Here is a 260,435-nt window from a genome sequence, read left to right on the forward strand (position 1 = left end):
AGCTAAGTTCATGAAACCAGGATCTGGAAACTGGGTAGCGATAAGAAATGGTAAGGCAAGAAGTCACTTGTGGGAGTTTTGTACAGGCCCCCTAACATTAACCAAATGGGTAGGGTTGAGAGTAAAGGAAGAAATAATTGAAGCTTGTCATAAAGGAATGCCGATAACCATGGGAGATTTTAATTTACGTATAGACTGGAAAAGTCAGATGGGCAAAGATAGCCTAGCTGAGGAGTACATTGAATGTTTTCGCGATAGTTTCTTGGAACAGCATGTTCTGGAACCAACCAGAATGCAGACAATACTAGATCTGGTATTGTGCAATGAGATGGGAGTAATTAATGATCTCATAGTGAACCCTAGGTAGCAGTGAACATAATATGATTGAATTTTACATTCAGTTTGATGGAGAGAGGAGTGGATTTGAGATTAAGTTTTTAAACTTAAATAAGGGCAATTACGAGGGCATGAAAGTTGAGCTGCCTAAAGTGAATTGGCAAATTAGGTCAATAAAAGTGCAGTGGCAAACATTTAAGGGCATAATTCAGAATGCACATTCCAATGAATAAGAAAAAGTCTGGGATGGACACACGATCTGTGGTTAACTAGGTTAAAGATAGTGTCAAACTTAAAGAAAAATCATGTAATTGTGCAAGGACAGGTGGAAGGCCAGAAGATTGGACAGAATATAAGGAACAGCAAAGAATGACAAAAAGACTAATCTGGAGGGAAAAATTACAGTATGAGAGAAAGCTAGCCAGAAATATAAAAACATATTGTAAGAGTTTTTATAAATATTTTTAAAAAGAGTTAACGAAGTGTAATTAGATTTCCAGAAGGCATTTGATAAAGTACCACATCAAAGGTTATTGCGGAAAATAAAAGCTCATGGTATAGGGGCTAACATGTTGGCAAGGATAAAAGATAGGCTGGCTAACAGGAAGCAGAGAGTAGGCATAAATGGGCCCTTTTCAGTTTGGCTAGATGTAACAAGTGGCATGCCACAGGGATCAGTGCTGAGACCTCAACTGTTTACAATTTATATAAGTGATTTGAATGAAGGGATTGAGGGGATGGTTGCCAATTTGCTGATGACACAAAGATAGGTAGGAAATTAAGTTGTAAAGAGGACATAAGGAGGCTACAAGCAGAGAAAGATAGATTAAATGAGTGGGAAAAGATCTGGCAGATGGAGTATAATGTGGGAAAATGTGAAATTGTCCATTTTGGCAGGAAGACTAAAACAGAAGCATATTATCTAAATGCTGAGAGATTGCAGCGCTCTGAGATGCGGAGGGATCTGGGTGTCCTAGCCCATGAATCACAAAAGGCTAGTATGCAAGTACAGCAAGTAATTGGGAAAGCTAATGGAAAGTTATCATTTAATGCGAGGGGAATTGAATACAAAAGTAGAGAGGTTAAGCTTCAGTTGTATAGGGCACTAGTGAGACCACAGTTACACAGTATTGGTCATCTTATTTAAGGAAGGATGTAAATGCATTGGAAGCAGTTCAGAGAAAGTTTTCCAGACTAATACCTTGGAATGGGTGGGTTGCCTTATGAGGAAGGGTTGAACAGACTAGGCTTGTATCTGCTGGAGTTTAGAAGAATAAGAGAGACTTGATTGAAATAGATAAGGTTCTGAGGGGTCTTGACAGGGTGGATGTGGAGAGGATGTTTCCTCTTGTGGAAGAATCTAGGACTAAGGGTCACTATTTAAAAAGAAGGGATCGCCCATTTAAAACAGAGATGAGGTGCAATTTTTGCACTCAGAGGTTCGAGAGTGTTTGGAATTTTCTCCCTAAAAAGGTGATGGAAGCAGAGTGTTTGAATATTTTTAAGGCAGAGGTGGTTAGATTCTTGGTAAGCAAAGGGGTGATAGGTTATCAGGAGTGGGTGAGATGAAGATTCCATGATCTTATTAAATGGTGGAGCAAGCTCGAGTGGCTTTCTTCATTATCTTCGGACTTGCTATCTGTCCCCTTTTCCTGTCTCTCCTGGCAGCTTGTTTCAAGCAATTTTAGCTTGGGACTGGCTATCTGTCTCTTCTAGGTTTCTTCTGCCTGGCAGATGTCTTCAGAACTGAAATTCAAAAACTGCTGTTTCTCGTTTCTTCTATGTGTGTGTCTGTGGGAGGGATCTGTCTCTCTTCATCCCTGTTGCTAGGCAACAGTCCAGTTTTTCTACTCTTGTGTTTGTTCTTAACTTCTCTTAGAGTCATAAACTCTCATTAGAAATGCAGGCACTTTTTAAAGTGAAACTAAAACTCAACTTGACCTTTTCTTAACACACAGATACAGAAATACAAATCAAACTTAAACATTAAAGCTGAAACTTGTTCCTAACACCCACAAATACCAATATAACTTACTTAAACCAGCTCTATTTCCTAACAATAGACATTCGCTGCAGGTTGTGATCAACTTCTTACAGGAAAATAAATAAATGCAATCTCAAATCCAAACTATTTGGTACAAAATGTAAAGGACATGAGGTTTGCTTTTGTAAATAAACAACCTTGGTCAACAAAAGAAGTGAGAGATTTTACAAAACAAAACAAAAGAGGTTATGCAAATGCAAAGAACATTAGAAATCCCACAGACTAGGAGAGATACCAAATGAAGCAAAGCAATACAAAAAGTTGTTAGAGTTACAAAAGGAGAATATAAAAGAAAGCTTGTGAGGAATATCAAAGTACAAGAAACTAAATTGACTCTATGTCACAGAAAAAGGCCATACAACAAAAATGGTCTAAGTCACTGTTTAGCTCCACATGAGCCTGCCACTACTCTATATCATCTATCAGCATAATTTTCTATTCCATTCTCATTCATGAACTAATCTAGCTTCCCCCTAAATGCCTCCATTATACTGCCACACTTCTGCATTGTCACTACTCTGAGTAAAGAAATTTCTCCTGAATTCCATATTGGATCTATTAGTGACCATTTTTACATAGATAGCAGCAGCCTGGGCTGGTTGGTTGACAGGCAATTGTAAGGGCACTGGCTGAGTGGCAGTGGTGGGAGGACAATTGCTTTCATCTGAGTGAGAACAGCAGGTTTGTGTTCCACAGAGCCACTGCCACTCCTCTGGGGCAGTGTCTCAGCAATCTTATTTGGAAGAAAGATTACTGGATGCTATGACACTCTGTCAGCCCCTCTGAACACTAGTCTCTATTATGGCAGCGTTTGAGCTTGCATGGCAGAAAGCTCAGCTTGCATGAGAATAGTTTGAGATTCCATGGCAGCAAGCTGAACTTGCATTACAGAAGTTTGAGCTTCCATTGCAGCAGCCAGATGTTCGGCTGCTTCTTCTTGTGTTGCAATAGAAGATATGACATTGGCCTTCAGGTACTGCATCATGATGGGGTCCACAAGTGGATTACTTCCACCAGTTCCACATTGGGAAGGACGGGCTCCAAGCTCTGCACAAAGCCCTGTGCTAAGTTGGTGCTGAAGTCCTCTGTGCTCTTTGACATTGACCACAGGCTTTCTGGCATGCTTGCCAATGCACCATGTGCTTCAGTGTGTATGCCCATCAGTCTTCTTCTGTAGACCACCCCATCAAAGTCCTCATCTGAGTCCTCTGCAGCAGAACTTGTGTACAAACTTGCCCTCTGGTGAGCTGTCAGCTGTGCTACACTTGTCTCCTGTCCTGGTGGTAGGTCACTCATGCTCACCATATGTAGATCCTACCTTTAAGCTATCCTCTAAAGTACGCTTGGTGTCGGTATCTAAACCGGTGGCTGAAAGTGTGAGAGTGAGTGATAGTGTTTCTTACTCATCACTCTCTTTCTGCTCTTTCACCTCTTGTTCTTCCATCACTACCTGACCAGGTTCTAGTTCTTGGGTATGTGAAAAAAGAAAAGCATAAGGACAGTGTTCTGGTGATAGGGGAAGGGGGAGAAGTAAGAGGTGCTTGCTTATGCCATCAAAGCAATCTGCTTGAATGGCACCTGATCCACAAACTTAAACATCACTTTCTCCACCATCGGAATACCTTGACTGCAGTCTGTACCACCTACAAGATGTACTGCCACAGCTCACCGCCACCTTCTCAAGGATAATTAGGGAATGTCCACATCCCATGAATGAATTAAATCTGCAAGTTGTAAATCAGTAGGGATTATGGGATGAAGGAGAAGTGGGGTATGAGAAGGAATGTTAGGTATGAGGACACCATTATCTTCAATGGTTTCAGCCCCATCACTGGCCACAGCCTCAGCGGTGGCTATTCTAATGCTGGCAAGCACTATCTCCTGCATCAGGTTAAGGACATGCAGCCATGCCTGCCCTCTGCCTTTTCGCTCCTGCTGCCTCCTGTTACGTGCAAACTTGCCTTGTAAAGAGAGGGAAGTGTGTTCATGAGTGTGGTGCAAGGTGTTTGTGTTATGTGGCTGTCATAATTGAATAGCTCTCGCTGTGAGCAAGCTGTGAGAAGTGGATGTGAGACTTGCTGCGGTGCTAAGTGTGAGAGGATGAGGTAAAGCTGTGAATCTGTGTCAGCTATCAGCAGTGGTTGATAGAGAATGTTATTGGTGAGTGATGTGAGTGTGGTGATTTGAGCAATGGCTGGAGCTTGTGGTGTGGTTTGTGGGATATGGCATCTGAAGGCACATTCGCTGAGCTTGACCACTCATGTGAGATCATTGAACTTTTTATGGCACTGCATCTAGTTAGCTTGATTGAATTTTTTGATGAGGTAACAATGGTGTTAATGAGGGTAACATGTTTGCTGTAGTCTATACTAATAACACTTTTGATAAGGTGCCAGCTGGAAGACTCATCAGAAAAGTAAAAGCCCATGAAATCCAAGGGAAAGTGGCAGGTTGGACCCAAACTTGGCTCAGTGACAGGAAGCAAAGGGTAATGATCAATGTGTGTTTTCTTTACTGGAAGGCTGTTTCCAGTAGGGCTCTGCAGGGCTCAGTAATGCATCCATTAATTACGTACCAATAATTTAGATGTAAATATAGGGAACATGATTAAGAAGTTTTGAGATGATACAAAAATTGGCTATACAGTTGATAATGAGGAAGAAAGCTGTAGACTGCAGGAAGATATCAACGGACCAGTCAGATGGACAGAAATGTTAAAAATTGAATTCAATCCAGAGAAGTGTGAGATAATGCACTTAGGGAGGCAAACAAGGCAAGGGAATACACAATAATTGGTAGGATGCTGAGAAATGTAGAGGAATAGAGGGACCTTGGAGTGCATGTCCACGGGTCCCTGAAGGTAGCAGGACAGGTAGATAATTAAGTAAGAAGGCAAACAGGATATTTTCCTTTATTAGCCAAGGCACAAAATATAAGAGTGGGGATGTTATGCTAGAACTGTATAAAACTAGAACTACATAAATAGCCTATAGTAAGGCAAAAGGATTAGAAGATAGTTAGGGAGAATCACTTTCACCCAGAGGGTGATGCAGGTCTGGAACTCACTGCCTGATGGTAGAGGCAAAAGTCCTCATCGCATTTTATAAAATACTTGGGGCAAAAATTTTTGTCCCACAGATGGGCACACGCCCGACACAGTCAGGAGTAAAATAGTGCGCGACAACATCAGGCAAGTGTCCTGATGTCATCGCGCACTCGTGAAAAATTTCGCTCGGTGGACGCGCGCAGGTGCCAGAGCCCGGCCGCCATTAATTAACAGGCCACTTAAGGCCCTTAACAGTCCAATTGACAGAGACTTTTCCTTGCCTGTGCAATTTTCTGCTCGTCGCACAGGCAAAATGGGCAGGCTGCCAGCCGACATTTTCACAAACCTCATCCAAGGACAGGATAAAAAGGGTCAGCAGCACTGCCAGTGTGAGCAGTGAGAAGTTTTGGAGATAGATTGCTGCTGGTTGCTTATAGGTACTTGGCAGCTTCATCTCTGTTCAGGGCTTCATTCGTAGCATTTCAAGGCTTCATTTCAGGACTCATGCTGTCTGCCAGGCCCCCAGGGGATTCAGATTGTGTGAACCCTTCCAGGTATTAGACAGCCTTCCCTGGTAATGGGAATTGTGGTCTCCGCTGGTGGCACTTCCTCTGAGGAGGAAGAGAAGGGCAGAAGGGAGAGGAGGCCAGGTGTCCAAGTGCAGCTTCCAGGGGAGGGACCTGTGGGAGGAGAGGCGCAGGCACAGGAGGCGCAGGGCCAGCAGGTAGTCCAAGGTGGGGGGAGCCACAGAAGACGCCATTATCATGCTGCCAGGGTTTACAGTCGGTGATGCAGCTACCTCAATATGTCCGAGGTGCAATACTGAGAGCATGACCTCCATTTGCTAGATGATTGGGCCTGAGATCAGCTCTGACTGTGTGGGTGCACACCCCATGCCAGTGGCTCTGAAGGTCACAGTGGCCCTCAACTTCTATGCCGGCTCTTTCCGGGGCTCAGTGAGGGATTTGTGTGGAGTCTCCCAATCACTGTCCACAGTTGCATCAAGCTGGTGACAGAAGCTCCATTCAGATGGTACTGACCTTTATTTTATACCATACGGGCAAGGACAGCCAGGCTGAGCGAGCCAGAGGCTTTGCAGCGATTGCTGGGTTCCCCCGCATCCAAGGTGCCAACGACTGCACACATGTGGCCATCAAGGCCCAGCGGGTCAGCCTGGTGCCTTTGTCAACAGGAAGGGATTTCACGCCGTGAACGTGCAGGTAGTTTGTGACCATAGGATACAGATTCAGCAAGGGTGCGCAAGGTACCCTGGCAGCTCCCATGACACTTACATCCTGAGACACTCCCAGATGCCAATGCTCTTCAGTGCTCCAGCCCGACTGGATGGATGGCTGCTGGGTGACAAGGGCTATCCATTGAAGAGATGGCTCATGACACCTCTCCGCCACCCAAGAACAGAGACAGAGAAGTTTTACAATACGAGTCTTGCCTCCACAAGGATGGTAGAGAGGACCATAGACCTTCTCAAGATGCGCGTCCAATGCCTGGACCGTTCAGGGGGAGCACTACAATATCCCCAGAGTGGATGCCTGTGATCGTGATTGCATGCTGCGCTCTCCACAATCTGGCACTGGCAAGGGGGACCCACTGGAGGAAGAGGATCTTGACGCAGCTCCACAAGCCACAGATGATGAATCCAGTAGTGAGTTTGAAGAGGAGCACAGTGAGGAGAACACTAAGGGCATGGAGCCAAACCTCGGTAACCTGCGGGGAGGCAGGAACACCAGGGACGCCTTGATCCAATGCTCCTTCAGCTTGGCTGCCAGAGATCAGTTCTAAACACATGCCAGAGCTGCCGCCTCCACCCCGGATGTTTGAAAGCACCCTTTCATTTGAACACAAAGAACATTCAGTGCCTGTGCAATAAAGCTCAGAGCCACCAACGTCCAGTATTACATACTGGTGTTCCCTGCACCAATAAAATAAAAAGGCGAAGCATACGCAGGTCATGAGGACAAAACCACAATTTATGTGATTCTGACAGTTCAATAATCTTAACAGAAATGTTTCTGGTATTCAACATCAGACCAGTATACATAAATCTAACAAAAATGAACATAAAATCACCAGTGACCTGCCCCTCTTGTACTCATGGTGCCTTTAGCTTACATTATGCCAAGGAGCTCCCTCCACCTCTGGCACCAGCTTGGAGGCAGCCTGCTGACTCTGCTGTCATGTTGGCCTTGATGATCTTGGCGGTCGTCCTCTGGCCCGTGGAGCCTGTGCTGGGAGGGAGCGGCCAGTGCCACGGCTGGCATCTCTTCAGTCACCGTAGCCTCATCAGATGCCACGGTCACTGACGAGGGTGGGGGGAGGAGCTGCTGCTGCCATCCAGAGCACCCTGACGACAGGCAGCTCAAGCGGTCACTCTGGACTTCCTTGCACACCATTGATGGATGGGCAACTAGCTGGGATACTGGGTGCCTCATCCATCTCCCATACTGACACTGACCACCTGAGGTCAGTGCCTGTGTGAGGGCTTGCAGGTCCGAGCACAACCCCAGAAACACCTCATGCTGTCATTGGATCTGCCTCTCCATGAGAGTTGCTACGCTCTCAATGGAGGAGTCAGTGTACTCAGCCATGTCAATCAATGCAGTGCTCACACTCCACATAGACTCCTCCAACACAGAGATCATGGCACGCATACCATCATGGGTCTCCACCAGATCTTCCCGCACATCTTGCTGGATATCTAGCAACTGCTGCCTAATGGACAAGTCCAGAGGTTCATCATAGGTCTTCTCAAGATGCGCTTCCAATGCATGGACCATTCAGCCTTCGACTGAGCATCGTCCTGGTCCCCAATAGTCCTCCAACTGCCGGCGCCCTGGGAAATCTCTTTCTCCACCTACATCTCAAGCAATTGTGAAGTGCGCTTACCAATGTGCACCAAGAAACTAGCCGCTGCTCTAATGCTCCCCGATGTGCCGGTATCTGCGCTGGTGCCTGCTTCAGAGACCAGGTGTTACGCAGGTGCAAGTGAAGCCCAGTGGTCCCCCGGTGTCAGGGGTGGCCCTTCAGGGTCTGGAGATCGAATGCCTGTTGGTGAACCTCAAAGGGAGAAGAAGGACATGTCATTAGTTAAAGTCATCATACAGTCACTATTCATGCCTGGCACCCTGGTGAGACAATGGAGATCTGTGTCATGGTGCCATCGTCTTCCAATGATCAATGGGGACTCCAGGTTCGAGGCTCACATCAATGAGGAGACGGCACTAGAATGGTCGTACAATCCATAAGTTTCATCTCAGTGCACTGCACTCTTGCCTTCATCTGGCACCTCCGCCTCTCCACACCCAGTTGCACATGGGGTGTGCCAGCTCTCCGGTTCAAGGGTGTCTTGCTCATACCTTGAGAGGATTAGGTTTGCAAGCTTTCTATATTATTGTGGGTTGTCTTCTCCTGAAAGAACAGAGGAGCATTAATTAGTCCACTCTTTACCTGCAGCCTGGCAGACCCCAGCTGAGGAACACCTCGCAGGGCACATCCGAGTCGTGGCCCTTGAACCGCAAGGCACTCAGTCCAAGCAGCCATGGCTCACACCCTTGGCCAGCTCCAGCGCGATTGGCAGTTGGCAACTCAGACTCTAATACCCCTGAGGTGCATGAGGGGATGGCCAGACCTTAACACATCTGCAAGTTGACCCATGCCAACATGGTACCTGAGCACAGCAGGTCTTTGAAGTGCTTTTGGCTCTGCACCCAGGAGTGGCACGCCATATCGCAGCTGCTGACCAGTGCTGCCACTTCCTTCCCTGCCTTCTTGGTGAGGTGTGGTGGCCTCCTCCTCCCATCCCTGGCAACAAGGGTGCCCTTCCTGGCAGCCAGGTCCTCCAGGAGGATGGCGAGACACTCATCAGGGATGCAGGGGGCCGAGTGCCCACTGGACCTGCCCTCCTGCCTGCCGTGTCCAGCTGCACTTGGGTCCATAGTCCAGGCTCAGGGACATCCTCCATGGCAGCTTTCCAGGGGCTGCCTGGGCCATTTTAAACAGGCTGTTGGTATGCCATTGGACCCGGCAGCTGACGGGTTTCCGCCTGCCGCTTGCCAACCATTGGCCCGCCAGCATGAAATCACGGTCGGGGCCAATCACAGGCGGCACTCCATTTTGCAGCCGCTCCCAGGCCCACCCACCTGCTGTGCCCGCCCAATGAAGGGAGAATCCTGGCCTTGGATATTCACTTGAAGTGTTGTAAGCTACAGAACTAGAGACCAAGAGCTGGAAAGCAGGACTAAACAGAATAGCTCGTTTTTGGCTGGCACAAACAATGAGCCAAATGGCCTCCTTCAGTACCAACTTTGCCATTGCTTTGTTTCTAAGTTTCTTGGGGATTGACTCCTCGCAATGACCCCCACAGTTATCTGGTCCCACTGCCTTCACAGAGTTTGTTTGGAGAGCCTCCTGGCTCGATGCACAGATCATAGCTCTCCTGCTCTTCAACTCCTCAAACAAGGCATGCAGTACATCAGAGAATCTTGGAGCATGGTCTTTCTCCTATTGCACCAGAAATCCCTCTTCTTCCTGCTCAGACTCTCTACCACAACCAGTTTCACACCTGCTCCAGCCAAAATACATCTCCCATTTAAGAGAGCCAGGCTTTAAGCATTTCTAGCTTTGCACAAACTTGGGCCCCTTGCTGAGAAATGTAACACCTCAGCACATTTAGCACCTGTTTCCTGAAGCAACAATGGGTTAATTGTGTATCAGGATCCCTGGACCCATCAAATTTTGCCCTCATACTAATGTAAATTGTCCCACGGCCAGACATCAGTCACTTATGTATTTTGGGATAATTTGGTAACTTAATTTCAGTCACTTTGGATGCCTGACGAAAACCTTGTCATCTTGATGTGAAATTCTGTATTGATTACTTAATTCTGATGCATGTTTTCTTTAACTGATAACTGAAAATAGCAACTGTGAAAATACTGTGCTGGACAAGGTACAATATCCACCCATAACAAAAAGAGATTTAGCAATGTAACCAACTGCACTGAGGAAATTATTCCTGGGTATTTGTAGGTCGATCACAGTCCACTTAAGAACTGTAAAAAGTGCGAAAGGTAAAAGTATCTCTGAAGTTCCTCTTGGAGAAAGAGGAATGCCCAAATGTTTACCTTGGTTCAAACTATTCATACTGCATGAATAACGGGGTGCTGATTGGTTGGCAAGTCAGCTCTGATTGGTCGAGATGAATGCACCAGGGAACTATTGTTCCCCATGCTTTTCCTCATTCAAAAATGGTGCAATGTCTGGACATATTCCTTTTGCCTGCAAAGGATAGGTTCCTGCATATGAATATATATGTAGCTTCTAGCAAGCGTGAGCTACATTACAAGCCTCATTGATAATCTTAAATTGGCTGCTGGTCTAATTCTTAGCACAATCAAGATTGTTCAGCAAATGCTGCCCAATCACGGAATCACATCTAATGTTAGACATTATGCTCTGAATTTTCCAAGCACAGGTTTGTTGAGTACGACCAATACTCTGCCAATTGTGAACAGCTGAAAAGACAAAACAAAAACAGAATTACCTGGAAAAACTCAGCAGGTCTGGCAACATCGGCGGAGAAGAAAAGAGTTGACGTTTCGAGTCCTCATGATCCTTCGACAGAACTTGCGTTCGAGTCCAAGAAAGAGTTGAAATATAAGCTGGTTTAAGGTGTGTGTGTGGGGGGCGGAGAGATAGAGAGACAAAGAGGTTGGGGGGGGGGTGGGGGTGTGTGGTTGTAGGGACAAACAAGCAGTGATAGAAGCAGATCATCAAAAGATGTCAACGACAATAGTACAATAGAACACATAGGTGTTAAAATTAAAGTTGGTGATATTATCTAAACGAATGTGCTAATTAAGAATGGATGGTAGGGCACTCAAGGTATAGCTCTAGTGGGTTTTTTTTATATATAATGGAAATAGGCTGAAAAGACATATTGTTTGATATGATCTGCCTGTCATTGAGATCTACAGCCTACATACTTGGCATCACACTGGCACTGAAATCCATATACCACATCACTCATCTGTGTGGTAGGCAGAATGTCTTTTTGGCTTAACAGTAGCATCCTGTTAGTGGAAAACACCACTGTGTTGCCACTGCATAGTAGCAGCAAGAAAAGCCTAGTCTCACCTGCTGCTCAAATTTTGAGATACTTTACCCTTCCAGGGTAATTTGAAGTAGACTGGACACTTTTCTGGTCTGAAAGTGGTGGCATTACGTCTACTTGTGAGTACAGATGATACATGGCCAGTAATGATCTGATCAGGGTAGCTTTTTATTGAATAAACAAAAGTATAGTGGGGTGGGGGGGTTGGGGGGGGAGGCATTGGTCCCTGGTGTATTCAGCATGGCGAAGTCTCCATCAATCAAAGCCGACCTACCAACCAATCAGCACCCCTTTTCTCATGCAGTATAAATTGTTGTTCCCTTTGAAATTTGGTATTCTTGCATTTGTCCTGATGAGTGCATGATGCAAAGCTTCAACATCATGCTTCTTTTTATGGCATATTCAAATCTTATTTACCCCATGCCAATTCGCTCATGGCTCAGGTAGTAATCCAGAGATTATCACCTTTGTGGTTCTGCTTTTTAATTTGGACCCTAGCAGCTCATAATCCCAAAGCACAACCTATTTACTAGCCCTATCCATGTCGCTGGTACCCACATAAACAATTGGATCCTTGACCTCCCACTACAAGTTCCTCTCCAGCCTCGTGCAGATGTCCCAAACCCTGGCACTGTGTTGCCTGTTACATAGTCTCCTGGACCTACGCTGTCAGCTGCAGAGAACTGTCTACCCCCTACTACCACTACATTTCTATTTACTGCCCCAACTTGAATGTCTTCCTGTACCATGTTTAGATTTACATCAGTTAAGAAGTTACGCCTTGAAATCTAACCCACACTGAGCTTAAGATCTTTTTTGCCTTCATCTCTGTTTTCTAAATGCAGCAGTCATCACAGTTATGTCTGATCTTAGCTTCCCTTGATGTATACATACTAACACTTCCTAACCCAGGTCACCAGATAGCAATGAGTGCCCTTGTTTTAATTAGTGCAGAACAGGCCAGGCTATAAAATCAGGTAATTCCTCTTCTTTATGGGTTAGTACACACATGGGGCAGAATTTTATGGCCGTGTTTTCGGCGGGATCGGGGCTGTAAAATGTGGCAAGATATTCTAAACCTCATTGGCTTTGGTGGGAACGTAAAATCCTGCTGCTGTAAAATTTCGCCCATGATGTATTTACTCACTGAGTCACAAATGCTGCTGAAAATAAGGTCCTATAAAAAGTGATTTAAAGGGTTTTTTGGGGGAGCTAGATTGTAAAATTATTATGTGGCAATATGCTTGTTCATAACTTGTCTTTTGCTGATATGAGGCTCTTCTTAAAATTTTAACCAAACATTGTTGTCTGTGCAGGCTGAGAAAGGCAAGTCTTCCTTGTGAGGGTGAGATCAGAACAGCTGTATTTAATGACCAGGATGTGGCAAATGCTTTATTTCAATTACAGTTTTACAGACATTTGCAAACTCACAGAATACGTACACACAAGCAGAATCTGTGACACGAAGCAGAATCTAATTGGATACCTTCTTTTGTGGAATTGTGCGAGTGAATCTTTTGAAGTTCGTAAGCAACTGTGGAGAACTTACAGCCCACACCAACTGGAAGAGAAAATATTATAATAGTGACTAGCAGTGGAATGATCTTTAAGATGGGGAGGGAAATGGATCTTTCTTAAAAAATATTATTACTCATGGCACATTTATGGGTTTTCCATACTGTGTGTCATCCACATAATTCAAGAGTGGTATCAACTATGAAAAATGTTAACTTGCATGCTGTCACTCCACACCACAAATCCACAGGAGTTCCACCCATTTGTTGAGAAACACTTCTTAAAAATGCAAATTGAGATGGTTTTTGCAAATGAACTGATATAAAAATTACAAGCAAAGCTATTTCACCAGAGGATATTCATGGACCAGAAGATTAAAAAAAGTTAACATTTTACATTTTGAGGGTTATTTTCATAAGTTAAATGTATACAGTAAAACAAGAAACATACAGTGGATGCTGCTAGGTGGTTTTGCCTATTCTTCAGAAACAGAGGAAGATACACAGCTGGGGAGGATGCAGGATTATTTTTGGACTCCTGTAGCAAAAAGCTGCATAGACATAATGAGCTGTAAAATTCTAGTTTTGAAAACATGCATGTAATATAAAAGGGTAGTAAAATACAATAATCAGAAAATAATAGAGTAATATGACTAACAAATATCAATCTTAGCACTTGTGAATTTACCTGTAGCATTACAATTCTGAATGTTTCAACTTAAAATCATTCTTAAATATTTGATGTCGTACACTTACATTGATAATGGCCTGGATTTTATGGTGCCAATAACAATGGTGCTTTCAACGATTACCTGATTGCAAATCATCGAGGTCGAGCAACTATGTGGTATCCACATGCTGCAGCAAGTAAATCCAGAAGTGGCAGCTGGCCAATCTACGCTACTCCAGAGGCCTTGCAACTTCAATCACTGACCTGCAAATTCAAATGATAGGTATGGAACAAGCAAGAATTTGGGCTAATTACCCACCTCTAACAATTTATTCACACAGAAACATTTTTGAGCTGTTGCTTTGCCCTGACCCCAATTCCAGAATATTGGATAAAAAGGAAAATACAATAGTTCCACCAGCAGAAAACATGAGCTTCAGTGCTGAATAAATAATGTCAACAGTGATTTGTCACAGAAACAGATACAGATGACGGAAGTAACCAACCTAGTTCAGAATGGACAATAGTTGAATCAATTCATTAGGTCTCATCATCACTCCTACAATCAATTTATTGGTTGTATTAAATCGCTATGCCCATAAATCACAGAACCTGAATAGCGCATAAAGGATGGCACAATTCTCTACTTGTGCTGATTAGCAAGTAATCTTATGGCACTATTTTATTTAATTTCATTTTCATCAGTCTCCACTGCAGTCTGAAATTGGCATTGAGGAGCTGGAGCATTTACAATCTTCCAAATGCCAATTTCAGGTCCAGGGTTTGGTAGGGTCTCCACATTGGCCTCTTGACAAAATGGAACGAGGGAAAGTTTGATGAAGGTTTCAAAGTATTCCCTGGCTTCTCCGTCGTATTTTTCCAGACAGAATTGGTATTCACCAAACCGCAAAATACACTTCTTTGGTAATTCGATTTTATTGAGGTGATCCAGAATTTCATTATTGACATAAAGTTTAGTCTTCAAGCTTGTATTTTTGATTTCAAAACAGAGTTCTGAGCTTTCGCTGTGTCGGAAAGCTTGGATGGCAAACTGCAGTCGAGAGGCACGCTTGTCTATTAGAGGAAAATTACATATTTTTGAATCGCGGCCAAACTTTATCATTTCTTCAGCTCGGTACTTCTGTTTCTCAGCGTAGTCCAGGGACTTAAATACTTTTGCCTGGGGGTGGTAAACGTTGATATTGAGACAAGTTACGGTCTCTTCAGTGTCATCATTTTCAAAAGACATTGTGCTGCACAATGACATTCCTGTAAAAGCAATGATGATCATTATTGTTTCCCTCCCATACAACAATGGCTACACTGCAGAAGTACATCAATGGCTGTGAAATGCTTTGAGAAGTTCTGAAGTTGTGAATGGCAATATGTAAGTGCAGGTGTTTTTTATTATACATTGGCATTGTAAGTGCACTGAACAAACAATTCATCTAAGCAATCTAATATATGAGGCATTTTAATCTCATAATGAACTTGGCACACTCAATGCAATAAAAGCCCCTTAATGGAAAAGCCATTGCCCAGTAAACAGCTCCTTTATTTCCTTTTAAGCAAATACTAGATTTTTACTACCAGCTTTGAGAGTTGTCACAAATTGAGATTATGAGTGCACCTCTAAAAACAGGCTTACAATGAATGATGAGGCTGTATAATTAACTGTTTAAGCCTGGTCAAACTGGATTACTGCACAGTAACAACAGAAAACCAAACAAACCTAAGCACACCATCTTCAGCTGCTTCATCAGTTACCTTCCTCCATCATAAGGTCAGAAGTGGGGATGTTCACTGATGATTGCTCAATCTTCAGCACCATTTGTGATTCCTCTGATACTGAAGCAGTCCATGTCCAAATGAAGCAAGACCTGGACAATATCCAGGCTTGAGCTAACAAGTAACAAGTAACATTCACACAACACAAGGGTCAGTCAATGACCATCTCCCACAAGAGAGTATCCAACTATTGCCCCTTGATATTCAATGGCATTACCATCACTGAATCTCCCACTATCATCATCCTGGGGGGTTACCATTGACCAGGAACTGACTAGCCATATAAATACTGTGGCTACAAGAGCCGGTCAGAGGCTAGGAATCGTGCAATGAGTAACTCACCTCCTGACTCCCCAAAACCTGTCCACCATCTACAAGGCACAAGTCAGAAGTGGGATGGAATACTCCCCACTTGCCTGGATGAGTGCAGCTCCCCCAACACTCAAGAAGCTTGACACCGTCCAGGACAAAGCAGCCCGCTTGACCGGAACCACATCCAAAAACATTCACTCCCTCCACACTGACGCACAGTAGCAGCAGTGTATACCATCTACAAGATACAATGCAGAAATTCACCAAGGCTCGTTAGATAGCACATTCCAAACCCACAACCACTACCATCAAGAAGGACAAGGGCAGCAGATAGATGGGAACACCACCACCTGGAAGTTCCCCTCCAAGTCATTCAAAATCCCAACTTGGAAATATATCACCGTTCCTTTACTGTCACTGGGTCAAAATCCTGGAACTCCCTTCCTAACAGCACTGTGGATGTACCTACACCACATGGACTGCAGCGGTTCAAGAAGGCAGCTCAATACCACCTTCTCAAGGTCAAGTAGGGATGGGCAATAAATGCTGGCCCAGCCAGCGAAGCCCACATCCTGTGAATGAATAAAAAAAATAATAATTAGACCAATATTCCTCAGTCAGTGCTAGCCACAGAAACTGTGGAAGTGCCATCATGACCAGTTGCTGCCACTAGAAAACTCTTAACAATTCTAATGGAATTGAAGCGAAAGGTTCTGTACTTACACCATAGAAAGTATTTGGTAAGATACCAATACATTTTAACAATAGCCTTCAGCTGGAATATCAGGTTCTATTCTGTACACCACAATTTAGGAAGGATGTCAAAGCCTCAGAGAAGGTGCAAACAGATTTACTAGAATGGTGCCAGGGGTAAGAAAGTGATTATATGGCAAGGCTTGCAGAAGTTGGGATTAGTCTCCTTGGAGCAGGGAAGGTTAAGAGGCAATTAGATACAGATGTATCAAAACCATTAATGGTTTTGAACGAGTGCAAAAGGAGAAATTATTTCCAGTGGCAGAAGGTTCAGAAACCAGAAGACATCTGCAGGGCCACGAGGAAGGAGCAGGGGAGTTGAATTCATCAGGTAGCTCTACCAATCTGCCAATGCAGGGAGGAGGGACTGAATGGCCTTCTGCATTGTATCATTCCATGTTCTCTATTTGGAACACAGAGCAGTTTAGGTAGTGGCTGAATCAATTTCTAAATAGTATTAACTAATTAGATAGTGTCACAATATAATTAAATGTTTCCAAGTTCCTATGTTAGTTTCACTGTGGAACATAGGACTAAGGAGTAGGTGGTCTTTCGAACCTGCTCTGCCATTCCACAAGAAGGAAAAAGTACGTTATTTATTTTCTGTAAATTGCAATACATTTTCATTGTAGAATAAATATTTTCTTCAGCAAAATGTAACAGCATATTCCAAAGTAATACAATTTGCAAATTTAATAAAATGAGCTGAACTAGTGATGAAAAACATGCATTTTCATTTCACCAGAGTTGACCAGGATCCGATGAATTGTCGGTGATACCCGCAGAATCTGTGGAATAGACCCAAGTGCTGGCATAGCCAGTTGCTGGCACTAGAAAACTCTTAATAGTTTTGATAGAATTAGTCTGTACATTTCCAATACTTGGAAGAATCTGGTAACATTTTAACACGGCAAAATTCAGACGCGCGGGATACCAATGCCCCGCGGTAACATTAGGATTGCTATTAGCGACTATAACAAAATACTTATGAAATATTTATTATTTTGGAAAACCCCATAATTGCCAAATGTGATTTAAAAAATGTAATGCTCAATGGGTAAATGTTTAATAAGTAAACCGCGCAAACTGCGTAATGTTTCCGGCTGCGGTCCCAGGGTGGGTGTTGAGTTTAGCCTCAGGAGCCCACGGTCCGGGGAAGAGGTTAGGAAAGTCAGATAAAAATTCCTGTTACAGATCGTAATTCTGAAATCAAAAATGCAGTTCAGATCTTCTAAGAAGGTGAAATGCAAAGCTTACATGGCTGTTTTTTCTTGGGGGTGGGGGTGGGGCTGTTTGAGGCGCGAGGTTAGAGACAATTAAAACTTTTCAAAAGAAAACAAAACTGCAATGGAGAATCCAAAATCCGGCCTGGTCATATGTCTGGTACCCCAGATAATTAACCCAAAATGAGATGCAGTCAATCCTGTAACCTGATTTTTAAAAAAAAATATAACGGATGCCTTTTTCTCTGAATCAATCTCGAGTGACTACAGAGATCCCGTTGAACGGTGTAGTGTCCGTTTGCGCTGTCTTCATGCTATGCGCCGGTACCAACCTTGGAGACACCACCAAACTCAGATATGTCAGAGAATTCATACAGCGAAAGACTGCTCCACCCAACTCTCCACTGGGGTGCTAAACACACGAAGTAAACATTGATCAGGAGAAACACACTAACAACCCGCAGTCCAATGAAGATAGCTCAGGGAGCGAGTGCTGCCCTCTCTTTGTTGGACATTTGAGTTATCAAATCAGAGCAGTGTGACTGTGATTGACAACTCCCTCTGCACTTGACGAGTCACACTTCCTTTAAACACAGCTTTCTTCACTTTGAGCAATTGCATCATATCGCTTTAAATTTGAGAAGTTTGAATCAGAAATTTCGATAATCACATATTCCAGTTTAGAAATGCCAGTTATTTTGATCGCGCGCATGCGCTTTTATTGCTGGTTGGAAATGTGTGTTTGCAGTTGCCGATCGAGAACCCTGGGAATCAGACGCAAAAACAAAAATACCTGGAAAAAACTCAGCAGGCCTACAGCATCTGGAGAGGAATACAGTTGACGTTTCGAATCCGTATGACCGTATTCCTCTCCGCAGATGCTGTCAGACCTGCTGAGTTTTTCCAGGTATTTTTGTTCTTGTTTCAGATTTCCAGTACCCACAGTATTTTGCTTTTATCACAGTCCAGGCGCAAAGTAAATCAATACGAGTTGGGGATTTGAGAAGGGAGGAGGAGGAGGGGTGGTGGGGCGGGGGAAAGAAAGGGGATAATTAAGGAGATAGGCGGGGAGGAAGGGCTTAGGGAGAGGAGGAAATGTGGAGAGGGGGTCGAAGAGAAGGAAGGAGAGGAGTTTGGAGAGAGTGGGAGGTGTAAGAAGTGGAGGGGAAGAGGGAAATGAGGCGGGGCGGAAGGTGAAAAACTGGGGAAAAAGGAGTGGGGTTAGGGGAAGGAAAGTAGGTGGGAGAAGAGGAGGGAATACGGCAGAGAGTAGGGAAGAGTAAGCGGTGGGGGCGCGGGAATTGGGAAATAGAGGTGGGGGGGGGGTTGGTGAGGTGGGTAGAGGAGTACAGGGAAGAAAGAGGGGAGGGTGGGGACATTAGGGATGAGAGGGGATGGGGAGAGGTGAATGAGGGAGGGATGAGGGAAGGAGGAAGAAGAGCAGTTGGGGTGGGAAGTGGAGGAGAGAGAGGTGGCGCTGTGACTGGCCTGGTGCTGAAGTGACAGAATAAGAAAATCTCCGCGACTGAGTCATTCAGAGGGAAGCGGCGGAATTCCCCGAGATTTCTTCCCTAACAGGCTCCGCCCGGGTATGATTCTTCCTCTCGAGTCGCGGATTTATAACAGCCAAAATAAAACAATTGTGTCTGAACTAAAACATTCACCACCATTATACAGCGTCTTTATGAAAAACCAGACTCGGAAGGAACTTACAGAAACTCTGCAAAGAGTCAGCGTGAATTCCGGGAAAGGTACAGTCAACAGCTCAGCTTCGTTAACACTGATTTCGGAATAGCTGAGAAAGAAGACAAAATCCAAACAATCCTTAAGAAAATCCATGAACGTAATGCTGGAAACCCGAGTATTTCTATGGTCTTAGCAATACTGTCATGGTAATTTATATCTGTGTAGATTCCGATGGTGTAGATCCATTTAACTCACCAGTAGCAACACGGGTTGACCATTCAGGCATCCTTTCTAACAGAAGGCACTGGTGAGAAGTGACTGAAGCATTCTGGGAGAAGTCTTCGCAGCCACCATGACTCAGGAGGGAATTGAGGAGAAGGACTCTTGCACTCAACAGGAGGAAGGGCATCCAACAGAGGGCGCTGGTGAGAAGTGACTGAAGCATTCTGGGAGAAGTCATCGCAGCCACTGTGACTCAGGAGGGAATCGAGGACGACCTACTGTCAAAGAACGGAACAGCCCCAAACATTACATTGCTGTAGTATTTCCATCCTATCCCTCTTCCCCAAACCTAAAAAAAAAGAGGAAGAGGCAGTGCCTTCAGGAGTGTACCAGATCTGCGAAGGACACTCTTCTGAAAGTGGATTTTAAAGAAAAAACAGCTGATTGGTGAGTAAATCCTGGGAGCAGACTCGGAGGGAGGAGCACTGGAGCGGTGAGTATAAATCTAGCTTACCTCGGGGATTCACGGCCTTGTCTACAGGGAGCAGACTTGGAGGGAGCAGCACCGGACCGGTGAGTATAAATCTAGCTTACCACGGGGACTCGTGGCCTTGTCTCTAGGGAGCAGACTTGGAGGGAGGAGCACCGGAGTGGTGACCTCGGGGCACAGAGTGACTGAAGCCAAAACTGAAAAAGTGACATCACAGGAAAGCTGTGACCTGATTGGTTGGTAGGAAATCTGCACCAAATTTGAAAAAAAACACTGCAAAGCTAATTAATAAATTAGTTATCTAAGTAGAGATGGCTGGGCAAGTGATGTGCTGTAGCTGTATGATGTGGGAGCTGGCAGATCCCATTGCGAGCCGCTGTGACCACATCTGCAGCAAGTGTTGGTTGCTGGAGGAACTCCGGCTCAGAATTGATGAGCTGGAGTTCGAGCTCTGGACGCTGCGGCACATCCGGGAGGGGGAGAGTTACCTGTACACTTTGTTTCAGGAGGTGGTCACACCCAGTAGATTAAGTACCTCAAGTCCGGTCAGTGGTCAGGGTCAGCAGGGTGTGACTGCAAGTGAGGCAGGTAGAGGAATCCTGTGTTCAGGAACAGAGGAGCCTCAGCTCTTGACCTTGTTCAACAGGTACGAGGTACTTGGTCCCTGTGTGGATGATGAACAGGGCTGTAGGGAGGATGAGCCAGCTGACCACGGCACGATGGCACAGGAGGCCATTCAAGAGGCGGAGCAAAAAGACAAGTGGTAGTTGTAGGGGATTCTATAATTAGGGGAATTGATAGCTTCCTTTGTAAGCAGGATCAAGAGTCCAGCATGGTATGTTGCCTGCCCGGTGCCAGGGTGAGGGACATCTGTGACCGGCTTGAAGGGATATTGGAGAGGGAGGGGGAGGATCCAGTTGTTGTGGTCCAAGTCGGGACAAAAAAGCATAGGTAAGACTAGGAAAGAGGACCTATTTGGGGACTATCAGGAACTAGGAACTAAATTAAAGAACAGGTCCTCATGGGTTATAATCTCTGGATTACTACCCGAGTCACGTGCAAATTGGCATAGGGACGCGAGAATAAGGAAGTAAACACGTGGCTAAAAGAGTGGCGTGGTAAAAAGGGGTTCCATTTCATGGGGCACTGGCATCAGTATTGGAACAGGAGGGATATGTATCGTTGGGACGGTCTTCACCTGAACCGATCTGGGACCAATGTTCTAGCGAAAAGGGTAAATAGGGTGGTCAACAGGACTTTAAACTAGAAAGTGTGGGGGCGGGGAGGGAAAGGTAAAACTCCATGAAGTATGACTAATGGGAAACAAAGCAGCAGGTGGGGGGGGCGTGGATTCAACTTCGTGGAAAATTATGAAAAAACTGAAAAGAAAGGAGAGCCCCGGAGAGGCTATTAAAGTCTCCGGAACACAAAATAGGACAGAGTGTTTGGAAAAGGCTAGGAATCTAACTTCAAGCACGTCAGATAAAGGGACGACAATGAGAAAGGGGACGGGAAATACAGCACTGAAGGTGTATCTGAATGATCGCAGTATACGAAATAAGGTAAATGAGCTTGTGGCGCAGATTGAAATTAGCAGGTATGATGTGGTGGGCATTAAGGAGACATGGCTGCAAGGGGATCAGGACTGGGAGCTAAATATCCAAGGATTTACATCCTATCAAAAAGATAGGCAGGTTGGCAGAGGGGGTGGGGTTGCTTTGTTAGTAAGAAATGAAATTAAATCGATAGCAAGAAATGATGTAGGGTCAGATGATGTAGAATCTGTGTGGGTAGGGTTGAGGAACCACAAAAGTAAAAAACCCATAATATGAGTTATGTACGGGCCTCCGAACAGTAGTCAGGATGTGGGGCACAAGATACGCCAGGAGATAGAAAAGGCGTGTAAGAAGGGCAAGGTTACAGTGATCATGGGGGATTTCAATATGCAGGTAGACTGGGAAAATCAGGTTGATAGTGGATCCCATGAAAAGGAATTTGTGGGATGTCTACGAGATGGCTTTTTGGAGCAGCTTGTGGTGGAGCCCACTAGGGAGCAGGCAATTTTAGATTTAGTGATGTGTAATGAGGCAAATTTGATAAGGGAGCTTAAGGTGAAGGAACCCTTAGGAGGAAGTGACCATAATATAATAGAATTTACCCTGCAATTTGAGAGGAAAAAGCTGGAATCAGATGTAACAGTACTACAGTTGAATAAAGGCAACTACAGAGGCATGAGGGAGGAGCTGGCCAGAATTGACTGGGAGATGAGCCTAGCAGGAAAGACAGTGGAACAGCAATGGCAGGAGTTTCTGGGAGTAATTTGGGAGACACAGCAAAAATTCATCCTTAGGAAGAAGAAGCATACTAAAGGGAGGACAAGGCAACCATGGCTGACAAGGGAAGTCAGGGACAGCATAAAAGCTAAAGAGAAAGCACACAATGTGGCGAAGAGCAGTGGGAAACCAGGGGATTGGGAAGCCTACAAAGACCAACAGAGGACAACTAAAAAAGAAATAAGATGGGAGAAGATTAACTATGAGGGTAGCCAGTAATATAAAAGAAAATTGCAAGAGTTTTTTTTAGATATATAAAGGGTAAGAGAGAGGCAAAAGTGGACGTTGGGCCGCTGGAAATTGACGCTGGAGAAGTAGTAGTGGGGAACAAAGAAACGGCGGAGGAATTGAATAGGTACTTTACGTCAGTCTTCACAATGGAAATCACGAGTGACATCCCCAAAGTTCAAGGGAGTCGGGGGGCAGAGGTGAGTATGGTGGCTATTACCAAGGAGAAGGTGCTGGAAAACTGAAAGGTCTGAAGGTGGATAAATCACCTGGGCCAGATGGATTACACCCCAGAGTTCTGAAGAAGATAGCTGAAGAGATAGTGGAGGCGTTAGTGGTGATCTTTCAGGAATCACTGGAGTCAGGGAGGGTCCCAGAGGACTGGAAAATTGCTAATGTAACCACCCTGTTTAAGAAGGGAGTGAGGCAAAAGACGGGAAATTACAGGCCGATTAGCCTGACCTCGGTCGTTGGTAAGATTTTAGAATCCATTATTAAGGATGAGATTTCAGAATACTTGGAAGTGCATGGTAAAATCGGGCAAAGTCAGCATGGTTTCATCAAGGGGAGGTCATGCCTGTCAAATCTGTTAGAATTCTTCGAGGATGTTAAGAGTAGGTTAGACAGTGGATGTTATTTACTTGGACTTCTAGAAGGCCTTTGACAAGGTGCCGCACAGGAGGCTGCTCAGTAAGATAAGAGTCCATGGTGTTAGAGGCAAGGTACTAGCATGGATAGAAGATTGGCTGTCTGGCAGGAGGCAGAGAGTGGGGATAAGGGGGTCCTTCTCAGGATGGCAGCCGGTGACTAGTGTAGTTCTGCAGGGGTCAGTGTTAGGACCACAACTTTTCACTTTATACATTAATGATCTAGATGAAGGAACTGAGGGCATCCTGGCTAAGTTTGCAAATGATATGAAGATAGGTGGAGGGACAGGTAGTATTGAGGAGGCAGCAAGGCTGCAGAAGGATTTGGACAGGTTAGGAGAATGGGCAAAGAAGTGGCAGATGGAATACAACGTGGGGAAGTGTGAGGTCATGCACTTTGGTAGGAAGAATAGAGGCATAGACTATTTTCTAAATGGGGAGAGAATTCAGAAATCTGGAGTGCAAATGGACTTGGGAGTCCTATTCCAGTATTCTCTTAAGGTTAACTTGCAGGTTGAGTCGGTGGTTAGGAAGGCAAATGCAATGTTGGCATTTATTTCGAGAGGACTAGAATATAAAAGCAGGGATGTGCTGCTGAGGCTTTATAAGGGTCTGGCCAGACTACATTTAGAATATTGTGAGCAATTCTGGGCCCCGTATCTCAGGAAGGATATGCTGGCCCCGGAGAGGGTCCAGAGGAGGTTCATGAGAACGATCCAAGGAATGAAAGGCTTAACGTATGAGGAACATTTGAGGACTCTGGTTCTATACTCAATGGAGTTTAGAAGGATGAGGGGGGATCTGATTGAAACTTACAGAATACTGAAAGGCCTGGATAGAGTGGACGTGGGGAAGATGTTTCCATTAGTAGGAGAGACTAGGACCCGAGGGCACATCTCAGAGTAAAGGGAAGACCTTTTAGAACAGAGATGAGGAGAAACTTCTTTAGCCAGAGAGTGGTGAATATATGGAATTCATTGCCACAGAAGGCTGTGGAGGCCAGGTCATTGAGTGTATTTAAGACTGAGATAGATAGGTTGTTGATAGATAAGGGGATCAAAGGTTACGGAGAGAAGGCAGGAGAATGGGGTTGAGAAACTTATCAGCCATGATTGAATGGCGGAGCAGACTCGATGGCCGAATGGCCTAATTTCTGCTCCTATGTTTTATGGTCTTATGGTCTTTCAAGGCCAGTGTATCGTGCCTGAGGCGTGATGCCCAAAACTGTACACAATACTCCTGATATGGTCTAACCAAGGCTCAGTATAGCTGAACCCTCTGCTTGTTAAGGCTAATATTTCGTTAGTCTTTTTTCGCCTTTACAAAATGTACAAGTAATCTGCAGATGCAAAATAAAAACAAGAGAAAAGCGAACTCTGTTGATAGACGATCTATACCTGCAATAAGTTTGTTAGCTTTTCCAGCTGTGCTTATCAGATGCTTTGCTCCGCTAGGAGGAATGTGTGAGCAGAATGGACAGCATAAGAGGTGTTATATGAACACAAGATGCTGGACCTTTTCACCAAGGCAGGCAGCATCTGTGGAGAGAGAAACAGGTGGTAACTTTATGCGTTTAAGTGTTAGTGTTTCTCTTTCCACAGATGCTGCCTGACCTGCTGAGAATTTCTAGAATTTTCTGTTTATATTTCAGATTTCCAGCAATTGTAGTCTTTAAAGGCATCCACTGCCTTTAAGAGTGAAAGGTGTGTTTTGTGTGAGCTAACTTGGTTCTGGTGTAACTGCTGTAATTTAGGTAAGTGGCTTTGAAGCTTCAGGGGTCTAAATACAATGTCAACTATGAAGAGACAAGAACAGTGATCTTTAGGTCTATAAGCGTGAAGGGTTAAGCTTTGAAACCTCCAAAGTCGTGATCAGCAGATTTCTCTGATCATCTTTGCATAGGCAGCATGTCAGTCTCTCCTTCTAAACCTTTTCTATCACATCACCAGCTAGAAAACAAACAACTCCAGTACTTGTTCAGCACCCATTCTTAAATTCCTTCTCCCATGCATTAATCAGGGCACCAACATTGTGACCTTTATCAGTGATCGCTCCATCACCAAAGCCAAAGAATTCCTCTCATAAGAACATATGAAACAGGAGCAGGAGAAGGCCATTTGGCCCCTCTAGCCTGCTCCACCATTCAAAGGATCATGGCTGATCTGATTGTGGCTTTAAGTCCTGCCCACTGCCTATAACCCTTGACTCCCTTGTACATCAAAAATCCATCTAACTGAACCTTCAATGTATTCAATGACCCAGTGGAGAATTCTACTTGAACCATTGGAATCTATTGCCACCTTCTTGTGTGGTAAGAAAAATTCAGGTCAGTTTTTCCTTTTCCAGGAATCAATTTGTGTTCAGGTCCCACAGGAAACTCATGAAAAAGTCAATGATCATCTCCTAAGGTCCAAGTGTTATTAAGCAATGAATGCAACTATGCCTTAGGGTGTGATTCTGATCATTGACCAGAACATTCTTGCGGTTATAATTAAGATATCTTCAACAAGCTTCATTCAGGCAAATACATTTGATAAGGGGTGTAGCCCTGGCCTGTGTGACCTGCGCGACCACAAAAACTGCAAGGTGCTGAGTCCATAGGAACCTCAAGATGTTAGTTACATCTCTGGACTATCTTCAAAAATGGTTTCCTGACTGCAGCACTTATCAGTGACTGAAATATGCCAGACATGCCAAAGTTGGAATAAAACACCTGGTGATAATGAGCTATGGGTTTCCTTGCCTGTGCTTGACCTTCGTTGTGGCTTTATGGGATCCGGGGTCAATGTTGAGGACTCCTAGTACTACTCCGGGCTGTGATGCCTCTGGGAAGTCTGCCGGTGGGCCAGGGATCGTTGGGACGTTAGTTGATAGATATGATTCTGTGAGTATGACTATGGCTGTTGTTTGACTAGTCTGTGGGGCAGCTCTCTAAATTTTGATACAAGTCCCCAGATGTTAGCGAAGAGGACTTTGCTGGGCCGACAGGGCTTGGTGAGTCTTTGTTGTGTCTGAATTCATTACCTAAATTATGGAATGTCCGTCAGATTTTATTCTTATTATACTTTTTTCTACTGTTTTGATACAAGTAGGCCATTAATTAGGGCAGTTAACAATCATCCATATAGCTGTGGTCTGGAGTCACATATAAATAAGGATGGCATGTTCGTCCCTAAAGAATATTGGTGAATTAGTTGGTTTTAACAACAATTACACAGCTTCATGGTCACTATTATTGATGGCAGCTTTTTAGAGAGTCATAGAAGTTTACAGCACAGAAAAAAGCCCTTTGGCCCATCGAGTCTGAGCTGGTCAAACAAGCATTTTCCCATTTTCCAGCACTAGGCCCATAGCCTTGTATGCCATGGCATCACAAGTGCACATCCAAATACTTCTTAAATGTTATGAGGGTTCCTGCCTCTACCATCCTTTCAGGCAGTGAGTTCCAGATTCCCACCACCCTCGGGTGAAAAAATTATTCCTCGCATCCCCTCCAAACCTCCTGCCCCTTACCTTAAATCTTTTCCCCCTGGTTATTGATCCCTCCACCAAGGGGAAAAGTTCCTTCCCGTCTACCCTATCTATGCCCCTCATAATTTTATACAGCTCAATCATATTCCCTCCTCAATCTCCTCTGCTCCGGGCAAGTATCCCATATGCCTTCTTAACCACCTTATCTACCTGTCCTGCTACCTTAAGGGACCGGTGGACATGCACACCAAGGTCCCTCTGATCCTCGGTACTTCCCAGGGTCCTACCTTTCATCGTGTATTCCCGTGCCTTGTTTGTCCTGCCCAAGGGTATCACCTCACATTTATCCGGATTACATTCCGTTTGCCACTGATCAGCCCATATTACCAGCCCATCTATATCCTCCTGTAATCTAAGGCTACCCTCCTCACTAATTACCACCCCCCCAATTTTCGTGTCATCCGCGAACTTACTGATCAACCCTCCTACATTCAAGTCTAACTCGTTTATATATACCACAAACAGCTAGGGACCCAACACTGATCCCTGTGGAACCCCACTGGACACAGGCATCCAGTCACAAAAACACCCCTCGACCATCACCCTCTGCTTCCTGCCACTCAGCCAATTCTGGATCCAATTTGCCAAATTGCCTTGGATCCCATGGGCTCTTACCTTTGTTACCAGTCCCCCATACGGGACCTTATCAAAAGCCTTGCTGAAGCCCAAGTAGACTACGTCAAATGCATTGCCCTCATCTACACATCTGGTCACTTCTTCGAAAAATTCAAACTGGTCAGACATGACCTCTCCTTAACAAAACTATGCTGACTGTCCTTGATTAATCCCTGCCTCTCCGAATTTAGATTATTTCTGTCCCCCAAAATTGCTTCCAATAGTTTCCCCACCACTGAGGTTAGACTGACGGGCCTGTAGTTCCCTGGTTTACTCCTTCCTCCCTTTTTGAATAACGGTACCACATTGGCTGTCCTCCAGTCCTCTGGCACCTTGCCTGTGGCCAGAGAGGTATTGAAAATTATTGCCAGTGCCCCTGCTATCTCCTCCTTTGCCTCACACAACAGCCTGGGACACATTTCATCCAGGCCTGGAGACTTATCTACTTTTAAGCCTGCCAGACCACTTAGAATTTCCTCCCTTTCTATGCTAATTTCTTTAATTATATCACAGTCTTTCTGCCTGATTTCCATACCCACATCATCCCTCTCACTTGTGAATACCGACACAAAGTATTCATTTAGAACCCTACCTACACCTTCTGGCTCCACACACAAATTACCACTATGGTCCTTAATGGATCCTACTCTTTCCCTAGTTATCTTCTAAGAACATAAGAACTAGGAGCAGGAGTAGACAATTCAGCCCCTCGAGCCTGCCCCACCATTCAACACGATTATGGCTGATCTCATTTCGGCCTCAAATCCAATTTCCCACCCTCTCCCCATAATCTTTCAGTCCATTACTAATTAAAAATCTGTCTATCTCTTCCTTAAATTTACTCAGCGTTTCTGCATCCACTGCACTCTGAGGTAGTGAATTCCACAGATTCATGACCCTTTGAGAAAAGTAATTCTTCCTCATCTCTGATTTAAATCTACCACCCCTTAGCTTAAAACTATGGCCTCTCGTTCTAGAATGCCCCAGAAGGGGAAACATCCGCTCCACGTCTACTTTGTCTATCCCCTTTGGCATCTTATATACCTCAATTAGATCTCCTCTCATCCTTCTAAACTCTAGCGAGTATAGGCCTAAATTGCTCAATCTCTCCTCATAAGACAAGCCCCGCATCTAGTGAACCTCCTCTGAACCATCTCCAATGCAACTACATCCTTCCTCAAGCAAGGGGACCAAAATTACTCTTAACGTACTTGTAAAATAACTTTGGATTTTCCTTTATTTTACTTGCCAATGTTTCTTCATGCCCCCATTTTGTTCTCCTAATTTCCTTTTTAAGTTCCCCCCTACACTTTCTATACTTCGGTAGGGCTTCTGTTGTTTGGAGCCCTGGGTATCCGCCATAAGCCTCCCTTTTTCTCTTTATCCAATCCTCTATATCCCTCGACATCCAGGGTTCCCTCGATTTGTTGGTCCCACCCTTTATCTTTACTGGAATATGTTGGCTCTATACTCTCCCTATTTTCTTCTTGAAAGAGTCCCACTGCTCTGATGCAGATTTACCTAAAAGTAGTGCTCCCAGTCCACTCCGGCCAAATCATATTTGATCTTATTAAAATCGGCCTTCCTCCAATTTAGAACTCTGATTTCTGGCCCATCCTTGCCCTTTTCCATAAAAACCTTGAATCTAATGGAGTTATCTGCAAAATGCTCCCCCACTGATACCTCTACCACTTGCCCAGCTTCATTCTCTAAAATTAAGACCAGGACCGCCCCCTCTCTTGTAGGACCTTCTACATACTGGCTTAAAAAGCTCTCCTAGGTGTATTTTAAGAATTCCGCTCCCTCTAAACCTATCACACTATGACTAACCCAGTTAATGTTGGGGAAGTTGAAATCGCCCACTATTATTACCCTATTATTTTTACACTTCTCTGAAAGTTGCCTACATATCTGCTCTTCTTTTTCTCTCTGACTGTTTGGGGGCCTTTAGTACATTCCCAGCAATGTGATTGTTTGATTTTTGTTGTTAAGTTCTACCCATTTGGCTTCATTTGAGGAGCCTTCTAAGATGTCATCCCTCCTTACTGCTGTAATTGATTCCTTGATCAATATTGCGATACCCCCTCCTCTTTTACCTCCTTCCCTGTCTCGCCTGAAGACCCTATATCCTGGAATATTGAGCTGTCAATCCTGCCCCTCTCTCAACCATGTCTCTGTGACAGGAATTACATCATACTTCCAAGTGTTAATTTGTGCCCTCAACTCATCTGCCTTATTCGTCAGACTCCTTGCATTAAAATAAATACCAACCTTGCCAAACTCCCTTATGCCTTAACTGGCCTATAATTTCTATGCCTTCCAGACTCACTTGCTCTCTCTTATAATTTTAGCAGTGCATCTCCCCTGCTGAACCTCCTCTCAGAATCCCATCCCCCTGCCAAGCTAGTTTAAACCCTCCCCAACATCACTAGGAAACCTTCCCACAAGTATGTTGGTCCCATTCCGGTTCGAGTGCAACCCGTCTGCCTTAAACCAGTCCTACTGCCCCCCAGAAACAGTCCCAATGTCCCAGAAATCTAAAGCCTTCACTTCTGCACCATCTCTCCAGCCACGCATTCATCTGGACTAACCTATTTTTGTACTCATTAGCGAGTGGCACCGGAAGTAATCCAGAGATTACTACCTTTGAGGTCCTGTTTTTTAATCTGCTTTCTAGCTCCCTAAATTCTGCTTTCAGGACCTCATCCCTCTTTCTGCCTATGTCGTTGGTACCAATATGTACCACGATCTCTGTCTGTTTGCCCTCCCCTTTAGAATGCCCTGCAGCCGTTCTGTGACATCCTTGACCCTGGCACCAGGGAGGCAACATACCACCCTGGAGTTACATCTTCTGCCACAGAAACGGCTGTCTGTTCCCCTTACTATTGAGTCTCCTACCACTATTGCTCTTCCTCTCTTTTTCCTCCCCCACTGTGCAGCTGAGCCATTCACAGTGCCATGAGCGTGGCTGCACTCCCCAGAGGAACCGTCAATCTCACCGTTTTCCAACACAGAAAAACGGTTCATGAGCAAGATGCACCCTGGGGATTTCCTGACTACCTGCCTGACACCTTTCTTCTGACTGATGGTCACCCATTCCCTCTCTGTCTGCACTTCTGTAAGCTGTGGGGTGACCACGTGTAAAAACGTGCTATCCTTGAAACTCTCAACCTCGTGGATGCACCTCAGTGCCTCCAGCTGCCGCTCAAATTCCGAAACTCGGAGCTCAAGTAGCTGCAGCTGGTGGCACTTCCTGCACACATGTTCGGTCAGAGTGCAAGGAGCATCCAGGACTTCCCGCATGTTGCTGGTGGTACATAACATGGAACTGAGCTGCCCTGCCATGTCTCTAGTTGAAAAAAAGACCCTTACTTTAAGTTAAATACAGTAAAAAAATTAAATTATTTATGTACTTTAAATAAAAACTAGAACTCTTACCTTTCCTTAGCTTAATCTGTTTTAAACTGGAGACAAACACTTACCCACTTCTCACCAGTCAGCTCTCACTTTTGTGCTGAAGTCACTTTTTGAAGCTTCTCCGCACTCGTGCTGGTTCTGATTTTATTCAGATTTATTTAATTAACTGAATTCAGTTTCACAAACTACCATGGTAGGATTGGATCTCACATTTCCAGATTACCTGTTGGCAGGTCTAAGGCTGGGAATTCTGTAGTGAGTAATTCATGCCCTGATCCCCAAGAACTTCCTATCATCTACAAGACAGAAGTCAGGAGTGACTCCCACTTCCGATTTCAAGGTTGGATCCTGGAAGACAATGTACAACTGCAGCTTGTACAGTTCTTCCATTCTTCTATCCCTCAGCGCATCTTTTCAAAATTGTCTACAGAGTCAGTTTTAAGAGACTGCTTCCCATTCATCTGATTAGCAAATATTTTTGCAGTTCTTTCATTAATAACTGAATGTATTTGAACAGATTTTTTCCACTTGTGTCTTAAACCAGGTCTTTGTTTCACCTTCCTTTCCTGAACTCACTCTCCTGTTAAGGGTTGCTATTATTTCACGGTTAATTGTTTTTGTGTTTTTCCCTCCCTTATCCTCTGATCTTATCTATCTTATCTTGTTATTTCTTGTTTTAAAGCTAACTATTGCTTTCGGGTCAAGGAGGTGGAAAGTGTTGAGGCAATAAAAGAACCATAGCTTCTGAACTCCATACATTAAATAATATGGAGTTTTAGGGGACACTGTTCCTGATGCAGATGAGGGCATGTTATCGAGTAATAGTTGCACTTCTGTTATGCTGGTAGTCCACTTATTTCTGTTGATTCTCAATAGTTTGCCCAATAGCTTTTTGACTTCCTGTTTTTTACTTTCCACCGGTCCCACCGATTGAGGATGATGTGGCGTGCTGTGCTCTAACCAAATCCCCCTTTGTTCACAATAGTTTTTGAGGACCCTGGGGACAAAGGCTCCACCTGAATCACAGTTTAGGATTTTGGACCAGCTACAATAGCCATAATAGCACTGATGTGTCAATTTTCCAAAACAGGTTTTATGGGGACCAGCCAACAGAAGAAAGTGCATCCAAGAACAAACAAGAACTAATTAAATCCCAATGAATAGGGAAGTGGTCCACTGGAGTCAATAAATAAGTATTGCATTGGTTATTTGGCCTTACAGAAGCCAATGGTGGCAATTTAATAAGTGATGACTTTTTAGTTAAGTTACTTGACTCACAATCATCAATGAATGTTTTACATGCTTTAAGCATGCCTGGCCACTGATGCGAGGACATAAATTTGCAGAATGTTGTTCTGGCACCACAATGTGCCTGCATTTTACCCTCGTGAGCTTCTTTTGAAAAAGAGCAGAAGAAAGGAGGACCCAGAAACAGGCAGCAGCACCTAAAAGAGCAGGAGAGAGGAGGACCTGGAGTCAGACAGCAGCTACTGAAAAATCGAGAGAGAGGAGGACCCGGAGACAGACAGGAGCTCCTAAAAGAGCGGAGAAGAGGAGCACCTGTAGACAGACAGCACAACAGAAAGAGTGGGAGAGAGGAGGACACAGAGACAGACAGCAGCAACTAATAGAGCGGGAGAGAGGAGCATCCGGAGACAGACAGGCAGCCAGCCTAGTCCAACCGTGGCTTCAAAGCGGACAGACCGTGTCTACTCCTCTGACAAATTGTCGTCTATGACAGCTACTTCCTATTAACCCTGCTTGAATAGCTTCCTGTATCATGGTGCCATCTTCAGTTTGGTCATCCACCCTGCAGCTCCTGCTTTTGTCCGTACAGACTGCAAGAATCTCAAACCTATTTGGACAATTGCAAGGGCTGAGGTTCCTCCACTTCTTTCTTCTGGATCCCCATACCTGCCTCATTCACAGTCACAGCCTCCTGTCCCTGAACATGGACCAAATCAGACAATCCTACCCTAAGGAATAGGAAAGGTTCTGAGAAATATCAAAGTGTGACATCACAGGAAAACAAGTAGTTGATTGGTGAGTATTTCTCCCTTTTATATTTCAAATCTTGGGTAATTTTAGTAATTGTAAGCTTTTGTGAGTAGTAGAAGGTTTGCTAATAGTAGTAAAGCTTATTAGATTGGCTGGTGAATATTTCCTATTTATCTTAATTTGGGAAATTCAATTGGGGTAAGCGGAACATTTATTGAAATAATAAGAATATAAGCATGGGCAGGGCTAGAGACATTAGTTAAAATTTAATCAGTAAAATAATTAACTAATTAAAAGCTATAAGGATGGCAGGGCAGGTGATGTGTGATGGCTGCAGAATGTGGGAGCTCGTGGATACTTGTGTTATCCAAGGCAAACACATCTGCAGTAATTGTCCTCGACTTGAGGAGCTTCATCACAGAGTCACTGAGCTGGAGGCTGAACTGTAGAGACTGCAACACATCAGGGAGGGGTAAAGTTACCTGGACACTTTGTTCCAGGAGGCGGTCATACCCCTTAGGATAAGATTGTCTGATTTGGTCCATGGTCAGGGACAGGAGGCTGTGACTGTGAATGAAGCAGGTATGGGGAACCAGAAGATAGAAGTGGAGGAGCCTCAGCTCTTGCAATTGTCCAAACAGGTTTAAGATTCTTGCAGTCTGTATGGACGAAAGCAGGAGTTGCAGGGTGGATGACCAAACTGACCATGGCACCATGATACAGGAAGCTATTCAAGCAGGGTTAATAGGAAAGTAGTTGTAGTAGACAACAATATAGTCAGGGGGATAGACACAGTTCTGCAGCTGAGAGCATAAGTGCAGAAGGCTGTGCTGCCTGCCCAGTACCAGGGTTCTGGACATCTGCTCTGGTTTGGAGAAGAAATTACAGTGGGAGGAAACGATCCAATTGTCCTGGTTTACATGAGTATCAACAACATAGGTAGGACAAGCAAAGAGGTTCCCTGGATTATTACCTGAGCCATGAGCAAATTGGAGTAGGGTAAGTAAAATTAGTAAATTAAATATGTGGCTCAAAGATTGATGTGAGAGAAATGGATTGCAATTCATTTAGTATTAGTAAAAATTAGTACTGGAGAAATTAATGGGACTGAAAGCTGATAAATCCCCTGGATTTGATGATCTTCATCCCAGAGTGTTGAACGAGGTGGCTGTAGAGATAGTGGATGCACCATCTACCAAAATTCTATAGAATTTGGAATGGTTCCTGCAGATTGGAAGGTGGAAAATGTAATCTCACTATTCCAGAAAGGTGATAGAGAAAACAGGAAACTACAGACCTATTAGCCTGACTTCAGTAGTTGAGAAAATACTAAAATCTATTGTGAAGGATGTGATAACTTAGAAGATAATAGCAGGATTGGACAAAGTTAATATAGATCGATGAAAGGGCAATCATGTTTGACAAAGATATTTTGAGCTTGTAACAAGCAGAATAGGTAAGGGAGAACCAGTGGATGTGATGTATTCGGATTTTCAGAAGGCTTTCGATAAGATCCCACACAGAATTAGAGCACAGGGGACTGGGCGTAATATACTGGCATGAATTGAGAATTGGTTAATGGATAGAAACAGAGAGTAGGAATAAACAGGTCATTCTCAGGTTGGCAGGCTGTTATTAGTGGGGTACTGCTAGGATCAGTGCTTGGTCTCAGCTATTCACAATCTAGATTAATGATTTGGATGTGGGGATTAAATGTAATATTTCCAAGTTTGCTGATTACTCAAAACGAGATTGGATTGTGAGTTGTGAGGAGGATGCAAAGAGCCTTCAAGGGGATTTAGACAGGCTGAGTGGGCAAGAACATGGCAGATGGAATATAATGTGGAAAAATGTGAAGTAATTCATTTTGGTAGGAAAAACAAGTGCAAAATATTTCTTAAGTGTTGAGAGATTGGGAAGTGTTGATGTCTAAAGGCACTTGAGTGTCCTTGTTCATAAGTCTCTGAAAGCTAACATGCAGTAGCAGTAAGCAGTTGAGAAGGCAAATGGTTTGCTGGCCTTTATTGCAAGAGAATTTGAGTATAGGAGTAAAGAAGTCTTGCTGCAATTGTATAGCACCTTGGTGAGACTGTATCTGGAGTATTGTGTGCAGTTTTGGTCTCCTTACCTAAGGATATAGTTGCAATAGAGAGAGTGCAACAAAGGCTCACCGTGTTAACTTGTGGGATGACAGGATTGTCCAATGAGGAGAGATTGAGGAGACTGGGACCATATTCTCTGGAGTGTTATGACCAATAAAGTTGATAAAGTGGAGTTATTTAAAAATCCCAGAGGAAGACTTTAAACAACTGTCATAACCTATAATTTTCAGTGTTATGTTTGAGATGTGACTCTAAATTCAGGAATCAGACCGTCAATTCTTGAGGTTTTACATTAAACTAATTGATACATTTTATTAATTTATACAGGTTAAAAATATATATACACATGGCTACAAATTACTACCATCATAACTTTTAACAAATTTCCAAACTAATCTCCATGAAGGCAACAGCAACCCATAGACTTAACCAAACACCAGGCAAAGCATTTTCACCTTATGAATTCAAAATGAGGTTCTTTTCACTGTGGAGCCAGTTGGAGGCTTGCAGCTGTCTTTTGATCTCACATTGCCTCTGCCTGCACACCTGAAAACTACTGAAGTTCTACCTACCACCATTGATTGAATTCAAATTCTCATTGTCTCACCAGTCTCTTTGAACTTTACCTTTTAACAATGAAACCCCATTCATTGCACCAATTTTATTAGTAATATAAACATATTGCTTGGTAGCTGCTAGAAAGGCATCAAGTTTTCACCCCACATCTTGAATGTTCTATTCAAAAAATGCAAATATACTCTACCTCTCTGTTTACATCTCAAACTAGTACATATCAAAGCACCCAGACTAGCTGACTTTAATCTAATTAAGGCATAGCCGCAAACTAAACCTCTTTCAAAAGAAAAATATTTTCCAAAATATTATGCACACTAATAGCTTCATGACAAGAGTTTACAAAAATGAGAGGTTATTTCATTGAAGTATACAAAATTCTTACAGAGCTCAACAGGGTAGATGCAGGAAGGATGTTTCCCCTGGCTGAGGGTCTAGAACCAGTGGATACAGTCTCAGAATATGAGATAGGCCATGTAGAACTGAAATGATGAGGAATTTCTTCACTCAGAGTGCAGTGAATATTTGGAATTCTCTACCCTAGGGGGCTGTGGAGGCTCAGTCATTGAGTAGGTTCAAGACAGAGACCAGTAGGTTTCTAGATATTAAAGGTATCAAGGGATACGGGGAAAGTGCAGGAAAATGGCATTGAGGTAGATGATCAGCCATGATCTAGTTGAATGGTGGAGCAGGATCGAGGGGCCAAATAGCCTACTCCTGCTCCTCTTTCTTATATTTGTGTTTTTTTTTACAAGCTGTTCTCATTTGTAACTCAGGAGTACTTTTCAGTTTCCCTTGGGCAACTTTAACTATCATAATGTCAGTAGGAGTCTCTGAGTAAAAGTCCTTTGATGGATATTCTGGTGTATTCTCTTTTGTATATTCTATTGGCTAAATCAGTTCCTCACTCTAGTTAGCTGCCCTTTCTGCCCTAGTGATAACACTATATTTTTTAAATGCATTCTTTCATGGGATGTGGGCATCTCTGGCAAGGCCAGCATTTGTTGCTCATCCATAATTGCCCTTGAACCACATGGCTTGCTAGACCATTTCAGAGGGCAGTTGAGAATCAGCTGTGGGCCTGGAGTGACATGGAGGCCAGTCTGGCAGATTTCTTGCTCTGAAGGGCATTAGTGAACCATATGGGTTTTTACAACAATCAATGACAGTTTCATGGTCACCATTACTGAGACTAGCTTTCAATTCCAGGCTCATTAATTGAATTTAAATTCCACCAGTTGCCATGGTGGGATTTGAACCCAAGTCCCCAGAGCATTAGTCTGGGCCTCTGGATTAGTAATCTAGTTACATTACCACTATGCCATCATCTCCCCTCTATCAGCCTGCAGGGGGTGTCATGTAGACTGAACTTTTCACCTGTTAGTTGGCAAGACTATTGCTCTTCGAGTGTACTGTTCCACGGTATGTCTGTTTACATGATTACCTGACAGTTTGTATTTCTGTCCTCAGGGAATGTCTTCCCACAATGATTTATGTTTTATGGGTTTGACTTTATGATTTGTAAATCTTGTTTGTTCCGGGAACACTAGATCTTGGTTGTATCGTCTTTTACAATAATCTCTATCTATACAGATTAATGTGGGCTTAATAGGATCTGCCTTTTCTAAAGCATTCTGTAATGAAGGTTTGAACAATAGATTAAGCAAAGTGTTTCACTTTTCTACTATGCAGTGGCTAGAGAGTGGAATTTTATACTAACAGGTACTGCCATCAGCCCAAAAAGTCATTCTGCCTACCACACAATTAAGCAACGTTATTAATTAATGAATTTCAGTGCCAGCATGATGTCAGGTGTGTTGGTCTTACATCTCAGCAGTTGGATGATTGAGCCAAACAACTCAAAACAAAACATTTGCTGTTAGACATTATTCAGTGATTGGGCAGCACTTGAACAATCCTGAGGGTGCGAATAGCTACACGAGCAACTAATTTAAGCTAATCAGTCGTGCTCATAACATGGCTCATTTATACTTGTTAGAAGTCACATACATTCATACACAGGGGTCCATTCTCTGCAACAAAAGGAATTTGTTCAAGCCTTTCACCTTTCTTGAATTACCGTGGAGATTAGGGAGCCTAATGTTCCCTGAAGCTTTCTCCATGGCAAAGCCTTGGTCAATCAGAGTCAACTAGTCAAGCAATCAGCACCCTTTACTCCTGTAGTACATGTTGTTGTGATTGTTTGAAATTTGACACTCTTGCATTTGTCCTGATGAGTGCAAGATGCAGGTCTCTCTTTTCAGTAACATATGGTAGTGCTGCTGCTTCAGTGTATTAAGCTGTCTTACGGCTAAGCGGCATGGATAGTAATTCTTCCAGATGAAAAGATTAAGAATCTCAATAAATTCCTACTACTATTCCCATCCTAAGTAAGGAGTGTTGGGATGGCCCCTTTTTTAGCTGTCATCGATGACCCATCACAGTAAATGACCTGGTGGTAATTTGTAAGTGGCCTAAAAGGCATTTGTTTAATTCTCTCCTCTATATCATCATTCTCCAAGATGGGGGGGGAGGGGTTCCAAGTCCATGTCTGGGGATAGGAATTTTAAGATGAGTGTAGGATCATTCAAGAACGATGGCCATTTATCATATCAGACCTGAGTGGCTCGTTTTTTTTCATCAGAGGCAATCCTCAGCACTGACCTTAAGTCAGGTATCTCAGTATCAATTGTAATGGGGTGTTCCCCTTGAAGGGTATTTTCTTAATGAGACGTTGGATGACCATAGTCATGACCATCTCCTTTCAACATTAGAGAAGTTGTAAGAATGAAACTGAATGTAGAATTTTGTTGTTGTGCAGTATGCAAGGCTATGACTTTATTTAAGGCTGTATAATTGACAACTAATGTTCACCTTTCATCTGGTTTGGCAACACTAATATAATATTTTATCATTGTAGAAAACAGCAACTGCCACTTTAGGTAATGTCCTGTTGTGAATATTAAGGGAACTTGTGAGTCCCCTTGTTCCAGGTCTATGGCTTTCTGTACCTGTCGGCATAACTGTAGTGGTTTTAAATAATTGCCTGATCAGAAAATGAATGATTCTTTCTCTGCTTCACACACCCTAGCATACAAGGATATAGGGAGTTCTGCAAAGGTTGGTGTAAAGGATCCAGCAAAATTCAGGAGTTCTAAACTCACTTATAGAATTCTCAGAACTCTGATAAATTAGCAGTGGCTAATTTCTCTTTATAGGATTGAGGTAATCCTCTAGCCTTTCTGGTTATTCATAAGCCCATAAAATCTACTTTTTTCCAACTAATGGACCCTTTTTAATGTTGATTAAGTACCCAGCAGTAATAAGCCTGATAAAACTCAGTAAATGCATTTCAAGTGCTCTTAGGGATCGCTGTGTGAAATATATATTGTCTGCATTGGGCAGGACTTTCAAAAGATCAATGACTTGAGCTGAAAAAAGAACAGGGCTGTTCTGGGCCAATCGGGTCTAGCAATACTGATACCTGTCAGGTCTAGTTATAGTTGTTTGTTGCTAATCAGTCTGTTTAATTGGATGTGAACAAAATCCGTTTGCTAGATTACTACAGGCTTTATATTTTTCCCTCTTGACTCCAGGAAGAAGGGTTGTAGAATTTTGTTGTTGTGCAGTACGCAAGGCTATGACTTTATTTCAGGCTGTATAATCGACAACTAATGTTCACCTTCCATCTGGTTTGGCAACACCAAACAATGATGAATTAGTTCTAGAATGCATTTTGATTAGGACACTTTGTTCTTAATTCTTTAATGATTTTAAGAAGATCCAATTTCCTTTTGTGGTCTGGATAGGCCAGTGTTTTTTGAGCATGTGCCAGCTTGCGTCAGGCGAGTGAGACTCAATATCTACCTTGCCACATGGATTTGGATGACATTGTAGGTGAGGGTAGTGTTTATTAATGAGTTGCTCTAAGAAGTCTTTTTCTCCCCACTTTAGGCAAGTTTGATCTAATTGGTCCTGAATGTGTTTTTATCTGTTGCCCTGGCCTATGCATGCTTCCACAAGCCAGGTTGAGATTTTAGGAGAATATTTTGTATCTGGTTTACCTATAATGTAAGAGGACAGGATAATTTTGGTATCAGTATTATCTCTAGGGTGACACAGTAATAGGTATTCTGTAAAATTCAATTATTTGGATCTCACAATGTGTGAATCCCCTTAATGATACCTTATAAATCGGGACCCTCAAATCTACCCACTTAGTTTTTATAATCTGGGGTCCATTACAGAGTCAGCTCCTGCATCAAACATTGATGTGAAAAGTTGCCAGGCATTGGAGAATTCAAAAGGCCATGGCAGGGTGCCAGGCTGTCAACCCTGAACTCGGTGATCCTCAGAATCCTGAGTTTTATTTTTGGTCGTGCTTTTCATAATTTTAACTGATTTTTGTTTCTCCTTTTAGGGGGCAAGGTGCTTTCCAGATTCCTTAGAGGATTGGTCGGATTGTTTATTATCTCGGAGATCTTTCCTTTAGGGTTGATGTTGGTCATGCTGGGAAACTCTTTGATTGCTATTCCCGTAATCCCGGCATCAGCCCTGGCTCTATGGTAGTCTTAAAAGTGTATAAGTTACTGCCATAGGGATCCCACTGTCCTCTGCCTCCCCTATGAGATTTGGCCCCATATCTATCTCATCTTTCCAGGAGAAACCTCTTTCGCTGTTGATAAGTAGGGGGCATAGATCTTCTGGAACACTATCCTCGGGGTCCAGAGCCATGAGTTTGTGTCCAGGCAGAGCAGTTCTGAGACTTAGGCCTAAACTGTCCTTTCCTCAGAGTACCAGAGGTACCTCCTCCAGATTTTCTGTTTTTAGTGTCTTGCTTCACTACAGGTTCAGTTTGGGGCAAGCCTAATAGGTTGTGATTTGATCAAATAATATGTTCGATGTTATCTGACATCTGTTGGTTATCTGGATGAGCACTTATAGCACCCCCACAGGCAAGTTTGAGGATGGTATTGTGATATTGGTTGGTTAGGCAACTATGGACAATGTCCCATTTAATCAATGTGGGTATTCTGCCAGATCTGTAGATGGCTAATAGCCCCTCAGTTCGGCAATAGGAGTAACTATTTCCTTGGTGAAATCCATTATATGTCCTCCCTGAATTGCTGTGATGAAAAGGGAGTATATTTGAATCCAATTATTACACTGATTTAATGGGGAATCTAAATATGTACTCCATAACATTTGTAGGAGTTGCATTAGATGTGTAACATTCCAGTCTTGGCAGCAAGTTTCTAATTTATCAAGGTTGTTTAGAATCCAAGTGGTTTTGCTCCTGGTTTGTATTGCCAGGTTTACCACACGTGATGTATTTGGAGTTTAGGTTACTTGGGTCAGTGGTGTAATTTCTTATTGCTGACATTGGGCTACTGGTCCAGGAAGTGGTATGTCTGCAACATTGGTGTAAGCCTGAGTTCGTGTATTTCTGCATTCGTTACAATGGATTCTGAGTTGTCTAAAGTCTTCAATAAGATTTTGGTCGCCTACTTTATCAAGATCTTACCACCTTAGCAGGAATCCATTGCCCCCCAGGAGCAAATGATGTTCCTGGTCCTACAATTTGACCATGGTCTCCTCTGCCTTGTCAAACACTGATCATTAGGGCACCCGATTGTGCGGATGTGCATCTTACCATTAAGGCTTTTTGTGGGTCTGGAGTATCTGTGTCTCAATCCCATTGGATGTTTCCTATGCAATGGTTCTGGGGATTTGTGACATGGGCTCTAATTGCTCCATTGGCATCAAAGCCTTCTATTTCAAAAACTATTACATGATCTGCTGGAGATGTTAGGATTTTGATCCCTTAAAAAGCAAGTATTTGAATTGCTTAATTGAAAGACTTGGCCAACTAGGATTACCATTTCAGCAGGTCATGCCTGTGTTAGATGGTGCTGCCCATACAAATGTTGGCGAAATATGGTTGTGATGTCTGTGATGCTGACACAGCTAAAGTAGAAGCAGAAGGCCAATTCCAACAGCATCCACCATTTCATCAGGTCCTATTCTTGGTTAGGATTTTAGTGTGAATTTTCCAAGAAATTTCTAAACCCCAAAGTTATATTGAGGGAATTTGTGATTTAAGCTCCACAAGGCTTGATTAGTGCACTCGCTGTCTTTAGAGGCTTAAATCTGGGTATTACTACTGTCAGTAAAACACTCCTGCTGTACTTAATCTAAAAGATGTATTTTGATATAAATATAGGATTCTGTACAAAAACTCAAAACTTGTTGGACGCCAACTGTGGTATATCATAATCCTACCCCTTTTCTGGGATAAACTCAGATCAGGAGTACCTCTCACATAGTTCCCTTCAACTTCAAGTAAAGAAAGAGAGATCTCAAAGATGCTTTAATGCATCTGAAGGACAGACCTATCTCTTGTCAAAGGAAAGGAGGCAGTGAGAATATTACCGTCCTCTGGATAGCTTTTTTAGTAAATTAAGGCCAGATTATAATTTCCCAGATATTATCCGAGTCCGGGCTACTTCTCAGTATATACTCTCCTGCCGCAGGGAGTACGGCTCTCAAATTAGTGACACAGAAGACTCTGTGAGATGATATAAATTCTAAAATATATATAAAAGTTTATTAAAGAAACAAACATGTAATACAAAGTCTGGTGGAAACAGTCAATTGCTAAATTACATTGTTTCTAGGAAAAAGAGAGCTGGTACATCTTATTTCTAGTAGAGAATTCGGTTGTAAATTTCACTTGTTACAGTAGAATATTTTAACTACAATATCCATCAAATATTAAAGTGACATTTGCCTCAATCCCCAAGTGAGTGAAAGACATTTAAGCAAATTTGATTTTCTAGGGTGTGCTCTCAATGCTTCTGTTTTGTCTTGGGCTGCATAATTAATTTCTTATGTATAGGGGTAGCATCATAATCATTATTAGCTTCAGCCCCTTTATGTTCCAAATTTCTTATTCTAAGGAAGTTTATATAATTGTTAAATTCCATGTAAGGTTTAGACGTTATTGATTCTAGGGAAACCACACTTGTCAAAATTCATGGTGGTTAATTTCCTATAGTCAGGAGTTTATGTTTTAAGGTTCTAGGTTTTAAAAAATTCCATCACGTGTAGTCTTCTTACCAATTGCTACATTACGCTGTCTTCCTGGCATTAGAAAGAAAATGTGCTTGTGTGCAGATTTTTAGGTGCGCGTCTTCTCTTATCAGTGGATCCTCATTGTTGTTAAGAGACACAAGTCTTAGCCTGTCAGGATGTGTAGCTGGACCTTTGTGAACTGCTTTTGACTTGTTTAAAAAATGAAACATTTAAATTCTTTAAGCTGTTATTTATAGGAAAATAGCTCTTTTATCCAATATAGCCCTTCATTATGGCAATATTTCTCTACACAGTTTCCTTCACATATTTAGAACAGATGCAATAAAGATGGAGAAACTGGGAGAATTGAATGGAGTCCTTACAAGAAGCAGGGTGGACAAAAGTGTAGTGAAGGTAGCTGTGGGAGTTGGTGGGCTTATAGAGACATTGGTTGACAATGTATCCCCAGAAATGGAATAGTTGGGTTGAGGAAGGGGACAGAAGAGTCAAAGGTGTCCATGTGAAGGTGAGGAGGGGTGAAAATCGGAGGCAAAGTTGATAAAATTTTCCAATTTGTGATGAGAGCAGGAAGTAGCACAAATACAATCATCAATTCACTGGAGAAAGTGGTGAGAGAGAGGACCTGAGTAGGACTGGAACAAAGAATGTTCCATGTATCCCATGAAGATCTTGAGAAGCTCAATGGTGAATAATTATTTCCACTGGTTGGTGAGTTGGTAACAAGGTGGCATACACTCGGTATTATCCAGCAACCGGATACTGAAGCAATCCATATCCATGTGTGGCAAGACCTGGGCAACGTTCAGATTTGGGCTGATCAGTGGCAAGTGACATTCATGCCACACAAGTGCCAGGCAATGACCAATTACAACAAGAGGGAATCTAACTATCTCACCTTGACATTCAATGGCATTACCTTCTCTGAATCCCCCCCACCCCTCCCCCCGCCCCCCCCCACCCGCTCTATCAACATCCTGTGGATTACCATTGACCAGAAACTGAATTTATATGGACCAGCTATATAAATACTGTGGCTACAAGTGCAGGTCAGAGGCTGGGAACTTTGTGATGAGTAATTCGCCTCCTGACTCTGCAAATCCTGTCCACCATCTACAAAGCACAAGCCAGGACTGTGATGGAATACTCTCCACTTGCCTGGATGAGTGCAGCTCAACAACACTCAAGAAACTCGATGCCATCCAGGACAATGCAGCCCACTTGATTGGCATCCCATTCATCAACATAATCACACCCTCCCTCCAGCACTAACGCACAGTGGCAGCAGTGTGTGCCATCAACAAGGTGCACTGCAGCAACTCACCAAGGACAGCACCATCCAAGCTCATGATCTCTACCATCTAGAAGGACAAGGGCAGGAGAAGCATGGGAAAATGTTCTCCTCTAAGACACACATCATCTTGACTTTGAACTATATCACCATTCATTCACTGTCGCTGAATCAAAATCCTAGAACTCCCTTCCCAATAGCACTACGGGTGTACATACACCACATGGATTACAGCAGTTCAAGAACGCAGCTCACCACCACCTTCTCAAGGGCAATTAGGAATGGGCAACAAATGCTGGTCTTGTCAGTGATGCTCACTTTTGTCACGGACAGAATGTGTTCTGCTTTCTTATTGCCCAGAAGCAGTATGTTATGTATGGAAAGAGGTGTGCCTTTTCTCACCCTTGGAGTGTGCATTAAATATTCAGCAGCAACTTTTTTGAGTTTAAAATCAAGCAGGTCATTTATTCTCAATTAACACAACAAATTAATGCATCATCACACACTTGGTCTCACACACGTAAAGATTGGACACCGATAAAGATAGTGCACTTTTACAGGTTACAGTTAATTCAGTCTCTGATTTACAATTTATGGTCTCCCATGTGGCAGGCCTGTGGCATCTTGGATGGTTTTGATGATTTAAAGTTGAATTGAGGATCTTATAAAGGAAAGGGTTCATAGCAGGTTGCAAGGTTTCTTGTAGTTTGATATCTAGGAGATTGGTTCTCAGGTGAAGTGTGAAACTGGAACAGGTTAAATACTTTGATTGCTTGATGACTTGCAGCTAGATTCAGAGTCTGGTTCCCAGACTGGCCGATGACTGATGGCTCTAGTGGAGCTGCTGGGCCTTGGGGCAAGAGGGGTGCAGTTCCTGAAACCAGCTTCAATCACATGACCGCTGGCTTAAAACACTCCTGAGGCCCACCCAGTCTAGTTTGGACAGGGATGAGAGTGATGGGGAAGGCATTGTGGTACAACGGGAAGTTGATGATGGCTATTGAGTTTTAATCTTCTCTTTTGTCCAGTATGAAACATGGAAAGACACAGCCTTGAAACTCCATTGTCTTTAGGTGTTGGCCCATCCTTAAACAATGAGATATCTGAATTCTACAATTAGCCATTCGGGTACCCTCGCCTATGTCCATATTTAATTAGGCATTCACCAGAGACTTGATACTGTCTGTAGTCCAAATGCCAAAAGTCACATGATTTGCACAGCTATCTTAACAGCTTGTTTGTGTCAAATTTTTAAAAGTATTGACTGAAAGTCTGTACTGGGCATAACACATCCCACAAATGAATAAAAAGGATCAAGGATGAAGTCATAGGCAACACCTCAGGTGACTAGAGGCTTGAGAGGAGACAGTGTTTGAAGAGATGGAATGGCGACTTTGGTACAGGTAGGAATGGAATAAATGGAGAGTCAAGCCATGGTGAATTGTGCAGCATGATTTTGATCACTGTTTTGTTAGTTGCCCTCAGGAGAAGGGCATGGCTAGTAAGACTATATTTGTTGTCCATCCCTAGTTGCCCTGAGAAGGTGGTAGTGAACCTTCTCCTTGAACCACTGCAAATCTGTGGCAATGGTATTTCCAGAATAGTGTCAGATAGGAACTTCTAGGATATATGTTCAGTGACAATGATCTCCTTAGCATAGAGAAGTTTAAGAAGAGATTTAATGGAGGTAACAGTGGCAGAAACGTTAGTGATCAGAGGACATGGATTTAAGGTGATTGGCAAGCCAACTAGAGGTGACATGAGGAAAAATAAACAGCCAGTTGTTATGATCTGGAATACATGCCTGAAAGAGTGGGGAAAGAAGATTCAATAATAACTTTCGAAAGGAGAATTATAACCACAGTGTAAACTATTGTATAAATACCTGAAAAGGAAACATTCATTGGGCTTTGGGGAAAAAGCAGTGGAATAGGGCCAAATTGAATAGCTCTGAATGACTTCTGTGCTCTATCAGCCTATAACTCTTGATTCGAAAATAGATTGAGCTGGATTTAGGTATCTCTTGAAATATATGGGCGGGAATTTTCTCTGAATGACACTAAGTGCAGTGGTGGGCGTGAAAAAGCCGTTTTACTCACCGGCTGCAATGGCCGTTTTGTTGCGCTGTTTCATCTGCTTCCCCCCTCGTTAATTATGCAGACACAGGAAACACACCAGATTGCTGGTAGGTGGCCTTTGAATTGCCCGCCACACTGTTATCTCAGTTTCCTCACTCTGGGTGCCATATCTAAACCACAGCTACACACCCAGTTCTCAATTCTTGCGGCCCAGGGCTGCTCCAGTGAAGACATGGCCCCAAAAGCCTAGAAGAGTTCAGTGACTTTTGAAGGCCCGCCATGATGTCCTCCACCCCCTCTCTGGCTACAGGAGGTCCAACAATCTCATCACTCCGGCTTGGGAGACAGTGGCAGTTGTGGCCAGCGCCAATGCTGCGCAGAAGAGGTTGGCCATCCAGTGCAGGAAGAGGATGAATGGTCTCATCCATGCTGCCAGGGCAAGGCAACCATCTATTCATTCTAAACTCACACATTCACGGGGCCCTCACACATTCACTAGCATCTCACTCACTGCCAGCTCGAGGGACATCACCACTCACTCTCTCACACATACCCTCAAATTTCCATCTGGCCTCTTGTCCTCTGGAGACTGCCTCCTCAAACCTCATCATCTTGAGGCCACTTGCACAGATCAACATGAGCCCCCCCACACACCTTGGGATACCCCCTTCCCCTATATAGCCCTCACCCTGTAACATCTTCCCTTGCCTGAGGACACCTTCCCCCTTCCCCTAGCCCTGCAGCCATTGAAAAGCCTTACCACTGGTCTGGTAGGTAGACACTTGTCTGTGAATTCCCCTAAAAGTGATGTGGTGCTGCCTGCGAAGCCTGGCGCTGATGACTGCGAGTGCTGTCCAAAGCAAGGTAAGCAAATGAACCTCTAACTCCCAAGCGAAGTGCAGGTCGCCAGGTACACGCCACTTATGTAATGTCATGAAACACGTCGGCGGGCAATCACGCCAACATGAGCTCATGATCCAGCATGGGGGGATGATTCCAATGAGAATGGCTTATAATGAGATTCTAGTGCATTGAAATTAGCTCCTGAAGCGCGGCATTGGAAAACGTGACCCGCCGTTGACGGATGGAGCGGACGATTGCAAGCTGGGTTTTCGACGACGTGAAATCGATTTTTGCGATCTCCTGATATTTTCCGCTCCCGCCAGCTATGACGCCCACCGCAAATGGGAGTGGAAAATCCTGGCTAGGGGATTTTATCCAAACAATGGATCAGCTGCATTGGTTTGGGAATTGCAGCAGTAATGTTTCCACGTGGTTATAATCAAACACTGGTTGTAGCCAGTTACAGGGATTTGTATTTTTCTCCAATCATTGGACAAGAAGCTAAACACAATGATCTATCACTAACCTCCTCATGCATATGCTCACCCTTGACAACATTATCTGGAGGTCAGCTTCACATATGCCCTGATGTCTCTACCTCTTCACCATCTTCTGGAAACCTGCTTTTCCAATGTCCTGTCATGGAGAAGCTGCAATTTCCTCCCGTTAAACATTGGAATGATTGAAGCCAGCACTGCAAAATCCATATTCTTTCCACCCATCCCTGAATCTCGAGACGAGACAAGATTATTCCAATGATCTCCTTGCTGATCCAACCTCCAACATGGCCTCTGTAAACTTCAGCTCATTTCTTTAAGCTCTTGCCCCTCCCTCTGGAATATAGCAAAGCAGAGAACAAAAGCCCTCAATTCCTAGAATTCTTGCATTTTTGGAATGAGTATAAGTCAAATGCCTCATATATGTATGAAAAGAATTTGCCTCTGAGCTCAAAAGATTAATCTATGAATTCAAAATCTTGGATATATGCTTGTCTCAAGATTTCAGATTATTATAGTGGGAGAAACATTGTCTCCTTTAGAAGTTTGTTGCAGTTGGAATGCCTCCAGTGTTCAGATTTCACAAAAGAACAGAGAGAGAGTGTTGGTGCATTACTGTGTTTATTACTCACCTTGGGAAGGTACATCATTTATGAGTGATAGACTATGAGTGAGTTTTGACCTCCTTCTCGTAAACAACTTCAGTTAAAGAGTAAGCAAAGGTACAAATGGCGTATTGCCTCTGTGCTATAAATCCGTGGGCTGGATTTTACACTCCCCACCCCCAGATCTTTTAGCTGTGGAGACTGGAGACCACAGCATGCCATAAAATCCAGCCCAATGATTGCAGTTCAAAAAGTCTTCAGTGACAATCAACTGAACTGGAATTTCAAGTTTAAATTGACTGTAACTCACTCCTATTTTAGCTCATTTGTGGTTAGACCTTTCATCTGCACTTTGCTTAACTTCTGGGCTTTTTTTGTCTTAAAAATATTTTTTTCCTCCAGCCACTTCCTCTTTGGAACCTTCTCTTAATGAAGAAAAGAGCTTTCTTAGGTTTTTGCCTAACCTCCTGATGCTACTGCCTTTGCAGAATTGAGGCTGTTCTCACATGGTAAAACTTCTGCCCACAACAAGGTTGGACCTGTGACCATCTTGTGGCCTTGGAGTATTGATGCCAGGGACCTCAGGGGCTGATCACAAAGCAGCAAAACCCATTGGCCTTTGAATCTCTGGTAAAATTCAGACTTTATCAAAACAAGTTTAACCTGCTGGCCCACATTTCTTTGAATTTTAAAAACCCAACCCCACGCATACACAAACTATAGCAACACTGAGCACCAGGCACCAACATGTCTTTCTGGCATCCAGAATCACTAAGTACATTGATTTACGAACTTCCATCATTTGTAAGTCTGATAGCATCTGTGGAGAGAGAAACAGAGTTAACATTTCAAGTTCGTATGACTTCTTCTGAAGAAGGAGTCATACTGACACGAAACATTAACTCTGTTTCTCTCTCCACAGATGCTGTCAGACTTGCTGAGTTTTTCCAGCATTTTCCATTTTTATTTCAGATTTCCAGCATCCGCAGTATTTTGCTTTTATCCATCATTTGAACTTGCTTGCCTTAAATAGGTGGGCTGTTTGTTCGCTGCTCAAAACTCCTGACAGGAAATAGGATAGACATAAAAATGGATGGCAGTGTGATATTTTTATAGCTGATTGATCCAACATTATAAAGCCTATAATTCCACCTCCTTCACCAGCTGATAAGGCTGAACTCAACAGTTCAATCCCTTGACAATTTCTTTGATCTTAAGCTGAGCTTTGAAACCCGAGGCACCACCGAAACCACCTATATCCACCTTGGCAACCTCACCCACCGTTGCCCCACTTCACCCACACTGTTGCTGAAACCCTCTTCCACACCTTTGTCACCTCCAGGGTCTACTCCAACTCTCCAACCTATACAGACTTCAACTCGACCAACACCCCACAGCCCGTATCCTACCCTGGTCCAAGTTCCCCTCCCCATCATCCCTGTTCTCACCTACAACCATTGGTGCTTTTTCCCCAGTGCAGTGATTTCAAAATTCTAGTCCTGTCTACTTCACAACATTTCTGTGATCTGCTCCATCCTTGCATACCTATGCTCTTGCATCTCTGCTCTCTTTTTCAGTTGTCTCCCCCAGTCCACACTCAGCTGCATATCCATTGTGTCAGACTCTGAACATTCCCTGTCCTCCTTGTCATCTCACTTTTACTGATTAACAAGCTTCTCTTTGACCATATCTTTGGTCACCTGCACTAAATGCTCTTCCATCACTGGTTGATGTCAGACTACAACTTTGTGAAATATATTGGGAACTTAATTACATTAAAGATGCTGCATAAGTCGAAGTTGTTGTAAAGCACCTGTACTTTTAGCATTCATCAGCTATTTGGGTGAAAGTAGTACACATTGTGCCCCATTGGTCCTGGTTTCAAGGTGTTACAAAATGTTTTGATCATTAAAAGAAGTGAAATGGCTACATATTGACATAAGTTTAGATAAGATGGGACAGATTACTAGTTCCTGGGTTTAACAATATTAGAGTGCCTGGACATGGCACTTAGAGACTTGGCTGGAGAGGACCGCATGCCTGTAATAGAGCCCACAGTATTTCTCCCTGCACTGTAGCAAGATAATCTAATACAGGCAAGCATAGAAACCAGAAAATCTACCCTGTAATGTCCTCGATGGTGTGGTATTTCATCAGTGAACAATATGGCTACAGTTTGAAAGCCTATGTAAAGAGGCCTGTGATCCTACAGTATGCTGTTGCAGCTAGCGAGGACTCATAAAATTGATCCTGCCATTGGTATCACACCAGATTTGATAATATTAGTAATTATGGCTTGAATTTTCAGCTCAGCGGGTAGGCACAATCAGCGGGCCTGGGATTGGCGGGGAAACGGACTGCCAACCATGATCAGCCTCCGATCGCAATTTCACGCTGGCCAGCCAATTAACAGCCAGCCAGCACGAAATGCACACTGAAAATCTCAGCCCTGCCAGGGTGGGGGTGGGAGGATGGCAGGTGATGACGTCAATGCGAGTGCTGAGAGAAAGCTCCCTAAAGGCAGAGAGCCGCCTTAGGGAGCTGCAGACCCGAAAACATGAAATAAAGTTTTGAAAATCAGAAAAAAAATGTCCAACCATCATATAGATGATAAAAAATGCTGTTAACAGATTTTTATTTTTATTTTATTTAATAATGGAAACTTCATACCGCCCTTGGATGAGGTTTGATGAAAAATGCAAAGTCCGCCTGGCCCATTCACCAGTCTGCCAATGGTAAGGTTGGATGGGCCATGAAAAATCTTAGACAATTAAAGTGCTTAATTGCTTTCTTAATTGTCGGCGGGCGCACTTCCGACTTTTGCGCACACCCGTTGACCGAAATATCGCGCGAGCGTGGAATGATGTCAGGAAGCTCACCCGATGTGCTCTCGCATGATTTTACGCCTGATCGGGTTGCGCGCTTGCCCACAGGGCATTAAATTTGGTCCTATGGATCCAGAGAAACTAAACTTTTCTATGTTTCTGCCATACTTTCTTACTCCACATGAGGGCATGTTTTACCCATTGCAGAATCTACCTCATTTTATCCATTTTGAACTGCAGAATTATCTAGATACTGTTCTTTTTCAGTTGCTTGTGCACAAAGCTAATGCTGCTGCAGCTGATTTATTCATTTTGTGATATTTGCATTTATCAAGTAAAGTGAGCTTGATACTCAGGATGGAACGTCCCACTGTCAACGTCAGACACATACCAGACCCAAGGTGAGGCACAGAGTAAAACTCTCACTATTCTCTCCCCAAAACACCCCTGCATGTTAAATTCAGAAGAGCATTCCTACTGCACATTCCACACTAGACATTCTCTGCTCTCACTAAGGGTACATTTACAGTGCAAATGTAGCTTCAGGGTGAGGGGTTTTTGCTTCACGCCAATGGCACAGTTATAATGAAAATGGTGCCTGAATCTAGCACCAGTCTGATCTGATACTGGAAGTGGGAGCTTCACTCCCCTTTGTTTTGGAAATAGTTTGCACAAGTTAATCGTTGGTGCAAAATCAAAGGCATTTTGTACCAATGCTGAACTTGTGTTCTGTAAGTGCACCTTTTGAGCAGTTTCCTTTTAGTGCCAGTTAGTTCTAATTTGCTGCTGTCTATGGATTGCATGCCCACTGGAAATTGGATTGAGACTTCAAAAACAAATCACTTAAAGGAGACTATCATTCTATCATTTTGGCTTGGATTTGTACCCATGACCTAGTGGTCAAAGGCTAGTGTCTAATCCATTACACAAGTCAGCTCAGCTTTCACATCAGATTATTTATTAGTCTCCTGAGCTCTAAACCTTTTTATGTTTGGCAATGCAAAAGATTTCCTAACTAAGAAAAGTGTGTTGAAGTATTCAATGGCAAGTAGAAACAAATTCATATAAATTACAGCTTTATTTTGGAAGAGTGTGGCAGAATGCAAAATTGTGCAGGATTGGCTTCCACTGTATGTGTGTGTGTGTGGCTGTGTGTGTGTGTGTGTGGCTGTGTGTCTGTGTGTGTGGCTGTGTGTCTGTGTGTGTGGCTGTGTGTCTGTGTGTGTGGCTACGTGCATGTGTAGATGGAAGTAAGTTTAAGTGTTTCAGCTATGTTTAAGCCCTGTCCATGGTGAAGTAATTTTTGAGGTAGCGGTGTGATGCTAACTTCACCTCTTTAAAAATACAATTGGGTGCGATATCTTTTTGTAGCCACAAGGTGATGTCTGACGTCAATTTGTTTCATGCACCATGGAGGAAGTTTTGTAGTGTTCACCATTTGTAGGAAAGTAAAATCTGTGAGTTTAAAGTATCTCTGTTCCATGTTGCCGAGTTGTATTATTAATAAGCTGACACTTGTAGAAGAGTACTTGGATGTAACCAGAGAGCTGAATTTGTTTGGAACTGCACCCCTAGATGCATATTCACATCAAAAGAAAATTGGAAGAAAAGAATTAAACAATGGCCTGGTATTTCAGAAAACATACACAGAAACAATGCTGTAAGGAAAGCATAATTCAAATTTTGATACAAAAGATTGAAGAAATTTGGATGTAAGTAACTTTCTTTACAGTCCAGAAATACCATTTCTGTGAATCCTCTACCAGTGCCCTCTGCCACCGATGAACACAGCTCCATTCTCATAAAGAAGTGCAGCTCGGGCAAAATTGTTTTATTTATGTCTATTCTGAATGGACTGTAAATTTACATCTAAAATTCATGATAATGCATCTGGAGTTACTGCTTGATTGCGCTTTTTTTTTGGTGAAATACAATTGAAATCAATGTAACCATGCAAAAGATTGCAGAATTTTAAGCGCAATGTATGTTCAACACTTGAGTTCTACAATCTTTTTGCACTAGTTTTAAAATCATCACACTGGAAGCAGGCCCTTCTCAATAAACTGGTCTGCCCTTCCTCAATGAATTAATCACCATTGGAGTTTCTGCTAATTATGTCATTTTTCTTTATCCATTCACGGGATGTGGGCTTCGTTGGCTGGGCCAGCATTTATTGCCCATCCCTAGTTGCCCTTGAGAAGGTGGTAGTGAGCTGCCTTCTTGAACCGCTGCCGTCCATGTGGTGTAAGTACACCCACAGTGCTGTTTGTAAAGGAATTCCTTGATTTTTACCCAGCGATACTGAAGGGACGGTGATATATTTCCAAGTCAGGATGGTGAGGAACTTCCAGGTGGTGGTGTTCCCATCAACCTGCTGCCCTTATCCTTCTAGGTAGTAGTGGTTGTGGGTTTGGAAGGTGCTGTCCAAGGAGCCTTGGTGAATTCCTGCAGTGCGTCTTGTAGATGGTACATGCTGCTGCTACTGTGCGTTGGTGGTGGAGGGAGTGATGTTTATGGATGTGGTTCCAATCAAGTGGGCTGCTTTGTCCTTGACGGTGTCAAGCTTCTTGAATGTTATTGGAGTTGCACTCATCCAGGCAAGTGGGGAGTATTCCATCACATCCTGACTTGTGCATTGTAGATGGTGGACAGGCTTTGGAGAGTCAGGAGGTGAGTTACTCGTCACATGATTCCCAGACTCTGACCTGCTCTTGTAGCCACAGTATTTATATGGATAGTCCAGTCCAGTTCAGTTTCTCGTCAATGGTAAGCCCCTGGATGTTGATACTAGGGGATTCAGTGATGGTAATGCCATTGAACGTCAATGGGCGATGGTTAGATTCTCTCTTGTTGGAGATAGTCATTGCCTGGCATGTGTGTGGCCCGAATGTTATTTGCCACTTGTCAGCCCAAGCCTGGATATTGTCCAGGTCTTGCTACTTTGGACATGGACTGCTTCTGTATCTGAGGAGTCGCAAATGATTCTGAACCTCGTGCAATCATCAGTGAACATCCCCACTTCTGACCTTATAATGGAAGGAAGGTCATTGATGAAGCAGTTGAAGATGTCTAGGCCGAGGACACTACCCTGAGGAACTCCTACAGTGATGTCCTGGAGCTGAGATGATTGACCTCCAACAACCACAGCCATCTGCCTTTGTGCTAGATATGACTCCAACCATAGGAGAGTTTTCCCCTGATTCACATTGACTCCAGTTTTGCTAGGGCTCCTTGATGTCACACTTGGTCAAATGCAGCCTTGATGTCAAGGTCAGTCACTCTCACCTCACCTCGAGAGTTCAGCTCTTTTGTCCATGTTTGAACCAAGGCTGCAATGAGGCCCTGGCAGAACCCAAACTGGGCATCAGTGAGCAGGTTATTTCTAAGCAAGTGCCACTTGATAGAACTGTTGATGACTCTTTCCATTACTTTACTGATGATCGAGAGTAGACTGATGGGGCGGTAATTGGCCAGGTTGGATTTGTCCTGATTTTTGTGTACAGGACATACCTGGGCAATTTTCCACATAGCCGGGTAAATGCCAGTGTTGTCGCTGTATTGGAACAGCTTGGCTAGAGGTGTGGCAATTTCTGGAGCACAAGTTTTCAGTACTATTGCCAGAATATTGTCAGGGCCCATAGCCTTTGCAGCATCCAGTGCCTTCAGCCGTTTCTTGATATCATATGGAGTGAATCGAATTGGCTGATGATTGGCATCTGTGATGCTGGGGACCTCTGGAGGAAAGGCTGAGATGGATCATCTACTCGGCACTTCTGCCTGAAGATTGTAGCAAATGCTTCAGCCTTATCTTTTGCACTGAAGTGCTGGATTTCCCCATCATTGAGGATGGGGATTTTGTGGAGCCTGCTCCTGCAGTGAGTTGTTTAATTGTCCACCACCATTCACGACTGGATGTGGCAGGATGTGGCAGAGATTAGATCTGATCCGTTGGTTGGGGGATCGCTGAGCTCTGCCTATCACTTGCTGCTTATGCTGTTTGACATGCAAGTAGTCCTGTGTTTATAGCTTCACCAGGTTGACACCTCATTTTTAGGTATGCCTGGTGTTGCTCCTGGCATGCACTCTTGTATTCTTCATTGAACCAGGGTTGATCCCCTGGCTTGATGGTAATGGTAGAGTAGGGGATATGCCGGGCCATGAGGTTATAGATTGTGTTCGAGTACAATTCTGCTGCTGGTGATGGCCCACAGCGTCTCATGGATGCCCAGTCTTGAATTGCTAGATCTGTTCAAAATCTATCCCATTTAGCATGGTGATAGTGCCACACAACACAATGGAGGGTATCCTCAATGTGAAGGCGGGACTTTGTCTCCACAACAACTGTGCGGTGGTCACTCCTACAGATTCTGTCATGGACAGATGCATCTGCGGCAGGCAGGCTGGTGAGGATGAGGCCAAGTATGTTTTTCCTTGTTGGTTCCCTCACCACCTGCGGCAGACCCAGTCTAGCAGCTATGTCCTTTCGGACTCGGCCAGCTCAGTCAGTAGTAGTGCTACCGAGCCACTCTTGGTGATGGACATTGAAGTCCCTCACCCAGAGTACATTCTGCACCCTTGCCACCCTCAGTGCTTCCTCTAAGTGGTGTTCAACGTGGAGGAGTACTGATTCATCAGCTGAGGGAGGGCAGTATGTGATAATCAGCAGGTGGTTTCCTTGCCCATTTGCAAGCCTTCATGGGGACTTCAAAAATTAAGCTGCTGCTTTTAGCCACTATTAAATACACGAAGATACTTTTTTAACAAAACATTTATTAAAATTACCTTTGAAAAGACTACAGTTTTGATAGTTCATGGAAACTCGGAGGGAAGAACCATTTTCTTCCAGGAAAAATGCTTTTCAAAATGGGCATAATTTGTGCCAGAATCGGCAAATGTGTCCAAATCAGAAACTCTACCTCCTTACTTTTGTTAAGATGATTTTTTTTGTTAAAAGAACTATTTTTCTTCACTATTTCTTAAATTAAGAAAAAACTATTAAAAACTATTTTTCTTTTACCTCTTTGAATACATTTTTATGGCATCATGCTGATTTACAATTATAAATCGAAAAAATCTTCAAGGTTTCATTTACTTAAATGTTCTTGCATACAGTGCTCACTTTGGGCGCAAACAGGAAACTGCGTCCAATGTGCGTTTGAAAATGCGGTGGTTAGGTTACAAGTTTCCACTAATATTCTCTTGCTTAATCACACGTGTAAATTCTTCAATGGATCAGTGCATGCAGGGAGAGTAATAGGAGATAATTGTTTCTTTGGGCTGAATTTTGCAGCTAGGCCCCAGGGCCCACTATGTAAAGTGGCAGCTGCTGCCACTTAGGTGGGGATCAATTGACCGCACACAACCTTTTGGTGGCTGGCCCATTAGGAGTCGGCAGGCATGAGGGCTGAATGCTGAAGGAGTGGAGGCGGGCAAAGAGATGGCAGAGGCAGCCTGAAGCCATGCTGTGGCAGGTCCTGGTATCATATTTAAATGGCTGCCAGCACTTAGTATCATGGGGACTGCCAGGATGTCTGCAGTAGGGAAGGAAATCAACAGACAGTGGCAAAAGGAAGACCCCAGATGGCCCCGTGGTTCAGAGATGTCTCCCTGCAGGTTCTCCCCAGGTTGCAAAGACAAAGTGGGAAGCCCTGTTCCCACTGGTGGAGAACAGCCCACCTTACCAAGCAAACTTGGAGGGAGATCTCAGATGAGGGGAGCAGCCAGGGGATCACCCCAAGAACCTGGATCCAGTGCCGATGACCTTATTTGGTCTTCCACTGTGAGTGATCGACACCCTTTTTCCTTTGAAGCTTACATGTGGTAATTTGAGAGAGTGAATTTGGTGAAGAGGGATTGACAAGAGGTGCCTGCTTGTGATTGCTGACCCCCTCATGGTCCCTTGTGAATGGCTGCATGCAGCAGGCATTCATGTGCCTCTATCGTGGAGCACAGGGCCCCACCAGCATAGGCATTGTGGTTGTCTTAGTGGGGCGACTAGAAGTGCTCAACTTTCTGCTTAGAGGTGAAGACAGTCCATAACATAAAGGAACATGCTAAGACCAGTGGAGGAGTTCCATTCCTGTTCCTCCCAACCCGCATGGAGGAGGAGGATGTTAGAACTGGCAGGGCAGCACGTCGGCCATTCCATTGCTGATGGCGAGACAGGATTGCAGGCACAAGGGAGTGAGTGGCCAAGTGCAGTGGCACATGAGCATCTCTGGTACATATGAGGCATAGTGCTCATATGTTCATGTTTGGATACATGGATCTCCACACTAGGAATGGTTGGAAGGACGCAATAGAAAGTGCATAACCCTTGAATCTATCTGTTCACTCATGCTGATTAGGCAGAAGAACAGAGAGGTGCAATTATCAGGGGACAGGCACCCATCCCCGAGGAGGAGGAGGGACCTCAGAGAATTCAGTGTCACATCGTTTCCCCCCAACTCTCCAGCAATGCAGATATTTTCACCTTGGTGGATTCTGTTTGCACATAGATTCATGGCCACAGATTGGTAAGCACGGCACAAATGCACCTGATCAACTGTGACAGTCGAGGCCACTGACAGTTGGAGGACTGTGGGAGGCCAGGCCCCTGCTGAACTCCAGGCTGATGACGTATCTCTGGAGTCATCAGCATGGTCAACAACTGCTGCAGTTGCCGTGTGATGTAAGGGAATATTTGGCAGAGCTGCCAGAGTCCATTCAGGGCACAAATGCTGCCATGCCTGAGGTGTGTGCATGCTTCACTTCCTGTATTAAGAGTCTAGCGATTCTCATGGAGATCCTAATCCAGCAGGCCAGTCAATGGATGCCAGGAATATGTGCAGACTTGCATACCATTGCCTTGTCCATGAGTTCAATTCAGCAGTGCCAAGTGGAGAAGGTACAAGGTCCCTGGAGTCTCCACCAGGTCCTTACACTTCTCAGTTCAGCAAGGAGGTATACATTTCCCTTGCAAAGGCAGAGGAGTGGCTGCTTCTGCATCTGGGGACTCCTCTTAGGGTGCTCCGAGTATGGACAATGGTTCCTCAGACCCTCTGCCAATGACACCAGCATCTTACGTAGCTGTGACAACAGAGGAGGGTGTGGTACTTCAAGATGCTGAGGCCCTCCAGACCTCAGGCAGCCAGAGGATGGCCACCAAGGTCATCACAGGGCATGGAGAAGGAAGGTCAGCAGCCTGCCACCACTTCAGTTGAAAGTGGAGGGGTTCACCCAGGGCCAGGATAGGGAATCGAGCTACGGCCTTGAAACCATGGCTCTCTCCTCCAGACCGTTTGAATTAGTGTGGAAATGCACATCTTTGCTGGCCCTCTGGAACATGGCATCAGTCATCACCTTGATACATAAATGAACAGCAGATTGCGAGATCCCACACATCTCCAGTGGATCCCTGGAAATAACCAGAGGCCAAGAGGTTCAGTGCTATGGTGACCTTCAGTGCCACTGGCATTGGGTGCCCACCAACTCCCAAGGGGCTCAGTGCATCCTCCATGATGACACAACAGATCAGCAGCGGGCTCCCTGAAGAGATGTGGTCTTTGCAACACAGCTGTTTGAACACCGGGAGGTAGCTGATCCTCTGATGGTAGATCCTCTCTGGTGAGTAGCCTTTTCTGTGCTCAGGAGGCTGGTCGCCAGCCCCTCTGCGCCCTTCTCCTGCATCCCCACCCTGATGTAGGCCTCCCTGTTGGCTTTGGGGTTTCCACTCCCCCTGTGTCTTTCGGTGCATTTCCATCCCTCTCTGTTCCTCCTCCTCCTCACCGGAGACTCCGAAGCCAGGGAGAATGGGGCCCAGGATAGGCAGCCTCTCTCAGTTTCACTGGTTATCAAACCATACACCCTACTCCCCCCACCCCCATCCTTGTTTATTGTGCTCAAGTGCCGCTGTTCAGATGGGACTCTGGCAGCACATCCACGCAGTGTTGGCACTTCCAACCGCCACCGCCCTTACCTTCAAGTGCCCACCCTCCCTGGCACGGCATGCTGGCTGCTGGATGGAGCCAACACTGGGCTCCCACTTGCTTGTGGCCTTCTTTTATCAGACAAGGCTCTGTGGTTTCCATGCACCTTTGCAAAGTTCAAAATCCCCCATAAAAATACTGTCAGTTGGCTTATTAATTGGCCTGATTACCTTCCTGCCATGTTCAGGCGCAATGTCCTCCCACCAAGTTGGCCACTGTTGGGAATATCTGGCAGTGACATGAAGATGTCAGATTTCTATCCCAACACCTTCCATCCTGATAGCCCACCCCTTCCTGCTTCCCAGCCTGTCCCCAAAGGTCCCAGAAAATTCAGCCCTTTTATTTCTTTCCACTGAATGGCATTTTCTAATGTATTTAAGAGCGGTAAACTGGTGCAGTTTCATTAGCACAGCTCAAAATAGGGTTTCACCAAAAATGAGCTTTTTTAATATAAGGTCCAGCCCCAGTGAGTGACTTGCTCTAAAATCATTGAGAAGGACTTTAGGAAATCTATACTGAACTATTTCGTAGCTTCATTGATATATCGTTGTCCATTTCTTTGGAAATTAAGTATTTTTTGGTATGAAAAGTTCTAGGCTTGCACCTATGAAAATTAACTTAGTTTGAGGAGCCTTTCTGAACTAACACAATTAGCAGGGGCTTACAATTTTGAGCTGGGGAATAGCATTTTTTTGTAAGTAGGGTCTGACTGGGGAAAATTGAATCCTGAACTAGCATATAAGATCACAGAAAATGTGAGGTTTTGCGCGTAACTCACTTATGTTGAAAACTCCCCGATCTTTTGCACCAGTTCCACCGATACCACCCGAATTGTGCTTAGGGTATAAAAGCAGAAAGTCTACCCCTCTGTGTCTAATGGGCATAAATAATAGTTTGAAGGTTTCAAACATTAATTTTCATGCATAATCATAGAAACATTGAAAATAGGAGCAGGAGTAGGCCATTCAGCCCTTCAAGTCTGCTCTGCCATTCATTATGATCATGGCTGATAATCCAACTCAATAGCCTGCTCCCACTTTCTCCCCATATCCTTTGATCCCTTTCTCCCCAAGAGCTATATCTAGCTCCTTCTTGTAAACATACAATGTTTTGGCCTCAATTACTTTCTGTGGTAGCGAATTCCACAGGCTCACCATTCTCTGGGTGAAGACATTTCTCCTCATCTCAGTCCTAAATGTTCTATCCCATATCCTCAGACTGTGACCCCTTGGTTCTGGACTCCCCTACCATCGGGAACATTCTTCCGGCATCCACCCTGTCTAGTCCTGTTAAAATTTTATAGGTTTCTATGCGATCCCTCCCTCATTCTTCTGAACTCCAGCGAATATAATCCTAACCGACTCAATCTCTCCTCATATGTCAGTCCCACCATCCCAGGATTAAGTCTGGTAAACCTTCGCTGCGCTCCCTCTATAGCAAGAACATCCTTCCTCAGGTAAGGAGACCAAAACTGCACACAATATTCCAAGTGTGGTCTCACCAAGGCCCTGTATAATTGCAGCAAGACATCCCTGCTCCTGTACTTGAATCGTCTCGCTATGAAGTCCAACATACCATTTGTCTTCTTTACTGCCTGCTGCACCTGCATGCTTACTTTCAACGACTGGTGTACAGGGACACCCAGGTCTCGTTCACATTCCCCTCTCTCAATTTATAGCCATTCAGATAATAATCTGCCTTCCTGTTTTTGCTACCAAAGTGGATAACCTCACATTTATCCACATTATATTGCATCTGCCATGCATTTGCCCACTCACTCAGCTTGTCCAAATCCCCTGAAGCATTTCTGCATCCTCCTCACAGCTCACCCTCCCACCCAGCTTTGTGTCATCTGCAAATTTGGAGATATTACATTTAGCTCCCTCATCTAAATCATTAATATATATTGCAACTGGCTGGGGTCCCAGCACTGATCCCTGCGGTACCGCACTAGTCACTGCCTGCCATTCGGAAAAAGACCCATTTATTCCTACTCTTTGTTTCCTGTCTGCCAACTAGTTTTCTATCCATCTCAATACACTACCCCCAATCCCATGTGCTTTAATTTTACATGCTAATGTGGTACTTTATGTGGTACTTTGTCGAAAGCCGCCTGAAAATCCAAATAAACCACATCCACTGGTTCCCCTTCATTGTCTCTACCAGTTACATTCTCGGAAAATTCCAGTAGATTTGTCAAGCATGATTTCCCTTTCATAAATCCATGCTGACTCTGACCAATTCTGCCAAAGATGGCTTTGAAGAAAGAATATGGTGTAAGTCTGGTGCTTTCCTTGGGCAATGATTATTTACACTGATTTCATTTCCACTCCTTTTTCAGTGTTATTTTTGTTCTGACATATGCTAATGAGATTCCAGGAAATTTCAGCCTAACTTGCTGGTTGTATTGTTTCCGGAAATTTTGGGCCATGTGTTTGAAACGGGACTTCTGATCATTGAATCGGAGTGCTTCAAACCATTAATTGTCATTACAATTTTCAATCTAATCCCAGTAATGTACTGAGGGCATTTTATCACCGCAAGTTTAGCCTCTACACATTTTAAGCTTGAAAATTAGTGTCAGCAAGAGCACTATTCATGCACTTAGCAAACTGATATCAAATTCCTGTCTCTGTACTAAAATAGAAGTATTGTCCCATTTTAAATTGATTAGTACTCCCAATAAATATTGGAGAGAGGAAATCATACAAGTGTCTGAAGGATTTGTACAAAAGCATCCTCCACAGCAATTTCTAGCCTTTAATCTTTTGCTTCATTTGTAAGTGACAAGTGTAAAAACAAAAGAAGAGAGAATCAGTGGAAATATTTTACAATAAATAGGTAAATGGTTGACCAATAGAACCCAAAAGCTGGTGGTACCGAGATTGTCAGCAACCTGGGAGAATGTTACAGTGGAGCCCCACAGGGGTCTGTTTTGGGACCTCTTTCATTTAATATATTCATTAATGATCTGGAACTAGGCAAGCATAATAGCCAAATGTATAGATTATAAAAGGATAACAAAGGTGGTAGACTCCAAAGCTGAATAAGGTAAGCTACAGGAGGATTTGAATGTGCTTGAGAATTGGGCAGACATGTGCCAGATGAGATCCAGTCCAGAGAAATGCAAAGTGTTTTACGCGAGGCAAAAACATCCAGGAAGAGACTATTGCTAAAATGGAAAGAAAGTAATATGGATAATGAAACAGATCTGGGGGTCTCCATTGACAACAAATTGAGACTATCACACCAATGATTGGTGTCAGTGAGTAAGGCAAATCAGATATTGGGATACTTTAAAGGGCCATTATTGAGTCAAAATCTGAGGTAACCCTGCCACTTAATAAGTCACTGGTGCTGCTACATTTCAAATGTTATGTACAGTTCTGATCAGCACAGTACAAAAAGAATATTGCAACAATCAAGAGGAAACAAAAGAGGGCATGCAGAAAGATTGATGGGATGGAGGGACTGAATTTTGAGGAGCAATTATGTAAATTAGGCATGTTTTTAATGGAGACTGGGGGCTGAGGTTTGATGCCGCCCCCCCCCCCCCCCCCCACCACCCCCCAATATTTACTGGAATGGGACTTCTGAGCTGGGTTGAGAAGCGTTAAAGTTTGGAAACCAGCAAGTGTAGGTTTTCCTATGAAGTTCGGGAGTTCACAGTGTGTGTGATTTATTTCCTTCACAGGTTTACAGCCCAAAAGCCAACTTGATTGACAGGTGTCAGAAGTAGGATTAGTGGTGGTGGGGGAGAGAGATAGCAGGAGGGATCAGAGGTGAGTTTAGGAGGGACAGGGGTCATTGCAGTGGGGGGATGGGGTGATTGTGGGTGTCAGGGATGAATTTAGGGGGGCCAGGAGTAATCACAGGGTCAGATCTTGGGGGGGAATAGCAGTGGAGGTCAGGTTGGTCAGTGATCATTGGGAGAGCGGTTGGCAATGGGGGGAGTTGGATGTGTGGTGTGTTTACAGGGTAAGCTTGTTAGGCCTGGAGAAATCACTCCTGCTCCTCTTGGCCCACAAATTGTAAGATAAATGTACTTACCTCATGGATCCAGCCCTTCTTGTGACCTTTTACCTGCTGGGATTCCCACAGTCAGAGAAGCATGGATGATAGCAGTAAAGAATACAAAGCTTGTTATAATGGACATACAACATCTCCTTAAAAGGTTTCAATGACCAACAGATTGGTTACCCATTTCTGTAAAACCTGGAGGAGGACAGGCTGAATGTGGCTTGACCTCCTGTTTGAAATTTTTAAACATTTTTACTTCCCACCTGACAAAAAATACACCTGTTTTGGTGGGGGGAATGGTTAAAATTACCACTGCCGTACCAGCTATTTTTAAAATTTCACATAGGTTTTTGACCCTTCCCACACAACATTCTGGCTGGGCAGTCATTATAATCGAATCATGATTTCAGTGAGCGAGTTCCCCAGGGAGGAGGTGGAAGCTGGGAGTATTGATTAATTCAATCGCACTTAGATGGATCTCTTTCAGGAAATAATATTTTGGGATACAGTATATGAGTTGTTCCATATTGGAAGGCTCACTTATAAAGAGAGCCAGACACCAAGCTGGCCAGATCTCATGTTTAATGATGTCATCATGCACTGGACATGCTCACAACATACAAACACACCACAGAGTGATCTAATACAAAAAAAATTTGGTAATCACCTAGGCTTAGCGGTAATAATGATGGCAGAACTGTTAGAGTCCATTGTTATATCTTGGAAAAGTTGCACCTTATTGAATTGGTATTATTGAGTTTTTGATAGTGTACTAACTTCTTAATTATTACTAAACACCTCAGCTCGCATTGCTGCCTGGCTGAACATTCAACAGGAGGCCTAACAGCATGTACATATCCCAGCTAGCCTCCAGCTCTTAAAAGCAGTCTGGACCTCTTAAAGGGAAGCAGGAGTGAATCACAGGAGTCTGCTGCTGACTGTCACTGCTGCAATGGAGAGAAGGGAAGTGGAGCACCAGGGCAGAGAAGACAGTTCATGGATTGATACTCAGTAACCTTCCACCAGTCATGCTGCAAGCAAAGGAGCACTAGACCAGGCAAAGGCATCCGCAAGACAGTCGCTAAGGGAATGCACAGGGTGGATTGTTTATTTCTGTTCGTATAGATGGATGCACTTTTGGCTAAAGATGTTATAGGAAGGTTATTGTTAGTGGCTTTCATTGCAGGAACTTGGCCCAGTGGACAATGCCACAGGGCATCGCAGAATGATGGTGAGATGGGGAATAGTGGAGCCATGGTGAGAGAGGATATTTGTCCTATAGGAAGCAGAGTCTGAACAGGCCATCCATGGCAACTGTGTCCCAGATGCTTCCTCTCTGCTTCTTCCTTTTCTACCTCCTCCTTTTCCTGAAGTGGTCTCCCGATTCCAATGGCAATGACTGAGCCCTCATGATGTAGTTGCCTCTCTGGGCATATCTGGGCATCACCATCAATGGGTGGCATATTGAACGGTATTGCATATGTCACCCATTCTCATCCAGAACCATCCAGTCGGGTAGGAGTTTGATGCCACTATGACCTTTACAGCCACTGGCATCACGGTCCCCGCCTCGCGTGAGGCCCCAGGTTGCGTTGAAGGAGGAGGCACAGTTCTGTAACCACTTCCTTGGTGGACCTGAGTCGTGTCATGTGATGTTCTTGGTTCAGATGGAAGGATGAGATGTGCTTTTGAAAAACCTTTGGTTGATAGAGCTCTCTGTGCGGAGCCCTCCTTTCCTCCCATTTCATAGAGTTTCCCCTCTGTGCAGGGTCAGCTCCATTTATTAATCGCATTGCAGTTGCAGAGGGTCTGCAACCACCACCCACCCCCCAAATCTCTTGCAGACTAGAGGTGACAAAATCTTCTGACCTCCATGAATGTATACACAAGCGGACCAACAGACCTCTAAACACAAACCACAATACTTCTACAAGCTTTGTAATAGCAGAAGTAGGTCAAAAGCAAATTAGATGGCTGGCCCTTTAAGCTGTGAATGATTAGCACAGCCATTCAGTGGACCAATGCAGTCAAACTTCTGGCAAAGTGCTTCAAACCAGCCAAAGCCGCTGGCTGATGTCTCTATCAGATCTCTCCTCATGCCTACTGGTATATGCATAGTGGGCCTGTGTGAGCATTCTGCCCAGCATGGGGTGCCACATGGAATTCATAGTATGTGGCTGGCAGTGCAGCCCATGCCATTTTATGGCTTTAAAGCTTCTATTGCACCGGCAGTAATGATGCTACAGAGTCCAATATTACAGCCTTAATTTTTTGATACCGTGGGCTGGATTTTACAGTTTTCAGTGGGGTCAGGGAGGCGAGACAGAGAATGAGTAGTCCGCTCACTCTGTTCCGCACCATCTCAGCTCAGGGAATCAAGCATCAGATGGCCAATTAGCTGGAAGGTGGCCAAATAGCGACGCAAAGGGGGACTCTGCCCAAATTGGGAGTCTGGGGAAGGGACTTCATGCAACAGAGGGGTGATACTGTGAACAGAAGTTGGTCACGGCTACAAAAGGTCTCCTGCACCTTCAGTCTCTCTTTTTTTTCTTATCTCAGGCTTAAGACAGTTAATAAATGAAATCCAAAAACATGCAGGTGCAGCTACCTTCACCAGCAGAATCTGCTGCTAACATGCAGCCATGTTCAGATGGCAGTCATTTTCTTCTGTCATAGTGACGCGCCCTTACACCTGCCGTAAAGCACTCCCAAACGTTTTCCTGTCCATTAAATGCTGCAGGCAACAAAAAAATTGCATACAATTGGCTATTTAACAAGATTAATATTTTGTTAATTGTTTTTTTAATTATGGCGGATAGGCTTCTGATTTCCATAACATGTTCACTCCCAATCTGTAATATCTGAGACTGGCATGATGTTGTCTCGCGAACCAGATGTCATCGCACCATAATTTCTGTACGGTGAGAGAGGTGGCCTGCCCGCTTTGCGGCCTTAAAATCCAGCCCTGTGTAAATACCTCATAGAATGGGTTTTACAGAAACTATGCTCCTTGTGTCTTTATGTACAGAGATATATATCTTTGAAATCAATTTAAAGGATACTAAAACAAAAACAGAATTATCTGGAAGAACTCAGCAGGTCTGGCAGCATTGGCGGAGAAGAAAAGAGTTGATGTTTCAAGTCTTCATGACCCTTCAGCAGAACTCAAAAGGATACTACTTCATTTTAATGAGCTGCAAACTGGGATCTGCTGGTGAAGATGGCAGCATCTGTATGATATTTTTAAACTCATTATTTAGCATCTTTGAGCCTTCAATAAAAAATAGAGACAGATTTAGAGAGCATGGGGGCCTTTAAATAAGTAGCCATGGCTGACAACTTGTTGGCGACATAACCTTTTTGCCACATGATGTCCCGGCCAAAACTCCGAATTGGGCGTAGAGCGCCCTTCAGAACCTCTAAATTGGCCACCTTCCTGTTGGACAGCAACTAATTGATCATAAAACATTTAAACCGACGAGCTGAGACAGTGAGGATGGAAGCAAGTGGACCACTCACCTTCCACTCTGCCTTCCTCACCTCACCGAGAAACATAAAATCCAGTCCAATATCTGTACTGAGGGTCAGCAGGTAGGTGAAGTGGAGGAAGGAGCCAAAGGTAGGTTCTTCAGAACTTCAAAGGTGCCAATGGTGATCTGGGACTGTTTTGCACCATTCACCTATTCTGGGTTTGTCTAAGCTGGAGACCTTAAAGCGCACAAAAAGATTTGTTTAGACAGGTGGTTGAATAGAGAAACTAGGTGAATGAGAAAGTGAAATGAGAAGGAAGGTTCTAGAGCCGATTATTGTTGGACCATGTGGAAGTCCCTTTTCCCTGATTTCTATTCCTCCCTGAATCCAATCCCTGGTTTCCATCTCTGCCCTGAGTCTCCATTCCTTGGTTTCTGTCCCTCTTCCCAAGTCTCCATTCCCCAGTGTCCATTTCTCCCCCAAACCACAAATTCCCCAGTTTTCATCATCTCTTCAGAGCCCCCATTTCCCAATCCCCCTCTTTCCCCCAAGCCCCCATTCCCTGTCTCCGTCTCTCCACTGAGCCCTCTTCAGTGTCCATCTCGCTCTCCCCCAGCCCCCATGCCCCAGTCTCCATCTCTCCATGCCCACTCTGGTGCCCCCACAATTTGAGTTCTGCCCAGGCACCGCAGCACCACCCCCCACCCCTCCCAACTCCCAAGTCCTGAACTGCTCCCCCATCCCCAGTTCCAGCTACTTCAGTAATCTCCACTGAACTGTTCCTGACTCACCAACTGATTGTCGATCTCTGTGTCAGTCCACTGGTGACATCACTGAACCAGGGGCCTCTCTGATCAGCAGCCACTGATGCTGCAATGGAAGAGCATGATTTGAGTGGGGTGTGTAGGGGGGAATGAGGGGTAGAGCTCTGCAATGAGAAATTCAAAGCATTAAACTCCTGGGCTTCTAAAGACAAAGCTTGGGGAAAGTATTGCCAATTTTGGGAGACCCCCGTCTAAAGTGGGAGGGTTGCCAACCCTGTCCAGGTGCAGCTGATTTGAAGCAACATCATTAGTTGTAAAGACCTGCTGAAAGTTTTGGATTACTGGCTCAGAGGAGAGGAGGAGAGTCAGAGGCTTAAAGTGGCAACTTTACAAAAGCATGAAGTTTAATATTAAAAGATGATGTGATTGGACTTTGTCCATATTTTTTATATAACATTTTAAATTGTAGTAGAGCTGAACATTTCAACCGATTTCAAAGCAAGTTACCAGTTTCTTTTTCTTTGTCTCCTGTTAAATTAAATACCATTATCAGCTGTGTACTCATATATCAGTGTATGGATGCATGGCATTTTTGACATATGTGCATGCTTTGGTATGGGATGTCTCAAACCACTTAGAAATTAAAAAAAGATCTGCTTTAATTGTGCTTTGGTTTTGTCATTAAAAGGGCTTTCCTGCAAGATGCCCCCGTTTCATAATTTTACAGAGGCATTATTTTAGGAACATGAGCCTTCATTAGTTAGCGCATTCACATTGGCCTTATTTCTTACACTTCCATGAGTTTTCCACAGCAGACGTCCAAAGATCATGCATATGTATGAAAGGAGAAGCCCTTCTAGCTCTCATTAATATCGACAAAGAATACCTCGAGCTGTGGGTGTTAGCAGCTCCACACAGCCAGGCAAATGGAATTGTATTGAGGCATCATCAGATTACCGAGGCACTGAGTTTATTCCTCACTTGCTGGACCTCTCCTTCCTCACAATTATCACTTGCAGCAAGGTTATTATTTGTTAATGCTTTTTTCAAAAAATCCAATTAGATAAAGACGGGGTCCTCCTTTTGTTAAGGAGCAAATGATGGGAAATGAGAGAGTGGAGAAATACAATTTATGGATTAAATTCCACTCATAGAAGAAGTAAAAAAAAAAGAAAAATCCGATTTAGCATGTTGAATATCTCCATTATAGCTCATTCAGTGCCTCTTTGCAACTCTTTGGATTTTTTTTTTGTGATTAATCCTCATTTTACCCATGCCCGGCTCAGTTTCAATAATGTACGTGCTGGTGCTTCGACTGGATGGATGCAGAGGCCTCCTTTTCTTCCCTGTTAATTGGTTGAGACCACCAGAATTCGGAGGCTACAGATGTCGCTGATAGTTTGCCTAGGGAGCACATTCAGGCCCATCTGTTGCGGTCTAGAAGCCTGTTCTTGTGTCCAAAAGGCCCTAATTTGATTCTTGTCAGAAACTAATGTAAATGCAGTTTACCTCTTGGGTCACTGCTGGGTTTTATGCCAGTGAGGTCCTCCCCCTCCTCCCCCATTTTTAGACGATGGCTGAATAGGAAAAAAGGCGTTTCAGTGTAAACTAAAGAAGCCCTTCATGTTAATGCATATTAAAAACCACAATGTCTGCCTCACAATGGGGTTTTAATTTTATTCTGCATGCAATTAATTGAATCCTTATAATAAGATTGTGGAAAGAAATGGAAGGTACCACAATTGACATTTAGGTGGGGACCGTTGAAAATTAACTGAAGTTAAAGTGGAATTCCGTAACCCAGAGAAGCTGCATTCGCAGTTTCAGATGGAAAATCCATCAATAATTTGCATTTCAAATGTTAATTGAAGACTGTAATAAACTTGCCCATACAGTTGACAACACGCATGCTCTTTGGCTGTATTGCCGATTTGTGTGCAGCCAATAATCAACAACCTGCTAATATCCATCTTCAGGTGAGAGCTGGTGCAAGTAACATTGATCAATGGAAGTTATGTCAGCTTTCAGAGACAGGGCTGAAACTTGAGGTTTCTTTCTTAGGATTGGCCTGTTCTGCAGTTACTCGGCTATAGACTAACCTATGAGTTCTCACAGGTGACAATCTAGATATACATATATGTGTAGATATATATATCTCAGTTCCGCCTGTGCTTCCAACTGGAGGTAACTCATGTCATTTTTCTAATTGATCATTCTTTTTACCTAATCGATGTCCTTTATTTTCTATTCTCCCTCCCTTCCCCCACATCCCATCCACAGTATTTTTTTAATCAGGGGGTCAGCTTAATTGAGATTCGGGAATTAATCCCGAGGGAAGGTGCAAGTGCTAATGTTAATCACACTGCGAACGAAGCGCGTGTAACCTCGCATTATAATTATCTGACTTCCCCCTTCCCTTCCACCTCCCCTCTGCCTTTGGGTTTGTTTTTCAATCTGCTGTATCAAATCTGTTAACGCAGGTAAAACTGGAATCTGTGAATCAACTGCTGAGCCACAAAGAGATTTTAATATCATAGAAGGCAGCAGGTGGCATGCAGACACCAGCCTCCTGGAATTCGAGTTAAAAGCAGCTCCAGTATAGGAAGAACTTACATTTTTTATAGCACTTTTCACAGCCTCCGGATGCCTTGAAATGCTTGATGGACAACAAACTCTTTTGAAGTGTAGCAATGCAGGAAAACACAGCAGCCAAACTGTGCATTACAAGGTTACAGAAACAATGAGAGATTATCTGTTTTTTGGTGATATTGTTAGAGGGGTTAAGGACATAGGACACAGCAGAAGGTGATAAGAGGTTATGGGCAGGTGATGGTGTTTAAATAATCTGTGGTTACTAGTGAAGGACAGCACAGGACTGGTCCAGATTGTGGCAGGCCAGCTGGATGGCTCGGTTTTCAAAGTCCATGAGGACCTTGATTTTGGGCATTTCTTCATCTGCCTGTGACTATTGTGTGCCAGCTTGTCCTGCATGAATAGAGCTGGAGAAAGTGTAAGCAGGACGCCTGCCAAGCTAGATGATATATATACCTGGCATGTGTGGGTGGTGAGTGGTCCTGTGGATGGGGATGAGGACAATGAAGGTAAGTGTGAGAGAGTGAATGATAATGTTCTTTGAACTCTCAGTGAGTGAGATCCCTGTGGATGTGTGATGGGTTTGTCAGTGTGAGAGTTGACTTACCCTGGCAGAACAGAGGAGATCATTCATCCTCTTGCGGCGCTGGGTGGCTGTCCTCGTTTGAAGAATGTTGGCGCTGACCACCACTGCCACCACCTCCCAAGCCGGTTAGCTGCTGCCCGTGCTGGGGTAGAGGACATCCCGGCGGGCTTCCACAGCATCCAGAAGGTGCTCAAGGGACGAGTCGCTGAACATGGGTGCTGCAGTCTTCTCCAGTTTCAGGGCCATTTCATTGTGGTGGTCTGGAAGTACTGAGATGTGTGCTTGCTGCTGGGCTTTAAATATGGTGCCCAGTTTGATGTAATGGTGAGGTGATGGCATGGCGGATGAATGAGAGCCTGCCCGCCATGGAAATGGCATGTTTCCCAGTAGCATAATTAATGTGGTGGGTTTGGGATGATACGGCGTGAAAGCCTGCCATTGCGGCTGGTGGGTAAAATATCGTTGTACCCCCCTGCTCCTGCACTTAGTGAAAATCCGCTCTCTGTGAAATAAAGTGAGGGACTACAATCCAGGAATGTAAAATTGGACTCACATGCATAGCGTGTACATGCAGGATCGGAACCAGCTATTAAGACTCCTGGGGTTCAGTGCTTCTTCCAAAATCCCTACCACAAATGAGCAATGGTGACCCAAGAGGGGAAAGACAGAATGTATGGGGAGTTTGAATGCACACTTGAGGTTTGGTGTCAGAGTTAAAGTGGAAAAGAAAGAATATCCATCTGGAATGAAAAGGTTCAATGAGTGTAAGGAGGAATTCAGACCTGAAGATAATGGAGGTCAGTAGGCTGGATTTTTGCAGAGGCGGGGAGACTCTGCAGACCTTTACAAATGGAGGCCTGGGCCTGATTCTGGGATTCCAACCCCATTCTCCATATCCCTAATTTTCACCAGCGTGAGATAAGGGTGTGGATTGGTCTGGGTCGTGATCCCACACTCTTTATTGCGGAAAGAGGCATCTCCTTGCCCTGCACAATATTTGTGGAGTCAGGCCAGCTTTTCAAGTTGTAGTAGTTTATGGCCCATCAGAGATATCCAGAACCACAGTCTGGCTGAGGGAATTTTTTGAAAGGTAAGGTCAAAAGGTCTTACCCATGCCCCCTTGCCAACCTATCAGCCTCTGGGCTGAACTTGGCTGAAAGTCCAGATATCCATTACTCTGTTGAAACAGCTGCACCCTAGGGAAAACATTACTAGATTGACAGTTCTTCCTCTGAGACCTATCCTGATAATTGCACAATGTTTATTTACACAAGATACAAAGGTATCAAGTGCTTGCAGTTTCTGCTACTGATACTTTAAATGACCTAGATGATTGACACTTTTATAAGGTTGTAGTAAAAGCGATTTTTATGTATGACTGACTTTTTAAAGCTTTTCCACACATTCTATTACTATAGAGTTCAGTAGTTCTGTAGAGATTGTATACTGGATGAATGGGCATGGAAGTGCCAAGATTGGCATGGAGGATATGAGGGACCATTAGTGGTAAGTAGAGGGGCATAGGTTGACATGGAGGGTATGAAGGGCCATGGGAGTTGGGTGGGGGCCATGAGTGGCATGAGTTGACATGGATGGGGCATGGGGATTGTGGGGGAGTGAGGAGTGAGGGATCGAGGGCTTGATTTTTGTTTTATTGATTTTATTGTAACTGGGGTGAAGTCCCACAGCACCAATGTGGGAATATTTAGCGGCCTACCTCAGCATCCGACAACCTTTGTGGCTGCCTCCGAGCTTGTCCCAGGAGTCGTGGGCCGGCTCGAGTTACATGCCACATGGAACAGAAATCACACCTTCGCAGGCACTTTCTCCTGAGGCAGGCATGCCAAGCCTGAAAGTTCCCAACTCCCACAACCTGCCTCAAAGACAAAAATCCAGCCTAGGATGTTTGAGGGAGATGTTGCTGTTTAAGGGGAGCTCATTTAGAACCACTGTTGAAAGTTGTGTTCGATATATTGGGTTTCCAAGATCAATGAACGAACAATATATGGATGGGGCATGGGGATTGTGGGGGAGTGAGGAGTGAGGGATAGAGGGCTTGATTTTTGTTTTATTGATTTTATTGTAACTGGGGTGAAGTCCCACAGCACCAATGTGGGAATGTTTAGCGGCCTACCTCAGCATCCAACAACCCTTGTGGCTGTCTCCGAGCAATATATTGTCCTCACTGTTCACAACTCAGTTGAATCTCATAACATTACGATAAACAGCATCTGCCATTGTTCACTCGTCTACTTTGCTGTCTACTCAAACTAGCAATTCCCCAGTTGTTGTGATCAGATTGTATTATTGTTTGGTTCCGTCTCCGTTCAGTTGTCAGTGAGGAGCTGTATCATCATTGGTGGATGCCCCTTGTCAGTCACACACTCTGGCTGCATGTGATTTTCTGCAGTTATTGCCTCAGAATTTGGTGAACCAGTGCTTTGCATCAAAAGAGTTTCAGGAACTTCTATTTTTTAAAAAACTACAGGATATCAGTCATGGACGTCATGCACATTGCTGAAATCCAGTGGCGTTTAAAGACTCGAATATTACTTTAGAAACAGCAAGAAGCAAAATGTGAAAAAAGTATGGACAAATTAATACTTACACACAGTTGACAGAAAAGTTGTTTGCCCTAATGCTTGTATTGTCACTATGAGGCAAATGAGGATTTAATCTACCAGTGGTCCAGATGGCATTTTATCTCCCAAGTGGTAGTAACATTGGGAAAGTGGTATTTGTGTTTCCTGTAGTGGGGGTGGAGGTTGGGCGGCGGGGGAAGCACGGTGTGGGGAAAGCAGTAAGGAGAAAATGTTACCACAAGACAATTGATACCAACTGAGACCTGGGGCAGGATTTTTGCCATCATATAGGCGTGAGATCGAAGGTGGGTGGCCAGGCATGAAGATTTGCACTGCTGGTCAGCGTGCTGGTTTGTGGGCACAATCCTGTCCCTGAGCCCTTTTCCTGGAGGTGGGATCAGGGCGAAAGGGCTACATACCCATCAGCCAATTCAGGGACGATAATGGTCAATTAAGACCAATTAATAGAAGCCAAATTGAATTTTCCAATCAGCCTGAGAACCTGCCCCCCACCCCCACCCCCCGCATCACATTCTCCCACTCCCGCCTCATGACATTGGGAATTAGACTAGCTGCCTGGAGGTGGCTTCCTGCTGACAGACCAAGAGTGCCACAGCTATGGCCAAGCAGGTTCAAAATTGTGACCCGGCTGCTGTTGCCATTTTTTGATTGAAAAGAGTGTGCCTGAAGATGGAGATGCATACTCTCTCCCTTAACCTGAAACACCAGGCTGCAGCTTACTGTAAGGTGGAGGGCCTTCTATTGGCAGTTCGTCTTCAAGAGCTCACCAGCTATTGTGAATTGGATTGTGAGCGTGCCTTCTGCCCATTAATTGGCCGATTAAGGGAAAATCATTACTGGGTGACTGTTACCTATAGAATGTGGGGTCAGGACCCCCATTTTGTTCCTGATGTCAGGATCCTGTCCAAAACCCAAAATCCCCTCCCTGGTGTTAATATAAACCATGAAAAGAAAATTGCGAAAACAAATTCATAGCTCTTGTTCCTAACAAAACTTGAGTCCAGGAATTTTTTTAGATCATTGTTTTGTACTAAATTTAATCCAAGTACCAAATTCTGCTGGATTGTTTGCGTTAGTATACTTAGCAATCATAAATTGGTGAACCAATTAACGATGTGTCAACTACCCTGATTTCTTGCTGCAAGATCCCATTGCCTTCTTGTCTGTATTTCGATGTGAAAATATATGTTTTCCAGATAACCAGTTAAGTGCGGTCAGGACTTTCAGTCAGCTTCATCTGAGAACACTGAATTCATTCTTGTAGTTGACTATGGGGCATGGCAGTGCATTGGTTTTGTTACTGGACTCATAGACCTCAGAATGTCAGTTCAAATCTCACCATGGTAGTCATAGAGTTAGTTAGCACAGAAACAGGCCATTCGGCCCATTGTGTCTGTGCCGGCCATCAAGCACTTATCTATTTTAATCTCATTTTCCAGCACTTGGCCCATAGCCCTGTATGCTATAGCATTCCAAGTGCTCATCTAAGTACTTCATAAATGTTGTGAGGGTTCCTGCTCTATCGTTCCGTCAGACATTGTGTTCAAAATATCAACCACCCTCTGCATGAAAAGATTTTTCCTCAGATCCCCTCTAAACCTCCTGCCCCTTATCTTGAATCTACGACCACTGGTTATTGACACCTCCGCCAAGGGAAAAAGTTTCTTCCCATCTATCCTATCTATGCTCCTCATAATTTTGTATACCTCTCTCTGGTCCCTCCTCAGCCTTCTCTGCTCTAAGGAAAACAACCCTAGCCTATCCAATCTCTCTTTATAGCTGATATGCTGCAGCCCAACAACATCCTGGTGAATCTCCTTTGTACCCTCTCCAGTGCAATTACAACCTTCGTATTATGTGGCGACCAGAACTGCACACAGTAGTCCAGCTATGGCCGAACTAGCGCTTTATACAACTCCAACATAACCTCCCTGCTCTTATGTTCAATGCCTCGGCTAATGTTCTATGTCTCAGCTAATAAAGGCAAGTATCTCATATACCTTCTTATCCACCTTATCAACCTGTGCTGCTGACTTTAGGGATCTATGGACATGTACACGAGGTCCCATTGATCCCCTGTACTTCCTAGGGTCCTACCATTCATTGTGTATTCCCTTGCCGTGTTAGTCCTCCTAAAATGCATCACCTCACACTTCTCAGGATTAAATTCCATTTGCCACTGCCCTGCCCATCTTACCAGCTCATCTATATCATCCTGTAATCTAAGGCTTTCCTCCTCACTATTTATGACACCACCAAATTTTGTGTCACCTGCGAACTGACTGATCATACCTCCTGTGTTCACATGTAAGTCCATTAATGTTCACTACAAACAGCAAAGGCCCCAGCACCGATCCCTGTGGTACACCACTCGTCACAGACTTCCAATCATAAAAACAACCTTCAACCATGACCCTCTGCCTCCTGGCACTAAGCCAATTTTGAATCCAATTTGCCCAATTGCCCTGAATCCCATGGGCTCTTACCTTCCTCACCATTCTCCCATGCAGGACCTTGTCAAAAGCCTCACTGAAGTCCATGTAGACTACATCAACTGCATTCCCCTCATCTACAGAACTAGTCATCTCCTCGAAAAATTCAATCAAATTTGTTGGACATGATCTCCCCCTGACAAAGCCATGCTGACAATCCCTGATTAATCCCTGCCTCTCCAAGTGGAGATTAATCCTATCCCTCAGAATTTTTTCCCTACCACTGATGGTAGATTCACTGGCCTGTAATTATCTGGTTTATCTCCACTACCCTTCTTGAATAATGGTACCACATTCGCTGTTGTCCAGTCCTCCTGCACCTCTGCCAGAAAGGATTTGAAAATCAGGCCAAGATATTGAGGTCGGCGAGCAGAGGGGGCGGGGCCCACTGGCCGATGTGTAAAATGACGCGGGATGACATCGGGCGGAACTCCTGACCAGACCCTGCATCATTTCAATTTTCAGGTCGGCGGTGGTGCAGCCGAATCAACTGTGCCCCGCCGACCTGTCAACGGCCAATTGAGGGCATTTAAAAAGTAATTGAGCTAGTTAATGGACCTGCCCATCCAACCTTAAGGTTGGTGGGCAGGCCGGGATCCCTGGTAGGCTTCAGAAAAACCATGAAACCTCATCCACAGGTGGGATGAGGTTTCATGTAGATTTTTAAAAATTTAATAAAAGTTTGAATGAAAGTGATGGACATGTCTGGGAAATTTTACTTTTTGCGTTGACCATTTATGAATTTGGCACCGATCTCCCTGAGGCAGCACTTAGCCTCAGGGAGATGAGTGCGCTTTTTTGCCTACATGTGCGAAAGTGCGCACTCATAGCTGAGGGAATTCCACACCCCCCCCCCCCCCCACCCCCCCACCCGCACAGGGAGCACATAGCACTTCCTGGCGGACATCACAATAGATGGGCCTTAATTGGCCCGCCCATGTAAAATGGCGGTGCATCCCCAATTGGGGGCACCAATCGGAGGTGCACCTGCACGCGCCTGCTCCTGAACTTCCCCCCGACAGGGGGAAAATTCTTCCCTTAGTGTCAGAGCCCCTGCAATCTCCTCCCTTATCTCACATAGCAGCCTGGGAAACATCCATCCAATTGGCCAGTAGCTCCGTAGTCCCAGGTGTGCCCGATACACGTTGTGGCCGCTGCTGGGACTATAGGCAGCCCCAAAGAAGGGGAGGTGGTGAATCCCAGATGCCAAGGTAAGCCTGGGGTATTTCTAGGGCCAGGCTGGCAGGCATCACCAAGAGGGATGAGGAGGGTGGGGGTCTGGGCTTGAGAGGCCTGGGTTGGGCAGGGAAGAGGGGGTGGGGACTGACCTTAGCAGATATGCCTCTGATGGGCACAGGGGTCCCCCAAAGGAGGTTCCCCCTCTCTTGCCTGACATCAGTCTGCTCAGCTGGCTACCCATTTAGGTAAAATAGTGGTGGGGCCTGGTTGAGGCATTTAAGTGACCATTATTTGGCCTCTTAAGTGCCTCAATAAGTACAAGGGCAGGTGGGCAGCCCAACACTTCCACCATCCCACGTAAAACATGAGATAGTTTGGGGGTAGGCATGTGGGTGGCAGGTAGGCCACACAGTATATTTTACGAGCTCTCCTGTGTTCAAACCTGCCAGTGGGAGAGTGTAAAATCCAGCCCCATATAATTGAAACTTAATGCCTTCAGGCTCACTAGGTCCCATATCACAAGAACAAATTAGAAAGGAAATGGTGCTGCAAGCAGTTCCAAGATCAGGTCACCCCAGTGCCCAATGTTCACACTGAAAATGGCAGAGTAGCTGTAGAGGAAAAGCAAAAGTTGACTGAACGTCATTTATGGTTCCTTAGTGTTAATTTGGTGGTGCCCCAGATATCAGGCTCCCATCAGTAGCACAATTACTGTAATCATGCGTTTTGCTCACACAGTGTCAAATTAACCCAAAAATATTAAGATGCAGTCAAACCCTCCATAAATCTGGAATTGTACTCTCGGGAGGTGAGCAGCACTGACAAGATCTGCAATTATTGTCATTCCCCTGAGTAGGTGTTAGTGGGCCTTCACCGTTAACCTCTATGGTTGCTAGGCTACTTCAGAGGAGTGTTAAGAGAGAGAGACTGGTGTCGCATATAGGCCAGATCAGGTAAAGATATACTTCCTTCCCTAAAGGACATTAGTGAACACTTGGGTTTTAATGACACTCTGGCATTTTTACTGATTTTAAAAAAAAAACTGAATTCAGTATAAAAAAGTATAGCAGTAGGAGGATAGAGAGGATGAATGCATGGCTGAAGAGATGGTGCAGGAGGGAGGGCTTTTCTTTCCTGGATTGCTAAGTCTGTTTCTGGCAAAGGTGGGGTCTGTACAAGTTGGACGGGTTGCACCTGAACCAGAACGGGACCAACATCCTTGCGGGGAAGCTTGCTAGTGCTGTTGAGTGGGGGTTTAAAGTAATTTGATTGGGGGAATGGGACACAGTGTGGAGGTATAGTAGCGGATGATGCACAGCCAAATATAGAAGAGAAATTAAGTCAGCCTGGAAGGCAGAGCAAATATAGACCTGTTAAGGCACAAGGGAATAACGCAAGGCTGGATTGCATCTATTTTAATGCAAGGAGTCTCATAAATAAAGCAGATGAATTGAGGGCATTGATTAACACATGGGAATATGATATCATTGCTATCGCAGAGACATGGTTGAGGGAAGGGCAGGACTGGCAGCTCAATATTCCAGGGTATAGAATCTTCAGTTGTGTTGGATGGGTGGGGTTGGGGGGTGTAAAAGAGGAGGCGGCATTGCTCTAGTGACCAAGGAGTCAATTACTGCAGTAAGGAGGGATGGTATATTAGAAAGCTCCTCAAAAGAGGCCATTTGGATAAAACTTAAAAACAAAAAGGGAGCAATCACTTTGCTGGGAGTAAACTATAGGCCTCCAAACAGTCAGGGGGAGTTAGAGGAGCAGATATGTAGGCAAATCTCAGAAAAGTGTAAAAATAATAGGGTAATGATAGTAGGGGATTTCAACTTCCCCAATATTAACTGGGATAGTCTTAGTATGAAAGGCTTAGAGGGGTGGAATTCTTAAAGTGCATCCAGGAGAACTTTTTGAGCCAGTACTTAGAAAGTCCTACAAGAGAAGTGGCAGTACTGGACCTAATCTTAGGGAATGAAGCCTAGTGGCCTTAACTCTAAGATTTAAGGTATTTATGGAAAAGGACAAAGATGGACCGGAAATAAAGGCCCTGAATTGGGGGAAGGCTGATTTCAATATGATAAGACAGGATCTGGCCGAAGTGGACCGGGAGCAGCTACTTGTAGGAAAGTCTACATGAGTGGGAGTCATTCAAAAAGGAAATACTGAGAGTTCAGGGCCAACATGTTCCCGTAAAGCTGAAGGGTAAGACCAACAAGTCCAGGAACCCTGGATGTCAAGGGATATAGAGGATTGGATAAGGAAAAAAAAACGGAGGCTCATAACAGATACTAAGGGCTGAAAACGACGGAAGCCCGAGGGGAGTATAGAAAGTGTAGGAGGGTACTTAAAGTAATTAGGAGAACAAAGAGGGGCATGAAAAAACACTAGTGAGCAAGATAAAGGAAAATCCCAAGACATTTTAAAAATATATTAAGGGCAAGAGTTTAACCAGGGAAAGAGTAGGGCCCATTAGGGACCAAAGTGGCAACCTATGCATGGAGCCAGAGGATGCAGGTGAGGTTTTAAATGATCACTTTTCATCTGTGTTCACTATGGAGAAGGACAATGTAGGTGTAGAAATCAGGGAGGGGGACTGTGACATACTTGAACAAGTGAACATTGAAAGGGAGGAGGTGTTAGCTTTTTTAGCAGGCTTAAAAGTGGATAAATCCCGAGATAAGATGAGATGTATCCCAGGCTGCTATGTGAGGCAAGAGAGGAGATTGCAGGGGCTCTGAGACTAACTTTTAAATCCTCTCTGGCCACAGGAGAGGTGCCAGAGGACTGGAGGACAGCAAATGTAGTACCATTATTCAAGAAGACTAGTAGGGATATATAAGGTAATTACAGGCCAGTGAGTCTAACATCAGTGGTAGGGAAACTATTGGAAAAACTTCTGAGGGATAGGATTAATCTCCACTTGGAGAGGCAGGGATTAATCAGGGATAGCCAGCATGGCTTTGGAAGGGGGAGATCATGTCTAACAAATTTGACTGAATTTTTGGAGGAGGTGACTAATTGTGTAGATGAGGATAGTGCAGTTGATGTAGTCTACATGGACTTCAGTAAGGCTTTTGACAAGGTCCTGTATGGAAAATGGTGAAGAAGGTAAGAGCCCATGGGATTCAGGGCAATTTGGCAAATTGGATCCAAAATTGGCTTAGTGCCAGGAGGCAGAGGGTGATGGTTGAAGGTTGTTTTTGCGAATGGAAGCCTGTGACAGGTGGTGTACCGCAGGGATCAGTGCGGGGACCCTTGCTGTTTGTAGTGTACATTAATGATTTAGTCGTGAATAAAGGAGCTATGATCAGCAAGTTCACAGATGACATGAAAATTGGTGGTGTCGTAAATAGTGAGGAGGAAAGCCTTAGATTACAGGGCAATATAGATGGGATGGCAAGATGGGCAGAGCAGTGGCAAATGGAATTTAATCTTGAGAAGTGTGGGGTGATGCATTTTAGGAGGACTAACACTGCAAGGGAATGGTAGAACCCTAGGAAGCACAGGGAATCAGAGGGACCTTGGTGCACATTCCCATAGATCCCTGAAGGCAGCAGCACAGGTAGATAAGGTGGTTAAGAAGGCATATGAGATACTTGCCTTTATTAGCCGAGGCATAGAATATAAGAGCAGGGAGGTTATGTTGGAGCTGTATAAAATGCTAGTTAGGCCACAGCTGGAGTACTGTGTGCAGTTCTGGTCACCACATTATATGAAGGATGTGATTGCACTGGAGAGGATGCAGAAGAGATTCACCAAGATGTTCTGTTGAAGGGTCATGAGGACTCGAAATGTCAACTCTTTTCTTCTCCACCGATGCTGTCAGACCTGCTGAGTCTTTCCAGGTAATTCTGTTTTTGTTTCACCAAGATGTTGCCTGGGCTGGAGAATTTCAGCTATGGAGAGAGACTGTCTAGGCTAGGGTTGTTTTCCTTAGAGCAGAGAAGGCTGAGGGGGGACCTGTTAGAGATATATAAAATTATGAGGGGCATTGGTAGGGTAGATAGGAAGAAACTTTCCCCCTTAGTGGAGGTGTCAATAACCAGGGGGTATAGATTTAAGGTAAGCGGCAGGAGGTTTAGAGAGGATATGAGGAAAAATGTTTTCACCTAGAGGGTGGTGGGAATCTGGAACACACTGCCTGAGGGGGTGGTAGAGGCAGGGACCTTCACAACATTTAAGAGGTATTTAGATGAGCACTTGAAATGCCATAGCATACAGGGCTACAGGCCAAGTGCTGGAAAATGGGATTAGAATAGGTAGGTGCTTAATGGCTAGCAAAGACACAATGGGCCGAAGGGCCTGTTTCTGGCTGTAAACTCTACGGCGCTATGACTTCTGCCTGGGCAGTCTCCACCCCCAACTTGGGTTTTTAGCTGGGGGTTACAGGGAATATGGTGCCGCATAAAGTTCAGCCAATAGTGTAGAATTGGATTTATACACAGGGCTGACCTGTGGGAGGTTCCCAACCACAATTAGTTGGGTTTTTATGATAATACAACAGTTTTTATTGGCGCTTTCCTGATGCCAGCCTAAAAATTGCATATTTGTAATGGTTGTACTGGAATTCACGACCTCTGTGTTGCTAAACCACAAGGCTACCATACCCTAGACTGTCAGATGACGTACATCTGGGGTTAAGTTCTTAACAGAAGGAAACAGACCCAAGATGAATTACTGACTTAAAAGGCAGAACTGCGATAGATCCCAAAATGCTGGAAAATGCACAAAATAAAAATCCAAAAGTAAAGTAAACAAGTATTGGGTACAGAGGAGAAAACAAATCTTACATTCAATGCTCACACCTCTCTTTAGAAATGTCTATATGAACTAATGCTGCAATATAGTCTGTTGTGCCCTTTAGCAGACCAGTTTCCTTAAGTTCCACTGCTGGTGTGGAGCTTCACCCAGTGGAAACACTAAAAGGTGTGCTCTCCCCATGGTTCCCCATCCATTTTGGCCCTCGGTTTTCTTTGCTCCGATGCAATTGATTGAATATTGGGCGCACCTGCAGTTTAAAGGGGCTTTTTATGGTGGCGTCAGTGGAACATTTGTGCCATTGGTTCCTAATATATTGATCTTCCTGGATGATAGCCTTAGCAGGTTTACATTGGAGTTGGAATTGGCTGCATATTACCATCCTTTGACAATCTGTGATGGAACCACATCACTGACACCAATATGAGTAGTTTAAGTTACAGGACCATGTCCCACTTAACTTGGTCTCATATCATGACTCTATATTTAGGAGCTCTTTGGAGACCTGGTGGCTAACTTTCACTGGTTTTCAAGACTGGCACATATGGGTTCAATATAGACATTATCCTTGCCAAATCTGTATTTTTGGATAGCAGAATGTGGAGCTGTGCTCAGGTGATTGCTCTTATCAGATATGCCTGAGCGATGAAGGGGGCAGATGGCAGCGATGCTTCACCTTGACCTGGGATGTATTCAGTGCTGCTCCAGCAAGTGTTACCACATCCGGTCCTCACAATAACACTTGCTTCATCAGCACCCCAGTTGTCAGGTGTCAGTGCTATTGACAGAGTGTTTGGCTGCTGTAGCAGACGTTCACGGTAGCTTCAGGAAACTACTTAAGCAGCTGGAAGTGTTTTTTTCTGAGATTGACAGATAACCAGTCACTGACCCTGAACAGGTCTTCACCAGCTAATTTAACTATCATGCTTACTTGGATGACAGTGCATTTCAACAGAAGAGAAAAAACACTTGAGGAGAAGGTTTCTCCTGTCCTCTGTGTCATAAATTATTCCCTTTTATAAAATGAATTTCCAGCGTTTGTTATACATAGTATGCAGAGGCCATTTTTCTCATTGCTTTTCAGTAATTTCCTGTATTTCTGTTCTGTGTTTTCCTTTCAGTTTTAATATCATTGTGTTATTAGAAATCAGTTAAGGGGAAAATAACTCAAGAAGCTTAACACCATTCAGTTAGAACAGTCTGCTTGACAGGCACCTCATCCATTATCTTAAACATTCACTCTCTCCACTACCGACACACAGTGGCAGCGGTGTGTACCATCTACAATATGCACTGTAGAAACTCATCTGTGCAACTTCAACAACACCTTCATAACCCACAACCTCTACCACTTAGAAGGACAAGGGCACAAATGCATGGGAATACCACCACCTGCAAGTTCCCTTCCAAGCCGCACACCATCCTGACCGGGAACTATATTGCCATTCTTTCACTGTCGCTGGGTCAAAATCCTGGAACTCCCTTCCTAACAGCACTATGGATGTACCTACATCACATGGACTGCAGCGGTTCAAGAATGTTGCTTCCCACCAACTTCTCAAGGGCAACTAGGGATGGGCAATAAATGCTGGCCTAACCAGTCACTGAACAAGTAAATAAATAAAAAGGCACACTTAATGTTTGCCCAAAACATGAGGGAGGCTGCATACATATGCAAATAGGGATCCTAGATGAATTATCATTTTCAGGAACAATGGGTGGAAATAGATCCAAATATTTGCACCAATGAAGAGCAGCTTAATCAGATGTTCATAAAGAGATAGTTGGAGAATGGTCCAGAAGAACTTGGAACTGTTTTGAAGGGATTTTTGTGGGGTCAAAGGGAATATCCCTCCTTGGCCTACAAAACCACTGCATGTTGGTGTTGACTGCTGGAAAATACTCTTCATTTACCTCCCTTTGTAGCCCACAGTATTGCTATGGCTAGTCCAGCGCAGTTTCTGGTTAATGGTAACCCCCAGGATGTTGACAGTGGGGATTCAGTGATGGTAATGCCAGTGAATGTCAAGGGGAAATGATTAGATTCTCTCTTGTTGGAGATGGTCATTAACTGGCAGTTGTGTGGCGCAGATGTTACATGCTACTTGTCAGCCTGAATGTTGGCCAGATCTTGATGTGTGTGGACACGGACTGCTTCTGTATCTGAGGAGTCGTGAATGGTGCTGAACATTGTACAATTACTAGCAAACATTCCACTTCTGATCTTATAATGGGGCCAAGGTCATTGATGAAGCAGCTGAAGATAGTTGGGCTTAGGACATTACCCTGAGGAACTCCTGCAGACTAACCTGGAACTGAGATGATTAATCTCCAATGACCATAGCCATATTCCTTTGTGCTAGGCATGGAGTGGAGAGCTTTCCTCCGATTCCCATTGACTCCAGTTTTGCTAGGACTCCTTGATGTCACACTCAGTCAAATGTGGCCTTGTTGTCAAGGGCAGTCACTCTCACCTCACCTTTAGAGTTCAGCTCTTTTGGCCATGTCTAGACCAAGGCTGCAATGAGGTCAAGAGCTGAGTCCCCCTGGTGGAACCCAACCTGAGCATCATTGTGCAAGTTATTGTTGAGTAAGTGCCACTTGATAGCACTGTCGACGTTGTCTGTTGTATCAGGTTGTCCTGTTGTCGCACATTTGGCCAAGGTGGCCACCTGCCTGATGTGCTGCTCCCAGCCACTTGTTTTTCAGGCAAGAAAAGGACGGGTGGCAGTTGAAACTCAACCTCGTAATCGAGGCTGACACTGTAGCCCGATGCTGAGGGAGCCAAGCACTATCTGAGGTACTTCAGCTGCATGTTCAGGTGAATGTAAAAGATGCCAATGCAATATTCGAAGAAGAGCTAGGGAGAGCTCCTAATCTCCTGGAAAACATTCTTTCTTCAAAGAGTGAAAATAGATAGAATGGTCATTCATTCATCAGTTGTTTGTGGGAGGGTCATAGCTGCCATGATCACCACATATAAACAGTCACTACACTACAAAATGAATTAATTGGTCAGAATTTTACCCACCCTCACCACCTCCGGGAGTGAGCTAGCAGGTTGGGAATACGGGGTCGTAAAATTGGGTGGTATGGCAGGAGGCGCTGTGCCTCTTACTAAGCCAAGTCTGTTGGTATTTTACCAGCAGCAGAGTAGGTGTTGGGTAGCTCATCTGCCCTTGGGTCAATTGACACACTTAAGTGGCCAGTTAATTGGTGGGGGGATGGTCGTGTCCGCACCATGTGGCGAGGCCACCAGGTAAAAGTCTGGGGAACTGGCTATCCCACTTACCTTCCAATAGTACCTCCAGGGAGGTCTCTGCTCAGGGATTGTTTGCAGTCCCAACAGTGACCACTGCTTCCAGTGGCACTGTTGGGACTGGAGAGCTGTCGGCCATCTGATTGGCCAGCAGCTCTTGGAGGCGGGACATCCTCTCTCAAGGGGGCAGAAGTCACAACAGGAGGCAAATAACAGCCTGAGCCACACAAAATTGCATTGTCGGTTCCTGGGCTAGTGGAGACGGGCTCGCCCCTGATATTCCAGCTGGCGGGTGGGACCACCCCTTCTATGTAAAATTCAGCCCATTGGCTGTGAGGCACTTTGAGATATCCCAGGACAAGAAGCATTATATAAATGCAGGTTCTTTCTTTTTATCGATATAAGTGAATTAACCATGTTTTACAGTAATGTCATTGAAATATGTTAATCTTTGGTCCACTAATAACTGCTAGCAGAAATTCAAGGTTATGGACTTTTTTTTGAAAGAAGTGTAATTGTATTGAGCTGGTGTCTCTTACCAGTGCTAGACCTGCTGTGCCAGAATATATATGTGGCTGCATCTTCCGGTCGGCGAGCGGGGAGGCGGGGCCCGCTCGCCAACGCGTAAAATGACACGGGGTGATGTTGAACATGCATCCTGATGTCACCCCGCATCATTTAGCTTTTCAGTTCGGTGGGCGCACAGCCGACTCAGCTGCACGCCCACCGAACTGTCAATGGCCACTTAAGGCCTTTGAAAAACTAATTAAGCCAATTAATGGACCTGCCCGTCCAACCTTAAGGTTGGCGGATAGGCCGAGAGCCCTGGCGGGCTTCTGAAAAAACATGAAACCTCATCCACTGGTGGGATGAGGTTTCATGAGGGATTTATAAATTTCAGAATATTTTATAATAAAAGTTATGGACATGTCCCAACTCATGTGATAGTGTTTATTATTTATATTCTTTATATTCTTTAAACTGCTTTTCACATTTTGCCTTAGGGAGATCTGTGCGCTCTTTTGCGCGCATGCATGAAAGAGATCACTCCCAGCTCAGGGAAATCCCCCCCCCTCCCACAGCCTGCACAGGGAGCGTGCAGCGGGCTTCCAAGAGGACATCACCTTGGGCCTTAATTGGCCCACCCACGTAAAATGGTGGCACGCCCCCGATCGGGGGTGCCAATTAGGAATGCGCCCGCTCCCGCACATCCCCCCTGACAGGGGTAAAATGTTGCCCATGGAAATACGGGAACATATTCCTTGCATGCACTATGTGTACTGACTTGTAAATGGATTTACCAATTTATTACATGTGGTGCTTAAATAATTTATATAAAGATGCTGAAGAGGAATCCACAATTGTAAGTCTTTTTTTTAACCTATCTTACCCACCTTATGCATCTTCGGAGCTTGGGACCTGGGCATTCCAGCCCTTTTTCCCAGCAATACATACTGCTGTTGCAGCCTCTATTACTGACAAGGAACAGAACTTACTAATATTCCTGAGCCTGGAAGGGTGTAGCTCACTTCAGATGTGTTGCTCCTGTCCAAAGCCTGGGCAGAATGTACTGGAAAAATTCTGCCCACCAGTCCCTGCAACCATCTCCTCCATACCCACCCAGCCCCACCACCAATGTTTGAAAGCTTCTTGATCCCTTGGTCATTGTCTTATATGCTATGTGGATATGGCATTGGCCAATTCAAATCAGATTTAAGTTGCACTTTTACTGCCATCAGCCTGCCCAGAATTACGAAGCGCATCACCTATCACGGCACGTCCACCAAATTTCCAACTGGTTCACTGTTGCCTACTCAGAAGCACCTTGTTTGCCAATGTAAAACTATATTGCCCTTGGGAATTCACAATGCTTCAGTGTCTAATTTTTGAAATAATCAGGACACCTGACTTAGCTGCTTCTGCCCAATGTTGGGGAGGCAAGCAACAATTGGAATCAACACATTATTTACATTTCATCGCTGAGAACCCTGATTTTCCCACAAGAACTGTAATGCAAATGGATGAATTCTGCTGCAGTACTAACGTCAAGTGGTAGATTTTTACTTGTCCCTCTTCTAACGGCAAAGCTGGAGCAGCAACCGCTGTTAGCCAAAAGGCTGGTGGTTCAAGCCCAGCCAGGGATGGGAGCTTTGCATTTGCTCTTTTGTTCACAGGCGCGATGGACCGAATAGCTTCCTTCTGTGCTGTGTCATTCTATGTTTCACTGCCCCTCCCCCGCTGCGCCCCTATATTTCCTGTACAGACCTATAGCAGTTATGTAAGAAGGTGTGCAGACATTAAAATCAAATCACAACTGAGATCTTTAAACAGCACGGCACGTGCGCGCTTATTTAACTGTTGCTGGTGGAATGTGGGAATCTGTCCCATAATGTAAATGGAGCCAGATTTCAGATCATCAGCAGCTGAGACAAACAACATGGCTTCTATTTGAAGTACTATGTATTAGACTCATACAAGCAACCCTGTTTTGATGGATGTATACTGTGGCCTGGGGAGGCAGTCAATGAATACATCTAAAAAGAAAGCAGTGGTGTGGGTGCTGGGAAGTGGGTGCAGTGTGTGTATATGTATGTGAGAAAAGAGTGTTGCAGCTGCTAATGTCCCAGCATCAAACCCAGCCAGAAACTCTGAAGCTGACGGATAATGTCCGCGGAGGCTGTCGTGTATTTTGATGTAACTCGAGCATTATCTCGCCCTGCTTGAGTCTTGAGATAATTGATGATGGTTTAGTTAATCATTTCTCCCCTTTGTTCACCAGGTAGTTCGCCTGAAGGATCTTTTATTTGGCTTTTGTGTCTTCCCATAGGTAATTGATCATTCCACACCCAGGGAAGTTCAATTCATAGTCGAGCGAGTGGTCATGAATAACCAAGAGGTGGTAGCACTCCTACAGGAGTGCAAGCGGACCCTAGATGCACCCCCATCAGAACCGTCAGAAGAGGACAAGACAGAGTATCAGCAGTGCGAAGGTGAGAGTTTTAGAGCAGTCTAGCAAAGGGACAACAGCAGTGTCCGTGCGGGACCCACCAGCACGGTCCATGCTGCAGAAAGACATGATGCTCTCTCATTTCTGCTTCATTTTTCTTTTGACAGGCGAGTGTCGGGAAATAACTGGATTTACAGCACATGAATAGGATTTGGCCTTGAGTAGGGAAGGAAGCACACTTTGTCACAGTGAATTGCTGTCAGTTCTCATTTTAAGCTCCAATAAACACAAGGGGTGAATGGTTGCTGTGATAGAACAGTGGGCAAACTCCTGCTGCACATACGCTCTCAGTAGACGATGGTAAATTCTAGCTTTAAAAGGCATTACCCTTTTTGAGACTGGTGTTGCCAGTCTATTTGTGCCTGCATGTGTCTAAGCTGCTTTGTAGAACTTTCAACATTTCACGTTTACAACATGCAGGTTTCTCTTTAATAAATTGTCACATTTCAATACATTCATATAAGCTTTACCAACCTAAAGGAGAAGAGAACCTTCTCAAACCCCTTGACTGTTAACTCTTAACCACTGTCTGTTAAGATGACTTTGTGAATGAGGGTTTGAGAACACCATTCACTGAACCACTCCACAAACACTTCTACTTTGCAAACCGAGACAATAGTGCACCAAAATAATTGCACAAATAGCAGCAAGCAATCTGCCATACACATTCATCAACACTCTTTCACAAATCATAGCTACCAGGCTCAGGCTGCACTGGTGATGCTGCTGCATGCACCTAGAGATAAGGCTCTGAGAGGTATTACATTTATAGGCAGGCTTGAAAGTGTTAACAGTGTTCTTTCCTTAGAATAACTTTGACCGAGGAGAACATTTGGTGGAGAGTTTTAATTTGCCGAAAACCACAGCTAGCACCTTACCAGTCTTTGCTCCCTGTCCTCCCTATTCCACTTGAAACTCAAGGCAGAGTAGGACTTGAATGATGTCTTATCCAGATTACTGCTCACAAAAATATCTCCCCGTTTTTATTCACCTGCTGAATAAAGCATATCCAAAGTAAAAGCTCAGATTTTGAGGAATGAATTCATTATAAATCAGTCATTTGCACACATTTAAAACATAAATCCACCCAGCTAATTCAAGGCAGCAGTTATAGATCATTTGTTTCAACTCCCTTCCAAGTAGCTCCTTAGCTCCTAGTGCTTCAAAAATGCTAGCCATGTAGGGTCAACGAGCAGTTATGTCTATTCTTTGTAAACCATACATATTTTCTATCACCTCAGCACTTAAGAAATCTGTGCTCAGCTCTCTTAAAATGTGTCTGTGAGAAATGTGTGGAGAGCGTAAATAATAACAGGACTCTCAATACTATGTGATGCTGCACTGAGCCATGCAGCTCAGAATATGCCAAATTCAATCCTGGCTGGTTTGTTTCCTGTTAGATTTACTAACGACTTTTATATTATGAAAGCTTCAATATACCTGACACAATTATGGTTGAACTGATTGGTGATACAGTTCCAAATAATAATCTCCAGATCTGTAGGTTTATGTCAGTACTGAATGAGTCTGCACAAAGTCAGTAAAAGCAACTCATAATATCGATTATTCCAGTTGTGTGTGAAACTGACTGTCACCACACATGAACCACCCTAAATGCTGGAAAATGCATTGTGACGCTCCCAAGTTTCAGGAAAACGGTAGAGATGCTTGAGACAATATTACTTCATATTTCTTCACTTATGTGGTGCTAGCAATGTTATACTGTTATAATATTAACAGCATAGCGTTCACAGGCCCAATTTTAATTTTTTAATAAATAATTAAGCGCCACCAATTTATGCAGATATGATGCAACTGATATTGGCCTTGGATACCGTGAAGCTCTACACAATATTTAAAAGTAGAATGAGTGCCATTAGGAAGAATTATTTAGGTAAGGGATTGGTGCGATGAAATTACAGAGTTCAGCATTCTCAGCAAGTGAAGTGAATCTACTGCACTGACTTGCTCAATCCTCATGACATTGATATCAATCTCACTGTGACCCAAGGTGCAGGTAGTTAATCGCAGCATACAAATAGAATACTATTTTGTTTTAATGACGATCTGCCTGAACCATAGAAATCCTATTGCCCTTTAAACTGGGCTCCTTCAACTTTCTCAACTGGGCAGGACTTTGCTTCACACTCTAGGTTCTATCCCTCTGAGGCCCCAATCAATTTTGTTCCAGTCAGGAAGTCAGGACTATGTAAGAACCCCCAATAATCACGAATGACATGGGTCTCCAGTACTTAATTCAAATAAAAGCAGGATAAGGATCTCTGGAACCTATTCCTCAGGTCTTTCTGGTGCCCCAACAAACTCCAGTAGAAAGCAAGATTGCTGCTTTATCACCACAGGAGGTAGCAGAATGGCACCTCAGTTTTGTTCACTTCTGTCCTTAGTTTTAATCAAATTCTCAGATTACAGGCACACAATATTTCTAATATTTTGGATATTTAATTAAATAATGAACAGAAATGTCTCCTGTACAGCATCAAGCAAGTGTTTCAATACAGAGGAAGTGCTGGGAATGAAATTAATGATCATAAAGACATAGAGATTTCAAACCCTATTAAACAAGAGAGGGCAGATTTTAAGAATGTTCCCTGTAGGAGAGCACATGAGGAAAGCAAAGTCACATTTCCTGATTTTCTGCCTGTTAATTTTATGGACAGAAGATTATGGGCAGCAGATCTATGATTTCCCAATATTCACTCCCAATATTTGTAAAATATGATCCCTAAGTTATGTTTATCTCCAAGAGTGAAGTGTGTCCAAAGAGGGTAGCTTTCAAAACTAAAATTAATTATTTTCATTCCTATTACTAAGGAGGATGTGATAGTTCTGCAACAACCTTCTGTATGATTTGACCCACCCTACTACAATGACGCCACTAAAGTATGTCACTGAGAATGAAGATACATAAATATATGTTACAGATATAACTTAACCTGATACAGTGTTACTTTGTTCTGATTTACAGTATTTTACTTGCATTTTTAGTTTATTAAAGGAATATTTTGAGTTAAGAGGTTACTTTGGGTGCTGGACATTTCTAATTTTACTTCATCATTTCTAAATTATTTCTTAAATTATCTTTAGGGATATTATTTGATGGCACAGAAGAGGTAAAAAGAAGGAAGATTATTCCATCTCATTCTAGCTCCTCCCCCTTACAGTTCTGTGAGCTTCCAACTCTGCATAGCAGATAAATATGAATAAAGCAAAATGGCTTTAAAATTCCACAGAGCTTCTACTGGTCAAACCTTGGCAGGAGGTCAGAGGAATTGCCAGGGTTTTTTCCTCTACCATTTGAACATTCGAGCATACAAAATTAATGGGCAGGAAAAGACCAGCTAGTTCATCAAGCCTCCCTACAACGATAAGTCTAATAGCTGAAGCATCCTAACTAAACACTTCCTCCCCCACTCCAACCCCTTCCCCACAATGTGTTCCCCCCCACTGCCCCCCACCACATGCTCATCCATCCTGCTCCCCTCCACACCCACCCCCCCAGCCAGGTTATCCCAAAGGAGAGGCCCAAAAAAAACAAGGATAAATACTGGAAAATTCCTCATCCCTCAAGTGATCAGAACAGTCCAGGAGTCCATAAGGACCAATTGCTACCTATATAGACTCTTCTATATATTTTGATCTCTGCCTCAGTCAGGGGTCAGTCCAACTCCCTATTGAAGACATGTAGAGAATCAGCACCCTCCACACCAGGCAGCGATATATCCTTGAGACTCACTACCCTCTGGCGAAAGAAGGACTGCCTAACATCCAGTCTATTCCTACTTTCCTCCCCCAAATTGTTGAACTGGAAAAATATACTAGCATCAGATCCAGAATTCCATTGCACATTCTTTAAGGGAAATTTTAACTTCTACCATCGGCTGAAGAAGAGATACCATGAATTGGCAATCTTTTTTTACAGTTCACTGATTTTCAGTGAGGAAAAGATTGGTCAAGCTATAAAACAGGCTGCCAATTTGTGGCCACCCATTTAATGTCTGACGCAAAGTTAAAATCACCCTTTCTGTGTGAAAGAGAAGTTTCTCATACTCAGTGTTAATTTGCCTTTCGCAAGTTTGAATTTATGCCTTCTTGTGCTGATGCCGTAATTTAGCTTGAAGCATTGCTTCAGATTTACCTTTTCATATACACCATTTACTATCTTCTATAAATCTATGATGTCCCCTTACTCTCAGTCCTTTATTTCAAAGGCAGAAAAGCACAGTTTCTCAGAGCATTCCTCTTAACTCAGTCCTCTGACAGAAGGGATCAGTCTTGTGGCTTTTTTCCACCGCCTCCTTGCGTTCGTGTTTTATAATCTATAGCAGTCATTCAGTACTCAGAGTTTGAAAAAAAAGCAAGAAGCTTAGCTTGGCATCAGCCAGAATTTAGCTTTGTTAATCCATCCTCATTCATTAGCACGAGGGGTTGGTGCATAAAGCAAAGCAGTAATGAGTAGGTAGGTGGATGTTATTGATGAGCACTGCATGAGTGGATTAACTTAGTCACAAGGTAAAAAAACAAGTGTCCAAACACTGATTTATATGTTTTTACTAATAATGTATACTTGCTGAATTCTGGCTGACATCCAAATCAATTGCTGCAGAACATAGGCTCTGAAATTCTGCTGTAGTGGTCCTGATCTCCAACTTAACTCCAGCAGGAGACTGGGAGAACCAGTGTGAAATTTCAAGGACAAATATTTTTTTTGTAAATTCATCAGCTATGCAGGGTTCACAAAATGGCCCCTGCTAATTCTGCTTAAAACAAATCCCAGGCACTTTGCTACAGTATGCATTACTAAGTGTTTTGATGACCATTTTGTCTCATTCCATTCCTGCTATGGTTCTTCATGCATAGAGTGTCATTGAAAGGATTTACTTCCTTTAAAAACGTTTTTAAGAGCTGATTGAGTTTGTTTACCTGCAGGGCATGGTATAGTAAAGCACCCAGTGACAGACAAATCATCATTATGACTCTTTTGTAAGGATTGAGCAGCTTGTAGTTACTCTCAAGTGGACGTGCTTTCACAACTTCAGATGCCATATCTTAGCATTTGCAATTGAGGTGTCTTTTATTTCTTTGAGATTTCCTTACATGAACTTTAACCTTCCTAGCTTCACTCTCTGCTGATCTGAGGACCCTGCTGGAACAGGCAAAGGAAATGAAGTGGCCCTTTGTGCCAGAGAGGTGGCAATACAAACAAGAAGTATGCCCAGAAGACAAAACAAACCTGAAAGATATCATCAGCGAGAAGCTGCCAGATTTGCTGGTATGAATAATGCACCTGTTACACACACAAAAAAGTTTCCCTCTTAAAAAAATTATAGTGAAAAGAAAATATTTTCTTATTTAATCCGCACGCGATCATAATGTCTCTTTAAATGCTTTCAAGAGTTTATATTAGGGGTGTCTTTCTAGTTTTATAAAATTATTTTCATTCTTTCACATTATACTTAATGAAACCAAACACACGCTGTTCGCCAAAGCTAATGAGTAAAAGTGACCTCTCTCACATGAACGGAGATGAGCCAATATTCCAAACATTTTGAAAGGCACAGACGAGGGGATCATTATAAAAGAGGGACCATCTCTTCCCTCCCCCATTTTTTTAAACAAACAAAGCCAAAACAACACATTCTGTCTCAGGAATTCAAAAGTTTTCATATGTTAGTTCCACAAAGGATGTTCAACGGTTTCTCAGAATTTGTAAATTAAAACACCCTGCCCCCAAAAATGGGTCTACAGTCATTTTTTTTCTCCATCGCAAAGCCATAGATAAATATTTTCCCTTTATTTTCACATGAACTTTGAGTCCTAAAACAATTTACTGGTGAACACTTGGAGAAATCTTTTTAAAGTCTTACTCTGTTTTGTTATGTTTTTTGTGCGTGTTTTTTTGGGAGGGGGAGGTGATTGTCTATAAGAGTAGTAAAGCTGTTTTTGTTCCTCCAAGACAGGAATTTATAGCTCTGCTTGACCTTCGTTATCCCACACAAAAGCTTTATAACTTTAGAGAGTTAGCCTGCATCAGCAGGCTTTCTCACAGAAGAAACACCTGCAGTAAACTCCCCAAGAAACCTGTGTATATGAGAGATTAATGCAGCAGTAATAGCGACCCCGTGTTTTTTGTATTATGCCTTCTCCCCAGGTAGACGGCTCTTTTCTGAGATGATACCAATTATTTATTGCCGAAACATCTGTTGATAACCGCAGCTGCCACAGCTAAACAAAGCAAATCATGGGGTCACACACTATTCAGGCCCAAAATCCAACCTCATGCCAGTTCGAACCATTCACTGATACTTGAGCCCATAGGTTAATGTCTCTTCTTGCAATGTTTCATCACGCTGCTTAAAAAATACTTTGTAAACACCACAGCCCTCGCGATCGGCTTTGAACTATTATTTAATCACTGCTGGTAATTTATATTCCTGCGCCATTGTGTACTTCTGAAAGAGGTGGAATAAAAAGAATTTCCAAACTGCAAACAGCAGCAGAAAGAGTGCCACTTTGACCCGTAATATTATTTAGATTTAGGGATATCAATTGTTTTGCACTGAGCACTTGCTTTGGTTATGTCGGCATTCTGTGGCACTCATTTGGAGGAAGAAGCATGATTATAGAATCAGGAAATATACCACCGTGTTTAATCCACATTTAATCTGCAATTATTTCAGGCAAAAATGCTTCCTATTTTAATTATCATTTCTGTTTTGGTTAAACCACACAACCTCATTTCAAAATTCTTCATAAATGTGGGACAGTGCAACTTTAAAAATTCACAGTGTTTCCTTTTAACATTTAAAGTCTATCCTACTTGGGAACTTCTAGTTAGAGCTTTTTTGAGACTCTTGTGATTTACTTCTTCTCGTTATGGCTGTAAAAGTAACTATTTTTTATAACCATTTCTCCACTATTTTCTGCCATCAAATTGTTCGACAGATATAAATCTGTTTTAAAAACCCTCCAATACCACTTCAGTAACTCATGCAATGATTTCTATCAGCAATGGTGGAGGAGGTTCAAGCATAACAGCCTCTAAGAGTGACCAGTGTGCAAAAACTGCCATTATGTAGAATACTGTGAAAATTTTAATTTTATTGATCAACGAATTGTTTCATGAAGATACCTGTGAACATACACAGTCCTTGGGCAACTCACTACAGCTCCAAGGTAAACCTGTAGAGATACTCTTTGGCTGGCTGCTGAAAACACCTGCCTTTTTTAACCTTGATCTTTCTGAATAGTCAGTGCCAGTGCAGACTTGCATAGTATAAAAGCAACTTCGCTGTGATAGTTTTCAGTGCCCTATTGAAAGTGTTAGGCTCCTGCATGAAATGACTGGGGGCAGCTTTAATCCAGTCACAGACATTTTTGACACCAAGGCTGGAATTTTCTGTCCCCTTTGGCGTCGAGTGTCATTGCAGGTGTGAGCAGACAATATGGCGGGTCGGCCAAAAATCAGTTTCACGGCATCGTAAAACCAGCTTGCAGTTGTCTGCTCTGCCCGTCAATGGTGGGCTGTGTTTCCCGCTGCTCGGTGTTGGGAACGTCATTTTAGTGCATCGACATATCATTAGAAGCCCTGCTCACCAGAATCATCCCCCCACACTGGATCACCCAGGCACATCGGCATGTTTCAGAACTGTGTGTAAGCGACGTGCACCTGGCGAGCTGCACTTTGCTTGGGGCTTCAGGGCTTGTCTGCTTACCTTTTTTCGGACAGCACTATGGTCATCAGCGCCAGGCTCCACAGGCAGCACCACATCACTTTTAAGGGGGCTCACGAGCAGGTGTCTATCTACCAAACCAGCCATGAGGTTGGGGTAACTTTTTAATGGCTGCAGGGCTAGGGCTTGCTTGGGAAACGGGGAGAAGTTGCCTCAGGCTAGGGAAAAGGCTGCAGGACGAGGGCTGCACAGGGGAAGGGAGCTATCCAAGGGTGTGTATGGGGATACATGTTGATCTGTGCAAGTGGCCTCAAGAAGAGGGCTGAGGAGGCAGCCTCCAGAGGAGATGAGGCAAGGAGATGTGAGGGTGTGTGAGAGAGTGAGTGGTGGTGTCCCTTGAGCTGGCAGTGAGTGAGATGCCAATGAACGTGTGATAGCCTTGTGAGTGTGTGAGTTTAGAGTGATGAGATGGTTGCCTTACCCTGGTGGCATAGATGAGATCATTCATCATCTTTCTGCTCTGGATGGCCGACCTCTTGTGTGCAGCATTGGCACTGACCACCTCTGCCACTGTATCCCAAGCCAGAGTGGTGAGACTGATGGGCCTCCTGCAGACAGAGCGGGGATAGAGGACATCACGCTGGGCCTCCACGGTGTCCAGAACGCATCCCAAGGATGCGTTACTGAATCGAGGAGCTGCACTCTTTTTGGCTTTTGGACCCATTGTCCTCACTGTTGCCCTCCTGGGCTGCAAGCATTGAGAAGTGTGCATGCAGCTGCAGTTTAAATATGGCGCCCTATGTGAGGAAGCAGCGAGGTAACAGCATGGCAGGGAAATCGGAGGCCGCTGGCCAATGAGACAGTGTGTTCCCTGTGGTTCATAATTAATGAGGTAGGAATAGGACGATATGACGTGAAAAGCTACCACTGAGGCCGCCAGGTCTTTTTTCCCACCCACTGCTGCATAGTGCAAATCTAGTGCAAATTGGAGCAACTCTGCCCCAGGGGTTGAATTTCCACAGCGGTTTTCCTATTCTTCCACCATAACTTCAGCAGGAGGACTGGGGAAACCCTGGGAAAATGTTGGCTTTTCCAGGATTTCCACAGCTCTTTCACCAAACTTAAAACTTGATCGGGAGAACCTCCATGGAAATTGCGCCCCATCCCTCACCCACTGAGTTGGCAATTTCAATCATAGAAATGGTGAAGATGATTGGTGTAAGAAAGACAAACATTCCCATTAGTGCAGTAAGAAGGTGCCCTTCATAGATTGGGGGTTACGGTAAAATTGTGGGCAATGGCTTCTTCAGTAGTATCGCCCAAATCTGTGACCTCCACCAGCTACAATGACAAGGGTGCATAGGAACATCATCACCTCCAAGTTCTCCTCTAAGGTACTCACCATCTTATCTTGGAAATATATTCCTGTTGCTCATTGACGCTGGGTCAAAATCCAGAAATCTCCAACCTAACAGCACTGGGTGAACACCTTCACCTCCCCCCTCCGAAAAAACATGCGTAAGATGGAGCAAGACTTTAAAAAGATTTCTCCAAGTGTTTGCTGCAGTGGTTCAAGAAGAAGGCTGACTAACTTCTCAAGGGCAACTAGGGGTGGGCAATAATGCCTCTCAGTGCCAGTGACTCCCATAACCCGAGAATTCGTTATATAAGGAAAAAATCAAAGGAGCATTACTGCATGCCTAACCTGTGATTTTCCGAAAAATAAACAAAAAAGCACTCAAAACACAAAGATGGGCCAAAACCTTGGATGTATAGCCTTCTCCAAAACTGGTTTGATTTCAGATTTTCAGCATTTACATTGTTTTTCCTTTTCTCTTTACCCGCGGAATTTATAAAGCCGACAGCTGGTGCCAAAGTTGGGAAAGTGTTCCATTCTGCGGTCTGTATGCCCTTCATCTGATGAACACAAACTCATTTGTAAGAATCTAAAATGCTTCAGAATAGATTTAGTGTTAGATTTCATAAATAAATGCTTCTGCCTCAGCGCTTGTATGATGGGGACCCATTTTGGGAATGAAAACTTGGAGGTCAGAGCAGCCCATATGATTTTCCAATAAATGCTGAACCAGACTGTGTGGGTTCTCGGTGTCCTTTTTGACCAAGTTTCAAACTCTATCTTCCCCATTATGTAGAGTGCCCAAGTTCACTTCCATTCAAGTCACCTACACTGGCTCATACCTCAGCACAACCACTACTGAAATCCACATCCATATGCCTCATCACCTCTAGATTCAATTGTTCCAAAATTTCCAATGTGCCTTCCTGTTATGCAAAGTTCTTTGTACTAATTCAAAAAATCTACTCTTTAATGATGATTGGGATTGAAATACTGATCCATTGGATCTAATAGACAGAAAGATAGGACCTGCATTAGAGCAAGAACAATTTGCATTTATATTGTGTATTTTTGACAAAGTGCAAATCTTGCTTCAGCATATTTTCTTCGCATCCAAGTGAAACACCCTAACAAATGGTCTAAGTGCGGTAGAGGGCAGGTAAAACGACGTTTTACCTGCTGGCCGCAATGGCGAGTTTTCACCCTGTATTGTCCCAAACCCACTGCATTATCACAGAATCACAGAATCACACAGTGCAGAAGAGGCCCTTCAGCCCATCGAGTCTGCACCGACATGTGAGAAACACCTGACCTACCTACCTAATCCCATTTACCAGCAAATTACTTGTGCATTCCCAGGAAACACGTTGTTTCTATGGTGGGTGGGCTTTCATTTGCTCGCCACGCCATCACCTTGCTGCTTCATCAAGCCATATTTAAAGTCCAGCTGTGCGCACACATCTCGGTGCTTCCAGCTCATGGCTACTGCAGGGAAGATGTCCACAAAAGGCAAAAAGACCACAACCCTTGGGTTTAAAGATGTATCACTGGAATGCCATTTGGATACCGTGGAGGCCCGCCGTGATGTTCTGTACCCTGACTCCGGTTGCAGGACAGGCAGTGGCATCAGCAATCCAGCGTGGCAGCTGTGGTTAGTGCTAATGTTGCACAGAAGAGGTTGGCCATCCAATGCAGATAGAAGACAAATAATCTCATCCGTGCAACCAAGGTAAGGTAACCATCTCATGACTCTCAACTCACACACTCAAGCCCATCATACATTCACTGACATCTCACTCACTGCAGCTCAAGGGACATTCACCACCCATTCTCACACACACCCTCAGATGTCCATTTGGCCTCATCCCCTCTGGAGATGCCTCCTCAGCCCTCACCACCTTGAGGCCACTTGCACAGATCAGCATGTGCCCACACACACACCCTGGGACACCCCCTTTCCCCAATACAGCCCTCGTCCTGCAGCCTGTTCCCTTCCTGGAGGCCACTTTTCCCCCTTCTCCAAGCAAGACTTAGCCCTACAGCCATTGAAAAGCCACCCCCAAGTGGCTGACCTGGTAGGTAGAGACCTGCAGTGAGCCCCCCATAAGCGACGTGGTGCTGTCTGTGAAGCCTGGCACTTGATGACTGTGAGTGCTGACCGAAGCATGGTAGGCAAACAAACATTGGGGCAGAAATTTATGTCCTGCAGGTGCCCGACCCAGTCGGGTGTAAAATTGCGTGAGATGACATCAGGCGAGCGTCCTGATGTCATCGCACACTCGTGCGATATTTCACAGAGAAGTTGGAAGTGCACCCACTGACAATTAAGAGGGCAATTAAGCCATTAACAGCACAATTGTGTCCACTTTCTCGTGGCCTTTCCAACCTTACGGTTGGCGGATGGGTGAATCAGCCAGGCGGCCTTTATATTTTTCATCCAACCTCATCCAAGGGTGAGATGAAATCTCCATTATGAAATAAAATTAAAATAATTAACTGTGGACAGCAATTTTATGAGATACATTTTCAGATGCTTGGTTGTGATGCAGGGACATTTTTTTTGCAACTTTTTACACCTTTAGTTCATCATTTGTAGGTCTGCAGCTCCCTGAGGTAGCTGTCTGCCTTCAGGGCGCTTTTTTGCAGCGGTCACCCGCGTCCATGGTTAATTGACCAGCCAGCGTGAAATCGGGGTCATGAGCTAACCGCAGTCGGTGGTCCGTTTCTCAGCCAGTCCCAGGCCCGCCGATGGCGCGCACTTGCCCTCCAAGGGTAAAATTCAGGCCTTGGAGCCCTGAGTGAAGTGCAGCCCGACTGGTGCACATTGCTTATGGGCTGTTGTGAAACATGTTGGCGTGTTTTCTCGTCAACGTGGGCGGACAATCCAACAGTGGAGGGGGGGGAAGAGTGGAAGGCTGGTCTTATATTGATATGCTGTTGTATTTCAATGAGGTTCCCAATGTCCGATGGCAGGAAACACGGCCCACCATCGATGGGCTGAGCAGACGATTGCAAACTGGTTTCATGATGTTGTGAAACCGATTTTTGGTCTTCTCGCCATATTGTCCACTCACGCCACCAAATACGTCCAACGCCGGCGGCATGGAAAATCCTGGCTATTGGAAATGAGTACAGAAAAAGTATGAGTTCTTCAAACAGTATTTTATTTTTGCATTTTGGAACTGAGCTGATAAAGCAATTTAAGGTGTAAAGTGAATTTTTGGATGATAAACTAATTTGAATTACAAGAATATGATGCCACTTCTATGAAACATTCACAGTATTGAAATTGCCACAACTCTGATCAATAGATTTTAGTGCAGGCTCTTTATCAGAACATTTTAATGTAGAAATGTTTCTAGTTCTTTGTGGATTGCTTAGAAGGATGTAGTTTATTGCCATACTGAGCCAGGACAGTAATAGGGCTGAATGACTTCAAGTGCATTTATGGATTTGTGAACCATGCTGTTTAAAAACCTAGAGCACATAGCATCTGACTTTTGGTAAAATAGTATGCCTTAAAATAAGGACAGGAGCTAAGCACGGTTGGACAGCAGTGACCTGTCACATCAGCTGCAGGTACAGGGGTCAAATGAGGGAATAACGACCCTTCAACTTTGCCGCTAAGCAAATTACCAAATATCCAAGTAAGCACCAGGGTGAATCCAATCTTACATTGAGTTTTAATTGATGCCAACTCTGGGCAGAATCGTGTAAAGCTCCCAGGAGCGGGAAAAAAGGCGGGCAGGGGCAATTAATTGTCCAGGAGGTTAAAAGACAGCTTCCCAACAGCAGGATGAAACTACAGAAATAAGTTGGCAGGGGATTGATGGCAGATCAAGCTTCCCAACAGCAAGCATCAGGAACGTCTTTTTAATACACTTGCATGCCATGCATGTTCATTAAAAGGCAACCTCACCAGAATTAAATGTGCATTTCTAATTAAGTAATCAGTGAGCAAAAAATATATGCCTTCAGATTCATGGCTGCTTAAACGTGGTTTGCAAAAGACAAGGTAGTCATCCTGGTAGATTTGGAGTGATTAGGAGCTGCTTTGGGGAGCTTTGTTCAACTACTGGAGAGGAGGTACTAATAGTTGAGATTGGGTTGCGGCTGTCAAAGGGGAACTGGGCATGGCCAACCGAGGGAGGCGGCGAGAGGGGTCGCAGCCCTACAAAGTCTTATGAGAGAGGAAGCTGGGCGATACAGGGAAGGTCAATGTTGAAGTCATGAAGTGGAGGATAACTTAGTGAAGGTCAAAGATGACAGAAGAAGGGTCAAGGATGATGGTCGAGAGACAAAAACAAAAATTGCTGGAAAAACTCAGCAGGTCTGACAGCATCTGTGGAGAGAAAGACGGAGTTAATGTTTTGAGTCCTTATGACTCTTAGTCGAGCGGTCAATAGTAACAGGGGTGGTGCAGTTCCACTGCACCAGGAGGAAGCTCAAGGGTCAACAATAACTAGTCAAGGGTGATATTCGTGGGTCGAAGATCATAGAAGGCAGGGCACAGTTGATGTGACGGAGGGAAGGTCAAAGGTGATTGAGGGAGGTTGCAGGATGAAGGCTTCCAGTTCTAGAGTCACTGTGAGTTTCCACGGACATGGCTGCATCAACAAGAAGAGTTTTCTACAAATCTCCGCAATTGAGTTGACCATGGTGGAGTGGGTGGAAACCATGATGTGTCGATGCTAAGTATAGGGCTTTCCATTGGTCCAAAGTGCTCAGGGCATGAAGGAGAGCCTCCTGCTGCCATCCCTGGGAAACAGGACCTCCCGCCTTTCCAGGACAGCCTGGAGGACCACTCGCAGGAAGGTATTGCTGAACCGTGCGGCCACATGTTGTCGGCATAGGGACATTTGCCATTTTTGTATGGATTGGCAGCAATGCCAGGGATCAACAGGTAGAGAGGGGCTGGTAGCAGGTTCAGTCCCTAAAAACCTCCTCTCAGAGAGCGGGAATAATACTCCTGGGCTTGCAGAGAATGAATGTCTGTTTCGGTGTCCTTTAAATGTGGCATCTGGACCTTTGACCCCATGAGGTAAGTGGGGGTGTCAACTTCCTGTCTGCCCCCACCTCATGATTCGCCGTGTTCCTTGTGCATGAATGTTTAATTGTCCCACCTACAAGCAGAAGTGCCACACACTTCCGGTTGCAACCTCACCACGACCGGAAGATTCCACCCTCTGATTCAAATCATGTAGGAGAGGGTTACAGTACAATTATTGTTGTAATAACTGAGAATGTGGATAAGCCATATTAGATAATTGACTCAGGTTAGCCTGGACAGATTCAGCCTGATCTAACTAAGAACGCAGAACTGAACAGTTAATCATAATAGTAAAATAAAAGCAAAATACTGTGGATGCTGGAGACCTGAAATAAAAACAGAAAGCGCTGGAAATACTCAGCAGGTCTGGCAGCATTTGTGAAAAGAGAAACAGAGGTAATGTTTCGAGTCGAATATGACTTCTTCAGAACTGAAGGAGGGTAAAAATGTGATGGGTTGTATGCTGTTGAAATGGCCGGGGTTTTCCTGTCCCTCTTTGCTCTAGTGCTAGACAGGAGCAGCAGGCCTGAAATGCACTCCAAGTCTTTAGCCCTTGGATATCGGAATTTCCTGTCCCAGGCCATTATAATATCCCAGAATAGGCCCAGCACTGATCCACCGTCTGGCAGGTCCTAGTGCCGGCAGAGGAGGCAAAAAAGTCAGTCATCTGCAATTGCCTCAGGCCTGAAGCTTTGTCTGTGCCCCCTAACCCCCACCCAACCCCCTGCCATGATTGAGGCTTAGCAACTGCTGATGGCAGTTAGAAGGCCCCAATACTATCAAATGGCCTTGGATGGACCTAAACTATTTAACCTGATCCTAACTTGGAATCTTCAGCTTGCTTCAGAATCCCCGCGGACCCTCCCATTGATAGGGTCAGTTGTAGGCCATCATACACTTTGGGCACCTAACCACCCTGAGTTGCCCAGGCAACATTAGTTCTCATGAATGAGGCAGGAAGTCTGGTTTACCCTCAGCATTCCCCCTCCACCCCCCACTCCCACCAAATATCTACTTCCATCTGGCAGGACAAGTTTGCTCCCTTCTACCTTTCAGGACAATGCAAACATTCCTGGGCAATGTTAATGGGGCAGGGGCCCGATCAGTATTCCCTGGGAGTAAAAACCCAGCCCTAATATCACAGACATAAACACACTGAATTTTACAAATTCAGATTTATGCTTATTTCTAGCCTCACTGAGCCCTTTTCCCAAACCAGTAACGTTCCCTTAGATACTAATCCTGAACTACTGTATTGCAGAAAGGAGATTCAGGAGAAAGTTGGCAAGAGTATAGAATCAAGCTGAACATACATAGTAAACCACTATTGAATGAACAGATGTGTTCATGAAAAATGAATGTTGGCATGTAGGATGTGAAATTAGGAAGGGAGTAGAAAGCAAAGGAAATGCCCCCTTCCAGAATCAAAGACATGAATACAACAGATTAAAATATATTAATTTCTCTGGAGCAAGTCTCCCCACTAGCATCCCTCTTGCTCCTGGCTTCTGCCCCTTCTGGTAACTAATCAGGGTTTTGCTATTTTAAAGTTTTCCTTAAAGCTAAGGCTTATTTCTCTTTCTTAATTTGGATGGATGCTGTTTTTGAAATGGTAATGCTTCCTGAGAAGTGTTTCATTAATTTATGCCTGTCATCATGATTCCACAATAGTACAAACAATACCAACTTTCTCCAGTTTTTGCACAATGATGTTGAAGTGCTTATTTTACTCCAAAGAGACACAAACAGATGTAAACTTTTGCAAACACTTTAGAAAGTAATTCAGTAAGTTTGTCTTCACTGCAGCAATGAATAGTTGACGGGAAAAATGTCTAATTAGTGTAAGTGCAAATAATGGAGCCACTTGGATTTTTTCACCCTCTTTGAGAGCTACTTTCCCTTCAGATTCAAAGCCCTTTTGTTGGCGGAGTCACTTGCATTCAATCTTTTGTTCAGGGAGTGATAATAAATGGAAGAAGGCTGAGAAAATGCATAAAACCCACTTGCATTTGAGGCAATGGCTTTACAAGTTCCTTGATATTCTGCAATGTTTCCTGTGGACTGTCTCTGTCAAACCACAACTGGAACCATCTCTGTTGACTATGTGAAGTAATGAGCTTGCAGAATTGATACATTATGTTTGAAAAATTCAGCTTTTATTTGTCAATTGGTAGAAGATTTTAGATAAAAGTTTGATGAACTGCAATTGTAGCAGATTTTTGGTTACCTTATTTTGAATATTGTGGAAAAGAGAGAGATGTTGCTGAAGCTTTCCATCTTGCACCCATCAGGACAAATGCAAGAATGCCAAATTTCAAATGATCACAACAATTTATACTACCAGAGAAAAGGGTGCTGATTGACAGAAAAGTCGATTCTGATTGGCTGAGGTGTTGCCATGGAGAAAGCAATGGTGAACTATAGGCTCCTCAAGCTTCTGGATAATTTAAAAAAGGCACAAGGCTTCAACGTATTTCTTTTGTTTGCAGAAACTGAAACCCTGTGTATGAATGTATGTCTCTCCATAAGCAAGAGTAAATAAGCTATCCTATAGGATCAAATGATTATCTTAAATTGTTGCTGGTGGTTATTAACGCACTCAGGATTTTTCAGCAAGTGCTGGCCAATTGCAGAATTACATCTAATAGTAGACTTCTTTGAATGTTTTGAAGTTTTACCTTATTTTGTGGTGTCTTGCCATGTATAAAATAGTTACCGCATGTGTCTGCACAAAAATAAGCAGTGCAATTTGAAGTGACTGTTTTGGAAATCTTGAACCAGTTTATAAAATAAATTAACCTTTTCAGTAATATTTTAGTTAAAATTGGCTTTTATTTTAAATTGCTAAACTGGGTTTTATTAGACCTTCATAAATGAAAAAAAGGACTGCATTTCCATAATGCCTTATTGAAGATTCTTGGAAACATACTGAGGCATTTCACTGAACAGGGATAAAAATTCCACTGTGCTGCTTTGGATGCATGCAAAATTGCATTCTCTCAGAAAGTAATTTTCCAAGCACCAAGAGATCTTCAAAAGGCCAGTTTTCGTGGATTACCACTTTATTCAAGAAAAGGAACTTTCAATGATGCAACATTCCCTCAGTGCTTAATTTAAGTCTCAGCTTAGATTATGTGCATAAAGAAAGAACTTGCATTTATGTAGCACCTTTCATGTCCTCAGGACATTCATAACTAATGAAGTACTTTTGCACCATAGTCATTGTTTTGTAGGTAATGTGGCAATTAATTTTCACACATCAAGATCCTACAAACAGCAATGAGATAAATGACCAGATAGTCTTCTTTTGGTGGTGTTGCTTGATGGACAACTGTTGGCCACGACACTGGGAGAACTCCATGGGACATGTTAGCTGCCACATTCGATAAGGCCCAAAATTGGGTGCAGGGTTTGTGATGTGTTAGTAACCTGTACTTGTAGCTTCCAATGCAGACGATGTGCAAGCTTTGTGCTACCTGCTCATTTCCCTGTTTGGAGAGTGCAGCAAATGCTAAGCATGCTGCTGAGGGATTATATGCCTGAATAAGCTGCGCAAAAGCATGTGAGGTTAGCTCCCCTTAAAGCTAGCCTGCGCTACTTAAAGTCAGCCTGCACCTCTTAAAGGGAAGCTGCATTGTGGCTGCAGCAGGTGCTGAACATGACTGGAAAAGAATATTCAGGCAGGAAGAACACCAAAAAATGGCACAACTGGGCAGAAAGCGTGCTCCAGAATTCTCCAATGCAGCTTTGGACGCCTAGGTACAGGATGTGGACAGGAGCAGAGAGATCCTCTATCCACAGGGCTCTCCTGACAGACACTGAGAAGGCAGTGAAAGCAGATAGCTGTGGAGGCCAATGTCAGCCGTGCAGTCCCAAGAACCTAGATGCAGTGCTGCAAGTATGCAAGTAGTTCGAGCAATCATACAGGTAATCAAAGTCAATGACTACATCTTCAAATTCCATATCCTTACATATGAAGCACAAGCTTCACATGCAGCTCAATGCGCCACACCAAGCACCACCCCCCCCACCCCCCGCCCCCTTTCAGTAGATCTGAAACTAGTGTCTTAAATTTAAATAAAGGCAATCACAGGGACATGAAGACAGAGTTGGCTAAAGTGGAATGGGAAGTAGGTTATAAGGCATGACAGTAGAGAAGCAATGGCAAACATTTAAGGAGATATTTCATAAACCTTAACAAAGATACATTACATTGAGAAAGGAAGACATCTGAGAAGGATGCACCATTGTGGCTAACTAAGGAAATTAAGGATGGCATCAAATTGAAAGAAAAGATATACAATGCTGCCAAGATTAGTGGTAGCCCAGAGGATTGAGAAATTTTAAAACCCAGCAAAGGACGATTGAGAAAAATGTAAAGAGGGAGAAAATTGGGAATGAGAGAAAACTTGCAAGAAATACTAAAACAAAGAGTAAAAGCTTCTAGTATATAAAATCTATAAAAGTATATAAAAAGGAAGATAGTAGCTAAAGTGACCATTGGTCCCTTAGAGAATGAGACTGGGGAATTAACAATGAGAAACAAGGAAATGGCAGAGACTTGAACAAGTATTTTGGCCTGGATTTTCACCAAGTCATGCCCTTTAAAAGTGGTGGCTAGAATCTGATTCCAGGATTCCTGAACCCATTCCCAGGGTTTCCAATTTTCAGGAGTGCCTTTTAAAGGTGCAGGCTGGTTTGGGACATAAACCCATATTCTGCATTCTCGACCTGATTGGCTCCATTGTGAGGAGAAGCATGTCATAGAACTCCGCAATTTTCATGGAGTCAGGCAGGTTTTCAATGTGTCGTGGTTCACGTCACCTCAAAGGTTTCATGAACCATACTCTGCATGAGAGGACCTTTTAAAAGGTAAGTTCAAAAAGTCCTCCTCATGCCCCCCATGCCAAAGTGTGTCCCCCACTCCCTCTGGGCCTTCATTCCCCCGTGTCATGGTAAGGCCCCACTAGCAACCCCCTGTTGCCCCTCATTCCCATGTGCCAAGGTATCCATTAGGGTTATAAAACTAAACAGCCCCTATGACCTCTCATGCCTCCACATGCCAAGCTATGGCACTCCCATGCCTATTCACCCACTATACACTGTATAGAAGCAATAAAAGCAATAAACCTTATAATGAAAGTAGGATGTGTTTAAAAAAGCTTTTAAAAATAGTCATTATTGATAACTTCCCACTTTCTTAAAAAAACTCATTTTTCTTACATCTCAATAAAAGTGTCAATCATCCAGATCCTTAAAATGTTCAATAGCTGAAACTGCAGGCACATGAAACCTCTTAATCCTGTATAAATAAACATTGTGAAATTAACAGCAGAGATCAGGAAACCAGAGCTGTCAATCAAGCAATGTTTGCCCTGGGGCTTGGGAGTTTTATTACCCTAATGGATATCTGGTCACTCATAATCGCATACATAATGAGGCTTGGCTGAAAGCATAGAAATCCATTAACTTGTTGAAACACATAGTTTGGGATGGAGGCATGAGAGGCCATAGGGGATGGGCGGAAGGCATTGTTTGGCATGGGGGCATGGGGGGCCATAGGTAGTGGGTGGGGAGCATGAGCTGACATAGCTGGGGCATGGGGAGTGTATGGGGGGTGAAGGTTGAGAGTTGGAGTGCCTTTCTGTTTTTATTTTAACTGGGCCAAAGAAGAAAATTTAGAAGAAATGGCTGCAGAGACAGTAGACACATTGGTTGTAATCTTCCAAAATTCCCCAGATTTTAGGAAGGTTCCAGCAGATTGTAAAACCACAAATGTAACACTTCTGTTCAAGAAAGGAGGAAGACAGAAAGCAGGAAACTATAAGCCAGTTAGTCTAACACCTGTCATTGGGAAAATGCTAGATTTCATTATGAAGGAGGTCATAGCAGGACATTTAGAACATGAGGCAGAATCAACATGATTTTGTGAAAGGGAAATCGTGTTTGACAAATTAGAGTTCTTTGAGGATGTGACAAGCAGGGTGGTTAAAGGGGAACCAGTAGATTTAGTATACTTGGATTTCTAAAAGGCATTTCATAAGGTGCTACATAAAAGGTTACTGCGCAAAATAAGAACTCATGGTGTTGGGAATGATATATTAGCATGGATAAAGAATCGGTTAGCTACTAGGAAGCAGAGTAGGGATAAATAGGTCTTTTCAGGTTGACAAGCTGTAACTAGTGGAGTGCCACAAGGATCAGTGCTGGGCCCTCAAGTATTTATGCTCTACATTAATGACCGCATAGTGGCCAAATTTGCTGATGATATAAAGATAGATAGGAGAGCAAGTGTGGGAAGGAAATAGTGAGTTGCCAAAATTTTACAGCTTGAGTATAATGTGGGAAAAATGTGAGGTTGTCCACTTTGCCAGGAAGAATAGAAAAGCAGAATATTATTTAAATGAAGAAAGACTGCAGAAGCCTGTGGTACAGAGGAATCTGATTTCTTGTGCATGAATCACAATTTAGCATACAGATACAACAACTATCTAGAAAAGAAAATGGAATGTAGGCCTTTATTGCAAATAAGTAGGGAAGTCTTGTTGCAACTGCACAGGGCATTGGTGAGACCACACCTGTGTACAGCTTTGGTCTCCTTACTTGAAGAGGGATATACTTACATTCAAAGCGGTTCAATGAAGGTTCACTAGGCTGATGCCTGGGATGAAGGAGTTATTTTATGAGGTAAGGTTGAGCAGGTTGGGCCTATACTCATTGGGCTTGTACTTATTGGAGTTTAAAAGAATGAGAAATGATCTTATTGAAACATATACCATAAATCACTGCTATAAGTTGACCCAGTGTGTAAGATGATTCCAATTTTTGACAGCTCCAAATGTCATGATTTTTCACATACTCACCCTTTTCAGCCACAATATGCTATATTGGCATGAATATCAGCCTCAGTTTCTCACCCCAAAAATGCATGTTTTACTTTCCATTACCTTATAACTAGCCGCAATGGATCAAGCAGACGATGTAAGCTGTATTGTGAAGGTGCATGAGAGTTGAAGACACCCCCACTCTTTGCATCAGATTCTGATGACATTTCAAAATGGCAACCACCCACACCTACACACTGGGCATATAAGTTGACCATTGTTTTTGGAGGGATTTTTCGAGGATTGTATGCCAACTTCTACAGTGAGATTCTGTGGGGGCTTGACATGGTAGGTGCTGAGAGAATGTTTCCTTTCATGGGGGAATCTAGAACTAGGGAATACAGTTTAAAAATAAGGGGCCTCCCATTCAATATGGAGTTCTTCTTTCAGGGGATCATTACTCTTTGGAATTCTCTTGAACAGAGAGCAGTGGAGGCTGGGTCATTACCTGAGTTAGACAGACTTTTGATCAACAAGGGAATCAAGGATTATGGAGGACATAAAGGAAAGTTAAGGCCCCAATCAAATCAACCATGATCTTATTGAATGGCGGAGCAGGCTCGAAAGGCTGAATGGCCTATCCTGCTCCTACTTCTTAAGACCTTATAATGGTGCAGGAGCAAGAAGTAGAAGAGGAAGTAAAAACAGCAATGTGATAGTGAGCAAATATTCTGTTTTAGTGATGTTAATCCAAGGATGAATATTGGGTAGGACACTGGGTATAACTTCCTGCTCTTCTTCAACACCATGTCATAGGATTTTTACATCCACCTGAGACAACAGAAGGAGCCTCAGTTTTAATGTTTCATCTGAAAGTCAGTATCTCCAATAGTATAGCACTTTTTCAGTATTGCACTCAAGAATCAGCCTAGATTTTTATGCTCAAGTCTCTGTATTGGGTCTTGAACCTACAACCTTTTGATTCAGAGTCAAAAGTGCTATCAACTGAGCAGTGGCTGGCATTAAAATGACATACAGAAATGCTTGGTGCATTATAAGGCTTGCAGAAGGCTTGCAGTCACTGTCATCAAGAGTCCAGGAGTCCAGCACTAAACGTGAATGTGACAGCGGAGAGCTTGAAACCCATCCTTCTACAAAGGAAGTGATGGCCAACTCGGTTACCGCACTTATGGATCCAACTGTGATGTTGCATCTGATGGCCGATGTCTCAGCTTTCATTGCAGCACATGCATAAGACCCCCAATGGGCTGGATTTAATGTTCTCAATGTGGGTCCCACCCACTGGGCTAGAGAACCAATGAGAAACCCGCATTGCTTTCGTTGGGGAGGCCCGACTAAATTAAGTGCCTGTCAGGCATTTAACTGGCCAATGTTGGGCCTTCTGCAGGATTTAGTCCCCAGCCGCCGATAGCTACCAGCCAATCAGAGACCAGCAGTTCCCCATTGCTGGCAGTGCTACCAGGAGCCATGGCAACTGCTGGTATTACTCCAGGGACTTCACCAATGATTGTCGTTGGATCCCTGGACTGAGGTGAATGAAGGCCGGATGGGGGTCACAGGATGGGGTTGTGGGAGAGTGAGGCAGAGAGGCAGAAGCAAAGACAGGAGGATGGCTTTCAATTCCATCTTCCCTTCCCAATGCCGGGTACTTCGATTGGGCAGAGAGTGCACAACAATGAGGCATATCCCCACACCCACCCCCTCCTCCACCACCACCACCCAGTAGGCCACCAGGAAGCCCAACAGGGTTTGCAGGGCAGCCTTCAGGAGGCACAGGAAACCCATGTGAGTCACATTTAATCCCTGAGCCATCACTAAATTCCAATGGGCTCGGGGATACTTGGTGTCATGTGATTAATTATTACGCCTAATTGACATCCCAGAGACAGAGGGTGAGTTTTCCACACTGACCCCTTTGTATCTCTACCTTAATCGAGGGAGGTTTTCCAATCACTGGGAGATGAATGCGTGGCCTTTCCTGTGATCGAGTGGGCCTGGCTGCCATGTTTGCTGCCATTGTATTGAATTCTGCCCAATATGTTAGTATTACAGTGGAAGCTCAGACTGCAGTCATGCAAGCGCAGCTTGCTGCCTTCATGGCTGCGGAGGAGCTGGCAGGTTCTCACAGCAGTCCAGCAATCGAACACATTTCGATTAGGATTGCGGAGGTGCCACCCTGGGGGAGTGGTTGTGGCTCCATGTGCACGGACCTGCTATTCTCTCTGAGGATGACAGCATTTATTCTCCCACCACTGCTACTCCACCAATACTCTGGCTGTTACCTGTCAGCTAGTCAGCCCAGACTCCTGCCACCCACGCTGAGACAATGCAGTCCAAAATCAGATTTTCTAGGGCAAGAGCTGCTGAAGGTTATTCTCGAAGGTCACCTGCAGCCCCTCCCAGTGAAAGGCAGCAACTTTTCGCCAGCCATTGAGTGGCACTGCTTGGAACACTAGGGTAGGCAAAGGCATGCTCTCATTATATGCATGCTTCCCATGCATGGGTTACCACTGTAGCCATGAGCCAGGTGATCAACAGGTAACCCTTATTGCCCAGCAGCCACCTTCTGGTTTCTTGTGGTGGCTCATTTGTTGATAGCACAGCGGGCTTCGAGAATAAAGGCATCATGATTTCTGCCAGGATACTGGTTATTAACCTGTATGATGCACCAAATAAGGTCACACACCAGCTGGACATTGAGGGGGTGAAACCATTGGCAGCCACAGTACTTCTCTGAACTTACATAAAGCCGGCTGTAACCATGGGAAAGCCATGGTGAAGCCACAGACTCACACCGCCTGCTTGTCTCTGGTAATAGTCTCTCTTTGCATATAGAACATCAATGTCTCACGTGTACAACAGTGGATGGTGAACTGGAGATGTCACCTGCTCCAGCCTGAAAAGACCTCAACATGACAAAATTCATGACTGTGGTCACCTTTCCAGCCATTGGCAATGCCATCCTCACCCTGCTGTGAGGCTAAGGTCTGCCTGCAACAGGTGGCAGATGTCACCTCTTTCATTAAAGGAAGACTTTGCACACACCGTTCCTTGCTGAGATCAACATAGGAGCATTTTTCCCTGAAGAACTTAGGTGGATATGGCCTCTGCTGAAAGCCCTTCTCCTCCTCCTCCTCCCTCTTCATGCAGCTTGTCCTCCTCTGTATCATCGCCATTTATTCACCCTGTCATGCTGAAGGCCAAGGAGAATTGAAACTACCGTACCCATTAGTGGGAGCAAATAATCGAAGCAGAACCCTTGAAGTCAGAACCAAGGATTTCACCACATGTCACATCCTATTGACTACAGCAACTTTAACTAGCAGTGCAAACCACTAAACACTTCTCCTATTTCAGCAGCAGCCATTAGAAATCAATCAGCAGCTAACATGAAAATAGTTGATAGTCCCTTTGAATAGAGATGGTAGCGGCGCCAAAGTCAGGAAATGGAGGGAGACAGCCTGGTAGTATCCTCCTCGCCCTTCATATAGGCCCCTGTGCACTTTCCAGTCTTAGCCCAAGCCTACAAGACTGAGATTCTATTGAACTCCAAAGACTCTTCTGCCCCTTTAAGTACCCAAGTGCACCCTCTGATACTGGAGAGTGGCATGCCAGTATTGAGATTTTGCAGTCAGGCACTGGCAGGCTGCCTCTTGGCAGCCGGAATCTTGCCAGGAGCCAATGTGTATAATTAATGACCTCTTATTTGGGGAAAAAGATCAAGGGCAGAATGAGGGGAACTAGTATAATTTCTGCTCTGCTGCTATTGTAATGCTCTGCATTTTATTTGGTGAGATCACACAAAAGAACAAGTCCTTTACTTTCTCTGAAATATGAGGGGTATTCTGGCAGGCAGGCTATAATTTTCAAGCAGAGTCAATTAGTCACAAGTTCATGTGCGGGACCACTGCTATTAAAGGAGACAGATAATAATCTGCAGTCATAAGGCTCCTGCAATGAGGTGTCTCCAGACATAGCTTGTTTTTATGTGCGTTCTCCACAAAGTAACATGTGATAGGAGCTCATATTGGGAATTTTTTCACGTACATAGTCTATCACCCTCATCCAAACTCTGCATACGTGAACCCATTATTTGATGCCGTGCAGCAGGGGGGCTAAAGTCTAACATTCACTCCCTTGACAGGTGCTCCAGAAAGCACAGTGAAGCAACAACAGTGAAGAGAATCTCCTTCAGTAAGTCCAGTAAATATTTTCTGCTCTTATAAATTAATAATACTTTGAGTCATGGGCATGATAATTCCAATGCGTTCTTTTGTGCCACCCAGGAATATATATATATTGAAAAATTCACCACTTCCAGCCTTGAGATTTTATGAACAAAGAAACAAAGATCATTCAGTCCATCAAGTCGTTGCCACCATTCAGTTAGATCATGGCTGAACTTTTTCTGAACTCTATTTATCCATCTTGGATTCATAATCATTAATACCCTCGCACAAACAAAAATCTATCAATCCCAGACTTAAGTTTTTCAGTTGAACTAGTCTTGACAAATTTTGGAGGGAAAGGGTTCTAGATTTCCAGAAACCTTTATGTGAAGAAGTGTTTCCTGACATCAATCATCTAGCTCTAATTTTAAGGTTATGGTTTGCCACCCCCCACCTTGTCCTGGACTCTCTTGGCAGAGGTAATAGTTTTTCTGTGTCCTACCAAATCCTTTAGTCATCTTAGACATATTAATTAGATCACCCTTTGATCTTTTATATTAAAGGAAACACAAGCTTGCTTCTGTTTAAGTTTAATGGGGTAGATTTTAGGAATTTATACTTTTCTCACAGAGTATTGTGCATTTTTAGCCTACGCTAAGAGTGGTATACTGGAATTCATTCCATATAGGGAAGTAAAGAAATTGTCTGCACCAATAAAGGAAGATTTCATTCTGTACTCTGTATCTGCGCTAAACTAGTTGCCTGAAATGGATATTTCCAGGGACCTACAAAGAATTCTAACAGATAAAGATTATTACCCCATCCAGTTAAGTAGAGTTGTCTTGTCTTGGCACTAGTGGGTTTTGGCAGGAAGAACATTTCCAAAAATTGACATATAAAAAATGGATATGTGATACAGTCAGCCCATTCTAGGATTACATTCTAGGCTTTCAATTGGCTCAAAAATAGGTCTTTAACAACTTTCAGTCAATGTGAGATTTTTTAAGAGAATGGTTAGTCATAAGTAAGAAACAAATGAGTAAGTTGAAGATTCAAAGCTTAGATTTTTTTTAAAGAAGAAGTACAATTTATTTGATCAGGTTTATAAATGTATTTTTAGCTTTTATTTCAAATTTCCAGCATCCGCAATATTTTCCTTTTATTATATATTTAAAATTTAAGTTAAAACCACATCAGGCACAAAGATACAAAAGAGCATGGGGCTAAATAGGGACAACAAAGCAGAATTGAAGTGTTTACGTTATTTATTTTTAGTTCAAGTATATTTTTAAATATTTATTTTTGTAGTCTAGGGTTAACACTGAAAAATTCTGCAATTTTGATAAGTTTTAATATTGTAGATTTTTGTCATTTTTATTTCATTAACAATATATGAGCCAAAAGCAAACAAACTGGCTTGTCCCAGGGAATCAGGAGTTTAATTAAATCTGCCAGTAGCCTATGAGATACGTTACTGGTTACCAGACAGGAAAAAACAATTTCCTGTCAAGTAGATTGTATGAAACATTATTTTCATTCAATCTGGATATTCATCTGCTTCTAACTTTAGTTTTAAGATTCAACAGTATCATTGAAAGTATAAAACTGTTGCAACTGAGAACAGCATTTAGCAATTATAAAACATTCTCAAGGAAGACCTCAACGTATTTACTGATAAATTTGTCTATGTCTCCAATATAGAGGAGAACAAAATTAACATTTTGTTTTTATTAATGAATAAAGCCAAATGTTATGTGGCAACATCTCTTTGGATAAACTGTACCAATAAATTTACTGTTTTCAGAGAATAATATGCACCAGTTTACATAACATCATTTTTGATTTACAGTTATAGAAAATTTTCAGTCAGTGCTTGGGTGATAAATAAAATGCTTGTGTGAGACAAGGCACAAAGTGAAATTCATGCAGATAAGTTTGCAGCAGTTGTGAATTCTTGGCTAAAATTAGTAATTGAGCTAAAGGGTATCTGCCGGTGGGGACCGGTGGTGGAAATAAGTTTGACGAAGGAGTTATTCATATGGGCCAAAGGAAGGAGGAATGAGTTGCCAATGACACAATAGCTTAAAAGAGACAGGCATGGGGTGCAGTGAACAAAGTAGAAACACATTTCCAAATGATTCAATGCAGATATAAAGTAATTTTCGTATTTACTGTGTGGAGTTTACTTTTGTCACAGGCAGCTGAATTTGGAGGGCTATTTATATTATTATTTATGTCTTGTATTGTTTAGCTTGCTTTTTAAGTAATTTAGAAAAGCATGTATATTCCAAACCTAGATCAAATAAGGATGTTAATCTTTCACTGCCAATTTCACACCTAATTATGTATTATTCTTCTTCATTCTGCTTCAACTCTTAACCTGTGTACTGCTACGATTGCCTTTGACTTTATTTCATTGATTGGACTGTTAAACATTTTGATGGTGAGTGTGAAAGGGGGGGAGAGGTAATACTTGGAAAACGTTATACACTATTAAACAGAGCAGGACAATAGCTTTCTAACAAATCATTTCTGTATAGAATTTCAGTTACATGGTATCAATTACCATGTAAAAGGTAATGCTGATGTTTCTGTAACCTACATATAACCCCAAAGCAGCATTCTCCACATGACATCTACTGTCATCATCTCTCACATTCAGTAATAAGTCAGTTTGTTACAAAACATTAACCACATAAAAGTTCTGAAAATTTGCTAATTCGGCTTCTTGTTGTAAATGCCAATTTAGGGAAACTTTATAGTATAAAATTCTGAATCAGTGGTACTCGTTGAGGCAGATTTTCATCTTAATCAGCTAAGTAATCTGGCGGGTAGATTTCCTGCTTTTTATAGAAACTACCTGAGCGGAATCGACCCAGATTTGCATTATCATCCCAAACCTGCCATGTTAATTATGTATACCCAGTAAACATGCTGTTTCCATGGCAGGCAGACTCCAATTCACCTGCCATGCCCTCACCTCACTGCTTCGTCACACCAGGCACCCCACATTTAAAGTACAGCCGCGCTCAGCCTTCCAGCCCAGGACTGCAGCAAAGAAGACAAGCCCTCCTAAAAGTGATGTGGTGCTGTCTGTGAAGCCTGGTGCTGATGACTGCGAGTGCTGACCAAAGCAAGGTAGGCAAACAAACCTTCAAGTCCCAAGTGAAGTGCAGCCAGCCAAGTGCACATTGCTTATGTGCTATTGTGAAACATGTCGGCGTGTTTTCCCATTGACGTGGGCGGACAATCCAGTGGAGGTGGATGATTCTGGCGGGCAAGCCTAATAATGATGTGCTGATGTATTACAATGAGGTTCCCGACATCTGATGGCGGGGAACGCAACCCACCATGGGTGGGCTGAGCAAACAATTGCAAACTGGTTTCACACCATCATGAAACCAATTGCACCACATTGTCCACTCATGCCACAAACACACCCAACACCGGCACAGAAAATCCCAGCCCCTGACTTCCACTGCATTCACCATATCCTATCTTCTCACTCTTCCCTGCCACAAGGTTACCAATTATACCTTTGATGTCCTATTCTACAGTTAAGCCATTATTCTCTCTCACCCTGGTAAGGTCCTCAGTTGTGCTTTCTTAAAGTCAAGGGGTGCAAAATTGAAAGGATATGGTGGGCAACGTATTTAACCATCCACTGCTTGGTCTGGCTGGACCACTTAAAACACTATGGGGTCCTGCTCTCATCTGCTAAGACTGTTCACTATTCCAGAATCATTCTGGAATGCAAAGATAACCCTGGCTTCTTGTCTCTGCTGAGACCCTTTTCTTAAACACTTTTCCCCTGCCCCCTCCACCATCACCTCCAACAATAAGTGCAAGTGCCCTTGGACCCCTTTGTCACTAAGCTCGAGACAATGTGAAGGTTTTATCAGATTGGCTGTGTTCTGAGGCTGCTGCAGGGAGATGCTCATCAGCTTTGATATCCAGATGATGTGCCTTCTTCTGTTGATGTGTTCTCTTGACAATAATTCTCCACTGTTTCACACTGGAGTTGAGAGGATTGACAGACTACAGGAGGTTGTGTCTTGACTTCACGCTGCACACTGGACAGAAAAGTTTTGGAACAATAGATGGCTAGGAACGATAGATTGGCTGTTTCTTTCTGGCTCTGAAGGCTCTTCATATCACTGGAGGTGTAATACACAAATGTTGGTAATGGGCATCAACCTTAAGTAAGTTTAAGGAGGGCACTAATGCAATGGAAACAGGCAATAAGGACTGAGTTCAATTTCCTTACGTGGGTAGAGCCTTCCCATAGTGGGCAAGCACATTCAACAGAGTGCTGGAGCAGTACCCCAGATAGTGTTTGAGTCAGTGCTAATGGGATTTCACTGGATGTTATTCCTTTAGCTTTGATCCAACTTTAGCTTTCATCTTGATACTGTGTGTAATTCAAAGAGCAATCCAGTGTCACACTAAGGTAGACAGGGTAGAAACAATGATCAAGTAGCACAATATCTAATTCCTGTTGAGCTTCTCTACACTTAAGGTGGAATACATCAAACTGCCTCCTATCTGAATTTGCCCTCTGGTGTTGTGTCAGGCCAGCTAAGGTTTTGCTCAGAGTTACTTCAATCCTATCAAAACTAGAGCTTTGAGCATCAACACAAAGATCACCTGCATTTAAGAAAGGTCTCATACCAACATGGATAGATTGAACTCGTCAGTACTAGATCATTACCTTGTAGGAGTTCGCTTCATTGATAATGCCAGTGACTTTTCTTTACCACATATTTCCACAAAGAAATGGTAATTCACTAATAAAATTCAGATAAACTCCTCAAGATGAGCATCCTCCATCATATTGAAGATCTTTTTGCACATGTGTGTGGTGACCTACAGCATCTTAGGCAACTGACAGCCCAATAAAAACAACTACTTATTAGGCATAAAAACAAAAAAATAATGGAAATGCGCAGCAGGTCAGGCAGTATCTGTGGTGAGAAACAGAGTTAATGTTTCAAGTTGATGGTCTTTCGTCAAAAAATGAACAAAAATAGAAATGTAGGAGTTTTTAAGCCAGGAGAAGGAGGGAGAGGGTCAGGAAGAATGAAAGGGAAGGCCTGTAATAGGGTGGAGGGCAAAAGAGATTAACTAGTATCACGGACAGAATGCATTTGTTCTCTTACTGCCCATAATCAGTATGTCTTGTATGGAAAGATGTGTGCCTTTCTTGCCCTTGGAGTGTGTATTCCAAGTAAATAATTCAGCAGCAAGCTTTCATCAGTTTAAAATAAATAAGGTTATTTATTCTTACACACTTACTCCAAATGAATGCAATGTCATAAAGGTGGCCTTGTGCATACATTCACACACACAAATTTACACATTACATTTGCAGATTACAGTTAATTCAGTCTCTGATTTATGAATTCCAGTCCCTCACGTGGCAGAGAGGTGGTTTATTGAATGGATTTAATGATTTAAAGTTGAAATGAGGGCCTTGTAAAGCAAAGGTTCCACAGAAGGTTGTGAGATTTCTTGTAGTCAAACATCTAGGAGATTGGTTCTCAGGTGATCTTTGAAACTGGAACAGTTAAATACTTCTGCTGCTTGACGACTTGCAGCTAGTTTTAGAGTCTGGCTGTCAGAGTGGCTAATGACTGATTCTTCTTTTCTCTGCCTTTCTCTCCAACTGTTGTCTTGCCCGTGTTCTTCTGCAGTAGCCTGCCTAGGACTCTTCTGAGTCTTGGGATAATAAAGGATCTCAGTATCGGAAGTCAGTTTCAGTCATATGGTCAATGGCTATTGTTCATCCAGAATGGCTTAAAACTAAAAAGGCCATTGTTATACAATAGGAGATAGATAGTGGACTTTCACACTTAACTGGTTGATAACTGATCTTGTGCACTTTCCTTTGTTGAATTGCAAACCTGGAGACATAGAATTTAAGAGTCCATTGACTCTGTTTTGAGTCAGCTTCAAAAAATGATAGGTGTGAATTCCATCGATAACACTTGTCTTGGTATGCCTATTCCAGGGGGAGGCCACCACCTACGGTTATTCAATTTGGAACTTTCCAGAAGCTTGATAGTCTGTGTTCAGAAGCAAAGGTCACCTGATCCCTTGGCAGCCATCTTAAGAGTTCATCAGTGTCCATTTTAAACAAATAAAAGAAAGTTCCAGAAGCTCCCATACAAGCTCAGTCCAAATGTAAAGTTATGAATATGACATGCCTTTATTGGGCATGGCGCTAACAAAAGATTTCATGATGCAAAAGGCAAAGAGTGTGGTAAAGAGAGATATAGTAATAAGTCATAGGTTATGTCCAGATGAGGCGTAAATGACAAATAGCAGCCTCTGAATGCAACATGAAGGGATAAAGAAAGAAACAAGCCATCATAAAAAAAACACATTAAACAAGATGGAGGGAGAGGTTATGGGATGAAGTTGTTGAACTCAATATTAAGTCTAGAAGACAAAAAATGCGATGCTGTTCCTTGCACTTGCGTTGAGGTTCAATGTAACAGTGTAGCAGGCCATGGACAGAAAGGTCAGAATTGGAGTAAGGCGGAGAATTAAAATGACAAGCGACAGGAAGCTTGGGGTCTTGCTTGTGGACTGAACAGAGGTATTCTGCAAGACAGTCACACAGTCTACATTTCCCCAGTCTAGAGCAGACCTCATTGTGAATACAGTGTACTAAATTCAAAGAAGTACAAATAAATCACTGTTTCCCTTTGAAGGAGTGTTTGGGGTCTTGGAAGGTGAGAACAGAGGAGGTGAAAGAACAGGTGTTGCAAGGAGACAGGAATGTAGAGTGATTGCATGTCCATAGTAAAGAGGAAATATTTAAGGCCAGTAAACTGGAGACTGTTGAAGTGACATCAGCCATTGAAAGAGTCATGGATGTAGGTAGGAAGAGACTGTACAAGGGGAAGAAAATGGAGTAGAGATAGGAAGAAATGAATTCAGTGGGGCAGGAACATGCTGAAACAATGGGTTGACCAGGGCAGTCCTGTTTATGGACTTTGGGTAGGAGGTAGAACCGGGACGTTCAGGGTTGGGTGACCATGACGTTGGAAGTATTAGAGGGAAGGAGGTTAGTAACAATCCTGGACATGATGGCTTGATGTTCAGTAGTGGGGCATGGTCCAGGGGGAGGTATGTGAAGGCGCTGGAGAGTTGGCATTTGGCCTGTGCCAGTTAGAGGTCAGTACATAAGACAACAACAGTGTCACCTTTATCCATGGGTTTGATGATGATTTTGGGGTTAGACCTGAGAGAATGGAGTGCAGCACATTTGGAGAAAGACAAGTTAGAGTGAGTGAAAAGAGCAGAGAAAATGAGATAGCCGATTTCACGCCAGCTATACACAGTGAAAAGATCTAGAGAGGGTAAGAGGCAAGAAGGAGGCGTCCAGTTGGGGAGAGTATTGGAGATGGGTGAAGGGATCCATTAAGCGAAGAGGAAGACTCCTGGTTAATCCAGTTATTAGGCCTTATTCAAATCCATCTTCAATACATTGGGTCAGATAAAGTCATTGGCTCATACAGGAGTTTCCAAGAGCGTAAATCTGCTTGTTCTAGGATAAGCTGCTGATTTCAATGGAATGAAAATCAGGTGGTTTCTATAAAGGGCGAGTGATCCACCCTACCAGATTACTGTCCAGATGGTGAAGTTGAATAACTAGCCCGCAATGTGGTCCATTTGTCTCCCATCTTCACTCTACCTGTCGTACTCAGCTTATCTTCTGAACCTAGTGCTTCTTCAAATCCTTGTTCAGAGACCGCCAGTCATGGAAGTGATTAAAAAAAAGAAAAATGTAAACATTTAAACTGCTTGCAGGTTCTTTATGATAGATCTGAATGGGTCACATGAGTAATTTCCCTGCAAATTTGCTCCCCTATAACTTTCACACTAGTGGTGGACTATAGAATACACCCAGTAATGTAATGGCACCTCTATTGTTTAACTTTAACCAAATAGATTCTGTCCCTCACCCCTCCAGGATATTCTCCCTTTCTAGCAATGTATTCTTCTCCTTGATCAATACTGCCACCCCTCCTGCATTCTTACCTTCCTTTTTTCCCTGAGCACCTTGTATCCATGAATATTTAGTATCCAACATTTATAGGTACCAACAATACTAAGTGCCAAAACACAGGGCACAGCTTGTTTAAACCTGTGTGCAAAGCTTAGATCCAACAGTGTGTGAAACCATAGAATCTTGGCCTCCACTGCACTGGAATATGACTGTACTAAAATGGGGTATGTTTATCATAGCTGTGCATTTACCCTTTATGCAACCATTGGTGGCCATGCAATTGGGCCACCTAGTTCTTGTGTTCCAAAATTCTTTTCCTAATTTCTTCCACCTCTCTACTTCTCTCTCCTTCTTTAAGACCCTCCTTAAAATCCATGGGGAGAATTTTCGGCTCGACGAGTGGGGGTGGGGCCTACTCGCCAAGGCGTAAAATGATGAGGGGTGATGTCAGCCGTGCGTCCCAACGTCACCGCACATCAATTAGATTTTCAGTTCGGCGGGCACACAGCCAAGTGAGCTGCACATCCGCTGAACTGTCAAAGGCCCATTAAGGCTATTTAAAAACTAATTAAACCAATAAACTGAGCGGCCCGTCCAACCTTAAGGTTGGCGGGCAGGCGAAGAACCCAGGCGGCCTTCACATTTTTCATGGGATATCATCCACGGGTGGGATGAGGTTTCATGAAGTGGTTATAAATTGAATAAAATTTTTAATAAAAATTCATTGACATGTCCCAGCTCATGTGACACGTCTTAAATATTTTTCTTTTCTTTATTTAAATTTTTAAAACTTAAACTAATCTCCCTGAGGCACCTCTGAGTGAAAGAGCACAGGCTCCAACTCAGGGAACCCCCCCCCCTCCCCGGTCCGCACAGGGAGTGCACAGCGCTTCCAGGTGCACGTCACGTTGGGTGGCCCTTAATTGGCCTGCCCACGTAAAATGTCAGCGTGGACCCGATCAGGGGCGCCGATTGGGTCTGCACCCACCCCTGCCCACCCCCACTACAGTCCCCCCAACGGGGGGAAAATTCTCCCCCATGCCTTTAACCAGGTAACCCTGCTTAATATCTTCTTTGACTCAGCATACATTTTGTTCTTACACCTCTGTGAAGTACCTTGGGATCTTTTCCTACGTTAAAGGCAAATGCCAGTTGCTGTTGCTGTACAAGCAATAATAATTTTATTATTTTTTTTATCATTTTATGATGGAATCCATGTTTCAAAGCTTGTTTTTGTTGAATCAGACCCCATCAGAAAGGAAAACTGAATCTTTAGGTGACACACCAATAAATAATAAGAGGCATTCAAGAGGGTATTAGATGATTATTTGAATAAAAACAAGGTGCAGGGATATGGGGAAAAGGCATGGGCAATGGCACTAGGTCAAAAAGCTCATTTGGAGAGCCGGAGCAGACATGAAGGGCTGATTGGCCTCCTTTTGTGCCGCTAAGATTCTGATTCTGTGAAATATTGTATCATATTAGTTTCCATATCATATTGCACATGTTTTGTGTCGTTAATCTTTTCTAACGTTGTGAAAGGAACTCGTGTCTTAAAAGCTTTTTCCTCAATAGCTCTTTGCCGTCATACTAATCAGAGTAAGTCATCCCACCATTCAGATAAAGCTATAATTCATTACAAGTGTAGCAGTGAAGGTTTTGCTTTCCTGTGTATACAGAGCTGACAATTGGACTTCTTAACTTTTTTATTTTCTATTTATCTGCAGTTTAGATATATTTTATTTGAAGCAAATTTTCTCTCCACAGGTCTTTCTGAAAGCCTCCGTCTCTGTTGGTGACTATGCATCTGCAGCTGCCACAGTCTTTTTGATTGACAGGTTTCTGTACTGGGTCGATGCATCCAGCAAACTTCTGCAGGTTGCCAAGGGCCTGCACAAGCGTCGCCTCGAAATACCAATCGCGCCACAGGTGGTTGTTCGCCTGGCCCGAGTCTCTGTAAATTCAGGTGACGTAACTCCTGTTGATCTTTCTCCGTTTCCGTGGCAAAACTCCAATTAACAAGTACTTGACTAATCAAGAGGACATTTTGTTCTATTTGAGATGGGGAGGGGAGAGCGGGCGAGAGAATGTCATTCCACTGAGCATAGTGCCATCTTTTCAAACCCACTGCTGACCCTTTGAACAGACACAAAGGCCCAGAAAGAAAAGGACTTTGAGCCAAAAGGGTAGAGTGATCGTGAATGGGTGTGGAAAATACTAATTGGTGGCTTTGTTCCCTCATAAATGTACCCTGCGATTTCAAACGAGAGATGCCTGAATTGCTATACTTCTGATCAAGAGTTTAATAAAACAGATTAGTATTCTGTCAGTTTTTCCCTATCTCTTTCATCAAATTCACTTTTTTCAGCAAGGCCACTTGATTACACAAACAATACAGCTGCTGACTGATTGAAGTAACCCAGTACGTTTTATCACACTGCGCAGTTACCTGAATTGCAGAAAGTGCCCACTCCTTTTTGTCTCTGTAAACTACTAAATTGTGAAGTGTACGGTATCATTACTGAAACAATTCTTCTGATTTTTAGATTGCCTTTGTTAAATCTAGAGCCAGGTAAACGGCTACTTAAACACCACAATGAAGGTGGTTGTTAAGGATCAGTTCAATTTGTGCTATACTTACTGGGTATAAATGGTATAAGAAATAAAGGGAATAAAGATCATCAAAGTACTGCAGAGGAAATTGAAACAAAAATGGATAATAGCAAATGGAATGCACAATGAATCATTCAAAACCATGTTGTCTCATTTTTCAAAGCTGTAAATTTGGAATTTTGTCATCTTTTTCAGCAGAGTGAAGTCCCATTGTGTGATGTTAGTGTTTGAATATGATGATAATTCAGATGAAATTTCTTTTCTCACTAATTTAACTGATGTATTCATTTTTTGCTCAATAAAATTATAATCTTCATTAAAGGACAAATGAAATTCACACAAACATGTTAAATGTTCAAATACTAACATTATACGTTGTGATTTCACTCCACAGGTATTTAATTTGCACATTTGTTTGTGACTTGGGAAGCCTTATATGTTCATGGATAATAAAAGAATAGTCGTTTGTTAGTACAGAACTTGAGTATTGATGAAAAAAGAGACATATCAAAGCTTTTCATCTTGCACTCATCAGGACACTCGCAAGAATACCAATGTAAGCGGAAAACAACAAGTTGTACTGTATGTGAAGAGAGTGCTGATTGGTTGGCAAGTGGCATTGCCATGGTGAATGCACCAGTGATGGTGACTGATAGTTAACTGCCAAGCATTGTCTGAAAGTTAAACTGGGCAGCTTGACCCTGTTTTGTCAAGGCATTGCCCTAAAAGAACAAAAGACTTGCATTTATATAGCACCTCATATAGCATCTTTCATGACCAAAGGACTTTCTAAAATGCTGTACAGCCAATGAAGTACCTTTGAAAAGTAGTCACTGTTGTAATGTAGGAAATGCTGCAGCAAAGTGCAACACATTAATGTGTTGGTTGAGGGATAAATATTGGCCAGAACTAGGAAGAACCACATTTTTCTTTGAAATAATGCCATGGGACTTCACCATCCACATGAGTGGTCAGACAGGCCCTTGGTTTAATATCTCATCCAAAAGAGGGCACTTTCAGTAATGCAACATTCCCATCAGTTCCAGGGGGTTGAATCTTAACCCCCAAAATCTGCTTGGTTATGGTTCGATGTGATGTAAAAACTTTAAAATTCTTAAGCCTGACACCAACCTGCCTCCAACGTGCTCCATTCCAGGTTGAATGGAGATGGTATAGGACTAGACAGCCAACTTGCTCCCATCCAATATTTGAATGAGTTTTGAAGCTTCTAATTTAACATGCTTTACAGTTTTAACCTTGGCAAATTAGGCTTCCCAGGTCTTGGGAAACCCAGCAGTTGAATAGAGGTGAGGACAGATTCAAGGAGAAGGTAGGTACTTGCCCTCTAAACCCTCCTCCAATGTCCCCCATCAGAACCCCCCCTATCTGTATTGGGATTGAAACTCCAAACCCAGGGTTCGGGGTTGAACCGCCCCTGGGACTGGACCCTCCCACCCCTCCCCCAGAATCAGGGGTTGGACCACCGATGCTCCCACCAGCAGCATCAAGCAACTAATTTGTCACTTCAATCTCCTTTAGAAAGCACCCCGTCAAAGTTGCTGCTAAGCTGTGCGGCAACTGCTTGTGCAGGAGCCTGAAAGGTATGGCACAAGTCCTGTTCTGTGATAAGGGGAGGTGGTGGTGTAGTGATATTGTCACTGGACTGGTAATCCAGACACCTAGAAAAATGCTCTGGGGACACAAGTTCAAATCCCACCAGGGCAGATGGTGGAATTTGAATTCAATAAAAATCTGGAGTTAAAACTCTAATGATGGCCAAGGAAACCATTGCCGATTGTCATATCAAACCCATCTGATTCACTAATGTCCTTTAGGGAAGTAAATCTGCTGTCCTTACCTGGTCTGGCTGACATGTGGCTCCAGATCCACAATAATGTGGTTGACTCTTAAAATGTCCTCTGAACAGGGGCAATTAGGGATGGGCAATAAATTCTGGCCTAGCCAGCGACACCCACATCCTATGAATGAGTAAATTAAAATTAATTTCTACCCCATACAGTCCTCATTAATAACTTCTCAGCAGTAGGAAGCCAGCACACTCCATGCAAACCTGTATAAAGCAATTGTGTCCCTTTCCTCTGCACAATCACTGAAATACTATCATCTAAAGGGATTATTGCATTGTTAATTCTTTGTAAATTGAATTGCATTCTTCTTTTAATTTTGACAGGCAAACTCCTGAAAGCTGAATACATCCTGAGCAGCCTCATAAATAACAGTGGGGCAACAGGTTAGTGATTACTTCAGTAAAACTGAGTTCTTTACATATGTGTTTTATATAGGCATCCATGATGAATTGTGTTTCTATTTTACTTTTGGCTTTGAGAGTTTTTAGTAATCCTTCAAGGCCATTTCAACTCGCTGCCTCAATAAGCCTGTCAGCATTCTGTTGGATTTAACTAACCGGGAATCACTGCTACAGCAAGTAATGGGAAGTGCACTGGAGCACAACAGAACAATAAACATATGGGAAGCATATAGGTAATAGTGATCACAACATAATAAAATTTAAGATAATGATTGTGAGACATAACTAAGGTAAAAAAGGAAAAAAATTGAAACTTCATTCATCATATATATTCCTCAGTGCAGCAAAAAAAATTCAGAATAGGGCTGATTATCATTTCAGTACCTAGGGCAGCACACTTCCAATGAATGGTCTTTCCAACCACCCTATATCTAGGCTCTTAACCCTGCTTGATTTCCAGCGTTGAAGAGCCCACCTCAAGATGTAGCCTAGCTCCAGGTTCATTTACCTATAAGCTTCTTTCATTATTTATGGTGCTATTAGTAGTTTGTTGTTTTTTGATGCTTGTGATATATAATGGCTGTGATTTGTATATAGGGGTAATTTTCATGTGTTTAACAAATAGCTGTTCATTCTCCATCTTCCCACAACCTACCCCCCACTTTCATCATGTGCCTAGAAAACGCTGCAGTTGGATGGTTTTTCTGGTGGTTACACCTAATGCATCTAGAAACATAGATTGATAGAATGGTAAAGCACAAAAACAGGCCATTGTGCCCAGGGTGCCTGTGCTAGCTCTTTGGTAGAGCTATTGACTTAATCCCCATTCCACTGCATTTTCCCCAAAGCCTTGCAATCATTTTCCCTTCATATAATAATTCAATTCTCTTTTGAATGTTTTTATTAAAGCTGCTTTCACTAACTTTTCCGGCATTGCATTCCAGATCACAACAATTCATTTGGAAAAAAAATGCTTCCTCATGTTGCCTCTTGTTTTTTGCTAGTATTCTTTAATCTGTGCCCCCTGGTTATCCGTCTTCCTGCCGCTGGAAACAGTTTATCCTTGTATACTCTATCAAAATCACTGGGTCAAAATCCTGGAATTCCCTTCCTAATAGCACTATGGGTATACCTACACCACATGGACTGCAGTGGTTCAAGAAGGCAGCTCACCGTCATCTTCTCAAGGGCAATTAGGGGTGGGCAAAAATGCTGGCCCAGCCAGCGAAGCCCATATCCCATAAATGAATTTTTAAAAATTCATGATTTTGAACACATCTATCGAATCTCTTTTTTACCTTCTTCACTCTAAGGAAAACAACCCCAGCTCCTCCAGTCTCCACATAACTGAAATGCCTAATCATTTTGTAAATCTCTTTTCACCCTCCCCAATGCCTTCACACCCATTCTATAAAATGGTGCCCAGAATTGAAAAATAATACCCCAACTGAGACCTAACTAGTGTTTTACAAATGTTTAGCAAAAGTTCCTCGCTTTTGTACTCTATGCCTCTATAATTAAAGCCAGAGATCCCATCTGCTTTTTTAACAGCCTTCACAATTTGTCCTGCTGCCTTCAACAATTTTTGCACACAAAATCCCCAGTCACTCTGTTCCTGCACACTCTTTTAAATTGTACCATTTAATTCATATTGTCTCTTCTCATTCTTCCTACCAACATTAACATTTCATATTTCTCTTCCATGTGCCTGTGTTTTCATGAACCTGTTAATGTTCTCCTGAAGTCTATTGCTATCCTCCTCATTTTTTTACTAGATTTCAGGGTTTCATATCATCTGCAAACTTTGGAAATATGCCTTGTGAACCCAAGCTGTGGGGAACGTACGTACCTCCAGTCTCAACAACCGTTCACCATGACTCTCTGCTTTAGCCTCACGGGCTTTAATTTTCTAACACATCTACTATAAGATACTCCATTAGAAACCATTTGAAAGCTTATATACACAATATCAACCGTATCACCATGATCAACCTTCTCCTTTACTTTATCAATGAAGTTAGTCAAACACAATTTTCCTTTAAGTAATCCATGCTAACATTAATTAATAGCCAATGCCAAATTCCAAATGCCAATTAGTTTTGTACCAGATAATTGTCTCTAAATGGTTCCCCCAACCTCCAATATTCGGTTTGTAACTGGCCTGCAGTTTCTGGGTTTATCCCTCTTCCCTTCTTTGAATAGAGCCATAAGATTTGCAACCCTTCAGTTGTCTGGTATGAACCCCATATCCAAGGAGAGTTGGAAGATTGTGGACAGATCTTTTGAATTTTTTACCCTTACTTCTCTCCATAATGTAGGATGCATCATACCTGGAGGGGTTAACTTTTCTGCTTTGAGGACTGCCAACATTTAGATACCTCCTATTTATCTATTTTCATCTTATTCCATGTCACTACTTCCTCCTTCTTTACCATTAAATTCACAAAGTATTCTTCCCTAGTGAAGATGGATACAAAGTATTAATTTACTTCTCCAGCCATGCTCTTCGTTTCCACGAGAGAGCTTTTTAATTCCTACTCGATCTAACACTTGCTTCGACTACCGTTTTATAATTAATAGGTTTGTAAAAAACTTTTGGGTTCCTTCTTATGCTGGCCATTAATCTACTTTCATACTCTTGCTTTTCTCCCTCTTATTCACTTTTTAAAAAAATCTCCCCTGTATTTTCTATTTTCAACTTCATTTTTTAACGTATTATGAACATTACAATTGTAATAAGCCTCCTTTTATTGTTTTAGTTTAAAATTATGCCTTTAGTCACCCATGTAACTCTAACTTTAGATGTCCTTCATTTCCCCCTCAAAGGAATATGTCTATTTTGTGCTAGAACCATCTCCTTTTTGAAGGCCTCCTCTTATTCAATTAGTGTTTTGCTAACCAATTTTTGATTCCAATCCACCTGGAACAGAACCATTTTCAACTCACTGAAATTATCCCTCCTCCAGGTAAATACGTTTACATTTGATTGTACTTTGTCCTTTTCCATAAAAACTCTAAATCTGATGATATTATGATCACTCTTTCCCATTGAAACATGCTCTATTTGCCCCACTTCATTTGCTAAAAGAAGATCCAGCACCTCCTTCCTCATTGGTCTGGAGACACACTGATCCAGAAAACTTTCTCGTACATAATTCAGGAATTGCATCCCAAATTTGGCAATAAGATTGTTACTATCCCAGTCATTATCAGGATAATTTAAGTCCCCATGATCACTGTGTTGTAGTGTTTGCATCTTTCTATAATTTCTCTTCAAATCATAAGATCATAACCAATAGGAGCAAAAGTAGGCCATTTGGTCCATCAAGCCTTCTTGCCATTCTATAAGATACAGACGCTTATGACAGATGTGGTTGCTGTGGATCATACATGTGTCCACCAGTACCCATATGCTACAGTTGCAACACATCACCTGCCCTGCCATTTTCATTGTATATTATTTAACTAATTATGTTTCAAATTTAGAAATACCACTCAACTGTTGTCTGCAGTTATATTAAGTAGTTTAACAAGCTAAGCTATAAATCTAATGCAATATTTATATCTCCCCAGTACCAGTTTAACTATTGCCCTCATTTAGAGTAATAAAATCTTAAAACTCACCAACCAGTCACATACCTGGTCACCTATTTGATGCCTTTGAACACTCAAAAGCTACTGGAAACTGAAAAAGAGGAATAAAAACCTTACCACCTTCCCCCTCTGCACCAAATTCCCAGCTGCACCAAATTCATAAGTTTGTACTTGCACGTCGCCTTGCACTCTGTGTGGTAGTAAATAAAACCTGTCTGCTTTTATAGAAGGCTGGTGAGTCATGTCCAAGTTACAAATGCTAAGTCAGCCTCCTGCTACAGTAATTGGCACCTATTCAGGCAACCACTTTCAAATGATTGACAAATATCTGCTATTGCCAGGCAGTTTTTGTTAAACTAGGCTTTTTAACTAGTAGTTTTGTAGTATTTTGTACTTTGTAGTTTTAAAGTTCTAGTCTGAGTCTGACTGTTAACCTAAATTTTAGCTTGAGAAAAACTTACCAGAGATATCCCACCTGCGCCCAGTTCCCAACTCAACACCCATAACTCAAAGCACCTTAGCTCACTCCATGTTCCCACACTCTTTTTGCTCCTCTAACCCCTTCCCGCTGTTTTGTGACCCATTATACACCTGATGCGAATGCATTAATGTAAATTGTTTGGACACAAGTGTCAGAGACCTATGTGCTTGTGCTAACACCAGGCATAGTTCAAGGACAAACTGTTCCCAAATATACTTGCCACCTTAGCTTCCAGAATTCCTGTTGCTGCACTGCCTGCTTCAATGAGCTCTTGTCAAGATAGATATTTACTTTTGGCACCTTGAATGAAAATTGGGCTTACATCTTCTGAAATTGTTAGGGAATTATATAACTCCTTCTCGCTCATCAGTAGACATCATATTGGCACAGTGGTTCCTCCCTTTCCCCCCCATATCTTTTATGCAACATCCTATTTACAGAGGCAGAAGCGGAGCATCAACTACAAGCCGCCTTGACTTAAAAATTTGTCTGACCCTCTCCAGTGCCACAAGTAACTATAAAAGAGCAGGAATCGTTCTTCTGTCTTCCCAAATAATAGTTCCATCCTGCGGTTAAAACAAAGAATCCCACAGCCGGAACTGAAGTCTGCTCCTATTTCCAAACATCCAATGTGCATGTGCAAAATTGTTTTCCTTGTTCTTCTACATTAAAGTACCACAAATAGAAAAGTATTGACTTTATTGGGCTGAAATTCAACTTCAGCAGTAGCACAAAATGGGTGTTAGCAATTTTATGACGCAGCAGTTGGTAAAGGCTGAGTTATTTAAATCCCAGGGGGGAACTTGAAACAACTGTCATAACCTATATTTTCAATTGGTATGTCAGAGATGCAGCTCTGAATTCAGGAGTAAGACCACCAAGCCTCAAGAGGTTTTTTTATATAAAACTAAAATAAACATTTATTAATTTACAATAAATTAAACACATACACATGTCTAAAAATTACTACCATAATAATGTTTAAACAAATCCTCAAATGAATCATTTCCAGGTAAATCTCCACCAAGGCAACAGCAACCCATAGACTTTCAACAGACAACAGGCAAAGCACATTTGACCCTTATAAGTTCAAAATGAGGTTTCTTGCAATTTGGTTCATTTGTAGACACAATTGGAGGCTTACAGGCTGGTTAGACCTTAAATGCTTCTACCTTGCACACAATCTCCTATCCATCTTTATACCTAGCTCCCCTTTGAATATAAATTTCCATGGTATCAGTAGGCTTTTAGCTTCACATCTCCTGACAATAACATTTTCATCCCACTAATTTTATTAGTAATATAAACACATTGCTTGTTGTCTCCCAACTAGGTGCAAGATTTTAATCCCACTCTTGGATGCTTTATTCAACAAATGCAAATTAGCGGTTTACCTTCTATCCCCCTTACTGTTTACCCAATTAACATCTCAAAATATTATACATCAAATAACCCAGACTAGCTGGTTTTAATCCAATTAAGACATGCAGAGTCAAACACATAGGGCAGAAATTTCCTGTTGGCATGCGGGGGCGGGTCCCGCATGCTGAAGCGAAAAATGACGCGAGCATCCTAATGACACTGTGCGCCATCGCAATATTTCGGTAGGCGGGTGCACGATATTCTCGGATGTGCACTGCCAATAATTAACAGGCCACTTAAGGCCCTTGAGGCACCAATTGATGACGATTTTTTGGGGCCCGTGTGATCTTCAGGTCATCACATGAGTGCAACAGGCAGGCGGGTAGGACATATTTGTATAAACCTCATCCACCGGTGGGATAAGAGGGGTCAGTAGCGTCATGAGTGTGCTCAATCAGATATTTGTATTTGAAAGTTAATGATACTTGCCTGTGTGAGCAGAAATACTTCAAAAATCATACCAGCTGCTTGGACAGGACTCACAACCTTCAGGTCAGCACTCTGCAGTGAAGATCCATTTTGGGGCTTGCAGGTTTCAGGAAGCATTCCTTTAGCCGGGGAATGGGAGTTGTGCTCTCCACTGGAGGCACCTCCTCTGAGGCCAGAAGGGGGAGGAGACCAGGAATGCACATTCAGCCTCCAGGGCAGCCACCTTTGGGAGGAGAGGCACAGGCACAAGGGGCGCAGGGCCAACCAGAAGTCCAAGGTGGAAGGGGCCACAGAAAATGTCACTATCCTGCTGCCAGGGTATACAGGTGGTGAAGCAGCTACCTCAATATGTCTGAAGTGCAGTGCCAAAGGAGGTTCCATCTCTCAAAGGAGACAGTCAACTATATCTGTCAGATGATTGGGCCTGAGATCTCCGCTAACTGTGGCTCTAAAGGTCACAGCTGCTCTCAAGTTCTATGCCTCTGGTACTTTCCAGGGCTTGGTGGGTTATCTTTGCAGTGTCTGTCAATCAGCTGTCCACACTTGTGTCAAGCAGGTGACAGGCGCTCTATTCAGGCGTACATTGACCTTCATCCACTACCGCTGGGACTATGCCAGCCAGATGGAGCGAGCTAGAGGCTTCGCAGCGATTGCTGCCTTCCCCCGCATCCAGGGTGCTATAGACTGCACACTTGTGACCATCAAGGTGCCAGCAGGTTAGCCCAGTGACTTGGTCAACAGGAAGGGCTTCCACTCCATGAACGTGCAGATAGTGTGTGATCACAGGATGCAGATTCTGCAAGTCTGTGCAAGGTACCAGGCAGCTCCCCTGACGCCTACATCCTCAGACACTCCCAGGTGCCGGAGCTCTTCAGTGCTCCAGCCCAGTTAGATGGATGGCTGCTGGGTGACGAGGTCTATCCTCTCAGAAGGTGGCTCATGATGCCACTACGCCATCCAAGAACAGAAGCTGAGCAGTGGTATAATAGGAGCCACACCTCCACAAGAGCTGGAGTGGAGAGAACCATTGGTCTTCGAAAGATGCGCTTCCAATCAGGGGGCGCACTCCAGTACCCTCCAGATTGTGTGTTGCTGATAGTGGTTGCATGCTGCGTGCTCCACAATCTTGCTCTAGAAAGGGGCGACGCTGTGGACGATGAAGACATCGACGCAGTGGCTGCGGCTGCACATGATGAGTCCAGCAGTGACTCCGAGGATGAGCACACACAGGGAAATGCTGAGGGGGTAGACGCTGACCCGGGTGTACTTAAGGGAGGTAAGGACACCCGGGAGGCTTTAATCCAATGATTCTTTGGTTAGAAAACCTCAGGTGGACCTCCAACAAAAGCCTGTGCTGCAGGCTCCATACTCGATAGCTGAGTGCTACATCTGCCTGGATAGGAATATTAACTAAGTGCCAAGTCAATAAAGCTTAACATCATGGGTAACCATCCACCTGCAGAGGAAAAGAAACAGCCTTAGCTATGGTCACATGTATAAATTTAATGATATAACAAAATGATCTTCGGTAAACAAAATGACAAAGGTGTTAAAGAACGAACTAATCAACAAACTAATTGTAACCTCATTGCAGGGCAACACAAGAGCACCAGTGAGAAACCCGTGGTGTGCCTAAGACGCCTTAAAGTTAGGTTTTCAGGTGCTACATCTAGATGCTATCCCCTTGCTGGCACTGACATCTGAGACAGCCTGCTAACTGTGCTGTCCTGTTGGCCTCAATGACCTTGGCGGATGTCCTCTGGCCCGTGGAGCCTGTGCTGGCCCCGCCTGGGAAGAAGCGGCCAGTTCTGCAACTGGCATCTCCCTAGTCGTCGCAGCCGCATCAGATGCAACAGTCACCAGCAGAGGGCAGAGGAGCTGCTGCCCTCATCTGGAGCACTGGGAGTGGAGCCCGCAGAGACGACACGCAGCTGGTGACGTGAGGTCACCTGCTCACCGTGGATGGATGGGCACTGAGCTGGGAAACTTGGTGCCCAGACCATCTGCCACACTGGCACTGACCAGCTGAGGTCAATGCTGATGTCAGGGCTTGCTGGTCAGACCACATCCCCAGGAAGCCCTGATTGGTCTCTTAGAGGAGCCTCTTCATGAGAATTGCCATTCCCTCCATGGAGGAAGCATGGCACTTGGCCATGAGGCTCAGTGCAATGGCGAGGGCCCCCGTGGGCTCCTCCACCATGGAGACAAAGCCAAGCGTAGCTTCATGTATCTCTGCCAGATCTTCCCGCACACCCTGCTGGACTTCCAGTGTTTGCTGCCTCATGAATGACTCCAGAGGCCCATCATCAGGCACCAACTGAGCATGTGCCTGGTCCCCTGCAGTCCTCCGACTGTTGGCACCATGGGCACTTTCTGTCTCCGCCAGTTCCTCCAGCGATTGTGAAGTGCCCTCACTGCTGTGCCCCGGGACACTAGCCAATGATCTAATTCCGACCGAGGTGCCAGTATCTGCGCTGGTGCCTGCCTGGCAGAGATGGTGTGACGTTGGTGGGTCAGAGACTTCAGGACTCTCAGGCATGAGTGGGGGCTCCTGTGCCTCCTCCGCCCAGCCCTGCTCCACTGATGCTGAAAGGAAGAACAAGGATCAGTTAACGTGGAGACAATGTCAAAGTGCATCCCTGTCCCCTGGATCATTATGCACTCATCATTCCATAAGCAATGGTCAAACCATGTTGCAAACTTCAATCACTGAACGTTCAGCAGTGTCATGGCTATTGGGAAACTAATGGTGACCTCACTGCTGGGCTAACATACCTGCCCGTGGCACCCCAGCCTCACTGCCACCAGTGGACCTGAGCGCATGGCACCTCTTCAGATCAAGGGCCTCCTGCTTGAACCTGGTAATGATGGCCAGCTGAGCCAGCCCCCCCGCCAGTCCTCACCTTCTCAGCGACATTATAAGCATTCTTCTCCTGAAAAGGAGAGAAGAGCATTGATTAGTACAACTTGTAACTGGAATCTCTTCGCTGCCATCCCACCCCAACCAGAGTGGGACATTGCAGGGCTCCAGTGCCTCCTCACCCCACTGCTGTTGACCACTCACACAAAGATGCCAGGCCTGTCCCCCCATCACCACCTGCACCCCCCCCCCCCCCCCCCCCGCCCTGCACCCCTGCCAAATGCAGCATACATCACATTTTGCACCACACGGTCCAACCATGCAGAGCAAGGAAGCACAAGCATGTGGAATGCAAAGGGAAGCAGATAGATCAGTGCCCCGTCACCCTGCATGTTAGCAGCCTGACTTTGACATGTTTTGCAGTTGTAGCACTGCGCCTAGGTGCAGATTCTCCAGGTTGACCCCAAAACAGTAATGTACCACGTGCTGTGGGTACAGAACCCATCTCATCACCACCCTCTCAGGGTGACCTTGGCATGGGCAATATCTGCTGGCCCACCCAGTGAAGGACACGTGCTGTCAATTTATCAATGCGGTAACTGCACTCGGAGCTTGGTGGGGGGGTGAGGGCGGCGGCCAGGGGGGTAAACCAACCTGCTGGGTTCACTGACCAATGCCAACATGGTACTCACCCTTTCAGAGCACAAAAGGCTGTTAAAGCCTTTACGGCACTGGACTCGCATGTGCTGCACCATGCTGCAGGAGCTCACCACCTCTGACACCTCCTCTCAGGCATGCTTGCTCATGTGGGGGGGCCTCCTCCTCCCGTCCTTTGGAATGAAGACCTCTTGCCGTGCTGCCATCTCCTCAAGGAGGGCAGCAAGGCAATCATCTGAGAAACGAGGGGCTCAGTGGCCCCCTGCCCTGCCCTCCTGCCTGGCTTGCTCACCAGCAGCGCTCTGGGGACCCCTTTTGCTGGTCATGTTTGACAGCCTTTGCAAGGCTGCAGGAGGACTTTTAAACAGGCCACCAGGTTGCCATTGGACATGGCAGTCATAGCAGTCCCACCGCCACCAGCTGTCCCTGGGAGCCGCTTTTCACGCTCGGCAGGCCTTAATTGGCCCCCCCCCGCTTAAAATGGCAGTGCAGACTTGACCACAGGCGGTGATGGGGTCCGCGCCCACCTATGCCCGCTCCCGCATGGCCCGTCCACCCGGCAGAATTTCCTGCCAATAGACACAGACCCCATTACAATTCCAAATCAAAAATAATTTCCAATAACAGTATAGACATTAATATCTCTTCATGACTAAGAATCAATGTCCCATTTTACACCCTACTCAAATTTCCTTTACATTGACTTCCACTCTTTATCATCATGAACTTCCCCCTTGTTGATTTTTTCCGAGGTGATAGTCAGGGTGTGCAGTTGTGTATCCTGGTGTTCCTCCTAAATGAAATTTGACTGACTAGCAACTGGACCAGGCTAAAATGTTCACCTGCTACATAAAATCCATATGCTACAATAAATTCTGGGGTGTGGAATCGTTTCTATATTCCCACCTCTTTCCCCCATCCCCCACCCCATCGGACAGCATCCACCTAGGAAAATTAATCCTTTATTTAATCTCTTTCTTAAATGCACTGTGACAAGATCTTGTGGTGCAGTCCGTAGCACCCCTGGCCTCTGAGTTAGAAGCTCCAGGTTCAGGTCCCACTCCAGAGCTTGATGGCTAAAGAACATTCATTCATAACACAGCTAAACAGGTTGAGTGTCAATTTGTAAATCCTTCCAAAGCCCACCAATGGCAAGCGGAAAGAGTGGGAGAGATTCCTGGTTAACCATGAGATGGAAATAAATTGGAGCCTCCACCATCACTATTCATAGCTCCAGGCTACAACATGCATGTAAAAGTGTATATTGACACAGCAACGCAGACTCTTTGTGGGGACTTGTTGACTGGATGGCTGCTGTGGATCAGATCAGTACCAACAGCATGGGGTTCATTCCCCATTCTGGCTGGGGTGGATTTGGGACATGCCTCCTTACCCTACCCATGGTGGAGATTGTGGCGCTGTGGGCCGGACATGCCTTCAGGTGGAGGATCGAAGAAGAAATGTACTATAATTGGTTTGGAATGTGCAAAACCTCTAGTGCATAGTAATTCAACTATATAATAGGATTAATACATACTATATAATTTTACTCTTTCTGTTGACTCTCTCATTACTTCTTGTGACACGCAGGTACTTGGGTCTATGAGAAAAAGAGTGACCGAACTCTGGTACAGGCTGTCAGTGTTCAGATAAGGGGACAGATACTACAAAAGCTCGGTGAGATTAAAGATGGATTAAAGGCATCTGGCATCATGTTGAATAATGTTGTGATATGTTCAGTTGGTTTTATTTGAAGCTTTTCGTTTCCAGTTGGTAATTGCCTTACTTATTCAGTTCCATATCTTATAACAGAGGTCACGGAGCTATCATGTCTGCGCCTTAATTATGTCCTAAATCTCTGTATGAGATAATACTCCATCCACTGGAGGGTAGGTGTTATGACCCCAATTGACATCAGTCTTGCTAGGGCTCCTTAGGGCCATAATCAATTAAAAGCTGCCTTAATGTTGAAAACAGTTACCTCTCCTCTGGCTCTCAGGTCTTCTGTCAATGTCAGGTTCAAGGCTGTGATGATACTGAAAGCCAATGAGCATCAGTGAGTAGAATATTGGTGAGTAGGTGGCTTGATGGCATTGTTGATAAACCCTTCCATCACTTTACTGATGGTTGAAAGGGGGCTTCAAGGGCAGTAACTGACTTTAATAGATACATGATCTTTTGGTAAGCCTTACCTGGCAATCTTTCACATTGTCAGTCAATAACAATCGCTGAACACCTTCCTTAGGAAGTGTTGCAGTCTCAGCAGCAGCCACTGCTCCTAGTGGTGCTGCTGGGACAAAAGAGCTGCCAGCCATTTCATTCACCATCAGCTCTCTGAGTCGGGACTTCCTCTTGGAAGACGACAGAAGGTCCCCTTCATGCTAATTAAAGGCCTGGCAGCCATTAAATGGCAATGGGGTGAACCGGCCAAGCACAGATAGGCTTACTTTTAACATTAGCATCACAAAGTGGGGACCTTGGCCCCAGGGTAATACTTAGCTCTTAGACTGATCTGAATTGGTTCATAGTGGCATTTATCATGGTAGGGGCCTGGGGGTAGAGTGAATGGGGTCATCTATTTTTCAGTTTTAGCTGAAGACATTTGTAAATACTTGCACTCATGCTGGCTCTGCCTTATTTGAAGATGGGATTGTTGATGGAACATCCTTCTCCTGTTAATTGCCTGGTAGGCCACCACCAAATATGAGTTCATATTAGTAGCCAAGTTTGCTGTATCAAGGTTTGCACTATTTCAAACATCAAGCCATTTTTACATCATATCATAGAGCCAAGAAGGCATTTAAAATACAAGCAAATGGCCTCAGTTGGTCCTTGTAACAGACTGAAACCTATACTAGTAATATTAATACCAAGATGGTGAAAGATTAATCCCGACAGAAAGTATGTGGAATTTCACATGGAAGAGCGATTGTATTAGTAAGTCCAAAAAATAGAGTTATCAACATTCCTAGAACCAGAAAGGGAAAACATGCCTGAATGAGGTCCTTTGTGGTCAAAATGTGTACCCTTTAGGCATCCGTGTAGTGTGTCCAGTGAGGTGCTGAGCTGCAAATAGAATTCTATATTCAGAGAAAAGTTCTGGAACCCTCTTAATGTTGCTGTTTTATTTTCTGATAAATTTTAGGACTGTGGTATGAAGCTGCAGAGCTGATCTGGGCTTCCATTGTCGGGTTTTATGAGCTCCCTCACCCAGATAAAAAGGTTTGTTTTGATTGCTGTTTTCCTCTTCTAATTTTCCCTGAAGATTTCCTCCCCCTAACCTTCCTCTCCTCTGAAAGCAGTGACCTGTACTGAAGTTTGATTTCACAGACATCACCAGCCCCCTCAGCAGCTATATTGACCATTTTTCATGTCCGGACTTGGACATTGAGTTTTAACATGGTTCTTTTCAAACTTTCTGCTTTCCAACCCAGAAGAAGCTGACTCCAGCTCTCCTTTGGCCCATGGATGGCATCAGTCCATTGGTATCTCACACAAATGGTCACCTTTAAAGGTGTCAGTCTAGGCAGTGCACGTGTCTCCGGGCTATTCAACCATTTAAAAGCAAGTTAGCTGCTGAACCTAACCCTGTCTGTATGCATATTGAGAGCATGTTTCAGTGCCACAACACATCATTAGCAAATCATAGTGAAGAAGAAATTAATTTGCATAGAGCCACTTACAGCAGCACAGTGCAAACTTCCCAAGGGAAGACAGTGCCTCAGGTATGCACCTGCATGACCTGCCCAGAGTTCTTCAGCGATATCACTGAAGGAAGTCACATAGTGGAGTGTAGATAACGGCCATGGTGCTCGAGAATCGACATGAGTCTGCGCCACGCCACCAAAAATGGTGCAATGTGGACAAATGTCTTCCTCAGTTTGTCACACTGATTATATTGGCTCTCAATTTCTGTGGGTTTCAGTCTGGTCTCCAGCCATAACTCTGGCAGAACGCCCAGAGAAATGGTGTAAACGGCTGTTTTCAACAGCCGATCAGGTACACTGCTGCAGAAATTCAGTGCTCTAGCCAGGTAAAAATAAAATACGTTTGAAAATAACATAACTTATTCCTTTGGAGGATCTGGATGTGTGTTTTTAGAAATTACACCTGCTAAAAGTGGGACCTGTGCTTTTCCCTGTTTTGATAAACTGCTGTGGCAAAATGACAACCAATATAATTCAATCATATAGTTTGACTTGAGAAGCATTCAATGAAACTACCTCATTACTCTGTCACTGAATTCATGGGAACAAGGTCAGGCTGCAGGTAGCGATAATGCCAGTGGGAGAATCTTGCGTGACAAATGCTTGCCTGATGGCAACTCGCCTGCTCCAGGACTCCTCAATATCAAGAGGGCTGGAGACCAGTGTGGTCAGTGGCAATGCAGGCCCAGTGGGAGGCTGGTGATTGCTGTGGGAGTAGATGGGGGAGACACTAGCCTGTGGCCTACATTAATCATTTGGAGCCCAGAGAAGCATTGCTGCACTTATGACTTCACAAAAATCATTTTAAATGTATTATTTTTGGTCCAATTTTCCTGTGTTTCCAGGTAAAGTTAGATGCAGCCTGTATTGTTAGCAGTTGTCTCCCAAAATGGCTGTCAGGACCTGTGTGTGCAAAGGTTTACACATCTGGCTGCCCAGCAGGATGGTGAGCTGGATTTTTATTTTGGGATTAAAGCCCCAAGGTCAAGATCCGGGCCCTTTCGTGGAACGCAATTTCTGGACGGTAGCCAATTAGTGGCCAGGGAGCATGCTTGCCATCCAGTTAAGAAGACCCTCCAGTAATGGCACATCGGCAGCCCCGGTCCAAGGTTAGAGTTGCCGATCCATTAAGAGAGAGAGGGTACCTCACAATGGAGGTCCCCTCTGAAGAGAAAGTTAAAAATTTCAATCTAAAATGGCCACAGCTGCCAGGCCATCACTGTGGGATCCTTCCAAAAGCCATCAACTGGCTGTTGCCCAATGGCCATGATGGGTGTTGGGGGATGGGTTCCCTTTAGTGATAGTTGCCAGAAGCTGCCATCTTTCCCTGGTTATGGGCGTAATTTAATCCATTCTGTCGCAGCAGGAAACATGGTGGCAAGGCCCACTCAATTATGGGAGAGGCCATGGGTCAGAATGCCAGCAGCAGGAAAGCCTCCCACAATTAGGTCGGAGGTGGGAAGGGGACCATGAAGAACTGCTCACAGCAGCTGTCAGTTAGGCTCATTAAATTCCACCCCATGTTTTGGTCTCAGTGAGAACATTCCAGTCAGCTTTTGCTGAGTGACATTAATAGGCCATTTAATTGGCCTTGTAGGCTATCCACTGCTTACAGGTGGGTAGCCTTCAACACCTCCCCCAATCCGCAGTCCCACTCCCCCCACTCGCTCACCCCCACCTTGTTGCTCTCAGAGCAAAAATGGCCAGAGTCGGGAACATGCCGGTAAATCGGTTTGCTGCTCTCCAACCTGATTTTTGGGCCTTCCAACCTCCAGCCCCTGATGGGAATCGAAAATTCTGCCTGGTGTCTCTCCAAAGAAGCTCCCAACTGAGTTAAGGAGCCATTCCTTAACCATGGTTGCATAATATCAATTTATCATCATGCTTAAATTTTCTGAATAATTTTGATTATCTAGTTGAAAACAGGAAAAACTGTTGATTGGTTTGATCATCCTTATTGTGAATAGAAATGACAGTGATCATATTTTAGGTGAAATACTATGATCTAATTTATTATTCCTGACTAATCTATATGAAAGTAGATTCTTGTAGTGTTCAAGGTTTCAGGTTAATGGGTGAAGAAAAAGCAGGTTCTCCCTGCGCAGTTTGGTGCACGAGATTTCTTCTCCACCGTTCAAATAAAATTAAAACAGCCGTATATTGCCAAGATCCCAAGTAGATTTAAGTTGTGCAGAGACAGATATAAATATTGGTGTGAGTACAAAATGATAGAGGATATGGATAGAATTAAAATAGTAAATGTAAATAGTCATTTGGTAGTACAGAACTTAAGTATTGCTGAGAAAAGAGACATGTCTAAGCTTTTTGTCTTGCACTTATCAGGACTCTCGCAAGAATACAAATATAAGGGGAAAACAACAATTTATATTGTATGTGAAGGAAGTGCTGATTGGTTGGCAAATAGCGTTATCATGGAGAATGCACCATTGATGGTGACTGACAGTTAACTGCCAAGCATTATTTGAAATTTAAACCAAGCAACTTGACCCCAAGGCATTGCCCTGAGGAACGAGTCAGCGAATGGCTGACACTTATTTTGTTTAGCTGAAACAGGTGCAATGTATGTACATGCTCTTTCTCTCTGCAAAGAACAGGGCCCTGTGTACTAATTTTTGCAGCTTCCAATACAGACAAATGCGCCATATTGCAAGCCCAACTGACATTCTTAATTTGGTTGTCACTGTAATTCTTAGCACATTGAGGATTATTCAGTAAATCAAAAACAAAGACAGAATTACCTGGAAAAACTCAGCAGATCTGGCAGCATCGGCGGGGAAGAAAAGAGTTGACGTTTCGAGTCCTCATGACCCTTCGACAGAACTTGAGTTCGAGTCCAAGAAAGAGTTGAAATATAAGCTGGTTTAAGGTGTGTGTGGGGGGAGCGGAGAGAGAGAGAGAGAGGGGTGGAGTGGGGGTGTGGTTGTAGGGACAAACAAGCAGTGATAGAAGCAGATCATCAAAAGATGTCAACAACAATAGTACAAAAGAACACATAGGTGTTAAAGTTGGCGATATTATCTAAATGAATGTGCTAATTAAGAATGGATGGTAGGGCGCTCAAGGTATAGCTCTAGTGGGGGTGGGGAGAGCATAAAAGATGTAAAAAAAAAAAAAATTTTTTTTTTCTTTTTTTTTATAATGGAAATAGGTGGGAAAAGGAAAATCTATATAATTTATTGGAAAAAAAAGAAAAGGAAGGGGGAAACAGAAAGGGGGTGGGATGGGGGAGGGAGCTCACGACCTAAAGTTGTTGAATTCAATATTCAGTCCGGATGGCTGTAAAGTGCCTAGTCGGAAGATGAGGTATTGTTCCTCCAGTTTGCGCTGGGCTTCACTGGAACAATGCAGCAAGCCAAGGACAGACATGTGGACAAAAGAGCAGGGTGGAGTGTTAAAATGGCAAGCGACAGGGAGGTTTGGGTCATTCTTGCGGACAGACCGCAGGTGTTCTGCAAAGCGGTCGCCCAGTTTACGTTTGGTCTCTCCAATGTAGAGGAGACCGCATTGGGAGCAACGAATGCAGTAGACTAAGTTGGGGGAAATGCAAGTGAAATGCTGCTTCACTTGAAAGGAGTGTTTGGGTCCTTGGACGGTGAGGAGAGAGGAAGTGAAGGGGCAGGTGTTGCATCTTTTGCGTGGGCATGGGGTGGTGCCATTGGAGGGGGTTGAGGAGTAGGGGGTGATGGGGGAGTGGACCAGGGTGTCCCGGAGGGAGCGATCCCTACGGAATGCCAATAGGGAGGGTGATGGGAAGATGTGTTTGGTGGTGGCATCATGCTGGAGTTGGCGGAAATGGCGGAGGATGATCCTTTGAATGTTGAAAAACAGTTCCCAATGTGGTCTCCTCTACATTGGAGAGACCAAACGTAAACTGGGCGACCGCTTTGCAGAACACCTGCGGTCTGTCCGCAAGAATGACCCAAACCTCCCTGTCGCTTGCCATTTTAACACTCCACCCTGCTCTTTTGTCCACATGTCTGTCCTTGGCTTGCTGCATTGTTCCAGTGAAGCCCAGTGAATGCAAACTGGAGGAACAACACCTCATCTTCCGACTAGGCACTTTACAGCCATCCGGACTGAATATTGAATTCAACAACTTTAGGTCATGAGCTCCCTCCCCCATCCCCACCCCCTTTCTGTTTCCCCCTTCCTTTTCTTTTTTTTCCAATAAATTATATAGATTTTCCTTTTCCCACCTACTTGCATTATAAAAAAAAAGAAAAAAAAATTTTTTTTTTTTACATCTTTTATGCTCTCCCCACCCCCACTAGAGCTATACCTTGAGTGCCCTACCATCCATTCTTAATTAGCACATTCGTTTAGATAATATCACCAACTTTAACTTTAACACCTATGTGTTCTTTTGTACTATTGTTGTTGACATCTTTTGATGATCTGCTTCTATCACTGCTTGTTTGTCCCTACAACCACACCCCCACTCCACCTCTCTCTCTCTCTCTCTCTCTCTCCGCCCCCCACACACACACCTTAAACCAGCTTATATTTCAACTCTTTCTTGGACTCGAACTCAAGTTCTGTCGAAGGGTCATGAGGATTCGAAACGTCAACTCTTTTCTTCTCCGCCGATGCTGCCAGACCTGCTGAGTTTTTCCAGGTAATTTTGTTTCCTATTTACATGGTTGCTGATAAGACCAATCTTATCACGCGTGAAACTGTAAGAATCCTAATGTGTATATTGACCAGTGAAGGCAGGCTCACAATCGTGTGACTGTGTCTCACTTTAGCATAATCGATGCGGCAACCTGGTAAATAAGGCCTGAGCCATTTGCTCACCATAAAAGCTTGATGCTGTATTAGGGTGTATCAAAGGCATCCTGCAGGATAATGTCTACCCTGATTAAATCATTTAGCACTGTGTATCACACAGGCCTAAGACCTTTACTTGCAGCCCTGAAAAGTGCCCAGTCTACCTCATATTACCATGGAAGAGCAAGGCATCTCAAAAGTTTGAGCAACAGGTGAAGCTAGCTGTTTCCCACTGCTACTATGCAGTAGCAACACGAGTGGTATTTGCCACTAACAGGATGTTGCTGTCAAGCCAAAAAGGTGTTCTGCCTATCACACTAATCAGTAATGTGGAATATGGATTTCAGTGCCGGTGTGATGCTGGTTTTGTAAGCCATACATCCCAAAGACTGGTGGATCGTATCAAACAGCATGTCCCAGCCGCCATTCACAATGGGCAGGGTACAGCCTGTCCCAACCAGCCCGTACTTGCAAAACTCAAAACAGTGTCCAAGGTTAGATGTGATTCCGCGACTGGACAACAGTTGCTGAATAATCCTCAGTGTACTAAGAATTACACTGACAACCAATTTAAAATTGTCAGTTGGGTTCGCAGTGTGGTGCATTTGTGTGGGCTGGAAGCTGCATATATTAGTACACAAGGCCCTGTTCTTTGCAGACAGAAAGAATATGTGCACACATTGGGCGGAATTTTGCCATCGGTGAGCAGAGGGTGGGGCCCATTCGCCAACGCGTAAACTGACACGAGATGATGTCACCCCACCCCATTTAAATTTTCAGGAAGGCGGGAGTGCAGCAAAATCAGCAGCAATTGAGGCCATTGACAGGATCATTTAAACAATTAAAGGACCTGCCCGTCCAACCTTAAGGTTGGTGGGCAGGCCAGGAACCCCGGCGGCAAATAGAGAAAACATGAAACCTCATCCAGCGGTGGGATGAGGTTTCATGTGGGATTTTAAAAATTTTAATAAAGTTATTCTGTAAATTATGAACATGTCCCATCTTATGTGACATTGTCACATGAGGGGACATGTTAGGGAGTTTTTTTTGGATTTTAAATATTTTTCAAAGTGGAAGTGATCTGCCTGAGGCTGCACTTAGCCTCAGGGAGATGTGCGCTCTTTCGTGCATGCGCACTCTCGCTTTTAGGGAACTCTCCCCCCCACCACCCCCCCCCACCCCACCCCGGCCCGCACAGGAAGCACATAGTGCTTGCCGCCGGACGTCATGCTGGGCCCGCCCACCTAAAATGGCAGTGTGGCCCGCTTCGCTGGCAGGGATTGGCTCCCCGCCCGCCGGACAGACAGACAGAAAATTCTGCCCATTGTGTCTGTTTCAGCTAAACAAAATAAGTGACAAAATTCGTTGACTCATTCCTCAGGGCAATGCCTTAACTGATCAGGATTAAGCTGCATGGTTTAAATTTCAAATAATGCTAGGTAGTTACCTGTCAGTCACCATCAGTGGTGCATTCTCCATGGCAATGCCACTTGCCAACCAATCAGCACTCTCTTCACAGACAGTATAAATTGTTGTCTTTCCCTTATATTGGTATTCTTATGAGTGCCCTGATGACAGTAAGATGAAAAGCTTAGACACATCTCTTTTTTTTAGCAATACACGGTAAATGTACAAGGATGACCAGAAACTGAACTGGACTAGCCATGTAAATACTGTGGCTACAAGAGCAGGTTAGAGGCTAGGAATCCTGTGGCAAGTAACTCACCTCGTGACTCCCCAAAGCCTGTTCACAATCTACAAAGCACAAGTCAGGAGTGTGATAGAATACTCTGCACTTGCCTGGATGAGTGCAGCTCCAACAACACTGAAGAAGCTCAACACCATCCAGCACAAAGTAGCCCGCTTGCCTGGCAACCCTTCTACGAACATTCACTCCTTAAAAAATCAACACACAGTAGCAGCAGTGTGTACCATCTACAAGACACACTGTTGGAACTCACTAACGTTCTTTAGACAGCACCTTCCAAACCCATGACCATACCACCTAGAAGGACAATGGCAGCAGTCACATGGGAACACCACCACCTGGAAGTTCCCCTCCAACTTACTCACCATCCTGACTTGGAAATATATCACTGTCCCTTCACTGCCGCTGGGTCAAAATCCTGCACTCTCTTCCTAACAGCACTCTGGGTTTACCTACACCACATGGATTGCAGCAGTTCAAGAAGGCAGCTCACCACCACCTTCTCAAGGGAAATTAGAGGTGGGCAATAAATGCTGGCCTAGCCAGTGAAGTCCACATCCCATGAATGAATGAAAAAACATGTTATTTGTATTATTATTTGGAGTTAAAACCAATTTGTGTTAAATTATTTGTAATCTTAGGGCATTTCCACTTCAATGGGCATTTTGGCTGATGTGCTGGTTTCAATGAGTGATGACGATTACAGCCGATTTAAGGATGACCCTCAGATGGATCTGGTAGAGTATCTTTGACTGTTGATGCTTCTAACAGCTTAAGTCCAAGGGTGGAATTTTATGGCTCTGTTGCGGCACGGGCATGGCTGTAAAATGCAGTGAGCCATTCACAAATCCATTGACTTTGGAGGGACCGTAAAATCCCGCTGGCATAAAATTCCTCTCAGTGTGTTTCTGAATTATGAAAATAAATCAATGAGCCTAACAGGCCTAAGTCTAGAAATTGCTGGGTTAAGGACCTGAGCATAAAACAGAGAGAAAAGGTTGGATTTCCTGACAGGCATCAGGGCCCTGATATCAACTCATATGGGGGTTCCCAGCCTACCCCTGTTATCAGCACATCCTTCAGCACAGCCTTCTGGGACGTGACTTCCTCATCAGCCATCTCCACACTTGCCATCCTATTAAGGACAGGTGGGCATGCTCCTGATGTTGCAGACCTAACCAGAGGGTACGCAGCAATGTCAGGTCTCTGGCCCCATAAGAAGAGAGGCTGGAGGGCCAGGAAAATAGGAAAGGAGTGATGTTGACTCCTTCCCATCTACGGGGGACTTTGCCAGGAGAGGAATGGGAAGTAGGTTGGCTGTGGTTCCACGTAGGTGGTCAGATCATTAGCCCAATTAAGGCCCCACTTAGGGACCATTTTGTGCCCACATCAGTTTATTTTACCAGTGCTGGAATGGCCCATACCATGTGCAGAGGCCACCAGTGACCTCCTGGAACAGTTCAGTTTCCAGCTCCATGCCCCAGTGACAAGGCCATGAGCATGAAAGGTCACAAGTTTGTCAGCGACTCAGCTTACAGGGGGCTTCCCCTCTAACCCAGTGGCCCGACTGGCTTTGGACCTTTGAATTTATAACTTCAATGTCAGCAACGCAGGGGCCTCCATGTTGCAATGTCCTCTCACTCATTTGCATGCCTTGCCCAGTAGAGCTGCCAGCCTGACATCGCTACCAGCCCCCTGAGGCAAGATTTGGACATGTTTCTCCACCTTCTAGGAATAGAAGCACACACTGCTCCCACAGTCAATATTTTCAAGAAAGTCCACACTACACCACAGCCTATGCCAGGACCACTACTTTTGCCAAATACCAGCATGGGTTCACATACCCCGAGGTTTGTAAAGAGCAAGGTTAAAGAGGTAGCCCAAAGCAAATCATCCTGTGCAAGGATTAGAAGAAGCAAGGGGTGGTGGCTACTGAACCCCAGGGATCTGCTGCTCAGAGGTGCAACATTGTTGTTTCTCTGCTACAATACCTAGTAAGACCATTGTTTGCTTACAGAGGTTTCTATCTTAGCAAGATGGTCTACATGAGTCATTTGCATCCATGAAAAACACACTGCAAGGTTCACAGAAAGACTCTATCCACCGTAACAAAAACAGAAAATGTTGAAAAAACTCAGCAGGTCTGACAGCATCTGTCGAGAGAGGAAAACAAAGTTAACGTTTCGAGTCCATATGACTCTTCTTCAGTGCTGAGAACTCAGCTGTTAGACCTGCTGAGTTTTTCCAGCATTTTCTGTTTTTGTTTCAGGTTTCCAGCATCTGCAGTATTTGCCTTTATTTCTACCCTCTGTATAAGATCATAAGAACTAGGAGCAGGAGTAGGCAATTCAGCCTCTCAAGCCTGCCCTGCCATTCATTATGATTATGGCTGATCTCATTTCGGCCTCAACTCCAATTTCCCGCCCTCTCCCCATAACCTTTCAACCCATTACTAATTAAAAATCTGTCTATCTCCTCCTTAACTTTATTCAGCGTCTCAGCATCCACTGCACTCCGAGGTAGTGAATTCCACAGTTTCATGACCCTTTGAGAAAAGTAATTCCTCCTCATCTCTGATTTAACTCTACCACCCTTTAGCCTAAAACACTGGCCTCTCATTCTAGAATGCCCCAGAAGGGGAAACATCCGCTCCACGTCTACTTTGTCTATCCCCTTTAGCATCTTATATACCTCAATTAGATCTCCTCTCATCCTTCTAAACGCTAGCGAGTATAGGCCTAAACTGCTCAATCTCTCCTCATAAGACAAGCCCCGCATCTCTGGAATCAATCTAGTGAACCTCCGCTGAATCGCCTCCAGTGCAACTACGTCCTTCCTCAAGTAAGGGGACCAAAACTGTGCACAGTATTCCAGGTGCGGTCTCACCAATGCCTTGTACAGTTGCAACAACACTTCCCTATTTTTATACTCTGTATCTGTGCAACAATAGGTGAAGAGTTGTTTGAACTCTGGCCTGGCATAGAGTGCAAGGCAACTTCTGCGACATCAGCCATAGAGTCCCAGTGCCTCATGTAGTTCCCAGGCAAGATCCCACCAATTTGTTATGATCCCGGATAAGATACCCCAAATTGTTAACTTCCCAAACGGGACCCCAATTTTGTAATACTCCTGGGTGAGGAGGAATGAACAGGCTCCCCTTCTTTATTCAACCCCCTTGGTTGGTCACAAGGTTACTTTAAAAGGAATCCCTTCCCTCATGGATACTTTATCCCCATCCAAATGTATTTATGTTTTGAAAGGAGCCAATTTAACCAGACTTTCTTGAGTCAGAGAAAGAATAAGTTTATTAGTTACTAAAATCCAAGGAAAAAATAATAAAAATGCAACACACACTCACACAGATCGGAAATGAAAGGCTGAGCCCAAATAAACATTAGAAGAGATAAATGAATCAGTCTTTGGCTTGTCCGTGAGGCATAGATGGCGAATCATTGCAGCTGTTAAGTTGGGTAATTCTGATAGAGCCTACTTTGGCAGTTTAGAGACACTTGGTTCTGCAGGCTAGTTGAAGAAGCTGTCCTATTTTCTTTTTTAATTCTGGCTTTGCTGACTTTCCTTCAGCAACAGAAAGAGAGAAACGAGCCTTTGCCTACAAGCTGCAAAGGGGTGCCTAGTCAATCTTCTTCTGCCATGACTCTCACTAGCACACACTAGTACACCAGAACTAGAGCACACAGACCAGGTCTACAGCTAACTTTTTGACCCCTTTCCTTGTGTTTTCCTGGAAGAGAAAAAACAAACATGTCTTTTACCCACAGTCTACTTCCATTCAACTCAGATGATTTCCACACTCTGTGATATAACTCAACAGGAGATGGTTTCTGCTGTGATGTGGTAATCAATCTCCATTGTCTCCACAATCACAGGAGATTAAAGTTCAGTCTTTTGCATTTCATCTCTTCCTTTCAAGTGGCTCTGCCTGAAGTAGGCCTTGACATCTTTTTAGGTGTGACATTCCATGCTCTACCTGGACTAGCCAGCAAAGTATAATCCATTTAGGAACTTTCCAGAAAGTGGTTACTTTACACTCTCAACCATTTTTTGCTCAGTGTCTTTGCTTGTGTGTCCTTTTTAAAAATACAAGTCTTCCTTAAAAAGTTCAATATGCCCATAAGTAATTTGAGGCCGTATTCCACTGTCATGACACAAGTTTTAAAGATGCTGTCAGGAAGGCTTCAGTTTGCTAGTAGATCAGATAACGACAACTAGTAGACATGATTCACAGATCTCAGAACTATCCAATAATGAGGGAATAGCCAGCAGCAGTGGCACACCTAGCATAGCCACAGATTTATCCCTCAGGTTGACACCAAGAGCCAAATTTATGCCCCCAAATCATGAGGGCAGAGTCATGAAAATTCCCAACTTTGCAAACCCAACTTGGGAGAAAGTGCCCCAGGTATTCTGATTTTTGCCCTGGGAGGGCAGGGATAAAGGGAATCAGGCCTGCCTACCCCGGAAGTTTTGGAGAGGCTGAGGTGGGCCCATGGTGGGTTATGCATCTCAGTTGGGGATAAAAGTTGGGCCAGTAAGGAGCTCTTTCTGTGATGCAGGGAGTGCATGGAGGTGCTGCTTTCACTTGGAGGAGACGTCATTGAGCAGTCCGGTGAGTGCAAACTGTGTAAGTTGTCCAACTGGTTGCTGAAACTGGAACAAATGACCCATCATGGGCTTTCCAAAGTTCAACATATTATTGCTGTCGCCTATTCACTTTATAACAAAGGAAGTCACTCAACCAATTTTTGGCCGTAAGAGCTTCACAAGTCACAGCTATGGAGGTGGCAGCATCGTGGCACCATCGGCTGTTCAAGATATTCTGTATTGACTTAGGTTACTATTATGCCTCAGGGGATGGTGGATACAGACCACATTCGCCACAATCCTTTGCCCTTCTACCTACTCTCTTTTCACCCATCACTCAGGGTGCGCCCATTCAATTGACCCCTGACCAGGACCCTGACAGCTGAACAATTTAATGGTACAACTTTCTGACTCAGATGGAACAAGTCAGCAAGGTAGTTAGTGATCGGCAGGACAGCATGCCATCTGGGACTGTCAGGAACAAAGGCCAGGCTACATTTATCTAGACCTATTTCCACCCCGCTTCTCAACATTAGGTGTTAATGAGTTGGAGAACGTGGTTCATGTATGTAAGCACACAAATGTATGTGAGACCATTGGCAGTTGGATGCCTTATGCGCATTTTCGTTTTACATTTCTCATGCCAGAATGCCTCATCGAAGAGATAGTGGGGAAGGAGTGAGAGGGCCAGCACCCTGTTTTAGCAGCCTGGACCTCCAGGTTCTGGTGTAATATCCATGTGGCCGCCGTAACCCGCCCACGAGAGTCAAGAGGACATGGCAAGAGATAACCACTACTGTGAGAGTAGCAGGTGACCATCGAAGAACATGGATACAATGTAGGAAGCGGTTCCACGACCTGCTCCATTCCAGCAAGGTGTATTATTCAGTAGAAGTACACAGAGATCCAAGTGATGGTTCACATATGAATGCTGCATCTATAGTTGGTGACCAGGCGCATACCTCTCCTACACCATGAGGCCTTGACTGTCCAAGCCACTCCTGCAGGTGCACACAGTGGAGATGTGAATGTCCACTGTGAGGCAATGACAAATTCAAGAGATTTCTCCCTGGTGGCATGATATATTAGGCCAACATTGCTCTTTATATTGTATTTGCAGACAAGAGGACCCATAATGCCAGGGAGATGACACAGACCAGGGGTGGGGCCATGAGGCTACGGGTCATTAGGAATGTGGATGAAACAGCAATGGAGGTAGCCAGGGTGCCCGCCTGGCTGATTGGCGGCGGTGGAGAATTGCCCACAGCAAGTGTTAGAGGCTGTGATAAAGGCACTTTGGAAAATGACAGCAATGATGCTGTCAGTTCACTGAGCACAAGGGGATGATGGCAGGAGAGGGTGTGTTAAGTTGGGGTTGCATGATAAGGGCAGCACGACTATGGTGTGTAACAGAGAGTGCTACCCAAATGTAAAGGGCTATATCTCATTAAATCCTTTTGTGTCTCACACAGGTCCCAGTGCTGCATGCTCACCACCTGGCCCCCAGGCACCTGATCCCTTGCACATCAGGAGGATGAAGGGATGTCTAAGGAGGCTGCATTACATCTTACTAGCCAATAAACTGTCAAAATAGATACAAGCACCTCAGAGCGATGTTGTGCACATGTAGAGCCAGTAGCACAAGAGTGAAGGGCACCGCACCAGAGTGCAGGAGGAGGTGTCAGAGTCAGAAACATCTGTGCATAGTCCCCCTCGGAGGAGAGAGGAAAGTCACGATGATACTCCAGTGGGCAAGGATGTGGGGCTTCAGGAGTCACCTTTTGGGGCACAGTAATTGGAGCATCAGCAGCAGGTGTGTGGACATCTGGCAGAGTTTCCTGAGGCAATACAAGCTCATGCACTGCAAGTGGAGGAGTCCATCATGGTGATGAGCTCCACCTTGTCTCAAGGGCTCAACCACATGAGTTCCCAGCATGAGAGACTGCCCAATCTCATGGAGAGACACAGGCAGCATCACTCAGAGTGGACAGAAGAGCAGCATCACTGCCTGCAAAGGGTCTAGGGCTAACTCAATCGCCTGGAGCCATTCACTCAGAGTATGAGCGCTGACATCTACAGAATACATGAGGAGCTGCACTCACTTAACAGGACAGTTACATTGGTGACACAGAGGTTGCTGGAATGGGTGACTGCTGCATACCAGCAGCCAACCCCAGCTAACCCACCAGAAGCTCAACTTGGGCTGTAGAGGTTAGGGAGGAATGTGAAGGTACTGAGAACCTCCCAGCATCCTCATCTCCTCCCAACTCACCGGCTCCTCCACCTGAGCCATCATCTGCTCCCCACAGGAGTCAGTGACAATGGCTGCCCCTGCAGAGGCCACAGATTGAAATAGGTCCCCAACGGGTCCCTGACCGATGAAGCCGGCCACCATGCTCCTCAGTGCCACACAGAACAAGAGGTGAGCAGCCTGCCTGCATCTCTTCAGAGGCAACATGGAGTCTGACAAAAGATGGGAATAAGTGGTATCTAAGAAAGTTCCAGTAAAGTGTAGAATGCAGTTTGGGCACATTTACTTTGCTGATAATGACTGCAGTTTTAAGTGATACAGCAACTGTTGCACTTGTTGGAAAGCATCTTAAATTTGTCCCCGGTTTACCAATCATCCTCACTGCAATTAATTCCTCCTTGTCACTTTTACCCATGATTTTAGCCATTCTGTTCTTTGACCTTCTTTGTTCTTTGTTCTTTTATTGTCCTTGGGTCAAAGTCTTGGAACTGCCATACCTAACAGCACTTGGGAGCACCTTCAGCACACTGACTACAGCAATTTAAGAAGACCTCTCACCATCATCTTCCCAAGGACAACTAGGGATGGGCATTAAATGCCTTGCTAGAGATGCCCATATCCCAGGGCGAAGTTATGGACATGTGCATGGACAAATTACTTATGAAACCCTAATCATTTGTACCATTCCCTTAATCTTCAGGACATCTGAATCAGCATGTTAAAATTGGCAGTGATATCTTTGTTAACCATTCTAACTGCGGCATAAGCCTTCTTGTACCAGTGCTCTGCTTTTGTCCATTGGTGCCATCTTTCCACTCAGCTTTCCTTCCATCTGAAGTATGCCGCAAATGTAAGGTATTTGGAGTTTCTGGAATTTCCCTGCATGTTTTTATATTTTGCTACATACCAGCTAGGCTCTGAGAGGTTGAAATGTCTTTTGGTTCATACAGTGCACAGCATGGTATATAAGGGGTCTGAATGTCAACCGTGGCTCAGTCAGTAGCCTTGCTTAACTCCAATGAGTTGCCAATCTTTTTATGTTTATTGAGTAATACTAGACGTGAAAACAACGTTTCTTAACGTATTGAACAATTGAACTAATGCAGCCTGATTTTGCTTTTGGTTCTCAGATTCTGATTGAAGAATACACTGACCGACTCTTGTCAGCTGCTGAAGCAGGCAAACTGGCTGCTGTACTCAGTCAGTACACTCCACTCTTTGTGCTGACAAATTTGGTGAGTGTGCAATATCTAGCAGATTGAAAATGCATTTTAAATTATTTGCCAAATAGAGGGCAGGGTTTTAGTTTTAAATCCATCTAAATTGCTTTCACATGATAAAATTGTGAACGTTAATCAACAGAAATGAACTCTAAAAAGAAAATACAGGTCAGGTTATAGATTAAGAGTTATTCAATCTTTAATGTGCTTTAGCGCTTGAAAACTATTGCTGGGTTACTTAAATGAGTTAATAATTAGAAATCCTCTTATTAATCAGAATCATTTTATGTGCTGTTGCCTCCAGGAATCTGATATAATTTAATGATGTTGTTAGGAATTCAATTGTTTGAGCTCGAGTTCCCAATATCATGTGGTTTTATACTGTGAATGAAATCCTTCATGCAACAAAACTAGTTTTTGCAGACAATGGACACTATTTGTCAACTTAATTAGGTAAATTGAATTGGAAGGTTTTTGATTATATTGCTGAGAAAAGAGACATGCTGTCGAAACTTTTCGTTTTGCACTCATCAGGACAGAATCACAAGAATACCAAATCTCAAAGGGAGCAACAATTTATACTACATGAGAAGGGGGTACTGATTGTTTGGCAAGTTGACTCTGATTAGTAGAGGCATTGCCATGGAAAATGCACCAAGGAACAGTTAACTGCCAAGCTTTTGTCTAAATTCAAACCAGGCAAGTCAGCTGTGATTGATCAAGGCATTGCCATGGGGAATGAACCAGGGAATGGCTGTCCCCCAAACTTTTGTTTAATTGAAAAAGGCACAGTGCGAGGAAATGTTCTTTCTGTCTGCAAATTCTATCCGTGTGAATATATGTAGCTTCTAGGATGCGTATGTGATTGTGGGTGCTAATGGCTTATGTCTATATGTGGTGTAAACTATCAATAGCTCTCAGGGTCTTACTCCTTAAAAGTATGTGCTGGTGTCAATTATTTGGTTTTCTATCCTTTATATTTGTGATGAAGTGTTGAGAATAATAAAATGTAATGTGAGTTGTTTGATAAAACAAGTACAACCAGCATTGACTGATAGAAACACAGCATCTATTGTACTAGATAACTAATTATCCATGCCTGGGTGTATGACCATTAAGACAAGTAAAGTTAAAAGAGGTCATTTGTCTCATTCAGCTCATCCTTCCATAAACACTCAGGGTGAGATTTTAACTTACTCAAAACCCATTTACTTACAGAGTTAAAGTCAGGCCCTTACTGTGCACCTGATCACAGTACCAGGTTGCCTTTTGAATGATTTCTGGATTTTACCACCTTCTTGGTTAGCGATCACATCACCATGGCAACTTCTCAAAATTGCTTCTCAAGTTTGAATGTCCCAGCCACCACAAATGGACACACTATTCAAGGTGTGATCTGTGCCGTACAGTGTGAATATGGATTGTTTAGAAACACTATAGCTTGACATAATTCATAATGTCATCTGTAACTCTCTCCAGCCCCCTTACTCATAAAAACTCACTTTTTATTCAGATGTTGATCGCTGATTATTATTGCTTGCATTTAAATTTAGTTTCATTGTCTCTTTTGTGAGCTTGCATTTCGTACTGATTTCAAAGGCCAAATTTTCCCCCTGCTTCCGGCACACTTAGCATGCAAGAATGGTGTAGGACATTCCTATAGCGAGGAAGTTCAAATGGGAGCCACATCTGGTCGAATTTCACTTTTAAAAGACTTTCCCCATGGGGTAATTATTATTTGCACTCCTGAAGTGCTCCACGCAATTTATTGCCAAATTGCTACTGGCTTCATTTGCATATAAACAAATGGCTTGCTCCTCATTACCCTCTTCAGCATCGTCACCTCTCTCCCCTGTGCCACCCATTGCTGGGGTGGATCTGCAGGACAAAACAGTAGAAACCAAGAGTGGAATTTTATCCTGACAGAACTGTACACAGTGAGGAGGCCAGTTATGGGTTGGGAACCTCTTTATTCTTTCAGCAGGCTTTGCCGTGGCGCTTGAACTCAGCCACAGCTTAGCATCCCACTTCTGGATTTCCTGACCAATCACAGTGTGGGCATGAATGAAGACTCTTTATTTAAAGGGACCCTGGCAGGGGTCAGAATGACTGCAGGAAGTCTTGTTTGTGAAGAATTTTGGAGGCAAGGAAGTGAAAGGAGGATATGGGAAGACTGCACCCCCACTCTCCCAATTCTCTGACTCTTCCCTGGAAGTCATGCTGGAGGCAGTGGGGGCCAGAAGAGATGTTGCTTCCTCAGGACAGGAGGAATAAGCCAGCCACCCAATCTAAACAGGTGGGCTGGAAGCTGTAGTGGCTGTGAACAGCAGTAGTGTGGTGCCCAAGACTGGATACAATGTCAGAAAAGGGGGTATCATCTCATTAAGCAAGAAAAGGTGTCTCATAAGACTTTCAGGTGGCATCCATCACTCTCCCACCTCCCAACAGTCTCCTGCAAACACTCCTCTGACTGACACACCTTGCTGTCACACACATTCCATTCTCTCCAGGCACTTCCTCAAATCTCCATCTAAACAGCCAACACCCATACTGACCCTCATCTCGCATCCTTCGCTGTCACCTTCATCAAATGTTCTTATTCCATCCTCTCCCCACAATCCACTTCACACATCCAAAACTCTGCTTTCTCTCATTGCAGAAGGAGAGAACACACAACTCCAGCTAGAGGCAGAGAATCAGGGATAGACTTGCAGCCATTGCCACCCTGACTGCCATGGAGGAGGGTGCCTGGAAATCAGCAGAGTGGCACGGATATTAGATATCGGTAATGGAGAGATGGTGGGGGCCCAGAGACCTGGTAACAGCATTAGATATCAACCTGCCATTTGGTACTTAATGCTCGATCATGTTGAATTGATATCATCACAAGCTGAACTGTCATGGTATGCACTTTGTTAAGTTGGTACCCTTTCCTCACATCAGCACAAACTCATGTCTGTGATCACCCACAAGTCCTTCATGGATGATGCTGGAGATATTGAGTGACCAGACCGTGAAGTCGCAGAGAAGGGAAATGATGCCACACTGAGGGTGCACCATCATATGACTCATGCACATCCTCCACCAGCACAGATACACACACTTTGGCGACTACTGGAGTAGAGCAATGTGAGTGATGTGGACACCATGGCTGCTTTGGTTCTTCCCACTCATCCTCGAATGCAGATAATTCCACGCCTTCCTCTTCCCGCAACTCCATTCCTCTTTGTGGTGCAATATTGTGAAAGGCACAATGGACCACAACCATTCTGGACACCCTTGATAGGGCATATTGAAGAGCATCTATAGATCTGTCAAGATACCTGAATCACATCTTGTCCAACCCAAAGACTTGTCCTATTATGTACCTTGTGGTCATGTGGCTCCTGTTGAATTTCTCCTCTGGCTCAATGGTAATCTTTCATCGGGCAGATCTTCGGAGGATAGCCCTTGTAAGACAGGAGCCAGCCACTGACACTGTTTGGAAGAGAAACAATCTGCAGGAGATGTGTTTACCATAGAATGAGTGAATCATGACAGCTCCCTAGATATCCAGCACAGACATGCATAATCACCTTCCAAGTGGTCACAAACTACATCACTGATAGAATGATGAAAACCTCTGGCTGATCTGAAGGCAACTTGATTGCTTCATGTGAGCAATCAGTCATTCCTTATGCCTGTGGGAATCTAGCTATTGCAGCAAAGCCGGCGTCCCTGTGTGTCTGACTAGCCTCATCCGTGACTGCATTTACATAAGTGGCAGCCTTGGAAAACAAGACAACAGTGACCTGGAAGATGCATTTATGGGCAGCAAATGGAGAGATCCTGGAAATATCCCCAGCAGATCCCCGAAAGGAGCCAAAGGCAGAGCAATTAAGAGCTGTGGTGACCTTGACAGACACCAGAATGCATGTCAACCTGCTCCTCCTTCCAGGAGATTGCAGAGGTCAGCAATGACCTACAATGAAAACTGCACCTCATGAGGCACTGTTGCTACATCATATTGAGGCTCACTCTCTATCTGTATATCCTAAAATGGAGGTATCACCTCCTTTGAGCTGGATTTCTGTGTTCATCCCCTCTTTTGCTGTCCTGTGGCATCTGGCTATGAAAAAAGATGCTGCGATTGGCATTGTTGCTACTCCTGGTGTGCCCCCTGTTGGTATGCCTCCTGCTTCCCCTGATGCTGGCATGGTTCCTGCTGCTGCTGGTGTTGGTATGGCTGATCCTGTTGTTCCTCATCAGTGGTCCACGCTACTGCTCCATAAGCTGTTCCCATGCTGCTGTGAGGGCTGACAGGAAGGGCGTTGAGATGAAGGTCAGTAAGATCCAAGGTAGTTGATCGTACTTCAAAAAATTTGGAACTGACCTTCACAGCAGTGAAGCCAGGCTCTCTCAACAAATCCTGTAAGCATAAACCTTTCACTGAGGCTGGTCACAAGCTTTGAAATTTCACTTTTTTTAAAGGCTTTCCAGTGCGTCAGTTTCATTGTTCAATAAGTCCCTGTTGTGTTTTCACCTCATTGACATGGATGTTACGCACAGCTGCGAAATCCCGTGATCTGACTGGGTTAGATCCTTGGTTAATTAACTATTTCCATATTTTACATTACTCACCCAACAGCTCCACAGGGATTCCACCGCACTTGCAAAGTCACCCAGGTTAAATCCAGATTTGGGCAGGACATTATCGGGTTCCCAACTCAATGCCACTTTTGGAGCTTCAACTATTGCTTACACCCAATCCCAACCACCCTCACCCTTCTTTGGAGGTTAAAATTCTGCATCAAGAGTTGGCGAAAAGTTGTGTCTCTTTGCTGTGCCAATGTAGGTGCTCAGTCAGTTACCTGGTGCTAGCAGGGTGCCACTGACCATGCCAACAGCAAGTGTTGAGTGCCTTCTCACAAGCTGCATGACCATCTCTTTGAAAGTGCTGAGTACTTATGGTTAGGGATTCCTCTCTCCTTCAAATGCCCTACCTGTGGGCACTGTGTGCCAATTTGTTCCACAGTAAGATAGATTTAATGAGAGGAAAGCTAGCAGTTGAGGAATGAGTGCTAACAGCAGGAACAACACAACAACAACTTGCCTTTTATTGTGGTAGTAAAATATTCCAAGGCTCTGCACAGGAGCGTTAGCAAGCGAACTTTGAGAGTGAACCACATGAGGAGATAACAGAGCAGATGACAAAAAGCTTGGTCAAAGAGGATGGTTGTAAGGAGAGGCTTGAAGGAGGTAAGAGAGGTAAGGAGATGTAGACATTTAGGGAATGAATTCTGGGTGTCCAGATGAAGGCACAGCCATCAATGGTGGAGTGATTAAAATTGGGGATGCGCAAGAGGTCAGTATTGGAGGAATGCATATATCTCAAAGGGCTGTGGGGCTGGAGGAGATTATAGAGATAGGGAGGAGGGAGGCCATGGAGGGATTTGAAAACAAGGATGAAAATTTTACCATTGAGGATATTTTGGACCAGGAGTCAATGTGTGGTGGAGAGCACAAGTGTGATGAGTGAAAGGGACTTAGTGTGAGTTAAAATGCAGAGTTTTGAATAACCTCAAGTTTATGGAAGTTGGAAGACTGGAGACCAGCCAGGGGTGTATTGGAATAGCCAAGTCTATAGGGAACAAAGACATAGATGAGGATTTTAGCAGCTGAAGAGCTGAGGTAGGGAGATAGTCAGGTGATGTTATGGAGGTGGAAAGAGATGGTCTTAGCAATGGTATGGATATGTGGTCAAAAGCTCACCTAAGGGTCAAATATGATACCAAGGTTGCAAAGTCAGACAGTTGCCAAGGAGAGGAATGAAGTCGGTGGGTAGAGATTGGAGATATAGTGGGTCAATATTTAGTTGGGGGAAATTCCTGCTTATTCAGTACTGGATGTGGGACAAGCAGCCTGAGTATTGAAGGCAGTGGAGGATGGGAAGCAGAAAGCTGAGTGTTGTCATTGTGTTTTTGGACCCGGGGACAGGGCAGGGGGTGGGGGGAGGGGGGGAATAAGTTTTTTGTGGGTGTCGAGCTATACAAGGAAGTGATCAGGCCTGGCTTTATCTGTGATTTACACAAAGGGAGTAGGTCAAGGAGGTGGCTTTGAATATGGGTACAGATGTACAGATATTTATGTGGAGGAAATAATTTATGGGAGGGTAGGAGGGAAATGAAGTCGAGCTACATGATTTGAGATGGAGATGTTGAAATCACCAAGGGTGAGAAGTCATTCAGCAGAGACACAGAGGGAGGCAACAACGGACCAGGCAAATGAAGACTGTGTAGTGTGCCTCATCGGCTGTGAAGACGGAAGAAGGCTGTAGCAGCAAGGTGATCCCGGTTACCATGATTCAACATGTCAGCAAAATATAACTATCAACCTGTCATGATTGTATGGACAATGACACCACCCAAGGCCCCTACGTTAAACAAAGTCACGAACAGGCTTCTACCAGGGTTCATTTGTCAAGTCCTGTGGCAATGGAGAATTGGTGATGGGAACAGGGCTGTGAAATTGGGAGTCCCTAGTCAAGAATCTGCACACAGATAACAGATGCACGAAGGTTGTTGGATACCTGTGTTGAGACAAAGGTGTCTTTGGGCAGCAGCATCTGTGATTGAGCAGCCCCCTTCAGGATACCCTCTGGTCACCCCAAATGGGGAGGAGCTAGAAGGGTGCCCTAAAAATAGGCTGTCCCACTTTCTCCTGGCTGGGGAACTGTGCTCTGCAGAAACAACATCTTTGTGATCAAAGAAAGAAAAATTTAAATTTTGCAACTTGAAACGTTAGAACACTCATGGATAATCTCAAAAGTGACCATCCGGAAAGAAGAACTGCAGTTGTATCATGTGAGCTATTGAGACTCTAAATTGACATCACCACTCTCATTGAGACCAGACCTCTGGGGAGGGGCAGCTGAAGGAACAAGCAGGGGGATACATCTTCTACTGGAAAGGAAAGGCTGACAGTGCCCCTAATGTCCACAGAGTTGGTTTTGCAATCCGGAATAGGATCTTGGATGCACTGCCAGAGCTTCCCAATTGTGTATTTGAAAGACTCTTGACACTTTCATCTACAGCTCAGCCACAGTCAATATGCCACTGTCATCAGCACTGATGTCCTGACCCTTGACTCTGATGAATATATTAAGTAAAAGTTCTATTCTGACCCTGATGAAGTTTCTTTTACTATATTCATTCATGGGATGTGGGCATTGCTGGCTAGACTAGCATTTATTGCCCATCCGAAATTGCCCTCATTCAGAGGGCATTTAAGAGTCAACCACATTGCTGTGGGTCTGGAGTCACATGTAGGCCAGACCAGGTAAGGATGACAGATTTCCTTCCCTAAAGGACGTTAGTGAACCAGATGGGTTTTTGCAATAATCAACAATGGTTTCATGGTCATCATTAGACTTTTAATTCCAGATTTTTATTGGATTCAAATTCCACCCATCTGCCGTGGTGGGATTCGAACGCGGGTCCCCAGAGCATTACCCTGGGTCTCTGGAATACCAGTCCAGTGACAATACAACTATGTCACTGCCATCCCAAAAGAAGAAAAGATCATCCTTCTGGGGGACTTTAGTGCCAGAGTTGGCCAAGTCGCCAATGTCTTGGAGCAGAACCATTTGGAAACGGGGTGGGGAAAGCCAATGCAAATGGCATCCTCTTGCTGACAAGGTGTGCTTAGCATGGTCTCATTATGACCGTCACCCTCTTCCACCAGGACAAATACAAAACTCGATCCACGTGGGGCACTAATGCCTGCTGGACAGATCATCAACTTTTTAATCGGTGATGAACATCCACCTAGCACCAAGACATCACAAGAACCAAACACCCAAAAGGAAGAAGATCAGTGTCTCAGCCCTCAAAACAGGCTGACTGAAGACAGGAATTCCAAGTTCAGCTCACATCTAATCTGGGAAATCTTCACACACCCAACTTAATTCCAGAACAGTAGGATCAAATAATGTCAGCTGTGCCAGACTCCTGTGTCTAGAACATTGGGTTTGAGCATCATCACCACCAGGACAGGTTAGATGAAAATGATGCAGGAATATATGACCTCCTAGAACAAAACTGATCAACCTTCAGTGCCTGGCAGGACAACCCAAGGTCACAAGTCAAGAAAGCAGCATGCCAACAGGTCAAGACTGACGTGCAAAGACAAATCCGGAAGACAAAGGACAAATTGTGTGAAGAGAAAGCCTGAGAGGTTCAACAAGATGCTGACCATCATGACATGCAAAGCTTTTTTGAAGCCACCAGGGCCATCTATGGACCAAGATCAAAAGGACAAAATCCTCTTCACTCACAGGATGGTGTTTCTCTTAAGGATGACAATGCCACCCATCAACAGTAGAAAGAACATTTCCAACAATTGTGAATCCACGTGGCAGCTGATATTCTCCAGCCTACCCCCCAGTACCCAATGGTAGAATCCATGGGTGAACCTTTGATGGAAGAGTAGCAACAAGCAATCAAACTGTTGAAAAACAACAAAGCCTGTGGCCTCCAATGTTATTCCAGCTAAAGTTTTCAAAGCTGATGGGCTTTTGCTCACATCAAGATTCCATGCAGTCATCCTACGGATTATCAAGGAAACGAGCACCCCTCCCCACCCCAGCCCGCCACCAACCCCTCCTCCACCATTCCCACCACTGGACGTCAGCAATGCAACAATTGTAACCATCTTCAGGAAGGGAGATAAATCAAGCTGTGGAAACTATCGAGCTATTTCTCCCTTGTCCATAGCATGAAAATCCTGACATATATTCTACTGAATGGCCTACTTCCTGTGTCTGAGGAAATCCTTCCAGAGACAGTGTGGCTTGAGGCTTGCCAGTGGAACCTCCGACAGGGTCTTTGTTGCCAGACAAATCCAAATAATTGTCAAGAACAATACCAGGAACTGTTCATTGCATTCATCAATCTGACCAAAGCATTTGACTCAGTAAACCGTGAAGCTCTGTGGATTGTGCTCCAAAGATTTGGATGCCTAGGGAACTTCATCACAATCCTGCAATTGCTTCTTGATGATATGGCTGCAGCTGTCTTGAGTGGGAGATCTGAAACAGATGCCTTCAAATTCTGGACTGGTGTCAAGCAAGGCTGTATGATAGCCCCCATACTATTTACAATCTGCCTGACAGTGGCTATTCACCTCATCAAAGATCAACTGCCCTTTGCTGCCTAGATTGAAAACTCTCTAATCTCAGTCACCTCGGAGCCAAAACTAAACTTACCACCAGAGACATACATACAGTTTGTGGATGACTGCAGTATCGTTGCCCACTGTTTTGCAGGCCACTCTCAATCTCTTCAATTCTGCATACAAGAAACAGCCTGACCCTGAATTTTCAAAACAAAACCCATATGTCAACCCACACCTGGTCAGCCAAATATTCCACCTTCCATATCTGTTGAAGGAGAGAACCTGGAACATGATAAGCATTTCTCTTACTTTGGCAGCACCTTTCTCAAAAAGTGGCCATTGATGAGGAGATTCAACAGTGGGTCAGATGAGCCAGCTCAGCTTTCTACAAACTATGGCAGCAAGCATTTGACAATAAAGACCTCTGCACATCAACAAAGGTCCCAGTATACACAGCAGTTGTCATCAGCACACTCCTGTATCACAGTGAGACCTGGACTGTGTATCAGTGACACATAAATGTGCTAGCAAAATTACATCAACAATGCCTCCACTACATCCTCTGGATTCAATGAGAGAACCATCAAACAAATGCTAGTGTCCATCTTGAAGCCAACTCCATAAGCATTCAGGCAAAACTCTGCAAAATAACCTTTGATTGACAAGACTATCCAGGAAACTAAAAAGCATCTTCCCCGCCAGGTCAAGTTTTTTCAACTCTCAAATGGCCAACATTCCAGGGGAGGACAAAGGAAGCACTTCAAAGGTGTCCTGAAGCTTTCCTTGGAGTGCAGTAGCAATGACATTAATGACTCGGAGGAGCTTGCTACCAGTCATTGAAAGTGGTGACAACTTGTCCATCAAGCTGCATCATGCTTTGAGTAACAATGTCTTAATGTTGAGGCAAAGCGACGGCAAAGATGGAAAGTAAAAGAAGCAAATCCTGCACGCCATATCCATTACCTCGTGGAACATTCTGCCCCATGTACCCAAAGGTTTGTGGGTCGAGAATCAGCCTGTTCAGTGACATGAAGACAAGTAAGTATTCCTGACAAGTAGGCATTATCCTTGCCTCAAGGGACAGCTGATGACGAGTACAAGAGGGGAAAGCAGTGACCAGTGAAAAAATTGGCATGGTACATAGGTGGGCTGTAGAGAATGAGGACTTCAAATGAGAGGCAAGAAGAGTAGAACAAGAGCAAGAGTTGCATGCCTTCTCACAAGGAGGAGAAGGTACCAGTGGAGTAGAGGGACAAGACCAATGTATGTATTTGTGATACCAGCCATCCCAGTGCCATGGCAGTTTGGATGGGACAAGTCCTAAAAGGGATAAGGAGGAGGGAAGATTTCTGTCAAGGCCATGTGTTAGGAATCCATACCTCCAAGAACTATAGGCTTTTTAAAGAGTTTTTATTAAAAGATTACAAGTTCACATTAATCTGTGAACAAGCTGTTTTTTTTCCCAAGAAATCACATGATTTCAGCTAAATGACCAGCAAGACACCCGGGAAGATAAGGGTCACTTGGTTTACTTGAGTTTTTTTTTTAAAACTGCATTTGCCAGGCTGTGGTTCCTGCTGATTGGCTGAAAAAACACCTGCCCTGGGAGAAGTTCTTTCTGAATATGTTTTTTGAACTCAGTGTGTGTATTGGGAGCAAACTGTGAAGAAGGATTGCTGCTCTCTCTCTGCCCCTCTCACTCCCCGCCTCCCCGTATTGCCTGCAGTCCAGAGTGAATGTTAACCTTCAGCCAGAAAATTCTCATCTCAGTTTAACTCGTCTGTATTTGAAAGCCTGTGAAGCTGCAACAAGCAAGAGTTAACAAGGACAGTGAGCAGAATTGTCCTAGATTTGCATTAAGTGCGGTAGGGGGTGGGTAAAACAATGTTTCACCCGCCAACCGCAATGGCAGTTTTTTATGCCATATCGTCCCACACCGTATTAATTATGCGTTCCCAGGGAACAAGCCATTTCCATGGCAGGTGGGTTCTCCGTCGCCCGCCATGCCATCACCTTGCTGCTTCAGCAAGCCAGGCACGCCCTGTCCAGCTGCGCGTGCACACATCTCAGTGCTTCCAGTCCACAACTGCTGCAAGGAAGACATGGCTCTGAAAGGCAAAAAGACTGCAGCCCCCAGCTTCAATGGTGCATCCCTTGAGCGCATTCTGGACACAGTGAAGGTGGAGGCTGTGATGTCCTTCCCCGCTCTGGCCACAGGATGGGCAGCAACCTCACTAGTCCAGAGTGAGAGGCAGTGGCAGCGGAGGTCAGCACCAATGTCCTTCAAAAGAGGACAGCCACCCAGTGCCACAAGAGGTTGAATGATATTCTCCATTCTGCCAGGGTAAGTAACTCTTCTCATCGCTCTCACTTACAGAGTCCTCACTCACTGCCAGTTCAAGGGACATCCCATCTCACTCTCTCACAAACACCTTCATTGACCTCAGCCTATCCATGGGACCACTCACCACCCATATATGCCAGACATACTTATCATCTGGCCTAGCAGATGTTCTGCTTGCACTCTCTCCATCTCTGTTCATGCAGGATAAGCTGGCACACAACAAGAGGAAAAGGTCGCAGAATGGTGGCGGAATGCCTGAAATCAAAATCCTTATGGACATTGAAAACAGAGCCATCCTGATGGTCAGCAAGGATCTGGACAATTCCTGTGCTGATGGTGAGGTCGGTGGTGCTCTACCAAGTGAGGATCCAGCAGTGCAACATCTATCAGACAACCATGCTGTGAGTGATGTGTCCTGTTTCACAGGCCACTGCCATGTACTAATTATCTCCTGTTGCTTCCCAGGCACATCTGCCAAACAGCCATTGGAGTCCATGAACCAGGGCCTCCAGTCAAGCCCCAAAGAAACCTCTGAAGAGGAATCTGAAAGCACGCTGCTCGAAATCCTATCGTAGCACTTAGCCACACCCTCCACTAGCGCAGAGACACACACCTTAGTGGGACCTAGCTTTACAGTAGTCTCAGGATCACAATCTGGTGAGCACATTGCACTGTCTGATCTGCAGCAGACAGCAGCAGAGATTTCCCAGGTGTCTGGCACTCGGAGGACTGCTGGATGTCCATAACTTTGCTGAGTCAGATTCAGATGACGAGCCTCTGGACTCGGTCGTGTCACAGTTGCTGGAGCTGCAAAGACAAGCTCAGGAACATCTGGAATGGATGCCCACTGCATACCTCAGATTGCAATGCATAATGGAGGAGTCCATCTGCCTTCAGGTTGAAGTGATAGCACCGGCATGCCAATGCACTGAGTTCACTGGTAGGAAGGCAACCAAAATAGAGACCTTGGTCCAGGACGTCGCTCCTGCACTGCTGTGTGGGCTCAACTCCATCACAGATGTCATAGTTGGCCTCCAACAATGTGTACGTGAGAGGGTGCGAGGCAGTTCCTTCTCAGTCCAGCTACCACTTCTCCTCAAAAAGTCAGCCAGTGGCCTTTGGGCACCCATAGGGAGGAGGATCAGGAGGTATACCCCCGGAGTCACTCATCCAGGTGATCCGGGAGTGTCTGGCCCATCCAAATCCCCTCTTCCTGTGACCTCAGCAGCTGCAGCTCCACAGGCTGAGGAGGGTGCCATTGCCACTCAGCAGGACCCCGAAAGCAGGTCAAGGCCCTCCAGGTCTCAGCCCTCCAGAAGATGCCCGCCAAGGTCATCATAAACAGGATGTAGTAGTTAGCAGGCTGCCTCCACCTGCGCTGTCGATGGCCGAGGAGCACCAAGACGTAGTGGCAGGGTTAGGAAGGTTAAGGAAATGTAGCTGCACAGTCTGGGCACAGGTGTTAATCACTTGTACACACTGTTCACTATTGTCAATAAACTCCCAAAATGTCTCCCTGCCTGTGGCTCCTTGTTCTTGTCACTCAGATGTGAAACCTTTCTGCTCAAGATAAAGGCATGTGTCTCAGTTCAGCGCCTCTTCCCTGTGCTTTGTACAGCCTTCAGACCACAGTGATGGTCCAGCCTCACATTCCCTGGAAACATTACTGATGCCTGTACCTTGGCAGTGCTGGTCATTGCTGCCAGAATGTAGTGGGCCATAGAGTTCTCTCATACTGTCTGTGTGCTCTCAGCACCTTTGAGGTGGGGCTGGCCTCCATCTCTTCAGCATCTGTGCTCCTGAAGGGGGCAGGTGCTGAAGGCAGACAAATGATCAGCTACTTTTAAAGTTCCATGGCTGCATCTCTATGATATGACCCTGCTCACAAAGTGGAAGCGAGCTCCCAACAGCCAGACAGGAATCAGACTTTCTCAAGAGGCTATGTGAAGATCTATGGAGTGTCCTCACTGCATGTCATAATCATCCTCCTGCAATCGAGTGCCTGTTAAGGCCTTCACTGTTTCCATGACAGCAGCATTATCACAGAGGGTATGTGCATTGCCATAAGTCAGACTGGAGTCAAACATTCACAGATGCAGTGTGAGGATCTATGGCGTCTCCTCACTGCACATCGTCATCATCTTCCACAAATCTAGCAGCTATGAGGGCCTCCTGAGCCCGCCTGCCACATCCGGCCAGTGCAAGGGCTTCATCCCCATCATCATTACCTTCAAAGTCCTCCTCACCCTCATCCTCATTGACGTCCTTCAAATCAGATGAGGCGTGCGGCTCCTCCATCTCCTTCTCAGCCGGCTCCTCTCCCTGTTGCAGTGCCAGGTTGTAAAGGATGCAGCAGATGACGACAATGCGTGACACCCTCTGTGGACTGTATTGCAGAGCTCCACCAGACCAGTTCAGGCATTGGAGCCTCATTTCAGCATCCCGATGGTCTGCTCCACCAAGCTGTGAGTTGCAGCTTGAGTCTCGTTAGACCTTCGCTCTGCCAGATGTCATCAACCATGTCCTCTGCGGGTAGTCCATGTCCCCGAGGAGCCATCCCTGCAGCTTCTGTGGACCCTGGAAAACTTTAGGGATCTGTGACCAACTGAGAATGTAGGAGTCGTGCACAATCCCTGGAAACCATTCCCAAAGGTGCAGGATGCGTTTGTGATGGTTGCATACCAGCTGCACATTCAGTGAATGGAATCCCTTGCGGTTGACATAGTTGACTGTGTGTTGTGATAGAGATCTGAGCACCATGTGAGTGCAGTCGATGGCATCCTGCCCCTGTGGGAAACCCGAGATCTGGGTGAATCACTCTTGCATCCTGGTTGTCCTGGTCCCGGGCGAAATGCACAAAGTTGTGTGGCCCTCGCGAAGATGGTGTCCATGACCTCATGGATACATTTGTAGGTAGATGCTTGTGATATCCCACAGAGGTCACCTGTGGAGCCCTGAAAGGAGCCATTGGCATGGAAATTTAGCACCGTGGTCACTTTCACAGCCACTGGCAGTGGATGCCTCCCATGTCCCCATGGCACCAAATCCTGCAGTAACTGGCAGATGTGACCAACCAGTTCCCTAGACATGCGCAGTCTGAGGCAACACTGGTTCTCGGTCATCTGCCGGAATGAAATGCAGCATCTATAGACCCTGGTTCTAGCTTGCGCAATGGCTCGCTGTGGCTCTTCAGTGGCTTGGGCGGGAGCCCCAGCCACCCCTTCTTCCAGAGGGTGCTGCTCCTCCCTCTGCGCAACCAGGCTCCTCAGTCATTCTCTTCTCCATCTTCACTCTCTGTACATCACGAGACATATAACTCTATGCATCTGAAGTACTCCTCTTGCAGGATGAAAGAAAGAGATGCATGAGTTAGCATGGGTGTACTAAGAACCTGTCTTGGTTAAGAATGAAAACCCCTTAACACATCCTGGAGAGTGCTGGCCACCACTTGAATGGCCAGAGATTAGTGCGCTGCATGGCTGCCCGAATCCCCATCCTCCTCCGCCCCACTCCACCTGACCAATTGGTGGCAGCTTTGCCCACAGGACTGCATGCTGTGCTCTCAGCTCAGGTGCAGGTATTCTCCTAACCCGCACTGCAAGGCTGAGCTGTTAGCTTGAACTGTGGGGGAGACTGGTCAAACCGGGGCGATGACATTGCAAGGGGCTGTGAGCACCTCCACCAGTGACTGCTCCTCAGCCATCTTTATGAAGGAAATTGTATAATGTGCCCAGTTATCCAGCAGTCCACTAAAATGTTCATTATCTTGCAGTCTGTGCCCAAGGGCTGAAAAGCTCTGGAGCACTTGGTGGCACTTTTATGCCTCTGCATTGCTTGAGTGGGCAGAGAAGCTAGAGGCCCAACTCCAACCATACCAATGTGGCTGTGCCTGAACTGTCTCAGCTGCAGAGGAATGGTCAATTTATATAAGGTTTCCCTGATGTGTGGCCGCTTCCCTCACCCACCAACTTCCCATCCCACATGTGCTTGTGGGCTACCTTCAACAGTAAGGCAGCCCTTGCCCACCCCTCCCCATGTCTCATCAACTGCAGGGCAGCCCTTCCCAACACCCCCCCCAACTCGCTTCAACCTTGAAGTCCAACAGGTGACCCAGCTGAGTGCTCCGCAACATTACTGTGCACTCACGTCTGAGTTCCCCTCAAAGTGCAGCCCACAAGTGCATGCCTTTCATATGTTGTTGTGAAACACATTGCCGTGCAATCACGCCGACCTGGGTGGATGATCCAGCGGGAGAGGAGAACATCAATTCCCACAGACTGGGCTTATAATGATATGCAGATATATTACAGCGAGGTTCCCAGTGTCCGATGGCAGCAAACGCGGCTCGCCATCGGCAGATGATCGCAAGCTGATTTCACGATGTCGTGAAGCCAATTTTTGGCATTCTCACCATATTTTTGACTCATGTCACTGAACATGCCCAATGCCAGTGGGCATGGAAAGCCCCAGCCAATGTTTCACCGAAGATCCTTTGGAAAGGACTTCCAAACAACTACTGTGACCAGCGCGTTGATCGCAGGAATACCAAATCAACAGTATCAAGGTCATTTCAAACTTTATCGTTTTCATTAAGTGTTCCCTTATGCCAACCTCTGTAGAGACCTTATTTGTCTTGTCCTTTGTTACACTTCCGGATTACAAGTTGTATATTAACGAGTTTTGCAACTTGTTTTTTTAAAAATGTTTTGTTTTAAAATAAATCAATTCTTCTGAATTTATTGAAAGCAACCTGGTTAAAGTCTCTTTTATTCTGGGTCAAGGAGTAGCAAAAGTAAACAATTGGCCATTTTGGTGAGGGAATTAAACTTTTACACTTATGATGCGACCTGTGGAGTAGTGAGGCTAGAGAAACTACTCACTCCTCCCATCCCCGTCGTAACGCATGGTGTCAATGCAGTCATGTACAATAAACTCATGGATGTTCGGGGCCTTGTCCCCAAGTGGACTGACGTTCTGCTGGGAGATGCAGAGCACATCAGTGATAGCTGATCCAATGGCAGTAGGAGGCCTGGGTGGGACAGGAAGAAGGTAGGGAAGATTAGCCCCAGTGGTAAAGAGCGGTAAAGAGAAAAGATAAAATATGGGGAGAAAAAAGTGGAAATGAAGAAGATGGGCTCAAGTCTGGAGCAGCTGCTAAAATGTACATGGACACAGGAAAATTCAAGTTATAAGGATTTAGTTACAAAGCAAACTTAGGATAGATATATCACGGTAATAAATGGTGAATAGATAGGAGATGATAAGAGGGATTCTAGAATTAAAATCAGAGGTCCCATGATGGGATAAATGTGACCTGGGTATGGTGGAGTCAGTGTGGTACATCAATAAACTGAAGGCAGGTGTGGAGGGACAGTGAGCCAGACGCTATTTGAAGGGTAGAGTATAGGATGATGCACTGCTGAAGGTATTTCCATAGAAGTGAAAAGCCAGGTGGTGCGCAGAATTGATCAAGCAGCATGGGAGGGGTGAAGTAAGACATGTGGGTGTATGAGGTTGTAAAAGTGAAGGAAGTGGCTTTACAGTTGTGCATATAACTAAATATCGTATTCCAAGAATACTGTGAAGGGCCAGTTGAGTAAGTGTTGTTTTAAGGTGAAGAATGTACCCAGGGTGGGTTAGGAAGAAAAGACTGAGCTGTGCATTGTGTTGTTTTGCCTGGTTTGCTCAGTATAGGGACTTTTTCACAGCAATGTTCTGTAGTTTGGGGATGTTTGCTCTCAATGCTAGTGTCACCTCCTTCTGGGTGGCACAAGTGTTAATTCTAGATAACTTGATGGCAGTCACACAAAGACATTTGTTCATCCTGCCTACACTGAACCCCAAGAGTGTTCAGAAGTCTGAATGAGTGAAGCTGGGTGTTCTTCTCTGGGTACAAATATTGCTTGAGTAATTATACCCTTGTACAAGCATCTAAAAATATTGCTGGGTCATGTGATGAAGATATTAGAGAATGAAGGTGAAGGAATAAGTACTGTTCCTCTCTCAGCTGTTTGACCCCAGTCTACTGATATAGGGTAAAGGCTGGTCTATCTGTTTTAAAGGCTGCACAACAGGGTTCATGTAAGGCAGCAGCTTAAACCCGTTTTATACTAGTGCTTGCACCAATGAGAATACAAAGGACATTCATGTGTAACTCCCTCTGAAGGCCACCAGCAGGCAGAATTTTTTTAAGGGGCACCAACAGTACAAATTATTTTGTGGAAATTCTAGGTCCAAATTTCATTTGCATTTGATTATTTAGTTTTTGGGCAAAATTGCAGTAAGCAACATAATCCCGTCAGGTCCCTCCTCCAAACAACTTTAAAAGAAGCGTATTCAAACCTTTAGGATCTGTAAATAAAGATGATTAGTTTGCTGGATTTGATCTAGCTACTGATGTGAGTGCTTCCAGTGCAATCATCCACCATATTTAGGACTTGATGTTGTGTTAATATAAAAAAAGTGTCCTAACTATTGCCAGAACAATTTGAAATAGAGCACTTTAACTGCCACTCTTTATTTCCTCCCCCAGAACATTTATGGAACATGTCTCCTTTCATATAGTTTTAAAAGGGAACGAACGGAGGAAGAAAGACAGTTCTACCTTTCACAGGCAAAGGAGGCCTTTGAAATAGGTCTCCTTACCAAGAGAAGAGGTGAATTGATAACAAGTAAGCAAGAACTGCATGGGTTTGTGAAAGCAGCTTTCTCTCTTACAACTGTGCACAACTGGCTCACAGATAAGAGTGAAAATCTTAAAGAGGCACGACAATTATGCAAAGAAGCGATGAAAAAATTGTATCTGTACAGCACTCAAACCCTGGAAACTTTGGCACAGGAAATCATGGAACTGATCAGCCAAGTCAAAGTTCATCTGCAAATAAAAGATCTCTGCAACTCTGATGTTAAGTCTTATGTCCCTGATCATTACAAACATTATTGGGATAAGCCAATAGTAAAGGGAAGGATGACCTTTGACAAAGTCCTTGAAAGACATGCACAGTATCACACAACAATATGCACAGTGTTTGAAAGAACTTGCAGAAGACAACTAAATAGCAAAGAGAACTTAGCACATAGCTGTATAACTGCTTTCAAGACAGAAACAAAAGAATTTGATACTGCTGATGCCAAAGTAAGCACATTTCACCCTGGTGGCCAGGATCTTCTTCAGCACCCTCTACCAAAAGAGTCAACAATGAGGAAAAATAATGACGCATCACAAAGCAGGAATAATGAATTATTAAGTTCAGGCAAACCTGAGAAAGAAAATGCAGACCTTCCAAAAAATAGTAGGGTTCCCCATGACTGCTTAAAAAATGACCCACCACATGTCTCGATAGATGCTGAGACAGAATTGGATGATGTAACTTCAGAGGGCAAGGGCAGCACAAATAAAGGGTGCACAGGATGTTTGAATAACAGTCATGGCTCCAGCTCCTCCTTGAAATCCTGGTTCAAAGCATCTGGATCCGGATCTTCTGGCAGCTGGGAGGAAGTGATCAGCGACAAAGACCATGGGCTACCCGGGGTTGCAAGGAAACCACATCTGTTCACCGTGGACACAGAGTGCTCAACAATCTTAACTGATGAGGTCAGAGAGCATCAACAGACTGATCACAATATGGATAGCAAAGATGGTCATTTAAGTAATTCTGCTTTACAGTCCATCATTCCACCAGTGCCGCAGTTGTCTCTACAATATACACAAATTCAAGATTCTTCAACTGCTTCAAACACTAATTGTACTCCAGACAGTATGAGGAAGAAAAATCCTCCATCTTCATCCTCAGGAGAACATAGGTTATGTGAAATGGTTGACCCTGATGAAGAAACTACTGATGAAACTGAAGAGGATAACAAGACAGGCAGTTACATTAGGACCACTGGACATGATCAAAATCCTTACTCTCCCTCAGATCCAACTTATAGGACCAGATGTCAAACTTCAAGAACTTATTCAGATTCAGAAAACATTAGGAAAATTACCTCCTTACCTTCAGGAGAGAGTGGTTCATTTGAGATGGTTGACTCTGATGCAGAGACTGCTGATGATATTCATGATGATATGAACAAAATGCTTCCAGCTACAAGTCAATGTGGCTATGTAAACTCCTCTTGTTTTCAGCCAGATTCAAATGCCATGAAGCCAACCTCAATTGGCAGTAATAATTCAGCGAGTTTTGTGAAGAAAAGATTGTCTTTATCTGAGGAAAATGGGTCATTTGAAATGATAGAAGTTGACCCAACAGCAGAGACTGTTGGTGATACAGAAGACAGCAATAACCTTCCAATTACCGAAGGAATCTCTGCGATGGTGCACAAACATCCAGATGAAAGCAAGAAAAAAGAAGCACATAATCATGATACAACCCTAAGGAAGAACAGTTCTGCTCAAGGTTCACTATCCAACAAGGAATCTGACAAAGGATGTGACAAAGTGTCACCAACAGAAGGTGAAAGTGAACATGACAGACTGAGTAACCAGTTTCTGAACAGCAGTCTCAACTCCAGCACCTCTTTTAGATCGTGGTACAAATCACCTTTTTTTTCAAGCAATTGCTCAGACCTCAACTATGTGAGTCCATCAGTGAGCTCAAGCAGCAGTTCCTTTGTGTTTCTTTCAAGAAAGAACCAGACAATTGAGAGGCGTGATATAACTGATGAAGATTATAAAATGCTGTTTGCAGGTGTAAGCCATGAGTGGCTTATCGAGAGAATTACGGGCACGGGAGTATTTTACCCTCAGAAACTAAAAGACACCTGCAGTAAGTTATTTTTCCATACTAGAGATATTTTAATAGCATTAGATAAATTAGAGGTTAGATAAATTAGAACAATTTTCATTTAGTTATCTCTCTAGTTTATTCATCTTTTCTCAAATCTCTGCCTCAAAAATGATTTTATATCCAACAATTTCCTCTAAAAAAGAAAGACTTACAATTTTCCAAAACCTTTCATGAATTCAGGACCTTCCAAAGTGCTTTTACAGACAATCGAATAATTTCTGAAGTGTAGTCACTGTTGTAATGTAGGAAAATATGGAAGCTAATTTGTGCACAGCAAGCTCCCATAAACTGTAATGAGATAATGATCAACTAATCTGTTTTAATTATGTTGGTTTATAAATATTGGCCAGGAGAAATATTAATTTTCCTTATTTTGAAGAAATATGAAAAGAGAAAAGGGAATATAGATAACATTTGACTTACGTAATACATATTTCATATTTGAGATGACTGGGCCTAGGGCACTGTCCTGATGAAGTCCTGCCACAATGTCTCAAGGCTAAGATAATTGGCTTCAAATAGCCACAACTATCTTCCTTTGTGCGAGATATAGCTCCAGCCATTGGAAGGCTTTCTCCCTGAGAGTTTTCAAGCACGCCCACTACACAAGAGAGCACAGATTTAAGGTGATTGGCAAAAGAAGCAATGGTGACATGAGGAAAAACCTTTTCACATAGTGATTGGTTAGGATCTGGAATGCAGTGGGGCAGGCTCAATTCAGACATTCAAGGAGAAATTGGATTATCATCTGAAAAAGAAGAATGTGCAGGAGAAAGCAGGAGAGTGGCACTTGATGAATAGCTCCTTTGGAGCACAGGCATGACAGGCTGAAGGGCCTCCTTCTGTGCTGTAACCATTCTGTGGTTCTGTGACACTCCCAGCCCCAATGTCTGCCTTTTAGAGATGTCCAGTTATTTGCGTTTCAATGTTGCTAATAAGTCTTTGTCTTTCCTCGGTTTATATGCAATTTCTCTTGTACCACTTTGTTTTGCTCTGAACTGGAAGAGAAAATAGCTTGGAATGGTTTATAAACTGTCGGCAAACATTACAAACAAAGGAGGTTGTTTTAAACTAACCAGCCCAACAGGAAGCTTGATAATATTGAATCGGCTGACCATGTTACAGATCGCTCAATTATACTTTCCAGTGGTTACAAGGAAGGTAAAATCAGGGTGGGTGTAAAACAGGCAGCTGATCACATCCCGTCAGTCTCCTGCTAGGCATGTTAAGTTAACATTATGCTCAGAGTATATGCAATGTTGTCAAGTGGATAAAGATGGAATGTGCCACAAGGGGTAACCCTTTATTAACCCTGGGAATCTACACAAATTTTACTTCAGGGTGCCCAAAATACAAACAGAGAAGCATAGAAAATTTACTGCACAGAAGGAAGCTATTCATCCATGATCTCTGTACCAGTATCTAAAAGTATCTAACCAATCAAAACCCACTTTCCAGCTCTTGGTCCATAACCTTGTATATTACAGTACTTCAAATAGGTGATTGGTCGGTGAGTTTTATAGTTTTTTCTTTTAACTAGGGTAGTTGTTTAAACTAGCACTGGGGAGCTGTAAGTACTGTATTAAATTTATAGCTTAACTAGTTAAACTACATGGTATAACTACAAACAATTGTCAAAAGTAATTTCAAAACTTAAAACCCTAATTAGTTAAACAAATACAATAGAGGTGGCAGGCCAAGTGATGTGTTGCTGCTGTAGCATGTGGGAACTGGTGGACACTTGTGTCATCCACAGCAGCCACATCTGCAGTAAGTGTCTGCAACTCAAGGAACTTTAACTCAGAGTTGATAAGCTGGAGTCCAAGCTTTGGACACTGTGATGCACCAGGGAAGGAGAAAGTTACCTGGACACTTTGTTCTAGGAGACAGTCACTCCCCTTAGGTGATGTAGTTCAGATTTGTTCTCTGGTCAGGGACATGAAGGTGTGACTATGAGTGAGGCAGGTATGAGGATCCTGAAGGTAGCAATGGAGGAGCCTCAGCCCTTGCACTTGTCCAGCAGGTACAAGCAGCCTGTGTGGACAAAAGCAGGGAATGCACGGAAGATGAGCAAACTGACCACAGCACTGTGATTCAGGGGGTCATTCAAGTTGGTTAAAAAGGAATGTCGTAGTAGGGACAGCATAGTTGGAGGGATAAATACTGTTGTCTGCAGCCAAAAGTGTGAGTGCTGAAGGTTGTGTTAACTGGCCGTGCAGAATTAAGGACATCCCCTCAGGACTGGACAGGAACTTTGAGTAGGAGGGGAAGGAATCATTTGTTGTTGTCCACATGGGTACCAATGACATAGGCAGGACAAGAAAGAGATTCAGCGAAGGAAATATGAACAACTATGGGATAAATTAAAACAAATCACAAAGTTAATAATCTCCGGATTTTTACCTGAGCCACAAATAAATGTGCAAAAGATAAATGAGATCAAAGAGTCGAATGCATGGCTCACATATCAGTGCAGGAGGCAGGGGTTTCAATTCATGGGGCACTGGTGCCAGAACTGGGGCAAGAGGAAACTGTTCCATGGGGACAGGCTTCATTTAAACCGTACTGGGACCAGGTCCCAGAAAATTGAATAACTAAGGCTGTAGATAGGGCTTATAAGTAAATACTGGTTGGGGGCGGAGGGTAGGTTTCAGGTGGGGGAAATTTAGCAATTTAAAGAGAAAGGACAAGGCAATATTGCAAGGTAGCAATATGGGTAATGCTAACCATAGTGTTACAGGAAGGGACAGAGCATGTAAACATCCAAGTTTTTTAATTTATTTTTTCACAGAATATGGACATCACTGTCTGGGCCAGCATTTATTGCCCTGCCCTAATTGCCCTTGAGAAGGTGGTGATGAGCTGCCTTCTTGAACCGTTGTAGCCCATGTGGTGTAGGTCCACCCACAGTGCTGTTAGGAAAGAAGTTCCAGGGTTTTGACCCAGACATTTCTAAGTCAGGATGACATGTGGCTTGGAGGGGAAATTGCAGGTGATGGTGTTCCCATGTATCTGCTGCCCTTGTCCTTCTAGGTGGTAGAGGTTGCAGGTTTGAAAAGTGCTGTGGGCCACTGATGAGCCCAAACCTAAATGTTGTTCAGGTCTTGCTGCATATGGACACAGACTGCTTCAGTATCTGAGGAGTCATGAATAGTACTGAACACTGTGCAATCGTCAGCAAACATCCCCACTTCTGACCTTATGATAGAGGGAAGATCTTTGATGAAGCAGCTGAAGATGGTTGGGCCTAGGACACTACCCTGAGGAACATCTGTAGCAATGTCCTGGGGCTGAGATGGTAGGCCTCCAAAAACCACAATCATCTTCCTTTGTATTAGCTATGACTCCAAAGGCTGGAGAGTTTTCCCCCTGATTATCATTGACTTCAGTTTTGCAAGGGCCCCTTGATGCCACACTCTGGCAAATGCTGTCTTGATGTCGCAGCTCTTTTGTTCACGTTTGGTCCAAGGCTGCAATGAGGTCTGGAACTGAGCGGACCTAGCGGAACCCAAACTAAGCACCAGTGAGCAGTCTATTATTGTGTAAGTGCCACTTGATCACACTGTTGACGACTCCCCATGATTATTGCGGGCCCCCATTATTTCTTGATTTATATTCTGTCCTACAGCATAGCTACTGTTATGAGGTTATAAACTATTCCTCTTTCCCTTGTATTTTTCTTACCTCCACCCAAACTGACTGTGTAACTGATTTTCTGAACCAAAGTCATTTACTGTACTGATATCTTCCTTTAATAACAGAGATATCCCATCTCTTTTTCCTTTCTTCCTACCTTTCAGAAATGTCAAATACCCTGGAATATTCAGATCCCAGCCTTGATCACCTTGCAGCCACATATATTTGTTATCGTATTTATTTCTGTAGTTGCCATCATTTCATTGATCTTGTTATGAATGTTATGTACATTCAGAGAAAGAGCCTTTAATTCTGTACTTTTGTTGTTTTTCCCTACTCTGATCCTATTTTCTGGGGACTCAGCATTTTGAGAATTACTATTGACCAGAAGCTGAACTGGACCAGCCGTATAAATACTGTGGCTACATGAGTAGATCAAAGGCTAGGAATTCTGTGGTGAGTAGTTCACCTCCTGACTCCCCAATGCCTGTCCACCATCTACAAGGCACAAGTCAGGAATGTGATGGAATCCTCTCCATCTGCCTGGATGATTGCAGCTCCAACAACACTGAAAAAGCTGGACACCATCCAGGACAAAGCTGCCTGTTTGATTGGCACCACATCCACCACCTTCAACATTCACCCACTCCACCACCGACAAATGGTAGCAGCAATGTGTACCATATATAAGATGCACAGCAGCAGGTTGCCAAGCACCTTCCAAATCCATGACCCCTATTTCCTAGAAGGACAAGAGCAGCAGCTGCATGGAAACACCATCAGCTGCAAGTTCTCCCCCCCAAGCCACACGATCCTAACTTGGAACTATATCACTGTTCCTTCACTGTCACTAGGTCAAAACCTGGAACTCCCTTTCCAAAGGCACTATGGATGTTCTTTTTGTGGACTGCAGCAGTTCAAGAAGGTGGCTCACCACCACTTTCCAAGAAACAATGCAATGCCCACATTCCATGAAATAATAAAAAAATTCTTACCTCAATCACATAATCTCTGGTTATTAAACAAGATAATTAAAAATTATTTTGGAAGTGAACATCCTAATTTAAAGATTGAGCCTACTGAAAGATTAGAGCATCATCATTCAAGATGTTGCATTCAGGTTATCGGCACTCCTTTTATACACGTCGCTTGTTTCACAATGGCTTGAGTGATTCTTAATTTTGGTATCATAATTTTTGGCAATTCCTTCTTCTCTACAGAACAAATTTGAAACTTTCATGTCCCTTATTTCTGTGTGTGCCCTTTTGTCACCAAAACTAAAATAGTATAAATGGCGCATGACACAAAGACACACAAGAACACAAGAATTGAGAGCAGGAATAGGCCATTTGCCCCCTCAAGCTTGCTCTGCACCTCCATCATTTGATAAAATCATGGCTTATCTGATTGTGGCCTCAACTCCACTTTCCTGCCTGTCCCACATAGCCTTTGATCCCCTTGCTGATCAAAAATCTATCTAACTCAACCTTGAATATATTCAATGACCCAGTCTCCACTGCTCCCTGGGGAAGAGAATTCCACAGACTAATGACCCTCTGAGAGAAAAAATGTCTCCTCATCTCAATCTTAAATGGGAGATCCCTAATTATAAAATTATACCCCCTAGTTCCAGACTCCCCAACAAAGGAAAACATTGCCTCGGCATTCACTCAGTCAAGCCCCCTCAAGATTTTATATGTTTCAATAAAATCACCTCTCATTTTTCTAAACTCCAATGGGTATAGACCCAACCTATACCACCTAGAAGGTCAAGTGCAGCAAGTATGTGGAAACACCACTACCTGCAATCCCCCTACTCAAACTTTCCTCATAAAATAACCCCTTCATTCCAGGAATCAGTTGAGTGAACCTTCTCATACAATGCAATTGTATTCTTTCTTAAGTAAGGAGACTAATAGCAAAGGTCAAAGAAGTATGAACATCAAATTGAGGCTGTGCCAACTTTGCATGAACAATGTAGCCCCAAATTTTCCAGGTCTTTGACATATTTGGGGCATATTCATAGCAGATGGAGACTTGTGGTGGCAGAGATTTGAGTAGGAACCAGTTACGTCAGGTCTCCCTACTGTCTTCAAGGTAGAAGACACAAATTACATACAAGAAATAGAAGGTAACCAAGGAGCTAATAAGAGTGAGGAACTTAAAGTAATTAATATCAGCAGATAAAAGGCTTTGGAGAAACTTAAGGAACTAAAATCCAGTAAATCTCCAAGATTCAGGAAAAATTACTATCCCGAGATGCTTTCGGCCTGGGTGTTTTGGAAATACAAATATGTCATTGTTACAGCAAACTGGGATGGCTAGTTCTCAAACCCATAGTATTTTTCTCAAGTGACCGATTCTGGAAATGAAAGATATGGTTTCAATGTTTTTTTTTCAGGTGCCCTGCTGTTTAAATATAGCAAGAAAACCAATATTTGGACAGCCCAAGAAACTCTAGTTTTTATTGGGAAGCCTTTAGATGTGGATAAAATAGGCGCCCAAAGGATTGCTTTGGAGATGCGTTTTCTACACCAAGAGGAAATACTGGGCAGGTATTTCAGTTTCCTATCTCCTCTCATAGTAGACTTGTCAGCTTACTTGCTACCAGTTTTCTTTCGTTATTCCTTCTCGAGGTATTAGTGTTGGTGATAAAGCTGGCATCTCTTGCCCGTCCCTAGTTGTCCTTGAGAAAGTGGTGGTGAGCCTTCTTGAGGTGCTGCAGCCCACAATATGAAAGCACTCTTACAACTTTGTTAGGTAGGGAGTTCCAGGATTTTGACTCAGTGATGACAATGCAATGGCAATTAGAAATCCGCGTTTTGACGTCTTATCCTCACATGAATTCTAGGTTATTATCCCCCTTTTCATTTATTAATTGCTGCAAGAATTACAGCTCCCTTGATGGCTCAATTAGTGAGGCTCAGATACCAATAGTGGTTTTGATTATAATCTCTGGTTAGTTAGCTGAGCTCAGTGAATGGATCACTATCTGATTGCAGCTGTTGGAATAAGTGGATGTCAGGTAAGGACAGAAAGCTGAGTTGTGATGCCCTGTGACACGTTGCCTTGGTTCATAGTTTAAGTATGGTTACTTAGTGCCTTCATGAAAGGAGGGAGGAATCTCTGGATTCACTCACTATACAGAGCAGGTGGAATGAAGTAGGTCAAAATGATTCCCTGCAATGTCACAGGGGGGTGGGGGTAGGATCATGCTCAGATGTATATGTTTCTCAATCGACAGGTGATTCCAATATTTTTGTAATTAATTCCAGTAGTGGAAAATCACAGGCAGTGTGCCTGCCTTTTCCTGCGAGACCTATGAAGTGTTCCTTTTACCAATTTTTCTTTTACTAACCCAGGTATGTTGGAAAGCAATACAAAAGAACAAAAGAGCTCGCTTACCACTTCAATGATGTTGAACGCCAGATGACTGCACAATACTATGTCACAGAATTCAACAAAAGGCTGTATGAGCAGCAAGTTCCTACACAAATATATTACATCCCAGCCTCAGTTCTTCTTGTAAGTCCAAATACATGTTTCCCACTAATTGTCACAACATGTCACTTTTTCAAGGGTAACATTTTATTCCCAATAGCTGGGTGCTGGAGGGATCATCGTAGCTGGGTGCCGGAGGGATCATTGTAGCTGGGTGCCGGAGGGATCATCGTAGCTGGGTGCTGGAGGGATCATCATAGCTGGGTGCTGGAGGGATCATCATAGCTGGATGCTGGAGGATTCACTGGTCACTGGATACTTGCAGGCCTGAGCCTTTGGAGGATGGTTGCTGGGAAGATTGCTAAAGCAAAGGATGTTTGCAGCAGGGCTTGGGTGCTGGCAGCGCTTTAAACATAGCGTCAGCACTTACTTCCTTGTCAAGTTACAACGTGGCTGACACCTCAAAGTACAGTTCCAGCCACTGAGCGGTCAGCCACCCCACATGCTGGTTGTTAATTGGCTGGCTGGTACAAAATTGCTATGGGAACTGGGATCAGAAGAGGAGGACTTGCACCACCTGCTTCCGGCTCTACATTCCCCTCCAGCAAAGTCCTATAAAAACTAGGCCAGGTTCTCGCGATCTACTCTATCTGTTTCCCCTAATATCTTGAAAACTGTGATCAAATCACCCCTTAACCTTCTAAATTCCAAAGATGTAACTCTAGTTTGTGTAATCTACCCTCATAATTTAATCCTTGGAGTCCAGGTATCATTCTGGCAAATCCATGCTGCGTTCACTCTGGGCCAATACATAGCACAATAATGACATCAAAGAGGCAGAGAAAGTATCTTGCAGGAAATCTCTTTGGTTACAAGGTTGATTTTCTGATTATGTACTACAGGAAGTTGGGGAGTGAACAGCAACGTTTTTGGGTGTACATATTGCAAAAGTACAGTAACTTTGCTCCGACCAGCAGCATGTTCACAGAAACTCAGTCCCACAACATAGGCAATTTTGGGCTCCTAGAAGCATATTGAATGGGAGAACTGTGACAAGTGAAATGAGGAAAGCAAATCTTAGAAATATGGATTGAGCAGATGCAACGCTTTTTGAAACATGGAGTGAGCAGAACTTTTGAAACATGGAGTGAGCAGAAAAGTGTTAAGAGAAGTTTGCAATGGGAGAGTATAGTAGGTATTTAGTAGAACAGAAGAAGGCTCAAAGGCTTGATAGGGAGGGAATTAAAGAAGGATGTGGATGCATCAGTACTGGAAATATGGAGCAGATAAGAATGGGAAAATGGAAAGAGACAGAGATTGGAGAGAGACAAGCTGGGTTTGAAAATATGGAAAAATTGCTACAATATGTACCAAAGTGCTTTTCTAAGTTTCATTGTAAGATTGTGTATGAATAAAACAGTGCTGACTTACTTGAGCTGGAAATTTGATGGATTAATAAAGAGGATGGGGAAAATGTAAGATAAGTTGGACTTTCGTTCAAATTTTGTGCACTTTTAATAAGCTTGACAAGTTGATGTTTTAAAGAAAAGCATGCAAACATAAAGTGCCTCTGGTGATATGTTCAATGAAACCTAAAAGTCACTCCAAGATATGACACATGATTTCTGTTTCCTTAGCTTTTAGAGGACAAGCAGATTGTGGGCTGCGTAAGTGTGGAGCCATACATGCTTGGGGAGTTTATAAAATTAACAAACAACACAAAGACTGTTCGTAAAGAATACGAAGCAACCATGTATGGACTTGCATTTGGACATTTTACCTATGAGTTTTCTAACCAAGAAGAAATAGTGGTTGATTTACAAGGTAAACAATTTCATTGTCACCCAGTAGATTACTGCTGTCCTCATAGTGTACAAGCCAAAGATTCTGTCTATTATACCAGGATCAAACTCAGCAGGAAGCTCACCACGACCACCTGAAAGTTCACAGGGTCAAAGAACAGCCCCTTTATTGACAAGGCAGAGACAGCCACCACAAGGAGCTACTACCATGGTGGAGAGGCTGGAAAAATCAGTCTATTGCTGCTTTTTTTGGAGAAGAAGTGGTGAAGCCAGGGCTTCCCGAAAAAGGACTCTCAGGTGGCCTCCATCTGTGCCATTAAAGTGGCTGGTACACCTTCTTTCACTGGCATGGACCTGACAAGCCTCAGAGGTTGGGATCATGTGAATTCCCAGGTCTTGGAGTCCCACTCATCACCCTCAAACCTTGTTCCCCACTTGCCTCCCCAACTCTCCACCCTCACTCCTGTTTCCCACCCTCATTCCTTTCCCCATCCTCACCCCCTCACAACCCTCACACTGCTGCTCTCCACCCTCAAACTCATTCCCTACTCTCATTCCCAGCCATCCACCCTCACCCCTGTTCCCCACCCTCAACCTCAGCTCCCCACCCTCACACCCCTCTCAACTCGCTTCCCGCTCCCCACACGCACATCCTTCCCCACCCCTGAATCAATGGCCTTATTTGAGGCAGTTTAATGAAGATGCAGGAAATGAGAATTCAGGTATAGTACAGGTATATTTTTAAAAGACAAGAACAAATCTTCCTTATCATTCCTCACATTGAATCTGAGGTTACACTGCTATGCTGATGGGAAGAGGAGGAGAGATGCTGAGATATTTAAAAAAAGAAAGCCTGATTGAAAAGGATTTTGATCGTTTATAAGCATTTCCCTCAAACAGTGAACTAAGTATTTTTTATTGTTTTGTTTTCCATTCTCATTGAAAGCAGATAAAAAATAATTTCCTTCATATATCCCAGTTGCACAATTGGGTTAACCTCTGCATGCAACATGGGGGAGCAGCTATTAACCTTTACTGTCCATCTGTTTAGGGTATGAGATTTTACAACAGATGTTAAGAAACATGTAAAACATAGAAAAGCACATGCATATAAAGGGCATGTGAACACTTAAAACTAATGGAAACAGAAACCCCAAGACACGTTAGAAAATCTGAACAAGATGACCATCACTAGTTTAAAATAAAGTTTGGCCAATACACCATTGTCTGATGTAGCCATGATATTCAGTATAATCTGCTCGGATCAATGTGGCTCATGACTTTGTTGATAAATTAAAATTTTAGAAGTTGTATTCCTAGATAGCAAAGGGAAAAGCAGGATTTCATTCTTTTTTCTGAACTTATTAGATCCAGACGGAAGATGATGTTACCAATTTCTGTCCTCTGTCCTATTTCAAAAAAAATCCCTCTAAATGTGTTCACTATATTCCTCCACAGGCTGGATCACTGGAGATGGAAAAGGTCTTATTTATCTAACTGACCCTCAGATTCATTCATTGAAAAAGAAACGAGGGGGATCAAACTTCGCAGATAAAGGGATCAGATACTTCCTCAACTGCCAGCACAGGGAATGCAATGAGATTTGCCACATCCTTACTTTGAAAATTCCTGTCAGGGAGCAGTTGGAGGATGTACTTTAAGCAGAGCTTTTAAAAAATTTGAGTTTGTAAAGTGTATTGAACTGTGACAGGATCTTTCTATATTCTTCCCAGTGCTGTAGAAGTGTTGGTCATGAAAATCCACGGGTCGTGATCCCAGCAATTATATTTTCATTACACAAATTGGTAACCTGCAGTGATGACCACCAGAGTATGCAGAGATATTGGGAGATCATCTAACTTGAGTGCCCATAGAGAATGCCGACATGACAAAGATCATATTACATAGAAGTACATAGAATTTACAGTCCAACTGAGCTATGCTGTTTTTTAAGCTCCACACTAGACTCCTCCCACCCTACTTTATCCAACTCTATCAGCATATCCTTCCATTCCTTTCTTCCTCATGTTTTTATCAAGTTTCCCCTTAAATGCATCTATGACTTTTCACCTCTATGTGGAAGCAAATTCCACGTTCTATCCACTCTCTTGGTAAAGAAGTTTCTCCTGAATCCCCAATTGGATTTATTTGTGGCTATGGCTCTAGTTTTGGATTCCCCAGAGCAGAAACATTTTCTCTTTGTCTACCCTATTAAACCTCTTTCATAATTTTAAAGACCTCTATTAGGTCACTGCTCAACCTCCTCTTTTCTAGAGCCTTATCCTGTTCAGTTTTTCTTGATAGTTATAACCTCTCGGTTATGACATCTCCTTGTAAATTTTTATTGCACATTCTCCAGTGCTTCTGTATGCTTTCTGGGTGCCAATCGGTGGCTGCCTCCATCTGAGGAGTTAGAGGGGTGGGGTAGGGGTGTGGGTAGGGGGAGTTAGATCCACTCCCTGGAAAAAGATACAATTTAGCCCCATGGCTACCTTTGCAGGGGGGGGGGGGGTTGGGGGGATGATAACTTAAAATGAGAAACAAAAAATATCTAGTTAGCTGTTTTTGGGGGTGCAGGCAACGACTAGACCTGCAACTCCACCACCCCACCCCCTTCCCCTTGGTGGTGGGCCTGACCCCAATCAAAGTAGTAACCAACATGTCTCTTCTCACTGGGCACACCTTTATATGTAAAAAGGCCATAGGGATCCCCAACATTGGACGTTCCTCATCCCTCCACATCACTGAACTTATAAGGAGTAGACTGAGGATCCAGCTCTTAAAAAACCATGTAGGAACTCCCAGCATGAGCCAGAATCTGCTGACCTATTTTCTGCCACTCCTGCCCCATTCTTCTTAGAACAATAATGGGAGTGTGCAAGAATGGCAAAGGATTTTTGGCCCTGGTATTTTTGGCCCAAGGGTGTTCAAGTTATAGAATTATTCATTGCTAATAATAGGAATATCATTTAGAATCTTGTAACTTTCAAAAATATCCCCTTTCTTCAATGATAAATTTAGTTAGTTTATTATAATTCCCTTTACTACTTGCCTTGTTGATTACTTTCTTCAGTCTTTGCCCTCTATATCCTTTTGCACTCAGTACTCAATAAGTGTGGTCTAGCCAAGGTTCAAAGCAGCTTTAGCATAACTTCACTAATTTTCAACTCTATCTCTCTAGAAATAAAGTCCAATGTTTGTTCTATGGCCTTACTAACCTGTGGCATAACTTTTAGCAAATGGTTTTGTACTCCGAAATCCCTTTGTTCCTCTACCTCACCCAGACTTGCACTTTCAAGTTACATGTGACCTCCCTATTCTTCCCAACAAAATGTACGACCTCACATTTATCTGTGTTGAATTTCATTTGCCATAGTCCTCCTCAGTATTGACTATCCCTCAATTTGGTGTCATCTGAAAATATAGAAATTGTGTTTTAGATTCCAAAGTTCAAATCGTTAATGTAAATTGTGAATAGCAGTGGTCCCAGCACTGATCCTTGTGTCATTCTGAATAACTACCTTTACTCCCACACTCTGCTGTCTCAAAGGCAGCTAGCAACATGCTCTGCCACTCACTACCTGGCTCTGCACTCTCACCTTATTCATTAGTCTTTGCCTTATATAAAGATCAAATCACTTTCAGTTTTCTCAAATGAAAGGGGAAACTTTTAAATTGAATGTGTTGGTAATGATTTGTGATTGTTTCAATTTAACCCATCACCTAAAGCCTTTTTGTATTAGTTGTGGAACTATACAATTAGCGGAGCATCAAATTGTTATTGGAAGGAGATTCATGTTGTGATTGTGGTCACAGCATTAAAGTCTTCACAAGCATTCACAAATATTTTGTTTTGAAATTTGGTCATTCGTTGTAAATGTATTGCCATAAATATACATCCTTTCCCTAGATTGTATTTGCACTATTGTCATTTTAAAATATTTTATAATTAAATTCAGTTATATATTTGTTAATAGTTTGGTTCTTTATTTATGGAGTGTGGGTGTCGGCCAGCATTTGTTGTTTATCCATAATTGCCCTTGAGAAGATGGTGGTGAGCCGCCTCCTTGAACCACTGCAGTCCATGTGATGTTATAGCAAGAATGAACTGGAATAACTCCATATATAGGTTTTATTCCATGTCAGAGCATTCAATGGCTTTGTCCAAACCCCAGTATTCACACCCATTATTGTGTATTGTTGCCTCATTGCATGTTGCTGTGTTGAGATGTACAACACTGTGCAGCTAATCCAGTTCTTTGGCTACAAAATAGCTTTGTCAAATTATTATTTGTCTTATTGATGAACTTATGAGTTGTAGAACTGATAAACAAAATGAAACAATTTGCAAAATTGCCCCACCTATCTCATTAGATTGTCATGTTTAAAGTTCCTCTGCATTATTGTGGAGAACATTTACCATGGCTTTCTAATTTTTCTTAATTTGGCCTACACTGGGAAGGCTGCATTTATTTCCTATCGCTACATGAAGGTGTGCTGGTAGTAAGTCTTCCAATTGAGTTGCCATGGCCATTATGCTGATGGAGCTCCCAAAATTGTGTAAGGCTGAGAACTTAAGGATTTTGTCTCAAAGACATTCAAGGAATAGCAACACATGTCTAAGTCAGGATGGTGCATGGCTTGGGGGTGATAGTGTTTCCATGGTACCGCTGCTCTTGTTCTTCTCAGTGGTTGGTAATCCATTCTGTTGTTGCTACCCATGATGTGTACTGCTTGGACACCATGAAGCGGTCTTATTGAAGGTACAAACAAGTCTTTATTAACAGTATTGAACTGTATACATATTTACAGTGGAGGGTAAAGGTATGGAGAAAACCCCATACTAGGTCCTTACATGTTGCTACCTATCTCTAGTCTGCCTTAGCTCTAGGTCATGTGCCTTCTTCCGTCACTGTATGGGCAGTACTGTACTCACGTTAAACATTTGCGTACCAGATCCTTCTGCTACACCTCCCCCAAGTCTTTCTTCCCTGGATATAGACTGACATTAGTTTACTTACAGTTTGCTTCCAGTCTTACATCGCTGTAAGAATTATGTACTTTTTTATAATTTGTTCATGGGATGTGAGTGTCGCTGGCTAGGCCAGAATTTATTGCCCATCCATAATTACCCTTGAGAAGGTGGCGGTGAGCTGCCTTCTTGAACTGCAGTCCATGTGGTATAGGTATACCCACAGTGCTTTTAGGGAGGATGTCCCATGACTTTGACCCAGCGACAGGGAAGGAACGGCAATATATTTCCAAGTCAGGGTGGTGAGTGGTGGAGGGAGTAACTCTTTGTGGATGGGGTGCCAATCAAGTGGGCCGCTTTGTCCTGGATGGTGTCAAGCTCCTTGAGTGTTGTTGGTGCTGCATTCATCATGAAAAGTGGGAAATATTCCATCACACTTCTGACTTGGGCCTTGTAGGTGGTGGACAGGCTTTGGGGAGTCAGGAGGTGAGTTACTCGCTGCAGGGTTCCTAGCCTTTGACCCATTCTTGTAGCCAAAGTATTTATATGGCTGGTCCAGTTCAGTTTCTGGTTCAGGATGTTGATAGAGGGAGATTCAACGATAGTAATGCCATTGAATATCAAGGGCGATGGTTATATTCTCTCTTGTCAAAGATGGTCATTGACTGTCACTTGTGTGGCATGAATGTTAATTGCCACTTGTCAGCCCAAGCCTTGATATTGTCCAGGTCTTGCTGCATTTGGATGTGGGTGCTCCAGTATCTGAGGAGTCACGAATGGTACTGAACATTGTGCAATCATTAGCGTACATCCCCACTTCTGATCTTATGATGGAAGGAAGGTCATTGATGAAGCAGCTGAAGATGTTCGGGCCTAGGACACTACCCTGAGGAACTCCTGCAGTGATGTCCTGGGACTGAGATGATTGACCTTCAACAACCATAACCATCTTCCTTGGTCCTAAGTATGACTCCAACCAGTGGAGAGTTTCCCCCCCTGATTCCCATTGACTCCAGTTTCGCTAGGGCTCCCTGATACCACACTCGGTCAAATGCGGCCTTGATGTCAAGAGCAGTCTCTCTCATCTCACCTCTGGAGTTCAGCTCTTTTGTCCATGTTTGAACCAAGGCTGTAATGAGGTCAGGAGCTGAATGACGCTGGTGGAACCCAAGCTGAGGGTCAATGAGCAGATTATTGCTAAGCAAGCGCTGCTTAATAGCATTGTTATGGCTCCTTCCATTATTTTACCGATGATTGAGAGTAAACCGATGGGGGTAGTAATTAGCTGTGTTGGATTTGTCCTGCTTTTTGTATACAGGGCATACCTGGGCAATTTTCCAGGCAGATGTCAGTGTTGTAGCTGCACTGGAAGAGCTTGGTTAGGAGTGCGACTAGTTCTGGAGCACAAGTTTTCTGTACTATTGCAGGAATATTGTCAGGTTCCATAGCCTTTGCAGTATTCAATGTCTTCAGCTGTTTCTTGATATCACGTGGAGCTAATCGAATTGGCTGAAGATCAGTGATGCTGGGGACTTCCGGAGTAGGCCAAGGTGGATCATCCACCCGGCACTTCTGGCTGAAGGTTTTTGCGATTGTTTTAGCCTTATCTTTTGCACTGATGTGCTGGGCTCCCCCATCATTGAGGATGGGGATAATATCTGTGGAGCCTCCTCCTCAAGAGAGTTGTTTATTTGTCCACCACCATTCAGGACTGGATGTGGCAGGACTGCAGAGCTTAGGTCTGATTCATTAGTTGTGGAATCACTTAGCTTTGTATATTGTTTGCTGCTTATGCTGTTTGGCACACAAGCAGTCCTGTGTTGTAGCTTCATCAGGTTGACCACTCATTTTTAGGTATGCCTGGTGCTGCTCCTGGCATGCCCTCTGCACTCTTCACTGAGGCAGGGTTGATCTCCTAACTTGGTGATAATGGTAGAGTGGGGGATATGCTGGGCCTCAAGGTTACAGATTGTGGTTGAGTACAATTCTGCTGCTGCTGATGGCCCACAGCGCCTCATGGATGTCCAGTCTTGAGTTGCTAGATCTGTTCAAAATCTATCCCATTTAGCATGGTGGTAGTGCCACACAACATGATGGAGGGTATCCTCAATGTGAAGACAGGACTTTGTCTCCACAAGAACTGTGCGGTGGTCACTCCTACCGAAAATGTAATGGACAAATGCATCTATGGCAGGCAGGTTGGTGAGAATGAGGTCAAGAATGTTTTTCCCTTTTGTTGGTTCCCTCACCACCTGCTGCAGACCCAGTCCAGCAGCTACGTCCTTTAGAATTCGGCCAACTTGGTCTGTTGTGGTGCTTCTGACCCACTGTTTGTGATGGACATTGAATTTCTCCACCCAGAGTACATTCTGTGCCCTTGCCAACCTCAGTGCTCCCTCAAAGTGGTGTTCAACGTGGAGGAGTACTGATTCATCAGCTGAGGGCAGATGGTACGTGATGCTCAGCAGCAGATTTCCTTGCCCACATTTGGATCTGGTATCATGAGACTTCATGGGGTCTAGAGTCAATGTTGAGGACTCCCAGGACAACTCCCTCTCGACTGTATTCCATTGTGGACAGGACATACCCAGGAATGGTGATGGTGGTGTCTAGGATATTGTCTGTAAGGTATGATTCCATGAGTATGGCAATGTCAGACAGCTCTCCTAATTTTGGCACAAGCCCCCAGATGTTAGTAAGGAGGTCTTTGCAGGATCGACAAGGCTGAGCTTGCCATTGACATTTCCGGTGCTTGGATCATTGCTGGGTGGGTCCGTCCCGTTTCATTCCTTATTGACTTGTTTTTAGCAGTATGATACAACTGACTGGCTCACTAGGTCACTTCAGAGGACATTTTAAGAGTCAACCACATTGCTGAGGGTCTGGAATCACATGTAGGCCAGACCAAGCAGCTTCCTATCCCTAAAAAGGGCATTAGTGAACCAGATGGGTTTTTACAATAATCTATGTGGTTACATGGTCATCATTAGACTCTTAATTCCAGGTATTTTACTGAATTCAAATTCCACCATCTGCCATTATGCCATCATCTCCCCCTAACTTTAGTGTTACAATTATAAACTATTCTAACTCTAACCGACCTCCTGATTAACAGTACAACAGTTACAGCATGCATTAACAATGTTCTTACTACTCCATCTCCCCCTCTTCCAGTCCTTGAAATTGGAATTTCGGGTGGTCTGGAGGTCTTGTACTCCTGCCATGTCTCATTTGCCATCTGGTCGGGAGAATGGTAGGCTCTAGAGGTTCTTGATCTTAGTGGTGGTATGGAGGCTATATCTAGATGTAGGCATGGCTTCATGTGCTTCTTCCATTGATGGATGCTGCACCATGCCTGGACAGGCTGGTTGATGTGGCAGTGATTTGTTGTCGTCAATGGTGATCGTTTCTTTCTGGGTGGACAAAAGCGGTGTTCATCGGTTGTCGGTGGTGTTCCTTCTTCTGCCTTTTCCAGCATCTGGAAGCTCTCTGTGGTTGAGGGAGAGCAGTCCTGTAGATGGAAAAAGAGTAGGGAGGTAGCTCACCTAGTTGTGATTGCCTGAGGCTGGCACCCGGTTCCAGCGGATGCTGTGGTTTCGGTATACTGGTTGGTAGTTGTTGGGGCGATGCTTTGGTCAGCTTCTCTACCATCTGCATTGTGGTCACTGGTGGAGAAAGAGTGTTCTCATGAACTCATTCCAGCTCTGGCCTCTCCTCTGCTGGGGATGCTGGGACTTGGTTGGTTGGTCCTGCCTTGGATAGATTTGGAGACCTGAAATGAAGAACAGACCTGCTCCACAAACAGAAAGAGAGATTACAAATAATGTCAACATTTGAATGGTGTGTAGTGGTTGGGCCTTTGGGAGCTGCCTTTCAGGCTGGGTGGGACCTTGGTTGTCTTCACATTTTTGCCAGTTGTAGGTGATAAAGAGCTATGCAGGTGTCTCTGCTGAGATGTGAAAAGGGCTGATTCTGCACAATGGACAACATCTCCATAATCTGTTGGTTGCTGTATCTCAATGACTCCTGAATTAAATCAATGAGCAGGAGTTGGACTCTCCCTGCACTGTAGAGTGGGTTGCCCATGATTCGGACCCAGTAGCTTTGGAGCCACGGTTTCTTGTCTAATAGGACTGTAACTCCGGCGCTGGAATCTAACCTAAAGTTAGTTAGATGGCCGTTTACTGAGATGTCTGCATTCCAGAAGGAAGAGCCGTATCATCTAATGTCACCCAGGATGGAAGGCTGTGTGTCTTCTGGGTCGGTGACCTCAACTTCGTGGATGGCTCTCAGGTTGTCTATGCAGTACTAAGGTTGTGACTGTGACAGTGCTGAAGTGTCCCCATTTGTGGCAGTGGAAGCATTTGGCAGCACTTGCAGGACAATGGTCCTTCCTGTGAGTGCACTTCACACCGCAGCGCTGTCACAGTCTTTCAGCCGGCTGGTTGGGTGATGACTTACCCTGGCTTGGATGGTCCCTGCACTTGTGTGACTTGATACGGTGGACAGAGATGTGGCTCCTGCCCCAAGAAATGCCTTCTTCCCTGAGAACGGTCCCATGTTAGTCTCGCAGCTCAGACAGCCTATCTAGCTGGACTGTCTTGTCGAGGGTAAAGTCATTTTTAGCTTGGAGAAGATTGGAGAGCAAATCATCCACAACACCCACCATGATTCTGTCTCTGGTGACTTCGGATTTCAGATCACCACATTCGCATTCTTGTGGTAAAGATCATTGATAAAGGAGTCAAGAGGCTCCCCAGGCTGCTGGACTCTCCTGTTAAATTTGGCATGCTTCAAGATCTTGTTAGACCTCAGGTTGAAGAAAAGTTCAAAAGATTTTAAAACATCGCCAAATTTAGCATATGGTTAATCCATGGCTTGCCTGGTGATGATATCGTCTGCAATCACACCATTGGAATAAAGTAATATGCTAACTTGTTCAGCCTCCAATTTTTTTTAATCCTCCAGCAGTGCTATACCTCAGGTACCTTTTCCTCCAATAACTCCAATTGGGAGATTGGTCAGGGTCATGAGCTGTCACATTGGAGATGGTAGGGAATAACTGTGTTCCATCTTTAAAATATTTTAATGGGTCCCTTTAAGAGTGAAGGGGATTTTAAAATGGTACCGCCAATATCAACAAAGACGGGATCTTCATGCGCTTTGTAGTTTCAGTGCAAAATTAAAAATGGTAGTGACGGGCTGCTGGGGAAGAAAAAGCCTCAAAATGGCTGCGGGTTGGAATACTTCTGAGGATCATTTTAGTTGCAATGGCATGCTGTGAGTTGGGGACAGGTCAGGAGGGCAGAATACTCACTGGCCAGGAGGCCCGAAGAATTGTGAGGCATTTGATTCATTTTTTAAAAATTCCTCCATGTTTGATTTTTCTTTTTTGTTTTATGATGTTCCATACTTGAGCACCACATGGGGAGGGCACGGAGTTAGAGCTTAGGCTAGTGACAAAACGCACAACGGGGTTTCTGCCTGACTTTTTTTAAAAGCTTCACAGGACTGGCCTGCCTGGAGCTTTAAAAGGATTTTATCTCACCCTGCAGGCTGCTGGCTGCTGGCTCTACTTTGTTGAAGCTGATCTTCCACAGGGATGCAGTGGAGACTTTTGCTTGAGCTTAACTTCTGCCTTTTTTCTGCTGCCTGGTTCAAGTGTCTATGGAGCTTCTCAGCTGAGTTTTCTCAGCATCTTGCTCCTTGAGTGTGGTTTTTTCAGAGCAAGACCATTGCTGGTGTCATTTTCTTGAGGGTCCTTCAGTCTTTTAGAGAGGATGTGGATTTTTATCCCCCACTGCCACCTGATCTATCCTGTTGTCGCTACCTGTGACATGTACTGCTTGTACACCATGAAGCAGCCTTGTTGAAGTTACAAAGAAGTCTATATTAACCATGCTGAACTATACATATATTTACAGTAGAGGATAAAGGTATGGAAGGGACCCCATACTAGGTCTTTGTATGTTGCCCCCTATCTATAGACTGCTCTCAGCTCAAGTTGATGCCTTCTTACATCACCATGTGGGCGGTACTGTATTCAGTCCCATGTTAACCCTTTAGGTATCAGTTCCTTCTACTACAGTTGGGTTCACTGAGGTGGCATGTTATCTCAGAGAATGATTTCGATTTAGTTCGACCCATGGCCCTACATTTATTTCAGTGCTTCAGACCCGTGACTACTGCTGCATTTTAGTTACATATTAAAAACGGAGAATACCTCCATCAGCGGCATATTTGTTAAATTCAACATCACTACTGAGCTAATTTATGCAGAATAACAAGAACAGTTTACAGTTACATGGCATTCCCATATAAAAGAATATCTCAGAACACATTACAAAGGGGAAGGCAAGATTTAAGGGAACTGGGGGGGGGGGGGGGGGGGGGGGGGGGCGGGGGGAGGGAACCAAAGTACAAAGAGATAATTACCCAAAATTAAAGGAATCCCAGCCAACTAGTGGAAGAGCAGCAGAGCAGGACTCTCATCCAACTTTGGATCCTGATACAGATCCTATTCCAAATTGTGGAGACAGGATCACTCTATAGCAGGAGAAAACATAGAAATCAGGAAACAAGAATGAGCATTTTAAAATTGAGATGGTGCTTTACCAGGAGCCACTGAGTGAGCAGATGGTGTGATGAGTGAATAGGGCATGGTGTGAGTTGGGACATGGGCAGCAGGGTTTTGGATAACCTCAAGCTTATGGAGGGTAGAAAGTGGTATGCTTGCCAAAAGTATGTGGTTTCGTCAAATCTAGAGGTAACAAAGACATGGATGAGAGTTTCAGCCATGGATGAGATGAGTTAATGATGGAGTCAGGAGGGTAATGCTGTGAAGGTGAAAATAGGACAGCTTAGATTTCCTCTTTCACTGACTCCACTACCTAAGCTCCATCCCCTTCCTGAATGTTAGCTCTTGCCAGATGGCCCTGGAAACCAATTCCGCAGACTAGTTATGGTCACCAGAAGTAATCCAAGCCATATGGTTTTCCGAGTGAGAAGCTGTCTGACATAGTTTAACTGAAGCCTAGGAGTTATCATCGACCCCCCATGATATATCAGGCAGCAAATGCCTATGTCCTTTTGGAAATCAGAACATAACAGTCAAAAATATTAATATGTGTCATGGTCACTGGGAAAGTGCAAGCCATGAGCAGCTGCCAACCCAAAGTACTAGCATTTCAGAATCAAATTGTCTTTTGGCCTTAGCCAATTTGTGGTAGATCTGCCTGATCTTTGAATAATTGTCAGTCATATGAACTCCTTTCTCTCTTATTTGGCCAGCAGTTGTATCATATAGCTTTGGATTACTGGAAAAATTGGCAGACCTAATATAGTATACTGGAAACTAGTGTGTGTGTGTGTATGAGTGTGTGTCTAACACTTTAGATGGCATATCTGATCACCATACCAAATTTCAGGTTATTGTATGATGCACTTTATCAATCCTTAATGGATTTTCAACAGTGCAATATGGAGGTGGCACACAGCTGTATAATGAGAAAATGCTGGTTCAGTCGAGCAGGATTACCAAAGGGAGTAATCCTCCTTTTCAGAGCTTGCTGGCAGCTTCTTGAGGACACAGGCTCTGCCAGGTGAGCTGGAAACAGGCTCAGATTACACTCTCAATCTCATTGCACACTCTGTCCATCAGCCAAAGGCATTTGGCACACTGACCATTGTGAAAGGAAAAGCCATTTCACCTGCTACTGAACGAAAGGATAATTCTTTTTCTTCCACGCACTTTGAACTGGACAGCGTTACCATTTTATTTCCTGCTGTATTGTCAATCCATACTGGATAGTGGAAGCGTTTGATTTATTTGAAGTTAGTAGAAATGCATTTTTAACCAGGAATTTCAGAATAAGACAAGCCTGGACTTTCAAAAACATTTAGAGCTAACACAGTAATACGAAACTATATGGCATTAATGGCTCCATCGAGGAGCTGGGTGCATAATGAGATTTCCATTTGTCTTTTTAACGGTTGTTGGGGTTAATTGAAAGCCTGCTACACTGCAGCCGCTTTATCCGCATGAGCTAATGATACCTGTCACACGCACAGACATTAAGAAAGGTTTAAAAGGAAAGAACAAAAAGTGTAATTCATCGGATAACATACGGCACGCACATGAATGAGTCTTACAAGCAAAGCCAGCGGCCAAATGCAGATTATAATGGACATTTTGTGCAGCTCACTCCTCCCGCTTGAAGACAATCACAGAGCAGTCTGGGCACAGCCCCGCCTCAGACAACTTCCAACCACATTAGCGCTTCCTCTACAAATTGGTTTTGGTTGAATACATATTCATATAGTTCAGTTTAGGTATTTCCATCGTCTGGCGGATTTGGGACTTGTGTTAACTTTCACTGTTGGAACAATCGTGCTCCCGGGCACGTTGATTACCAAATGTTCCCAATGTTATTTCAAAGTGACCGATTTTGCTCCACGTCCTCTGGTCACGTTGACAACAGGGATGATTTCACACATCTACAGAAAGGGTGCCGCGGCCGCTCTATAGCCCCTTTCGTTATCTGGTCATAAAGCAGAAATACAATCAGACCCGACTTTAGGCGCAGCTCATCTGCCTGGTATAGCCCGAGGGGAGTTTGAATCATTTTCCACGGAAATGGATATTGAGACTCCAAATCAACTGAACACTTAAGACAGGCTCGCCGAACACGAAAGGGTGTGACATCGGTCCTACTCTTCCTGTTCTCTTTGTCTTTACCGTATTATTCCTCAATTCTGGATTTTGCGGTAATAATGGCGGTGAAACTGTCAGCTCTTGGCGTCATTCATCTACTGAAACTGACAGCAGCTTCGGCAAGTCAGCAAATGCACAGAATGGCGCGGAAATCCTGGCGGAACTCTCTGAGAGTCTGTGCTGCTCCTCAGGGTTGGCTAGACAAGTTCCCAGAGACAGCTATCTCCATTGCAATCACGAATTGCTCACAATTTCCACGTCGCTCTCACTATTAAAGCCCTTGAAAAAGTTAAGCCTTGTTGAATATGAAGATTTTTTAACAACGTTTCAACCTCAAAATTACTGCTAAACAGCCTTACTGACCTGGCAAGCTAAAGATTTTTTTTTAAAACCACACTTTTAAATGTCTTTCTTTAAAAGTTTGTTTATCTTTATTTTAGCTTTTATGTTTATCCAATGATGTATTTCTCTATATCTCATTTAAATTAAAGTGAAGGATAACCAGTGTTTCAAAAAACCCTTCTTCTCCGCCGATGCTGCCAGACCTGCTGAGTTTTTCCAGGTAATTCTGTTTTTGTTTTGGATTTCCAGCATCCGCAGTTTTTTTGTTTTTCTCTCAGTGTTTTTAACTTGCTGTGTGTGAATATTTCAATGCGACTGGTTCCTTGCAGCTTGCGGCTGCATTGCCTGGAGCTCCCTTCTGAGTTGGCACCAGATTTAAACTGCCGTGTGGAGAGGAGGAAATCACGCCGCAGAGATCGCCCAATTTTTGTGGGCAGTTTCCTTCAAGATCAGAGGCGAGTGCGCTTGCTTTGGAGCAGCTTGCAAATTTCCGGACTAAAGTGATGCAGAAATTTCAGGCTTAATGCTCCAACTAGTGACGTCCAGAACCGTAATGTCCAACTGAATTGGTTACCAATGCCTGGTTATCAACAATTCGTGTAGTGTCGCTTATTCTGATCGCTAGTGACTAGTTCTATAGGATAGCCCTGCATCCATTTCTAGACATGAGTGCCTGCTTCCAAGTCAATGCCCAATGGTATTCAGTTATATTGGTACACTGTTACTGTTCAGTTCTGATTTTGAAAGTAGGCTTCACTTGAACACCAACATTATTTTAATGGATAACTTCAACCTATTGTAAATACAAGGGGATAGAGGTTGGGATGGTTTTTCCAGCGCAATTTGCCCGCGATCGGCCAAGCCAGCAAAAGAGATCGGGGAATTTCAAGCGTAAGTTATGACCAGCGTAAATCGAGTTTCCACGGTCTTTGGGGCTAGTTTAAAAACCAATCCGCTCGGAGCCGGCCGATTCCACAAAACTGACCCCGGCCCCCCCCCCCCCCCGCGATCGAATTAATCAGCATAGCAAGTTTTCATTAGTTGCGCTCGTTTATGGGCTGCTGAGATGGCTTTTAAAATTAAGCTTCATTTCAACACATGGGCCCTAATTGGCACTTTTCAAATATATCCACATCCAGATAAAGACCACCCTAGATGTGGACAGTACTCTTGAGAGCCTCTTGTTTGTATCTTCAATAGTGTCAGGGACTGACTTAAACAATGTCGTTTTTATTGCTTTGAAAAAGGGACAAATCAGAACAAGGGACCTAAAGGCCTATCAACCAGACATTCATTAATGAAAAGGTGTTAGAAGGGAACTTTACGATCAATTGGAAGGGGGATGGGCCATTAAAAATTCACAACACGACTTCCCAAAGAAATAGGCTGTGCCAAACAAATTCCATTGAGTTTCTTTGAAGATATCACTAGTGTAATGGATGAGTGAAATGTAGTAGACTTTGTCTGCCTGGACTTTCAGAAAGCCTTGGATAAGATACCTCACACAAGGCTACTTCACAAGATGGAACCTTGTAGTATCAGCAGGAATTTGAAATGCTGCATTAGGAATTGGCTCCAAACCCACAGCTGAAAATTTGTAGTTAAAATATTGGTCAGCTTTGAGACACATTAGGGGTGATGTGCCCCAGGGATCAGTCCTTTGTTAATGACCTGGGCAGCAGTGCTAATAGTATGTTTAGTAAGTTTACAGATGACACCGAAATCTGTGCAAGTGTTAAGCCAGTAGAGGAGTGCAATCAAATCCAAAAACTGATGATATGCTAGGGGAATGGGCCAGGCAATGGCATTTAGTTTGGATAAATGTAGTGTCATGCATATTTGTGGGGCCAGCACAGAATGCACATATTATTTGCAAGAAATAATACTGAAAGAGGTTGAGAGAGAAAATGATCCTGTGCTATTGTGCCCTGCTCATTGAAGTTTCAAGGCCAATGTATTCATAGAATCATTCAGTATGAATCAAAGGACACCAGCTTTACACTGGACAATCACTGGTCAGACTGCATCTGGAGTATTGCATCCAGTTTTGGCCCCTGAGATGATGGGTGATATAGTGGCATTTGAAAAGGTCCAGGGAAGAGCTGCAAGAATAATTTGAAGCTTAAAGAACCTCAGCTACTCAGATAGACTCAAGGACATTGGGCTATGTACTTCAGAGCAGTGTAACTTAGAGAATACCTCTAAGAGGTCTACGGGATAATTAACAGTTTGGATAGGGTCCCTATTGATTATTTCAATTTATCAGATTGAGGAGGACTTAAGTTTAAACTGTGAAAGAATAGGAATAAGCTGGATGTTAGGCAGTTTACCTCTTTGCAGAGAATTGAGTCTCTGGAATACTGGCTGATATGGTTGGTACTGACTCGCTGCGTGTCTCCAAGAGGGAGCTGGACCGGTTCCTGACTGGGGCAAAGTTTGCATCACCTAGAAGACAAGTCTATTTATAGATAACATTTGGTCTATGTGATCTCTTGGACTGGTTTTGATTGCTTGAGGAGGTCAGTGAGGAATTTTACAGAGTACATAAGAAGATAGAACCAGATTCTCGTTAACTTATGGCAATGGTTGGATGTTGGCATGCGCAGATTAGCTTGGAATCCTGAAGTTGCAGCCAGCCACTCGGGAAGCTGTGCTGTGGAGACCCCTCCCCCTCCCTCCCTTCCCAACCACAGGAAGAGGAACACAGAGAATCCTTGAGGAGAAGAAGCGTATCACTCTCAGCAAGACGGTAGTTTTTCTGTTTGGCAGAAAAGGTGACAGGAGCTCTTGAAGGCACTGAGAGAACTGGCTAACAAGGTCTAAAACCTCGAAAGGTGCGTGAATAACTTGGAGACATTTAAGAGCTGGATGTTTTCCTAAAGTGGTCAAACTGTGAACTGGTGTGTTATTTGTTGGTCAGTTGAACAGGAACTCTGAAAAGTTACACTACCAGGACTGTTGTGACCCGACAGAGAGAGCGTTTGTAGAAGTGTGTCTTGCTGTATCTGTGAAACTCAAAGATGAAAGCTGTTGTCGGATAGAAGTCCTGACCTACCCTGCATGAATAAACAACAGCATATTGTGGAACTGTGCAGCCACGTAGTGCTACATTTATACAAGGAGTGTTCTGAATGCTTGTAGTTGCATAATATGTATCTTTGTTGTATAGACGATTTAAAGTGAAATTTATATTTTTATTTGAAGTATCATTTACATGTTAATTCATGTTTAATTTACATTGATTTTGATTTATGTTAAAGTAAAAGTTATAAAAAGTAAAATCTTATTGGTAATTTATTTTGGTAAATTTGGTTATTTTGGCTTACAATTCCCCCACAGGGATCATAACAGTGATTAATAAAACTTGATGAACAACAGGATTGGCCCTGAGAAAATAATTTTATAATCATGAAGTGTTGTCAGATGATTAATTACTACTTAATTTTTTCTTAAATTAATCTTTTCAGAATATTTTACTTTATAGCTTCACCTCATGTGTGTGACTCAGGTTCTATGTAAAGCAAATAAAAATTATTTTATTTAAATGCTATTTGTTTCCTGTTTTGAGTGGCTGAGAAAATCCTTTAATGTGAATGGTTGCATGGATAACCTGATGACATCATGCTAGCATGGCGCTGCGAGTGCCCAGTAAAGGATGCTGCAATCAGTAGCTGTACCACTGTATGGCACTGAAGGTAAAATTCTCACCAGAGAGATGGCTGCATCTCTCAGCAGTGAGCAACCTTGCTTCACCACTGAGCACAAACTCCAAGCTTTCTGAAATAAGAGCTAGAGAAGGCTATTTGGCCCTTCGAGCCTGCTGTGCCATTCAACATCATGGCTGATCTTCCACCTCAACTCCACCTTACTACACTATCCTTATATTCCTTAGTACCCAAAAATCTATCAACATCTATTTCAAATGTACTCAACGACTGAGCAGCCACAGGTTTCTGGGATAGAGAATTCCAAAGATTCACATCCCTTTGAAGGAGTAAATGTCTCTTCATCTCTGTCCTAAATCTTATTCTAAGACTATGACCTGTGTACTAGATTTCCAAGTCAGGAGGAACATTTTCTCAGCATCTACCCTGTCAAGCTTCTTAAGCATTTTATATTGAAACATTATATCACTTCTTATTCTTCTCAACTCCGGGGAATTTGGCCTAGTCTACCCAATCTCTCCTCCTAGGACAATAGATTGAGTGCATGAACCTTCGTTGCATTCTTTCTAAGGTAAGTGTGCCCTTCCTTAGGTAAAAAAACCAAAACTGCACAAAGCACTCCAGGTGTAGACTCAGCAATGCCCTTTATAACTGTAGTAAGATTTCTTTACCCTTATACCCGAATCCCTTTGTAACAAAAGCTAAGATAAATGTCCCTCTTAATTGTTTGCTCTACTTGCAAGTTAACTTTCTGTAATTCATGTATAAGTCCCTCTGAATGGAAACATTTCCCACTCTTGAACCATTCAAAATATATACTGCTTTTTATTTTTCCCAACAAAATGAATAACTTCACACATTGCCACACTATATACCTTCTGCCATGTTCTTGCCCACTCATGCAACCTGCCTATACCCCTCTGCAGCCTTTTGGCATCCTTCTCCCTTACTTTGCCATCTAATTTTGTATCACCAACAAACTTGGATATGTTACAATCAGTCCCCTCATTTAAGTTATCCATATAGTTTGTAAGTAACTGAGGCCGAAGAACAGATCATTGCAGTACCCCACTAACTGCAGCTTGCCAACCGAAAAATGTCTCACTTATTCCTATTCCCTTTCCGCTGCCCATTAACCAATCCTCAATCCATGCTAATATATTACTCCCAGGTCAGAATTTTACAGTTGGCGTGTGGGCGCGCACCCGACATAGTGAAATGTAAAATGAAGCGCAATGCCGTCAGGTATGCATCCCGACATCACCGCATACCATCGCAATATTTCGCTAGGCAGACGCGCTATGTGGACGGAGGCTCACCTGCCATTAATTAACAGGCCAGTTGAGGCACCAATCGTCTGTGATTTAACGTAGCCTGTGCAATTTTCAGGGTGTCACACAATCACAAAGGGCAGGCAGATAGGCCACATTTTCAAAAACCTCATCCATAGGCAGGAGAAGAGGGGTGAGTGGGCTCGCTAATGCAAGTTGTTAACACTTTAGCTTATAAATTGCTGCTGCTTACTTGTGTGAACAGGACAATGTCATTTCGCTTCAGAGCTGCTTTGACAGAAATAAGAGTACAGGACTCCGGAGGAGACATACCACTTGTGACCTTGCAGGTATCAAACAGCCTTCCCTTTCCCTGGCAATGGGGATTGTGGTCTCCGCTGGAGGCACCTCCTCTGAGGAGGAAGAGAGGGCCAGAAGGGGGAGGAAGCCAGGTGTCCCTATTCAGCCTCCAGGGGAGCAACCTGTGAGAGGACAGGCGCAGGCACAAGGGGCGCAGGGCCAACAGGAAGTGCAAGGCGGAAGGGGCCATAGAAGATGCCACTATCCTGCTGCCAGGGTTTACAGGCGGTGATGCAGCTACCTCAATATGTCTGAAGTGCAATGCTGAAGGAGGCTCCACCTCTCAAGGGAAACCATGACCTCCATTTGTCAGCTGATCGGCCCTGAGATTAGCTCCAACAATGTGGGTAGACATCCCATGCTAGTGACGCTGAAGGTCACAGTGGCCCTCAACTTCTATGCCTCCGCCTCTATCTAGGGGTCGGTAGGTGATCTTTGTGGAGCCTCCCAGTTAGCTGTCCACAGTTGTGTCAAGCAGGTGACAGATGCTCTGTTCAGGTGTGCATTGACTTTCATTCACTACCGCATGGACAAGGTCAGCCAGGCTGAGCGAGCCAGAGGCATTGCAGCGATTGCTGGATTCCCCCACATCCAGGGTGAAATCAACTGCACACATATGGCCATCAAGGCGCCAGCGGGTGAGCCTGGTGCCTTCATCAACAGGAAGGGCATCCACTCCATGAACGTGCCGATAGTGTGTGACCACAGGATGCTGATTCTGCAAGTCTGTGCAAGGTACCCAGGCAGCTCCCAAGATGCTTACATCCTGAGACACTCCCAGGTGCTCTTCAGTGCTCCAGCCCAACTGGATGGATGGCTGCTGGGCGACAAGGGCTAGCCCCTCAAAAAGTGGCTCATGACGCCTCTCAACCATCCCAGAACAGAGGCTGAGCAGCACTACAATAGGAGCCACGCCTCCACATGGGCTGTGGTGGAGAGAACCATCGGCCTTTTCAAGATGCGCTCTCGATGCCTGGACCATTCAGGGGGCACACTCCAGTACCCCACAGATCGTGTGTCACTGATAGTGGTTGCATGCTGCGCTCTGCACAATCTGGTGCTGGAAAGGTGAGATGCAGTGGAGGAAGAAGATATTGACGCAGCTGCTCTGGCAGCGGACAATGAGTCCAGTAGTGAGCCCGAGGATGAGCTCACTCAGGAGAACGCTGAGGGGATAGACATTGACCTGGGCAACTTCCGGGGAGGCAGGGACACCCAGGAGGCTTTGATCCACCGCTCCTTCAGCTAGCCTACCAAATAAGAACCACCGCCACATGCCAGGGCTGCAGGCTCCATACTCGATATCTGACAGGAATATTTGCTTGGTGAACAACATGCACTTTGTGCCATTTCAATAAATCTCAATGACAACAAAATCACTCATAACATCATGGGTTATCCTGCACCTGCAGAACTAATGAAGCACCCAGAGGCTTGTTGAACAGAAACACATTTAATGGTGTGGTGTCAGGCATACATAAAACAAATTAAATGGAAAGGTGTTCTTCATCACATCTAATAATAATTAACATCAAAGTGGTGGAAAAAAAATCACCCTGATAAGCCCATGTTGTGCTTAAGGTGCTTTAAGTTTTTGTTTGTGGGTGCTATGTCTAGGTGTTCTCCCCATCCCCGCTGGTACTGGCATTGGAAACAGCTTGCTCACTCTGCTGTCCTTGACTTTGGTGACCTTGGCGGGCGCCCTCTGGCACATGGAGCCTGTGTTGGCCCCGCCTGGGAGGGAGTGGCCAGCGCTGCACCCTCATCAGATGCCATGGTCACTGGCAGAGGGGCGGAGGAGCTGCTGCCAACATCTGGAGCACCCTGAGAGGAGCCTGCAGGGACAACAAGCAAATTGTGTGCCAATGTCGGGTCGCTTTGGACTTCCCTGTTCACCATTGATGGAAAGGCACCTAGCATGGATACTGGGTGCCCAATCCATCTCCCGCACTCACAGTGACCACCTGAGGTCATTGCCAGTATGAGGGCTTGCAGATCCAAGCACATCCCTAGGAACCCCTGATTCAGCTCCTGGAGGAGCCTCTCCATGAGAGTCACCACTCCATGCCTTGGCAGTGCTCTTGGCCATGAGGGTCACTGCATTTCTCATGCTCCACATGGACTCCTCCACAATGGATACCATGGCACGCATTCCCTCATGTATATCCACCAGATCCTCCCGCACACCCTGCTGGACTTCCAGCATCTGCTGCCACAGGGAGGACTCCAGAGGCTCATTATCAGCCATCGACTGAGCATGTTCCTGGTCCCCAGCAGTCCTCCAACTGCTGATGCCCTGGGCACTCTCTGCCTCTGCCTGCATCTCAAGTGAGAGTGAAGTGCCCTCACTGCTGTGCACCGAGATACTAGCTGATGAGTTAATGCCCACCAAGGTGCTGGTATCTGCGCTGGTGCCTGCTTGGCTGATAGGGTGTGACGCAGGTGTGCTTCTTTGGCTGCTGTCCTCTGGGGTGAGCGGCAGGCCTTCAGGCTCCTCACCCCAGCGGCCTCCTGGTGAAACTGAAAGGAAGAACAAGAGCATGTCATTAGTTGAAGCCATTACACTGTTACTGTACATGCCTGGCACCCGGATCATGGTGCCCTTGTCTTCCCATTATCAATGGGGATTTCATGTTCGAGGCTCACATCAATATAGAGACGACAGTGGAATGGTTGCTATTACAGACATTCTGACCTCAGTGCACTGCACTCTTACCTCCCTGTGGCACCCCAACTTCACTGCGACCGGTTGACCTTGGCGCATGGTGCCTCTCCAGCTCCAGGGTCCCCTGCTCGTATCTATTCAAGAATAGAAGGTGGGGCAGTCACCTGGCAGTCCACAACCTTTCTGCATTGTTATGGGATGTCTTCTCCTGAAAGGAGAGAGGAGCATTGATTAGTCCACCTTGTACCTGCATTGCCATTACAGCCTGACCACCCCAACCTGAGAAAAGTCTTGCAGAGCTCAGCCAATTTGTGACCCTCAAGCCGCAAGACACTCATTCCAAGTAGCCAGGGCTCACCCCCTTGTCCAGATGCTGCCTCATTAACATTTGCTACTCACACTCTAAGAACTCTGAAGTCCAGGGGTGGGGGGGGCGTTTCTAACTGCTGTGGTAAGTGATCTATGCCAACACGATACTCACCTTCCCCAATCACAGGAGATCAATGAAGCACTTATGGCACTGCACCCATCTGCACCTCACCACATCATGGGAGCTCACCCTGGATGCGACCTCCTCCTGGGCATTTTGGTGAGGTGAGGGGGCCTCCTTCTCCCATCCCTGGGGACAAGTATATCTCTGTATGCTGCCACCTTCTTTAGGAGGGCAGCGAGACACTCGTCGGAAAAATGTGGGGCCGACTGCCCTGCCAACCTGCCCTCCCGCCTGCCGTGTTCAGCACTGAGGTTCTCCATACGCGGTTCCTCCAAGTCACTGGCAGCCCTCGCATGGCTGTCGTGGCTGCTTTTGAATTGGCTGCCGGATTGCCATTGGACCCGGCGGACATTGAACTCCCACTCTGCCCCCGCCCGCCCCTTCTTGCTGATGCCACTGCCACATAGTATGCTGGACTGGCCTTAATTGGCCCACCCACATAAAATGGTGGTGCGGAGCCAATCGCGGGCAGCGGTCAGCTTCACAACCGCCTCCCGCCCGCTCCCGCCGAACCTGTCCAGCAAATGTAAAATCCTGGTCCCAGCCTCATGAATCCTAATTTTGTGTAATAACCTCTAATGTAGTACCTCATTGAAAGCTTTTCAAATGCAAATACATTACATCTACTGGTTCCCCCTCATTCATCCTACTAGTTACATAGTCAAAAATCTCTTATAGATTCGTCAAACTCATTTTCTCTTTCATAATCTGCATTGACCCTACTTAACACTTATGATTTTAAGTGCTCTGTTTCCATGTCCTAAATAATAGTCTCTAGCATTTTGCCAATTACTGATGTTTGGTTAACTGACCTACATTTGCCTGTTTCTCTCTTCCACCTTTTGTTAAATAGCAGAGTTGTTTACTTCTGTCCAATCCCTGGCAACCATCCTCAAATCTGAATAATTCTGATGAACACCAATGCATTCATCAGCTCTGCAACTACCTCTTTTAAAACCTTAGGATGCAAGTCATCAGGTTCAGTGGATTTATCTCCACTTAGTCCCATTAGTTTCTCCAGTACTATTTATTTACTTATACTGATTTTTTTGAAGTTCCTCATTCTAGCTAGACCCTTCATTCCCATTAATTCTAGAATTCTTTGTGCCTTCTACCATGAAGAAAGATACAAAGCATTTGTTTAATGTCTCTGCCATTTCCTTATTGCCCAATATGATTTCACCTTTCTCCGTCTTGAATGAGCCCAAGTTAACTTCCACTAACCTTTTCCTACTTACATGCATATAGACATGTTTACAATCTGTTATATGTTTCTTGCTAATCTACTCTCATATTCTCTTTTCTCTTTCCTTACCAATTTCATGGTCCTCCTTTGCTGAATTCTAAAATCCTCCTAATCCTCAGACTCACTACACTTTTTGGCAATATTATAAGCCTCTTCCTTTGATCTAAAATTACATTTAACACCTCTTGTTAGCCAGAGATGACATTTTCTGTGGATTTTTTGTACTTTAAAGGATTGTTTATTTATTGTGAAATATGTAATACCACTTTAAATGCTAGCCTTTGCTTATCTTTTAATATAGTTTCCCAAACATCCTCAGCCAACTCATCCCTCATATCTGTGTAGTTTATTTTGTTTCAATTGTTCAGATTTAACTAAAATGCTTTCAAACTTAACATAAAATTCCATTATATTAAGGTCACTCTTCCCTAGAGGTCCATTTACTACAATGTTATTAATTAACCTTTTCTTATTGCACAACATTGCATCCAAAATAGCCTATTCCCTAATTGGTTCCACAACATACTGATCTAGAAAACTATCTTATACACATTCCATAAACTCATCCTCCATGCTATTATTGCAAGCGTGGTTTGCCCATTCTATATGAATATTAAAATACTCTTGATGACTGAATCCAAAAAAGGCATATCTGATGCATAAAAACCGCTGAACGAAGAATACCAAGGTTAATCTAGTCCCCCTTCTACCATCTTGGTCTGAGTCTCACCATGGGTGAGGGATTCTGATTATGGTGTTGTTGTCCCATTTGCAAACCTATTGTTCAGAGTCTATATTTTTTTGTCCATGTCATACTTCCTCTCTGATAACTGACAAATATCTGCCATTTTTATTTGTGCAGGACACTTCACCTGTAGCCATCCACACAATGGGGATAATTTTCACATGTATTACCTTGTATTAGCAGGGTAGTAACATCCTCAAAATGGGAGTGGTAGCCTGACTGTCCCATTAACTTCAGCAAAGAGGCAGCAACATTTTGAAAGAGATCTACTGTTAGGTACCTGGCACACCTGTCTGTTCCAGCCAATAGGCCCCTTTTAGTATGAAAATGTTCCCTGCAGTACAGTAATTTATTAACTGTAAAGTGCTTTGGGACATACTGAGATTGTAAAAAATGCTATATAAATGCAAGCTCTTCCTTTAAGGGGAAAATACTGTTGAAACTGCTGCCATCTTTGTTCTGAATTCTTGATTCTCTTCCGACATCTATAGACATCTGAGGCAGATGGAGCACATGTTTTACATCTGTTTCCATAGCTAGTTTTTCCTCTTAGAACAGGCTACCAGCCTGTAGCCAGAAGCTATAGCTTGAGGGATGTTACTCCACATCAAGCCCAGTTGACCAGGAGGCTCTCCCACTCTTATTGCTTGCCATAAGTATATTGGAAGGATTTATAGGTTGATAATCAACCTGCTTGCCCAAGTTATGGCTGCTCATTCCATGGCCATCAAGTTCTGGAGTGGGACTTGAAGCTAAAGCTTTTGGCTTAGAAACAGGGATACTACCTCTGTGCCACAAACCTTTTATTCTTTCACGGGATGCAGACATTGGTGGCTCTTCCAGCATTTTTATTGCTGATTCCTAATTGCCATTGAGAAGGTGGTAGTGGCTGTCTTTTTAAACCGCTACAATCTATGTGGTGTAGGTACACACACAGTGGTGTTTGGGAAGGACTTCCAGGATTTTGACCCAGTGACAGTGAAGGAAAAGCAATATAGTTCCAAGTCAGGATGGTGTGTGACTTTGGAGGGGAACTTTCCCTTGTGTCTGCTGCTCTTGTCCTTCTAGGTGGTGAAGGTCACAGGGTTTGGAAGTTGCTGTCAAAGGAATCTTCGTGAGTTTCTGCAGTGCATCTTGTAGATGCCACTTTGCATTAGTGGTGGAGGGAGTGGATGTTGGAGGTGGTGGATGGAGTGCCAATCAAGCAGGCTGTTTTGTCCTGGATGGTGTTGAGCTTCTTGAGTGTTGTTGGAGCTGCACTCACTCACCAAGTGGACAGTATTCTATCACACTCCTGACTTGTGCCTTGTAGAAGGTGGACAGGCATTGAGGAGTCAGGAGGTGAGTTACTTGCCCCAGAATTCCCAACCTCTGGCTTGCTGTTATAGCTACTATTTTTATATGGCTGGTCCAGTTCAGTTTCTGGTCAATGGTAACCACCAGGATGTTGATAGTTGGGGGTTTAGTGATGGTAATGCCATTGAGTGTCAAGGGGAGATGGTTGGATTTTCTGTTGTTGGAGCTTGTCATTGCCTGGTACTTGTGTGACACAAATGTTATTTGCCATTTATTAGTGCAAGCCTGAATGTTGTCCAGGTCTTGCTGCATATGGACACAGACTGCTTCAGTCATATTTGAAATTATTGCGCAAAGCAGAAAAGGCTAAGACAGAGAACACACTGATTATGTTGCACAATGATGGTAGTGTTTGCATTAATGTTAATATCAGCAGCCATGGTGTTCTAAAGATCTTCCATGCTAGTGCTCCTATTGGTAGCACATGCACAAACTTGGTGCTTTAGAGTAAATGCGGAGATTGTTAATTACCTTTGAGTTACGCTAATTTGTAAGTTCCTGAGCATTTTGTGGGATTTGGTGGAATATGGTGATCAAACTCTACACCTCCATCAAAGCTATGAACCTGTGCATCCATGACTGATATGAGAGTAGAGAATAATGAACAAGAGACTTTAGAGAACTCCCCAGGATTTATGTGGCACCAAGGGCTCTTTCTTTTACAGACTTCCTAGTCGCAATAACATAAATGGAAATTGAAAGTCTAAGCAATGACAGATTGATAAAATTAGAGTTAGATGAAGAGAAAGAGAAAGGTTGTGGAATCCTTTGGTTTATTGTGACAGTGTTTTATCTGCCTCTTTTCTCCTCTCTAGTTCTAGTAGTTTCAATGTTACAAATTCTAATTGGGAATAATGATGGCAATAGTCCAACAGCATTTTCATGTCTTATTACCATGTCATCTATATGACAAAAACCATGGAATTATAATTTGATTTTTAAAATGATATGTTAGAACTTAGGATGCGATGTAAAAGATACATAGTAAGTAAATGTGCTTGATGCATGAAGTGATTGAAACTGATCACTGAATGAAGTGCCATGTGCATTTCAGTAAAATCGACTTCATAACAGAATAATGGCAATTCTCTGTTAAAACACAGCCTGTTTCTCTCACTGTTAATGAGTAACTAAACCACAATGCAAAGAGAGTTTTAACATGAAGCATTTGTATTTATTTCCCCATCATTAACCCCATAACCTAAGCTTTTAATTTTATTATGAGCTTTCAGCCTTCCATCCATAGAAGTAGCCTACCTGATTAAAGCTAATCATTTGAGTTGCATAGAAGTGGACAATAATTCTCTTTTTCCATGCACTCCTTTTTTCAGACTATCAAAGATCTTGCTGGTTCTCCTAAATTTATTAGAGCGTCATAAATACTTTGGTTGAAAGGCTAGAAATTTCAGAACCCGCAGGGGACTAAACCCAAATTTAGAATGGCAGTGGTGAAGGTAATATTCACTTTTAAGAGGGTTTTGTTAAATGAAAAAGTAACTTGTGAATGCCTGTTTCATGGTTGGGGAGGTCAGTGTAAGTGCACTGACCACGACCATCAACTAGAACTGACCTCTTGTATCTAACCTAAAAGTAAAAAAAGCAATCCCTGATGAAGAGATAGAGAAAGTTCTGTGTCATTATTATGAAGTATTTATTAGGCTGAGAAAGGAGCTAACAAAATGGCACAGAGAGTAAGAATGAGATACTGATTGTTTGACATATAAAGAAACAGAGGGAGAGTGGGACAACAGCAAAAACATGCATTTATATACCTTTAACATGAAAAGAAGTCCCAAGGGCACTTCACACAGGCGTAATCAGAAAAAAAAACTATACATAGATTTCCAGTAGGCTTTTCACAAGGTGCCACATCATAGGTTATTACACAAAATAAGAGCTCATGATGTAGGGGGTAACATATTAGCATGGATAAAGGATTGGTTAGCAAACAGGAAATAGACAGTAGGCATAAATGGATCATTTTCATGTTGGCAAGATGTGACAAATGGAGTACCACAGGGATCAGTACTGAGGCCTCAACTATATACAATTCGTATTAATGACTTGGATGAAGGGACCAAATGTATGGTTGCTAAATTTGCTGATGACACAAAGATAGGTAGGAAAGTAAGTTGTGAAGAGGACATAAGGAATCTGCAAAGTGACATAAGTTAAGCGAGCAGGTAAAAATTTGGCAGATTGGAGTATAATGTGGGAAAATGCGAACTTGTCCACTTTGGTAGAAGGATTAGAAAAACAGCATACTACCTAAATGAAAAGAGATTGTAGAACTCTAAGGTATGGAGGGATCTGGGTGTTCTGAATGCCTTCATGAATCACAAAAAGTTAGTATGCAGGTACAGCAAGTGTTTAGGAAGGTAAATGTTGTTTATTGCAACAGGAATGGAATATAAAAGTAGGGATGTTTTGCTAAAATTGTACAGGACGTTATTGAGAACACATCTCCAGTATTGTGCACAGTCTTGGTCCCCTTACTTAAGAAAATATATAACTGCGTTAGAAGCAGTTAAAGGAAGGCTCACTCAATCAATACCTGGGATGGGGGGTTTATCTTATGAGGGAATGTTGGGCAGGCTGGGCATGTATCCATTGGAATTTAGAAGAATGAGATGTGACCTTATTGAAACATATAAAATTCAGAGGGGACTTGACAGGATGGATGCTGAAAGTATGTTTCCCTTTGTGGGAGAGACTAGAAGTAGAGGACACAGTTTAAAAATAAGGGGTCTCCCATTAAGACAGAGATGAGAAGAATTTTTTTCTCTCAGAGGGTTAAGAGTCTTTGGAACTCTCTTCCCCAGAGAGTGTTAGAGGCAGAGGCATTGAATATTTTTAAAGCAGAAGTAGATAGGTTCTTGACTAACAAGGGAGTCAAAGGCTATCCAGGTTAGGTGGAATGTGGAGTTGAGGCCACAATCTGATCAGCCATGATCTTATTGAATGGTGGAGCAGACTTGAGGAGCTGAATGGCCTACTCCTGCTCCTAATGCGCATGTTTGCATGTAAAATGAATGCCAAACCAAAGCAGGAGATGTTCGGGATAGTGACAAAAAGCTTGGTCAAAAAGGTGAGTTTTAAGGAAGGTCTTAAGGGAGGAAATGGGGATAGAGAGATAAAGAGATTCAGGGAGAGAATTCCAGAGTGTTGGACCTAGACAGATAAAGGCTAGCTGGGTGATAGGGCAAAGCGTGGACGGATTGCACATAAGGCCAGAGTCAGAGTAATAGAGAGTTGAGGCTATGGGGGAAAGGTTGTGGAGCTGGGTTTTAAATTGGAAGTGTTGAATGAACCTGGAGCCAATAAGGGTCAACAAGGACAACGGTGATAGGTCTTGGTGTAGGCTGACTGAATGTTAAAAGATCCGATGTTTACAGATCATGGAGGAGAGGAGGCTGGTTATCAGCATTGGAATAGTCAGGCTTAAAGGTGAAAATGTCTTGAATGAGGGTTGCAGTGGCAGGAACAGAAGTGCTGAGGAGGATATTAAGGATAATTATTTCAAAAGCTACATAGAAGTAAAGAACAAAGAGGGATTATGTAGCATGGTCACAGAGAATGCCATTCATGACTTCAGTTACAGCCTTTTTAGTTGCTGTGGTAGGGATAGAAACTCAATTAGACAGATTCAGACATGAAGTTCTAGGAAAGATATGACCATATTTGGGAGGCAACAGCACATTAAGGGCTTTGGAGAGGAAGAATGGTTGGAGATGGGTGATAATTTGAAAGTACAGAAGAGTCAAGGACAATTTTTCTTTTGAGAAGCTTGGTGAAGACTGTGGTCTTGAAAGGGAGAGAGACAATACCTGAGAAAAGGAAGCCATTTGTAATGTCAGCTAACTGACAAAACAAGAAGTGAAACAGTTTAGTGAGTGTAGAGGCAAGGAAATAGGAGTTGGGTTTCATAAACTTAGAGAGGGCACAAAGTGAGATCAGAGAGAAGCAAGAGAAAGCCATGGGTTCAAACTAATGCAGGGGAGAGCAATAGCAATGAGGGAGGCTTGACTTAAATGGAAGAGGAAAGGTCGGAGAGCCAACAGAACAGATAGCCTCAATCTTGGTGAAAAAATTAATCCACAATTTCCTCACATTTATTGTTGAGGTGTGGGATTTAAAGAGCATAAAATAACCCATTAGTTATCTTTGTCTTCCAGGATGATCCTGGAATAGTAGTTGACTTTGACAGAGGAGAGTGAGGCCAGAACAAGGCTTTCACACTCCTAAGCTACCAAAATCTGATTTAAGTGAAGCCAACTGGTGATTTAAATGGCCAGCTGCCTCCGTGAACTGTGCCTGTGCGAAACATGAGCCGCCCCCATGAAAATGGGAAGCGCTTTGTTCAGTGCTGGAATTTGTGATTTTCCGGCACTGCTGCCATGTTTGCCACAATGAAGAGGCTCTCTGTTGTGGTGAAAATCCAGGCCTTAGTCTCTATTTTAAAAAGTCTCTATTTTTGCAAGTTCAATTCCAGTTTCCAGCCGACGGATTAAAAGATCATTATTAGACATTAAGTATGTTTTTGTGACAATCCAGACAGTCCCTCTACAAGACCAATTCAGCTAGATCCATTCCCTCACCCTTTTCTGTAAACCTTGTAAGTTTTTCTTACCTTCAGGCACTTATCCAATTTACTGTACTTTTAAAAGCCACAATTGAATCTGTCTCCACTACCCTCAGGCAGTGCAATCCAGATCTTAACCACTCATGGCATAAAAAAAATGTTTTCTGATGTTGCCCTTGGTGTGTTTGCCAATCACCTTTAATTTATGTCTTCTGATTCTCAATCCTTTCTCCCTATCTATTCTGTCTAGACCCCTCATGATTTTGATTACCTCTATCAAATCTCTTCTCTGAGGGGAACAACCCCAACTTCTCCACTTCATCCTCATAACTGAAGTCCTTCATCTCTGGAATCACTCTCATAAATTTTTTCTTCACACTTTCTAAAGCTATCAGATCCTTTCTAAACAGCAGTGGCCAGACTAGGCACATTATTCTAGTTAAAGCCAAACCAGTGTTTATAAAGGTTCATTATAACTTTCTTCCATTTGTACTCTATGCCTCGATTTATAAAGGCCAGGATCATTTATGCCTTTTTAACCACTTTCTCTACCTGTCCTGCCATCTTCATTGATTTTTGACATATAAGCCCCAGCTTTCAATGTTCCTGCACCCCCTTTAGAATTGTATCCTTTAGTTTATATTGCCTTCCTCTATTCTTCCTACCAAAATGCATCACTTAACATTTCTCTGCATTGTATTTTATCTACCAAATGCCTACCCATTCCACCTATGTCCTCTTGAAGTCTATCATTATTCTTCTCACAGTTCACAATACTTCCAAGTTTTGTGTCGTCTGCAAATCTTGAAATTGTACCCTGTACACATTAAGTCATTAATATATTCCAAGAAAAACAGTGGTCCTAGTACTGCCGCCTGGGGAACAGCACCAAATACTTTCCTCCAGTCTAATAAATAACCATTCACTGCTACACTCTGCCTCCTGCCATCCAGCCAACTTCACATCCATGCTGCAGCATGGACTTCAACTTTGCTGACAAGCTTATAATGTGGCACTTTATCAAATGCCTTTTGGTGGTCCATATACACCACATCAACCACATTACCCTCTTCAACCATTTCTGTCACCTCATCAAAAGACTAAGTCAGGTCAGTTAAACACAATTTGTCTTTAACAATTCCAAACTGGTTTGCCTTAATTAATCCACCCTTGTTCAAGTGACTGTTAATTTTGTCCCAAAAATTAACACATGGAAGTAATTGATCACTCTACCAAAGCAATATCTAGCCTCTAGTGGACCTACACACACCTCTATTGGACTTATAGACACCAACATTAGTGGTGATTAGACACACTCTAGTTTATTGCATACAGATACACAACTGAACCCCAATCCTGACTGAGTTTGTCATGAACACTTCAATCACAGAATATGGTTTAGCTTCAAGGACTTAGGACATTGTGGAAGGATTTGTGTTTTAAAAGACACTGTCCCTCAAAGAGTTAGTGCAGGATTCTGATTGCTATTCCTCGAAATAGCATCATTTTACAAGAAAGAGTTCTTCAAGAAAGCAGTTGAAAAACAACTGCCAACCATTTGACTCAGGTGAACTGTTTACAAAGGGAATCACATGGCTTTTATGGCTCTGAAAAGAAACCATGCCTGGAAGACTGTTTTAAATGTGGGTTTGGTTTTCCTTTGAGAAGAGAAGGACCAACTGCTTGAGAAGGAAGACAGCAGCCTTTTGCAGTCCAGAGCCAGTCCACAACCAGAAGTGAATATTAGCTGTTCCTGAAATGCTCTGCATGCTGGAATAGAGTATTCCATGAGTCCACCTGAAAAGCAGTGCCAGAGTCATTGATTATTTCATAGATCATTGCTGGGAGACGAAGTGTATAACCCGGACATCATTTCCTTTGCCTTTGAACCTGTGACTTTTAACCTTTGGCCAAATTCCTCCATTTCTATTTTTATTTAATTGTTTTCGTGTACCTGTGTGTGACAGTGAAACACTTAGGGTATCTTGAAAGAGTAATTAGCATAATTTCATATTCCATACTGTATGTTGATAAGCTTTGCCTTTCTATTTAACCAGACTGGTTTTATAATAAACTAATAAGCTCGTGGTTTATTGAAAGAAGTCTGATTAAAGTCTCTTTTAATCTGGGTACCATTAGTGAAGATAAACAATCGGTCACATTGGTGATGAAATTGAACTTTTATACTAATGGTATGACCTCTGAAGTAGCGGGGCTAGATCAACTGTGCACTCCTCCCATCCTAGTTGCAACATAGATTGGTGGTTCATCCAGGACTTGAAATACAGACAATGGGTGATTGGATACAGAATATTAGTAATTGGAAAGATAAGGAGACAGAGACCAGGTTTCCTATACATTAGTAAATCAAAATAGCTTTGGAAGTTGTTAAGACTTCTTTAGAGATGGAAGACTTAACCCTGACTGGTTTACAAAAAGTAACCAAGGCTAAACTAACAGAATTGACAGATAATTTAGAGTTAGAATTAACCATAGGGGTGAGGAAAGTGGACATGGTTGAGGTATTAGCACAGCATTTGAAATTGGAATGGATACAATGGAGGCTACGTTCTCCAGGGGGTGAGTCAATTGAGTTAGCTAGGATTCAGTTGCAGATGAAGTTGAACTTGAGAAGGAACTAAAAAAACTTGAATTGGAGGCACAGGAAAGGGAAAAACAAGAGATGAAAAAAATTGAATTGGAAAAGGAAAGAGAATTGGAAATGTGCAAACATTACATCCAGAAAGAGAAGTTAGCAAGGGAGGAAAGAGAGAAGGGGCGAGAAAGGGAATTCCAGCTTAAAAGGCTGGAATTTAAAAAGAGGCCTCAGATGCTAAGGAAGGTTCTGATGATGAAAAAAACCACCTCCAACCCAAAGCCCAGTGGGGAGATTTGTACAAGCCCTCTTAACGTTTGAGGAAAGGGATGTGGAAGCATTCCTTATTTCATTTGAAAAGGTAGTTCAGCAAATGAGGTGGCCAAAAGAAATCTGCACATTGCACCTACAGAGTAGGTGAGTGGGTATAGCTCAAAAGGTTTATGCGTCACTTTCAAAAAAACTTTTTGTGGATTATGAGGCAGTAAAAAAGGCTATTCTTATCGTGTATGAGTTGGTCCCTGAGGCATACAGGCAGAAATTTCAGACCGACATTGAATTGAGAGGGTAAAGCAAAATATTTTTGACCGTTGGATATTGGCATTAAAAGTAAAGACCATGTATGAGGCTCATGGGGAAATAATTCTCCTGGAAGAATTTAAAAATTTGCTTCCTCCAGTAGTTAGAACTCATGTTGAAAATCAGATGGTTGCAACAGCTAGACACGGAAATGGCTGACAATTATGAGATGATCTATAAATCCAAATGCTTTCTCCATCAACCCACAAACCTGAGAAGGATAGGAGATGTGAAGATAAAAGGAAGGCGAGTAGCCAGGGAAGAGAAGGGACAACTGGAAATATCCCAGAAACTTCTACTCAGATCAGAAAGGAAGGTGCTGAGGACGGAAGTGATATTCGAAAGCCTAAGTGTTCCCATTGTAACAAGGTGGGACATTCTCATGCAGATTGCTAGAAGTTGTGCGGGAAATGTTTGGGTATCTAAGGATGATTCAGGAAAAGAAGGCCTGACTGAAAATACCACAGATCAAGTTGTAGTATTGATTGCAGCAGTGAAACCGTGTGAACAATGCTGTGAGTTCAGGAGAGGTGAATGAGATACATGGGAGTTATAAAGAATTCTTATCAAGAGGAAAAGTAACCCTTTATCCTTCAAATGAAACAGCTAAACTCATAATCATTTTTAGAGATACAGGAGTCACTCGAGCACTTTTGCTGGGGAAAGGCATAACTTTTCCCCCAGAAAGCATATTAAAAGCCAAAGTTTTAATAAATGGTATTGGTGGGGAGTATATACCTGTACCTTTGTACTGGGTGTATTTAGAGTGTGACCTATGTCTGGGATAGTGACGGTAGAGGTTGTTCAGAAGTTACTCGTGGAAGGAGTTGATTTGTTCTTGGGGAATTGTTTAGCTGGAGCAAAAGTAATAGCTTCTCCTATAATTTTGGAAAGCCCAAGTGAGGTTAAAGAGACGGAACAGTTACAGGTAAAGGTTTCAGGAATTTTTCCTTCGCGTGATGACCCAAGTAATGGCTAAGCAAAGTCCATCATCAGAAGTCAAAGTGATACCACAGACAGATATTTGTCTAGTTGAAACTTTCTTTAAAGGCTTAGATAATCCAAAAGAGATGTTAATAAATCTTCTCTAGATGAGGCTCAACAAGCTGATCCAGAGTTAAGCAAGATAGCTCAATCAGCCCAAACAGTGGCTGAGGCTGAGGAAGTTCCAGAATGTTATGTTGAAAATGGATCTCTAATGAGGAAATGGAAACCTCCTCAGAGACATGCAGATGAAGAGTGGGTGGACGGTTTTCATCAGGTAGTGGTACGACCAAATGTTGCAAGGAGATATTAAGGATAACACATGAAATTCCTATGGCAGGACATGTAGGGATACAGAAAACACGAGCAGATAAACTGGCAGTTTTACTGGCCGGGTCCTCACAAGGACATGGTGCAGTTTTGTAAAATGTGCCATACGTGCCAGATGGTCGGAAAACCACAACATGCATTCAAACCGGCACCCTTAATTCCCATACCAGTTTTTGAGGAACCATTTAGTAGGGTGATGGCAGACTGTATGGAACTGTTACCAAAAATGAAAGCAGGACACCAGCATATCCTTACTATCGTGGACATGACAACTGGATTTCCAGAGCCCTCCCTTTAAGAACAATTACTACTAAGGTAGTAATAGAGAAGTTAACTCAATTTTTTACTCATTATGGATCACCGTGGAGATCCAGTCGGATCAAGGTTCCAATTTTATGTCTAAAATATTTCAAAATATAATGGGCAGGATTTTCTCCTCATGGGGCGGGCATGGTGGGCTGGCCTGAGAGTGCCCACTAAACTGACCGCTGCTCGCAATCGGGCCCTGACCACGATTTCACATTGGTGGGCTAATTAAGGTCCACCCAGTGTGAAACATGGCTCTGCACTGGCCAGGAAGGGCCAAGCGGGAGCAGGGGTCTGTCAGTCACCAGGCCCAATGGCAACCCAGCAGCTGGTTTAAAAATAGCCCAGGCAGGTGCAGAAAGGCTGCCAGGGAAGGGCTTCTGTCTGCCGTTCTAACGATGAACTCGAGTGCGCCTGCAAACGCCAGCCGGGTGGGCAGTTCGGCTGGGCACTTGGCCCCCACCTCTGCTTTTCTAATGAGCACCTTGCTGTCCTCGTGGAGGAGGTGGCTGCCTAGAGGGCACTCTTATCCCCAGAGATTGGAGGAAGAGACTGCCGCACCTCACCAAGAGGGCATGGGAGGAGGTGGTAGCCCAGGTGAGTAATCATGACGTGGTGCAGTGCACATGGGTGAAGTGCCAGAAGCGCTTCAATGACCTGCTGTACTCAGGAAGGGTGAGTACCGTGTTGGCATGGGTCAGTGTGCAGATATGTTAAGGTCTAGCTGCCTCCCCCTAACACCTCCACCCCACCCCTCCTCCCCCACCCCCCGACCAGACCTCAGAGGTGCTAGAGTCTGAATGCTGGAGTTGGCGAAGGGGTGAGCCCTGGCTACTTGGACTGAGTGCTCTGCAGCTCGAGGGCCATGACTCAGATGTGCCCTGCGAGGTGTTCCTCTGCTGGGGTTGGCCAGACAGCAATGGTGCTGCAGAAAGTGGACTAATCAATGCTCCTCTATCCCTTCAGGGGAAGATGAGCCATAACCAAGCATAGAGGTCAAGTACAGGTGGAGGCCCGCCCAACCTGCTGCTTCTCTCCTAGTTCGAGCAGGACACTCTGCAGCTGGAGAGCCGGCATGGTCCCCGTGCGACTGGGCATGGAGAGGCGGGGGTGCCAGAGGAAGGTAAGAGCGCAATGCACTGAGGTGAGACTTTCGGATTGTGCAACCATTCTAGTGTAGTCTCTTCATTGATGTCAGCCTCAAACCTGGAGTCCCCATTGAGCATTGGAAGACGATGGCACCATGATGCAGATCTCCATTGTCTCACCAGGGTGCCTGGCATGCACAGTGACAGTGTGATGATTTTAACTAATGAGATGTCCTTCTTCTCCCTTTTAGGTTCACCAGCAGGTGCCCAATCTGCAGACCCTGAAGGGTCACTCCTGACACCGGAGGACCACCAGGCATCATTTTCACCTGTGCCGCAGCCTCTCCCTGAAGCAGGCACCAGTGCAGATAACAGCACCTTGGTGGGCATTAGAGCCCTGGAAAGAGTCAGAGGCATAGAAGTTGAGGGCCACTGTGACCTTCAGAGCCACTGGCATGGGGTGTCCGCCCACACATTTAGAGGTGATCTCAAGCCCAATCATCTGGCAAATGGGGTCACAGTCTCTCTTGAGAGGCAGACCCTCCTTCAGCATTGCACCTTGGACATATTGAGGTAGATGCATCGCCACCTGTAAACACTGGCAGCAGGATAGTGATGTCTTCTGCGGACCCTTCCACCTTGGACGTCCTGCTGGCCCTGCGCCCCTTGTGCCTGTGCCTCTCCTCCTGCTTCAGCCTCTCTCTTTCTCCTCAGAGGAGGAGCCTCCTGCGGAGACCACAATCCCCATTAACAGGGTAAGGGAAGGCTGTCTGATAGCTGGAAGAGTCCACATGGCCTGAATCCTCAGGGGCCTGGCAGACAACAATGACCTCCTGAATTGAGGCCTGGAAATGTTAAGAATGAAGCCCCAAACAGAGATGAAGCTGCCAGGTAGCAATAAGCAACCAGCTGCAAACTATCTCCAAAACTGCTCACTACTCACACTGGCAAGGCTGCTGACCCTTTTTATGAGGTTTGCAGAAATGTCAGCTGGCCACCGGCCCATTTTACCCATGCTACGAGCAGAAAATCGCACAGGCAAGGTAAGATCACAGTCAATTGGACTGTTAAGAGCCATAATTGGCCACTTAATTAATGGCAGGTGCCATTCCGGCAACCGCGTGCGTCCGCTGAGCAAAATACCACACGCCATTTTACTCCTGATCGGGTCGGGTGCGCGCCCAACTGCGGGATGAAAAATTCTGCCCAATGAGTAGTTTGGGTTAAAGTACGCAGCATGTCATCTACAGACACAGGGAGCTTGAGAGAGGTACCATCAAACGAGAATGAATATGATGAATAAAATGATGATGAAAGCATATTGTCATGAAAATCCCCATCACTGGGACAAAGGACTGGATTTTCTTTTATTTCTACCCACGTTTCACTTAATGAATATACTGGTTTTGGCCCTTTTGAATTCATATATGTACATGAGGTAAGAGGGCCTCTGAAACTAATCAAGTAAAAGCAATCTGGGCAGAAGGACAAATATTCTACATTAGATTATTATATGTCTGTGTTCTAGGAGCCTGCAAAGTTGCTCAAGAAGGCAAATGGTTGTGGTTGCTGGAGGTCAATCATCTTAGTCCCAGGACATCACTGCAGGAGTGCCTTAGGGTAGTGTCCTAGGCCCAACCATCTTCAGCTGCTTCATCAGTGACCTTCCTTCCATCATAAGGTCAGAAGTGGGGATGTTCGCTAATGATTGCACAACGTTCCGCACGATTTGCAACTTTTCATACTGAAGCAGTCAATGTTCAAATGCAGTAAGACCTGAACAATATCCAGGCTTGGAATATCTAGGGCATATAGTAGGGCAAGGACAAGTGTTTCCAAGAGCAGTGGAAGTACAGGCATTGGTGGAGTTCCCTGCCCTTCAAACTAAGCAAGAGTTCATGGGGTTTTTGGGGATGTATGGTATTGAATTCCAGTACTATAGCTGCTCCATTGACAGACTTGTAAAATAATATGTCAGACTTGTTACAAAAGGAAGCCAAGATATTGTGGACAGAAAATGCCAAACATCTTTTAAAAGGCTGAAAGCAATTTTGATCAATGAACCAGTGTTGACTGCTCCAAATTTCACTAAACCCTTCAGAGTAGCAGTTGATGCTAGTGACCTGGGGGTAGGTGTAGTCCTGTTACAAAAAGATAATTTGGGAATAGAAAGGCCAGTGGGATACTTTTCCAAAAAGCTCAATCGACACCAAGAAAGATGCTCTACAGTGCAGGAGGAAACCTGGGCTTGCGATTGGCTCTTAAACATTTCGATGTGTATGTCTGCCATGGATATAGGGAGACACTGGAATATACTGATCACAGTATATTCCTTGGCCTTTGTGGACAAATTAAAAACCAGAATGCCAGACTATTTCAATGAAGTTTATTATTACAGCCATATCACTTAAAGATTGTCACATAGTGGGGAAAATAACATATTGCTGATGCTTTGTCTAGAATTTAACTTTGCCTTAAATTTGTTACAGGCCAAAATGATACAGAAAATAACTACTAGCTTTGCATAAAAAGTGAATGAATGAGAGTGTGGGAGTGTTTTAGTATTTTTGTTTATGTTTTAGTTTACTTTGTAATGAACGCATATAAATATAGTGTTTCACTTCTCCAAAGCGGGAAGTGTCATGAACACTTTAATCACACAAAATGGTCCATCTCCAAGGCCTTAGGACATTCTGGAAGAATTTGTGTCTTAAAAGACACTGTCCCTTAATGGGTTAATGCAGGACTCTGCTATTCCTGGGAAAAGCATCCTTTTACAAGAAAGGGTAACTAAGCTGTTGGAACCAAATGAATTGTGTACAAAGAGGGTCATATGGGTTTTAGGGCACTGGACAAAAAAACCATGCCTGGAAGACTGTTTTAAAAGTAGGTTTTGGTTTTCCTTTGAGAAGAGAAGGTCCAACTGCTTGAGAAGGAAGACAGTAGCCTTTTGCAGTCCAGAGCCAGTCCACAACCAGAAGTGAATATTAGCTGCTCCTGAGATGCTCTACATGTTGGAATAGAGTACCCTCAAATATTCCATGAGTCCACCTGAAAAGCAGTGCCAGAATAATTGATTATTTCATGGATCAGTGCTGGGAGACCAACCGTATAACCCAGACACCATTTCAAGAACTCCACCACCTATCCTTTGCCTTTGAACCAGTGGTTTTTAATCTTTGGCCAAATTCCTCCATTTCTATTTTTATTTCATTTTTGTGTGTGTATGTGTGACTTCGAGCATCTCGAAAGAGTAATGAGTATAATTTCATATTCCATTTTGTATGTTGATAACCTTTGCCTTTCTATTTGACAAGACTGGTTTTATTATAAACTAATATGTTTGTTACTTATTGAAAGAAGCCTGGTTAAAGTTGGTTTTATTCTGGGTCCCATTATTGAAGTTAAACAACTGGCCGCATGCGTGAGTAAGTTAACTTTTAAACAAATGGTGCGACCTGTGGAGTGCTGGGGCTAGGTCAACTGTGCACTCCTCCCATCCCAGTCGTAATAAGTTGCAAATTCAAGGTCTCAGAAGGCAGCACAGATAATGATTATAAATTCAGTTTCACCAAAAAAGGATCAGCTGCTTGAAGACAGTCTCTATTGCTTAAAAGTTCTGTCCTAAACATGCTTTTGCTCCTAGACCAACTGATTCACAACTAGATTCCATAAGATTAAAAGAAAGTCTTTAATAGCCTATGAAGAGGTCAGCTTGAGGGGATCATATCCAGGAATCAACTACTTGTCATGATGGATTCAATTGTACCTCATGGACTCCTCAGCGCCAATAGAAAATTAACATGTTTATTTGTTTTGGATTCCTTGGATGACTTACTTATTTTACAAATTTAGAAAAGTAGGGCTGAATTTCATGATGACTCCAGGAGTGGGAAACATGCATTAATTATACAGAAGCAAAAATTTCAAAGTTATGACAGAGGGTTCAGACTGAAAAATTAAGTTGGTAAGGTGGCAGTGGCAGGCCTGGCCCCCTGTCACTCATGGTGGGTTCCTACTTGTGATACATTTGCATTCATTGATTACTTATTGTGCAGGATTTAATCAGTGGCACGCAGTTTTTGTTGGCAGAACCAGAAGTGGGTGCCACTTTCAGAACCAGAAGTGGGTGCCACTTTCATTTTCATGTTGGAAGCCTGCACCCACAGGATTCATATGAAAAATTAAATGACTGGGGGCAGGCACGTGGACTACATGCAATTACCTGGCAGGGAGTGTTTCTATTGGAGGATCTCAACATCAGGTGACAGTTCAGCAGGTCCATACGGGCTATAAAAGAGCTGCCTGAGCAAGCAGGAGGTTCTGCAACAAGGGCCCAAATTTCTTGCCTGCCTCTTTGTTGTCAGAAATTTGAGTCATTTGTCCTGTACACCCTTTCACCACTTCAGGCCCCCTCAAACTTCTAAAGCTAACCATAACCCTCATCACTCCCCCACCCTTTATTAATCTCTATTGTCCTGGGAACACCACCCATCACATTCAAGCCCCTTCCAGGTCACTCTGGTGGTGTCAGAGCCAAAACATAGGTGACCCCATGGTTAAGCAACGGGTCCCTGCAGATTTTCCTCCAGGCCAATGGGGAATGGTGGGAGGTTCTCTTCCCAAGTGATGGCAACAGTAGACCAATGTGGCCCAGGCAGAGATTGCAGAGAAAGGTCTACCAAAGATTCTGGGTCCAGTGCAAGAAAAGAGTCAATGACTTCACTTGATCCATCTGGTTAAGTGTCATAGGGTAGTTTCTCATGTGGGCATCAGGCTGTGTATTTGTGAAAGTGCACAGCTAGTTGGTGGGTGAATGCATGATGAGCCTCAAGACCATGGCGCTTGAAGCCAAAGCGTGCGACAGTTTGGCTTGAGTGAGTGATTGGATGCAGCCTAACATGATGGGCCAATATGTGTAATGAGGATGAGTGCAGACAAGGGAGTCAGTTAGTACTAATCAAGTCACTAAATCCCCACTTTCTGCTGCATGACAAGCAGACCCTAACCTGAGGGAAAGAGTGAAGGCAGGCAGGGGGTTCCCAATCTCAAGGTCCTCACCCCTGCTGAGGAAAAAGCCCTCCAGATTGTGGGAGATGAGGGTGGCTGAGCAGCAGTTGATAGCAAGGCTGGATTGGAATGCATCAAAGTGAGAATGTGTCAAACCTAGAGCTGTGTATGGGCACTCAGGACCACATGAGGAATTGCGCTGTGCTCATAGACCCTGTGGAACCCGTATTGTTTCTTTTTTGTTCTCCTTTACAGGTGTTTGCAATCCAGACTGCAGGTCTCAGCCACTCCAGGAGACCAAAGGCTCTGCCTCTGGAGCCAATGAGACCAGAGACCCTGAGGATGCACCATCAACTGCCTCTCCCATGCCCTCCATCACTCCAGGTGCACCCATCCAGGTTGCAAAGGGCGTGCATTTATCATTGGGTCCACATTCTTGTGAGCACAGCACAAGCACATCCCAACAGCTGAAAGAAACTGTGACAGCCAAGGTCCCAGACATCGAAGACTGTTGGGAAACAGGCCCCATTGAGCCCGATGCTGATAACTGGCCTTTGGTGGCAGCCACAAGAAGCCTGCTGGAAATGCAGCAAAAGTTAGGGGAACAAGTGACAGAGATGGCAAAGGTTATGCACAGCTTTGTGTGGACTATGGAGGAATCTGTGTACATTATGAGTTCTCTGTACTTGGCATTGCATCAGCACTGAAATTCATATGTGACATTGCTCAATTGTGTGGTAGACAGAACGTCTTTTTCAACTGATGGCTGCATCCTGTTAGCAGGAGTTACCACTTGTGTAGCCACTGTGTAGTAGCAACGGGAAATAGTTCAGATTTTTGAGATACTTTACACTGTACCTCCCAGTGATTGTCTGATTGAATCACACAGCAATGTTGCCTTGGTTGCAAAATCCAAAACATCTACTGCGGGATGTTATTCTGCGATGGGGCAGCACTTGCTAAACAATTCTGAGTGTGCTAATAGCTATATAAACAACCAATTTAAGATAACCAATCAAGCTTGTAACATGGCTCTTTTACTCTTGTTAGAAGTGACATACATTCATCTGCAGGGATCCGTTCTCTACAAGTAAAAGAAACATGTTCAAGCCTTGCACCTTTGTTGGATTACCATAGCCTAGGAAGCCTTAGTCCCCTGTTGCTTTCTCCATGACATTGTCTCGGCTAATCAGAGTCGCTATGCCAACCAATCAGCATCCTTTTCTCCTTTAGTATAAGATGTTGTGATCATTTGAAATTGGTATTCTTGCATTTGTCCTGATGAGTGCTAGATGAAAAGCTTTGGCAACACCTCTCTCTGTTTGACAGTGTTCAAGGTCTGCGCTATCAAGAACTCTAGAATCATTCAGGAAGCAATTGGAAATGATAGAATTTTGTGAAAAGAGGAGCTACACAGGCCAAATGGCCTCCATCATGTGCATTTTATTTGTCATTTTTACATCTCTGTTTATGTTATAGTTGTTTCTCCCTATCTTGATATTTACTTACTGTGGCTATAGTCCTGTTTTATTTTTCCTGACTATTGGCTCCCTGGAGGACTAAACTTAACTTCAAATAATTTATGAGTATCTGAAGAGCATATAATATGCTGTCAATGTGCTATTGCAGATCTCTAAACTGTCAGTCTCTCTGTCACAGCCTTTTTCATCAATATAGTCTTATGTCTGGTTATAAGCATAAAAATATACATTAAAACAGAGGCTATAACATTGGGCACACTGATTGTTTTTCTGCCATTCCTCGGCTTTAAGAAATCTTAAATAGATTTAAATCAAGTTCAAATATCTTCAAATGAAGATTAACTGTAATTTGTATTCTTTGCGTAAAAGCAAAGACTTCCCTATTTTGGTAGAATTTAAGAATATAAGGTGGGGTGAACTTTAATACTTTTGTTATCATTTGGGGAAAAAAGGTGTTCTTAATTTGAATGTTCCTTAGTTTACTACACATATTCCAGATACTCTCTTTTATTTCCACGACCCACCTTCAATTCAGATACTGTCCTTTTGCATCAGTTTGAGAATTTCAGATATGTATTGATGCAAGACTAGTGGTATAACTTAACAGTCAAGTTGGCAACCCTCTTTGTATTCTCAGAAGTGGAAAAAGTGCTCTATCCTTCTTTACCTTCTTGCTTTCATTTTATTAGTATTTGTATATATAATCCATTCAATATTGCCTAGGGACTGACGGGGTGGGCCCGACATGCTGACACGCAAAATGTTGTGAGATGACGTCAGGTGTGTATCCCAACGTCATCGCATGTCATTTAGATCTATAGTTCGGCGGGTGTGCGCCAGAGGCGGCTGTGTGCCCAACGAACTGTCAATGGCCTATTAAGGCCATTAAAAAACCTATTAAAGTTGTTTGCAATGCTGCCCGTCCAACCTTAAGGTTGGCGGGCAGGCGAAGAGCCCAAGTGGCCTTCGTATTTTTTAGGAAACCTCATCCTAAAGCTTTTATTAAATAATGATAAAATTTTCCTAAATATAAAAACATGTCCCAGCTCATGAGACACTGTCACATGAGGGGACATGTTTAAATAATTTTGTACTTTATTTAGAACAAAATTTTTTAAGCAACTTAATCTCCCTGAGGCAGCTTCGTGCCTCAGGGAGATTCTTGGGCTCTTTTGCGCACATGCATGAAAAAGCGCAGGCCCCGACTCTCCCTCCGCCGCCCGCCCACACAGGTAGCATGCGCTGTTGGCCGTGCGTCACACTGGGCGGGCCTTAATTGGCCTGCCCACATTAAATGGCGGCACGCAGCTGGGCGCAGGTGGCGATCAGCTCTGTGCTCGCCCCTGCCTGCTCCTGCACAACACAGGTAAGTTTCTGGCCATAATAGCATTCTATTTAGTGAAATGTTGGCTGTAAAGGGCCTCACTATAGCCAACAAATTATGGTTGACATATTTGCAAATGAATGCAAAAGTGGTGGAATGCTATTCCTTTATCTATGCTAGTTTATTGCAGCTTGTAAACCATTTATTTTAAATGTGTCAACTCCACGGCGAAAATAGCAAATGTCATGTAGTGCACCTGCACAATGCATACTTACATAGCACCTTTAACAACTCACCAACTTTGACAGTACCTTCCAAATCCACGACCTCTACCACCTAGAAGGACAAGGACAACAAACACGTCGGAACACCACCATATGCAAATTCCCCCGCTAAGCCACACACCATCCTGACTTGGAACTATATCAACCTTCCTTCAATGTTGCCAAGTCAAAATCCTGGAATTCCCTCCTTAACAGCACTGTGGGTGTACCTACAACACATAGACTGCAACAGTTCAAGAAGATGGCTCACTACTACCCTCTCAAGGGCAATTAGGGATGGGCAATAAAAATGTTGGTCTCATCAGCAATGCCCATATCCCATGAAAGAATTTTAAAAAGTCCCAAGATTATGCATAGGAGCATTCTAAAACAAAATACAACACTGAGCCACATAAGATGTTAGGTCAGGGGACAAGAAGTGTGGCCAACCAAGTATATTTTAAAGATTGTTTTAAAGGAGGAAATCGAGGTAGAGGGGCAGGGAGGTGTACAAAGCAACCGAAAACACAACCGCCAATGGTGGAGTGATTAAAATTGGGGATGCTCAAGAGGCCACAATTAGATGAGTGCAGGTATCTCAGAGGGTTGTGGAGCTGGAGGAGATTACAGAAATAGGAAGGAACGAGGCTACTGAGAGATGTGAAAGCAAGGATGAGAATTTAAAATCAAGATGTTACTGGACCAGGAATCAACATAGGTCAAGGAGCACAGGAGTGATAAATGAATGGGACTTGCTGCAAGCAGCAGAGTTTTGAATGACCTCAAGTTTATGGATGATGAATGTGGGAGACCAGCCAGGAATGTGTTAAAATTAGTCTAGAATTAACAAAAGCATAAATGATGGTGTCAGCAGCAGATTAGCTGAAACAGGGCCAAAGTGGGGTGATGTTTCAAAGGTGGAAATAGATGACCTTAATGATGGTACAAATATGTGGTTGTTAGCTCACCTCAAGGGCAAATATGACACCAAGGTCACAATAAGACTGGCTTAAAATCAGGTATCAGGGAAAAATCAGCAATTAGGGAATGGAATTTGGAGTGAGAAACAATGGCTTTAGTCTCCCCAATATTTGAATGGAGGGAATTTCTGTTTATCCAGTACTAGATGTTGGATAAGCAATCTGATAATTTAGCAATATTGAAGAACTCAAGGAAGGCAGTGGTGAGGTAGGGATGGGTTTCTCAGTGTACATCTGAAAACTAACACTGTGCTTTCAGATGATGTCTCAGAGGAAAAGCATGTAATTGAGAAATAGAAGGGGATCTAGGATAGGTCCTAGGGGGACACCAGAGGTAATGGTACAGGAGCAAGAAATGAAGCCATTGCACGTGATACTTTGGCTATGATTAGACAGATAGGAATGGAAACAAATGAGGACAGTCCCATCCAGCTGGGCAACAGCGGAGACATGTTGGAGGAGGATGGTGTGGTCAGTTGTGTCAAAGGCAGCAGATGAGGTGAGAAGGATGAGGAGGAATAGCTTACCTTTGTCAAAGTCACGTAAGATGTCATTTGTGACTTTGATAAGAGCTGTTTCGGTACAACAGCAGAAGCAGAAACCTGACTGAACAATTCAAACATGGGTTCCAGGAAAGGTGGGTTTGGGAGGTGAAAGGAGTTTGGAGATAAGGCGGCAGTTTGGAAGGGTGGTGGGGTCAAGGGATTCATTTTTAGGAGAGAGGTGATGATGGCAGTTGTAAAGAAGAGAGGGGCAACACCTGAAGAAAGACATCTGTAAATAATAGCGGTTAACATGGGAACCAGGAGGGGAAAACAAAAATACCCGGAAAAACTCAGCAGGTCTGGCAACATCAGCGGAGAGGAACACAGTTAACTTTTCAAGTCCGTATGACTCTTCAACAGAACTAAGTAAAAACAGAAAAGAGGTGAAATATAAGCTGGTTTAAGTGGTGGGGGGTGGGGGTGTGGGTAGAGCTGGATAGAGGGCCTGTGATAGGTGGAGATAGCCAAAAGATGTCATAGACAAAAGGACAAAGAGGTGTTGAAGGTGGTGATATTATCTAAGGAATGTGCTAATTAAGGGTAGAAAGCAGGACAAGCAAGGTACAGATAGCCCTGATGGGGGTGGGGTGGGGTGAAGGAATCATAAAAGGCTAAAAGGTAGAGATAAAACAATGGATGGAAATACATTTAAAAATAATGGAAATAGGTGGGAAGAGAAAAATCTGTATAAGTTATTGGAAAAGAAAGGGGGGGATCGGAAAGGGGGTGGGAATGGAGGAGAGAGTTCATGATCTAAAATTATTGAACTCAATATTCAGTCCAGAAGGCTGTAAAGTGCCTAGTCGGAAGATGAGGTGCTGTTCCTCCAGTTTACGTTGAGCTTCACTGGAAAAATGCAGCAGGCCAAGGACAGACAAGTGGGCATGAGAGCAGGGTGGAGTGTTGAAATGGCAAGCGACAAGGAGGTCTGGGTCATGCTTGTGGACAGACCGAAGGTGTTCTGCAAAGTGGTCACCCAGTCTGTGTTTGGCCTCACCAATGTAGAGGAAACCGCATTGGGAGCAACGAATTGAGTAGACTAAACTGAGGGTAGTGCAAGTGAAATGCTGCTTCACTTGAAAGGAAAATTTGGGTCCTTGGACAGTGAGGAGAGGAGAAGTAAAGGGGCAGGTGTTACACATGGGAAGTTGCCATGGGAGGAGGTTGAGGTGTAGGGGTTGATGGAGGAGTGCACCAGGGTGTCCTGGAGAGACAATCCCTGCGGAATGCTGCCAGGGAGAGTGAAGGGAAGATGTGTTTGGTGGTGGCATCATGCTGGAGTTGGCAGAAATGGTGAAGGATGATCCTTTGAATGTGGAGGCTGTTGGGGTGATAAGTGAGGACAAGGGGGACCCTATCATGTTTCTGGGAGGGAGAGGAAGGTGTGAGGGCGGATGCGCAGGAGATGGTCGGACACTGTTGAGGACCCTGTCAACCACTATGGATGGAAAACCTCAGTTAAGGAAGAAGGAAGACATGTCAGAGGAACTGTTTTTGAAAGTGGCATCATCAGAACAGATGTGACAGAGGCGAAGGAACTGAGAGAATGGGATTGAGTCCTTACAGGAAGCGGGGTGTGAGGAGCTGTAGTCGAGGTAGCTGTGGGAGTCGGTAGGCTTGTAATGGATATTGGTGCACAGTCTATCACCAGAAATTGAGACAGAGAGGTCAAGGAAGGGAGGGGAAGTGTCAGAGATGGACCATGTGAAAATGATGGAGGGATGGAAATTGGAAGCAAAATTAATACATTTTTCCAGGTCCAGATGAGAGCATGAAGCAGCACTGAAGCAATCATCGATGTACCGGAGAAAGGGTTGTGGGAGGGGGCCAAAGTAGTCCTTTTGTCTATGACATCTTTTGGCTATCTCCACCTATCATTGGCCCTCTATCCAGCTCTACCTTCCCCACCAACCCCACCCCCACCACCCCCACCACCCCCACCCCACCCCCCCCACCCTTAAACTAGCTTATATTTCACCTGTTTTCTATTTTTACTTAGTTATGTTGAAGAGTCATACGGACTCAAAACGTTAACTGTGTTCCTCTCCGCAGATGCTGCCAGACCTACTGAGTTTTTCCAGGTATTTTTGTTTTTGTTTTGGATTTCCAACATCCGCAGTTTTTTGCTTTTAACCAGGAGGGCAAGTTGGGTGGTCAGTAGTTTAGTGGCAATAGAGTCGAGGGAACAGGAGGTGGGTCTCATGGATGTGATGAGCTCATAGAGGGCATGAGGGGAGAAAGGAGAGAAACTAGAGAAACATGGGTTCAGGGTTAGGGCAAGGGCAAGCTTTACAGGAAGTTTGGCCTAGTGGGCAATGGAAGGGAGGGAAGCAGCATGCGCAGCTGATTGCATGATCTTGAACTTAGTGACAATGAAGTCCATGAGCTCCTCACACTTATTGTTAGAGGTGACGGTGAAGAAGACAGGGGAGAGGGGTTTAAAAAGATGGTTTGCAGTCAAGAAAAGAAGCCAAGGGTTATCTTTGTATTCCAGGGTGATTGTAGTATAGTGAGCAGTTTCAGCAGATGAAGAGTACTTTTATTGTGATCCAACCAGATATGGCAGTGAGTAACAGTCGACTGCCATCCTTTCAAGTCTTCATCCCGTGAACTTAAGAAAGCTCGGACTAGGGCACCAGAGATGAATGTGAGTGTTCAATTGAGCAAATCAATAACTGCAAAAATGTTGTGGCCAAATGAGGTCAAAACGGGATGAGAGGTGAGAGGGATGGAATATGGTGAGAAGCTTAAAGGAAGAGAAAGTGTCAGGAAAGTAGGGCCAGGTCAAAATGTGATCTGATAATAAGCATACATTTATATGTATAGAGGTGTACCATTAACCTTTTTTAATGCAATAAATATTTTACAAATTGACATATACTACATTCTTCATTAAAAATAAAAATCTTAATAAAAATATACTTGTTACTTTTAGGAGAAAAGTTATCAATTTCTTATTTTTACAAATGTTGAAGAAAGAATAATTCTTCTAAAAAGTATTGCCATTTAAACAGCCAGAAGCCAGGCTTTCCGAGGAATGGAAATCCCAGTCAGATTACCACTCTGCTCCTTTTTCCCTATCTCAGTCAAGAGCTACACATTTCTCTCCCACTCTTCCAATCCTGGCCTGGGAAGAAATGTGCAGCACAACAGGTTCAGGACTTCTTCTAGTGCAGCAAGCAGTGTCGGGGAAAGGGAGCCATGGCTCCTTTTTACAGCACTAGCTGCCATAAAGTAGGTACAATTAAAGGTCCCAAAAATTTTAAGAAGCTAGGGAGAAGGTATGTGGGTAGGAAGGGTCAGGGGGTTGGGGGTAGGATTGGTTGAGGTGAGGGGGAAGGATGGGCCAGAGTGGTAGGATGGGCCAGGTGTCGGGTGGGTCAGAGGAGATAGGGTGGGTCGGGTGTGATAGGATGGGTTAGAGGGGTAGGATTGATTGGGGGTAGGATTGGTCAGGGGAGGTATTTAGGGGGGTCGGGAGGGTAGTTGGGGGTGGGGGTGTGGCTGTGAGGGTAGTCAAGATGGTGGGGGGTATTCATGAGGGCAGTTGAAGAGGTGGGGTAGTCGGTGGGTGTAGACACGGGTGTGGGAGAATGGGTCCATGGTTCTCAGGGGGTAGTCTGCAGTGTGGAAGGGTAGTTAGGGTGTTGGGTAGTTGGGGTGGGAGGGTAGTTGTGGGGTGTTTGGGGCTAGTCTGGAGGATTAGGGAATAGTTGGGGGTAGAGGGGCAGTGGGTGGTAGTCAAGGAATAGTCGGGAGGGTTAGGGGTAGCCGAGGGGGGTGGCAGGGTAATTGTGGGGAGGTCGGGGGGTAGTCAGAAGGGTTGGGGGTAGTCGGGGTTTGAGGAGATGGGGGTACAGTTAAGGGATATTCAGAAGGGTCAGGGGTAGTCGGGGAGGTATGAATGGTAGTCATGGAGGTGCGGGATGGTCAGGGTGCATTGGCAGTTTTGAGCATGTCAGGGTTGAGGGGTCAGCAAGGTGGTCAGGGTAGTCAGGGGGTGAGAGGGTAGTCAGGAGGGTGGTGGCAGTTGGGGGGCAGGCATAGACAGAGGTGGGGGTAGTCAGGGGTGGAGGGATAACAGGGTGGTACCTGAGGGGTAGTTGGAGGGTGTGAGGGTAGTTGGGGGTGGGGGTTGGTTGGTGGGGTAGTGGGGAGGTCCAATGGGGGTCACAGAGGTCAGTAGTGTAGTTACCCAGGAGTTAGAACTGGTTTTAATCCTTCTAACTTTTCCTGGGTAACTATTCTGCTAAGAGAGCATTGGGACCATGTGGAGTCTCCAATTTAAATTGGAATATTGGATGGTTCCCAGTGCAGGATAATTGCCCATCAGAAGTTTAAACTTCCCAGGCAGTTCCGGTCCCCAGTGCATCTTCTGGGGTACCTCTGGGGTGTGACCCAATGGGCCAATATGTTTTAGTGATGTTAAGATAAGTATTCTCTATTGCAATAGTCAGTGATGCTGATTCCTTGATCTAATTTGGATGTATTTAAATCTTAGAATAAGAATTCTCACTAAATAAGGATTATTTACATATTGGCATAATTTCTCTTGCCATACGTAGCAGAAATATATGTAGGATCCTCAAAATGAAAGAAATACAACATCTGAATGCTCGACTACTGTGTCTAAAAACCATTCTGAGAGAAAGGTTGTCCAGGTTTAATTTGCTAGTGCTTCACCCTGAGCTCATTGATTTGTATTTGTACGCAAATTGGATCAGATATGTTGTAAATATAACTGAGTTAAAACAAATAATTAACATAGATTATTGTGGCTTTTTATTTTCACTGCAGTATAGAGAGTATTGAAGAAACGATAAAGGACAATATTTGCATCACTATTACTTCTTATAGTGCGTAGGTTTTATTAACAATGATTTCCAGTAACTTGAATCTAGCCGGGAGCTTCCTCTACACTAACACGCTTTGGAGAGGTACATTTTCTAAATTATTTACTCATTTATTTTGGAACACACTTTATTAACTGCATATATCTGTGTGTGTGTGTGTGCGCGCGCCTGGACAACCTTTCTCTCAGAATGGCATTATACATGTTCATTTTAAGGGGAAGAACGAACTGGCCTTCAAAAATATTTACTTTTACAAAAGCAATGTTTATCAATACAAAACACTGTCTGCAACAAATTTTAAAGTAAATTGAATATTTAAATCTACATTTTAGTCACTACACAAAAGTGGATCTAATCTAATGTCTTTATTTAGTCATATATACAACACAGGCGTATTTCGTTTGTCGTATTCCGTTCGGACTAAAAATTACCTAAAAACAATTACATTTGAAATACATACGCCAAACTGTGTAGAAGATTTTTAAAATATGATTCCTCTGATCTAAATGCAGCAACTGAACTTTGTAAGCATTCTCGCACCAGTATGGCCGCGCTGAACAGAGCCAGAACACTGACACAGATAGTCATGTTTACAGATGCATATTGTTCACGAATCGTCTGGTGCGGCCCACAATCAGTTTATTCATATTTCATAAACTGAGCCGTCTCTCTGCCTCCTAATGAAGACACCAAGTTGCAGGACGTGACCTGCTGTTGGGACAAGCAATCTGAAATAGGGCAGATGAGTAGAGACGCCAGCTCCAGAGTGAGATTGTGGAGAATGGAATCTTCCATTGGCAGTCCCTGCCCATCTGCAAAGCGAGCTTTGCTCAGGCTTGGCCACCAACACAACACTCAGCTGTCACAAGCAATCGGCCAACCCCGCTTAACGCAGGGCAGCTGACATCCACAACCCAGAGTCTTTGCATCACGTACTTACTGTCTCTGTATGATGGAGCCACCAACAAAACAAATCTATTCAAATTACAAGTCCCAAACTTTTAACCCAAATCTTTGCCTACACAACTGTCCATTCATCCAAGAACGTTAAGAGTGAGCATAACTTTTTTTTAAAGAAGGTTTCGGTCTGAGGACCCTTTCAGCGGAGTAATGAAGAGAATATGATCCCATCACTTTAATTGGTTTTGATTTGTAAACAGCGTCCCTCTTCTTGGTCCCTTCTTTCTCTGTTCAACTGCACAGATGCCGCCTTTCAAACAAGGAAAAAGCAGCTATTAGCAGCAAATTCAGCGAGTAAAATTAATGAAGGTGCACGCAGGAGTCAATCGGGCAGATTATTTTAAAAAAGGAACCTAATATAAGCATGGTAACTTACTGCAAACAATGATTTATTTCCTCTTTTCTTAAGTTCAGTTGTCCAGAAGGGTAAATACAACAGTAGATGTGATCGTGTTAGCTGGGTGTCGGCACAGACTTGCACTTAGATTACCCCAAGAAAGATAGAAATAAACAAGGGCAAAACGAAAGAAGCATGGGTATGGTAACGACAACAGAATGTCCTTACAATAAAAAGAGATAAAAACAGGCTGCTGTGATAATCGACTTGTGTAAGACTTTCTGTAATTTATAAAGCTCAATGTGTTATTCAGCATTTGCATAGACACAAAGATGAGTTGTTCCTAAACTTTATTTCAACAACAGCAACTTGCATTTATATAGTGCCTTTAATGTGATCAACTGAATGATACAAAACTTGCAGATGATATGAAACCCCGAAGCATTGTAAACTGTGAGGAGGACAGTGTAGAACTTCAAAAGGGAATAGACAAGTTGGTGGACTGGGCAAATAGGTGGCAGATGAAGTTCAATGCAGAGAAGTATGGAATGATTCACCTTGGTCAGAAGAATATGGAGAGACAATATAAAATAAGAGGGTGTAGGAGCAGAGAGACCTGGGTGTAAATATGCATAAGTCATTAAAGGTGGCAGGACAGGTGGAGAGAGCAGTTAATAAAGCATACAGTATCCTAGGCTTCATTAAAAGGGGCATAAAATACAATAGCAAGGAGGTTATTCTGAAGTTATATAGGACAGTTAGACTTCAGCTGAAGTATTGTGTACAGTTCTGGTCCCCAATGTGAACACATTGAAGAGAGTGCAGAAGAGGTTTACAAAACCTGTTCCACAGATGAGAAACTTCACCTATAATGATAGATTGGAGAAGTTGGGACTGTTCTCCTTGGAGAGGAGAAGGCTAAGAGGAGATTTGATAGAGGTGTTCAAAATCAAATAAGGGGGTGGATGGAGTAGATAGGGAGAAACTGTTCCAACTCGTAAAAGGATTGAAAACGAGAGGGCACAGATTTAAAGTGATTGCAAAAGAAGCAAATGTGATGTGAGAAAAAAGTTTTTCACACAGCGAGTGGTTCAGGTTTGGAATGAGCTGCCTGAAAGTGGGGTGGAGGCATTCGAGAGGGCATTGGATGATTATTTAAATAGAAACAATGTGCAGGGTTATGGGGAAAAGGCAGGAGAATGGCACTGAGTCATGATGCTCATTCAGAGAGCCATTGCAGACATAATGGGCCAAGTGGTGTCCTGCTACACCACAACAATTCTGTGATCCTGAGATTATGGAGGTCTTGTGGTGCAGTCGATAGCATTCTGCTTCTGAGCCAGATGCTCCAGGTTCAAGTCCCACTCCAAAACTTAATGGCAAAGGAAGGTGCTTTCATAACGTGGCCAAACAGGTTGAGTATCAACTTGTAAATCCCTCACAAAAATATTTGGTGATAAGAGTAAGAGAGATTCCTGGTCAACCATGTGATGGAAAAGATTGGAGCCTCTACTTTCACTATCTATATCTCCAGGAGTGTAATATGCATGTAAAAGTTTATGTTGCCACAGCAGCTTGGACTCCTTGTCTGGTGCAGAGGCAGGGGTTGTTGTTGCTGATGGATCATATTGGTGCAAACAGCATGGGGTTCAATCCTTGTTCTGCCTGGGGTGTGTTCGGGGCTTGCCTCCTTGTTCTACCTGTTGTGAAGGTGTGAATCCACTGTCAGCCCTGCCTTTTGGGCAGAGAACTCAAAAGGAGTGATAAAACATTGGAAGGCATTTCAGAGCAGCATTATAAAGCAAAAGTTGACACTGAACCACAAGGAGACATTAGGGCAGGTAATCAAAGATGCTCAACAGGCCAGAATTAGAGGAACACAGATATCTTGAAGGGTTGTGGGACCTGAGGTGATTTCAGCGATAGGGAGGGACCTGAAAACAGGGATGAGAATTTTAAAAGCAATCTGCTTCTTAACCAGGAGCCAGTGTAGGTCAGTGAGCACAGGGTGATAGGTGAATGGGACATGGTATGATTTAGGATATGGGCCACAGAGTTTTGGATAACCTGAAGTTAGGCAGAGTAGAACATGAGAGGCTAGCCAGAATGCACTGGGATATTGTAGTCAAGTCTAGAGGTAAGAAAGACATGAATGAGGATCTCAGCAGCAAATGAGTTGAGGCATGGACAATGTTATGGAGGTGGAAATAGGTGGTCTTTGTGATGGCATGGAGATGTGGCCAGAAGCTCATCTTTGGGTCAGATAAAACACCAAAATTGCAAACAATCCGGTTTAATCTCAGACAGTTGCCAAGGAAAGGGATAGATCTGGTTGTAAGGGAACAGACTTTGAAGTGGGAACCATGGACAATGACTTTGATCTTTCCAATATTTAATTGGAGAAAATTTCTGCTATCAAGTATTAAGTGCCTGACAAGCAATCTGACAATTTAGAAACAGTGGAGGGTTTGAGTGAGGTGGTGCTGAGATTGAGCTGGTTGTCCGCATACATGTAGAAACTGATGTGTTTTTGGATGATGTCACCGAGGGGCAGCATGTCAGTGAGAAACAGGAGACTGTCAAGGATAGATCCTTGCAATCTCACGCAAAGGACAGTAGTACTTTGTGTTAAAACAATATGGACCACAGGTTCAGCTACAATTGCACACATTATGTTATGCATGATTACTAATGTTCTTTAATACAAATAAATCCCATTCTTTTCTTATGGGAGAAGTGGAGAAAGAAAGCAGTAGACTGGTTTCCATAGCAGCATTTAGAGTGAAACAAACCCTTCAGGCAGAGAACTCAAGAAGAGTGATAAAACATTGGAAGGCATTTCAGCGTAGCATTATAAAGCAAAATTAGTACAACTGTTTTCAAATACAAGGAGAATCAATTCACTTTTACAGTCCCATGAATGTACTCTTACATTACAATTTTATGACCCTGTCTTAAATAAGAGTCACAAATAACTTGAGAATTTAGAAGTAATCTATGTAGTTTAGTGTGGTTACAAACTCACAGCGGAAATGGAAATGTTGATAAAGTTACAATGTAGATGAATGGGTATAGTGTTTTTTAAAATAAGAACTGTCCTTTGCAGTGAGATCCCAAGGATCTATCCTTGACTCTTTTCTATTTCTCATCTTTTGCTTACTTTCGGTGACATCATCTGAAACCACACACTGTCTGGAGTGAATAAGCTGACCTACCCAGAAAGCAGCATGTCAAGTGATGCACTCCTAACTGATGAGGTGAACCACAGATTGCTTAAGAAAGACTTGCATTTATATAGTGTGTTTCACTATATCTCAAAACCCTTTACAGCCAGCGAAGAACTTTTGAAGTGTAGTCGCTGTTGTAATGTAGGAAATGCGGCAACCAATTTGTGCACAGCAAACTCCCACAAACAGCAATGTGATGAAAACAACCAGATAATCTGTTTTCTGTGGTGTTCATTCAGGGATGAACATCTGTCAGGGCGCCAGTCCAACTCTTCTTTGAAATAGTGCCATGGGACCTTTTATATCCACCCACAGGGAGATGAGGCTTCAGTTTAATGCTTCACCTGAAAGACAACATCTCCAACAAGTGTCAGCTTGATTTTTGTCCTCGAGCCCTGGAGTAGGAATTGAACCCTGAACTTTATGGATTGAGGTAAGAATGAGCCACAGCACTATTAGTTTTTAAGTGCCCCATGTTATTGGATAAAAAGGGACATTAAACTGATACTAAAACTTTGCATCTAAAGGACTATAGCTTTAACATTCTTACTGTATATATACAGTTGCTGTATTGCTTATAGTCAGTAAATCAGAAAGCTCAGTCACTTCCACCTAGACTTTCTCAAAAAATCCAGAAAGTTTGTTGGTGGCACAAGATTCTGAACGTTAAGTTGCTGAGAAGAGCAAATATGCCAGGCATAGAGAAATGATATTAAATGTGCATCTAATATGGGCTGGTTACTATGCCTGATACCAGCCTATGCAAGAAAATATTTTGCAGTGGGTTGAAGCTAGGCTTCTCATGGTGGTCAATTAGGATTTAAGGATTGTTGAAAGACCAATCTAAATAAAATGTAGCATCTCAACTGATATAATTTATATACAGGAGCATGATGCTTGTGGCAGAAAAAAGTGGCAAAAGATGATTCACAATGACATGACAAAGCTTGAAGCTAGTTGTATCCAGCTAGCCAAATAAAGGGAGCCCAAAGGAAGTCATGGAACAATCACCCCTTAAGTCAATTAGCATAATTCACTGTAATGAGGTTCTGTGTGTGGGAAAATATTCCTCACAAATATTTGACATTACAATAATATAAGAACCCACAGCCCATGTTAATAGGAAATGAATTATAAGCTGTCATCATTGACAATGAGGGACAACCATCACCAGATTTCTCAACCAGTACGTCAAGGAAAGGGAGTTCATTTGATTGCTCCATTTCAACGCTGAATTTGAGTGCATGATGGGGCCCATTAAGACATGTAAGGACATTATTACATGCAGCTGCAGATTTAAATATAGCAATTATATCATTCGCATGTTGGAAATATGCAAGGGGTAGGAGATCAGGTGTCATTCCATCGAAGACACGTTTCCCATAGAACCCCAACAAAGATGTTTGCGAAACTTGACATACTAGTTGAGAAACCTGCCAAGGGGTTCTCTACCGTGGTCTACAGCAAGCCTACCTTCACTAGTCAAAACCAATTCCATGCACTATAAGATTGGCTTTATCGGCAGCCTCGTAAATAGGGCCTGTGCCATTTGCTTACCATCAAGCTTGATGCTGAAATAGGGCATATCAAAGCCATCCTGCAGGATGAAGGCAATCCTGATCAGATCATTTCACACTGTATATCATGCAAGCTCATGAATGGACCCAAGGCTGTCACTTTTGACCTTGAAAGGTGCCCAGTCTAACTCAGATTACCCTGCCAGGAAGCCAAAAAGGTATTCTGCCTATCACACAAATGAATAATATGGAATGTGAATTTAGTGCAGTGTAATGCTAGGTATGTAGGCTGTACATCCAAAAGACTGGTGGATCATTAAAAAAACAGCATGTCCCTGCCACTGTGCACAATGGGTGAGGTACAGGCCATCCCCAGCCAGCCCACGCTTGAAAAACTCAAAAAATAGTGCCCAACATTATATGTGAATCCACAACTGGACAACATTTGCTAAATAACCCTCAGTCTGCTAAGTATTATGTTGACAACCAATTTAAGATTGTCAGTCGGGCTTGCAGTATGGCCCATTTGCATGTACTGGGAGCTACATTTATTAATACACAGAGCCCTGTTCTTTCCAGGCAGAAAGAATGTGTATACACATTGCACCTGTTTCAACTAAACAAGATAAGTGACAGCCATTCACTGATTCATTCCCCAGGGCAATGTCTTGACCAGTCAGAGTCAAGCTTCCTGGTTTAAATTTCAAACAATGCTAGGCAGCTAACTGCCAGTCACCATCAATTGGTGCATTCCCCATGGCAATGCCTCCACCAATCAGATTTTGCTTGACAACCAATCAGCACTCTCTTCTCATACAGTATAAATTTGTTATTTCCCCTGACATTGCCATTTTCTTGTGAATTGTCCTGATGATGCAAGACAAAAGGCTTCAACAAAAATGTCTATTTCTCAGCAATAGGCTGTATTGTCTTGGAAATAATATTTTCTTTGATTGTACAGAACTAACTATTATTTAATTAAATCTCAAGTGTTCTACATTGACTCTTGACAATGTCGAAATGTCAATTTTAGTGCTGAACTAATAAAAAAAGTCTAAAACTATTGGGGGTGGGGTGGATGTTGTGAATGGTTAGGAAATGTGCCTATTTGAATTATTGCCTGTATGCTTTTGGCAGTATTGACTGGCTCCTGTAATGATGAATGTGTTAGTATTATTAACTGAATGTAAATATCACTTCCTATGGCTTCTATCTATCCTGTATTGATGTGCAGTTAGGAAACTACTTTTTAAAATGTTTTTTGTGTGTCCACTTGTAAAATGGCAATAAAATGGAATTATTTCTTCCTTAACATGATTGTTGTCTGACATGTTACCATCTATGTAGAGCAATGAGTTGACTTATTAGGATTTTCAATTCCAAAATCCTCATTATCACTTTCATCTTCACTCCAAAGTATTTTCCAGCCAATTTCACCAATCTCCTCCAGATTGTATTTCCACATGCACCTTCCACTCTTTGGGTAGTAACCTCAGTCTCTGTACCTATCCCTTCCCACCAGTGGTGATTTCAGCTCTAAACAGTAGCTAAAATAACCCTCAAAATTATCATATTCAAATACTTGCTTCGATAATCTAAAGCTAAATTCTAATCCTCAATGCTACAGAACTCATTATTTACACTACACCCTCTACTCTCTGTAGGTTCTTCTTTGACAGTCTCTGACATGCCAGCTCTCTCTCTCCTTCATAGAATTCCACAAAGAAGGCTTCTTCATATATTCCTATGACCAGTCTGAACATTTTTCCATTATCTTGTTTCTTCTCCCTTTTTCTTTTTTCTGTATGTTATTTTCTTTTCTTCACCCTCTAAAGTGCTTTTAGCTACCTTTCTGAGCCAACCATATGTGAATTGTTAGTGTTTTACCAATAACTTTCCATTTACTTATATTTGTTTATTCTAAGTGCTATAGTGCCTGATGTAGTATCTCCATTTGTACTGAATGATCTTTAATTAATTGTAAATGTGCACAGAGAAGCTTGAACATGAACGTTTTGACATATAAGTTTTTTTTAAAGTTTGCAGCTTCGGTTACTAGTCACTTCATGAAAAAATGTATTTGCTGAATACTATAGATAAAGCCATTTTCATTGTAACAACGTATTCTTCTAACTTAATATATTTTACAGCATTTTTAGAACATTGATCACTTCCCTTCTGTTTGCACCTATTTTTAATGGTCACATCTCAACAATATCCCTGACCTGAGAAAAATACAAACTATAATGAAAATAGCTGTAATTATTTCAAGATGTACTTGAACAATAAGTTGATTCAGAAAAATAAAAGGATAAAATGATATTGCCCTCTCTACGTGAGTAAGTAGAATGGTAGCATTGTGTATTGACTGGAAGGTTTGACTGTTCCTAATTGAGCCTGTGGATATCTTTTTACGCAGATAAACGCACGTGCTCTACAAAGTATCAGAATAGGGACAATCGGATCAATCACGCCGAGACTAAGAGGGCCATCTTTTGTCATTCTTTATGTTTAATCATTAAAGGGAGTTTGGAAAGCCGTGGGTTAAATCTATTTATGACGTTTGCCACACACTGTCAATTTCGTAAAAGCTTTGGTACTTTTTTACACTCCGGGGTAATGGCTGATTTTTGACACTCAAGTCACATCAAAGAAGTGATTATGCAAAACCTTTTGGGGAATTATTTAGCACATAATAAACCTCCTGCCAAGCTGGAAAACAATGGATCAGACTATCTAGGAGTACTAGCCCAAGGCTGGAACCCTTACGTTTTATTTCCGTAACCTAATTTTACTAATTCTTTTTTCACACATTTTACGTTATTGCTCAGTTTTTACCCCACTTGTCTTCACGCTTCGTGACTGAAATCGTTTTTAAAAAATAGGCCTAAGAGACCTTTGAACCAGCTATTAAATAAGAACTCCGCAACCTGCTCCTTCTCCAAAAAATATATTTTTTGGAATGTATAATTTTATATATATATAATATATCACTTCAAAGTCAACAGTTCACTGGCAACAGATGTAGATTTTGCTGGAAGGAATTCATTTTAGAATTAATTGACAGCTTGCACAGATTATTTATATATTTTTCCGAGATGGTTGATAAATGTTGCTTATTATAGCAGTAATATGTCCAGAGACTAATCATGTCAATTATTTATCCAAATAATGTAGAATACAATTAAACAGGAACATATATGCTTTTATAATGTTAAACTTGAACGATTGTTTGTAACAAGTAAATGTGAAGGTGTTAAGGATAATGAATATGCACGTTTAAGTTATTAAATGTGAGGTTAAAAGTGGTTGGAAATGTTTATTTACATAAGCATTTATTTAAGGTTCTAGCTATTCGACTAATTGTCCCATTACGGAAAATTGACGTTGTTAGGTCTAATGATGTAAAGTGAAGGCGATGCATTCAGTAAGAGTTTTAAAAGCGAGGTGATGTCCCTTGCTTCAGAATAGTTGTCATCAATCGTTTCCTTGGCATGATAACCCAGGTAGGCAGAGTATTAGGTGAGAGAAAGTTTAATGAGCAAGCGAGGTTTATTTAAACTCAGCTTACTAACAGTTTATCTGAAATCTTTGAGTCTATATCTTTGGTGCATGCACGCTTACTTTGATCATTTACGGGACTTTGGCCTTACTTCAGCCTCATAACTTTCCTGCGTGAGAGGATTAAACATTTCGCCCCAAAAGATAGCTATATATTATGTATTTATTCGTTTTAATCTAATTCTATTTGGATATTAGAAAACCTTATTAGGGTTTACTATTAATTCTACATTCCATTGTTTTAGTTAATCCGCCATTCAGCTTCAGGGTCATTTATATAACTTGACAATAAAATCAAGCTTGCAACGTAGCGATGCCATCTGTTAGATTTTCTAGTTATCTCTTTTATTTTCAGCTGAGTTTCACTATCCTCTCCCTCCTTAATTCGAGTCCTAACCCACTCTAATTCTCAAAACAGTTTAAACGGCTTGCCACAGAGGCAGATGCGACTTGCTTTGAACTCCCGAGGTTTCGGTGCACATAATACGTTGAACTCTCGTGATCTGTTGCTGTCGCGCTCACCCCCGGCTGCAGAAAGAAGATTGATACCAGATAATAATGAAACGTTTCCCTCTTGGGTATCCGTAGACACGTGCAAATGCAGGGCGATCATCCATAATCTACAGACCAGCCTATAGATCAGAGCCAAAGAGAGAGTTTTACATCCAAACCGAACGTGCCAATTACCAAGGGGAATGAGGAGGTGGAGATGCGTATGATACATATTCAATAGCACACTGAAGATTGCAACTCGTGCGTGTCTGGCAAAAACGCAGGCATGCATTATATATAGTCTTTTTCCCCTTCAAAGACAAACCTGGTCAACAATCTCAGTTTTTATTCAGACATTGCTTTCCTGGTGGCGTCTATGTGGTGATTTACGTACAGAAAGAGATCTTTTTACATAGAATTAAAGTTTAAAAGAGTGAATGCGTGATTCGATTTACAAGACGTCGCTTGAAACGATTCAAGCAATTTGCAAAAAGGTTCACATACATCTCCAGAATTGAAATTTAATTTGTATGTGTGTATGAGAGAGAGGTGGAGTCTGCGTGCAGTTGATGGATTAAACCAATACTTCACAACTTTCCCGGTGTCTTTAAAGTTGAATGATCTTCTTTCACTAGATTTTGAAAGCAATGTAGAATTTTGGGTTTTACTTTTTATCCGACATATTCCCACAAAGCAGAAGCAGATTAAGGTTAATTCTGCAAACAAAAGAATAGATGACAAGAGGCTGTACTTTTATATTGTCTTCTATTTGTTGTCATTGTCACCCTGCCTCCTTCCACGTCACATATTTTAGTGTGTAGGTTCCGTAAATGAAATGCATGTTCCGACGTTTTATAACCTAATAACAAGTAGCTTGTGTTACTAGAATGTACAGCTGCTCTTTTTCCCACTGATCAATGAGCCACGCACTTGTCAGTTTACTTATATGAAAGTTAAACTTTTTTTATTTAAAAGACGAATTGAAAACGCTTTCCATTTGATTTGCAGGCGAATACATAGCGACAATAAACTTCTGAAATATACAAAATATACATTTTGTGCATGAAATCTTTCTTTTATAATAAATAAAGGTGAACACATGTGTCGGTGATCGCGTTAATGTTCCGTGTCGGTTCGTTTTATTCAGCTGATTTTTTTCGGTTGTGAAGAAAGGTAATTCTTCATCCCCGGAGGTCGAGATAAATAATGCATGAACCCTACCCCCTTGTGTTTTCCTTCTCTCTCTCTCCCTGCCTTTGATAAAGCACTCAACCCAAATTTACACGCTCGTTTTCATTCATTTAAAAAGTCTACAAATTATGCAGTGACTTCTAACCTCGCTCCGTACCACAACATCTTTTTTCCGTAAATCATGTTAGACAGCTGGTAAAATCGGTCTTATTCTTGAAATGATAAAGGGGGACCGGAGAGAGAGAGAGAAGGGAGGGAGAAGAAATCAGAGAACAAAAGGCATTGTGGAGAACCTGGGAAAATGGGCAAAGTGCACTGAGGAAAGTTTGGTTTGACAGTTCAAATTCCCACAGCCTTCAACTCCCTAGGAAGACAGGCAGATGCCAAGTGTACAACATTGAACATTAACAGGCCATATGAATCAGTCTGAAAAATACATTTGCTTGAAAAATACATGACAAATCTCAATCCTACATATCTAGTAAGAAATGTAAACAGTGTAGGTCCAACTTTTTTCCCCAGATAAAAGGTACATTTTTTCAATACAATAAAAAGATAGAATTCATAACCACATAGAAAAGATACGCGATATTCAACTGTGTTGGTGGGGGGGGGGGGGGGGGGTGCGGGAGCGGTTTAAATAAATTCATGAAATGGGGAAGAGTTTTGCAGTTTAGGGGGTGCATAGATACTCTCGGGTTGCCCGAAATACATGTCTTCCGATGGAGCAGGGCTGCCCGGGGATAAAGTGCAGGTGTAGGAGGAAGAGGACGGCGAGCTGAAGCTATTCCAGGAGCTGCCCGAAGCGCCGGGGCTAGGGCAGCTCAGCCCCGAGTCTAGGTATTGCTGCTCGGGCCCCTCGTAGTTGGAGTCCCCGGGGCCGCCGAGGGGATCGGCCAGGCGCAGAGCCTCCGTCAGTGCCCAGATGTAATTGTGGGCGAAGCGGAGAGTCTCGATTTTGGTCAACTTGGCATCTTCCGGGAATGCAGGCAGCACCTCCCGCAGTGCGTCCAGGGCGCCGTTCAGGTTGTGCATCCTGTTCCTCTCCCGGTTGTTGGCCTTGATGCGCCGGCTTTTCTTGATCTTCTGCACCACCTTCGGGCTCCTGGGCTTGCCCCGACCCCGGGGGCGCCGCTTGCACTCGCTCCTGGCTGCCGAGGGCTCCAGCAGGTCCTCCTCCTCCATCTCCTCCTCCGAAGGGATGGACAAGTCGCCCGGGATGAGTGTGGAGGCTGGGGTGGGGCACTGGAAGTACTTGCCGTTGCCCTGCTCTTTGTAAGGACACCGATCAGACTGGGGAGCCATCCTGTGCAAACCGAGGGAGAAAACACAAGGGAATTAGTTCGGGAAACGGAGAGGACATTTGTTCAATCAATGCGTTTCGTTTCTAGTGAACAAATCATAAATAATGCCAGCAAAACTTACTTTCAGATTAATGGAAGAAAGTCTCAAAAGTGCTAATTCTCTGGCTCAATTGCTGTCCAAAGTAATTGTTTCCCTTTTCTCAATCGCTCCTGGAAATTCTTGTCCCTTTTTTTTCTAATTGACTTGCCTTGGGGTGTTTTTTTTTTAAATACAGAGATGAAGTTGCAATAAGTATGAATGTTGTGCACCAGCTTACTGGCACGCGACCTGGTGCAGCTATCAGCTCTCCTCGAGTGAGCTTGTGGTTAAGCGGCGGTGTGTTTGGCACACGCCTGCCTCCCAGCGCTTTATATAGGCTCGGCAGACAATCAGCGCGGCCTGAGGGGCGAAGGCGGGGCGGGGGGGGGGGGGGCGGCGGTGGGTGGGGGGTTGGTTGCTGCGGGGCCTGGGGGCTGCGACTGACTCCCCGCGCGCTGCCACTCGCCGCGCGAGCCCATTCTCCGCTGCGAGGGGATTCTTTTTCTCTCTCTCAAACACTCCATTGTCTTTGGGCTCGCGCTCAGATCCCGGCGGCGCCTGGAACGTGCCGCTCATTAATGCGCGAGGGGCCCCTGGCCAATCAGAGCGCGCCGGCCGTCGACAGCCACGCGCACGGGAGCCGGCCTCCTTTCATCAGAGAGAGAGATAGAGAGAGAGGGTCATTAGAGCCGGTGAGGTAGTGGTGGAGGAGGGGAGGGGATGAGGGGAAGATAGAGTCTGATACATAGAAAGTACACGGAGAGATGGTGAGATATAGGAAGAGCGTTGTTGCACGCAAAGTGAGGGTGAACTAGAAGAAGACCACCGGAAACCAGCAACTGATGTACCTGGAGTAAATGGAGAAGATAGAGAGGGTTGGAAATAATGTAGACATACAGAACTGAGCTGATGTGCGTGAGTTCTCAGAAATAGAATTGGAGCAGGCTTAAATAATAGAGAAGTGGCCACGAAACCGAGAGCTGATAAATACAAGAAGTAGGAGAGAACGTAAACGTTTGGGACAATACAGACTGGCTAGAGAAATACACTTATTCAAAGTGAGAATAAAACATTTTGGTAGAGAAAGAGATTAAGTTAAATACAAGTGCAGGCTGTGAACAGGCAAAGTCTGTACAGAGAAGGAGAGGAAATGACTTTTATCGAGAAGAGCAAGACTGAAGTAGTAATAATAATAAAGGCTAATACGGGGAGAGGAAGAGTGAAATAGAAAAGTAGATGTGTCACAGAAAGAGACAAACAGAAAGAATTCTACACAGGCGGAGAATAGGGAAACTTAAACGTGTACAGATTGAATTTAGGCTGACCCTTTTTTAAAACAAAGGCGGAGATATGATCATAGTGTGAGATCATTAAGAACTAAGGATAACTGACACTGATACAGAGTCATACAGAAGTAGAATCAGCATTATAAAGGCAAAAGAAACGTAATTGAAATAGCAAGCATAAAAGGACAATATGAGAACAACGGCAACAAAATATGAAAGAAAATGAGAGATTGATAGGAAAAGAGAGAATATTGCTCGGTAACAAATAGATGAAGAATGAATGGAAACATACAGTTAGTAGAAAATAGCGAATGAGAAAATATAGACAGGTACAGAGGGAGAAATCAACATAGATATAAGGTAAACACTGTATCAGAGAGAACTTAGACATGGAGGTAGAGAGGGAGGTCTGCATTCACACAATGCATTCCACGACCTCAGGACGCCCCAAAGTGCTTTACAATGAAATTAAGTATTTATGAAGTGGAGTCACTGTTAGAATTTAGGAAACACGGCAGCCAATTTTCGCACAGCAAGCTCATGAAAACAATAATAAAATAAATGATCAGGCCATCTATTTTAAGTGTTGGTTAAGGGATAAATATTGGCCAAGTCACCTGCTGTTCCTTAAAGAGTGTAGTGGGAACTTTTATTTCCACCTGAGGCGGCAGAGGGGTCTTGGTTTCACATCTCATCCAAAAGGTGGCACTGCCAGCCATGCAGTACTCACTGTATTGCACTGCGATGTCAGTCTAGAAGATTGTGTGCTCACGTCTCTGGAATGGACCTTGATGCCTTCTGATTCACAGGAGAGTGTTACCACCGATCATGCCGAGAAATAATGAAAACATCGTGGAGAATGACAGTAGGGTGGGATTTACAGACACCAGGAAAATATAATAGTGAAAAATGGCAAAAAATCGAGGAACAGGTAACACAGGGACCAGAAAATATGAAAGGTGCGAAGAATAGGGAAGTGCAGAAAGTAAGGAATACGGATAAATATAAATAGAGAAAATGAGTGGCAAGACGGGGGCAAATAGAGATAGACTAGAAGCAGAAAGGAAAACACATAATTTGGATTGGAGACATCGAAAGAACTGAAAGGGGAGAAACAGAGAGATGGAGTTGCAGTTACGTTATACTGTCCCCCTTTTATATTATCTTTATGGAGAAGGATTTGCACCCCGAAAGCTGTTGCCGGTTTAGCAGACAAACGCAGATCAGGAGCTTGGCTTGATGAAGGCTGCTTATGCTCACAGGGATGTTTACTGTGAATTTTGAAGAAGAAAATCGCCTTCTGAACAAACAACAACTAAACAACGATTGAAGCCTTTGGTTGGCAATCATTTGCTAGTATGCTGCACTGTTTAGGAGTGGGGCATTTTCAGCAGGAACAAGTTAGGAATACAATATCAGTTCCTGGTCTGCATCGAATTCAAGCAGGTTAGACTTAAATAATACCCTGCATGCAGCAAAAGGAGCATGAAACTGCCCATCGGAAGAGGTTACACTTCCAATTGACTCTGGAGTTAGGAGCTTTCACTCATGCGTTGACACACAGTTGATAGCACAAGATGAGGAAAGATGAAGAAAATGTATGGTGAAAGCACAAGAGATCGAGAAAATTGAATGATCGAGCGAAAACAGCAATAAAACCGCAATAAGGAACAATGGGATACGTAGCATAAGAACACTTAGAGATACAAAAATTATCTTTTTAAAAATGAAATAGTTTACTGGCCCATTCATACAAAAGGTAATCGGAGAGATTCAAAGGGCAAATAGCACGAGACAAAATTATCGAAAGAAAAATAACTTTCAGTGAAACTGAGGAGCAGTAAAGTTTTTCTATGTATTGGTTCACGGGATGTGGGCGTCGCCGGCTAGGCCAGCATTTATTGCCCATTCCTAATTGCCCTTGAGAAGGTGGTGGTGAGCCGCCTTCTTGAAAGGCTGCAGTCCATGTGGTGTAGGTACATCCACAAGGCTGTTAGGAAAGCAGTTCCAGGATTCTGAACTAGCAACAGTGAAGGAACTATGATATAGTTCCAAGTCAAGATGCTGGGTGACTTGGAGGGAAACTTGCAGGTGATGGTGTTGCCATGCATCTGCTGCTGTTGTGATGAAGGGTGTTAGGCGGTGGAGATAGCCGGTTTGGAAGGTGCTGTCAATGAAACCTTGATGAATTGCTGCAATGCATTTTGTAGTGGTGCACACTGCTGCCACTGTGCACCTATGGTGGAGAGAGCGAATGTTTAAGGTGGTGGATACAGTGCCAATTATGCAGGCTGCTTTATCTTATATGGTGTCAATCTTGTAGTGTGTTGTTGGAACTACTCATCCAAGCAAGTGAAGACTAGTCCATCACACTCCTGACTTATGCTAGGTGGTGGACAGGCTTTGGGGAGTCAGGAGGTGAGTTACTCCCTGCAGAATTCCCAGCCTCTGGCCTGTTCTTGTAGCCACAGTGTTTATTTGGCTGGTCTAGTTTAGTTTCTGGTCAATGGTGACCCCAGGATATTGATAATGTAGGATTCAGCGATGATAATGCCATTGGATGTCGAGGGGAGATGGTTAGATTCTTTCTTGTTAGAGATGGACATTGCCTGGCAATTGTATGATGCAAATATTACTTGCCACTTGTCAGCCTGATTGTTGCCCAGGTCTTCCTGCTCTGAAGCTCCCCAGCATCACAGATATCAGTCTGCATCCAATTTGATTCACTCCACATGATGTCAAAAAATGGCTGAAGGCACTGGATACTGCAAAGGCTATGAGTCCTGACAATACTCCAGCAATAGTACTGAACATTTGTGCTCCAGAACTTGCTGCACCCCTAGCCAAGCTGTTTCAGTACAGGTGTAACACTGGCATCTACCAAGCTATGTGGAATATTGCCCAGGTATGTCCTGTTCACAAAAAGCCGGACAAAACCAACCCGGCCAATTACTGTCCCATCAAACTACTCTATATCATCAGTAAAGTAATGGAAGAGGTCATCAACAGTGTTATCAAGCGGCATTTGTTTAGCAGCAACCTGCTCACTGATGCCCATTTTGGATTCCACCAGGGCCACTCAGCTCCTGACCTCATAACAGCCTTGGTTCAAACAAGAACTAAAGAGCTGAACTCCCGAAGTGAGGTGAGAGTGACTGTCCTTGACATCAAGGCAGCATTTGACTGAGTGTGGCATCAAGGAGCCCTAGCAAAATTGGAGCCAATGGGAATCAGGGGGAAACTCTCTGCTGTTTGCAGTCATACCTAGTACAAAGGAAGATGGTTCTGGTTTTTGAAGGTCAGTTATCTCAGTCCCAGGATATCACTGCAGAAGTTCCTCAGGGAAGTGACCTCGGCCCAGCCATCTCCAGCTGCTTCATCAATGACCTTCCTTCTATCATAAAGTCAGAAGTAGGGATGTTCGTTGATGATTGCACAATGTTCAGCATCATTCATAACTCCTCAGATGCTGAAGCAGTCCACGTCCAAATGCAGCAAGACCTGGACAATATCCAGGCTTGAGATGACTAGTGGCAAGTAACATTTGCGCCACACAAGTGCCAGACAATGACCATCTCCAACCAAAGAGAATCCAACCTTCATCCCTTGATGTTCAATAGCATTACCATCACTGAATCTCCCACTGTCAACATCTTGTGGTTTACCATTGACCAGAAACTGATCTGGACTAGCCATATAAATACTGTGGTTATGAGAGCAGGTCAGAGGCTGGGAATCCTGCGATGAGTAACTCAGCTCCTGACTCCCCAAAGCCTGCCCACCATCTACAAGGCACAAGTCAGCAGTGTGATGGAATACTTCCCACTTGCCTGGATGTAGCTCCCACAACATTCAGGAAGCTTGACACCATCCAGGACAAAACATCCACAAACATTCACTCCCTCCACCACTGACGCACAGCAGCAGCAGTGTGTTCCATCTACAAAATGCACTGTAGGAATTCACCAAGGCTCCTACAACAGTACCTTCCAAACCCATGACAACTACCACCCAGAAGAACAAGGGCAGCAGATAGATGGGACCACCACCACCTGGAAGTTCCACTCCAAGTCACTCACCATCCTGACTTGGAAATATATCGCCATCTCTTCACTGTCACTGGATCAAAATCCTGGAATTCCCTTCCTAACAGCACTGTGGGTGTACTGACACCACATAGACTGCAGCAGTTCAAGGCTGCAGCTCACGACCACCTTCTCAAGGGAAACAAGAGATGGGCAATAAATTCTGGCCCAGCCAGCGATGCCCACATCCCATTAATGAACTAAAAAAAAACTGGACATGGACTGCTTCAGTATCAGAGAAGTCATGAACGGTGCTGTTCATTTTGCAATCATCAGCGAACATCCCACTTCCGACCTTACAATGGAGAGAGTTGTCCTTGATAAAGCAGCAGAAGATGGTTGTACCGAGGACATTACCCTGAGAAGCTCCTGCAGTCCTGGGACTGAGATAATTGATCTCCAACATCTCCCTTGTGCTAGATATGACTTCAACCAGTGGAGAGATTCTCCCTGATTCCCATTGGCTCCAGTTTTTCTAGGCTCCTTGATGCCACATTTGGTCAAATGCTGCCTCAATGTTGAAGGAAGTCACTCCCATCTCACCTCTTGAGTTCAGCTCTTTTTTTCCATGTCTGGACCAAGGCTATAATGAGGACAGGAGCTGAGTGACACTGTTGGAACTCAAACTGAGCATCAGTGAGCAGTTTATTGCTATGTGAATGCTGGTTGATAATGCTGTCAATGACACCTTCAATCACTTTGCCAATCATTGAGAGTAGACTATTGGTTATAATTGGCCAGGTTGGATTTTGTGGCCAGGACATACCTGGGCAATTTTCCACTGGTTAATGCTGGTTAGATGCCAGTGTTGTAGCTGTACTGGAACAGCATGGCTAGGGGCATGGATGTTCCAGAGCACAAGTCTTCAGTTGTCAGTATCCATAGCCTTTGGAGTATCCAATGTCTTCAGCCATTTCTTGATGTCACATATTGGGAAACTTAGGAGGCCGAGCTCGATCATCTACTCGGCTCTTCTGGCTGAAGTTTATTGCAAATGCTTCAGCCTTGTCTTTTGCTCGGCTCCCCCACCATTGAGGATGGGGATATTCATGGAGCCTCCTCCTCCAGTTAATTAGTTAATTGCTTAATTGTGCACCATCATTCATGACTGGATCTGGCAAGACTGCAGAGCTTAGATCTGATCCATTGGTTGTGGGATCACTTAACTCGGTCTATCGTTTGCTGTGTAAGCTGTTTGGTATGCAAGTAGCTTTACCAGGTTAGCACCTCATTTTTAGGTATGCCTGGTGCTGCTCCTGGCATGCCCTCCTGCACTTTTCATTGAACCAGTCTTGATCCCCTGGCTTGATGATAATGGTAGAGCAGGAGATATGCCAAGCCATGGGTTTACAGATTGTGGTTGAATATAGCTCTGCTGCTGATGGTCCACAGCACCTCATAGATGCCCAGTTTTGAGTTCTAGATCTGTATGAAATATATCCCATTTAGTAGGGTGGTAGTGCCACACAACACAGTGAAGGATATCCTCAGTGTAATGGCAGGACCTTGTCTCCACAAGGACCGCATTGTGGTCACTCCCACCAATAGATGCATCTGTGACAGGTAGATTGGTGAGGATGAGGTCAAGTAGGTTTTGCCCTCTTGTTGGTTCCCTCACCACCTGCCAAAGAACCAGTCCAGCAGTTATGTCCTTTAGGACTCAGCCAGTTCAGTCAGTAGTGGTGCTACACAGTCACTCTTGGTGATGGAAATTGAGTCCCCCACCCAGAACAGCCTTGCCTCTCAGTGCTTTTTCCAAGTGGTGTTCAACATGGAGGAGTACTGACTTCTCAGCAGAGGGGATGTGGGCTTCACTGGCTGGGCCAATATTTATTGCCCATCCCTAGTTGCCCTTGAGAAGGTAGTGGTGAGCTGCCTTCTTGAACCACTGCAGTCTATATGGTGTAGGTACACCCACAGTGTTGTTAGCAAGGGATTTCCAGGATTTTGACCCAGCTATACTGAAGGAACAGCAATGTATTTCCAAGTCAGGATGGTGAGTGACTTGGAGTGGAACTTCCAGGTGGTGGTGTTCCCATCTATCTGTTGCCCTTGTCCTTCTATATGGAAGTGGTCGTGGGTTTGTAAGGTCTAAGGAGGCTTGGTGAATTCCTGAAGTGCATCTTGTAAATGGTACCCACTGCTGCTACTGTGTGTTGGTACTGGAGGGAATGAATGTTTGTGGATGTGGTGCCAATCAAGCAGGCAGCTTTGTTCTGGATGGTATCAAGCTTCTTGAGTGTTGTAGGAGCTACAGGTGATGATCAGCAGAAGGTTTCCTTGTCTGTGTTTGACCTGATGTCATGAGGCTTCATGAGATTTGGAGTAAATGTTGAGGACTCCCAGGGCAACTCCTTCCCAATTGTATGCCACTGTATCACCACCTCTGGTGATGGTGATGTCTGGGACATTGTCTATAAGGTATGATGCTATGAGCATGATGATCTCAGGCTGTCATTCTCCCACTTTTGGGACAAGCCCCCAGATGTTAGTAAGGAGGAAAGGGCTTGGTGTGCTTAGGTCAGTGCTGGAGATCTGTCCAGTTTACATTTTGTAGCTTTGATGTTGCTGAGTTGCTTACTAGGCCATTTCAGAACAGCCTGGAGTCATATGTAGGCCAAACTGGGTAAAGACAGTAGATTTCCTTCCCTAAAGGGAACCAGATGGGTTTTATGACAATAGTTCCATGCTCATCGTCACTGATACTAGCTTTAAATTCCAGATTTCATTAATTGAAACTTAAATTCCACCAGCTGCCATGGGGGATTTGGACCCATGTCCCCAGAGCATTAGCCTGGGCCTCTGGATTACTAATGCAGTGATATGACCACCGCACCAACGCCTCCCCGCAGGCTTGGGCATAAGAGGGAAAGAGAGTTTTGGGGAATTGGTGTGAAAGGCAGAGAAGACAGGTACAGTCCCTGTGAAGCTGTGTCACTACACATGTTGTGCGCATCCCGATGTACTGCGAGGGTGGAGTGGGTAGGGGCGGGTGGTGGTGCTAGTGAAGGTTCCCAACCTCAAGCATCCAAACCCTGAAACCAAAGCAGAAAATATCAGAAGGTCAACGAGTGAGAAAGACTATCAACAAGCGAACCCTTCAATTAATAAAAAAAAAACTTCAGTTACTGAATACACAATAATGAAATGACCAGACAAAAGGTGCCAAAGTGCAGTTGTGACTATTCAGCACAAACCGACTTCACTGGGAATGACACAAATGTCGGCTGGAATTGTCGGGTTGTTGCAAAAATTATATTTCTTTTTCTGCCACACAAATAAATAATGTCCATACTCACAAAGGTTATTAGGGGTGGGTAACAAATGTCGGCCTCGCAAGCGACGCCCATGCCCCTTGAAAGGATAAAAAAGTACACATAGCATCAGCCCGCCAAGACCAAGTCCCCAACTCTCAGCAGTTAAATCAAACCAGTTAAATCGCTATTGTTTAGTTTTCGGTTTTCTATTGTTTAGTTTTCGGTTTTCTTCGTTTCTAGTATATTGTGAGCATGGAAAGGTGTAATACAACAGAACGTGAGCAACGAAGGTAGTTCACTTGAGGCAAAGTGCGGCTATTTCTTTGAATGAAAGCTATTGTGTATTAAATGGAAAATAATAGTTCCCTAAGCCGGTTACATTCCCAGCGACTCGTGAGGTTAAAATGTTTGATTGAACATCTGCAGTTAATATTTGGCCAACAAATGCATGTAGAAGAAGCAGCACCCATGTAAAAATGCAAATTGTGTTTAGATTTGAATATTACCAGAGTTGGGAAAAATTGATGGGCTTCCCAGATAATGCAAAACAATTCACACTCTCACCACGACCCAACATTATCCCTCGTGATTTTGAAGAACTTTATTTTACAAAACGGGATTTGAATTTAATTGTACGAATAGTCAATTGATTAAAACAGATTGTATCTCATCGACTGTTAGGATTTTTTGGGGTGGGGGGCGGGAGACCGTTTTTACTGCAACTCTAGCATTTGCGTCAAACATTGCAGTTAGGGTACGAATGTAACTGGTATAGTATCAGATAGCTGCCGCATCGTCATACCAGATGAAGCAGAGTGACATTCCCTGAAGGAGGGACTATATGGCCTGAGAGTAGGGTCCAGCCTTCACACGGCGATGTTGCCAAGATATTCTAGATCATATCTATCCCAAGCCTGTAGCGTGTGTAGAATGTGAATGTATTAGATCTCCCTCTGCTTCACCTGGGAGTCAGTTCAAGCCCTTACACCAAATCAATACTTTTTTTTCTGTTTGGTGTCATTTTGCATGGACATTCTATAATCTGCAGTGCGAATTGGCCAATCAAGTTCAGGTACTGACTCAACATCGTCAACTCACATATATTGCAATAGGAAAATAGGAACGTCTTAACGGAGGACAGAAAGGCAATAGGCAGAGAAGTTCAGGGAGGGAATTCCAGAGCTGAAGGCACAGCTACCAAAAGGAGTGTTTCAAATCTGGAATAAAGGAAGGCTTGCATTTATGTAGCGCTTTTCATGTCCAAGGGGCGTCTCAAAGCACATTACAGCCAATGAAGCACTTCTTGAAGTGTAGTCGCTGTTGTAGAATACCAACAGCTAATCTGCACTCAGCAAACTCCCACAAACAGCAATGGTTAATGACCAGATAGTATGCTTTCTGTGATGTTGGTTAAAGAATAAATATTGATCAAGACACCAGAGATAACTCCTCTGCTCTTCTTCAAAATAGAGTCATGGAATCTTTTACATGCACCGGAGCCTTGGTGTAACACCTCATCGAAAGCCCAGGCCTCCAACAGTGCAATTCTCCCTCAGCACTGGACTGGAGTATCAGCCTTGATTTCTGTGCTCTAGCCCTGGAGTGGGGCTGCACAAAAGACCAGAATTAGAGGAGCACAGAGATCTCAGAGGATTGTAGGGCTGGAAGAGGTTATAGAGAAAGGAAGGCACAAGATCTTGAAGGGATTTGAAAACAAAGGTGAGAATTTTAAAATGAGGCCTTGACAGTGTGGAAACCAATGTGACCAGGGTTGATGAGTGAATGGGATTTGGTTCAAGTCAGGATGTGGGCTGTAGAATTTTAGGTGAGCTCATGTTTACTGAGGGTGGGAGATGGGTGGTTGACTAACAGAATTTTGGAATAACCAATTCTAGAGGTAACAAAGGCATGGATGAGGGTTTCAGCAGTTGATGAGCTGAGGCAGTGGCTGGGCCAGGTGATGTTATGGAGGCGGAAGTAGGCAGTCAATGTGATGGTGCAGATACATGGCCAGAAATTCATCTCAATATCAGATATTACAACAAGGCTGTGAATAGTCTGGTTCAACTTCAAACAGTTGTCTGGGAGAGGGATGGAGCCATTGGCTAGGGAACAGAGTTTGTGGTGGGGCTTCGCTGTTCCCAATATATAGTCAGAGGAAATTTTGCTCATTCAGTAGTGAATGTCAGACAAGCCTTGAGACAGTGTAGGGATTAAGAGAGGTGAAAGAAAAGAAAGAATTGGAAATATATAGTGTCTGTCACACAACTGTTTATCCCAAAGCACTTTACAGTCAATGAAGTACTTTGGAAGTGTAGTTACTTTTATAACGTGGGAAGCATACTAGCCAATGTTGGTAAAGCTCCCACAAATGGTAATGTGATAATGACCAAGTAATTTGTTTTTGTGGTGTTGATTGTAGGATACATATTAACCAGGACAATGGGGTAATTCCCTTGCTCTTCTTCAAAATAATGACATGGGATCTTTTATATCCACCTGAGGAAGCAGATAGGAATTCAGTTTCAAGTGTCATCTAAAAAGCACAGCTCCAACAGTCCTGCAGTATAGTTTTAGCCTTGATTTTGCACTCATGTTCTGGAGTGAGACTTAAACCCACAACCATTTAACACAGATGTGAGGGTGCTACCAACTGAGCCACAGCTACATGACATCAGTGTATATGTGGAATATAACTTTGTTTTCAGGTGATGTCACCATGTAGCTGGGAAGGAAAAATTGGGATAGGCAAAGAGGAGTAGCAAGGACAAATCATTGGGAAACTCCTGAGTAATGGTACAGGAGGGGGAAGAAAAGACATTTCAGGTGTTTTTTTTGGCTACAAATGTACAATTAAGAATGGAACCTTTCAAATTAATTTTGCTTCATCATGATGTTCAGAAATTTCATATTTAAAGATTCCACTATTTTCCCTACGAAAATTGTTAAACATAATGCAAAGCTGATCCGTCAACTCAATTTAAATAGAAACACGTGTACAGAGCTTTGCCTAGGTCTGCTACAGTATGGCATTTGTGGATTTAATATGGGCCATTTCAATACTGTAGCAGACCTAGGCAAAGCTCTGTACATGTGTTTCTGTTTAAATTGAGTTGATGGATTGGCTTTGCATTATATTTAACAATTTTCGTAGGGAAAATAGTGGAATCTTTAAATATGAAATTTCTAAACATCATGATGAAGCAAAATTAATTTGAAACACTAATACGGGTTTCATGTCTGACAAACCTGGTCAAATTCTTAGAAGTATGGTGGATGGAGGAAATATAGTGGATGTGATGGACTTCCAGAAACCTCTAACCAAGGTATTACATAGGAAACTATTGAGTAAGATTAAAAGTTACAAAATTATAGCTGGAGGTAGGAAATTGGTTTAAATTTGGTTAGAAGGGAGGAAACAAGTTGAAGGAATTAAGGATGATTTCTCAAAGTGGCTTGAAGAGTGTTTGAAGTTTCTATTCTTTAGCCACTTCAATTCATTGTATGTATCAATGGTTTGGATATAAGCCTAGAATGTAATAGGAAGCATAGTAAATAATTCTAGGAAACAGAAGGAAGCTACAAGGGGATAATAAAATGAACAAAAAGAGGCAGAAGGATTTCAAAGTAAGTTGTACTTTTTACTCTTAAAAAAAGTGATGCTTCATCTTTCAGGTGTGGCATTAAACCAAGGCTCCATCTATCTGTGTACAAAATTGGGGTCTTGAATGGACAGGTATTTTCTGCATAATATAGAAACTTTATAGTATTTTTTAAATAACATTAGTTTTCTCTCTCTGGAAAGAAGATTTCTAAACACTTTGATCTTTAAACAGTCTTAGTTCAGGCTATCATGTTGTTATCCCTAAGTTGGTAGGATGGTGTCTTGTGCACCCCCATATCTATGTCTCAATTGCTTTGAAAGGACCAGGATATGACCCTCAATGTGATGTAAACTAAAAAGCTGACCTCGAGGAGGTTGACGCACATGGAAGGTGGTAACCACCCTGACAATTTGGGTACAAGTCCTGCGTCCATTATTCAGAATAGTTAGATAGATGATTGACACTGGTTAAGTTACCAGCCCTAGAAAGGGGGTATATTAACAAGTTTTCAGACACAGGGATCAGTTTGTATACAGGTGACGTCTTGATGTCGGGTCCTTCTGAGGTGCTGGTGAGGTGGCAGCTCATTGGGCAGCTGCTTTCTTCAGATGGAAGATTGACTAATGGAGGAGGAGGAGGAAGAATAAGGGAAAAGTTTCCTAACACTTCAACTAGACAGCAGAATGCTGTTATCACAACCTACTGAGAGCAACACACTCTACCAAGCATCAATTTGTCTTCCGAGATCAGTAAAATGCTCTCAACTGTTATGGGTCATATACGTTTACCTGTCTAATTAGTTAATGTATCATATCTAAACTGTTGCTTTTTAATATACTAAATAAACTATCTTAAAATTGTATATGACTAGATGACTGCCTAACTGTGACCTCGAATCCCAGAATCTTACACAAACTTGTAAAAGATGTAAAAGATCTCATGCAACTATTTTGAAAAAGAGCAGGGGAGTTATTTTCAGTGTCCTGGCAACATGTATTCCTCAATCAACATCACAAAATTAGATTATCTGGTCATTATCACATTGTTGTTTGTGGGAGCTTGCTGTGCACAAATTGGCTGCTGCATTTCCCACATTACAACAGTAACTGCGCTTTAAAATTACTAAATTGGCTGTAAAGTGCTTTGATATCTGGTGGTTGTGAAACATGGTAAATAAATTTACTATATTTATTATACCTTGGATGGGGAAGCTAGTTAATGTGGAAGAGCAGAAAGATTTGGGAATTTGGAAACACAACAAAGGATCAGCAGTTTTCTGACTGGAATAATAAAATACAAATATAAAGAAAAAGTTGAAAATTTGGACAGCTTTCATGAGAGCAGGGGGTGTAATGGAATGATTTGAGAGGAGTGTTTAATATTATGAAGGGAGCAGATAGATAGAAACACAATGTTGCCAGTAATTTATGTGTCTAGAATGGGAGAATGAGATTAAATCAGAAATAAAGCTAAATGTAAGAGATTTAGGAGAAAACTAAGATTTTATTAAACAGAGGGTTTTGAGCTTGCAGAATGTCAGTTAATAATCAAAGCAGAATCCATGTTAGCATTTATGAAGAGGATGTTTAGGTGGTTGAGGAGAGGGGATTAAAAAGGTTATGTGAGTAGAACACACATGGATTATGACTAGTGTATATGTGGAGAGTAAGTACCATCATAAGGTGTTGAAGACTAATGTTTCCATATTGTAATTTCTTTGTATGTAGAAAGATCTTACATTCTGTATCCTGGTGAAGAATATAACTGGATTTAGACTTTCTCCAACTACCTCCACAGATGTTACTATCAATACCTGAGTATAGCATATATAAATGAATACACATTTTAAATAGAACTATAAAAGGGAATTAAACACAGTTGTGATTTAACAGCTTCTTAGATCTGAAATATTATTTCATGTTACTTATAATATTACTTCTTAGATCTGAAATTTATTGCTGAACAGTTGATCACTAGTTGACATTTACTTAAATTGCTGGTGACTTATACAATAAATATAACAATTGGAGGATAATATTGACAATGGACAAATTAATTTGCTGCTTGGAAAATGTACCACTAATTCCAAGTACTTCAGAAATAACTCGCCAAACATATTTTAGATCATTGAAGGTCATTTTACAATATTAAATCAGATAGAATATCCACATAGATAGAATATTAAGATGCAAGGAAGCAAGGAACAACAGTAGTATCGCCCAAACCCTCTACCGCCACCACCTAGAAGGGTTAAGGCAGCAGGTAAGGAACACCATCAACTCCAATTCCTCCAGGAT

At 43.7% G+C, this 260,435-nt stretch overlaps 3 protein-coding genes across 3 annotated transcripts; 1 reads left to right on the plus strand and 2 right to left on the minus strand.

Annotated features, from left to right (window-relative positions):
• Window positions 1–12,921: 12,921 nt before the first annotated feature.
• On the minus strand, window positions 12,922–18,328 carry tifa (TRAF interacting protein with forkhead associated domain). The gene is made up of 2 exons (XM_041184659.1): window positions 18,149–18,328; window positions 12,922–15,009 (listed from the first exon to the last, which is right to left on the minus strand). Exon 2 carries the CDS (start codon window positions 15,005–15,007, stop codon window positions 14,423–14,425), a length of 585 nt encoding a protein of 194 aa, XP_041040593.1. The 5' UTR covers window positions 15,008–15,009; window positions 18,149–18,328; the 3' UTR covers window positions 12,922–14,422.
• Window positions 18,329–19,331: 1,003 nt separating this feature from the next.
• alpk1 (alpha-kinase 1) lies at window positions 19,332–184,887 on the plus strand. Its single transcript, XM_041184630.1, has 14 exons — window positions 19,332–19,405; window positions 87,414–87,576; window positions 92,729–92,883; window positions 122,490–122,688; window positions 125,527–125,586; window positions 136,638–136,724; window positions 138,193–138,269; window positions 145,892–145,987; window positions 153,234–153,338; window positions 171,353–173,588; window positions 179,647–179,800; window positions 180,608–180,770; window positions 182,324–182,510; window positions 183,947–184,887. The coding sequence occupies exons 2-14, from the start codon at window positions 87,468–87,470 to the stop codon at window positions 184,147–184,149; spliced, it is 3,831 nt and encodes a 1,276-aa protein (XP_041040564.1). The 5' UTR covers window positions 19,332–19,405; window positions 87,414–87,467; the 3' UTR covers window positions 184,150–184,887.
• A 60,271-nt stretch (window positions 184,888–245,158) lies between these two features.
• On the minus strand, window positions 245,159–245,827 carry LOC121273439 (neurogenin-1-like). Its single transcript, XM_041180640.1, has one exon. The coding sequence runs from the start codon at window positions 245,825–245,827 to the stop codon at window positions 245,159–245,161; it is 669 nt and encodes a 222-aa protein (XP_041036574.1).
• Between the last annotated feature and the right edge of the window lie 14,608 nt (window positions 245,828–260,435).

The sequence above is a fragment of the Carcharodon carcharias genome, chromosome 1 (assembly GCF_017639515.1).
Source record: "Carcharodon carcharias isolate sCarCar2 chromosome 1, sCarCar2.pri, whole genome shotgun sequence".
NCBI classification, from domain to species: domain Eukaryota; kingdom Metazoa; phylum Chordata; class Chondrichthyes; order Lamniformes; family Lamnidae; genus Carcharodon; species Carcharodon carcharias.

What these genes read in the sequence shown, in the direction of transcription:
- LOC121273439 (XM_041180640.1), bottom strand. Translation starts at nt 245,827, where the DNA reads ATGGCTCCCCAGTCTGATCGGTGTCCTTACAAAGAGCAGGGCAACGGC.
- tifa (XM_041184659.1), bottom strand. Translation starts at nt 15,007, where the DNA reads ATGTCATTGTGCAGCACAATGTCTTTTGAAAATGATGACACTGAAGAG.
- alpk1 (XM_041184630.1), top strand. Translation starts at nt 87,468, where the DNA reads ATGAATAACCAAGAGGTGGTAGCACTCCTACAGGAGTGCAAGCGGACC. An exon ending in TCTTTGTGCTGACAAATTTG is followed by an intron (nt 153,339 to 171,352) that starts GTGAGTGTGCAA and finishes TTCCTCCCCCAG; the next exon opens with AACATTTATGGAACATGTCT. An exon ending in AATAGTGGTTGATTTACAAG is followed by an intron (nt 182,511 to 183,946) that starts GTAAACAATTTC and finishes ATTCCTCCACAG; the next exon opens with GCTGGATCACTGGAGATGGA.